This window comes from Maniola jurtina, chromosome 7 (assembly GCF_905333055.1).
Source record: "Maniola jurtina chromosome 7, ilManJurt1.1, whole genome shotgun sequence".
Classification (NCBI taxonomy): Eukaryota; Metazoa; Arthropoda; class Insecta; order Lepidoptera; family Nymphalidae; genus Maniola; species Maniola jurtina.
Window position 1 is genome coordinate 7,327,950 of NC_060035.1, and position 232,790 is coordinate 7,560,739.

The 232,790-nt window shown below is 35.3% G+C and overlaps 4 protein-coding genes and 1 long non-coding RNA gene across 31 annotated transcripts; 2 read left to right on the forward strand and 3 right to left on the reverse strand.

Annotated features, from left to right (window-relative positions):
* Nucleotides 1–640: 640 nt before the first annotated feature.
* Nucleotides 641–2,542, reverse strand: LOC123866815. Its single transcript, XR_006796256.1, has 2 exons — nt 1,495–2,542; nt 641–778 (listed from the first exon to the last, which is right to left on the reverse strand). It is a non-coding gene; the product is annotated as an uncharacterized LOC123866815 (long non-coding RNA).
* Nucleotides 2,543–3,052: 510 nt separating this feature from the next.
* LOC123866708 (broad-complex core protein isoforms 1/2/3/4/5-like) lies at nt 3,053–6,351 on the forward strand. The gene is made up of 6 exons (XM_045908386.1): nt 3,053–3,222; nt 3,304–3,506; nt 3,694–3,870; nt 3,956–4,288; nt 5,132–5,282; nt 5,694–6,351. The coding sequence occupies exons 2-6, from the start codon at nt 3,327–3,329 to the stop codon at nt 6,266–6,268; spliced, it is 1,416 nt and encodes a 471-aa protein (XP_045764342.1). The 5' UTR covers nt 3,053–3,222; nt 3,304–3,326; the 3' UTR covers nt 6,269–6,351.
* Nucleotides 6,352–13,425: 7,074 nt separating this feature from the next.
* LOC123867004 lies at nt 13,426–41,999 on the forward strand. Of its 2 annotated transcripts, XR_006796309.1 has the most exons (6): nt 13,426–14,040; nt 18,459–18,559; nt 25,552–25,623; nt 25,906–26,025; nt 26,482–29,039; nt 41,987–41,999. XR_006796309.1 is itself a non-coding variant. In XM_045908829.1 (5 exons), exons 1-5 carry the CDS (start codon nt 13,824–13,826, stop codon nt 26,917–26,919), a joined length of 948 nt encoding a protein of 315 aa, XP_045764785.1. In that variant the 5' UTR covers nt 13,426–13,823; the 3' UTR covers nt 26,920–33,324. The 2 variants fall into 2 exon arrangements, 1 of the variants encoding a protein (XP_045764785.1); XM_045908829.1 differs by lacking the exon at nt 41,987–41,999 and having other exon boundaries at nt 26,482–33,324.
* LOC123866996 lies at nt 35,476–163,572 on the reverse strand. Of its 26 annotated transcripts, none has more exons than XM_045908802.1 (43): nt 151,626–152,318; nt 147,769–147,877; nt 146,617–146,764; nt 144,201–144,400; nt 142,524–142,642; nt 142,023–142,153; nt 141,195–141,277; nt 140,316–140,480; nt 138,633–138,763; nt 137,818–138,000; nt 136,329–136,434; nt 135,451–135,670; nt 134,839–135,052; nt 134,117–134,303; nt 133,559–133,615; nt 132,403–132,517; nt 126,338–126,415; nt 125,557–125,607; nt 120,770–120,970; nt 115,668–115,800; nt 77,577–77,725; nt 74,999–75,278; nt 74,790–74,921; nt 72,247–72,429; nt 70,368–70,568; nt 67,443–67,667; nt 65,658–65,844; nt 64,792–64,906; nt 58,402–58,556; nt 51,101–51,210; nt 50,165–50,356; nt 48,170–48,364; nt 47,840–47,948; nt 47,572–47,754; nt 47,322–47,459; nt 46,836–46,993; nt 46,190–46,377; nt 45,767–45,911; nt 45,044–45,130; nt 44,236–44,353; nt 44,043–44,163; nt 43,639–43,742; nt 35,476–40,451 (listed from the first exon to the last, which is right to left on the reverse strand). In XM_045908802.1, exons 3-43 carry the CDS (start codon nt 146,724–146,726, stop codon nt 40,294–40,296), a joined length of 6,117 nt encoding a protein of 2,038 aa, XP_045764758.1. In that variant the 5' UTR covers nt 146,727–146,764; nt 147,769–147,877; nt 151,626–152,318; the 3' UTR covers nt 35,476–40,293. The 26 variants fall into 26 exon arrangements, with proteins under 26 accessions (XP_045764758.1, XP_045764757.1, XP_045764768.1 ...); XM_045908801.1 differs by having other exon boundaries at nt 44,010–44,163; XM_045908812.1 differs by having other exon boundaries at nt 44,010–44,163; nt 47,572–47,751; nt 50,165–50,335; nt 142,023–142,126; nt 151,626–152,317.
* Nucleotides 163,573–169,272: 5,700 nt separating this feature from the next.
* Nucleotides 169,273–183,636, reverse strand: LOC123867005 (protein lin-28 homolog). The gene is made up of 5 exons (XM_045908831.1): nt 183,406–183,636; nt 174,401–174,531; nt 171,427–171,599; nt 170,918–171,038; nt 169,273–170,171 (listed from the first exon to the last, which is right to left on the reverse strand). Exons 1-5 carry the CDS (start codon nt 183,443–183,445, stop codon nt 170,088–170,090), a joined length of 549 nt encoding a protein of 182 aa, XP_045764787.1. The 5' UTR covers nt 183,446–183,636; the 3' UTR covers nt 169,273–170,087.
* Between the last annotated feature and the right edge of the window lie 49,154 nt (nt 183,637–232,790).

A 232,790-nucleotide genomic window follows, 5' to 3' on the forward strand; every position in this document is an offset into this window, starting at 1 on the left:
TAGGCTATATTTTATTTTCAAAATGTTAAAGATCTTTACTAAAATTGTAATTAGCTACCTGTGCATGTCACTTTTTCATAGCTTAACAATAAAACCAATTTAGATGTTTACCAGAAAGATAGCTTGCATCCTGAAGATGGATACCATACTATATATACTGGAAAATTAAATAAAGTCTAAATAAAGCCATTATTGTTTTTCTACAGACAAAATGACGGGTGTAAGCTTGTATAGTGAATGTAAAATAAGTAGTACAGGTTCTTAATATGAGGTGTATGAATATAGTCTGCACATTGTATAAAAACAGAAATCAGCCAAGTTTGTGTATTTAATCCTTAGTCTATGACATTCAATTCCATCAGCCTGTATGCGTTCACTGCTGGGCATAGGCCTTTCCAAGAGTGGGCCACCAAACACGGTTCTCCACCTTCCGTGTGAACTATACAAATTTCAAACCCCTTATGGGTTGAATTTTCAAAAATCCCTTCTTAGCTACGTCTACTGTAATGACTATTTGCATACCAAAATTCAGCCCCATCCGTCAAGTAGTTTGAGCTGTGCATTGGTAAGTCAGTCAGTCAGTGATTTTTATATGTATAGATATATGGTATGATATTTAATAAACCACTGTTTTACTTGCCTCAATTTGTTCAGGAATGCCTGGTATAGTTCCAACATGTTTCTTTTTCAGTTTTGTAGCTTCTCACACAGCACCTCAGGTGCAGGATTTCACTGTGTTCCCAGTGTAAACACCAATTCAGATGACCAACTCCTTATTCTGGAAAGTTAAGGCAGAAACATAAAGTAAATGGTAAATTATATTATCATTCATTAATAGAGTAAATTTTCTTTTTTAGCTCAACAAAAGAACCAGATTTGGAGAAATCCCACAGAGAAACAGCTTGCATCTGGAGACACAGATAGGCATTTTAAGAGCCATGCTTTTTATCCTAGAAAATTAAAGAGTATCCATCTCATAGATAGGAATTTTGAAAAACCGAAACAAAGTCATGAGTATCAAAGTGTTTATTTTATAGGAAGCTTTGAAGTGTATTAAAGAGTTCACACTTCACAATGAACAACATAATGAACATTTTTAGCCACTCATCAGTGAGAATATCCCTGTTTATTTGGTATAATGGATATATTTGGATTTGGCATGTTTAATGAAGAAATTCATCTGAAATTAATCCATACCAATATTATGAACGTGAAAGTGTAACTGTAACTTTTCACAGCCTATCCATTTAACCAATTTTGACGAAATTTTGTGGTGATAGCTTGCATCTCGGAGATGGATGCAGGCTATTTCTTGTTCCATGAAATGAAAGAGTTCTTAAAAATCTAATTCCACGTGGATGAAGTCACAGGCATCATCTATTTGGCACTGAAATAGCTTGCATCCTGGAGGAGACATAGGATACTAATTTTCATGGGATTTAAAAAATCTAAGTCACGCGAATAAAATCGCGGGCATCATCTAGTAATACTTACTCTGTGATGACAAAACTATGCTTTCCACCTCCGTAATTGCAGTCTTATATAGTTATCATACTGCATGCATGTATGAGAGTCCCTTTAGCCTTTTCCATCCAGTCGTTCTCGTCCAGCCACTCTCCTGAGGTAGTTTTTCCAGCAGCTTGCACTTGGAGGTTGTTTTACATGCCCTTATCGCCTTCACAGTAAGAACACCCCCAGAAGTCCCCAGAACCCCCAGAAGATGTTTGGTGCATCTTCGGCATTCGCTAGATGTGGGCCACCTTTCCTTTGATCTTCGTGAAAACGCAAAATGCAAGTCCAAACCAAGGAATACATTTCTCAATCGCGGTTATGGTTATTAGCGCTCACTGATTCTTTATACGAGTGTATACAAAACAAGTATACTCAATTTAAGAAAAAAAGACGATAAATTTCTAAGAAAAACATATGAAACAGTGATTTAAATTGGCTAAAAAGTTTTCGTATTTTATTGATTTCTACGTTACGCCATTTTTATTGATTTTTGTTTTATCAACAGTGTTGTCGACATTTGATTTTATTTCCCCCACATTCAGATTTTTAATCGTACCTATTGAAATGAGAAATCCAATGAACGACATTGAACATTTTTATATTTTGTATGTTACTGCTACTCTGTTTTATATTACTTTATTCAAAAAATGGTTATCATGTTATATCACTGTAATTTCAAACCTAAATATATTATTTTACTTAAATTTGCTCTATGATTCTTAAAAACCTTTAATTTTGGCAACATGAAATTTAAAGTTAAATCCAATAAAATATTATACTTTTTTCTATAAAAATCTAAGCTCGTTTTTCTTCCACCTTTAGGGTAAAACCCTTAGCTGGTCACACTCCTCGTGCGACCATTCCATATAACTATAATACATATAGTAATAAAAAATTTCAAACGTGTGCGTAAAATATAGCTGTGGTAGTGAAGCGAGAAGCTTAATGTCTACCCATACTAATTATGTGAGATAGAAGACATGTACTTGCAATGTACCTAAGCATATTTGAAATACCGTAGGATAGCCGGCCCTGCTGACAGTAATTTGAGGGAACTTTACTCTATGGTTAAGCGACAACACTAAACTTATGGTTATTGAACAAAGTATTATATATTCGATAAATTACCGATTCGACTAACAACAATAATAATTTAGGCAGAAAAAGGAAATTAGCTATATTTTTAAAAACCTTTCAATACAAATTATTAATAAAAATAAATAAAAATGGAAACGTGCAATGCGTGGCTTGTATAAAATGATTTTTGTCAGCAATAGTGGTTAGTCATCTAGTAAATAAATGGGTTTACTTGTTTTGGTGGCTAACAACAGTTTAATGAGTGAAATGGTGCCGCCAGACGCTTGCAACAAACAGCAAACACCAAGACGTGTGTAGACGATTGTTTGCGTTCGCTTCCTGCCAACGAAAGTGGGAGCACTTACCGTTCGATCCGATTGGCAGGCAAACCATCTGCGCTTCTGTCTGCCGATGCTTTGTTGTAAGTCGCAAGCGTCTGGCGGCACCATTTCACTCATTAAACTGTTACTTGAAATTTGTCTATGGTTGAAAAGTGAAAGAAGCAAAGAAGACCGTGTCATTGGAGGTCATGCACTTTATTTTTGTTCGTACAAATTTTGATAGCTTAATTTTGTTAGAAATTAATTAAACACCTAAAGAAATCTCATGTTTCACAAAGTCATGTGTGAATTGGTATGTATACATTGATCCTTTTTACTTTTAACGGTGTCCGTATACAATCTAATCCTAAGGGAATGTGATTTTGTATTTCAGATTTACTTAACAAAAACATTATAATGGCAGACCAGTTTTGTTTACGTTGGAACAACTTCCAGACGAATATAGTGAGTGCCTTGGATTCGTTAAAGTGTTCAGAAGATCTGGTCGATGTAACTCTAACTTGTGAAGGCAGAAACATCAAGGCTCACAAAGTTATACTATCAGCATGCAGCCCGTACTTTAGGAATGTGTTCAAGGTGAATGACTTGGGACATTATAACCTTCACGTTTACTAACGCTAATAATATCTGGAAAATATTACCACATCATACTTTGCACTTGACAAGTACTTTTTATTTTTAACATTTTAAAATAATATGTCCTTGGGATATGATGAAATATTATGGAGGACATATCTAATCTAACAATATTTTTTTCCTTTAGGAAAATCCATGCCAACATCCTGTTATTATTTTGAAGGATGTCTCTGCTGATGATATTCTTAGCCTTTTATCCTATATGTATCAAGGAGAAGTATTTATTGAAGAAAGTAAGCTGTCATCTTTTTTGCATACAGCAGCTTTACTTCAAGTTAAAGGTCTGACAGGAGTAACACAGCAGGTAAGCATTATTCATTAATCAGCATTAGATTTTGTCCTTAAAATTGGTTTTATCAAGTACATTTATCTATGCCTTTATCTTTTAGAATGAAAGCTTTTTGTCTAGTGGTGCCACAAACAAACTTTTCAATCAACTAACAATATCGTCAAAGCCAAATTTTGCGGTTGCTCATAAAGAGGCTAAAATGCCTGCCCTTAAGAAAAGAAGGAGTAGTACTTCTGATAAGCCTAATGATATACCGGTAAACGATGGTACTAAGAAGAGTAAAGTATTAGAAACAAGTGACATATATAATAGAAATGGTGCACCAACTGTGAAACTGGATAATTTATTGTTTATACCAGAGAACCAAGTTGAAAAAAGAATTGACAAAACCGAACAACCAGTAACAGCTAATGGAAAGAACCCAGCAGTCCAGGTTTGTGTTATGAATTGTATGAAACTGAAATTCCTTTATAAAGTAACTGTTATTGATGCAAACAATACTCAACCTCAGTATGTAATAGAGTGTATGTAAGACTTAATGTAAATATCTAAACTCAGTAAAGTTTGTTATAGGGATATAATTGTCTAAACAAAATATAGTATGTGGTCACATAATATCACTACAAACACTTTAGTAGAATTGTTATATTGAATAACAATATAACAATTCTACTAAATGATGACCCAACTTTGTTTATGTGTATTTAGTTTTGTTTTTAATCCTGTGGGAGCTTTTTGATTTTCCACAGTAAAAAGTAGTCTATGTGAGTTTCCAGTGTGCAAGCTATCTTTGCATCAAGTAGTTGGCTAGTTTGTCCATGTGAATTTATGTTTTCTAAAATTCCTGTGAGAACTTCGAATTTCCGGGGCCAAAAGTGGCTTTCATCCTCCCTAGGATGCAAGCTATCTCTGTACCAAATATCAAAATAGATTAAATGGATGGGCTTTGAAGAGCTAGTAAGTAGACATACTTCCACATAATCTTAATATTATACACCAGAATGCCAGCAAATAGATAGGTGATTGCTGATAAGATACTATAAAAAAACTGCAAAAAATAAGTAAAACGTCCCTGTATTTTTTAAAAGTTCTGACTGATGCTAGAGGCCAACGAATGTTTCGTAAATAGATCACTCGAAGTCAATGCCGCGTCATAGGTGGGACATTAACCCGAGTTTAGCAGCTATACAAATGCTATGCTATGCTGGTTTGAAAAATACTAAATCACTAAAACTACAAGATAAGGCAGTATAATGATTGTTTTTCCTGGTTCTAGGTCAATACACAAGATGACATTCCAGTTACCATCAAAACAGAATATGTTGAAGAGAATAGTTCACCAGCTCAAATCCAATCCATTAATATTGACAATGACGATAGTCTTCCAGATTATGAGAACAGTATGCTTGCCAGGTCTCTCATTTCAGGTAATAAAGTATACAATAATATGATGTGGCCAATTCTACACTTTTTGATTGTCAATTATGGTGAAATAATGATGTAATGATAATAATTACTTACACATAAACTTAAAACCAAGGCTACAAGAGTTCCAAACTTGCCCAAGAGGAGTTTTTTGTTGAACTGGTATTCTTTTTACTGTAACCATTTCACAAAATCACTTAAACTTATTAGAACTATTAAAGCTGTTAAGGCAACTCATTCCCAAGCTTTCTTATCGTCAACTTACTAACCAATCAAAGGATTGTTTATCCTTTACACTGTAGTAGGATTGGCCAGTAAGTTTCAGCTAAGCAGTGAACTAGCTAGTTTTCTTAAAATTTACTATTTCTATACATAATTTGATTAATTCTGATGACAATTTTTTCTTATTCTAGGGATCAATCCTTCAAAAAGTGATGTCTGTGCCAACAATCCAGTTTTAAAAAAAGTATCCAACATGTCAGATATGCATGCTATAAGCCGTTCAAAAGACTCAAGCATGGATTCTATGAATTTTCCTAATCCCACATCCAAAAGTCCTGTAAGATCAACAACAAATGAAGAATCATTAGTGAAGGCTGAAAAGGCATCACCAAAGTCAGATATGGAGTATGAACCAGAAGTGCTTTTATCAGAACATCAGGATGGAACAGACACAGACTCATATACTCAAGAACAGTCGCAAGCCTTGTTATTATTGGCTGGAATGTCCAATGTGCCTGTAATGTCAAGCGGTGCCTCCACATCTCAGACTATGACTTCTCACCAGCAATCAAACCATGCTGCAATATGTGGTGACTGTCCACACTGCGGGATGAAGTATTCCAACCAATCAGCTCTAAAATATCATGTAAGATTAATGCACTCAGATCTGACTAACCGGTTATGTTGCTATCTTTGCCCAAGATCATTCACAATGCGAGAAACCTTCAAAGAACACATGTGGGCCAGTCACGGCCAGCGAAATTAATATCTCAGTAAACCATTATAATATTGTGCCTTAGATTTATAGAAAAGAAAAATTTGTGCCTTTAACAATTTTTTATACAATATCAGACTATTAAGAAAAATAAATTATTATGAATGTACAATATTTACAAATGACTTATGATATTTGAAGGTATATAACTTATACCACCATTTACTAATTAAAATTCAATGCTGTGCTTGAGAATTGAAAGCTCAAGGACAACAAGATCTCTCCCACATTAGATATTACTACTTGACCCACCCTGGCTTCGCATGGGTGGCCTTACCCATTCCATAGACAAATGTGAATGTTGAATAACGAAAATTGTACTGAGAAGTTTAGGTCCAATTTTTTTTATCTCTGAAAATATTCATTAGATCTTCATATTTACATGGAATTTACCTAATGGTTCAAACTTCGAAAAAAGAAAGAATTGTCAAAAGATGTAATCTAACGGTGCAAAAATAAGTTCAGTGTTTGTAGATCAGAACTGCACTTTTTGGTGCTACAAATTTGATCTTACAATTATTTAGTGTGAACAATTTGATTTAGTAGAAAAACTATTTTTGTGTCGTGATATCAATGGTGCCTGTGGTGCTAAATTAACAGGTGTAAAAGTGCTATCCTTTGCTGCAGGGAGCATTGTGAAAAGGATGGCAATTTATTTAGACTTGTCATTTTAGTTTAGAGATTGTGTATAAAGGGCTTCCGAGACTGTCAAGCAGCTTGATGTCAAGCACGTAGTTTAGTTTTTAACCCCCGACCCAAAAAGAGTGGTGTTATAAGTTTGACGTGTGTATCTGTGTATCTGTCTGTGGCATCGTAGCTCCTAAAGTAATAAACCGATTTTAATTTAGGTTTTTTGTTTGAAAGGTAGCTTGATCGAGTGTTCTTAACTATAATCCAAGAAAATCGGTTCAGCAGTTTGAAAGTTATCAGCTCTTTTCTAGTTATTACTGTAACTTTCACTTGTCGGGGGTGTTATAAATTTTTAATTAACACTTGGCCTTGATCAAACTGCCTGACGGTCGCAATAATGCTGATGCGAATGACACTTTTCTCATATCTCAAACTCTGTCTGGACGTCGCGTCAAGCAAGTAAATGCTTGATTCAATCAGCAAGCAAACATTGTAAACGGTTAAAATGCTTGGCTCAAGCAAAAATCTACATGCTTGACATAAAGCCCTCAGAATTAGCACTATTATCTGCTGCCCTAAATGAAATATGTAAAGTGTCCAATTTGCTTATTTTGATTATGGACAATACTTGCACTTAGATGAAGAATGTCCCTGTTTCACCTGACTAACTATTATACTATTGAGGATATTATTTATTCTACTACTGCATTGATACTGAATACCTAGTGGTGGTACATAGGAGGATATTTTTTTAATCTAAGTACTAGACATATACTTACTCGAAATATCTATTTTTATATACACGACTATCACTTGTTTTTGAGATTGAAAGTACAAGAAATTTTCAGTATTAGACACAAATTAATTATTATTAGGCAAACTTAAAAAAAAAAAAACCAAAAGTGATAACGGACATACTTGGTTAACACTGACAGTGGTCTAGTAATCCGTAAACAGTATTTTTCAGTAGGCAATAAAAATTGAAATGATGATGGTTTAATATATTTTGTTGAGAGCTTGTATCATTGATGATAGAATTTTGGTGAGTTGTGCCAAAATTATATATTTATTTTAAGTTGTTACATTATACAGATTTAATATATTTTAAGTTACCAAGTTTATTGTAATTTTCCAATTTTTTTGTCAGTTACGTAATATTATTTTTGTCTCTTTAGCTCTTAGTCGATTTTGTTAAGTACCTAATAGATGTTGATGATTGTTACCAATATAAAGATACCTACTCAGTTTATGTTGTGGAAGAAATTATGTATGGGTTGTTTTATGTGTAAATGCCATTAGTGAAAAATATAAATTATTCAAGAAAATTAGTTAGGTAAGCTAAGAAACGGATTGTAGGAATAAGAAAATAATTATATTATATTTATAGGTAGGTATTTACTTTTCATAGTAGTTAAATATACTATTATAATGTTAGATATTGTTGAGTATTTTATTCGAAAATTTTACAAAATTTATATTTTAACTTATGTTACAAATAAAAGATGCTTCTCAAATAATGTTTATTTTATGCTATACCTATGCTCAGTTACCGAAAATACGTGCGTTGTAATACTTGCTTTGTGAAACTGTCCTAATTTTTCTGCAGCCAAATTTATCATCATACATAAGTACGATAATAAAGACGATAAATAATTACGACGGTAAAATCAATCAAAATACATATGTTGTAGAAGATTAAGGCAGAATTTAAACTCGGGTGTTTGAATTTAACACCCGAGTACCGAAGGTTCCGTACTCGGGTATTTTTTCCGACATTTTGCACGACAAATCAAAAACTTATGCATAAAAATGAATAAAAATCTGTTTTAGAATGTACAAGTAAAGCCCTTTCAGATGATACCCCACTTGGTATACCTAATTGTCTTACTTTGAAAATTGAAATATATTTTAATATTTTTCTTGTGTGATATAACTAACCACAAATTCACGGCTTTCGGATTTTTTCCTTTACTTGTGCTATAACATCTACCTACTTGCCAAATTTCATGATTCTAGGTCAACGGAAAGTATCCTATAGGTTTTCTTGATAGACACGACAGCCGGATAGACAACAAAGTGATCCTATATAAGGGTTCCGTTTTTCCTTTTGAGGTACGGAACCATAAAAATACAGATTAAAATACCTACTATGTTAAAATAAGTTTATTTCCAGTATAGGTACCAGATATAGAGGTAGATAGAAACCTGCACTGTTTATTAAGACTACCGATCGAATAATTGTTCAACAGTTCAATTTCTCGTCAATACCTCAACGAAATAGTAACCAGTGTTTGGTAGAAGCGGGTTTTACTTTGCGGAAGTCCATATGATACACAAGAACAACAAGCTTAATTCACTGGTAATCCGCCAAACAGACATCTGTATCGTACAACGTGCAGCTTAGGTATGATAATGCACCGCCGACCATCCCTCTACTAAACATGCAGGAAAAGCGAGTAGGTCATATTTATTTATTTATTTTATTTATTATTTATTTATTTGATTGGAACGGGCATAATCCAATTACACTAATTAAATTACACAATTAAAAAATAAATTTGTTATGTCAATAATCTAAATAAGCAACCTACAAATTCTCACAAAAGTGCAGGATCTGACCTATGAGGTCCACCACCACACAAAATATTATCTCTTAAAATACTCAACGTACGTTTCACTCCGCGAAAACACTTTCAGGGGATTGCACCATTGCAAAGTTGATCATAGGCGATTCCCCGAAGGATAAGATCGGAAATAAATTCGTAGGAGAATCAAGTTGTCTAACAACCTAGACTAAAGCTAAACTATCAGCAAGCTGAAGTAGCAGTGGGCACTGGGCAGGCCATACTTAGGTAGAATCGATGGCCTTTGAAGCCGAAAATTCCTCAAGCAAACAGTGGAGACTGCGTACTACCTGGTAAGTGGTAAGCATAGCGTGGGAGCACTCCGGTGCAATGGACTGAGCAATGAGCATATTATAATATTAATGTTTAATTATATTTAATTTATATCTACTTATAATTATGATGATTTTTAACACAAGCTTTACAATTTTATAAGGGTGAATTCGATGACCGGGGTACACTGAGCTCGTCGCTTTCCGGTTGGGTCAATTTTTACCTAGGATAAGGATCGGTCGGGACTGACGATTTAAAATATTGTTTCACAAATCACGATATCAAGTTTTCGCAGTAAGTTGTTTCTTAAAGCTTGGAAGAGATAGGTACTTACCTACCTACTGTAAGATTTTATCCTATCTATTTGGATAGGGATGTGGACGTGCGGGCAAAGCAGGAAGTTCAATCTGAAGACGAGGCGTATGATCGCGTATTGTACAAAAAATATCTCAGCCGGGCTGGGTATTAATCCTTAGTTTATGACCTGCGCAGACCGCCATATTGCAACTTCAGATTAAACTAGTTGTTGGTACCTACTTGTTTTGCGATCATTGTTAGTAAACAATTACTAGATAACAAGGACGCGCCATTTAAAAATAACGATCGGTTACTTAAGTGGTTGCAAGGGTTGTTTTTTACGCCGTGATTTTCGCAATAGTTATACATAATATTACATATTGGCCTGAGAGCTTGTAAGCAATATTGTGAGACGGTCGATAAAAGCCGAAGTAGGTGGATCTACCTACTTTACTACCTAGACTTGTAGGTAGGTGTACCTATAGTTATCATATAACGGTAAACTATATTTTAGTTGTATTCATCATAATCAACCCATTACCGGCTCACTACTAAGCAAGAAACTCTTCTCAAATAAGAAGAATTGGACATAGTCTACCACGCTGGTCAAGTGCGGATTGGCTGATTTCATACACCGCGCACCGCGAACACTATGGAAAACTCTCAAGGATATAGGTTTTCTCTAGATATTTTCTTTCACCGTTAAAGCAAGGTGATATTTATTGTTTAGTAAAACGTTCATAGGTACCTATAGTTAAAAAAGTAAGGGGTGCATATCTGGGATCTAACCCCGGACCCCGTGACTAGGAGGCCGATGTCTTAATCACTAGGCTATCACCGATATAGCTGTTTTATTGCACAAATTTAATTTTTGGACAAAATCATGGCTTTAAAAAGCTCACAGGTTCGAATCCTAAACGTTAACATCTATAACAAATCTTATAAAATACTAGTGACCACCTTGCTTCCGTGGCAATTTAAAAAAACTGGCTTTAGGTACCTAGGTATATTATAAAGGAGCACTCTGTGCTAAATTTTAGTTTTCTAGATCCAAGGCTTGGCTTTGATTGGCTAGCAATTTATATTGGTACTCGTACTTGGGGTAGGTAGATTTCGTAAAAAGTTCAAGAAAACGTGTTCTAAAGGTTATAAACATGCGCTTCGACACAAGGAGCGCTATTTCTATGGCACGTAGTGACGTAGGTACGAAGTGTATAGCTTGTGGATATATGTGAAGGCGTTCGAGGAAGCCCCTTAATGCGGAGACAGCTCCGTTGGGACGCTATTGATCGTCATCCGCCGTCAGTGGCCGAGGCGCCCCTATTGATTCGCCGCAATCTGCATGATAACCCGGCTGGCTTCTCTACTCGACACGATATCATTAGGATACGTATCTGCGGGTTACAAACTGTGATAAGTAAATAGTAAAGTGAGTGATAAGAGCAATAAAAATAACTTAATAATTAATCTTTCTGCCAAATATATTATAAACTTATAAAAAGTTTATCAAACTCTCAAAAAGACACACAAGTGTGTGTGTCTTTTTGAGTTTGATAATTTTTAAATGCATTTAAATAGCTAGTAGTGACTAGCTATTTAAATGCATTTTTGTGCAATCACTTACGTAAATAAAATATTTTAAGCTAAAAGTTCTACATAGGTACCTAGTTACTAATTATTTCGTTTAAAGCTAAATTATTTACAAGAAACTTAAGATAATTGAATCATTTTGTTCACTTGTACATTTTTATTGAAATTGTTAGTATCTCGTAGATATTTTAGGCAAGTATAGCATAGAATACCTACATAAGTACTATAATAATGAACCGTTAGGTTTAAATTGCGCGCGACGAATGCCTGTTTTACATTGGTCGATGCACAGTTGTTAGGCGCGAACTTAAAATTCAAATATGGAACGAGAATGTGGCTTTGAAGTTTTGATTTTAAATATGGCTAAGCTAGCCTTTGAATGTTTTGTTTCTGCATCCATTCCCATAGTTTGACTTTGCTTTAACGAGGTAACAAGAGAATCAATAGAAATGTTTATTGATCAACGACTGGAAGTGAGGCTGTGTAGAACTACGTGGTAGTTTAGTAGCATGTACGTTGTCCCTATGTACCTACCTACATGCCTTCGAATATTATGAACTGAGTTCGTTGTTATTTATTAAGCTTAGATATAAATCGTACCTACTTTACTTAGTACTTAATTATATATGCACTATTTTTATAAACAGTCTCATAATAATTTATTATTATTAATAAATGACCAACAATAGGAAAGAGCACTGCGGGTCTCATACAATTCCTCTCAGGATTATCAGGGGTTGTTAACAAGAAGTTTCTTCAACTTCCTTATATCGCTACTTTGTAGTGTGTTAATACAATTGCGCACCATTAGAATCTTTTAACCTCATAGGTTAATTTATGCTTTAATGCACATTTTCTATTATCTATGCAAAGCCTCGATAGCTCAACGAGTGAGGAGCGGACTGAATTCCGAAAGATCGGCGCGGCGGTGGTTCAAACCCCACCCGTTGCACTATTGTCGTACCCACTCCTGGTCCAAGCTTTACGCTTAATTGGAGGGGAAAGGGGAGCATTAGTCATGATTAGCATGGCTAATATTCTTTATTTAAAAAAAATGAAGAGTTTGCAATGACAGTAGCTGTAATTTTCGAAGGACGTGCGTGGTTCGTCGCGTAACTACACGCCTAGTGGGTCAGTGCCGCCTACACGCAATTCGATAAAACTTTGCTACTACTTCATTTTTCCTACCTGGTTACGACGTGTGATTTATTATGCACAATGCACATACTACTTTATTTTACTCACTCAATAAGTAGATACATTTTAAATTCTCGACCAAATATAAAAATCGAGTATTACCTACTAGCTATACCTAGTAAAAATTGGGAAATTCTTATACGAGGAAAACCTATAACCCTATACTATTAAGTATGTAATTGGCAAAAGTACCTATGTTTTTGGATTTTTTTTTAATACTTGCAAATGAATTAAAATTTATAACTTTTCCGGAAAATTAAAACTCTTGGAACAGTGAAGATGAAAATGTAAATGACTGCTTTAAAGAAAGTTACGGATTCATGCATGAAATTATTTTCACTGAAGACTAGCGAAAGTGTGTACTAATTAATAGTGCAAAGTATTGATCAATTGTTTCACCATGGTTCTAAATATAAAATTTCGTGGAGGAAGACAAAGTTCGCGCGCAATACGGGCGCGGGCAGGTAGAGCGGGCGCGGGCACGCGGCGGCGTACCGCGTATCGATTCCGCGGCGCCTTCAGTCGGCGTCCGTCGAGCGCCGCGCTGCGCCGAGTCGCCGGCGAGCGGGCGTCGCCCCTCCCGCGGGCCCGCGCCCTCACCCCGGCCCTCGTTCACTGAATCTCCCGTCGACGCCGGCAAACTCGACCGACCTCTTTTCGCAAGCTAACGTCGCAGCCGCGTCCGTTTCCCGCCGCGAAACTGCGCTCGATCTTTACGTGAACCTACCCAGCCTGAACTTACTTCAGTTAAACTGTTTAAAGATTGATTTCTGACTTGTAGAGGTTTCAGAGCGTGATGTAGGCATTTCCGTAATGTATTTCGAGCTAGCCTGGTATAAGTTGTAAGTTAGCGCGCGAGTGCGATGCGTGTGAGTGCGCGCGGTTGCGGGCGAGCATGGCCGGGCGCGCTGCCGGCTGCGTAGGCGCGGGCCGCGATGGACTGCTGCAACTACGGCGAGTACCGCGGGCCAGCGCACGCGGCGTACGGCGCGGGCGCGGGCGCGGGCTGGGAGGGCTACGGCTACGCGCCGCCGCCCTACGCGCCCTACGCGCACTACTACTCGCCGCACGCGCACGATCCCTACATGCGCTACTACCGCTACGACTACCCCGTGCACCACGTGCACCATAATGATCATGCCATGCCTATGGGTCGGTATCGCAAAAGACTAGTAGTTATTGCATCGAACTTACTTAGTAATTAGTTACCGATATTTTTAAGAATTCGCACCATTACACAACTTTTATAAATAAAGGAAGAATCGTAATAATTTATGTTTACGACTCTATGATCAACATAATGTAAAACAATATGGTTATTATCGAATACTTAAAAAGTGTTTCATAAATTAATTAAAACTAACTATTCACTTTTTAATTTAATTTCTGGGAATGAGAATAAAACACGGATTCATAGTAAAATTCATAGTTTATTACAATATTATGAGTAACTACCTAGTAGCTGACTTTAATTTTTGAAAATCCTATCTTAGTGGGAGTTTATAATATTATACTTAGAGAAAACCTGGAATATCAGTTGATAGCGCTCGATAAGCAACGTTGAGCCACGTTGGTAAATGGATGGTCCCATCAGTAGGTAACTATTAAACCTACGAGTCAAAATCATACTTTTATTTGAGTCGTATGCAGAAGGTTGTGGAGCCCACCTCATAATAATAATTAATTGTTCAAAGAAAGCCCCTACCATTATGTAATTATTAGCTAGCGGTCAGGACCCTCATATTGTAAATGTGATTACTTATGTGTATATTTATTAATCGTTAAATCTTATGCGAGTGATTTGCTGTAATCCATTTATAAGTTTCAACAATTTTCATCAGATTTTCACCAAATTTGAATAAAATTAACCTGATAGTAAAACCTTTCCAAAGGAAAGGAATTGTTGAAATCGGTTCTGATTTGACGGAATAATATGGAGTAACATCGACAAAAAATTCATCACCTATCCCGAAAGAACCATACCTGAAAAGTATAACCATATATATACTTTTCAGGTACAAAATATCCTAAATATCAATTCAGAGCCTTAAAGATGGCACACTACAGTCAAATCCGTACAGTAGTTTAGGTGTGATGCACGAACAGACTTACAAAAAGTTCAACAAAGATACTATTTTACGCTCTATATCGATAATAAAGTTTCCTCTGATTCAAATTTTCAAAATATATTATTAATGTAGGTACCTACAGAACTGGTCTCGTTAAAGTTTTATTATAATTTATAAATATAAATAACTTGTATCTCATAAGTTTAAAGGTAAAGTAGGTACTTAGGTAGGTAGGTACCGCAAGCACAATAAATTCAACCCTTTAGGTAAACTAGGTACCTACCTATAAAAAGAGACGGTGTTAAATTGTCGGAAAAGTTTTCCAACAGTTTCGACATTTCTATAGAAAAGGTTTGCAGGTTTCAAAAAGTTTAAAAGTTGTAAAAAGCGTCGTGCTTTTTTATGTTTTCATGGTTTAGAAACAAGCTTTTTGTGAAGTCTAGAAAAACAAGGTATTAATTTGGTGTTGTACCTACCTAACGGTATTATGTTACCTAACAATTTAACAAAATAGTATTTAAATAAAAGGGAATTTCGGTATTTTACGTGTCTGTCCATCATTGAAAGTTAATAACCAGTAAGTTAATTAAACTTCTGTTCGTCAATAGCTAAGCGCAAGAGTTCTGCAATTATGTACCTAACTATTTATTTTATTTTTAGTCCACTTTGAACATACCAACAACGTCTTTCGCCATCCAATCCTTCTTCTTGCTATACTGTTCCTGTCATTTCGCCTATGGGAGGTACCGACTTATCGTGTCGTAAAAAATATGGCGTAGCTACGCACTAGATTATATTTATTAGAAAATAAATCTTACGAAATAATTTGAAATCACTTTTAAGTACATAATAATGGGTGATCGTACCAAATGTGACAGACAATGCACAAGGAAAATCAATTCTCCTTCAGTAACCGTGTCTACTAATTCCTTGAACGTAATTGAATTACAAGCATAACTACGTATTACAGTTCGGTTAGTTTAATCTTTGAGCGGAGTTTGTTTACCAATATGAGAGAGATCGGAATCCGCACGCGTCGCGAGGCGACATTCTGAAGTCTGAACAATGAAGAATGAAGTAAGAATTAATGTTTACGTTTGGGCGGATTTCTCGGCGTCTACGTCACGTGTCGTTGGCGGGAGGGTGGGGCCGCGCCACAGGTGGTTCCCCGCGCCGCCGCCGCTCGGATTGATTGCCCGCACGGCGCGCAGCCACTCTACATATTGACCGGGGTGCTAACACCCGCGTCGCCTCTCACTATGAACTTTGCACAGGCTACGTGAATACGACCGCGTCTCTTTTCTAACTATGCGGCTATGTATGCGCTATGTGGAACAGGAATTCATGCAGCTACACGCCTGTTACTACGCTGGTCACTTTTAGGTTTTTTGGAAAAAAAAGTACCGTAGCAGATGATAACAGACCTTTAAATTAGTTGTCAGCACAAGCTAGCAAAGATATGAACATTAAGGTACACAACACTAATCTACTCTATCCCGCATATCTTATTTCTCAGAAAATCCGTAACGTCTAGCACTGGAAACATTTGGTACGATTTAAAATATTAGTGATGTTAAGTTACGCCATAGTCGCATAAACAAAATACAAGACATGTAAATTAAAATTTGTAACACCCCCGACAAATGAAAACAGTTACAGTAACTAGAAAAGAACTGATAACTTTCAAACGGCTGAACTGATTTTTTTGGATTATAGCTAAGCACACTCTCGATTAAGCCACTTTTCAAACAAAAAAAACTAAATTAAAATCGGTTCATTAGTTTAGGAGTTACGATGCCCCAGACAGATACACAGATACACACGTCAAACTTATAACATCCCTCTTTTTGGGTCGGGGGTTAAAAATAAATATGGAAATAGCATTCTTGTCACGCAATTAAACGCGAACTTGACAGAGTCATTTGTATTATAATTTTTATCATTTACATTAGGGATGCTTTGAAAAGGAAATATAAAAGTGTAGTAAGATATGATTTCATAATTTTTTACATAAAATGTGGCGCGAAGTGTCAGACGAAATCGATATCTCATTTAAATAATACAGGCATAATATCTAAACCGTTAAGGGCATTCAAGGGTTTCGTGTATTAACAGAAAATATCTTTGAAAACATTGATTTTATTTCAAATTCGAGTCGTTTACCTATATCCAAAGAATTAGGAAAAGTATTTATACTATATCCAAAGATTTATTTTGTTGACTCAAATTTCTGACTGGTTAATTTTTTTAGAAAAAGTACAATATCATATATTATTTTACCTAGCTTAAATGCAGAATTGAACTTGAAAATCCCAATATTAATAGTATGAGTAGAAAAGTGTGCAAGTATCTATTTAAGTATACGGAATCGTAAAAATATCAATCGTATCAAAGTTATGAATACCGCTTAACAGGGCTCTCTCCGTCACTTACTGCATACAATCGTAGTTCCAATTTCATTCGAATATTAAGCAACCAAAGTCCATGAAATTTTGCAGACATATTCTAGAAACTAATATCTGTGCCTGCAGTGTTTTAGATTTTTATAAAAATATGTAGTTTTAAAATTACAGGGGCTCAAAGATTTGTATGTGAATTTTTAAAACCGCGTAACTTTGAAACCGAATATATTAACAGAAATCTGGAAAACCACAGGCATAGATATTAGTTTCTAGAATATGTCTGCAAAATTTCATGGACTTTGGTTGCTTAATATTCAAATGAAATTGGAACTACGTTTATATGGACCGAGTGACGGAGAGACCCCTCTTAAATATTTTCGTGAATTGTGTAGAGATGGCAAGTGCTAAGCGCCACTAAATTAAACAATTAAGTATTTCATTGAATAGAAATGGAACTCGGGTTTTATAATCAATGTAATATCAACTAGAAATTTAATCTATTTTATTTGTTTGAATACATAAGAGTTGATAAATAATAATTTGAAATATTCTATTGATTTTTGATTTATACGCTAATGCGCTAGGTACGTCATGCGTCTACGCGCTACGTGCTACGCGCTACGAGATGGTGGAAAATGCGTAGTTACTACGACTATTCATTTTTTGTAGTTATGTACTTGAGTTACGGCAACCCGATATAGATAATAGGGCAACTTTATGCCTTATGGGTTATATTGTAGTAAAATTCATTTTATTTTTTATTATTTGTACCTAGTACCTATTGCACAACTTAATTTATGAATAATTATTTAAATTTTAAATTACAATTATATATCAAGTACTTAGATATAGAGATATTTTAGAAGCTTTACATACTATATACAAATATAATAAAAACTCCAGATAGGCAAAGATCATATAACTGTATTGTAAAAAATGACAAAGTAAACACACAAATAGATATACACAATATATTGTGCTCGGGGCTTACGCACCTTTTGACACCTTCATGCGTACTTTAAAAAATGGTAGCCCGTAGCAGGGTTGACTAAATAATGAAATTGTTCCTGTTGTTTACATTGCTTTTTTGTCCTGACAGACTACGGCGCGTACGCACTGAAGGAGGCGCGAACGCGACGAGCTTTGGCACGCAGGGAGTTACGCACGCAACCTCCCGCACACCTTTCCTTACCGCACACGGTAAGATACAAGAGACTCGCGAACAAAAGTAGACTTATGTCAATAAAGGCTGAGACAAACTAAACACGAGAGAGCGGCATTTCCCCACACCAACGAGTCTATTAATGATATGGAATTCGGATGTTGAATAATTTTTTTTTCGAAAAGAGCAACTGCTGAGTTTCTTGCTGGCAATCCTCAGTAGTAGCTATATTCCGAAATGGTGGTAGAGACACATTGATGCAAAATACATAGTCCGTTATTTTCGATAAGTCTAACTTTACGTTCGCAAACATATTTTTTTTAAATTTATTTGTAACCAGCTGCCACGACGATGCCTTGGTTTGGCTCAGAATTTTCAGGTGAAATATAAGGTTGACTTGCTTTATACAAGGTACCTGGCTAGCTTTTGCCCGCAGCTTCACCAGCATGAAATTAGGTCAAGCTACCAATCTCGGGGTTTACTCATCTGATTTTGATTAAATTTAATCTGCGAAATTCTTGGCTCACTTGGTCCAGGTGCATATTGCGTGCATAAACAAAATATTATTTACTATTATCATCATGATGATGATGAATCCTCAACCGGTAGACGCTGCTGAACATAGCTTCACACGCCACAGTCTTGCCTGCCTGAATCCAGCGGCTCCCTGCAACTCGCCTGATGTCGTCTGTCCACTTAGTGGGGAGTGTTCCGACGCTGCACTTTCCAGTCCGAGGTCACCATTCCTGCACCTTGGAACCCCTACCTTTGTCTTGTTTTCGAACTATGTGCCCTGCCCATTGCCACAACGGCTTCGTCACTCACTGAGCTATTTCGATTATCTGGTTTTCCTACGGATTTCCTTATTTCTTATTTGATTACGTAGAGTAACTCCAAGCATAGCTCTCTCCATTGCTCGCCAAGCGACTTTGAGCTTTCGAAAGAACTATTACAATTTTATAATAGAAGTTTTGACATCATTTACTACTACTTTAAATATAAGTCAATGCAATAGTGCTTATTGAGATGGTGTGTCTGTCTGCTTGTGGGTTCAAATGTGTGAAATTTGGTACAGAGAAAGCTTGCTTCCGGGGAACGGACATAATACGAAGCGGTATCAAAAGTAGCAAACTAGATTTCACTTTCTACGAGTATTAAAAATAGCATTATGAAGAGAAATTTCCCGTTTCGTAAAAAATTTTTACTGTTCAAATTTTTACTAGCTGAATTATATCTGTATATTGTAAGTACAAGGAATACCTACTCTCTAACGAGAGACATTGTAGTTGTTTTTTTACAGACAAGAACGTTGCTAAACTTATCGACAGATTACAGATAGAATATCTAATTATCATCTTTCTCTTGTTGAAAATAAATAAGTGTCTGGCCTCTACTGATACAAGTAGAGGTCATTGGATTTAGTCTATTCTCACACGACGACGCAACCCGTTTTCAATGCCGATGCAACATATTTATTTTTTTATCGCTTTAGCAGATTCATTTCTATAGCGGCATGTGCACAGGGTAACTTATTGAAATCCCATATTGACAACCCCAACGCAACCTGTTTGGCAACCCTCAGTGCTGTCGCTACTGTCAGAAGTTATTTGCACTTTACGCACATTCACGAAGTCTACGGTGCAGGCGTCTACGTAGCATTGCGTAGACGTCTGTGCCGTAGACAGCTACGTAGTAGCCTACATGTCTTCATCATACTTTATTTTACATATATATTAGAATTTTTTATGAAATAATATATTGTTATTAAAGCCGAAGATATGGTGTTACAAAAATGCGTAGACAGCCACGCTACTGCAACGTACTGAAACGAAACACAAAAAAATAAAGCATATTTTTATCACTAAAGTAAAAATAATCAAGTAATCATCCTAATTTTACTTCCCTGTAGGTATTTTTTGTAAACGAATGCTGTGACAAAACTACGAAAAAAGTTTTCACACAATATTACTTAGTCTCTTTAATTGCTGTCGCATTCGCATCTCCTTGAAATATTGTAGCGGTGCGCGGCGTCCATTTCAAAATATAGGTCAGTGTCAAAGGACACTACGTTTCTACTGCCCACGTTGCAAAACTTGTTCCCTTTCATTATCGCTCCCTAATGCTCCCTATGCATCACACAATAAGATCGAAATTAACTTATTCAAAATTAGTCCGAAACTTTATGATATGAATTAGTTCCGCTTTCAACTCTATTAACGGTCATCCAAACAATTTTAGAAAAGTTTTTGTTAGCAACATTTCTGTCGTAATTGGATTTGGTAGGTCGTTGACTTCATTGTAGTTGTATAACCTTGATATGTAGATGCAAAATAAACTATAACTGGGCATCATCAATTTAAACAAGATGTGTAGACCATAGTCATTCCTCAACATAAACAAGACATTGTTAAAACATGGTCACTATTTGTTTGTCGCTCACTGATTACTAACTTTTATGGATTTGTGTGTCTTAACTTAATTACTGAAACAAGCAAGGGTAAAGATTTATGAACTCATATCGGTGAACAAGGATTTTTTAAAATTACACTCGAAATCTGAAAACGATGGTTGTCATCACTACCCATATTATTATGAATGCGAAAGTGTGGTCGTTTGTTGGTTTATTGGTTTGTCCTTCAATCACGTTGCAACAGTGCAAGGGATCGACTTGTGTTTTACATAGCTAGGTATAGTTAAAGGCCTGGAGATATATTACATAGGTTAGTTTTTATTCCGGGAAATCAAATATAATTCCCACGGGACTTTTTAAAAACCTAACACGCCAGCGAAGTCGTAGGCATCGGCTAGTAACTGATATTTGGGAATGCGGAAGTAATCATTGAGTGGTTACGGTGTTATATTATGACTTTATGAGACAAGCGAGGTACAAAGGCGCTAATGAGGGCGGCGGGTGTCGCAGGGGTGCAGGCGAGCGGCGGGGGGAGGCTGGTGGCCCATGAAAGCTGTCAGCGGTTGATTTTTCCGAGTGTCGTGGGCGCGCTGATCGATAAGTCACGTGGTTCGCGCCGCTCGCCGCTCGATAGTTAGCCTCCGCAAATCTCCCGCCACTACTCTAATGTACCGTATGACTAGTTTCCAGCGGTTGAGGCATTGCGTAATCACTTGAACAGTCTTGCTAATAAAAACTACAAGTAGCAAGCAAAATCTCAGCATAAAAGTAGCAATATTATTCACGACATAGCAAACGTAACATTTATTTCTAATAACTTTTTAGTTTTGCCGCGTATACTGTAGTAAAAAGTTTTAACTTTGCTGGATCTAATTTAGTATCTATTCTCTTGTCCCCATTTCCTTTTTCGTTTTATCTCCTTCTAACTGCTCATCGCAAGCTGTGGCAAACCCTAAGTGGGTCTACAATATAGCAATAATATATATTTCATTAGAGCAGCGGTGAACAAGATACAGTTAGCCTTAATGATTGCCAACCTCCGATAGGAGATGGCACTAGAAGAAGAAGAAGATATATTTCATTCTTTTTGTGTAGTTTTAATTTATTGTAACCTGTTGATTGTCCATTTAAATAAATTAAATAAACTTTTTGTAGTAAGCGCAAATATTGGCAGTTTATTGTGCCACTTTGATTGTTGCCTAGATTAAATTAAGCCACAACGCACATATTCATAAACCATATATATATTCATAAACCAAAAAAAATACCAAAAATTAAAATTCTGTCGGTAGATACTGATTAAAAAAAACTTAATTAATATCACATAGTAACAAACATTTCAAATAAAACTTTTCAATACTGAAAAAAATATTTGTTGCTATAAGATGCCCGTGGTTTCGTCTGCGTGGATTTAGGTTTTCAAAAATCCCGTGGGAACTTTTTGATTTTCCCGAATAAAAAGCATTATATTCATCTCTAACATGCAAGCTATACCAAATTTCGTCGAAATCGGTTAAACGGTATATGCCGTGAAAAGCTAGCAGACAGACAAACAGACACACTTTGTCACTTATAATATTAGTATAGTATTTACGTAAAATATGACATTTTATATTTTTTCTAATTAAGATCTTTTTATAGAACTTATTTTTTATTACTTTAATACAAAATACCGGAATTAAATATAAAAGAATAAGTTACAATTTTTTTTATACATTTTGTAAATGTTTGTACCATGTTCGTACATTATAAGAGTCATAAAGTAAGGTAGCTAATTTCAAGTTGACTACACCGCAACATAACAGTTGGTGAATGTAAGGGCTCGTAAGAAGCTGCAGGGATTTCCCAAGATGTGAGGGATGCAGTACTGCAACGTAGAAGTGCAGAGGGAGTGACGGCCATCGATCGCGCCGCGTCGCCCCACCCCATATCCAGCTAAACGTTATCTTGTACATACGTGCATTACATACTGTTTTATATACACAGGTATAGTGAGAATTATCTAATCATTTGTATTTATAAATAGCAGGTACACAGATATCATGTTTACATAACAAGCCTTGTCGATAGCGCGCGTTGTTGACAGGTCTGGTTGCTCGCGTTCGAAATAATTTGCTGAAAAACTACGGTTTAAAAATATCCATTCAGAACTTAGAAGCAACAATGCTCAATTTTTAGAACATTTTAGCCCTCATCTATTTTTGTACTCTTTATTTTCTTAATTATTTTAATTTATCCCGAATACAAGCATAAAGTTTTTGTTTTAAGCTTTACTAGCTAATTCTTTTGAGGGGGGTAGTTTGAGAGACGTAGATGCATTAATGAATCAGTTCCTTTTTAAGTATATGTGTATAAACAATATAGATATTAGGTATATTTTTAGATTTTGTTTAGATTTTATAGGTACAATTTGAAGGTCTTTTCCAAGTTGTTCCATTTAATGAAATTGTTAGCGTAATTAAGTGACTAAAATAATTTATTAACAACGTTTCATATAGTACGCACCTTATGTAATAATGCACTCTGTTATTATATAATAGTTATACAGTATATTTTTCAAAACTTTTCATTAAGTATTCTTAAGAACACTTGAGTATGTATTTTTTATGAATTCAAGTGGTTAGTTATGTTGTTAAAGCTTTAACCCCTAGAGCTCTCCCCAGAGTCTTCCTTAAAAACGTGGTTCGATTCTCATTTGATTACTAGCCAATTAAACTCAATGAAATTTTGTAGCCATGTTTTAGAAACAAATATCTGAGTAAGAAACTTTCCAGATTTTTGTAAAAATGTGTAATTTTAAAGTTGTATGGGCTTAAAGATTTACATACACAATATTCAAATGAGAACGAAACTACGTTTGTATGGAAAACTCTGGGAAGGTTACTTCTCTTATGAGCTAAGAGCCCTGAAAGTTTCTCTGCGTATTGCCCCCAGCACAGGAAAGAACTATCAGTGACTATGAGGTTTGGACTTTGGATCATGGTGGCTTAGTGAGTTATCAGGCAACAAATATGTAAAAAATCTTACTTCAAATAATAAAGTCTATCTTTGTATATTTTCTTCGGAATAGTATTAGAAATCACTTTATGCATTGCCAGACGCTTAGAGTCGTAGCAACCCTTAGCCAGACACCCTTCAACTTAATTAACCTTACCTGTTATCTCCCAAAGTTACCATGATCCAAATTTTATAGGCACTGATCGTTCCTCCCTGTGCTGGGAAACTTATACGCAGAGAAACTTTCAGCTTTTATAAAATAACGTGGGTCTGGCTCTCACGGGCACGGGTTCTCTCTCTATTAACAAATGTAAGTAGCAAGTAACATCTGACCAGGGATAAACTAGCTGTTTATGGATGCGTAGCGGTTTATGGTTTATAATAGATGTTTGCTAGTCTATAAATAAATCGTAAAAGTGCGGTTCAAGCAACGGTAACTAAGCAATCTTTGACATTGATTACGTGCTAAGTTTATGATATCGATTTCACGCTTCTTGCCATACCTTTATATGCTTCAAGATAGAATCGGTAGACGGTTCTATATACTAATATTTTTGAATTCTTTGTTAGTTGATTGTTGGATTTTTATTAACTGTAAGCTAAGTTGCTAAAACTTATGAAAACTCCGGTCAAAATTAATCATTTGGAAGAGCCTTTAATGTTTTTAAAGGGTGCAACTAAACAAAAGTTGGGTCAAACACAAATACTTAGCTTGCATCTCGGAGACGGACGGTTATAGGAAAATTAAAAAGTTCCCATGAGATATGAAAAAAACCTAAATTCTCGCAAATGCGCGCGATGGTCGCGGACATCATCTAGTATACGATACTTTGAATATACAGGTAAATCTTATCGTTCTTATATGGTTTGGTAGAGGCCTCTTACAAGACTTTTTCGTTATCATCCACCGAGTATTATATTGTGTTAAGTAAAACCAGTTGAAAATGCAGGTCATTTTTAATGCTTCATAATATTTTTAATGCGTCATCACTTACCAGCAGATCTGATTGCAACCAAGCGCTAGTCTATAAACTTAAAAAAAGACTTTTTCAAAATCGATAATAATTATTTATTTATTTATATTTACTAACTTAAAAAATATACAGAGAGAGTATTGAAGATTTTTGAAACAGCATTATTTCTAGGAAATCACATGAAATAATAATCACATTTTGATAATGGTAATATACTCCTAGAAGGTTGGACTGTGGTAATTTTATGGAATCGATAGCCTGTTTTCAGTTTCAGCGTTCGTTCCCTTCAAGCCTGAATCGATATCGGCGAAGCCTTTTGCCAACAAGTATATACGCGGGCAAATTCGCAAGCTTATTAGAAATTGTTCATTATTTGTTACACATTTTTTATGTTCACATTTATTCAAAGTATAAATAGAAATAAATACACACTCTGTAAAAATTAACAACTCTTTACTTATGACGGTGAATGAGATACACCCTGCTGGCAGATAGACGCACAGACAGATGGCCAGATGGATGGCACCCTTTGGGCACGGTCCAAGAAACCCTAAAAACGGATACTTGAAATGAAATCGCGGACATTATCTTGTTGAAAATTGTTCTAATAACATACAAAAAAATCTTAAATAAACATTTTTATTTACAGCCACCATTGGAATGTGGATTAAATGGACGTGGGTCGGTGTACTGCGAACCACAGATGTGGCCATCTTATCAGGTAACCTTAACTTTAAGAACTATGATAAGAAAAAGTAATCCATACTAATATTGTAATACGAAAATGTGCATGCCTGTCTGTACTCTGTAGGTATGCTTTTCATTGCCTATCTGTTTAAGCATTTTTAATGAAATTGGGTACACAGATAGTTCGCATCTCAGTTTCTACTTCTAAAAATCTGTTATGTGACACCATGTCGTAAATTTTGAGCAACTCAACTTGAAAAACAGAATATACTGCTACCTATATAGATGAATGAAGTGATAAAATTTGTTTTTACAGATGGGAATGTTAGGAAGTGGAAACTGGGGCGGAGCAAGTGCGATGAGCGGCTCGTGGGCTTCTCGAAGCATGTGTTCCCGTGAACCAATACGATACGCTTCTGATTGTCGTCTCATGAAAGTAAGTTGTTCAAAGTGCATGTCATCCACCGAATCCTACGTTCAATTACTGTCAGGGGCAATTTGCGAATTCATAGTTTCTACAATAGTCTCTGGTCTGGGTCTGGTGGGAGGCTTCGGCCGTAGCCAGGATGGCCACCAGCAAATCCGTGCCACCAAGCGATTGAGCGTTCGGGTACGATGCCGTCTCTCTTCCAAGTTAGCTCGCTTCCATGATCACTTACCGCCAGGTGAGATCGCAGTCAAGGGCTAACTTTTAACGGATTAAAAAACTGTTCATGTAAGATCTCTCACATTCTAAGCCACTTCTCTTGAAGTGGCTTAGAATGTGAACTTCAAGAGAAGTAATTCTACGAAGCACATGGCATTGGACTTGAATTTTATACATACAGATATACTAAGAAAGAAAGTTTGTATTAAAAATAAGCATTTTTAATTATTATTTGTTTTATTTCAGAGCTCGAATCTACATACCCCGAATCTTGTCTGTGGTCAGGATGGTAGATCCACGCCTTATCCTACATATGAGGATTCACATTACAGCGGAGAAAATGAAGTGAAACAAAGTAACATCCAAGAGTTTTCTGGACGCACCAGCACTCCATCGGAAGCGGTTCGACCGGCGCGCGAACATTTAATCCAAGAGCAGCGACGCTCTCCTCCTGAAGAAAAACGGCCACCGGTCGTACCTCTCCCAGCCTTCCAGCAAGCTTTTGGCTCTACCGAAATCGGTAAATTCGCTGAGGCTTTCAGCCGCGCCGAGGTGAAACATGAAACCGAGGATTCTTCGGATAATTTCATATTCGAATCGTTCCAAGACTGGGACGGTCCACCCGAACTGCAATGGACCTCGCAACCCGCATCCCGGGAAATCAAATGTGAAGATAACTTTTGAGGATATCTTCACGCTAGTGCTAATTTGGGGCGGTTTCGCCTTATAGGTAATTAGATAATTTTTAGTTCCACCACCACGTTGCCAAAATGAAGTAGCTCGGTGTCGGAGTTACCCCGGCATCATAGAACTAGTATGTGATACCAATTTTTTTAAAGCGTACGAAGTCTAATGAAATAGTGGGGTGACTTTGAATACATATATACATAATAATATGATATAATATTATATTATAGAAAAAAATAGTTATTCCCTTTAACTAGTTTTAGACAGACCTTAAGAGATAAGATGATTAATCGTTAGTGTGGGATGAGGAAATGTAGGTAGGTATGGCGATTAAATGAAAGATGAAACAAGATTCAATGTGCCTTTACTCGAAGAGCCCGGCCGCATCGCGCGGCGTCCTCCGCCCCGGCCCTCGCCACGGATGTCGATATCATAATTACAATAGCAATTTTAGGGACCAACGTTTAGACAAATATACACGACCCTGTCGCGTACACGACCTATGCGCAATAAGCTCAACGAAACGTTAGGTTCGGTCAGGGAGTTTAACGAAATTTTTAGGAACCCTAGTTGAAAAATATGACTACTGAATACAGATATAAAGATCTGTCGAAAAAAAATAATCGAAAGTAAGTATTAATAATATTGTGGTCGATAAATCATAAGTGTATTAAACCACGAGTTTACGGCGGTTATTGGTTACAATGTATAAAGGTGAAAACCAATTCCTGATTATAATAAAATTAGTAATATTTGCTATACTTATTAATATAGAGTAAAATGTTAGATAATACATTGTTCATCCGACAAAGAATTTAGATTTAATTATAATTACTTTATGATTAGTCTGATGTTGTTTAGTTTAACCTGCACAGACAAGCTAGGGTAGGTACTTATTAATAGGTAATAATAATATTTGAAAGTTTTTAATGGTGTAAAAAATATTACGACTCTATATATCTACCTACCGCTTGAGTTGATTTTCTTTCGAAGTATCATAAAGGTAACTATAGTAAAGACTCCTTATTTTGAAAAGTTTGCATGATTTAAGATTCGTGTTATCTTTTTATCTTCCTTTCAACCTATTACTTTTTCTAGACTAGTAAAGGGGCTTCAAAGACGCCGCGCGGAATCATAATAAATAATATCTACCTTTGAAAATTATTAATGAATAAATAATGACAATCGTATAAGTATATTTAGGTAGTTAAATTTTTAAAAAGATTACTTATGAATAAGACAGCTTTTTGAGAAAATTGCTAGGGTCCAATGAATTCGAGATAAAATACCTATAATTGTGCAAACAATGTAACAATTTCTAACTTCTTGATGTATCACTGCATTTAACAGATCAGTTTAGAGCTACTTATGGGGACTCTTGATTTATCAAAATTGGACCTATCATTTCTTTCCAATCGAGCTTTGATTAAAATAATATTGCCAAATACTATGTCCATTTAATATTATTTAAATTATTGTTTTATCTGTGATAAATAAATGTTTTTATGTTTTTAAATACTTAAAAAGGTAATGTAGTTTCCGATTTTATATTTGACTAGCTAACCTGCCCTGGCTTCGCATGGGTATGAAACCCGTATTGAATTGTATTGAGAAACTTTTGGATTCTTTTTTTACTGAAATCGAGCCTGTAAATAATAAGGAAGAAATGAAAATATATTTATTAATTGTGTGTTTATTTTTACTACACTGATTGTGATTGATTTGCTGTTACCTGTTCAGGGGTTCCGTCCATCATCTCCGAAACTACTAATTAGACCACCACAGTTAGGGAACTTCTAGCAAAACGCGAGGCTTCGACGTCCCTGGCAGACGTCAAAATGTTAGTACATTAGGTAATTGACGCCGGTAGCCCTAATGTAGCCCTATTTTTCTATGTCGCTATAGTCTAATATTTGACATATCGTCGATTTAGAACCAAACTAATCCAAATCAAACCCAGAATTCCGTCTCTCTATTTCATTCTGTTTTTACTCGCATCAGACCAATCAGTTCATATTTGACGGAGCTATTCCAGTAATAGTGACAAAACTTTCATTCCCTGCCCTGAAAGAACGTTGTTTTTCGCGATACGTACAACTCGAGAGTCTCTGTCAAAAGTACGTAGGTACCCATACCAAGTTGCATTTAAATCTGATCAGTAGTTTCAGCGTGATGTGTGCACCGATAGGTAATTAAAGATTAAAAAAAACTGTTTTGGGCTTAAAGTATATCAAAAATAATGTTCCCTGCAGTTCTTTTTTTTAAATATAGATATATAATGCACATAAATTGTTCAGTTACAGTTTTATTATGAGTAGAGTTTTAGGTATTGTTTCTATGACTTATTATTAGAATCGTATGCATAGATATCAGCAGTGTTACTTATTTTTGTCACAATGAAACTAGTTACATAATTTTTATTCTTTCCCCCGAACCATTAAATGTTCTGAAAACACTTTTTAAAAGACGAGTAATTTTAACTTCAAACTGCAGGCAATTCTTCTCTAACAAAAATAAGTCTATGTTAGGTACCTACATAATAATATATAATTAATTATTCGCAACTCAAATAATGAAAATAGCAGCTGCTGCTACCTATGCTAGCTTTTTTAACCGACTTCAAAAAAAGGAGGAGGTTCTCAATTCGTTGGAACCTTTTTTTTTGTTACTACTTTTTCTTCCTTCTTCCGAGATTAACTTTTTTTAGAAATAATATAAAATTAAACATTAACTTCCATTGGTCTTCGTATTTATGAAAGGAATCTATGTGTGTTTGTATCTGAACCTCTTTCGACAAATCAGCAAAATTAATGGAGTGCCTTATGTAATTATTATGATAATATGAAATTAGGTGGAAGAATTTTATTCTAGTCTAATTTGATGGAACACCATATTATAGTTGATAGCATAATGAAACCTCTTTTAAACCGAGAATTTCATTAATGAGTAGATGTGATAATAAACTTATTTAAAGTTATTTAACAATATACTTGTAAAAGCGTGCGTAATATATTTAAAATATTATAAAACTTAGTCAACGTGTGCGCTAACTTTAAATACAATAGATATATACAAAGTAATTTGTTATATAATGAGTTTAATTTGTGTGAATATTTATAGAGTTATGAAATTATTCTTCAATTTGTGTTGTATCATTATTTTTGGAACCTATTGATTCAATGGGTATAGAAGTGTTATATAATTATATTGATGGCATCTAGATATTTACGTTGCGTATCTGTTAATGTTCAAGAGCTTGAGGAAATTCTGAAGAGAGAGATCCTTGATGAAAGCTGTGTACGGTAATTCTTCTACGTCACCAGAGCAGGTCTACTTTGCCAAACTAAGCACGAACTTTTACCTTTTATCAAACAGCTACTCAAAGTTTCCTCAGGTGCTCGGACCAAAAGTACTACCTACTCGTAAGTAGTTACCTAGATTTTAGTCAAGATTGAAGTTAAGTCAGTTTCATTACATAAGTTCTGTCTATAAACGTAGTATTCGTCTTTTCATTTGATAAACTATTGTCTCAATAAAATAATATTAATTGTCTATTAATCTACTTAATTTAACAGAGATCAGATAAAATATCAATGTCTTTTGGTTTTAATAACATTTAGTTTAAAAAGTTGAATAAATTGAGATACAATTAGCATTGCTAAAAAGTACCTTAGTGATTTTTTAATGAGACCGAATTTATTGTTCACCAATCACCACAATGCATCGGTTATACACAAGTGGTATATTTAGAGAAGCTACACAGCTTAACTAACTTAAACATATTTTGTGTAGCTTTCCTACATCTGTTGAATACTTAGTAACCATTGTGTAATAAGTATTTAGGTACTTACTTTAAAAATTTGTAGGTAGACGTCTTCAACTTCTCACCTAGAGCGTATAAAGAGCTTTTATTAAACAAAAATATTATGTTTACCTAGTAACTACCATAAAACCGTTTTTACTTTATTTGATAACTATATTGTATTTTGTTAAGGATATTAGCAGATAATTTACATTATAAAGTACTTTGATACTTATCAGTTCTTTTATGAGTTGTACGATATACCTACCTAACTTAGAAGACGATAAGCAAATTTCATAAAAATGATTAATTTTGAACTAAGACTTAAAATTGTACTGTAGCTGAAACTTATGTTTACGAAGACTCAATAAGTTGTAAAGTTGATATTATGCGGTATCGTCACTGATGCGTGAATAGCGCAAATATAAGCGATTATTATATTAATTGTTTCATCACATACGATTTAAAAATTCAGTTTTTTAATTAGCACTTTCCAAATAAAAATATTTACTTGTATTATTCGATAAGTACCTACTGTATTAAGTTGCGGTTTGTTATTTTCAAAGGGTGGTCAGTGTTTTTATAGAAAATACACGACTCACGAGCTTCATATACCACAAGTTCCAAAATTATCCTAAAACGGCGTTTAATTACTTAACAGAGAAAATAATGACTACGCAGCAAAAATTATCATCTATTTTTTGTTTTTAACATCGACTTTGCGAAAGAGACGCATTAGTTTATAGTAAAGTGAGATAACTTTTTGAATCCTTCGTTGATTTTGATAAGTGATGAATCGCCCAGGACGAAATTTGTTAAGAATTTGAAAAAAATTGAAAAAACCTAGTTCGTTTGACTAACCAATAAACAGAAACTCCTTCCGATTACGGTAAAATTGCCTTATCAACTTAGGGGCCGAATTTAGAATAAATTCCAATTTTCCAATTTATTTAAAATATTATGTTACTGATTTTATTCTTTGTCCATTTCCAAAGGAACAATTGAAACAAAAATCTCGTGATGTATTTATTCATTTCATCTATTTTCAATTGATAGTCGAGTCCTGCCACGAATAACTTATTTCTTGCAGATTTTAAATAAATATAATTTATTAGTCACATTATGTACAATGTAGTCTGTGCCACATACCTACTATAATGTATGTACAGTATATATTTCCTTAGATAGATCTATTTTTATTTATTTAAGTTAGTAATTTATATAATTTATACTGTAGAGTTGTACAGTTGTAACATTCAATATTCTAAATATTTCACATTATATAGAGCTTCCCGTTTGACTTCTACAATTTTGTCTACCACCAGAGTAAGTATCACAAGATATTCCAAGTATCATATCCATTCAGACATTTAGGATTAGGAGCGATACTTTAGTTTTAGTAACTGTTTGTGGTCGTCGTATGTATTTGTGACAGTCGAAATAAGTACCTATTTATATTTAAAAAACGTAATAGTACAAAACAAAATTAAACACATTGGTTGTATCATCCTTAATTTGCTTGAATAACCTACGGAGAATCAAAAAAAAAAATTATATTCCATTATACTGAATATGTGGAATCAGACGGACGATGCCTGCGACTTTGTCAGCGTGGATTTCAGTTTTTTTTTTTAAATCTCGTGAGAACTCTTGTGATTAAAGGGGTAACGACCTTCAGTAATGAAGAATACGATGCAGAATCCGCCTAGGTATTTGAGATCTGCCATCGCTGCGCATTCTGGTACGAGGTCGCCATTCCAAAAGGCATAAATTGGATCAATCTTGGTGGGCCGTTAGTCTTCTATTACAAACCTTATTGTTGTTTACAATTCCAAGAGCACAGCTTTTAGCAATTTACTGGATGGAGCGGGATAAGGGCATTGGACATTTTTTCATATTCTGACTGATACATTTTTCGAGAAACTCAGTTGAGGTCAATAAGCATTGCATTAAAATCTCCCGGAGTGCCTGCGAACGACGATCAGCAAAACCAAAGATGAGTGTACCTACTCGCCGTTAATGTTGATACCAAGTTCGTTCCAATCCATAAGCTCAAAGACGTCTTTAAATGAAACGGTATATACCTTCGGGGAGTTAGTTACGTTTCCCGGTCGCACTCCCCGCTGCACTTGGATCTCTTTACCAAATCTAAGCATACGGATGTACCATCAGGAAAAGGTAAACAGAAAGACAAACCCATTTTGGCATTTAAAATATTAGGATGGTGATTTATAATAATACTAACCAATTATTATTCTTGTTTTCTTGTTACTAAATACTACGTTGCATAAAATTGGCTAAGATGCTTTTGTTAGTTATTTTATTGAATCGATACTTTAAATGTTTTATGTGTGATATGGACCTACAAGTACTTATGATTCAAACCGGTAGATTTATTGAGGATAAACTTAGAAAAGAATGTTTAATACCCTCTCTAGTTGATAATATTTAATTATTGTAAATATTTAATTATGTTCGAAATGTTCATTCATATCAATTAGAGAAACTGTTTAATAGCAAATTGTAAGATTTTAATTCCACACACGGGCATATTTGATTTACGGACGTCGATGTACAATTAATAAACTCATTTTACTGAACTCGTGTCGTTTTGTTATTTCAACACAGTTTTTGTCAGGAGACAATTTTTTTGTTTGGGCAATAGGCCCGCCAGAAGTTGTGGTGTATATTAATGAAATGCATATTGTTTGCTCCTTATGATCTATATTTTGCAATGGTCATATTAACACCTCGGCTAGCGGGAATACTGAGAAATGAATAATAAAATAATAAGACCCCTTTCACTACACCTCTTTTCTTTGAGAGCACCCCCCCTCACACCTTCGAACAGCATTGGGATTCTTGAAGTCCATATTTCAAGCGAGGTCCAATTTCAGGATCATTTGGAAGGTAAGGCCAAGTTAGCCTCCAATAAAAACAGGCCATGTGCGAGTCAGACTCGCGCACCGATAGTCCCGTACTCGGGTATTTTTTTCGACATTTTGCACGATATATCAAAAACTGTTTTAGATTGTACAGGTAAAACCCTTTCATATAATACCCCACTTGGTATAGTTACCTTACTATGAAAATTTAAACACATTTTAATTTTTTTTTGATGATGTAACCACAAATTAACGGTTCTCGGATTTATTCCTTTATTTGTGCTATAAGACCTACATACCTGCCCATGATTCTAGTTCAACGGGAAGTACCCTCTAGGTTTTCTTGACAGACACGACGGACGGACGGACGGACAGACAGACAGACAACAAAGTGATCCTATAAGGGTTCCGTTTTTCCTATTGAGGTACGAAACCCTAAAAAACAGGGTGACCAAGTTTCCGTGCCGCTAGATACCTAGAGAGAGAGCGAGCGAGTGCCATACATTCGTTATTTTATAAAAGCTAAAATATTTCTCTGCGTATTGCCCCCGCCACAGGAAAAAACGATTTAGCGTCTATGAAGTTTGGATCATGGTGGCTTTGGAAGATAACAGGTAACAAAAGTGTAAAAAAAAATTGCGTCAAGTACCAATAATGTCTAGTTCTAGTTAATAATAATGTCTAGTAGTAACCCCCGACCCAAAAAGAGGGGTGTTATAAGTTTGACGTGTGTATCTGTGTATCTGTGTATCTGTCTGTGGCATCGTAGCGCCTAAACGAATGAACCGATTTTAATTTAGTTTTTTTTGTTTGAAAGGTGGCTTGATCGAGAGTGTTCTTAGCTATAATCTAAAAAAATTGGTTCAGCCGTTTAAGAGTTATCAGCTCTTTTCTAGTTTTCTTGTAGAAAAGAAGGTTAGATAACCGTTAGGTTCATAATATTATGTCAATTGACAAATGTCAAGCTGTCAAGATGGACGTTGCCTAAATACATAATTATTTATTTGAAAATGATGTTTTGGAAAACTCAAATACTTTGGATCGTCGGGGGTGTTATAAATTTTTAATTTACACTTGTTGTATATCTTCTTCGAAATAGTATTAGAAATCACGCGCAATAGCGTGACACATTACGCGAATTTCTACCAAAGAATGCGCGAGCACGGGCGGGACTACGCGCGGATGCGCGATTATCCGCACGGATGCACAATTGATTTTAGATATTATTTCAATGAGAAAAATTTCGATAATACTTTGACGGCGAAAAATGCTCTGCGCTGCGCTCCGCCATATGAGCGCCGGCCCTTAGATTGTCATCACTTACCACTAGGTGAGATTGCAGTCAAGGGCTAACTTGTACCTGAATAAAAAAGTGTCGTGGCAACCCCCTGCCAAAAGCCCTCAAAGTTTAAAAGTGTCTACCTAGTAGGGGATTGCCACGATACTAAGTGCAATGCATGGCGTGAGTTCTAATACAGGTACCTACTATTCCGAGGAAAATATAAAAATCGATCGTTCCTCCGTGTCGGGGACAATACGCAGATAAACTTTCAGCTTTTATAAAACAACGAAGGTCATGCACTCGCTGACTTCTAGTCCAGTAGGTACTGTATAATAAGGCTTCATTAATTTGTAGCTTGACGTTAGCTTAGTTTTAGAATGCTTTGTTTAATTAAAACAAAAAGTTATACGTATCACAAACGTGGCATGTCATAGGTAGGTACTAGGTAGGTACTTTATCTAAGAAATGCGACGCTACCCGTCACAATTTCAGAGCGAACTAGAAATTTGGCGTTACCTGTATGATTTCCGGTTGCATCATTCAACCACTGGTAAGGGTATGTAGATGTGGGTAAATAAATGAGGTTCACAAATACATTTTATGTTTATTCATAAGCAATAAAAAGTAATTTCCGTATGTGTCACAAAATTGAACATAATATAAGTAGTTACAAAAACAATGGAATTGCATACATAAATTCACGAAATAGGTCCTTATTTCGGAATTCCCTAAAGTTGCAAAAACATATTGTAAATTAAAACATACCTAGTATAAAATAATAAACTTTTGTTAAACTACAAAAAAGATGCTTATGTATGTATAAATTAAACAAATTTCCGTGCACTAAGCGTACTAGCGTAAAGGCACTTTTAATTTAGGCATATAATTAATTTTAAAAAAAGGTTTGAACATTTATCAAAATATTAAACAATGTCATGTTGTATTTTATAGAACATACATAATTCGCAGTCAGCAAATGAATGACGGTAAAGTGGTACACCAACGCTATATGGTTTTAATACAATATACATAGCACCTTTAAAGCAGTTTTACAAACATATCGAAGAAAACATAAGAACCGAATCTAGTGGGGCAAACAATATAAAGTTCAAATTATAAAAGTACAATACTTATAATAACATTAGTTACATTCGTATTTTACTTCAATAAGTCTTTCTAAATATTCATTCATTTTCCTACATTACTTTCAAATGTCATTGAAGTATGAAATACAATCGCAATTAATGAGCTCATTCTTCATTTCATTATTCACTCATATTTGTTTATTCATTTTATTAATTATATTTTCTTAGTATAACAATATCTATAAATTGATTGTATAAGTTCGTAATTATTAAATTCGAATATTTTAACATATGTATATTAATAAACAGGTTTTATTTTAATTAATCACAAAACAATTATGGAACTGATACTTAAAATTTGAAATATAATTGCAATATGTATTTATGTTTGGTAATAATAATAAATAATTACAATATCTACACAGTATGGATACATAATATACAATAAATTTCAAAATTAGTGTAAAACGTTAATATATTATTAAAATCACAATAAATTTGTAAACTGAACAGGTGATTTAAAGTCAGTGATATGTTTCAACTTATAGTTAATACGAACAAAATACGAAATAAACTATAAAAAACATAATCACAAGATTAGAATCAAATGACTGACTATTTGCCTTATATCATTTATTGTTAAAAAAATAAATACCTACATAAATAAAATATAACACATATTTTTACTCTCAGGCACAAATTTAAAAAATAATTTAGTTAAGTAGGTATGTAACGACATTATTAAATTATTACAATAATACAAATAACAATCTACTTATTGCATTTCAATATGGTAGCATAATTCGAACCCAATTAAGAAGATGCGAGAATCACATGCGCTGTTCAGTTTACAGTATAACCGTGATTTTAAATAACACCTTTACAATTTAATACTTCTACAGTAACAAAACAACTATTTTCTATTTCTCAAGTTTTAAATAAAAACAAACTTAGTCATGTATATATGTTATATAATTCGCCTAACCTATGATAGAAATTTCGAATTTGATCACGAAGAGAAATTATTATCAAAACTACCTAGTGTATTTTTCCATAAGGTAAAGTGCATTTTCAACTATAGGGTAGTTTAAGCCCAGCGCCCATTGGAAGTTCAGTTTGTTATATAACTATAAAAAACTCAAATTTTTACTTATCTAATTTTTATTGATACAGAAAACGTAAAGTATTGCTGTTGTAATGATAATTCAGTATCATTAGTACGCAATCGTGCATAGCTGACTAATTATGCTACAAATTAGAAAGAGGGTAACTTACATCTCATTTAACATAGTAAGAAAACGCAGGCCACCGAACTTACGGTAATTAGGATCAAATATCTGCAATCTCGTTCGTTACTGTCATGCTTGAAGTTTCCGAATCATTTTTGAGATTCGCATGTGGTTGCAAAACAACATCCCCAAAATAATGCTTCTGCATTGTATACTAAATCCTACGCCACCATACATTACAGAGTAACATTTTTCTCGTACTATGTTGTAGAATATAACGGCGTAGCGTATTCGTAGTCACGCTACTTTTAGTTGCTACGCTTTTTAGTGCTACGCCGTAGCAATCTAATCTAGTTTATAGGTGGTTTTAATTAATTATGTTATATTGCGTTATTTCATATCTAATGCAGTAAATTTCTACCACTGGGCGCCAAACTTAATTGATTGCGTTACCAATGTGACGAAAAGAAACGCAAACATGTAGATTACAGCTAACTACTTTCACGATATATTTTATTCAGTACTATGTTAACAGTGAGTATTAAAAAGCACAGGTAGGTATAGAATACCTCATTTGGCACAGGATACCATATTATTATAGAGTATTCATTATTCATTAGGTCATAGTTTTTGGCAAATGTATTTAAACGAAAGGAACCATAGGTGTCATTTATGTTTAGTAAGTTAACATTTTCAATATTATTAAATGTTTTTTGTTAACTAAAACTAATCCCAAATTAGAAATATATATTTAACATTTATTTAATTATATTTTAGTAATTCAAATTAGTTTAAAAATTTATAGAATGTTGTAGCTCTCAAAACAATATACAAGTCACCGGCATTAAAAGTATGAGTACAATTCAGACATTCTATAGAAAGGATTGTCAGGACATTAAAGATAAAACAAAGAAACGATTACGTTTGAACGCTTATATGAGCTTATCACTTTGTAGATGAGAACCTGAAGTTGGTGTTTTTCTCTGGTATCTTCAGTGTATCAGTATTTTTTGAACTTTCTATAGAATGCCAGATAACTCATGTTATCTGGAATATATAAGTATGCTATCCACAAATCAAAAAATAATACTAATAATACACTTATAAAGGTAAACAAGCCTTTATTCAAAACTGTTTACTATTGATATTGTCATTTGTTAAGAGATTTGACTTAATTATAGGATTTCCCGTTAGATCTAATATGAATAAAATAAACTTAATGACTATCAAAATTTATGTTAAGTTGTGATATTCGAATCAAATATGTTAACCTGAAGTGAAACTAGGCAAGTGCCACAATGCACAGTTCACAACTATATCGAACGCGTATGTTCAATGAAAGTTCGTAGTAGAAACAATCACCGCGTTAATACGTATAACGGTGAACATTTCCCTGACAGTCGCATATTCAAACATTTCTATACCACAGACGAGCCGCACGCAGTCTTATTTTTGGATCAAATATTAAATTATTATGGAAAAACATTTGAGCGCAAAAACATATTTCGATAAAACCACTAGAAAAATAGCTTTTGAGCTTTATAAACGATTTTGAAACTACCGACATTTTGATATAAACGAATAGAATTGGTTTCGCAACTATCTACAAATTTTCTATAAATGTTAATAACAGCAAGACATAAAATAAATCTTTGTTATTTGTACAGAATCCAAATACGTCTCATCACAAAATCACTCTACGTTTAAATTATTGTTACTCCTTACCTTCCATCCTTTCGTTCATTTTAAAATACAATTGAAAATGTCAAACAGATATCTCTTCTCTGTTATAATAATGTTATTCCATAGGTTGTTTCACATTTAAATTTTTTTATATTCCCAACAATATTAAATATATGTACTCTAAAAATTTATTAATTTATATGCTATAAAGTATATAGTGCGATATATTTTATAACTTCTGGATTTTTTATGTTAAATAAACTCTGAACAAAATTAATTAATCAAAGGTTAAGTTAAAAGTTGTGCAAACTTAAAAAGCATAATTTCAAATCCATTACACATTGATAAATACTCGACTATGAAAATTATTTAAACTACAGAGCATATAATATTTCGGTTTATTTCACTACATTAACCCCAGATAGAAGTTAGAGGTATAATAGGAAATCGATAGTGAAATAAGGAGGGGCGGGGGGAGGGGGCAATGTAAGCAAAACACTCGGTGTGATAGCAGGCTTAATGAGAAACGCTTCCAATTTTAATTTTTGTGCATATTTATTGTTATGAATAACAATAAACAGTTATTTTCCTAAAAAGTACATTCAAAGAGGCATTATTTTATGACAAAAATTATAATTCCCCTTGTAAACGTTATCCCATCGCACTTGGCGAATCCAGCCGGTAAACTTGTACAAACAAGGCCACTTGGCGAATGTATTTGCTGCAGGAAACCAGCGCAGTGGCTTGTTTTCAAATACCTATAGTTTGCGACAGGTTGACATGGCGATCGGGCTATGAGCCCGGGGGACGCCCCGCACACCCGCGCTCGCCCGCATCGGGTTAGCGCGGGGGCTGCGCGGGTGTGCAGAGCTTTCCCTCCCCGATTACCATTTCAACCTGATTCAAACCCAATTTTAATTTTGTAAACAACACTCATTGGAGTATACGAAGGGTGGCAATCGCCGAACATGCCAACGTGAATGGATTTTTTTTGAATTATAACGAGAAGTTATGCCAAAAGTAAAACGCACCGAATATTGCTTTTTCAGAGTACACTTTGATGATTTTTATTTTATGAAAGCGTAAAAAATGGAAGTCGGTTCAAGGAAGTGTGTTATGTACCTAATCACGAAATGGATATCAGAGGCTCTAGTGTAACTTTTGAAGTTAATTCACGAGATATGTGGAGTTACACTCTGTCATTTGACAGGTGTCGTAATTTGAAATCTCCATACGATTTAGGCAGAACCGCAAATACGGTGTCTCGTACTTAACTTAAAAATTTGCACTTAGGGCCCAGAACTAAGGAGGAGCGTAGAGTAAATTTTCAAGAAACTTTTTAAAATGTCATTTGGAAGAGAGGGGTTAAGGGGTAGAGTGGCGGATTGTCGGTGGTTTGCGGTCGTTAGTGGCGGTGGTCCGGCGCGAGGGACTTGCGGCTCGCGGACAGGTGCGGCGCGCGCGGCGCGGGGCGCTGCGAGCGCGGCAGCGTGGTGGGCGCGGAGGGCGCCGCGCTGGGGCCCGCCTCGCTCATCACGTCGCGCGGTTTCCACACGGGCGACCCTACAACACACCAAACACCGAACTCTTTTACACACTTCGCTTTTCACGCCCAAGTATTTACGAGTAATTTAGAAACGCATTCGCACTTATCGCCAGGGTACCGCGGGTCCAAGAAAAGAGTTGAATGTTTGATGAATGTTGTCGAAATCGCCCCATCCGACGTTTTGTTACCGCTGGTGAAATGGAATTGCAATTTCAAAATCTTTTGCGATTATTAAGATCCGTATTAATAAAGTAACTCTTTATTAAACTTTTCTTTTGATCATTTAGATGGAAAAGAGTAAGGTTGATACGCAACGTGACGATATTTCACACAAGCGTGATGGACAACCATGTCAGTTGTAAAATTGATTTTGGTCGATTCCGTCTGCGCTCTAAGTGCAATACATAACCCGCTTTTGCAATTTCAGTTCACCAGCATTTTACATTAAAAATGGGCCCGTGATATAAAAATGTTATGTCAGGAAAAACATTGTGACGCTGTGCCCTTTAGCAGCTAGTTAAAAAACACGGAGGTCAACATTGTCATCGAACATTCAAGAAGCTTCGGCGGTGTAGAAATTGTAATTGATTATAATTATATAATTCCGTAGCTAAATATATTAATTAATATGATTAAATATTACAAGTATTATTAGACTAGGGTGCACCAGTACATATGTGATTTTTATAATTGAGTATTTATTTTTCTTTACCACACTAATTTTCTGGTAGTTTGTAGAGTGCAACATCTATATTATATGCCACTCATAGGGTAGAGGGCATGACTAATTGCTAAGTATTCAACTATGATAACGTACATATTTCGTCTACTTTTATTAATAAGTAGTTATTCCAATAGTACATATTATTTTTTGTAGGTTAATAGTTTAATGGCTAGCATATTATAAGTTAAGGGATGTTGATTGAGTATTATAAATTTGTTAGGTAGGTATATCATGCACATAGATTAGTAGTATTACCGATTAAATTTTAATTCATGTATTTAATTATTATAATAGTAATTTGAATGCTGTAATAGCGTTGCAGTGTTTGGTAAAATTACATTTTGCGACTAATACAAAAATATGAAGGGAAATGCATATCCGTACAAGAAACGAGGTAAGTATATTTTAATTTAATGATTTAATTCATTAGCGTATTGAATAGTTAACTTAAATCTAACTTGAGCAGGCACAGAATAAATGATCAAAAATAAATTAATATCTTTTTATAAGTATTTCGAAATGGAAGACTTAATGGTACAAATCCGTGGCAATTTATGTAATAAGGATAATAATAATTGTTACTAATTATTGACTCGATTTTATAGTAAAATAAGAAATCAAATAAATTATTATTAATATAGAAACTTTGACAACGTGAGAAGGATTACATTTATTTATCATCAGTACGATTCCACAGCCATTTAAACGTAACACTTAGAACTTGGTGTCCAGATTCAAGAGTGTGAGATAATAGTACGTTACGATACGTATGACCTAAGTAGTTCATTATTGCATGGCTTGAGTTAGCTATACCCCGTGCAATAATAGACATAGACTTACACAAGTCACGAATGTATTTTATTTCATAGCTCGTGTGACTGAAATCCACGTAACGCTTATTCGTTACCTACAGTGGACAACACCTAAGTATTCCATTTTTTACACCGTGCAAAATTGGACAAGTTAAGTCACGAATAAGTGTTACTTAAGTGCGGGTTTGGGTCACGCGTCCTATAAATTTAATTCTATAGCACTTTTAGCATACAGGCACATTTGCAGGCGGTTTGCGGTACGCGGTAAGCTTTATGCCATAGGCATTACATCTGTCATTTCGTTGCCCGTGTGCAAATGCATCGGTATGCTAAACTAGGTGTAAGGGATTCATTACATGTCTACATATTTTATAATAATATAATTATATAGTCTACTGTGTATATTATATATTATATAGTCCCTAAACAGGGTTTAGTGAGTTAGAGTTCCGTGTTTGAGTAATCATTACGTATACGTAATTTGAACCATGCCAGTATTTCAAACTTGTCTTTCAGTCGTGTATTTTCTACGAATATTAATCAAGTGGTGTCTTCTACTTAATATTTAGTGAAAATAAATACCTACTAAAATAAACTCTATGATATTTTCAAATAAACTATCTAATGACTTCAAGTAACTCTCTTGGCATTCTCTAATCAATTCCATTTTAATAGCATTACGTTGAATTCGCCCGAGCAGTAGTAGGCATAACAACATCACGTTTCAGTTCTCACATTCGGTCAAGTCACCTTTTAAATTAAATATTCTAAGTAAGGTACATCGTAGATTTAAACTAAAATTGAAATCAAATTAAACGTGTATTTGATCAAAGTCACTCTTTTGGTAATGTTGGGAGGAAGGGCAATGTCCGTACTCATGACTCGAGTCATCTAGGGTCTCAACGCTGCTGCGATCAGATGACACCAGAATAGACTGAGTCATCGGAGACTTCCTACGAGCTTTGGGCTGCTTGCCCTTCCCCTTATGCTAAGACGGTTTACTCTGCCGCTTCCCCGAGAGGTAGCATTCGACGCAGGTTGGATGCTCGATAGTTTTAGCGATTGACTCGGTAGACTTTGAGACCACGATGCCCATTTTCATAGCCTTATCTTCAACTTTGGCTAGTTGCGAGTAATGGGACATTCTATCCAGGGAGTTAGTTCCGAGTTTTGCTAATTTCTCCCCACTCGATTTAGATGAACGACGGCTAGTATTAGGGGATTTACAAGGGGATCTATCAAAACTGGCTTGCGGCGTTCGCATTATGCCTTTCTTCGGGGCAGGTTTCGGTGATTTTGCCCGGTCGAGACTGCTCTCCCTTGATTTTATTATACTTCCGCGAGGAGATCTCGAGCCGTCGAAGCTTTGTTGAGGAGATCGAGATTTGTCAATGGATCCACGTGGGGATTTAGATTGATCGAGGCTTCCTTTTGGTGATCTATGAAGAGTCTTACTCTGTTTTAAACTGGATTTGTTTGGGGATTTGCAAATAATGACTTTCGTGACGCGATCTCTATCGGGTGATATATGCTCGATAGATCTATTCGGGGACCTATCTCTATTGATGCTACTGCCGCTGCCCGAACGGATAATTTTAATTTTTTTCTCAGACGTTGATGAACTCCTCCTCTCCGGCGACGATTTGAGCGATTGCGAGCCTTGCTTACCTAGTTCCTTGACCATGGTCGGTTGATACTGAGTAGGTTGATGTGAAGACTGAATCAGTCGAGCCTGGCTTCCGGTACTTCCGGCACTCAGGGTCGAAGTTGTACTGGAAAAGCATTCAACCATTACAAATCGTGTTGAAGTACAGCTATAGAAGATTTTATTTTGCAAAATGAAGTATTCACTACAACATTTGGCAAATAAATTCAGGGAATATCTACGATTGGCGACATATGTATGAGAAACAAGCGAACCTACGATATACAGAGTAAATTTTGGAGTTAGTATGAAAGTATGTGAGTTGGTTCCAATGATGGATGTGCGGTGTAGGTCAGTGTCGGCGCAGTCGGTTAGCCCATACATATGTTGGTACCTGAGGGTGAGGTGGTTGGGAGTGCGGCCTAACCCTCGCTTGGCGGGCGGTTGTGGCAGTTCGTCCTCGCCCTCCGACTTGGAGCCGCCCTCCGACTTGTCCGTGTCAGTCGTCGGCGGGGGCGGAGGTGGCAGAGTGCGCTTGGCAGCGCTTTCTGTCGGAGTAACAAGTCATTGTTAGTACATTTATGTGTTGCCATTAGTTTGCTATTTGGAACCATTCTCACCGATTGATTCACAAAGGGTCTTGCTTCTTTGTCTGAACGTAGTTTCGTCAGAAGATAATTCAGAAACTTGAGGAGGTTCATCAGCATCTTGTGAGTTTTCACGGGATAAATCTCCGACCTATTGAGTAAAAATGATTTCATTTTAATTTATAACATATGCAAGGTACTCGGGAGAAGGTAACGAACCAAAAATTTACAATAACCATTGCTTTGAGCACTAGTTAACTGAAAAGCCGATTTTCAATCAGAGTTATAGGTAGCTACCTATCTCTGTTTTCAAGTTTCAACGAATGTTAGCGACGGCAAAATATTTTTAGTTATAAAATAGCGTTAAAAAGTGACAATGCGCATAATATATCCGTTAATGAAATGTTATCTAGAAACCATTATTAATCCCGGTAAAAGTAACAATACAGTTCTTGCATTTCAGGAGTGCGTGTGGTTCATGCTTGTGTTTTAATCGTATCGGTAAAGTAAAGTAAATGAATTGTTTGCGAGCGCTTGATCGCGACTAATTTATCCGACAGGTAAGCACACTTACGCAATGTATTTGGAACTTAGATACCATAAATAAGTTATAAAATGAATTCGAATGAGGATAGTATGGAATCTGATTGCACATCTCCTAATTTGGGAGCGGAGGCCAAATTAGCAAAATATATAATATTTTTTAATAAAATTTACTTGTTCCATTTTTTAGAAAAAGATACCTCGACCGGGAGTGCCTTTCTGGCCTCGTGTCATCAGTCACACTCACACTCAACCAGAAAAGGCTTCTTTCCTGGTCTCATGCAGTAATGTACTATACCTCGATATTACCAGCTGAGAGTCTCTGACCCATTGTTTTAGGCTTTTTCGTTTTTCCGAGGGTTTGAGATCCTTGCATCACCTGCACCTGTAAACATAAAAATTGTAAAATAAGCATCAGTTTGTAAGAACACAATATATTTACTAATTTATACTGAAAAAAAAAGAAGTTATGTAGTAGATAAAATTACCTATTTTCAGGAAATCTCTTACAAGCATTAATATTATAAATTTAAAAGTGTGTAGGTATATTATCTGTCTGTCTGTCTGGTAGCTTCTCGCATCGGTTTAACTGATTTTGACGAAATTTGGTACAAATACCGCTTGCATCCCGGAGATTCATTCAAAAATTCCCGGAAATCAAATTGAACGTTTAACGTTTTATTTTAACTGAGGTACTCTTGAATAAGAAGAAAGTTCTGTGGTGTATCCACCTAACTTCGAAAAGTTAAGCTAGCAGCAAAATGCACATTTCCTCGGCCATATTATTACATTTATAACACAGTTCAAGTTTTAAAAGTAAAGTACCTGAATCTAGGAAATGTTTAACGTCGAACTTTCCGATAGCTTAATGAGGAAAAGTTGCGCTGCTTTGAACAATTGAAGTAATCATTTTGTTAGTAAAACTAAATCTCAGTTTCCGTTAATTTTTCCTATGTACTGAAAACTGTTGCTGCTTTGTTTAGTAAATAAATAAAGTAATATAGAATAAACAAAGTAGTACCTGGTGTTTAGGTCTTTCGAGAGTGGCGGGGGCGCGGGGCGGTGCGGGGGCGGGTCGGGAAGAGCTGGGCAGTGACATATTGCGGACAGATTCACGGATGATCTGCCGGATTGTCTTCAAGAACGCGTTGCGGAAGTCCGCCGTGCTGTCAACAAATGATAAAATTAGAAATTGGTATAGATTCGTACATGCCTCGACCCTACAAACTTCCTGAGTTGCATGTGTTGGGTTTATGCCATTGCTTCAACTTAAAGTATATATAGCCTTAAAATTTTCGCTGAAACCAAACGATCCCCAGTTGAGTCTCAATAGAAAAGAGGAGGGCGAGCAGACTTATCCATTTGAGCAACAAGTTAATCTTACAATCTTATAGTATTTGATAAAATCGATACGAGGTTTTGAACTAGATAATTTGATATTTACCTATTCGAGAGTACGTAGACTTTTTCGGAGCGGCGTTGTAGTTGACTGCGTAAGTGAATGAGCTCCCATAAGAAATGACTGTCCATGTCCTTTGCAGATGATGCTCGTACTTGAACTTCCGTCACAGGTATCAACACTTGATATCGTATAATTTCTACTTCATTTGAGTTATTTTTCGAGGAAACCCCCTAAAATTATATTTAATTTGTATTAGAATGGTTTAGTAGTTATAAACGTTAAATCGACTAAGTATAAAAGTAATATTAAACTTAAAGTAAGTAATAAAAATTAATTCAAGCTTTCAATTGACATATTGTGTGGGTTGGCTATCCATTTTTTAAATTCAAATATTGTATACTTTTAATTTTATTGTACAACTGTTTGCTCCTTATTTGCTTTTTGATGCGTCACTATGCTGCGAATGTGGAAAATGGGAGTATGAAATGATAATATTGGGAGAAGTATATGTTTTACAAGACTAATCGAAAAACTAGATTCTAAAAGTAGTTAATCCACGAATAACGAAAACGCGAATAAGGAGCTTCAACTGTATTTAAAAGTTTAAAAAGAAAAAGTAATATTGTAAGTTGAGAACAATTGCAGTTTAAAGTGACTACTACTGAGCAGGATTAAAAAAGTAGCTAACCATTAATTTTTTCTTTTGTCTCAGTCTTTCTTTACAGAGGAAGACAACAGCTGATTTAAATACAAAGCACATAGCGTGCAACTCTAGCCCCTTCTTTATTTTACCTAAAAAGTCTGAGATATTCAACCATTCTACGCCTCCGTAATATAACAAATCACCTGAAATATAAACAATAAATAAATAAAAATGTATTATACAATATACAGCAGTGCCTTGGATGAATAAATTCCTCCAAGACAATTTACCTATTGTAATCTCTAAAACGTTGCAAATTGCAACAGATTTCTGTTTGTTCGTTTGAATCACACAAAGACAACAGAATTGAGGCAAAACTTTTGGAGTTCGAAAGCATATGGTCTGTGTGAATAGACAGATACTGTTACAATGTAAAAATTTAGTTAAATCAATCCACCTACTATAAACAATCCGAGAACAAAAGTTAGTTGTATTATCCGCTAAGATTGTTTAGGTTAAAAAAAAACTGACCAGGACTTAAATCAATTGGTTGCTTGCATGACTTCTGATGTTGCCTAAATAAGTGATCAAATATAGCACCATATTCCTCGTGTATTCGTTGCATTTCATTGATGTGTTCCGCAACTTTTTCCATCCCTTTTAAAGCCTCTGTAAAATAAATGTATGAATGAACTTATATTGAATTTAAAAAGTATTCTACAAACTTTACTCAGCAAAAATACTTTATTAATTTTTGGCAGTTTTTAGTTTTATCTCTTACCCACTAAATGAAGATGCTCTTCCGAATTTACATCAGTCAAATTTCTTAATTGTTGTAATAGTAAAGGATATTTAAGTATTCGTTGAATTGGTTTGATTAGGTACGATTCTAAGGTTGAAGAGTGTTGTTGTTTTGGATTACGCGCCGCCAAAAACTCTTGAAGTGCTTGATTGCCCTCATCTGCTTGACAAAAAAAAATTCGGTTTAATAAAAATACTGTTAATGATAAAGCTTACCTATCTGAGATCTGTTTTATATTGCAACTTACTTGGATGTAAAACTTTCTGTGCCTTACTGTGGCTGGCACAGAAGGAGCTGTATAATTTGAAATGGTTGACGTAATAGAGGAAAGCATTCCCAACTGCGAAGAGAACGTTCTGGAAAGTTGTACGAATTGGTTTACAAAAGGTATGTAGAGATAACGGATGTAACTTTGAAATTATCTTCTGTTATTCCACGACAAAAGTTTGACATAACTTATGTATTCATGCTGCTTGAAATTCACGGCATTGCATAACTTCCATATTATATTTGGTATACTTTATCATACATAACAACTAAATTATGATTAACATTATAAATATTCAAACATGGCTACCTTAAACTGATTTGAAAATTCGAAGTGGTTGAAATTAGGTTCAGCCTCGAGCGCCTCTTCCAAGTTTTGTAGGAACTGTCTCTGGAAAGTTACTATCTCCTGTATGTTTCCAAACAGAGCGTTGATCTCCGCGTTCGATAAAAAAGTTTCCTTCTTGAGCGGTTCCAGGTAGTTCTCCAGTAAGTTATTTAGATGCTGAAAGTATCGGGAAAGTAAAAGATACACCGTTAATGGGCGCGCCAGTTTCTAAACAAACATTTTAATCAGCGTGACAGTTGGACAGCTGCGCAGGTGTGGGTTTTATGAAGTAATAAATTCACGCCAACTTTTAGGATTTAGGTACGAATTTATTTCGGCTACTTTAACTCTTCAAATTATTTGCTCGATAAATTGAGGATTAGACGTAAACAAAATTAACCTTTGAGATTGGTAAATGTCGCATATTTATCAAACTTCAAAGCTTGTTTTGGTATATATGAGAAAAAATGCTTCAGACTACGCTAGCTAAGCAAAATGTTGCTGTATATAATATCGCAAGTTACTGCAAATTGCTTCTAAACTTAATTCACGAACCCGTCCGCAACTTAGTTAAGTTGCCCCGTGTGCGAGGGGCCGGGAAAGATAATAATATTACTATCAATCGCAATTTATTACATGAACAGCAAACCTTCATAAGTAGGCAAGTATAAGCTTTTATTATACCTATATTTTTGCAAATGTTAATAGGATTTGCGTCATCAATAATGTAACATGAAGTATACTCATATTATTTAATGTCCTTGTAATAAATCTCGTCTATGCTGACTAGGTATAGTAATATTTAGTTATTACAGACTTTTACATAAATTACGACTATCTTATAGCAAATAATACTTTCATAAAAGATGATAACATGTAAATGTATTAATATACTTCGATTGCAAAATTATAATATAGGTATGTGTTATTATAATAAGTTCTTTTCTTTTGTCTTTGTGCAAAACCTTTTCTTAATTCAATAATCCCCGAATCAAATCTGAAAGCGAATCATGATTTATATCACAATATTGGGGTACGACGCAATCGCTCCTCTTTTATATATTTCACACAGATCTGATCGAATAATAGGCCGTAACGGAACAGTCGGTTAGGAATTATGGCAAGTTTTTATCTTAGTTCCCTAGTGCCCTAGTACACTTGAAGCCCTCAACTTGGATACCTTATTATCTTGTCTACTTATCATACGCCACTAAGCAAAGCATCCTTAACATCGAGTGCCGTGAGCACTTTTCAAACGTGCCGGCTTATAAGTTTGTGAGCGTTAGAAACAAATGCCTAGAAGGCCTGTATGGTTCTGTTAGGTACAGGTAATATTATCCCTATACTATGATCATACAACGTTTTCGTCTATGTAAAAGTTTATTTGAATACAAAACTTTTCTATTCTTATTTTTTTAGAGAGTTAGCTTGAATGCTGGGGACGGACATATAGGTACGGACGGATAGTATTTATCCCGGAAAATCAAAAGTTTCCACGTTACGATAACAAATTTCACGTGGACTTAGTCGCTGGCATCAGTTATGCAACCTCTATAAATTTAGTGCGTCCGCAAAAAGACAGTTCATTTCGGATAAAAAAAAATTGTGAGCTGCTGCAACGCGTTTTTGCTCACAACATGATTTCCAGTGTCATAATAACTTTAACAGTTTCATAGAACACGAATTTTGTTTGAAATAGCCATTCTATATGGTCTCAACTGAAGCGATTCGCTTCCGCGTTTTTAATACGCACTGCTAGAATATGGATCCGCTTCCGGCTTCCGTTTTTCCACGCGCTACAATTTTGGGACTTTCAAAAGTGCCATCTTCTGAGCAGGCGTACTCCACCTTAGGCTGCATCGTCTATTCGTATTTATGTGGTATGATTGCAGTCAAGTGCATGCCTATATAGTTTAAAAAAAGTACAAAATTTCAATGGTGTGAAATAAATGATTTGAATTTGGATTGGCGACTAACCTTGACATAAGCGCGTTCCGTGTCGACGAGTTCCATGAGCACTTTCCTCAGCTTGTCAGCGTCAGAGAGGTGTCTGGAGGGAGTGACGGCAGCGCTGGTGAGGCTGCCAGTGGGGCTGCCGCGCCGCGTGTCGGCCGGCGAGCGGCACCAGCCCGTCACCTGTTCCGCACTCTGCCGCACACGCCCACACTTCTATTTATGCCCACATATTGAAAGCTATTATTTGCTACGTAGCGTATGATATTAATGATTACAAAATGATGAAGGCGATGGAAGGTTGCATGCGGGAGGGGTTTCTGCTGGCTTCGATACGCAACTGAGATGAGCTTTTTGTTCCACTTGGATTGTAACGTAGATGCATGGACAAACTTATTTTTGTAGCAAGTATTTACGTGCAATTTTATCCCCTTATAACTTTTTAACATCCATTCATTATACTAATAAGCGCAAACTTAAATGCGAAAGTGTATATGTCTGTCAGTCTGTTACCTTTTCACGGCTCATTAATTAAACCCATGTAGAAACAAATTACGAAAGATACAAATATAGCTTACATCCAAGACGGATATAGGATAATTTTTATCCCGGAAAATCTCACGGGGTGCTCACGGGATTTGTAGAAACCCTTTTTTGTAGAAATCTAAAATCGTTTGAAATTGAAAAAAAATGCGTCTATTGTTCTACATAAAGCCGTAGCCTATTAATTATTTTTCAGATGATACTTAATTAATAATTTCAAAAGCAATTATTATAAAACAACTAGTTTCTATTGTTGCTTAGAGGGTTGTTCATTGAAGGAGAGTTTCGTATCGAAGCGTACGCTCTTAATTTGTTGAGGGGGATACGTAACCGAAGGTTGTTGAAACATCGAGTCAAGCGGGTGAAGGGTGAACGAGCGAGCAAAGAAGCGTTTAAGTGAAGTTCCTTAATAAGCACCTTGAGGAGGTTCTCGATCTCAAAGGAGTTCGTCCGAGAGCTCACTTTGGGCGGGCCCGTGCTTGATGCGTCTCCATGCGCGTCTGTTTCTGGGCTGTACAGCTCTTTACCTGTGTACAAATTATATTGACACTGTAAATATACCTAGAAATTACATAATACATGTCAATAATATATTTGGATGTGTATGTGTGTACAAATGCACTACAAATTGTTAAATAAATAAATATAGCTTGCAGCCTAACATGTCTATATCTACTAAGGTATAATAAAACTGGAACTGGACGATTTCTGTACATTTTATTTTACAACTCGTATTATTATTTATTAAGAACTTCAATACAAAAAAGTAAAAAAGGCAATAATGTATGCATTTGTTTTTGAATTAATATGTAATCGAACAAATCCGTGACATTTTAAGAAACATAACTCAAAAATGGCCTATTTTCCCCTACAGATTTTAGTGGTCATAATTTGATAGCATTTGAGCTTCCCTAGCACAAACCATATTATTAGATTCATGATGTTTTACCAGTCACTTTGTATAAAATTAACATTTTGTGTGTTTATCTTATATAAATTCGCGCATTGCTCATTACAAAAAAACACATTGCATGCCGGGCTAGTAAGTAGTAATCGTATATAATTGTAAATGTAGGTATACATTTAAGCCTATCTACCCATAAAAGATTTACTTACCTACTTAAAAATTTACCTACGTAGTTTATAGCCTTGTAGACTTTATGCGCACCTACGTAAATACCTACTACATACAGCAGTAGGTAACTTGTATACCGAAATATAAAAGGCGACTCTACTCAGGTCAGCGATGCGAACTAAATTTCGCTTCACGCCAGTTTTCTGATTTGGATCTGTTTCAAAATGGACTGAAAGTAGGAAAATGTGCTACCTGGGAAGCTATATTCCAATTTCAAGTTTTAACGATAAAACTGTTATAGTCGATACATTTTGTTATTAATTAGGAAAATTGATTACACGCTGAGGCACGCTACTTTGTTCGCGTGGACTACACAAATTTTAAACCCCTATTTTACCCCCTCAAATTTTCAGAAATCAAGTCCTTTCTTAAAATATGTTGACGTCATAATAGCTAATTGCATGCTTTTCAGTCTGATCCTTTCAGTAGTTTGAGCTGTGCTCGATTGATCAGTCAGTAACCTTTTTCTTTTATATATTTAGACAAAAGCTTTATACAAGAATTACTACCTTTAAGAGGCTAGTATCATTATCTGTATCTAAGTAACATGTCTATAGCTACAACAATTATACAAGTGTAAATTAAAAATTTATAACACCCCCGACAAGTGAAGGTTACAGTAACCAGTAACTAGAAAAGAGCTGATAACTTTCAAACGGCTGAACCGATTTTCTTGAATTATAGCTAAGAACACTCTCGATCAAGCCACCTTTCAGACAAAAAAAAACTAAATTAAAAATCGGTTCATTAGTTTAGGAGCTACGATGCCACAGACAGATACACACGTCAAACTTATAACACCCCTCTTTTTGGGTCGGGGGTTAATAATAACCACAGTAACATTCAAAAACGGAAATACTACAACGGATTGGAGTTAAATAAAGCAATTTGTCATCCTTTTGATTATTCCGTACAAAACAAAAGCTTATAATATAATGCCTGGATAGCCGGAACAATGGACTCATTACAAAATATTCCACCGCAATATTGAAACAAAATTATTCAATAAAATCAGTGCACAAAGTTATAGCATTAAAGTAGCGACAAATATCCATACTCCAATGGTGATATTTGAAAATTGATAAATTGAATTTTCCATTTAGCTTTAACAATTTTTGATTTATCGCTCACCTGACTTTATTTTTCTAAATAGATAAAACACCTACTTAATTATTGAGAGCTAGAAACTGCCGGCGGCTTTGCTCCGGTTGAGATTCTTAAAAATCCATTATTTTCCTTGTGTATAATAAAGGAAACCTCTGTGCAAATCAAGGGTTTGAGTTAAAAGTCAGTGAGTGTGTGAGTCAGTGAGTACTCACCTACTTTTCTATTCATATATTTAGACAGTAAAAGCTAAAATTAAACTCAGTAAGTGAGTACATACATATAATTAATTAAAGTGATGTTAAAGTGTAGTAAAATAACATAAAGGAGAAAGTTGAGCGGTTTGTTATTACTTCACTCCCCGTCAGAGCAATCAAGGGCGGCAAAGACAAGAGTTGAAATACAAAATAATTTAGTCTGGGTATTTTGACAACGAGGCAGATTTCCACCGCAGCGGGAAAATTACAACTTCATACCGTACCGGCTTTGTGATAAGAAGTGACACAATGAGTTTTTTGGTCGAGGTAAGTCAACACCAGGCCGGCTGGCACGGGCAAATAGCCCGCGGTAAGGGTCGCGACCTTTATTTAAAGGCCGCGATGAGGAGTTTTGCTTTAAAGTTTTGAATTTGCTGTAACCTATTTTTTTATTCTAAACATTGACGTATTGCAAGCATGTTAGAATGTTGCACTGTGTCTTTTTTTCTGTGTACATAAAGCAAAAACTTTTGGGTTTGCGTGATCTTTGCGCTATTTTAACAATTGTGACGATATTTTTTTAACAGGCAAATGAGTATCATTCAAATTCAAATTCAAATTATTTTTATTCAATTAAACTTTTACAATAATAATTTTGAATCGTCAAAATAATCTACCACTGGTTCGGAATGCTGTTCCTACCGAGATTAGCTAAGAAAAGGTAGTAAAGAGTAGGTACATTTATATTCGTGGATCAAAATGTTAGACAATAAATATGCTGATTATGATGCTTACAGTAAAATTGCTTGATCACAGTCTCAACTACGCTCACATTAATTCAACCAATAATATACTCGTATATAATGCTTCATTACTTTCGAATTAAAATTTTAAAATGAAAGTGCATTTCATAGGAACTCGAGAACAATCATAACGCGTAATAAAGGTTTTTGCGGACGATATGTCATATTGTTTCCTGATTCTCTACTAACCCTTTCATTGGGTATCGGGAAAAAGTGCCTACCATATCAAACAGGGAAGCATAATGTCTCTGATGATTTAAATGATTTTCCTTATAACTTCCGCGAATCGGGACGTTGTTATTCTAACCCAGATTTCGTAATTTGCTGCCTCATACGATACAGCGATTGCTTTGGAAATATGCTTATGAAATGTCCATATTTATGTTCATTAGTCGCGATATTCAGCTCAAACGTTTCTGGAAAGTTATTGAAATTCAGATTAGGTATGTGGGTGCCTACCTACCTATCTTTTTCTTCTTTATACGATATACTTTATATATCCATTGTTGGTCTTCTCATGGTTTAATTAATAATAATTCCCGTGTTAGCGACCCTCCTCCAAGTTTTTTTCGCAGGCTAGGTCTTCTCATCAGACAGACAGTATGGTTATTTTCCAACGTTTCTTTTTTCTTTTTCTGATACTTGGTCTCCATTGTAGTAGCGAACATGTCCATCGGTCATCTACGGCCGTACAGACATGCCCCGCCATACCTTTTCAACTTGGACACTTTCAAAACAATGTCAGTCAGTCCCGTTCTTTTGTAGATTGCGACCAATGAGTGATATAGGTAACTGACATGAATTTTAAGTATTTTCTCTGTACTAATTTTTGCGGTGTACAAAAAAAGTATATTCTTTCATTCATAACATTACAAAAAGTAAAAAATGCTGTCAACTTAAGCACTCTAGTCAGACATTTCAGTCAGGGTCCATTTATGTACATGACATTGATATTTCGATTGTGTTTCACGGGTTTCACGCGATAACAACTCTCTCCCGCGGTACTCTCTTTCACATGTCAAACCAATACGTATTATAATTGCCACTCGAGTTGCAGGCACTTGTTCTGGGATAAATCACAGCAGGCGAGTCAAGAGCGTAGCAATTTCGGCCCGCTTGTTCTAAATAATGACCATACAGCCACAGTAATACCGATTGGGGAGACAAAAGACCCCATTCGTAATTAACTTTTGCTACAAAACGATTCAAGTGCTCTTAATGGCCTTTTTTAAATACACACGGTTTGACACAGCCCGTGGTTATTGTGACCCAAGGATTAAAAAAAATGAAGGTTTTATTTTGAAATTGCTGTTACCCGTTGAGAAGTTCCGTTCTCTAGCTCCGAAATTATTCATCAGATCTTCACCTTTCCATGAGACTGAAAATAATATTGTCAAAATCGGTTATGATTTGACCAATCTAAAAAGTTTAGAGAAAAAGTACTTAAGAAGAAAGTTTATAAAAGTAAGTAAGTATAAGGAAAATTATTTATTTATAAAGTGTAAAATAAAAAGTTCTGTTAAATTCTATTTGGTATTTATCTGTGTATGTTTGTGGTCAGGATACTTAATAAAACGATATTTGATATATCGCAATACCGAAACAAAAATTATTATTATTAGAAGGTTTAGGAAGGTTAACTATCAGTATTTGTACCTATATCACGGAACAGTAATATGCCTACAATCGTAAATTGATATCATGTTGATTGTATTCCGTTGTATCTATTTAATATAATACTGGCTGACGGCCACAATATTGAAAGCCAATGTAATTTCAGTGTATCCGGAACCAATGCCAAGTATTACGTAGAGGAAAAATTTTAAGTCGCTTGTTAAACAGCTACAACGAAATAAAAAATGAGAAAAATATTCTCATTCTGCATTCCGAACGCCTGAAGAAATTGTCACAGTGCACACAGTACAAGATTATTCTTGAACGCCTAGTTATATGAAAACATTCTCAGTTTCATCATAGGAATGGATCTACCTGCACATATTATGCGAATAAATTGAATATTGAAGGTAAAAATTAAGGCCCACTTGCACGAGGATACTCGAAATGATTTAGTAAATTTTTTTTAACATTAGTCATTTTTGCATTACCAAAGTAAACTAGAGTGAGGGAACTCTTCGTTTGATCCTGAATCGCAAACATTAGGCTATGGTGACGTAAAATCATAGAAAAATAGGGCTACTTTAGGGCTGCCTGCGTTATATAAATGACGCCTAATATGAGGCGTCAAATATATTTTGACGCCTGCCAGTGACGTCGAAGCCTCGACGTTTTGTTAGAAGTTCCCTAATTATCGTGAACTGTGGCATTACGTAACCATTCTTATGCAAGTGGGCCTATGATTTATACACTTCAAGTATTTTTTATTAGTGAAATATCTGCCGTTCGGATTTTATTTCGGTTTAATGTTATACAATATGTTGCAGTTATATCCAGTTTTCAGTTTAAACCCATTTTACCAAGTAAAATCTAATAGGTACTGACTGAAAGCCTTTACTACAGCAAGTTTTATCTAGTAAAAACTATATATTTTTTACCTACACTGACTTTTTAATCCCTGACACGATTATAACTTTTTTTTACTTTAAAAAAATAAAAATTTAATTTTACTTTAAAATTCTTCTAAATACTTTTTTGTAAATAATACAAGTCGATAGACCATAGATCCCAGAGCAAGTTTATATGTATATTATTGAAGTTTAGTATATTTCTGGTCAGGCCTTAATTTCATATGTTCTTTAGATTATTAAAAAAATTGTTGTTTCTTAGTTTCTGAAAGTTTTTTTTTGAGTTGAAACCATAGTTGAAACAGTTTTGACATACGAGTAGTTGTATGACATGCGAGACAATTTAGCATAGTTTTGCATCTGCTATGTTTTATCTCCAATGTCTCGTCAGTAGTTGTTTGTACATGTAGATATAATGTACACAGCCATGTTCGTTATAATTTAATTGAATTCTAACAACAGGATGCCTCGTTAGTTCATAGGATTAAGTGCTTCCATACATGTAGAGGATACACGGTCGAAATATAAAAGCAAGTGTTCTATACAACGTGTGCATTCGAAGTACAGGTGGATTTTGAAATTTTTACAGGCAAACATGTTCTGATAGATAGATTGCGATTCAGTAGATCAATCTATCACAACTTGCTTACTTGCTTTTATACTAACATCATTACTTTATTCAAATTCAAGTTTTTATAAGCTATAGTTCGCGACAGGTATGATATGAGTCGTGCTACGGCTTGCTACGGTCGTGCGTAGCACTAAGGTCTACGAAGGTGCATAGTCGTACGGAAATGTTAAAAATATAGACGTACCTATCTGTATATGACCGTTTGTATTAAATAAGCTCTTAAGGACTAAAGTGTGTCTGTCTGTCTGCAAATTTTTCACAGCCCATCTGTTATTCAATTTTGAGGTAATTTTGTTCAGAGATAACTTGCGTCCTAGGGAGGATTTCTAAAAAATCTAAATTCACGTGGACAAAGTTGTGGTTATCATCTACTTGGTACAGAGAAAACTTGTATCCTGAAGACGGACTTATGGTACTTTTTATCCCGGAAAATCAAAGAGTCCCCACGGAATAATATTTAGCGACCTCAATCCAAGCGAACGATGTCACGGGCATCGTCTAGTAATACCTAATATAAATAAAGAAACGCTTAATGAATATCATCCTGATGAATCAATCATCATGCAATAATAATAATTAATTGGTCCATGTAGTCCCTTCATTATTTATTTCGATAATAGTAACTTGTATGAGTTGTACCTAATATTATGTATTATATGGATACCTATACCAGGCCGTCTCAGCGGAGCAATTAATTTTGATAGTTGATGAACGAGTAGGTAGATATTATACTCGTTTATAGATATAAGTATACAGGCAGTACAAAATTAACATAAATATGGTTTTAAACGGTTACACCAAAAAAAATTAGGTACTTTATAATTTATATAATTTTCACTGTTTATTATCCCTAAAAAATTATTTTGTATTAACTAAGTTACTAAGTTATAGAAATCAACCAAACGCAAAGAACTAAATTCGTCCGATACCATTCTAAACAAATAGCCTTAAAATAAAATTATGAACTTGCATAAGTCTCTCTCTACCTCTGCTTTGTATTCATCATTTCTGAGGGTCCTGATCCCCTTCCATTTCATTTCAATTTTCATTTATTGCAAGATTAATCGCATAACGACAGAAATTTTCTGGGATAATAATACGGTTGCATAATATATATGTCCGTTTGTCTATTTATCTATCTGTCAGTGAGCTGTATCTCATGACACGTTATAGGTAGTTCAGGGCTGAAATCTTCTCAGAGTGAGTATTTCTGTTGCCATTATAACATCAAATAATAAAAAAATCTAATTAAAAACATACGATGGTACGGAACCCTTGAACGGTATTTTATACAGTAAAATACGTATAAAATTGGCTAAGACTTACTCCATGCTGGCGCCGGCACGATGAGACCGGATATCATGTCGTCGGAGATGACGGGCGGCTCGCTGGGCGGCGGCGGGCACACCAGCGAGTCGATGATGTCGTCCGTGGCGGCGCGCATCACGCCAGTCAGCTCCGGCGGCTCCGTCCGTGACGACCTGTATTTATATATCGTAAATGTCAAAACTCTGAACAGATTATTGTTATTGAGGAGTTGGCGAACAAAACGAGGTACCTCATTACATTTTCACTTCTCATACCGGCTTCCCACGGTGCGTTATATTGTGGCCGGACGCAGACCAGCCCGCCTCAACGCACTATGGGAAGAGTATCGTACGTGGTAGCGCGACACGTCATCGTCGTCGCCCGAGCTTTGTGCGCGATGCGCGGCGGTCCGGTGGTCGTCGGCCATGCGTGATAATTCGCAGACTCACGCACCGTGGGAAGTGAGGTTGAAATTTATAGAGCCCACTTTGACTTTGCTAAGACTTAAGTTTCAGTTAAAATGAGACAGATGTATTTCAGCGGTATAACGCTGTCTCGTTTTAACAGTGTTTTAAGTCGGAGCAATGTCAAAGTGCGCTCTATAGATCTTAGCATCAGGGTTATGCTCCCAAAGTGGGAAGTTTAGACAGTGGCTAGTTACCACGCGTGTTACTGTTTCATTTCCTTGCAATCCAAGGGATAAGTAGAATGTTTAACTCGGGATTAAAATTTATTCATACTCGATTGGCCCATTTTGTTAAACTACCTAGTGCCTATAGTGAGATTCTGATCAAAATACTTTTTTTTAATCCAGATGTTTTGGACTAACTGCATACAAATCTGAACTGATTTCCAAACGAAACAGCCTAAAACTGTTCTAAAATTAAGTCCACTTGGTGGTTTCGTTTAAAATGGTACACGTACAATAGAGTTTAACAGCTTTAATTTTTTGCTCATCCTATAAAATTTTATTTCTTGCAGTTTTGTTTGCAGCCCCTCGATTTGTTTCCTACAACGTTTAGGAACTAATATAACAATAATGTCCTCTTAACCGATTTTCGGCCACTCGCTCCGCAGCTTAGCAAATCTCTGGTGCTGGTGCCTTATGCCTCCATTGAAATAATTGCTTGCATTATTAACAAAGATTTAATTATTAAAATCACTCCACTCTATAATTTTTAGCCCTATTTTGGTGCGCAGCGACCTGCTTGCATATTTTATTACTCGATGCTTTCAAGTAAATTCATTTTATGAAATTACTGAAAATTTGTAGGCGTCGACACAATTTTTTGATGAGTTTCACTGTAGTGAATTCCTTTATATGTAATATAATATCTAACAAGCTTTTATTAACTAATATAGATATAAAATGTAAAGGGAAAATTATACTTTTGTAGTCCTATACCGTATTCGTCAAAGTTATGACTCAAAGATAGAGTTAAGTAAATCGTTTCTAAAATAGGTAGAGATGCAGCGATTACATTAAAAACCGGTCAAGTGCGAGTCGAACTCGTCGCACACGAGTGTTCCGTACCATTGTACAAATCGTACAAAATACTTCAATGCAAGCTAATGATGTACAGCGCCCTCTACATGTTATTTAGTAATCTAATTAATTATTTAATCAAGAACACAATATTTTAATTGTTTTTGTGATGTAACCACAAATTCACAGGTTTCGGAGTTATTTCTTTACTTGTGCTATAAGACCTACCGACCTACCTGCCAAATTTCGTGATTGTAGGTCAACGGGAAGGTTATGTTTTTGTTTTCTTAACAAACACGACAGACAGACAGACAGACCGACAGCGAAGTGATCCTATATAGGTTCTTTTTTTTGGAACCCTAAAGAAGTTGCAAAGATGGAAGTTAACGCATTTTACTTTTCGCAATTTCTCAACTCAAATCCAGGAAATTCAACGTACTGTGTGGTCGCTTGCACGGTGCCATCTATTTCCGGCAATTCCGTTCACAGCGACTTGTATGCAAATCGCATAACCACACAGGCATCTGGCAGCAACTGCTCTTTACGTTTAGAATGTTCTAGTATTACAAAGTATTAATAAGTAGTATATTTTATTATTGCAAGAGAGGTTTGCGTTTGATGATAATAATCATACCTTATGGAAAGCAATAATAAGATCTAGAAAAATAAATTCTCCTTATGTAAACGTAATAGACTACAGGCCCATGTTTAAAAATGGGTGGGTCATATGAACCACCAGGTGACGTATACAGGACGATATAAGAGCATAAAATAATAAGTTTCAGCACTATGCCGTCACTTGTAAGCTGTCCAACAGAGTGCTGGTGAGAATTGAAAAGTGCAGGTAGAGTGAGTACATTTTGGTCATATATTTTTGTACGGCATTTTTACCATCGATAGATCCATGAAAAATAATAAGAAAGCGCGCAGTGCCGTAAAAAAATGGTGCGCCACAAAGTCAGTAAATGTTTTGATTTTCTGACAATTTCCGGGGTAAATTTGGTCATTTAATTCTGTACGGCACTAGTTTCATACTGTTTCAATACAGCCTCTAATCCATTATTCCGCAACGCCGTACAAAAATCATGCGACAAGGGGAAAAAATTGAGGGTAGCAACCCCCTCTCTTTCCGTGGTCCGGGGGGTGATTTGAAACAACATAAAATTAATTTATTTTGAAAGTGTTTTATGCATAGATAATATTTTTTTACATGCCGTACATTTTCGTTGGTCCAAAGGTTTGTAGGGGATGTGGATATTATATACACACCCGTTCACTTCAGTTAGACGGCATAGTGATTTTATCATATTATCAATTGTTCTCTTCAAAAATATGTTAATGCCGTACAGTATCAGATGGCCATAAAGTACTACCCTTAAAATGGTAGCGTCATTTTCATCAGCCTAAAAGATATGGTCTGCATTAAAATGTACGGCATAATTTTTTCCTAATTTATTTATCTTAATACTATTTAAAACAAGGGAAAAGCGTAGAAAATTGCTATATTTTATTAATCTATGAATATTTAAACTTTTGCAATAATTTGAAAAATTTCAGTTTTTGTATTTATCTATAATTTTTTTTAGAACAGTTTCTTTTGAACGGCAATACTATATAACAATAGTATTTTACACTATCATGTTAAAAAAAAAGTTGCCGTACAGAGTCAAATGATTTTACAGCTTTAAAAATTAAGTATACAATGAAATTAAGATAATTATTGATACACATTCAAATGAACACTAATTTTTTTACGGCATTATTTTTAATAGTACTTTTGAGTGCTAGATAATGGTTTGGAACCAAAGCCGTACTTTCTCAAATCACCCCCCGGACCACGGAAAGAGAGGGGGTTGCTACCCTCAATTTTTTCCCCTTGTCGCATGATTTTTGTACGGCGTTGCGGAATAATGGATTAGAGGCTGTATTGAAACAGTATGAAACTAGTGCCGTACAGAATTAAATGACCAAATTTACCCCGGAAATTGTCAGAAAATCAAAACATTTACTGACTTTGTGGCGCACCATTTTTTTACGGCACTGCGCGCTTTCTTATTATTTTTCATGGATCTATCGATGGTAAAAATGCCGTACAAAAATATATGACCAAAATGTACTCACTCTACCTGCACTTTTCAATTCTCACCAGCACTCTGTTGGACAGCTTACAAGTGACGGCATAGTGCTGAAACTTATTATTTTATGCTCTTATATCGTCCTGTATACGTCACCTGGTGGTTCATATGACCCACCCATTTTTAAACATGGGCCTGTAGTCTATAAGAAGGGTTAATTTTTCATACTTTAAATGCAAACTTACTCTAAGTACGCCAAATCGGGCGTTCACGTTTCAGCGTGATGAATAGACAAAAGCTATAGCAGCGGGCATAGACAAAAGATAGATAGACTTAGGCGTTTGGGACGTTTCAGTATTCGGCTGAAAGACAATGTTTTCAATTCAATTCAGTTCAATTTATTTATTTGCTGGTACAGGTCATCTTATAGGTGTGTAAATAAACAAACACCTATTAATCCAGCTGTATCACGCCAAGCTGGCATGCAAATACATCTATTCTATTTTTTTTTTCTCTTTCGTCTGGGTTTACAAAGACTAGCCAATGTCAAGTTTGTAGTTATTTGTAACAAGTTAGTTAAACTATACAAGTATGGACCCCATCTGTGCCGGCACTCACCGACATACGCATGGCACCCCCTTTATAGCGCTTTCCAGTCAATTTTAACAAAAAAAAAAAACACTGCATAAAGGCTTAGCACGCCCGCCAGCTAACACCAACACTGACGAAGTCCATCTATTCTATTCTTCTATTATACATCTTTTTGTTATATTAAAAATAGAACAGAAAGATAGAATAGAAAGAAATAGTACTTTCTATTCTATCTTTCTGTTCTATTTTTTATTACATAATGTTATTACGTGTTTACGTAACTCTAGCTTCATTTTCACGGACCAAATACTTATTTGATTTTATGATTCATGAATTGCAATGGATAGGTAAAGCAAGCGATAAATAAATTACCTACAAAGAATTTAGTAAGTAGTAGAAGTAATGGGGCAGTTGTAAACTTATCAGTTTTTGAAATAGTATAAGGTACTAAAATAAATCATTCATGGTAAAAGATAATGTTTTGTGAAGGGGACAATGGTTGATTTTTAAATGAAAGAATTTTTATCTAACCATTCAAGACCGCAGAAAATGAAAGTTATCACAATTTCGTGACAAGGCGAGGCGGAGAGAGTCTTTGTTCGCTGCAGACTTACCACAGTTAGCGTGATGTAATATAGTGGTTGGTGTAAGTACGAGACGGAGTCAGGGTCTTACAATATCAACATCGTTTATTTGATACGAGAACTCTAGGCAAAATTTACGCGACGCGACGTCAAGGGGCTCGGTGGCGGAGCTCACAATGGCCGGTGCGAGGGGATGCAGGGCGAGAGCCGCATAGCGATAGGGTTGCTAGATTAAACTCATAATATCAAGGATTTTTAAATATTTCTATCTCATGCCTACAACTTCGTTCGCGTGGATTTAGGTTTTTGAAAATCTCGTAGGAAATCTTTAATTTTCCGGAGAAAATAGTAGCCTATGTCACTCGCCAGGTTTTTTACTATATTCATGCAAAAAATTACGTTAATCCATTGCTCTGTTGCGGCCTGATTGTAGGGTAAACCAACGAACCAACAAACAAACATACTTTCGCATTTATAATAATATGGGTACTTGGGTAGTATTTTTCTAAGACTGAAAACGGGCCCCCATTTTTTGAAGCATGCTCAGAGGTGTTATTTTATCCAAAGAAGCATAGACTCCACGCTAGTATCTATGTGGGTATAGTTTGTGCCGCATGCATGTCAACTAAACACAAGCGTACGATTTCATCTTCACTTTTTATTAAGTTACGAATAAGTTTTATTATCTACTTATTTGGAGTTTTATAATATAGTAGCTACCCACCCCATCTTGTATGGATGCAATTCACTTATGAAAAAAATGAAAAGTAAATAGAGATTTTCATACAAATATACTACTTTTCCTGGCAATTACAAACACAACATAAAAAAATATTTTTAATTTATTTGTTTACTAAGTACCTACTTATATCCAGTAAACCCGACTGTGGTTTTTGTGGCACTGAATGTAGCAGAAATAATAGAAATAATAGAAATAATGCCATGTACCTACTTTCTATAAGTTTAATAAATAAAAAATAATTTATATTTTTAAAAACCATCCACTGAGACACGTCTCTATACGACATGCCTGTTGGTCAACCTATCAAGGGAACATGTAGGTCATTGCGAGCGCTTCAGTAAACTTGTCGCGGTCGAAAGGTCAGGTGTGTAAGGGCGGGAAATGCCGATGAGAGCCTGCCATAGTTCTCCTGCCATACTTTTTAAGACCTCAAAGGCAAGGTATGCAAGAAACTTCCTACTTTCTCGAGCACAACTTTGAATTCTATACGTACGATTTAAAAGTATACTCGTAAAAGTTTATTTGAATAAAAATCTTTCTATTTCTATGTATTTAATACGTAATGTATAAACTAGCGCTTGGCTGCAATCTGACGTAACCTATATTAAATTGTGAAGAGAAAACTGAAGTCGAAGGGGCAGCTTATAGTAGTCTACCTTAGACTGCATCCAGCACTTTCATATGAACGTGGCTATCTGCGAAAACACCATCAATTTCGCTTAAAGCATTAATGCCCATAATCCATCCATTGCTGCTCACAAAGTCGCCAGAAGCCCTAATTATTCATAACTAGCTCACCCAGGCTGCACCGAATTATGCGAATCGATGCTAACGAATACATGGAAAGCCCGCTGATTAATGAACAGCGGTTGAACCACCCAGCGATCGGCAAAAATACATAAAACGGTAATCACCAGTAAAAAAACTTACCTCATCATCATAACCAGCGAGAGTTCCTCTTGTAACACGCTCTCCAAATACATCATATCTAGGTCAGATACGATCGCTCCGTTAATCACCATTATTTCGTCGCCTTTGATTATACCTGGCGCAAAAATTAATTGCACAATATTATTTTTTGCATCACTGAATTGAACCAATTAGTGGAACATGAAGCGCTCCGCGATCGAATAATTTTCTACTGCCGTTTTAATAGTTAACGCAAGGTCGCTTCGGTATATAAAAGATTTTCAATTATATAATAATTTTATTCATATGATTTAACTATTCCACATATTTATAATACAATTGTTTCCCTCTGTAGGTATTACGCCAATAGTAAAACGCTTACAACTCAATCCTGGTTTGATAACTGTTTTATAACCTAATCTGATTGAGTTGCAATGCATCTTTTGGCCAAACAAAATAAACAATTGACAAATAAGGATTCGACTAAAACAAAAACACGTGTATTTTTTTTGTCAACCAATCGTTCTGGCTAATGATCATTCGGTGTAATTAAATTAGGGCAAACATTGCTTCAATGCTTCAACAAACATTACCTACTTCGGCGAATCGTTGTCGGCGTAATGAAATTCAATCTCAATGGAATTCGAAATCAACGGGTTTATAAGGATGCTGGAGAAAAGGGTAAAAGGAAGCCCCAAAGCCGCAATCCTCTGATCTTTCATAATTTTTAAAGTAGGGTCTCTGTTTAAAACTGATTACTTTGAAAATTATTTTGTGTTTGTTTGTTTATCCCTTAAGTGTTAACTATGGTTTAAGTCTGAGTAAAGTTAAAAAGTCAAAGTATGCTCTGTAGATTTCAGGCTAAGTCTTATTACACAGTTTCTTACCGTTCTGCATAGCAACGCTCTTGTCCTCAACACGGCTCACGTAGCAGCAGAGTTCGTCCTGTCGTTCCGCGTTTTCGATCAGTTCAGCTTCTACACTGAAACCCCACATCTGTTCCAGGGTATTTCGTTGCAGTTCTACTTGGTATAAAATTTTGGCGCATACTTCCACTACCTCGTGTGTGTGCAACTATGAACAAATTAATTTTACTGTAGCTACAAGTTAGCTTTTCAAATGCATATCGCATGTACTCGTATTTAAATTGGATACATACTGTAAACAGTAAAGACGCATAACGCCAAAAATGTAAAAGCTTGATTGGTATTCTGCGTAAGTAATCTTTCATTATCACCAAATGCTATAATTTTAATTTTTGGATTTTACGTCTTTGGCTCTGTGCGTCTAAACGATTTATAAAAAAATATATAAGTATTATCTGTGTCAAGTTACAGTTAATCCAGTGACTAATCATTATTAACTGGAATCTTTAAGGAAAATTAGTCTACAGCGAAAGTAAAATTTTTGATTTGACTCTTTCCTGAGTCAATTTAATAAAAGAATCTTCCAATTTCCTTCATTTTCCTTGTTTCACAAAAGCCTTTTACTAGGTTTACGACGGGCGTAGCGCAAAATGAAGGAATCTAAATTCAAAAGCTTGTTGTTCTTATATTTGGGGCGGGTGTGGAGAGTGATTGATACGCCGAGGCATGGCCTAGTATGAAATTGGCGTTTGCATCAAAGTATGGTCTGTCAGACCCTTTTCATCCAAAATATCAGTATCACTCAATGCAATAAGTTTCGTTTAGAATCCAGATGTTTCATACTTTAAGATCAAGTACTTGTTGGTTTAGGTAGGCACATTTTTAAAATTGATAAAAATCGTTGTAAGCGAATGGACTGAATTATTTTTATTAACCTCTGTTACAGCTTAAACGCCCACGAAAAACAATTTTATACCTACTGAAAGTTCCTGACATACCTACCTACCTGTCTACTGAATAAAAATCTAATTATGGCCAAAACCAATTTAGTGAGCATTCATCAAATTAAAATGCAATTTATTTTCGGGAATTCATTTGTTTTAAGCTTTTGGCAGTGGTTTGAAATTTGTTTACTACCTAATAAAATACTACCCAGAATTTAATGAAAAAGATGCTAGAGAAAAATGAAATTATAAAACGTAACAAAAAATAAGTTGGAAATAAAATAAAAAAATCTTATTTGTATAAAATATAAAAATCTTAACTAAAGATATTTATCCCATAATCTTATCTTGAAAAGACTATGGCGAGTGATTGATACACAAACTTATGGCTTATAAAATTGGCGTTTGGATTAAAGTACGTACCAACTGTCAGACCCTTATCACTCAAAACTCCACCGCATTGCGTTTCATCCAAAATGTTACATATTTTAAATCGTATGTATTACGTGTTGGTTTGTGTATTTTATTTCATCAAAAAAAATTATCATAAAACTGCTAACAATAAAACAAATAGTTGCAAACTTAGCTTAATGCAGTACATTGGAAATAATATCCAATACTAATTTTTGGCATCCTCCATACTAACAATCTCTCAATAATGCACCACCTTCACTCTAGAGTAGGTACATCAAAACGAGTAAGTTACCATAAAAGTACATTTATACATACTAATCGATGACCGCTCTGTTGTTATAGTTTATTTTATATAGGTACATTATTGTAAAATTCATCACAATCAATTGTATGGAAGTCGAGCTAAATAAACCTGGTAAAAAAATTAAAAAATCTTGTATGAACTTACGTATGTCTCAATGAGGTCACTTCTGTGCGGTACAAAGTAATTATGGTCTTCCATATCCCGGCGTTTCTTAACTCGCACGAAGTGTTCTAGAGGGTTAAGAGAGCGTCGTGCGCAAGCAGCCGCAAGGAATTCTTCAACCGACATCCCTTCACGAACGCCCACCGTCGCAGTGGTACCTTCGGGTAACGAAACCCTTACCGCCGCTTCGCCTTCTTCGCGCGACATCTGTTCCGTTAAAATAGAAAACAAAAGCTTACATAAAAAGAAACCTCTCAGTCCATATTTTAAAGAAAGAAACGAAACAAAAGTTCCTTAATAGACAAAAGGACTTTATAACGGAACGCCATACATTCATGTATTATAAAGCAGCTGAAATATTACCTCGAGTGAAATTGTTTTCAGATTTTTTCAAGTGTATGGACTTGAGGATTCTGTTTTAGTACCTACATAACATACTTATTTGTATGCAAGTTAGCATGTTAACTTTGTTGATCGTTACATTTTTCATTTCATGAATTACACTCTTATTATTAAAATACATATAAATTTTACTCGCTTCAAACAATCTGTGTTGAGGTCGCGGTACATAATACAAAATAATGACGAGGTAAAAGAGCGTGTATTAAACGGCAGTTTTACTTAGGAAGGTCGCAAATAAAAGTATTGCATAACTATTTGTGAGTTGTGACGTAACTTTAACTAGTTTTTAAAGAGGCCATGCCGTAACTGAAAAAGATATTTTCGTTTTATCAGAGTATACACGCGTGCTTCCTATAACATGTCGAAATAAATAATTACTGTTGTTTTGTAAAGCCAACGCTATTAATGTATTAATTGTATAATTTTTAGTATTTCTCTTCATTTCACTGACAATAATTGTAGGACTTATTTACAAAAGTCATCTTTTAGTTAGTATTCAAAGCGTACAGTATATTATAGTATACCTAAATAGTTCCTGTACAAAATTTCATACTTCTAGATCCGCCGGTTAGTTATGTTTCAGTAAGTCAGTATTTTACTTAGTAGATGTAGAAAGACAAAACAAAGCGTTTAACTGACTAATTAGTTTAGTTTGGCATTAACTAGTTACTTGGTACTTTAAAGTTTTTAAGCCGCTTCCATATAATATCGACCACCTTAGGTCTCATCTATTTGGCGGCTATATTATTATCGCGCTACTTCGATAAATTATGTAGGGTAGTAACTGTGCAGTCATATTTTGTAGCCTAAGTGTGGTAGAAGTTTTTTTTTATAGCTACGATAGCCGTGAAATAAGAGCTACTTTACGTGCAAATGTATTGAAAAAGGAAGGTACAACTCTACGTATAACGTTGTTCCTAAAAATAATCATAATAATAAACTTCAATTAACTGTATTTTTTCTAGCTCGTAAAACCGTTTACTACGTAGGTATATGATAATAAAAAATCTTGGCGAGACTTAATTTAGGCCACGAAGTAACTTTACTCTGTTTGCTGTGGAACAATTTACCATTTTACTTAATAGAGCTGTGCTTGTAATTTGTTCTGGTAACAAGGGCGAAATGTCTAATGACAGGCAGTCGACGGCTGCGGGTAACAGAGTAATAGACGCTTTTCGTGACGCCGTATATTAGGAGTTCCCGTAATATTAGGTAGCACGCTACCTCGGCATTTCGGAGCCAGAGTGCCGCCTAAGCTTAACGAACATTTTCAAAGCGAGACTTGCTTTCTAATTTATGTGGTATTTTTTGCTTTGAAGTGCTTAATATACTTGAATGTATGTAGAGCCTATATAAATTATAGCAATATAAACGGTGCATATATTTTGTTCTGCTTATTTTAAGATTTCTGCTGAGGCCTACCTATGTAATACAACAATTGCAACGTAGAGGTCTACGAAGACTGTAGTTTCAAGAATTATATGTAGAAATTTAAAAATCGCAACATACCTACCTACACCAGATACAAAACTAAAAAATAATTGCATTAAAATTGCAACTGTGCTTTATTATTAAACTGAAAAGCATTAAGTGCATAAGTATAGTACCTACCTACATACCTATTTAGAACATCGCTGGTAAATCAAAAAATTGCTACGGATTTATGCAACCTTGTTAATGCATTTTATTTAAAATAGATGCATCATTAAAGTGCTTTCAGTATTTTATTAAATTGCAATGCTTAACTGGAAATAAGAGCTTTTAGTGCGTATTTAAAATTTGTAATAATTATTTATTACTATATTTAAGCTATAAATGAAAATGATTTCTTTGAATATTTTCATATGATTTTATTGATATTCAAAAAAGAATACTTGCTCTAAATGAAATACAGCCAATGTTTTTTTTTAAAGTAATAAAACCTATTTTTCATTATATATTTCGGTTTTTCATCTAATTGGGTACCTACGGTACCAGAGGAGTCGTATTTGCCTTTGTACTCGTAATTCAATTTCTCACAATGATAGATGATGCTTTCGTTCTTATACGAGTCCTTCAGTATTTGATGAAATATATTATAGAGTATTTTAGAATAATATATATTTGATCGGAACCGGCTTTTGTAAACGTTGCTGCGATTTAAAACATGAAAGGATAGAGTTTAAAACATTATAAATGAATCAAAGTATCGTACTTATTGAAGTATAAACTGTACGATGAAAAATTTAACTGAGAACATTCAGGAATATTATTTCCGAATATAATATTAACTGTTAATAAAACGATCTTTCACAAAGCTCTAGAAAAAAAAATGCATTCACATCAATTTCTGAGTTATTCAGTAAGTGTCTGTTTCACAACCTCCATATAAACTTTATCTATTGAATGCATTTGTCATTATGACAGTTTTTGTATTGCGAATCTGTCAAATTATCTTAATCTGTTACATAATGTTTATCTGGCGGTCGTATAAAATGCTCTAAATAAAGTAAAAGTAGTACCAACCTGCATGGAGCGTCGACTAGAGCCCGAATTGGATCTAGATAGATTGGGTGCTCTACGTTTAGTGGCTCCTCTACCAGCCAGCAAGTTGTTTAGCAAGGAGGGTGAACGGGCGCAGATGAACGCGTGGAACGAAGACACCGTGAACACGCCCAGTTTGTTGAGAGTGCTCTTTGTGCCCCGCGATACATGTGTTAGCAACGACTGAAACAACGCTGTAACTTAATATTGTACTATACGACCTTTGCATCAATGTGATTCCGGCGAAAACTACTTTTGACGGTCGCAAATAACAAACGGTTATCTACTAAATACTTTTCAAGGAGAGTGTTTCTAACGCAAAAATAAAACAACGCTATTTTGTTTACAATACTCAATTCATGGTTACAGGTAACAGGTAACTTTCTCCCTAAATAGAGGTAGGTACTACGTAGCCTTTATCTAATAATAACTACTTCGTACAAAAAATAAGTAAATATTTAGTCAATAATTGTATCGATTTACTGAAATGTTATTTTCTTCAATACTTAATTATACATATAAATATTGACATCAAATATATCTTGAAACAAAAAATATATAATATGTATATGTAGAATTATGAGATGTCTTTAAAACAAGCGATAAAATATCGGAAAATAATAAGTATTGAGAAAAATAATCCTATGATAGAATCCTAGTGAGAATAAGGAATTCTAAGTGCAATAATGCAAAAAAGTTAATTCCACCGAAATTGTAATGTTCTTTATCTATTTCTGTTACTTATTGTAACTGTCTAAATTGTTACAACATTATAGGTATAATTAATCGTAAAAGGCTTTGATAGATCATCATGATCATGATGAATAATACGGTGATATTACGCTTGAAATGTTCCGAAGTAGTCATTTCTAATTTCAAAATAATAAATAACTTATAAACATGATTTAAATGTTGAGATGTTAAATTGGTCCGTTCTGAGAATCTCAACACAATGTGTGTGCTGTAGAAATAATACTTGTATAACTTTCAAATACAATGAGATAGAATGTAGACACATCAATACAACATAAAATAGCCATTTTCATTTCAATTGTTCGAAGAAAATTCATAGAGGCATGACATGGGTTGCCGTAACATACCCACTTGCAGGACCGGTCAACGGATCTATCAATTTGGACACTGAGAAGTCGACAAATATCACTTTTCTGTCAACTTAACTCATAACCATCCATTTCATGATATTTTTAGGATGGACGTTATTACTTTATTCACGAACACAATCCAATTTTCTTATCATTATTATTTTTGTAATTGTATGTAGAGTAACTGTGCCTGTTATTATTTTAATTTTTAAAGGACGTATTAGTATAACTGTACTTTATCATTTGATTTAGTATTTCATTTCTAAAGGAAGTTAAATACTTAGCTTGAAAGCTTTATACTTTTAAAATAAACTAAAATGCGGTTAAGTCATTAGCTTGAACTTCATACTTTACTTTAATCTTAGTTTCCCTGGTAGGTAATCCAACTATTCGAACTTGTAAGTTGTAAAGAATGCAGAATCCATACTTTATCCATCCTAATATTATAAACAACGAAGTGATCGTAAGGGTTCCGTTTTTCCTTTTGAGGTACGGAACTCTAAAAATAAATTGTGTCTGTCTGTCCGTTTGCTTTTCATCTCCATCTGCTAGACCGTTTTTAACAATACCTACAGAGATAGCTTGCATCCCGGAGACGGATGTAGGTAACTTTTTATCCTGGAAAATCAAAGAATTAAAACCTAAATCCAAATAAATAAAGTCGTGAGCATCATGCAGTTTAATATTATAAGACATTGATCGCGGGGAGTTTATCTTGAGAACATAAGCTGCTGGGAAAAAAGGAATAGTGTTCTTACCTTAGGATTCGGTAGCTCGCCGCTTTGAAGGCTCGCCATGTAGCATCGAAGGCGGAATTGTTCGCAGTGTAATCTCTCGAGATTTTCCTCCCATTGCAACATCTGTACAGCCAACTGTGCTCTTGTTTCAGGGTCTGAGACTACGGATTGCTGCAAGTCGGCCATATGTTTCAACTTGTGATCCTGTTAGATGAAAATATTTGATTTTTCAACAACTCGTCTTTCTTTTTGAAACCCTACGATCGCATAAAAGTAAAACAGGAACTTGATTTTATTGCAACGTAAAAAGAAGTAGTAATTTCTTATCGTTTTATTTTTTATATATTTACAAACACATAATTCTTAAAGTAAAAAGTAAATAGATCTCGCGAAGTCATTTACCAAATGTTCCAAGAAAAACATTACTCAGTGAGCAGTAAATGGCAAAGCTTTTTTCCCAAGTGTTGTACGTATATAATATACTATATATATAATATAACTCACTATAATCGTTCTTATATTAATGATCTAGAGTATCTCTAATTTTGTCAGTTACACTAAAATTTATGATAGTAGGGCCCTTATTCCGTACGAGTATATCATATCGTAAAAGATAACTGTACCTTCGAGACTTTTAATATTTTTCAATGTCTACATACTTTGTCAAGAAGCTTTATAGTTTATCACTTTATTTTAGATGTTAATCTTGGAACTTCATTATTCGAATACGTAGATAGCTAATTTCGTTACAATACTCTAATCTTGTTGTCTTAAATAACATTTGTGAAGATTAGTGCCAACATAACATGTTGAACAAAAAGGGAATAGACTAGAAAGTGTTCTGTTAAAGACTTTCGCCTATTCATTACTGATAGCGCGGGATAGAAAAAAATATTGGAACCATATTTTTTTCTAATTTAGATAGATGGTATGTGAAACGTCATAGTGGCGGTTAAAGATAACATAATATGACACAATTTGAAGACAAGCGCGGTCCACAAACTGTTACAGGGCATGAAGTATGTCATGAATATTAATAAGCGCACGCCACCTGCCTGCGATCACTGCCCGCGATTCCGTAGCGTACCGTAACTACACGTATCAACACGGTGGATTCATCAATCAAAGAGATTATTCTCATCATGGGTTTTGTGAAAAAACATTTTGACAAATTTTGGATTTATATGTATAGGGCGTTTTTTTATACAAACTAGCCCATGACTACAATCCTGCTGCAATCTCAAAGTGATGATGCAGTCTAAGATTAAAGCAGGGTAGCAATGAAGGGGGCAGTTTTTATTAAATCCATAACCCTTTGGTTTCTGCACAGCATCAAACCAAAACACTAAATCGATTACTAGCCACGTGGTAACTAGCCACGGCCGAAGCCTCCCATCAGACTAGGCTAGAGGAAATTTTGAAATTATAAAATTCCAAATTTCTCGTGCCGGGAATCGAACCCAGGACCTCCTACTGATAAGACCATGTAGCGCTCACCACTCATCGTTCTGACCTCTGGTTTTCAAAAGTTGGTAAAAAATACACCTACACTTTATTATTTTGATTTAAAGCAGCGGCGTTAGATTGGTTTCAAAGTCAATTAGCACACCGGACGTAAATCATAATATTATTCAATTTAGATCTTATTTAAATTCAATTCGCGTGGCAGGGATTCCTGAAATTTAAGCATATATTTACTTTCAGTAAACATGTAATGATCAGACCGTGTGGTAGAGGCTTTGATGCGAGTTGCGGTCGGACAATGCGGGTCAGAAATTGCCTCGATTTGCACGGGGAACGCCCTAGACCGCATGCCAGTGCCACAAACTAGAAGCGTTTGCAAACTACTACTTCACAGTTGCAATCAATGATAAGAAATCACAGAAAATACTTACGAACCTACTTATATTATAATAAATAAAGTAGATATTATCGATGCAAAATCATACTACAAAAAGATCATTAAAAAAACTTACGAAACAATAGGCAAGTTTTACGATCCTGATACAACTGATATAATTGTGTATATCAAACAATTAACTTTTGTACAATGCTACGAGTAACAATCTTAAGAGATTATTGAAAATTTGGTTAATAATACGAAAGAATCGTATTATTAACCACCTGCCACTGAATAATTAAAATATCTGTGATAATTAAGCTCGAAAGAAGAAACAAAATCTGTGTACACAGTGCTTCACTATATTTTATACATACATACTGGTCTTATTATCGAGCACTGTAGAAGTCATTATTTATTCAAAAATGACTCTTTTAACAATGGTATTAAATGCAAAATTGAGAAAGAATCGATAATCTAAGAATCAAAGAATACTTCCATAATACTTCTGTAGGTTTAAGCCGATGCGACGGGCGGTGATGGATGTGCCTTACTATATTTTTATCTTAGCACTATATCCAGTACCTTTTGACTGTACTGCAGTGAACCACAACCGCTTAACGCATACCTATTGTAAAGTCACTGCGTTCAGAAACTGGGTCTTTGCGGACTTTTCTAAAAATTAATTGGATAGCTTTTGTTATTAAAAAAATGTTGCACTCACGGATTCTATAGCTTTCTCGAGGCGGTAAATTTCTTCTTGAAGTAGGTGAAGCGTTCCCGTTTTCCCGCGGTGACGAGCAAATGCCGCAGCGCATGCACTATGTATGCTATTCACCCAGTTTTCGAGCTCCACCTAAGGCACAATAGGTTGAGTGTTGTAAAATTGATTTCACTATCATATTACAGAAGAAATAACAATGTATCACATACCTGACATGGGGCTTGAAAGAGATATGCATCGCCAAAGGCCGTACTCAAACAGAATATGTGATCGCGTTTAGGGTGTTCCGGTATTGGTTGCATGATGGCTCCATCAACTATAATGAGGTGTTTTGGTGCGGCTTCTACTGAACGACCCTCTCGAGAGTCACAAGGGTAGAACAGTAGTGTAGTGCCCTTGAGGCACACCCAGTAGCCTTTCCATCCACGTTTGCGAGCTAGCTCAATCTGGTGCTTCTTGCGAAGTAGCCACTTCTTCACACTCAAAAATCTGTATAAAATGCAGTGCAAGATTATTAATTATCTATCTATATTTGTATATGTAAAGATATAGAGCTAGTGCAGAGCCTAAAACAATTTTCTTTTGTTTGTCTGTTCCTAACTAAATATGTCACGTTAAAAATACTTGATGGATATGAATGCAATTTACATAATATACCTAAATATTATAATCCTTTCATAATATTATTTGTATTAAATTTCGATAATTTGTTTATTGTGAAAACCTTTTCAAGTTTTAACAACGTTTTGCTTGTAAGTAGGTATTATTGGGAGAAAGAAGTTATTTTTAAAACCGCACAAAAAAGGATTTCCTTTCAAAAGAACTTAACTCAAAAGTATTCAGACGTTACGGATAAAAGTCATCGAAGAGGGCACATCCTGTCTTCTAACTTGTGCTTTACGTTTTCACAGCGTCTTTGAATAGGTCACGGCTAAGATTTCCCTCCGGTCATTTGGGATTCATGGGACAGGAATTGTAGCCTTAAGGAATATAAAGGACGCTGTAGGCTCTAGGAAACTCGTCAACTTTCTACGGCATCACTTTTCTTTGTTTTCCTTTTCCAACCTCCTTGCCTCCACAATAATTTTAAGCCTTAAGAAAGACAGGTGCTTTTATTACACCTTTGTTTATCTTCGCGGAAGCGTGAATGTACAAAGCACTGTAAGGTTGAATGGATATTTATTTCCCAATATTATGGGCGTCTTTTTCTGAGACAAAATAAGAGGACAAATAAAGAAGTTGACTATCAGATTTTCATTGATAGAATGAGTAACGACCATTTATTATTTTTAATAGCACTTATTTATTGAAAGCTCCAAAATTGAAAGTAACGTTGAAATAGAAGATAAGTTATTTCTTCAGAATTGGAAACGGAATCATTTTATTTTGCATTAATATTCGCTTTTTATCTGTTAAAAAAATGTTTTGTTTAAAATGAATTTTCTTCACTACAAATTGTTCCGATTTGCTATCATGGGAAATTTAAAACTACAACTGAAATAGCTAACATTATACTATAGGTTAATATGGTATTATGATTTATTTATGTGACCCAATCTACGTTGTTTTATGTATTCTCATAAGTATATAGAAACTCATATTAACAACTATTATACAAACTGTTTCAACAGATTTTTTGATCCCTAGCTCGATTTTTATACGAGAGTCAAATTACTATAGTAACTATGCTTTGTATATACAGAGTGATAACACAATAATGCCGATACTGGAGATACAATGCATTCTTTTTATAATATAGAGAATGAGAATCGAGAGTTCAATTTAAAGGCTCCACCCTATTGCGTACGGTCTTGAATACTTGAAAGCGATCAAAAAACTTAAAATTAGTCACTATGAGTTTTGCAGTCAGATGTGCCATCAGAGTATGCGAGTATGCGAAACTTTGATAACTCTGTAGTGGAAATTGCGGACAGAATATTCTGATGAAGGTTCTGTTGCCATTGAATCACATATGTCTCTGTGGATTTCATCCAACGGGTTACAATGTTAAGGGGCTTATTAACTTTGGTCACCTTCAACTACAGTATGTTTCATTGTAAATGTAAACTTCTATGGACTTTGATCCAGTACAATTTTTATATGTACTTAGGTATTATAATTGTAACAATGTATTATGATTGTGATTTGTGATTTGAAATTTTATTGTACACTAAAAATTAAATATATTGAACCACATTGAGCGTGCCGTACTAACCTATATAAGTTTAAATTATTATGATCACACAATGCTGATTAAATTGTGATAATCTCACAATACTGATTTTAACCCCAATCTGCCAATACCAAAAGTATGCTAATACGAAAAAAAAATTGATTGATTGATGAATGCCATGCATAATTACTGCCACCTAAACAGCTTGGAATACTCTCCAACAAGTATTTTTATGAGAAGAAATGAAGAGTTTACGAATTGATTTAATTTTAAAATAAAAACGAAACACGAGAACATTACTTGAAGTGAAAAGATCCTCAAGTTGGTTCGGAACTAATGAGGCAGCCGCAACGATAAGCAACAAATCATTTGTTTCAAGGCAGCCCATAATATGAATTGTTGTGGGAGCAAAAAAAGTCCTGAAGCGGAGACCGCCACAAGTAAGCGTAGAGCAGGGTGTCTTCCAGCTCGAAGAACCGAAGATATAAAAAGGATGACGGGAAGTGGCTGAATGAGAAAGGCTGAGGACTGGATGTAACGGTTCTCATTAGAGACGACTTTGGTCAAACAAGATACATCCAGTTTAAATTGATGGTAATTACTATTTTGCTTACCCAGCTTTCCTAACAGCACCAGTGCAGTTAAAGGAGGCAGCCGCGGCCCCAGTCTGCTTGCCTTTGTACGGGGAGTTCATTGCACTCTCACCCGGATCCTCTTCATCAGACACCGCCGTGGTCAGCGACATGCGATCATCGTCGGATATCTGCACAGATACAAGTTTGACTATTTAACTCTTACATAATACTTGGTTGCTTCGATCTAGCTCTAGCTCATCATGATCGGTAAAATGAGGGAATCGAGTCTTAAAGTTTGTAGATTTGTAATCTGCTAAATAACACTAAACAAAATACTTTTTCAATCTTAAAATAATTAGGACGCCCGATAAAAGGCATTTTGGTAAACAAGTGTAAATTAAAAATTTATAACACCCCCGACAAAGTATCTGAGTTTTCCAAAACATCATTTTCAAATAAATAATTATGTATCAAGGCAACGTCCATCTTGACAGCTTGACATATTTTGTCAATTGACATAATATTATGAACCTAACGGTTATGTAACCTTCTTTTCTACAAGAAAACTAGAAAAGAGCTGATAACTCTTAAACGGCTGCACCAATTTTTTTTGGATTATAGCTAAGAACACTCTCGATCAAGCCACCTTTCAAACAAAAAAAAGTAAATTAAAATCGGTTCATTCGTTTAGGCGCTACGATGCCACAGACAGATACACAGATACACAGATACACAGACACACAGATACACAGATACACAGATACACACGTCAAACTTATAACACCCCTCTTTTTGGGTCGGGGGTTAAAAATAGTTTTGATCGCAGTGGATGGACTGGACAGTCCAATGTTCGAACAACTGATGTCATGTGAATAGAGCTGCATTTTATGCTAGGCTGGTACTTTATGAAGTTATATTAAAACATGCACTGTTTTAGGGTTTACAAATGATATTTATTGAATCACACTGTCTGTATTGTACAATAATAATCCCCTCAAGTTCAAACTCAATTTTTACGGAAAAAAACAAAAATAAAACAAAACACTGCTCCTCGCGTGCACAGTCATCTGAAGTAAGTATAACCATCCAGAATTGCATAGCCATCTAGAGTGTGCGTGGCCATCTAGAGTGTGCATAGCCATCTAGATTTGCACTCACTCCCGTCTTCCTGGCGTCACCGCTCGCCCAGTCCGATTGCCGCCGACAGCAGCCGAGACACCTTCCATTCCACAGTAGCGACGCCGCGCGTCACAGTTAATTGTATTAGAAGTTGACATACTTCATATAAATTACCCACCACGAACTGCAGCGCTCCTTGGCTGATGACCAGCAAAGGTGAAGGAAACTATGAGAATGAGCAATTAGTTTTTTCTTTATTTTATTTACTTCTTGGCATTGTAGCGCATAGCGTACAATAAGAAGCTTCACTTCGAAAACACCACTTTTCCCCTATTTTTAACCCTCGACCCAAAAAGAGGGGTGTTATAAGTTTGACGTGTGTATCTATGTATCTATCTGTGGCATCGTAGCTCCTAAACGAATGAAACGATTTTAATTTAGTTTTTTTGTTTGAAAGTTGCCTTGATCGAAAGTGTTCTTAATTATAATCCAAAAAAATCGGTTCAGTCTTTTGAAAGTTATCAGCTCTTTTCTAGTTACTGTAACCTTCACTTGTCAGGGGTGTTATAAATTTTTAATTTACACTTGTAATAATAGTTAGTATATAGTAATAGTTTAAACATTTAATAATTAATTTGAAATAACATTATCAGGGTTCGTCAACAACATATGCAAATTGGGAAAAGTACCTACCAAAAGAAAGCGGCCATAATAATATGCCCGCCTAACTAAAAGGGGGTTCGTACATTGGATAAAATAAATTTGGAATACCTACGCCATACCTACGCTGGTATTCTCTTTGGGAATACACCAAGCGAAACCTCAAAGCAGGAGGAGTAATACTAATCCAAGACATTTTATACCATCTTTAGAATTAACGTCCGTAGAAATGCATAAAGCTCGACGAAACGTAGCTCGATGTCGGAATAGAATTATAGAGTTTGGTTACCAGACTTTATTTTAATCTTGTTCACGAGACGAAGCTTTTTCAGTTTAGTGTCTAATAATGTCACAGCGGTATTAAATTACAAGGGTTTCTTAAAATTATACGCTATAAACAAAATAAAATTATCGAAGCTGAATGTAGGCTAAATGCAATTTTTTAAAATCAATTAAAGCGTAACCAAAAATTATCATATAGAAGAGACATTGATATCGGAGCTACGATGCCACAGACAGATACACAGATACACACGTCAAACTAATAACACCACTCTTTTTGTGTCAGGGGTTAATAAACTTGAAATTATGACGTAGGTTCTTTTTAGAAGTAGGAATACACTATAAATGATTTTTGGAAACTCTAAGGGTTAAATAGGGTGCAAAAGTTTGTATACAAGTCCTCATTTTTCAAGTTACTTATACATATATCCAAAAAATGGTTTTTAGGCTTTCAGTTAGAAATGAAATAAGTAATACAATTTGTTTCAGCATATTAGGAAAGTATTTAAGTCCGCCATTTTATAAGTTTATATATCCTTGAAAATTACTATTAGTTTATGGGTTCACTCTTGGGGGTTCACTGTTAAAAAATTAAGATAGACATGTTTCGGGATTTTCAGGTATTCTCGCCCCTCACCGATTTTCAAACAGGCCTAGCTTAGTTTAGAGTACAGTAGGCTAGTTTTTGGATATCTCGACAAACGAGTAGGTAATATTTTAATCACACAAGCTTTCATCAAAGCTTACAAATTAATCTCGTTCGAGAGGAAAACAATTTGCAACCAACCGACATGAATACGTACTCAAAAAAATTATGTTTTAATGGTAAAAAATTACAAAGACGGTAAGCCATACGTTTAAGTATTCTTGCTATATTCCACAGCATAACGCAATTTGCCGGCACTCGCGCCCTCGTTTCTAGCACTGGAAATTGTTACCCCACTTGTTTGTTGTAGCTAGATATAAAAACAGAATGTTTCAAAAACAGTTTCCCCGCAACTATGTTACTTTAAAAATATAGTGTGATAGCCCGCTTGGATAGATTAGGGAAAACCACGGAAAAACATTATTTTTCAGGGTATCATTTAAACAATCAGCTTAATATTGAGGTTTGGTCAGCTCCATTATAGCATAGTGAATTGATATGCTACTTATTGGCTAGCAAGAACAATAAAATTAGCCAGCAAAAAATCTTAAGTATATTGAAATTCAAGCAAAGCAACAAAATAAATTCAAACGGCGGAATATATATTTATTTCCCTTTTTTAAACCGCCAACGTAAAAAGTTTTCTGTATCCGGTGCGTGTGTGGTGTGCATAGAAATAGAAATAACGAGATTATCTGTAGATACGAGTACCTATATTCGTAGCTGACCATGTAGAGGAATATTGATGCAATTTGTTTCATTGTAGACTGTAGAACCTTGAAAGCTACGATGGAGCTGGCGTGAAAAAAGTGTATGCATACATAAGTACTTACTTAGTTACACCACGTTTGCACAAAGGTCTTAAATAATAATTTACACGAAGTACATAGTTTTGCAATTTTATTTTCACACCAAAAATATGATGTGGCTGTAGGTAGTTGCATACAAAACTAAAAGTGACTAAAAGTAAAATTTTTACTTTGCTCTAGCTACTGTCTGTTTAGTTCAATTTGTTCGTATTTAGCTATTCCGTCAAAACTGGTAAGTGACTGATTTTTCGGCTACTTCCAGTTATCTGATTACGATGAAATTGCAGCCACGTGTTTGGACGCCAATAGATGATTATGCGGTAATATTGATGATTGAACGTCTCTTATGATGGAGGTAATGGACAACACTGGCCACGGAGGAGCACATTGGTTATGTCGGACTCTTACCGACCAAAAACCTCACGAAGTTCCATCCCACCGCTAATGACGGAGCACAAGGGACCGACAACACCTCGTTACTCCGCCAGCAGAATTAATGTACCTAGCTTAACTAAACACCTTGATAAAATGAAATACTAAGATTAAAAATATAATAAGGAGTGCTTTACACAAAGCGCATGCGGGGCTCGGAACCGTACACTCCGCTCAATGACCCTCGAGGGCGGCACGGGCGTCCTCTTACTTTTCAAAACAAAAAGACATAAAAGTACGTCAAGTTGTAACTATATGCGCCTGACTGCAATCATACCAAACAGTAAGTGATGATGCAGCCTAATATGGAGCGCACCTGCCTAGAAGATGCCTATCCATTCTTCTTTTGAAGGTGCCAATATTGTAGCTGGCAGAAAAATTGAAGCCGAAAGGGCATTCCATAGTCTAGCAGTGCGTATTGAAAAAGAGGATGCAAATCGCTTCGTACGAGTCCGTGAAATTTCGACTATGCAGGGGTCGAGGACGAACTTGACCATTCCACAACTAAATTATATCCTGAAATTGGACATGTTGGGAATGCGGGGTAAAAATAAGTTCCTATACTAAGATTTTTTAAAAGATCACCCCAATAACCGCTACTAGAGAAGTTTGCTTTTTTCAGTAGGTACTGTAAATGCAAATAACTTCTTTAGCACAAATCAAATGCATCAGATGCGCCAAAAAATAGCAGATTCGCGTCTTTCATCTTGCGGCTCTTGCTATCGTCAACTGTTGAGACGTCCGTAATATACGATCAGCTTTATATACTTAAGCAATTTAAATAAGATTTTTTTTTCAAATTCCATACCCAAGATTTAAAAAAAAAAAAATTTCAATTTATAGTTTTTGTAAGGTAGCGAAATTGATTTTAATGCAATGGAACATGCAGAAGGAATGGGTAATAAATAGGAATCCAATTCAAAACTTTTAAAGGATTCAATTTCAAAGAAACTGGGTATCTTGGTATTCTTAATACTATATCAATAATGTATTCTTCTAAATCTCCTTAAATTTATTCATTATTTTGTAAATACGTTTAATAAGGCGTCTCAAGAACGTAATGGTGCCTTCTGTATCCGACTCTTGATCCGACAACTAAGCGAAAGCTCTTGAGGTTTTTCGCCATTCAACCGTCGTTGACTGAAACATCTACAAGTCTAATAACTGTAGAGTGGATTGTAACGAATTTAGATGGGGCTAATCTTATTAAATACCTTCGATCTTACCAATAAATACCTTCTTTGAAGCGGTTGTTTAGTTCAACGATGCTTTATTGACTTTGCTTTGTTGTTTAATGATGACAGAAATACAGTAATTATGTTAAGCTATTCACATTGCTAAACAACGTTTATTAGTAAAACCGCTTTTATGTAAGCATCTTTTAAAGTATTAAATACGTCTTTGTCTTTGAGTGCATCTGCTATCGGAGGTTGGCAACCAATATTAGGAGTTTATTAATTGTGCACTTTAAACAAACATGGTTTGGTTGTCATTTGAATATTAAACTCAAGATTACTTCGCGAATCAAAAAATTGCAATTGACAAAATTTTTCGAAAAGTTATTTGACATATTCGTAACTTATGATATAGGCAAGACAAGATGTATAGCATAACAAGATAACGTTCAAAACAAAAACACAATAACATGGTAATAAAATCGGATAAGCCTGCAGGTGGGGGTCTTCAAAAAGTAACAGACAGACACACTTTTGCATTTTTTATCTTATTTGAAATAAGAAGAACTCAATGAGATCTTTCATCTGATAAAGTATCACTGACTTTGTTCCCAATATTTTTAACCCTCGACCCAAAAAGAGGGGTGTTATAAGTTTGACGTGTGTATCTGTGTATCTGTCTGTGGCATCGTAGCTCCTAAACTAATGAACCAATTTTAATTTAGTTTATTTTTGTTTGAAAGGTGGCTTGATCGAGAGTGCGAGCTATAATCTAAGAAAATCGGTTCAGCCGTTTGAAAGTTATCAGCTCTTTTCAAGTTACTGTAACCTTCACTTGTCGGGGTGTTATTTTTTAATTTAAACTTGTTGTTTTTCATATTCACAGGCATAGGAAAATAAGTCATATTGAGTATAAATATGTAGAGATATTGTTACATATTGGATCTAACTTGCCGTCATAATAATAGCCTTTGTACATCGATGAGCCTATGAGACGTGGAACGCTAAGATAAAGCCACCGACACCGAGTAGTTTGGTAGTTACGAGTATGAGAGGACAAATAATAATAATTGGGATAACAAACCTTTGTAGTCAAGTAAAAAGTACTTACTAATATTTTTCACAAAGGAGCACGTAAAGAACATAATTATTTTAACACGATAAATTATTGTGTTTTAATATCAGTGTAAACGCCAATTCAAAGAGTATCTAAATCTAAAATATTCGTACTTACTTTAGCATACACATATAATATTATGTATGCTAAAGTAAGAAAGCGTCTTAGTAAGTGCTTTAGCATATGCACATACTCTAACATCACTTATATTTAAAATGGCACCAAAATCAGATAAATTATTATTTATTTGCTACTAGCTGATGCCCGTAGCTTCGCCCGCGTGGATTGGTCAGATCCCCTGCAGCATCAGGATTGAGGAGTTGGACTCCAAATTTTTTATGAAACAATGTCGCAAAGTTCCTCTATCGATTAAAAAAGAAATGACGCAGATCGGTTCAGAAATCTCGGAGATTTCGGTGTACATAGGTAGAAAAACACAACTCCCTTTTTGAAAGTCGGTTAAAAAAGTAGCCTATGTTACTCCCTGGTCAATTCTCTACTTGTCTGTGAAAATCCCGTCAAAATCGGTTCAGCCGTTCCCAAGATTAGCCTTTTCAAACAGACAGACAGACAGACAAAAATTTTAAAAACGTGTGATTCAGTTATAGTATCGTTCAAATAACCATATGACCTTAATATGCGGTAGTTATTTCGAAATTACAGACAGACACTCCAATTTTATTTATTAGTATTAGTATAGATACGGTAGACTACTGTAGCGCAAATTATATTAAAACTTCACAATGAAATACCTAGGCACCTATTTATGCCTCGCCTAGTTGGCGATAGAAGTCATAGTTAGGAAACAAACTTTGGCTTTGCTAAATCGTTGGGTATAGTTTTGTGGCTAATGTATCGTCAACTTCGGGCATCGAGCTTCAGTAGCAAATATTCCGTTTTGCAATTCATCCTACGCCTTAGCCGTGGAAATTTCAAATGAAGTAAGGTTGAGCGGCTCCGGAAATTCAAATAGATTATTCACACAAGAATTGGAAGGAAGGATAAAAACCCTACAGTATAAGCTACAAGTTTTACATAATATTTGCTTCTCCTATTTGTTTCAGGAAATACTTGATTTATAGTAGGACGAATCTGATTGCTTTATTATTTATTAGCAAGAAACAGTTAAAAATTATTTTGCTATAATCCGCCAACAGTTGGCGGATTATAGCAAAATAATTTTTAACTGTTTCTTGCTAAACATGAACTTCCGCAAAGTAACGCCTGATTCTATCCATTATTATTTATTTTCTTTTCCCACGTCTTTACGACAGGTTGGTGCACCTAATGTTGAATTCTAATAATGTTGAATTTGCAAAATGTAGGTGTTTAATTTCTTTGAGTACGTATTCACGTCGGTCGGTTGCAAATCGTTTTCCTCTCGAACAAATTTAGTTGTTAGAAAGTGTTGAACTGATAAAAACTCGGACTACTCGAAGCTGTATAACTACTAGTTCTGGAAATTTTTATTCTGTTTTGAAGAATAAAATTTGGCTTGACGATATTACTTAAATGATAATTTTTATAAATCCCGTAGGAATCCTTTGAATTTTGGGTTAAAAGTATCCCCCGTATCTAGGATGCAAGTTTTCTTTGTAACCGTCACAATCGGTTAAATGGATGGGCCGTAAAATACGAACAGACAGACCCAATTTTGCATTTATATTAGTATATGGATAAATGGAAACATAATTACTGTATCTACTTAGGCAGTTTTCTAAAGTAGGAAATAAAAGGCCTCATTAGTAAAAAAGGAAATTGCAGCCTCTCGTGGAGAAATCTAAAATAAGGTCAAAATGTTAGCTATATTTTGCTGGCTTTTATCTCCGAGCTATCTATTGTAAGGGGTTATTGTGAAACCAATTGAGAGCTTCACAGGTACATTAAGTGGGGCTTTATATACCATAACATCAAACTACGTATGGAAGACAATGTCCCTACTTTATTCTAAGAGAATAAAGTTTTTTTTAAAGGAATGTAATATGCACTTATTTTTTTTAATTATTAGGTACTCCGTCTCAGTAAATCAAGTTAAGCATACACTTTCAAACTTGCAGAAGGTGCCCCGCCCCGGCTTCACATGGGTGAGCTTATCTATTCTCCAGTTATATTATTATGAATGAATGTATTTCGTATATAGTAATATTATTAGTTTAGGTATATAATATATATATCAAATTTCCTTGTGAAATATAATTAAATAGTGAAGGGGAAAACCGCTGCAAAAAGTAATGCTTAAGCAAATAAACAGACAACAAGAATTTTCCGTTTAATCTTTCGTAGTAGAATCAACATATTAAATTGTCCAAATAGCCGCTATAGCAGGACTTGAAATAGTGTTTCTTTAAAGGGATTAATTGGAATTGGAAATGAAAATGCAATTATTACATCCACATCCGTTACGTAATATGGCCATAAATCGGAATTTAATTTAATTTACGTAGTCAAATGTAATTATTTAGAAACTAATTGCGTTATCGGTGATGTTATCGTTCCGTAAATAATATGGTGATTGCGTTTGGACAACAAATCACTGTGAGTTATATACGTTAAATTGTTTTGCAATAGAAGCAGGCTAAAATTATTATCAAAATATGTCAGAAGCGTTGAATAAGATCTCGTATGTTACCATACCTACTTGAAATTATCTTATATTAGGTACCTATTAGAGATTAAGATTTTTCTCACCTTCCTCAGGAACGATTCGTTGCAGGTTTGAGCTGTCCCTTTCCAGTGATAGTGGCGATATCTTACGTTGCCAAGTAGTTTGGCGCCTTGTAAGATGGACACCTCGTACACGATACGCCGTATATTGAGTACATCAGTACGTTTCTTATACTTATTTAGCTTACGACGACGAACTATACGCTCATCCGGCTCGGAGTATTCGCCGGTGCTCGTTAATCCTTCTTCAGCAGCCCACGCACTTAGTACACTTTCTATAAAACTGAATAACTGTTGCACGTTCGGCTCTAATTTGCTAGGGATATAGAGATAAGGCGAAACGGTTTTTTTTGGTACTATCGACTTCTCTTCAGGTTCATCTTCCGGTGGAGGGGCGACATCGTGATAAGGACACGTGTGTGTTTTGTGGTGGTGATGGTGATGATGATGATGGTGATGTTTCACTTTACGTTTCGAATCCTTCGAAACCGAACCGCCACCGCCTTCCCCTCTGTCTGCGGTTTCGCCGCCGCTCGAATGCGAGTCTGCGCTGCGCTCCCTGTGCGGTTTAGGTCGTCCGTTAGACGTCAAAGCCACGAGAGCGCCCCCGGCCAAGCAGCAGTGATGCGCAACGCAACAGAAGCGCGCGTCTCCCTTAGCGACGCCCGTGTGCGATTTGTGACAGAAGGATATATCCGGTACTCTGGCTCCGAGCGCCGCCAAGTGCTCGCGGTCGGCGCACACCTGCATGAGGAGGTTTTCCCCGAAGTGGACAGTCTTGTGGCGGCGGCGGCGCAGGTGCATGAGCGTGCCGCTGCCGGCCAGCGAGGGCGGCGCGGAGGCGGAGGCGGGCTTGCCGCGCGGCGCGGGCGCGCGCGCGCTGCGCGGCGGCGGCGCGCGGTGCGTCTCCACCATCATTGGCGAGGAGCGGCGTCGGCGGCCGGCGCGCGAGCGTCACCTCATCACGAGTTACAACCGAACTTCTTCCTGTTACTGTCCTCTCTACTTTTATATCTAACCTTACTGCATTACATGCGACATCTTGTATAATATATCTTACAGTTCAATGTCATTTTGAACACTCACTGACTTCATTTATTGCAAATTAAGTTCTCAATTTATTGGTAGTTTCTTAATTTTAGCTATATTTGTATTGATGATTGATAGACATCTATGAAACATTATTATCTATCAATGAGTAAAATAAAGTATCAATGAGTAATTAAGTAAATTAAGTTACAAATAAATATTTCATGTTACTGAATCAAACACGAATATTAATAAATTATCATCCACAATATTTCATAGTACTTAGGTACCTAATGCCTTTATTAATACCTAATTATTGGGTTTTAAATGGCACGATAAATTGAATTATACTATACCGGACGGACGCTCGTCTCATACTTTAATGCCGACCTAAACATCAAAGGGCACGAAAACCAGATTAAATCGCTGCTTGGGTTTATGTAAATATAGCTGATTTTTACATTATGTGTCAAGCATGAAAGTTTTAATAAACTACTTAGTAAGGTATCAAGTAATAGTGAAATTATTTCTTTAGTTTATTAGAAACTTAGGAATAATGCTTGAAAAATTTTGTGCTTGTATGCTTTGTGATTAACACTACCTTCCTATTGTACCTATATATATATATATATATATATATATATATATATATATATATATATATATATAGGTACAATAGGAAGGTAGTGTTATAATATATATATATATCAGTCTGAAACGTAACGATAGCTCAGTAGCTATTCTGTAGTTTTCATTAGGCATCTCCAGAACGAGACAACAAAGGCTAATTATTATTCACCTCGGCGCTATAAGACAGCTGTGCTCAAAGAAATTATGTTAGATATCTGTCGATAATATTTTTGAGTTGCTTTAGAGTTCTCAGTTATTTTAGGATTTCAAAACATCTAAAATAAATCTAAATCTTGATACAATATTATGTACTTCTTCTTGATTATTGAGTAATATTTCTTATAAGAGTATTTATTTGTTAAGTAGTATAGAGTATTTGTTTGTTTCTTAAAAAAGTATTTATTTGTTACAAATGTAACTTTTGAAGAGAGATTTCTGGTAATCTTTAAACAGAAGGTTATATTCCTATTTTACTAACGATTTATTCCTATTTATTTTACTGATAGGTACTGATATAAATTATTGAGTTACCTTTCTGAAAAGCCTAGTTAAAAGTATTTATTTGTTACAACTGAAACTTTTCAAGAGGAATTTCTGATAGCTAGTGTAACAGGAAATATAAACAGCAATAATGAATGTCAATGTTGCTGGTCCGGATTTGAAATAAGTTGTTCTCTGGGAAGGACGTTAACAAGATGTCAAGGTATTATTGTAGAACTGAAATGAAATCGACGTTTTGCTGAACATTATATTTTATACCTAGGAATTAACGTATTTTCCGTAACTACGAGTATGTATAAATTAAATGATGTCAGTGACTTGGACTGCATGAATTTTCGAAAATCCCGCGAAAACTCCTTGATTTTCCAAAATAAACAGTAGCTAAGTCCGCCCCCAGGATGCAAACTATCTCTGTACCAAAAAGATAATGTCCGCAACTTTGTCCTTGTGGATTCAGGTTTTAAAATCCTATGGGAACTCTGGCTTTCCGGGAAAAAAGTAGTCCATCGCTAGGATGTAAGATACCCTTGAATCTTTCGTCAAAATCGGTTTAACAGATAGGCCCTGAAAACGTAGCAGAGAAACAGACAAACGCAGTCGCATTTATAATATTATATTACTTAGTTATTGGATTATGTTAAGTACTAGTATTGCACTTAACTTTATGCATACAAGTATTTTACCTATTAATTGAATGACATTGGTTTCGTAAAACATGCCTGGGTAGATACACGAAGTAAAAAAATCTTATACAAAACTAAATTTTGTATTCCATGTTGTTCAAGTGGGTTAGTTACTTCAAAATTGAACTAGAATCTATAATTTTTAATTATGTCTCCTCTTCATTATTCCTCGATGCTTACGGTCATGACCCCTGGTAAAGATTTTCTTGGGATAATAATCCCGAGGGTTCTAAGATCCTTTCTTAATCCCAGATCCTTCCGCAATTAGTATCGAGGTACTCTTAATTGCGTGTAATTGTAAAATCCAACCGATATGAGAAGATAAGATCGCTATTACTATTGAATAAGATCAGTTAGTTTTTCACTAAAAAGGTTAATTTAATGCCATAAAATTTGTAAATACTCGAAGAAAAAGTGAAATGAGGCAAACTGGGGTATGAATAATTGCGATTGAAAGTCGGATCGTTAGGGCAAAGACAAAACGATGCAATGCAAATCGGTCAAATTAGGAGCGCCACGAGAATTCAATAATTTTATTATGCGAGCTGTTTTATATTTCTGGGTTCTATTTACATTACAAATAGTAATCATTACTTATACTTTTCAAAATAAATCACACTAATATTATAAAGGCGAAAGTTTGTGTGTATGTGTGTGTGTGTGTATGATTGTTACTCCTTCACACAAAAACTACAAGACGGATTTGGCTGAAATTTGGAATGGAGTTAGATAATATCTTGCGTTAGCACATAGGCTACTTTTTATCCCGGATAATCAAAGAGTTCCCTTTGGGATTTCGAAAAACCTAAATCCACGCGGGCGAAGTCGCGGGCATCGGCTAGTATTTTATAACTTTGAATATGTGGTTGGGACAGCACCAACTGGCGTACTGCTGCATGTAAACAGTAATCATCTTCGGGAAAGATGCGAAGTATAATAACCAGGATTGACGGCTTGACCTGATTTGCAAGGTACGGAGGAAGCGAAAAGGCCAAATAAAGACCTCCAAAGTCGGTCACCCATCCAGTTATCGACTTGGGTCAACGTTGCTTAACAATCGCAATCAATGGAAATGCGTTGTCACAACGAGGCCACACGCCCCTCATACATTATCAATAACGATATAAGCGTGAACTCATTTCGGAAAAAAAAAGACGTAGGATTAGCTTGTAAGCTACTTTGTATTCCATTCATGGCGTGAGATTGATGTATTTCTTGTAGTTTTGTCACGTTTTAATTACGCTAACAGCCGGCGCGTCCCAAGGGAAGTAGGGCGTTATGCACCGCAACAAAGCAACATTGCATTTGGTCTATCACGACGGCTTCGTTCATGGCCTTTAAATGGATCTGAAATCTATTTGCATCGCTTCAACAAACACGACCTACATAATATTGGATGAATCTGACGTCCAATACGAAGATGTGCATCTACAAGAGCTTCCTACTGAGCGGAGATGCAGTTCAAACAATAAATTAGATAAGGAGTTCTTTTCGAAGGACAAAACAATTTTATATACGATTTCAGGCAATAGGAATAGTACCTATTACTTATTTCGTTTTGTATCGATAACTACACTTAGGTATGTTACGTTTCACTACAGTTTATATTTATCTACTACTAGGCTATACTTGTAAAGCTTGGTATGATATTGTAGTACAGACTACAGTAGTGTAAGTGCTTTCACGTATATAAAATTAAAGATAATTTCATAGTTTTTAGGATTACGTTCTACTGTACATCACTCAAAAATGTCGTTACACTATTTATATATATCTATCGTTTAGTATTTACGACATTGCTTACAGTTTACGTAATAAGATTGCAATAATCGTAATTATATTAGTGGTTCGATAATAATACGGCGCGCAACCTACACGTATGAATTGATTAGGTTAGTAAACTGAGGGTGAAATGTCTCTGTAAGCAGTTGAGGCCTGACTGCTGTTATTTGAAGCTTCAGAGTTCTATCCTAAAACATCGGTCGAGGTTTTAGAATCATTTCATCACATAACGTCAAATTAAACTCAAAAAGTTTCAAAATGTTCTTCATCCAAATAGCTTTTTGTAATAATAGCTTTCGTAAAATTCTATGAGGTCAAATTTTTACTCTGTATTGATGATGCCCGCGACTCCAAAAATCTCTTAAAAACTCTTTGATTTTTCTGGATAAAAAGTAGCCTAGATGTGCGTCTCCTAGATTTATCTGTGTACTTTTCTTCAAAATCAATTAAACAGATGGGCTTTGAAAAAGTAAGAGATAGATAGAAAGACAGACAAATACACTTTAGAATTTTATAGTTTTAGTATCCAGGATTGAAAAGACGACTCTTTTCAAGCTTTTAAATATAAAGATCAAGCAGGACAATCAGTACCTTGATTTGTTGGCCTATAAGTAGCAAAGCTGAATTCAACGGCCGCATTGTTAAATGAATTGGAATTTCTGCAGCAATTAAAGCGCTTTTTATTGTGAGAGACACTGAAGTAGTTAACAGTTTAATAGAATATCTATGCTGGCTACAGATCTGCTGAAGATATTACGTATCAAATTGTGTCTAAGTTCTCTCTATTTATTTTGAAAATTAGCGTCAAGCTATCAAACTACTTGCAAATTGCAACTTATTAAATTTTGTTATTATGTCTTTCTATCACTTTGGGGATTTACTATTAAATTATCAAATATAGATGATGCCCGCAACTTCTACAGCGTGGATTTAGTTTTTCAAAAATCCATCGAGAACTGCATGATTTGCCGGAGTAAAAATTAGCATAATTACATCCGTCTCCCGGATGCAACGTCTGTACCAAATTTCATCAAAATCAGGCTATAAACAGAATATAACAAACAAACTCATTTTCGCATTTATTATATTAGTTTAATGCATTAGTGTGAATCTATTTCTTTCAATATGCTTCTGAGACTCTTTCATTCCACTCATGTATGTTTGCTTCTGAGTCAAAGACATTGTACGGTATACATTTCTCATCATAGGAGACAGTCCCTCAATAGATGAATGTATTCGATTAACAGAAATAGTCTGTACATGAGATGCAATTATAGGAGTGACCTCAATAGCTTTTATGGTACGAGTACAGCAAATACAATCTAGATTTTAAAAATATTTTCTGTACGCTCTTTGAATATTTTTGTGTGTCTTTGAATTGGTAAAGCTACACTCATCAGAAGACCTTTGACGATCCAAATGATCTTGTTTGCGTGAAGGATATACTTAATTAGAATGTGTTTTAATTCTTTGCAATAATTTTGATGAAAAGTTCCTTTATTTTATCCATTTTTTCATAATTTTATATTGCTGGCAATTTCCGTTATGTTAACTAATTATATTGTCTTGAATTCCAAAATATTTTATTTGATCGTATTTTATTTCACGATATTAAAAAAAATTTTGAAACCTCAAATGTATATTTCGGTGCAATGATTTTAATGAATATTTCCTTTATTTTCTTAAATTTCTAAAATCTTATACTATTGGTTTTCATAAAACAGTTTCTCTTTTTTTAACGCAAGCCTTATTATATTCGAATCTGTTAACTCAATATTATGACCTTTAATCCCATGTATCTATATGACACGATATTCAAATAAAATAAAACTAGAAATGTTTAAATCTCTAGTTGCATTTGCTTTTAATAGAACTACGAATAGGATTAAAGGTGAAGGTGCAACATAAAAAATAAAACTCAAGATTAGATAGAATTCTCTGTGTACGCTTTTAGGTCAAGTATTGTCGCTGAGCTGCATCATACAAATGTTTGGCACTTGTGTTTGCTGATTCTACACAAGTTTAAAGTGCTGAAAGCACTACACTTGTTTATGAGATAATCCTACTTTACCTTGATCTAACTGACATGTCAGATGCAATTGACATCCATTATTACATGGACTACTTTTAGATACAGCATTGTATTTGAAATGCTTTTTAACTTGTATATAATGACGAAACAACATGATAACCTAAACAGCAATTTAATGCCCGACAGAAATGTTTCGACGATTATAACATATTCACGGTAGAATAACATATAACAAGTTTGGAATTTCACGTAACTATTAGTTTATCGCATAAAATTTCACGCCCGTAATATAATCGAACTGGGGTTAATGAATCATTGATTTTGTGAAACACTAGGTACAAATGCCTGCATTTACATTTAGATGTTGACAAAATAATATCATTATTGTTATTTTACGATAAATGTAACAAGCCCAATAGACAATAATTTCACTGCAAGAGATTGCATTGGCTAAGTAAGCAATTACAGATCTGAAATGAGCGGTGAGCAACTTTATGGACGTTTTCATACGAGCGTCCTGCATTGCGCCAAATTCCTATTTGTGTTGTTCTATTTGTTCTTTAAATTGGAACAGCAGTACCGAAAACGATCTGGCATAACGACGAATGAAAAAAAATGTTCGTAGTATTCTGTTCAAATTTTTATTGTTAACAACTTTTCCAAACAATATCGTGCTACTATTTGCCCGTCAAAACAATTTATCAGTGATGTTTCAGTAACATGAAAATATAGCACTACAAACACCCGTTTCATTGTAAATGGTTTATCAGTAATTGGAATCGAATTGGAGCAACATTTTTAAACGAAACGATAAACCTGTTCCGATGTCTATTGCCGCGAGGATAGGCGGAGGTACACATCACTTTTTCACATGTATCGAAATAGATGTAGCAATTTACGACCACGGAGTGTGCTATGGTCTATCACAAATGTTCCTGAAGATATATTTTTAGTTGATAAATAAATAAGTTTATTGAGTTACATAACCGAGCACTGGACACACGGAGAACTATTCCAACGCCTAGGCGGTTCTCACTGCGACTGGATCCAGCTCGCGTCAACGGAGGGTGGTCGCGATCGACGAACTTCGTTACGATTCGGAGCGAAACGATCGTAAGTCCTCGGGCGCTTTCGGAGCACGCGCGCCTGCGGGCGGGCGGCGTCGCGGCGCCCGTGTGCCCCGCATTACCCGCCTAGCACAGGGCCGCCACACAGCCTGCTACAGCGGGACATGTCCCGACTTTCACCGCAGTAGTATCATCGCGCATCGGTCGTAAATGTCTCCACTAGAATTATACACTTAACATTAGAAGTGTTGTCTTAGTACACACATTTTTACATTTGATTTTTTACTGACTCTATCAGAATTATTAGGCCAATGTTGTCGATGTTGTTACTCTTAAAAAAGTACCTTTAAGTACATCAACATGATCAACCCATCTTTGGTCCACTAAGCATGGGTCTCCTCTCAGAATGAGAAGATTTTAGGCCAAAGTCCGCCACGTGGGGAGCCAAGTCGGATTGGCAGACTTCACACACCTTTGAGAACATTATGGAGAACTCTCAGGCAGGTTTTTTCACGATGTTTTCCTTTACCGTTAAAGCTAGTGAAAAACACACATAACTCCAAAAATTTAAGTAAGTACTGAGTATGTACTTACTTAAATTTTTAAATTTAATAAGTAAACTTAGCAGTTGTCCTGGCACGTGACACAGTATAATGGTGACATCGGCCCAGTACTACACGACCAAGCAAGTCCTTGACGAAATCTAAAACGTATGAATGTTGAACTTATCAATTCTGTATAGATTTTTCTAGTTGTCCTAAGCATGGAATTGGTTGATAGGATTGATTTTCGTTTTTCTCAAATATTTTAAAATACCTTATTTTTTACAAGCAATTTAAAATTGCTAATTGCTAAATTTAAAAGTTTTTTAAAAACCCGACTGCAAGTCTGGTGTTTATTAAGCAAAAACATTTTTTTTTTCTTAATTTAAGTAAGTACAGCAAGTAAGTATTACTCGGGATGATGTGAGGATTCTAACAATACCCCGTACATCCAAAACTGATAATGCATTTGAAGAAGACGTTATGGTTATGGTGGAATAAAGAAACTTGTAGGTTCGAGCACATAGAATAAGAATAGGTATAAGAATCCTGAAAACATCACACACCTTTTTTGGACAGTCGTGTAAAAATGAGGAATGATAGTAAATCCTAGTTGTTACAAGTATACACTGCAGATAGAAATCAGGTCGTATCGTACTAGCAAGATTAAAGGAATACCTATTGTTATCATATCTACATCATCTAGGCAGATATTTTGCAAGAAAATCGGAAACTAGTGTAACTAGCCAACTCCCTTTACAAATGTGTAGTGAGCATATCTGCAACAAGCGAGGCCGGCATGCAGGCAACATTAACAGGCTTTCCGCCTACTTTTTCTGTTTGGCTTTCTGAAAGAGATTGCTGCTACGTATGTAGCGATTGAATATTGAACTACTGGTAAAAGTGCATCGAATACAACGGAATCTTCTTTAATATACCTATCTACTCGCTTTTTTCCTACGAATTTTAAGATTACATCTCTTGGTAATACCTAGGTTGTGATGTGTGTCTCTGTCTCTCGCTCATGCTTTGGGAGGGCATTTTAATTATTCGATAAAAAAAATTCAATAATAGGCATACCTGCTTTTTCTGAGTAACGCTTACAGTACAACAAGATGAATTTAAACTTCAGTCAGTCAACTTTTCCTTTTATATATTTAGATGAATGAAATGACTCAAACAACAAATTACAAGAATTCCAATTGACAAATTGGGGCCTTTGGAGGTAACATTTTTAAATGAGGTATCATATGAAACTGTTTCATTTCCAAATTTTTAAAATAGTTTTTTTGATATACCTAACTGAAGTGTAGTCCCATCAAAATTCACAGAAGGGAAAGACAATCATTTCATTTTAGATCGAAGGCTGACGGCTGCCTATTAAAGTAACCTACGATTTACTAGCATTTACAGACCACTTGACTTTCTCCAGGAATTAATTTGGTAAAGATCGAAATTGAGAAGTTCGATAGCTCCAGAGATTTACTATAATATTAATATTGTAGGAATAATAAAATGAAGTCTTACCTAAACCAGCACAATTTTCTATCAGAAAATAATCCTTTACAAACAAAGTTATGTGGTCCCAACAAAAGGGATTTGTTTTTAAGGCAAGTGAATAATTTAACCAACAGGATACGTTTCCTTGTCAGACTCTGACAAAATGTTTGTTAGATTTGGGAGAACTAAAGCTTTTGTTGTCGGTAGGCACAATGTAGTAATTATGACCTTCAGTAATAAGTATATAAAGTTATATCTTTACTGACACACTGAACTATTTTAGCGTGTATTTATTAGAGAATTTTTGGTTTATTCCACGGCAAACTAATAAGTAAAGAGTGCCATTAAAAGTTATTTATGAAATTATAATCTTAAACAAATTAAACGCATGGTATTTTTAAGACGTGAAGTAACTCAAAAAATGAAATCCCTTCTGACAGTGGCAATAATTTTGTTAAAGCTACGTTAAAGTAATAAAATTACTTGGTAGTAAGATTGCAACTTTTACTACATAGAAAGCTGTATAGGACCGTTCCATATAATATTTTTATATGCGAAATGTACGAGTATTACGCAAGTTTGTCGCAAAGGTAGCATAATCTAATTATAGGCCAGAACGTTATCGCGCGCCCGTCACGTTTCTCAAGTAAGTTTTTCCCACGCGGAAAATATTTCTGCAGTCTGCCTTTTTAAGATGAAGCAGCGGAAAGTTATAAAATGCGCTGTTTATATTAGAGAGTGGGGGGACGGGGTGAATGCACCTCTCGCGGTGTTTACTCTATGTAAGATTAGTAGGGCACGCCATGGGGTATTATTGATTAATGTCAATTTTTTCCACTTTCCGTATCCTTCGCTTATTTTGATCATGATTTCATAGCTGATCGCCTCACGTTACGCTGTGAAAATACGTACGTTTATTCCGCTTTAATACTTATTTGGGATTTCTCTTTAAATTCTTAAACAAGCTGAATGATTTATCACATTTAAAAACAGTCAACTTCTAGAAATCGTTATAGGTTTGATAAATATTTTGAATGGATTTGATTGAAAATTGAAAGGAGTTAAATTACAAAAGAACTTAAAAATTAGAAAGGGTTTTGTATTTAAAATCCATATTATCTATACTTTCATATTAATATTATAAATGCTAAAGTCTGTCAGTCTGCTATTTTTCACGGCTCATCTGACTAACCATTTTTGACGAAATTTTGTAGAGATAAATTCCATTCCGGAGACGACTGCTATAGACTATTTGATAAGTAAGTAAGACCCAGAAAATCAAAGAAATCTCACAGGGTTTTACAAAAATCGAAATCCATGGGGATGAAGAGAGTTTGTATCCTGGAGAATCTGCAAAATCAAAGAGTTCTCAGAGCGTTTAAAAAATGTTAAATACACGCGGACCTAATCGCGGGCATCATCTTGTTTATCATAAAGATGAGGTGGGCTGTGGGAATTAAACACGTTATCAAAGGTTTACACGTAATACAAAACTCAATGACAAACTGCTAACGGTAAATATGCTGTAAAAGTAAATCCCAATCCATTACACTTATATGTAAAAACAAATAACTTATACATAGGCGAGTAGTGATACATACATTTATTTATAAGCAAAAGTTACTAGTAGTAAAGATCCATACCAATATCAGGCTGTGCAGTAGAGCTCATAAAATGTGTCTGGGAGGGAGAAAGGGGGTGACATCCCATTTTAAAATTTGCCGCTACATTCCTTCGTTGGATGCATTTAATTTCAATATTACAAACATGAAATTGATTTGCAAATATTCTTGATTTCCCTATATAAGTACATACTAATATTATGAATGTGTAAATGTGTCTGCGTGTCTGCCTGCTTGCTTTTCACGACCTATCCGTTAAATCGATTTTGACAACAGGTGCATAATAGATAGCTTGCATCCAAATTACAGACACAGGTTAATTTTTGTTCCAGAACATCAAAGAGTTCCCACGGGATTTTTAAAAGCCACGGGCATAATCTAATTTCACATATTTTGTAGTGACTAAGTTATACTGATTGCGTGGTCGGGTCTCAATTTTTTTCTCTAGTCTTAGTTAATTATTTAATTTCGTTTTTTCGGCAAAAGTTTTTATAAAAAAGACAAGACAATTTTACACCAGAATAATTTTATCTGTAACTACGTAAGTAGGGTATTCTTGGCCTTTTATACCCGGTTTCCGCTCGCATTTGACCTTTTTTCTTGACATAAAAGGTTTTACTTTTTTAACTAGATGGCCAACAAGAAAAGATAAGCACTGGTATTGTAAGCCTTTAATTGCCTTGGATATTTCTATAGTTATATTTGAGTTATATACGTACCTACTTATGTATTAAATAACTATCGGCCCACGGCCCGGGTTGAACAATATGATGTAGGTAGGTACTTAATCTATGTCCAACTGGAATAATGTGCTTTTCTAATGGTTAAAGAATTTCTCGATAAATAAAAATAGTATATGATATGTAGGTATGTGTAAGGTATGTATCATAATAATCATAATGATCAATCCATCGCCGGCTCACTACTGAACACGGGTCTCCTCTCTGAGTAATATATATAAAGACTAGTATAAGTATATATCAGTACGGCTTACATTTGATTTATTAGATCTAATAGTACAATCCAAAGTTAGAAATGTTAGAAGTAACATACACGGTTTCTTTGTTTCATTAAAAGTTGTGAGTGAAGATATTTTCTGAGTTAAAAGGCGGTAAACCGCACACAATGCACGCTTCTAAAATCAAACTGGGTACATCAAAAGTTAGTTTAACTGAGGCTGGGTACACACTAACTACCACTAGACTACCTTTCCCTGAAGGATAAGATCCGGAATGAGGAAACCCGTAAGAGAACCAACGTCACTGACATACCCAAAACATTGACAGCAAATTAAAGTGTATACCAACCATTATACTGCATACAATTTGATTGAGCGCCTCACCAGAGCATTCTCGAAATATTTCATATTTCTCTGTCTCTCATTCAATGTCTCTCTAATAGTAATTGGCAAGCTAATTAATTTTAATATCTGTCTGCATGTGCATATCCATACTAATATTATAAATGCGAAAGTGTGTCTGTCTGCTAGCTTTTCACGGCCCAACAGATTAACCGATTTTGTTGAAATTCGGCACACAGTTAGCGTACACCCGAGGACGGACAGAGGCTACTTATCTCGGAAAATCAAAGAGTTCACTCGGGATTGTAAAAACACCTAAATCCACGCGGACGAAGTCACGGGCATCATCTAGTTTAGAAAAACTTGTGTCCACTCGGCTTAACACTCCTAGAGTGTTTTTATAAAGCGCGAAGCCGAGTGGAGGCGTAACGAAGGTCGAGTAAGTGAACCAAACGAAGGGATGACGAAGCGCGTCTTCTAGCGTAGCATATTTATTTATTAAAACTTGTTATCCTAGGGTCTCAAATGCTATCAAATGATTCGAGTATATTTAGTGCGGCTTGTTTGGATGGTCTGTTGAATACTTGTAAATACGGAAACTTGAATAAATATCCTGTGTAATGTGTACAAACTGATGTTATTGGAGGACTTGTGTCTTTTATTAAACATGGGTTTGAAGAGTTTGTTTGGCACACATTTTTGCATGTTTGGATGCTCTGCTGAATCCTACTGAGCAAAGAAATGAAAATATTTGACCTAATTAGTGCATGAGCATGCCGCAGCCCATAGCGTAATCATGATTGAGATATCCAACTACATTTTAAGACGAGTAAACTGTCTTTAATCTTATTAGTGGATAGATCAGCCCTACTGAGCTAAGTTATTTTAGGGTCATTGAATTGAAAAAAAAAAAATTGTAATGGGCAACACAGAGGGGAAAAGATCGAGAGGATCGAGAGAGAGCTCACCAACCAGATGGACAGACCAGCAGCTGAGGGACTCCAAGTGCAAATTTCACACAATTGCAAGACTAGCCTCCGATAGAAGCCGATGGAAGCAATTAGTCCGCACGAGGTTGCAAGAACACCAGAACCACGATCTTTATTAATGAAGGAATGACTAATAAGAGATAGAGAATTCAATGAAGTCTGGTCATGTTTGTATAGCTTGGATCCTTCTACGCTCTGTCTGCTATGTTCGTAAGACAAATATATTTATTATTCTTATGCTATGTTATACCAGTTGATACGACTAAAATATAAAAAATGATTGATTTCACAAAAGTTCTTTATGTATAACGGCTGAATTAATGAGAAAATTTGTTTGAAATGAAATATTCATTTGAATTACAATATTAAATGCTTGCTATTGTTACTGAAAATGAAAGTCAGTCCAATTATCACTGAAGGCATAGACACTACTTAAGCAGTGCTTTTGTTTCGTTCATGTTCCATCTATCAAGTGTTTTATCAATTAAACAAATAATCTACCTACGTCTGAAATCGGCGAGCTTAACAAAAACTTAAATGAAAGCTTATCTTTGAGATCAAATCGCCTTTTATGCAGAATGCAGAAACTGTTATGGCATAGTGGTTTAATTTAACTTGGGCACGGGGTCAAATCCCGCAAAAAAAAAACTTATTTGCAATGCGCTATTTATTGCAAACCCTGCTCTGGTGTGTGTGGTTTCAAGTTTACATTTAACATGTACTAGTGACTAAACTTTCTAAATGAGAATTTAAAACTTTCATTTAGTTTAGATATAAACCGACTAGTTTTCAGGTTTACATTTAACATAATATAATAGTGACTAAACTTTCTAAATGAGAATTTAAAACTTACATTTAGTTTGGATATAAACCGACCAACAAACTGATTTGACATCTTCATAATACTTTAGCAGATCGTAATTGCATTGTCACGTTAATCAACTTCAATTGAAAAACGAACAAAAAAGATTTTACTTCTTAAATTTTGTACTATAATTGAAAGAGTCGTTCTACATTTCGAAATTGTACCTTCTATAATTTTTAAGTAATTTTACATTTTAACATAGAGCTATGTAATATATTTTGTACAAGTTAACGATCTCAATAATAGATAATTTTCGCTTTCATGGTCCCGGTTACTATCACTAACATCTGATATCAACTATAAAATCTATGAGTCGAATTAACCTAGTTTTCTTCGAAAATTGTTAGTAGCGCAAGTGCCAATCAGGGAACCCGACGCATTAGTAGACCTTAAAAAAAATCCTACCATTATGTGATTAATAAAAAGGGGTCACGACCCTCAACAATGAGGAATACGATGTAGAGAGAAAGAGAGAAGATGTGTTTATTACGACAAATGAGAATTATCGCATTACGTCGCCTCTTCAATTCGTTATAGATAATTGACCGAGCAAACGAACCGAGAGTACGTTACAAGAGAATATGGCGGTAGTTGTTGGGCGCAGGCGTGAACCTCGGGTCTGCCTCCTGCCTCCCTGCAAGGTGCAAGGAGTGAGGCGATGCGACGCCGGCAACAGAGTCGACGTCACTAGCATCAGAGCAATTTGTGAGACCGGAACATTGAAGTATAAATAGTATTTCAATGGGCCGGAAACATATTTATAACTCATTACTCCAATCAACGTCAGAAACGCGGTGATTCAAACCCAACTCATATTCCATTCTATTCAAAATCCAAAATCTGATTAATCAGGTATTTGTTGAAATAGGCAAATGAGGTGATAGCTAGTACGATTTTTATGAGTAACAAATGATGATGAATGAAAAATCGTATTTTAATAAGTGAAGACAAATTCAAGCCCTAGTAACTAGTTACAATTTACATTCAACATAGACATCAGCCTTTACATATTACAAACATAGAAGGGGTTGACTCTTCCAACATCAATGATTAAATATTAAATGCAAAACCAGTAAACCATACTAAATACGAATGTGTATGTGAATGTGAATATGTATGTGTATGTTACAATTGGCACAGCCCATCTGCTCAACCGATTTTGACGATATTTGGTACCAAGACAACTTGCATCCTGGACATGGATAAAGGTTTATGTTTATTGCGGAATATCAAAGAGATTTGTGTACTTTGAACATTTTGAAGTTATCACATGATTTAAAGGTGGAGGAAAACATCGTCAGGAAACCTGCATGCCTGTGCCTGCCACTCTGCCTCTGCCTGATGTAGCTTGGCATCATTGCATGTTTCGCAGTCTAATTCATACGTACACGGGTGGTACTATAATGACTGGGCTTTGTTATGAATTAGTAAAGGAAATGAAATGAAACTTATAATTTTTCCACTCTTGACATCTGCAAATGTTAATTCACGGACTTTATCCCTTTATAAAAATATGCAGAATCTTTGTCTTCAGAATGATTTAAGACAGCCACTTGCTAGTCTTCATAGCTTGAAGATTTTTATCCTACAAGTTCCGACCCGCTTCAGAATATAGGAAAGGACTTCGGACTATACGGGGGATGATTGACATTAATAAAACCGCACTCGCGAACTGCAGCCTTAGAAACACCGGCAATTCGTTTAGTTATCGTGGAGCAAGAGAAGACCTTTAAAATCTTGCCTCTACAATTTTCTTTAATCATAACTCGTCTGCAACTAACTCGATCATATATGTTTATTTATTAAAAATAATAGAAAAGACGTTAAATACGATGCAGCATAATATGCTACAAATTGTAGCACAAAACTATATTATCAAGGCAGATAATTATGGGATTACCTGGTAGTTCGTTTTATTGTAACCTCAAGGTATTATGATTATAGGACACTTTGCTGTCGCACGCTGTGTATTCAAGACTAAAGCTGCGTTTCCACCAGAGATGACTGTGGTATGCAGCTATAAAGCTAAGCTACGAAACTATATTATGCTAAGCGGTGTAGCGAAGCGGGTAAAATGTGCTATGAGAATGCGCCGCCGCAAGATAGCTGTTCAAGGTAGATGCGCGACTCGAACTAAGCGATAGTTACATCAACGGTAGGGTGAGCACGGGCTACACCACTCGCGCATCCGTAGCTCCCATCCAAAGCGCCCATCAATAGCTCCCATCCGATAGCACTCATCCACAGCACGCATCCCTCCATATAAAAATAGCTTCGTTGAACACGTTTCTACCAATGCTAAGCTATGTGTCCCAAAGAAAGTGATTATTAGTGGATATCACAACACATACATAGCAACTTATAAATTGTACCTGCCTATATTTTTGTTTTGCTTTGTAAGTGTTTTTCTGTATGAATTTTGCACAGTAAAAGTATATTCATCCATTCATTCATTCAATGTAGCACATCTCTAGAGGAAAAACAGCCTTAAGCGACGTCAACAGCGCGGCATCACGACCGCCACGACCGACTGCAATCACTGCTGAAGGGGGCGGAAGCAGTTCTACGTGACGAGGCCAAATCTAATCTCAAAGGAATGACGCACAAAATCCAATCGAGAATCCCGTCAAATGTATTGCGCAACTGTGACTGCCTTTCATATAATGCCTTAATTATTCTACACATGAACGGAATAACACAGTATGCATTCTGATACTAGCTTTACCTTTGTAGTTCTGGTGACATGCCATTCTGTTGTTTTATTAACCCCCGACCCAAAAAGAGGGGTGTTATAAGTTTGACGTGTGTATCTGTGTATCTGACTGTGGCATTGTAGTTCCTAAACTAATGAACCGATTTTAATTTTGTTTTTTTTTTTTTTATAAAGGTGGCTTGATCGAGAGTGTTCTTAGCTAAAATCTAAGAAAATCGGTTCAGCCATTTGAAAGTTATCAGCTCTTTTCTAGTTACTGTAACCTTCACTTGTCGAGGGTGTTATAAATTTTTAATTTACACTTGTTGAATTAAACAATTATATTATAACTAGCCTATACTCGCGACTTCGTCCGCTCGGACTACACATTTTACAAACCCCTATTTTACCCCCCTTAGGATTTGAATTATCAAAAATCCTTTCTTAGCGGATTCATACTGCATGCCAAACTTCAGCCCGATCCATCCAGTAGTTTGAGCTGTGCGTTGACAAATCAATCAGTCAATTATTCAGTCATTCAGTCATCTTTTCCTTTTACAAATTTAGTAAATATCATCTAGTAATGTTTAGATCATGTTTAGATATTAACACTCATAATAATATTATCATGTAACCAATGTAACATATAACAGAACTTTTAGACTAATGAACTTACAAATATGTAAAATACAACGAAACGAAGCGAAATTTCAAGTTAGAGAAAGTCTTGACGTATTATACGTAAACAAATACAAATAAACACAACAAGGAACAAACTGAGACTAGTGGACTTATAACAGACTGAATATTTTATTGAGTTACTTTTCAGTGCTCTTTCTTAGTCATGAATATTCAAAACACTGCTTTATTTTTGCCGAGGATTTAAGAGTGAAAAAGAAAACGTATTGCGGTACGACCGTACGACTTCACTATTACCATTAGGAAAGGTAAACTGTGCCATATATTTCTAAAAGCTTTTACCAGCCTGCCCGAAACATTGCCGAAATGCGAAAGAATTTTCAGTCTTCTTACGTATTTTGCTGCTCGGGCCTCGGACGTGCTTCATCTCGATTCACGTTCTGATTTTAAAAAGGCATGCACGGTAAATATTTTATACTTACTTACCTTCGCGATATGAAATACTACATTTACTTACCTGAAAAAAAAAAGAGAGAAAATCTCATTAGTGAAGTCGGTCTTACAACAATTAAAAAATAACTTTTTTTAGATACTCATTAAATTAGTAAGAGTAAGAAAATAAACTATTGTTACGTGTATTACCCAATAGATATAACCGGCTTACACAAAGCAGTTCAAGGGTATTATGATGAAAATAATAAGTTTTTTATAATTCAATTAAAAGTTAGCGCTTGAATGCAATCTCACCTGGTGGTAAGTGATGATACAGTCTAAGATGAATGAAAGTGGGGTAACTTGGAAGGGCATATGGCAGTTTATTAATAAACCTATGAGTACTCCTTATCAGTTCCTTCACGGCATCGTACCGAAACGCTAAACCACTTGGCAGCACGGCTTCACCGGTAGGATGATAACTAGCCACGGCCGTAACCCCCACCAGGCCAGACCAGAGATAATATTTTAGACATTATAAATTCCCAAACTGCTCCTGCCGGGAATCGAACCTAAAACCTCCAGTTCGTCAAAAACACATAAATAAGTATAACATTTTATTGTTTTATTTTATTTACAAAATATTCAGTGTAAAGCAAGAGTACCTTGTCATTGCAAGTAGGTAATAAATTAATAAAGCATAATGTAGTTAATTTTTACGCTACAAAATTTACGTTGTTCATTAATTACTTGAACAAAAAGTTGCCAAAAGCCTTCATTAAGTTTATTAAAAAGTAAAACAAGGAGCTTTTTTATTTTTTCATGTACATTTCATATTTTATTTACTTAGATTATACGTAAGGCAGAATTTGCATAAGTATTTGAAATTGTTGTTAAGTAAATATCTACATAGAATTTCAAACTGACCATGGATACAATCATCTAGATTCTAGATCCTTGATATCAGTAGTTTCGTTCGTTGCTTCACCCCGGCCACTTTTTAAAGTCTTAAATGCGAAAAGTCCAGCAAGTGAAAAGATAACGACTTAACCGATTTTGACGAAATTCGATACACCAATAGATTGTATCCCGGAGACAAAGGAAGGCTACACTTTACTCGTTTTTTACAAAAAGTTTAATGCACGTGGACGAAGTTATATTAATGTATTTGTATAAAAAATGTAGTAAATTGGTATGTATCCTGTTATGTCCCAGGTACTAGTACGTACCTTATTCTATTTATTTTGGATGAAATCAGAACGAGCAAATTTTGGTACGGTACCCTAAGAAACTTTAATGAGGCATTGCTAAATGAATCACGTGCCTTAACTGCTACAAAAGGTTTAGGTACTTTTGCGAAGTTGAAAAAGGTATATTTTTGGACGAGCAAACAAAAGCTTAATTTGAATTTATGTTCTTCAAACGGCCTTTTGTTCCAGAAAGTTATTACTGTGTGCATTGGAGTGAGAAAAAATATGATGTTCGTATATTAATTAGTGTTGCTATAACCGGAAGAGACGGGAACGGGTCGACTGTCGCAGTGAGTGAAAGAAGCGAGATCAATAGGGACCGACCCTGACACAATTTTCAGTGTCCGTAAGGCAGACGAGGTTGCGGCGCTCAAGAATAAACACTGGTCCCCTATATCCCGTTACACAGAGGGTGCGATCAAAGTGAATTCTTGCTCCGGACTACAATGATAGCATCTACCTTGTTAATATTACGTACGTTACATTTTACTTCACTCGAACACAGGACCTACCTACACTTAGCGTAAAATAAACAGAGAACCAACTCTTCACTTTATTTAAAACTAAAATATGCCCGCAAATCCACTCGCGTTTTGGTTTTTCAAAAATCCCGTGGGAACTCTTTGAATTTTTGAGACGAAAAATAGCTTATACCCATTCCCCGGATGCAAGCTAATATTAGTGTCAATAAATCACTGATATAAATAATATATAAGTCTATGAAATAAATAGTCAAAATCGGTAGAAGGGATGGGCTGTGAAAAGTGACGTCCGCAGGCTCCCGTTGCGGTCGTATGTGTCGGAGGTATACCAAAGCTGTGATATTACAATCTCACTAGTGATATTATAATTAAACGGTAGATTGTCAATTGACTTCATTTGTTACGATTTATCGACCTGGTTTTAGTGACATTGTAATGTCACGGGGTCATTATAGTGACATTATAAAAAATCTAGATATAGGTACTATGAGTGAAGTTAGCAGTGGGAGACGTCAAGCGTTCTGATTGGTCAATTGTTTTTCAACCATCGTTTTCAACATTATAATGACACTAAAACCAGACCGTTAAATCGTAATAAATGAAGGCGATTTACAATCTAGTGAGATTGTAATATCACGGTTTTGCCAATATACCTGCGACATAATGCATGGGTCAAAAATAAAATAACTTGTGAGACACTCAAAAATTAATTGCGTGGCAAAACGGTACTGTATGTATGGTTCAAAAATAAAAATTGCACACTGTAGTCGAAGCTTAAAATATGCCACCAACTCTTCATCTATTCATCCCAAATTAAAGACGGATAACAATAGCCCCATATTATTCTCGTGTTCGTGTTATTATAATAACATTGCAGAGTTAGAGCTAGGTGGCAGAATTAGTATTCAGAAATTGCCTCATAACGTTCCATATTGCAGTTGAAGCATCACTTACGTAAATGACGACTATCTTTACGACATACTTGCTTAAAATTAATGTTTAAGTCAACGAGACTAACCATCTTATTGTTTGTCATTAAAAAAATGTATTTTATCAAGCACCTCCTAAAATTTTGCCACCAACCCTTCACCTATTCGTTCCAAATTAAAGATGGATATTAATAAGCCTCTATTATTTTAGGATACCTGCTGATAATTGAAACTCTTGTTCTGTTTATTATAATAATATTGCAAAGTATGCGTAGCGGGCAGAGTTTGCAACAGGGCTGCCTCATATCGTTGTTGAAGCGCCACTTCCGTAAACAGCAACAAACTTTACGACCTACTTGTATAACTAATGTACAGGTGAATAAAACAAAATTTATTATTTAAAATAGGTTTTCAATTCTATCAGGAAGTGAAACTTTCTGGCTGCGTTGGGCGATTTTAGGATAGGTAAAAACTTCAAGGTCCCATCAGCGACATGCTTATTATTTTGGCTTTCAAAATTATTAATCTTAACTACAGAGAAACAAAGTTTAAATTCAACTGCAGGCAAATCGAAAGAATTTAAGTATGAATAAGGCATTGTTAAATAGTTCCACGATTCGATAACTTGTGAATAACAAGTGTAAATTAAAAATTTATAACACCCCCGACGATCCAAAGTATTTGAGTTTTCCAAAACATCATTTTCAAATAAATAATTATGTATTTAGGCAACGTCCATTGACAGCTTGACATTTGTCTATTGACATAATATTATGAACCTAACGGTTATCTAACCTTCTTTTCTACAAGAAAACTAGAAAAGAGCTGATAACTCTTAAACGGCTGAACCAATTTTTTTAGATTATAGCTAAGAACACTCTCGATCAAGCCACCTTTCAAACAAAAAAAACTAAATTAAAATCGGTTCATTCGTTTAGGCGCTACGATGCCACAGACAGATACACAGATACACAGATACACAGACACACAGATACACAGATACACAGACACACAGATACACAGATACACACGTCAAACTTATAACACCCCTCTTTTTGGGTCGGGGGTTAAAAATTGAACTTAATTTCTTACTAGATGATGCCTGCGTTCGCGACGATTTAGGTTTTTAAAAATACCGTGCCATTTTTTTGGTTTTCTGAAATAAAAAGTGGAATGCAATAACTAAGTATAAGCATCCCAGAGAATTGTCAGTGCGAAAGTATTTTTTTTTTCACTAAAAATTATTCAGTAAACTGATTTTACCTTGTTATAATTCAAATAATAGGAACGTGCCAATCCAATCATTTTGTATTATGGATATTTCGACAAATCTGCATAAGTCGTGGTCGGGCGTAACTACGTACCGTAATTTTTACATTATAAATGGGTTCAGTACAGTTACTACTCTATTATCAGTTTGTAGACTTAGACACCATTACGGGCTTCCAACGGATACATCCAATTAGGTTTTGATGTTGCTCTAAATTAACTAACAAGATTAATAAAACCTGAGCCCTTACTGTTAGGTGCTACTTTAGCTAGGTTTTTGTTTTTTTATTTAAAGAATATTAGCCATGCTAATCATGACAAATACTCGCCTTTCCCCTCCAATTAAGCTTAAAGCTTGTGCCAGGAGTAGGTACGACAATAGTGCAACGGGTGGGATTTGAGCCGCCGACCTTTCGGAATTCAGTCCGCTCTTCAACCGTTGAGCTATTGAGGCTCTAACTACGTAAACTATATACAAAGTAGAAACATAACATTCGTGTGCCACTACCAAGCAAATAAGCAAAGTTACTCAATGGCACCTTGGGATATGGATTAGATATATAGATAAACAGATACAGGTAAAGGTACAGATAAAGGTTTTTCGTCTTCACCTAGCCTGCTTTGAAGTAGGTACAGAATAGGTAACTGACCCGCCCGGGCTTCATTCGAGTGGAATTTTTGAGAATAAGTGGCATTGGACAGGGTAGAATTCCCGAAAATCCTGAAACACGTACTTACTTAAAAAGCCATTCATAGTTCTAACTTGAAAAATGAGAACTTTCATAAAAACTTTAATCTTGTACTTTACCCACTTGAAGATCAAATTTTAATAAATAATTAAGAAAAAAAAACAACTGTCAATTCCCAATGCGTTGAAAGATCAGTCAGTCAGTTTTTTGCACCTAAGTATCTAAAGATTAATAAAAAATAAGTTTTAAACATGTCATGTCTCCTAATAATGTATAAAAAATTTTCAAAAGAAAAATAAAACCGACTTCAAAAACCAAAAACACTAAAAAGTAGAAAATAATTTTTGTTTAGCTACACATGTAATGTACCTAGGTATGAAGTCGAGCGAGCATATTAAAACAAAATTAGAAATCCAAGAGTGAAGCTCGCCCGACTTCATACCTAGGTACATTACATGTGTAGCTAAACAAAAATTATTTTCTACTTTTTAGTGTTTTTGGTTTTTGAAGTCGGTTTTATTTTTCTTTTGAAATTTTTTTATTTCACAATTTTTAGTGGCCCCACTGTACTATAATATGCTATGCCCAGTTAAAACCCTACTGTTTACTAAGCTATTACAGTGATCGCGAGCAATTTGCTCTTATCCATTGAGGAGTTCTGTTCTCCATCTCCGAAGATATTCATCAGATCTTCACCAAATTTATATGGGACCACCTGCATAGTATACCCTTTCAAACAAAAAAAATTTTCCAAATCGGTCCAGGGGTCTTTGAGTAATCGGGGAACATACATAAAAAATAAAAAAAAAAATAAAAAAAAAAGATCCCGACGAATTGAGAACCTCCTCCTTTTTTGGAAGTCGGTTAAAAATAAGAATAATGTGTAACGATTTTTCAAGCCTAATACCTTTCAAGTAAACTCCGTTGTCGTTAAGAAAATTGAAAAAGTTGGCCTTTCCCGAATTCGTTAGTTCACGCTAGTCGAACACCTGATGCTTTTGTCACTTCAAAGCCTGGCTTCAAAGGATAACAAATAACTATTATTTCGTGACTTTCTTTAGAAATATAATATTGTGATGTGACAAAGCCTGTATTATAAAGTCTTTGATAGATATTCACTACTCGCTTAATTCAAATCTTGGTTTCTTTATTTTATAACAAATACAATAATTAGATTTCATATTTTTGGGTGATTAGCCTATACTTCAGCCCATATACCTACACTGACGTCTATTAATATAAAATAAGTAAGTACACTGGATCTGTGATTGCCAACCTGTTTTTGAAGCAACTTGATTTATGCCATTTTGGCGCTGATAGCAGCAGTGAGCGTATTCAGAAAATGTAGAGATGAGATGCCTCATCTCTACATTTACATGTCAATACAGTATCGACACGAACCTTTTAATTACGAATATTTTTACTTTTAACTAATTTCACTAAAACAGCAACAAGAGAAAGAGGAAATTATTAACATACATAGGTTAAGTAATTTGCAAGAGATCCATATTACCTTTATAAAAACAGCATTCTTCGATTTGATGGCCCCCATGCAGTTACCATGTTATTATATACATTTATATTTAAGAACCTACTAGTTTTTCTACTTCATAAAGTAATATTTTGAGAAGGTAAGTATAAGAGTTTTAAAAATATTTACTACAATGCTCAACAATGTCTTAAATTTATATAAGTATATATAGAGAACTTTTATAGACAACACGATTTTATTAATTTATGAACTGTTTCCTAGTTTTTCCTAATTTAAACTTTACCTACACAATTCCTCTAACAATTAGCACAACTTAGTAAATGACGATGAATTTATTAGAATGTTTTTTGTATATAAAATGGCAGTTACGAATTAGTATTTCACAAAAGTCAACATTCACTTAGAAAAGATTATCACAGGTGGATCAAGCAACGTACAAGCAGGAACTTCTACTTTATTATTACAAATTCTATAACTTTCACTTTCTATTTATTTATTTTACAACGCTGAAAGTATTTAACATTCAGATATAGGCCCTACAATTGACGCAGGATATGTTTGCACAACATGCTACTTTGTAACAGAAGTATCAGGCTACAGCTAAACTGTATTTTAACAACCATGGGAAATAATATCCATTAACGGAAAACGCCGTGAGGATGATGGGATCTTCTTTGTCCGTGCACTTGACAGTAATAGCTTTGTATTTACACAAACAAAACGTCTCAGTTTTCGGTTCAAAGTTCTCTTTCGCGACATTCGACACGTCAATGTTTGAACGAGTCTAAGCGTTCGGAACGCACGTTTAACTTTAATACATTTTATTGTAGTAGAGAAAGTTAACCTCAAAATAATATTTTTGATGCTACGTTTAGGATACGATTGGGTTGCCTACGGCGCAGCGTAGAGCGCCGCGTTCTGCGCAAACTCCACCGACATGCCGCGAGCTCGACCGATCTGGCCCAGACCTTAATTCCATGTTGCCTTAACTATTTTGTCCCTCCTTAATCTTTTTTAAGCAGTCATACTTTTCACATACTGGTTAGTGTGAGCTACAAGTGCAATTAAGGCTATGATATAAATATCCCCAAATATTTCGCTGATATTTGTGCGTCAAAACCATCGCTTCTAAATGTGAACGTTATTATAGGTATGTAGAAAAGTACTTGCACGTTGTCAGAAGAGCCACAGTTATTGATTCAGTTTCTCGTCCATTGAAACTTATTCGTGCATATAACGTTGGTGGACCTAGTAACACGGTAGGTACTGTACCTACGTATTTGGTAATGAATAATGGACTGCTCTCCGGAGCATATTGAAATAGGCGGAGAATATTTATCATTACTTAATTAAATGTTCACACAAATAAAGCATGGCTTAAAACAAAAGTTTGTATAAAAAGAAATTGTATCTACTTGCTGGAAAGTATAACAAATACGTACATTTACGGATAGGTAAAAACAGAACTTCAATTTTCCAACATAGGAAGAAAATATTAAAGTGACTTCTTTTTCCAAAAAAACATGGCCTAGAAGACCATTTCAAGATTTAGAGAGATGACCTAAAAATGAGATTAAAAAAATGTACATTGTACACACATCGTGGTCAATGCGAAATAAGCGGCTCTTAAATAAATAAGTCTAACGACTGCATACTGAAACAATATAATAACGCTACGAACGGTCACTATTTTTTGAGATATTTTGATAAATGGACAGAATGATAAAATCGGACAAAATTAATGACATAAACAGGTTCAATATACAGGTAGGTAGAGAAGTTCAGCATCGATTTCTGTCCTCTGTGTACGTAGTCTTTGGTTCGGCCGTTAATGTCATTGTGGACTCATGGTCCACACTGACATCGTGACTGAGTCGTGGGCACTGAAATGAGTATATAATATGTTACCGTCAATCTGTATAATCTAGTATTATATAAAATACCTTGGCATTCTATAGACTACCTAAAACATTCAGGAATTTCAGTCAAATTATATTCGTATACTTAATGTATAAAATGATATTTTTATTTAAGTATATGAAAAACGGAATGAAAAATGTATTAAGGTATAAAATGCGACTATGATTGTCTGTCTGTCATCTAGTACTGCATACGGGTCAAATGTGGCCCAAGACAAAATCTGAACATCCCGAATCCGCACGCAGTCTAGTCTATCTTACCCCTAGAGTGGTTTTGTAAAGCACGAAGCGAGTAATCTGGCCATTTGAAAAACTTTATTTTGAAAAAAAGTATGCTGGTTCAAAACGCCCCACCGATTGTACCGGAAATTAAAATTGATACTTTGAGTCAAATTATATTCGTCGATGATGTCTCTTCTCTAACTTTTAGTTCCGATAACATTCACACGATATTCCTGCTGCTATCAGCGTCAAAACAGCGAAAATCAAGTTGCTTCAAAAACAGGTTTGTAAGTCCAGCGTACTTGTATAAGTAAAGGTCAGTGGTTGGGGACTATTATATAATATAAAGCACTAAGCAAAGAGGTCTTGTCTATGTATCTGGGTGCGTCAGAATTGCCTTATTTAATATTTGAAGGTAGTTTAATCATACCCGTACCGTGTTAGTTACCTCGAAGACACGATAATATAAAAGACTGGCTTCGGTGAGGGTTAAATGTTTGATAATGCCTGACTTATTAAATATCAGATACGCACGGCTTATTACTTCCCTCGGGCTTCCCGCTAAGTAATCTGCTTTATGGGACTATTATTCTCAAAAAATTGGAAGCTAGGAAAATCTTGCGTCTCTTAAGAGTCACTTGAGATCTTCATAGAACATTTTCAAATTCGGCAAAAACTGAATGTCTATTTTTCTATTGGATTTTTTTTTAACGAAGTTAATTCCATATTCAAGATTCAAACGGTAGGCATGCGAATTATTTTTGCTTTCAAATAGCACAGCTCAACTAGTTACTATTATTCGAATATGTTGGGAACAGTGAAGTATAGAGTTGAGAAAATTAATGGTTAAGTCATGTGCTGGGACTTCGTCTCTGGTGGCGTTTGCTGGCGCGCGTGCGGTGCTTTTTTTTGTGTTTTTTGTGAGAAGTGGCTGGTTTTTGTGTTCTGCTGGTATTTATTGGTGGTGGAATTGACTGGGATGCGCTCTAAAGGGGCGGGCGCCGGCACAGACGAAGTCCATACTTATACATATAGTTTCCCTAGCTTGTAAATAACTATAAACTTGACATTGGCTAATCATTGTAAAGCCAGACGAGAGAGAAAATGTCATGTGCTCATGTATTATCAAGAGCTATCTGGTCCCCAGTGGCATCGTTACCTGCACGGGAGGAAGAAAATTGAAGCGCCTTAAGGACACGTTTTACGATAATTGAATTGGAATAATAAGATCTTTCTTTACATAGTGCTTACATTTTTGTATATACATATTTTGTATCTATTTTGATTGATTTTTTTTCAACTTTTCAGATTTAATTCAACTGATAAATAAAATTTTTACTAAAATAGCCTATTACAAAAATATCAGCATAATTTAATATAAATATTTTATACTTACAAAATATGTATACCGTTCAAGTGATTAATCCATGGGCGTGGCGCCCAAGACACTGGCGCTACTTATTGTAATCTATTGGAGCTAAATAATCGCCAGATTTTGAGTTAACTGACTTGAGAATTTCTTTTTGTTCAATGACCATGGGTCCAGAACCTTTGTCTTTGTCTATTATATTTATAACCGAGTCCAAATTGAGTAGCCGTTAAGTATAAAAAATGGACTCTTGAGACAGCATTTCACCAATCATTACGTGATTACTATAGAGTGAATACAGATGAATGTAAACCTTATCTGGCTACTAGTTTATCAATAATGATATATTCATAGATAGATGATTTTTTAAAGTGTCCATACTAATATTATGAAAATGTATATCCATTGTCTTTTCCCGGGTCATCCACTGGGACAGTGGAATTTGTTTCGGTGTTTGTTACGGAGATAGTTTGAATTCAAAGATTGAAGTTCACACGCGATGTTTAAAAACCTAAATTGATGCGATTGTAGTTGCGTCAGGTAGTAAGGAATAATTGCTCGAAAATGTTTCAATCAATGCAGACATCAATGCTACCAATACATAAATACAAAGGAAATATTTCGATTCATCCAAGTACATAGTTTTGTCGCTGGATGGGAAAATCAAGGAGGCAGGACGTATAATTACAGCATCTAGTCATGTAGGCTTAAAATTTCATACGCCTGAAAAGCAAGAAGAACTAATTTCTAAAGCACGTTCCTGTCCACAATAATTACATCCCTCGTTACGGCCTATTGAAGAAACATAAAAGTTCTGCTTTACGGCCATTTTTACATTGCACTGTAAAGTTAAGTAGATACTCTCAGGGCTTAATAAGTCTATGATAGTTAATAGCAGGGTTTATAAAATAAAATGCGAAAAAAGTTACGCAGCAAAATGTAGCCTAGGTAGTAGTTATATTACCTACTTTAACTATCGAGACTAACGAGAGCGAACCGTTTTAGTAATGGCCTCTTAGTTTTGAATTTTTTTACAGTAAATTACCAAATTATACCTTATTTATCGAAGTATTTTCTTATGTTTTCTTCGCACGCGTAGCTTATTATAATTTTCGCTAGGATCTCTATTTCTTAAAAAAATATAGCCTATGTTTCTCGATAATAATGTTGCTTTCTACTGGTGAAATAATTTTCAAAATTGGTTCATTTGTTCCAGAGATTGCCCCCTACAAACAAACTAAGATAGTATAGATTGTATTGATGTGTAAGTAATTTTTTTTAATTCTATTCAAGTACTCACCTCACTGGAAGTCAGGTAACATATCCTGGAGTCTGTACTATCGATCGAAGCCTGTTGCACGATGCCATAACGGGAGGATTCTCGGTCGCTCGTGTACTCCGACCGCACGCTATCTTGCCGATCAAATACGCCTCTGTAACCAAATAAACAATATTTTCCACGGTTATTTTAAAATAGCTTCAAAGGAAGTTCAAACACTAAAACCTAGCTACATTTATTATTACCTACTCTTAAAAAATCATCAAGGACGAATGAATACGTATTTTCATAAATGGGTAACTTAAATATTTTCAAAATCTGTGAGATCGTAACTGAAACGCGGAAAGCAAAACCGATGCCAATGACATTTTTTTTACCAAAATCTAAAAGAACTTTAGCAATTTTTTTAACTATACCAAAAATTAATAATAGTAAAAATGAAAAAGGTGAAAAGTGAAAGTATTAATAGAGAATCGATGAACGGACAAACATTATAAAATAAAATAACACCTATGTCACACTGCTAAACTAATTACTCTCCTAATTATCTGATTATTCCTTCACAACATTTCATTCTTGATAAAAATCTGTGAATATCACAAAATGCCAACTCGTTTACTGATATTCTGACATGCCTGTTTGGTGAAGGTTAACGCAATTTTTTTCATTGATTTCATAACATGACTACAATAAAAAAAAATACATCTGGTTAAATCTACTCGCATTTTACGTGATGTACATTACTTCGTTGTATTCCTTCGGAATAAGGTTGCAAGAACCCTATAAAATCTCATAGCGAACAAGGAAAAAAGCGTTATAAAAGTTGGGGTAATGTCTTAAGTACGTGACAGCTATAAAGCGTAAGAGAATGTAATAATGTGTTTTTACAACTGCAATATAGCTAAATATTAGATTACGTACTTGGATCTTATACATCATTTCACGGATTATATATAGACACGGATGGAAATTTTTCGCATAATGTGAATATTTACGTTAGGGTTATTTTAATGCATTAAATTAGGTTGAATTTGGTGGCCGGGGTACCTGCCAGGTAACCTGCCCGTGTGCCAGTGTCCCGACCAGAGGGTACAGTAGACGCACCCATGAGCCTTCAAGAAGAGGGGGGGGGGGGGGGGCTCATACCCCCAGAACACGAGGACCGGCCTCAGGTATGAGACTAGGCGGCGGAGTAGGAGGTAAATCGGTCCGCTCCTGTCATGTCGGAGTGGGCCGGTTTGTTACCGGATGGAGGGTTTGACTGTGGTAGATGGTTGGTGATGAGAGTTTCATCACCCATTCAATCACTGGCTGCCCATCGGTTCTCGGCTGTCCAGTTTGGTGACGGGCAAGGGAGATATTGAGGATGGGAGACTCAAGAGGACCAGTGGATGATCGATGCGGGGCGGTCCATCACTCACAGTATGGTCCTCGAGATGGTGTCTTTAACAGTACTTTGCCTGCAGCTACGTCTGTCCCACAGCTGATTTTACTGGTGTATAAAAATGCAAAATTAAAAGTGATGCTATATTATTATTTGTATAAATATAGCATCCTATCATTTCTATAGCATCGCGTTCTGAGTGGTAACTAAATTAATAAACTACTGTCATACACAGGCACGAAATAGGTTTCGAAAGCTTCTATCTACGGTGAGCTGAGATTCGAATTTCAGTTCCCGTTATCCCCTTTGTTACGTAACACAAAGCCTGATCACGGGATTAAAGCTCACCCATCAACCAATTGAAAAACGTTTAGAAATTCAGTCGCTTTCTTCTCGTAATAATAATTGACGCATAAATTTTTTGTTCAAAAAGTTCTTAATTTTTAGGAAAAGGAAAAACGGAACCCTTATAGGATCACTTCGTTGTCTGTCTGTCTGTCTGTCTGTCTGTCTGTCCGTCCGTCCGTCCGTCCGTCCATCGTCGTCCATCCGTCGTGTCTGTCAAGAAACCTATAGGGTACTTCTCGGTGACCTAGAATCATGAAATTTGGTAGGTAGGTAGGTAGGTCTTAAAGCACAAGTACAGGAATAAATCTGAAAACCGCGTATTTATGGTTACATAATTTAAAAAAAAAAATGTATTTCAATTTTCAAAGTAAGATAACTACACCAAGTGGGGTATCATAATATGAAAGGGCTTTACCTGTAAGTATATTCTAAAATACATATTTATTTATTTTTATGTATAAATGTTGGAAAAAATTATCAGATTATTTTATATGAGGGCTGGCGATAACAGCTTTCAAAGTGACAAACATTAAATTAAAAGGATTTGTAAACCGACATTAAATCATTATAAATTATATTATATTGTATTGGCACTGGTGCTTAGATATCTTGTTGACCTTGCTATAGTCGATGTCAAAGAAGTAAATACCCAAAAGAAATTAAAGTACCTAACTAGAAGGTAAATGTCCATTGTTCCGTGGGAAATTAATGTATATTTAAAACTCGTTGGGATTAGAAACCTATAGCTGAAATAAGCCGTGTAACATTACCATAAATTTATTTCACAAAGTGACATTATTTCCTTTTCGGATTTTCGAAATGAAAGGCAAAAATGAATATATAAAGCTCTCCCTTGAGATAAATATAAAAAGTTATTGGCTTACTTTCTATATTATAGGTACAAGTACCTTAAGGCAATTCTGTTTTTAATAAAATATCAATTTAAACGGTTTAAACGCTTGTTTTGATAAGACGGAAAAATTGCGAACTATTCGCCGTTTATTATAATGTCGCTAGTATGTCTACATGCGATATTCATTTCTTTTTAGACAAAATCAAAATAAACAATCGATATGATTGTGATATATTAAAAAAAAATACTTAAATGGCAATAATTACACCAGTCATTTAAATAAGAAGGCAAAAAATGAAATATATTTACACGATAGGTACTCAGTCACATTATTTGACGCACTTATAGGATTTTTCCCCACTTAGGCTAATGGATACTTCGTATTTTGTTTTCAATATTTATACAAGTAATTTTATTATTAAAGTATTTTTCTGTAAAACCTTCCTGAGTTACCAAACCTCAAAGTAAACATTGTCAGTATTTGATACTGTTATAAGAAAGATAATTAAAAATATGGACTTCCTGTTACTGTTTTATAAAATAGTGCAAAATTATTCAACAAGCGCTTCGAAAGTTATACTGCTTTCTAATTTGTTGAAGTTTCAGTCATTATGTTTTAACTAAGTCACCTAGAGAACGGGTTACGGCCACAAGGTTTGCTTCCAGTTTCGTTAGTGAGCACATAGTTCTCATAATATGAAAGTAGGTATATTATAAAACCACCTTAGCAAATGTCGTCTAGCTAGAGGGTGCACACGCAAAATATTTAAACTTATTACTTCGACATACGAAATCCATGGCTTATAATGAAAAAATTCTAAGAATGTATCTGTTATATTCGTAAATTCTAATACTAATTAACATCAAATTGATCAATCACATTTTCGACCTAAGTATTTACGATTCTATTTAATTGTTATTATTGTCAATTTTAGAATTTATGTAATAAAATACTATTAATAATTATTATTATTTAATATATATATTTTTTTACAAATAAAAACCCGGCCGGATTGAAAACCACCTCCTTTTTGGAAGCTGGTTAGTAAGTAGGATTTGGGCCTTAAACTTTCTACATTTTCTAAATTTAATTTATAAGTTGGCTAGGAGTGTCTCAGTATTTTACCTTTTTTTATCCTAAAAACTCTCTTAATGTTATTGCTTCAGTCAAGTTGCGACATTGATTTTCAGTAAGCAGCAACGAACGATCCCCATAGGGAATACTAAACTGAAACCTAGTAAATTGTATAAAGTAACGCGAGAGACAGTAGATCGGATGTCCTTGTAGCTTAATCATTATTGGAGAGACAAAAAAGGCATGAACATTTTCAAAGAACTACTTTATTCAGAGACTATAAGATGCTAGTACAGGCATAAGATCATTCGAGCAAAAGTACGTTAAATAATTAATTATATATCGTGTATTGTAGCGTAATGTGATCTATTGAGAAAGCAATTACGTACGAGTATCAAGTGACATTCTATCATTAACAGAATTGGTTTTATGAGGTTCATATTCCCTTTTTGAGACCAAGATTCTAGATAGTCAAAACTTTAATCACATCAGATACCATTTGACCATCAAAAATATTTTTTCTTATGTTTTGTTATCTGAACTTACCAACATTATCTAAAATGTAAAGTTAACTAAGTTAAAAAAATGAAAATGGATGATAGAAAACTCCGAGATAAGACTAAGAGTTCTGATAATATAGAAATCATAAACTTATAATTATTACTAATCTTTACTACGTATGATAGAAACAAGTAGACACGGTTAATTCATCTTATTGCTAACTAAATTCTAATAAAAATGGCGCGCTTCACTTCACCGCTTTGTGAAAAATGTTACGTTCATGTAATTACTTTAACATGCTAAGCAGGACGGCTAAGCTGTATTCATGAACGCGAACGTCCAAACTAATTTGCTTCTAATGTATTTAGCACAATGGAATAAACTCTTTCTCTTTTTTTCTTTCTGTTTTATCGATGACTTATTATACGCAGTTAATACTTATACAGCTTTTTGCATGCATGTTGCTTATAAGGAACGTAATCCGCCTTTTTGTACTGGAACAGCATTTTGGATTCTAACCCTGTATCTAGGGCATACATATCCCTTGAATGGATTTACGTTCACTACTAGGTACTATTTTTGCACTATAAGAAAGAAGGTAGGTATATTGATAGCCAGCAGCGGAACATAACTGTGCTCAGTCGTAACGCGCTCCAAACGAATGTATTTGACTCTCGTATTTGATTTGAATATAATTACCAAACAAATTCAATGAAATTTTTTTAGAGTCGTTCTAGAAATTAATATACCTTAATATTATGTACTTATGTATGTGTATGTAATCTATATATAATTTATATACACGTTTTAGAACGTTTCTACGAAATTTCATTGAATTTGATTAGTTTGAATTCAAATGAGAACGAAACTTTACAAAAACTACGTTTATATGGAACGCGCCGGTGGTTCACCGTTAGGGAAACTTCTCTTTATTTATTTTTTCCATAACATAAAGCACTTACCGCTGCTCAAAGCTGTCAGCTCTGTTGCTTCGATAACCGGAATCGTTGAGGCTGCCTTCGTGCCTAAGACTTGGTAGGGAATCCCAGGGAGACCGGCGTGGCCCCGGCGGTGGGGCTCCGCGCCATCCATCAGAGTGACGGTACCAGGCTGAGCGAGCCGACTCTCCAATACAGGATGCGCACCGGGATGCCGATACGAAACTAAAAAGAAATTCCGATTTTACTACAACCTTCCTGAAGTTGCAAAGTGTAATAGTGGTGTCAATGAAGCCTTTACCTCGGAAGTCCTCAGAAACAGCTCCGATTTTGATATTTTTTTTAAAGATTCTTTAAAATCAGAAATCTTTTGAAGTGGGGAAATGATTATTAATATTTTTAAACCAGTTGTTTCATATCTATACCTACATGACGTCCAGTAAAACGTTACGATCTTTTTAAGAGGTCGAAAAAAAAAGTAAGTCATATTGCCAATAGCAGACATATTAATTAATAAAAAGTGAGTACTAAAATAAAAATAATCCCTATATAGGTTTTTCAATTTGGACTCCGAAACTGTACTAGTTTCATGATTTCTATTTTGTTACTTTGCCAAAATGCTATATCTATATAAATCTCTTCAAAAAATTGCAGAAGTTCTTGACCTGTAAATTATATTTATCCAAGCGAGTTATTGAAAGAGTACCCAACGAACAAACAGACATTAGTACTTTACGTACTAGTTACTACATACGTTACTTTCTCTGAGATAACAGCGGCGTAAACATGTGCATCTAAGCCTTAATGCCTTTATATTGCTAACTGTAAATGTTTAAAGGCGCTAGGGGAGCACTTAGAAACTAGGCCTTAAGCTGAGCATTCAATACAATCTACAACAAAGACACGCGAGATCCTCGTGATGCGCTATTTCAACAACAGTTTTTTTTCCAAGCGAAATGAGGCAACTTCAAATATTATTTTGATTTTCAAACCTCATTAATAAATTAGCAACGATATTCTAGGTTTAGTTATGGAAAAGATGTACCTGTTTACTCGCTTTTTACTAAAAACTAATCTCTTTTGTTATAAATTTATAAAACTAGTTGATGCCCAAAACCTAGTCCATGTAGATTTAGGTTTTAATAATCCCGTGGGAATTATTTGATTTTCCGAGATAAAAGTGGCGTTACTCTCCAAGTCTTAAATAATTTTATTATATCCTTGGAAAGAATCATGCCGATTCGTTGCTCCGTCTTGGCGTGATTGGAAGATAAACCAACAAACAAACACACATTCGCATTTATAATAATAGGAAAAAAAAATTAGTTTGAAATTCAATATAATGTTATAAAAAAGTTTTTCCAAGATTGCTCACGCATTTATATTAGAACTAATGTCTTTTGTAGTACCAGTAAGCTTGATAATAAGCTTAGAACTCCACTAGCAACCTGGTTGTGAAGCAACACATTCAATACGGGTAAATTACAAACGAACGCTTTACTGTAGATAGTAGGGTACGACACACTCGTAATATGCCATTTCAATGCATTTAACTCGAGCGTTCTTACTGCAAATGGGATGAGTCAAGTTTGTATAAAAGCAATTGGTAAATTCCATGTTTTTTTATGCTTTGCTTATTATTTTCTAGGAGATGATGCACGCGACTTCACCCGCGTGGATTTAGGTTTTTAAAATCCTGTGGGAATCCTTTGATTTTCTGGCATAATAAGTTGCAATAATCATCATCGGGATGTAAAATATTTCTGTAGGTGCCGAATTATGTCAAAATTGGTCTAACGGACGAAGCCGCGAAAAGGACCTTGAAGAAACTTCTTCTATTCAGAAAATTATTATTAAACTCAATGAAATTCTACCATAAATATGTGACGTTCATTTTCTGGACCTTTCTTGTATTTAAAATACTTAGTTGTTTATTAATTTAAATATTTCGTAATTATTTATCCATACTTAATTGTTTTACATTTAATTCCAGCCCTAACGCAGTGGTCGTACGGGTAAATATGAATTCTCCGTGCAGCCACTGGTGGGAGAAGCCGTGGGTCCACGGATCGTCCACCAAAAATATTACCTGACATACGATGAACATACCGGTCGATTATAATTTAACCCAATTAATATGCTTGGGATTCAAATTATATTCGGAATTCGAATATGTTCACTCCACAAGTGTATAAAATAAAAATAAACGGGGCTTTGGTTATTTTCATCTAAAAGTAAAAACGTCAAAGTGGAAAAGCAATCCCAAATCGAAGTAAAGAGGAAAATCAATCCCTTTCCTCCTCTGGGTAACCTAATTCAGAATGGACATTTCTGCAATTCCCACGAGTCACAACAGCTTCGTGTCAGGTTGAAACTCGCTTCGAATCTATTACGAGTTTAACAGCGTCGGTATTATGAGAGGAAATACAGGAACGCCTGTGCACATACTAGATGTACCTTTTCCGTCATAACTCAATAGGTAACTCAGGGGAGTACTACATTTTAAATTACATTCCCACGCTCGACTGAAACCTGTTTAGTGTCAGAAACTTTGGGATTTTACTGAACTAATGGGCGGCAATAAAGTATTTAAAAAGTTGTTATGGAAGTTGACCTGAATTTCATCGGATTTTAAATCATGTTGTAAATATGAAAATCTGTACATATACTACTGTTTTAAATGTAAAAGTGTGTCTGTCAGTCTGTCTGCTATATTTTCACAGTCCATCTGCTTAACTGATTTTGTCGAAATTAGATACTGAGTTAGATATAGCTTGCATCCCGGAAACGGACCAGAAGGGAAGGTACCGGAACGCTCACAGAACTCCAAATACTAAGTGGGAACGCTAAATCGTTTGGTGGCACCGCTTTGCCTGTAGGGCAGTAATTAGTCACGGCACGGATCTCCTACTAGACCAGACCAGACACATTTTAGAAATAATAAATTTCCAAATTGCCGATGCCATGAATTGAACCCGGAACCTCTCGCTTATAAGACCACAGCGTTCTTTGCTGCGCAAGTAGGTCGTATACAAAAAAAAATATTAACTAATTTTCCATTTCATTCATTACATTTAGATAACATTTAGCGAAAACTCTACTCAGAAAATCAGCCAATTTTACTTTGTAACGACAAAAGAGTTCATGACATGAGTTGATCCACTTCTTCGAAATGGTTACGACGAGACTATTCGACGTGTCACGTGTAGCACAAATATTTTTATTATACGCCGGCTTATCTAAACAGGGGCAAAATCTGGGGCAAACGGGCCAAGTAGGGCCCCGAAGCGGAGACTGTCCTATAAACGCTCACGTTCTCTAATAGAATTCCAAATGGTGCGATCCTTTTCTAATTCCGCCGGATTAAATGGCTTTTCGAAAAAGCTTTCCTTATGTCTAATCAAACGCGGCTTGGTTGGTCTCAGCAGATCTGTTTAGTTTTAATTAATTTTAATAAGATTCTAATAGCGAATAGTATTTTTAGTGAGTTTGTTTAATTTTTTCAATCAATTAAGTTTCCCAAGATAATTTTTCCATATTGAGGCACTTACCTATCCGCCTACGACAACAACAAACGAGTTGAGCTAAAAAACTTAAAACGAGTTGGCGAGCAACGAGAAGCGAATGCGTAATTCATAGGTATGTTACTGGACTATAAGTGAGGGTACGAGTTTGATGGGCGATCAATCACATCGGTCGCAGCGACAATGTAAATAGGGTACCTAGTACCTACATTTGGTTCCAACGCAAACTGCACGAGTGTTTTGACCGCCAAGTGAACGTCCCTGAGCGAGTTTTTACTTTGGCAGCTCTTGTCGCTGCGACAAACTAGTGGTGTGAGAGTTCTCGCCGACAGTGTGCACACTATTTGTTACTATACTTATTATTACTTTTATTGATACGATATCATACATCGATTATACATTTCTTAAACGAGAATAGTCCATAGCTAGTCGCTTCTTCGTCGGCGGTGGGACAAGTGCCTTAATTGTTTTATAACAGAACCGCTCCTTGAATTACAATATATAATATAATTTTAAATGTATTAAAAATAATAATTTGAAATTTTAAGCTTTGAAATTTCAGACATTTTGACGTTTTCATTGATTAAGCTTCCTACAAGTTGGTCGCTTTTATTCAGAGTGGTCGAAACTTTATTATTACATTTAAAACTACATCATATTTTATAAAAGCTCGCAACACCGCCCTCGAAGGTTTTATTAATTACGAGTCAGCCCCCGCATAGGTATTGTGTGACGCTGTCTCCGCCTTCACACTATATTATGACCTTAAAATAATTATATTTTGTTATCATCATGATTCTTATGCGTATTTTTCCGCTCGCTACCATTTTTCATATTTATTAACCTTTCGACGTTCTAGGATATTCGATTTCCATGTAATTTTCAAGGATATCAAATAAAAATTTTGCCGCTTCAGTACATAAAAAATAACAACTACAGCTTGTACTAATTTAATTATTGCAGAAATATAGGTAAAGTGGTAAGGTAAAAGTATACTATCAAGTACCTATAACGTGCAATAAAACCAAGAAGAAAAATATCATATAAAAAAATTGAAAAATATTACAATTGGCGAATGAAAACGCGTCATATTTTTTTTATTATTCAATTTTTATTCAAGTATGTAATATACTTGAATGAAAATTGAATAAAATCTCGCTTAATCCAGTGATAAATTCTATTCATTTAAAAAAATAAAAGTTAAGTATATAAATTTTGTTTACTCCAAAACTGACACACATACAAAATAGTATAGCCGTTACCTAATTTCATAAAGATGAGACTTACCTTGATTGATGATCGCTAAGGTAGCCTTGGTCACGGTCTCTAATACGATCCCTGCAAATAAATTTACTATAAGATTCCAAACTAATGAAAGTGTGTAAGTGTTTTTATATACCTTCTATATTCATAAAATAATATTATAATACAGGGCAAGATAAAAGGCAAACGTAGACCTGGCCGTAGACGAACGTCCTGGCTTTTAAGAACTTTCACCAGTGGTTCAATATGAGTAAGTACAAGGTCACTGTTTAGGGCAGCAGTGAACAAATCCAGTTAGCCTTAATGATTGCCAACCTCCGATAGAAAATGGCACCAGAAAAAGACTAAATTCATATTTTATGGGGTCATTTTTTTCATGCCTTTTTAATAGAAATAATATAATTAGTGATAATTTGTAAGCTCATAATTTAGCTTATTTAATAACCTAAAGATAAACAACAAGCTTCATTGTAAGTTAAAATGGAGATGGATACTTATAATTTTAGAAAAAGGTTCCTACTTGTTAGTTCCTTACTACCATTTTTAGCAACCAAAACCCAAACAAACAAAATTGCAAAAAAACATTTATGATCACTTAATATTTAATCACTTTTATTCGGTAGAAACAAATGTTTCATCAGGAATTAAAAAAAAAAAAACTAAATCCACACAGAAGTTGCTGGAAAAAGCTATTCTTATTGTAATTTTCCGAACGTTAAAGTATTATGATAATAATTAATGTCTTTCAAATACCTTAAGGCTTAAGGTTCATCTTATTCTTTTCTCATTAAAAATGTAAACAAACCTCGTATTGTGATCGCTGAGATACCCCCTATCGCGCTCCCGGTCCCTCTCTCGTTCCCTCATCAGCTCGTTGCGGTCGCTAGAACAATGGCGCGTTTTAACAATAGCACAGATTAAAAAGGAATAATCAAGTGATAAGCATAAAACCTTTTTTTAAATATCTTACAAATAAAATTTTACAAGACCTATGTTTTAGTAGTCGTTATTTATCTACTCGTACGATAGCTAAGTGCAAGGCCGTAGGTACAAGCACTTATTATTATCACGGTGATGATTTACTTAAATTACGATATATTATAATTGAAGTTTGGTAACTTTTCATTTTTACCTCAGACCAACGCAAACATTCTAAAGGGACTGGCCTTACTAACAGTCGATTTTGTTCAGCAAATAGATTCAATAAATAGAAATATTGTGTGCTGAAGTGTTCTCAATAAAACAAACACAAGTCCAACTGAACTATTCTGTCATATTATGCCATTAAGGCGTCACCGCGCCCATGATCCATCTCCATTGTCCAGCTCTATACTCTATCTACGGAAAAGCGCTCTCTCTTATTATATTATATACTATATTATATTATATATTATATATTATATATTATATACGATATCCCATACAAATGACAAAGCCAGTGGTGACACAAAATGTAACTATTTTGAGTCACCAATCAATCACAAACAAAACTGTGCTTTCGACTTGAATTCCGAATGTTTTTTGAAAACATTTTCAAATTAAATTTCGAATATTTTTTGAAAACATATTTGTGATTGGTTGGTGTCTCAAAATTTAACCATTTTGATAGGTAACGCCCGCTGAGATTTTTGGCGCTGTCATTTGTAGGGGATTACGTAACAGAGAGAGCGCTATACTAGGTTTTTTCAGTGGACATAGTATAGCCATCCTGTGTTTTTTTAATATTAAAAAAAAACAATTGTACTGTCATGCAATATACCATCTTAGAGTTCTAATGTTTACTTCACACCTCCATCATCAAAGAGAGGACGCTCAAAGGTACCATAATCATCTGCTGCCACCCAAACCTCATGTGTTTGTTTTCAATGGAATGGAAGTAGGTGAAGAATCATTTACCAATTTCGACGGAATGATAACGCGTTGACAAATCAGTCAATCCAATATTTGTTATTTTAATAAATAAATAATTTTACTATAAATAGAAATCACTATAATGTTATCATTACTCTATACAGATACGTCTTCAGAATACGTTGTGGATTAATACGCTTGATAACCAACAGCTCTACCGGTCACCGGATAACAGAGTCACTGAACAGGAAGACCCGTGGGGAAGACAGTGTCTACACTAGCGGCACGCTATGATGGCCGGTTTGACACATTACAATAGTGATGTGGAATGTCAATTTATTCTCGAACAAAAAACAATTAAGTTTTGTTTTTGTACCTGATTAAATAGGTTTAATAAAACAAAAATGTATATGTTTATTTAATTTATTTGAACGAACTGAATATTTGAACGAAAATGAATATACATACTTTATATGCACACAAGAAACATATGAATACAAAAGATACCAAAAAAGGTGCCACAAAAGGCCATAATTAATCAGATTCGTCCATACTACTATTTTCACTGTCGTCACTGCTATCATCACATACATTAATAATTATATGTTCGTTTTCTATAATATTATCTATTTTCACATCTCTTTCATAATCTTCCCTTATTAATTTAACAGTTCTATTCACAACCTTTTCCCAGTCTCCTTTAGTCACATGTTCACAAGCTTCTTCTAATAATTTTAGCATTTTTTTTGTGGTAAATGGGGGTTCTGTATTGTGTCTTGCAGCATATCCCTTAATTTGAGCCCACACCAACTCAATCGCATTATACTCACAATGGTAAGGCGGTAACCGTATAACTCTGTGCCCATGTTCTAATGCTATTTCGTCAATGACGTATCGGATCTTGGTTGGTTTGTTTTCTTTTAAAAGACGTACTAATTCCGCTTTTAACATATTCATGTTTGCATCTACGCCATTTTTACGAAGCCATGCGACGATATCAGCTTTCTTTTGGGATTGGGCAGGTGGCTTGTCAATTTGCATCGAGTGGTATGGGGCGTTGTCCATAATTATAATAGATGGTTCAGGGAGGCTACACAACATTGAGGTAAACCATTCAGTAAACTTTTCTCCATTCATGTCTTCATGATAGTCTCCAGTGGTTTTTGACGCAAAAGCCATGAGAGAACCTTCGACAAACCCGTTGATGGTTCCGGCGTGACAAATTATAAGTCGCGATCCTTTTCCTACAGGAACTTTGGAAGTAGATGCTGCTGTGTCATCGTTCCAAGAACGGCCTACAGTATGGTTAGCATTAATGTAAGGTTTTATATTTTATTTTAAAAATAGAACTCATTCCTAACTGTCTACTTATTATAAAAACATAAGAATAAATATAACTGTGTCACACAAAATGTCCGTTGTTGTTTTTCCATGTAGTTTATTTAAATAATTAAACCTACAATTAAGCCATGTTTCATCCAAGAACACAACATTTTGCCAATTTTTGATTTCTTTCACTTGCCGTAAAAAAGTATACCTTGCCATCGCTATATCAAATCTTTCCATCAATATTTTGCGTTTGTTACATTTTTTGTATCGAAATCCAATGGTCTTCAAAATCTTCGTTAAAGAACTTTCCCCACCGAAGAATAATCCAGCTTCCTTCAGTGAATGCCCAACTTTTTTCTTGTTGGATACTCCTTCTGTAAATAGTAGCCGTAAACATGTCTTCGGATAGCATCGGCATCAAAGCTATCGATGCCTACGACTGGTTTTGCTCGTTTTCTCTTTTTTGGTGTGTGAAGTTTATTTTCTTCTGTGCCAGTCTCGCCATATTTTTTTTTAGTTATCCGTCTAACAGTTCGTTGTCCAATATTAAGCGCATCAGCTACGCGTTCAACCACTGACGTTATAGGTAAAATTGGCCCTCCATTTTGAGCTTCACGATCGAAATAGTTACGAAGGCGTATTACGAACTCACGTGTCTGACTATTTAGAACAGTTCTCTGCGTACGTTCGGTCATATCGACGAAATCCACAACAAAGGGCTTGAACAGAGTCCAAATTAACGAGCAAGGGTCAACAGTAATGCAGTATCAATATTTGAAATCCAAAGCCAGGTCAAAACTATATCACAATCGCATTGCACTGACAGTTTATACTTTTCGAAGCAACGTCAATTCGAAACTGCTTTGTTTTGCATTGAGCATTGACGCGAGTTTGCCGGAGGTAGTAGTTGTGCTAGCCAGCGATCCTATGTGACGATCGTATTAGATTCCATTTTTAAAAATTTATTGATATTTTTTTGCGATTTCAGAGGTTTGTCCACATAGTGAAAATTGTTCATATTCACAAGTACATTCACCCCTTAAATGGTGCAAACTGATTTTTCTACACTTGTATACATTTAAGAAATCAATTTAATAAATAAATTTTGAGTCCTAAACCTAAAACTACATTCGATAAAATTTATGAATCTCTGCACATCTCTATCGTCAAGAAAGTAATACAATTATTTCCTTCAAAGTCGTTATCAATTAATACGGAACTTCATGAGCGGACAAACGTCAAACCGGCCATCATAGCGTGCCGCTAGTTTAGGTATGGGTTGATAGCATTATTATATTATTATACGACTCGGGTTAGGAACAAATGGGATTATCACAATATGTTGCGTTTTCCACATAATATAATAATTATAGTCGATACCACGATACCTACCCGGATTAAATATTTCATGAGATTACTGTATAGTAAACTAGAGCTACCCGCAACTTCGTGCGCGTGATTTTAAAGATCCCGTGAGAACTGTTCGGTTTTCCGGGATAAAAGTTGACTATGTCAATTACACGGATGCAAGCTACCTCTTAAATCCTGCTCCCGTATCTTACGAGCCCGTGTCTTTCCAAATATTGTGAGTTATTATGTCTAACTTACCTATTATCTAGAGCTCTATAACAAATATTTCAGTAATGGGTTAATTTTTTCAATAATAAATACCTACTTTACAGGTTCTTTTTATTTTTAGTAAAGTTTTGGTTCATAACATTATTAGGTAGGTACAATTGCAATATTAATATACCTAAGTGGCTTGTATAGATGTAACACTACTGTCGAATAAATGCATTTTATTTTTCTTTCTTTCTAAATAAAAATTATCCGCAATAGTCATACCTACTGCTCAGGGTTTTTAATTCCAATACAATAACTTGTACTAAACAACGTCTTTCGGCGTTAGTACAGGGTCGCATACTAAAGTTCTTCGGACATGTCTCCCGGCGTGAGAGTGACTCTATTGAGCGTCTTGTCGTGCAGGGCAAGGTGGAGGGCACCAGAGGGCGAGGAAGGTCGCCTACGCGATGGACCGACCAAATTAAGTCCGCTGTGGGCGGTGCCGTGCACGAATGTACCAGAATGTCGACCAGCAGGGAGAAGTGGCGAATGCTCGTGAGGCGTGTAACATCTGCCCCCCAAAACGTCACTTCATGATGACCACGACCACTCTGCCAAGAGTGTAACGACAAAGAAGAAGAACTTGTACTGGAATTAACTATACAATGGCTAACGCCAATAACTGCGTTCTCACCTAGTGGTAAGTGATGACTGATGATACAGGGGGGCTATCTTAAAAGGAGTATGACAGCTGTTTTATTAAACCCATATCCTTAACAGGGCTCTCTCCGTCACTTACTCCACACAATCGTAGCCCCAATTTCATTTGAATACCTACTAAACAACCAAAGTTCATAAAATTTTACAGACATATTTCAGAAACTGATATCTGTGCCTGTGGTGTTTTAAATTTTTCTAAAAATATGTAGTTTTAAAATTATAGGGGCTCAAAGGTTTGTATGTAAATTTTTAAGACCGCGTAACTTTGAAACCGAATATTTTAACGGTAATCTGGAAAACCACAGGCATAGATATTAGTTCCCGGAACGTTTCTACAAAATTCCATTGAGTATGATTGGTTAGTATTCCAATGAGAGACGAACTACGTTTGTATGGAGCGAGTGACAGAGAGACCCCTCTTAATCGGTTTCTACGCGGCATCGTGACGGAACGCTAAATCGTTCGGCGGCACGGCTTTGCCGGTAGGATGGTAAGGCCAATAATCCTCCCACGAGACTCGACCAGAGACAATTTAGAATTTATTGATTTATTCACTGTCGCTATTATATTAATACTTGAGGGGAAAACTGGAAGGCCAAAAATGATCATATGGGAAATAAACAGAACTGACAGCATTCGTAAATAGTAACCGTTCTGAACAGAACAAAAAAAAACCACTATGCTGCTTTTCTACACCTAAATTATGTACCAAATAGTAAAAGGCGTTTGTCACTATTCTGCGAGCTAAAGTGAAAACAAAGCCGTGCCGCCAAACGATTGAATGGGTGATGTAACACTCATCACTGTTCTGGGTCGATGCCGTGTAGAAACCGATAAGGAGTAAGGGTGTAACAAAGACTGCCACACCACTTTCAAGTTAGTCCGTTACCATCTTAGACTGCATCAACACTTACCATCAGGTGCAATCGCAGCCAAAGGCCAAGTTGTAATGAAATAAAAAACATTGTGGTGTAAACTAGAAGGTCCTTCCAAACCTGCTGCTTTCCTCGCTGCACTTTGCTTGAACCTTTTTGCCTTGCCACACAGGTAATGACATTGTTTATTCCGGCACATCTTCTGCTTGGGGCCTTAGCTTAAATACCCAAATTATAGAGGCAACAGTATAACCTATCTTTAGGTAAAGCTGGTTATGTGTGGCGCGATTTTTGAACAAATGCTTTCCTTCTTTCTTAAAATTGAGACAATTTTAGCCCTAATTCGCACGAGCGTTAAAAAAGCGTTGCGTCAAAACCCGGCGTTGCGCGCTGAAGATACAAAGTGCGCGTTAAAAAAGCGTTGACGTGTGAACTGATACTTGGGAATGCATTTGTTCTATTTGAAACGCTTTTTTAGCGGACGTTAAAAAAGCTCTCGTGTGAATGAAGCCTTACGGAGAAAAAAAATTACCTGTAGTAACCGTCTCGATCGGAACGAGCACTGTGCTGCCGTTCTACTCCTAGGCGATGTGGTAAAGGCAATGTTGAAGAGCGGCTTCCTCCACCGGAACATTGCGAAGCTGGTCCTATAAGAAGACGTTTGATCACTTCTTTGCCCAGAGGCGAGAAAAGTGCTATTCCTTTATTCAATGTTGGGGCTCCTTTTCAAAAAAGGTTGTGAGTCTAGGTGGTTAGATAGGTATGAAAGCGAGATTTCCATTCATAGGTTTTACAGCTATTAACAGATGTTAGTTGGAATCGACGCAGACAGCTTGACGTGCTCTCTAAGCACATACCTACGAGTTAAAGGCCAAATTCGAACTTTTGAAGTCGGACACCCATCCAGTTCCGACTTAGGTCAACGTTGCTAATTAGCAATCGCAATCAATTGATATACTTTTTCACAACCAGACTAAATGATTCAATAAAAAATGTTGATTCTGAAATAAAATGTATTTATTTCAAATAAGACATTAATTTTAATTCGAGTACAAGTCAGCCCTTGACTGCTATCTCACCTGGGCTAACCTGGAAGGGGTATGGTTATTTTTATTAAACTCACACCCACTTTGGTTTACGGCTTTGCCGGCAAAGTGGTAACTAGACACGGCCGTAGCCCCCACCAGACCAGACTGGAGGAAATTTAGAAATTATAAAATTTCAATTTTCCCCTGCCGGAAATCAAACCCGGCACCTTCCACTGGTAAGACCACAGTGCCAACCACTGCCCCTGTCGGCTGTCAAAGACAACTTGTGTCAAGACTAGCAAAGGAACTCGTGTTCAGAAAGTCGATTCTACTAAAATTCTTTAGTAGAATCTATATAGAATAGAGCATATCCTTAAAAGGGTAGTGGGAAGTGGGTGGATGAAGAAGCCGGAGGATCGTGTGTGGTGGCGCGCTTCGGGAAGGCCTATGTCCAGCTGTGGACGCAAATAGGCTGATTGATTGATTGATTGACCACTGATTGCATTATATTTTTTTGTGCACACTGTCTGCGGCAGTAGGATGTGTTCGGCTTTAATAATTATTGTACTACTATCTGTTATTTACCCACAATTTTGCAAAATAAATATGATTATGATTATGATTATTAACAACGATTTCAGTTCAGTTTTGACCACTTACTTCTACGAGGTGGATAAGGACTTCGCTGATTCGACGGCGGCATGTTGTCGTTGTATTCTGAGAGATAAAGTACAGTAAGCATCAGTACAAAATAGTACAAAAATAACTATATTTCACATAAATGAATTTAAATGGAGTTAAGTCTCACCAAAGCCGTAAATTCTCCTACAAATAAGAAAAAGTAGTAAGAATCAAAACAATATTGACAATATTTAATAAAAGCACTATTTAATGGGATTTATTCAGTCGTTAATGCTTATTCATTGCAGATTATTTTGAACTTAATACATTCATTATGATTTTTTTTAATCAAAGATCATTTATCGTTCTAGACTATGGTTGTATTAAAAATGTTTTAAGTAATATACCTAATTCTAACTATTTAAGGACATCACAAGAGGCATTAAATACATCCAGTGAGTCTATAAATTTAGGTAAGCAAAAAATAACATTGCATTAATGCATTTTTATTTAAAATTCTTACTTTTTAAATGAGTTATTTAATACTTGTAAAAAGTAAATAAAATATTCTAATTTAAATTAAGGTTTTTTTCTTACCCAAATCCTCCATACTCTGACTCAACAGAGCCTCAAACGTGTGTAGACTATAGCTCTCTGCATCCATACCCTTAGCCAGCGTGTTGCGAAGGTGCATCTCGTATTCAAGTAGTAACCGTGATGTGGGCGACCCGGGGGCTGGCGTTGCACTGGACTGAGAAGCCTGACGCGATAGACAGGGCTTTTGCTGGTTGGAAAAAAATAACCATGTAATAACCATCTACTTAATAATTCTATTTACTTACTAATAAGAAAATGTTATAGCTTCGTGCCGGCACCAGACGACGTGTTACCACAAAATTCTTAGTAGTTTTAGGGTCTGTTCAGAACCTCCAGATAAACTTTATCTGACGGATAGATTTGCCATGTTGACATATTATTCGCAATACAAAAACTGTCATAACGTCTTTATTCGTTAGATAAAGTTTATCCGGAGATGGTGAAACAGGCCCTTAGTCAGATTCTCCGGCGTCTACCCAGTCACTTGGATAATTTATGAATTAAGGTTTTTTGAACATCCTCGGATTTTCTGATTTTTTGACCTAGAGCTTATGTCTCTTCTCGGAATGCATGGCATCTCTGTACTAAATTTCACTTTACTATTTCAGTTATACGGACCAATGGATCGTGAAAAGCAAGAAACAGACAGACTTACAGATACACTTTTGCATTTATAATATCAAATACGGATCGATTGATTTTTTGAGGCTCCGACAACTTACTCCATGGTGATGTTGACGCGGATCTCGGTCACGGCGTTGGCACGGCTCCTGGTCTGAGTTTCCGTTGGATGACGAAGGCGTTGTGGCGTAGCACTGATTGTCAAACATCACGTTGTCGGAGGGCGGGGACAGGTCTCGTTCTCCACCGCCCAGCTCCAGGTAGAGCCCACGTCCCGGATAGCCGCTCGGCGCCGCACCGACACCCACGCCGCGGCTGCACAGAAGTTTATGCAGAAAACATGAGTTAAGTCGTCATACATTGTCTATTTACATAGAAATGTAATTTCTACTGAGTATTATGAATTGAAAACAAGGTCTTTTTATTTCTTCCCGTCGTTGCTATTGAGTACTAGGAGAGTTGCGCATTAGCTATATCGGTATGGTGACTAATTTTGAGATATTGCCGCCCGTCCATATATTTTACGACACATTTACACAACATTTATGTTGACAGAAAAATAATTAAAAATCCCTCGGTGGCCAACTTTAGCGCTATGAGGAACGACAGCTTGAGCCACGGCAAGAGAGTTTAGTGAACCTATTAAATCTAACTCTCCTGTAGTAAACTCTACCTGTTTTTAGCAAACAAAGGTTTCAATTTGAAGCACTCACTTAGTCGAAGAGTATCTCTGCGAGCCCTGTCGGGTGTTGTTGTTCACTACATGAGCGTAGTGTCCGTGGTGCATGTGCTGTTGATGGCGGTGGCCGTGCGACCCGCATGTCGGCGGACACGGCCCAGCACCGCCGTATCGACGACGACCCATCTCTGGTGACGTCACTGGGCTCTCCATCGACGGCATTGGCTTCAACATTCGCTTCAGAGTGCTTGAATCTAATTAAAAACATGTTAGTATTAATTTTAAGCTAGTGTATGACTTTTGTATTTATTGAAAACATTACTATAAAACTTAAAGCCTAGCCTTATCTAATTACTATACAAATCATGCCCACGTGGAATGGTGCCAAAAAGAATGAGGCTATTGAGCTAGTGTCACAATATGACATTGTTTTACGTTCAAAAGAAGTTACGTTCTATGGGAATTGCAACATAATCCATAAGTTAATATAACCGATTTTTAAAGGCCCATCCGTTCAAGCGATGTGGACGTTTGATACAAAGATACACTTGCATCATCGCATGGAGACGAGCATAGGATACTTTTTATCCCGAAAAATCGATTCTTCATTTATTTATTGAAGAGAAAACTTCTTTAGGCGCGTTGGGCAGTTATGGATGGGTAAAAATTTTAAGGTCGCGTCACCGTCATGTTAATTTTATTATATTTGAGTTCCTAAACGCAACCTATTGAGGTGTTTTTAATGAAAATGTGAAGTATGATTTCGATATAGTCGGAGTACCTTAGGAGGTCCTAAGATCTAATTTTTTCATAGTTGTAATTTTTCACTTCCATTGGCAGTCCCCACTGACCACTATATTATTTTATTTAGTAAAAGGACTTCATATTATTTTTCTTATTTCAATCTCTTACCCATATTCATATCTTCTGTACTCTTGGACTTCGTACGGCGAGAGCCAGAAGTATTGTTATTGATAACATTGTGATTGTGCATCGTGTGCCTGTCTTGCTCGCGGGACTGAAACAAAATTATATTAAACCCAATCAAACTTAATGAAGTAGCAAAAACACGTTTGCATTAATCCACCCACACCACAAATCTGTCATTTGTGTTTTGTGTTGCAATAAAGTATATACGTACATACATACATACTACACGTGCTATGACTCTAGAACTGATAGAAAAATATGGGTGAGGTGCCCAAGTGCGTATGGCAAATAAGACAAGCCAGCAGTCTATGGTAGATTCGGGTGAATTCATATTTTTTTAAATCCCAGGTTGTCTACGTCATCTGATATTGTGGCAAGAACTACTAATAATATAATTAGAATAGAGCGAATAATTAGAATAGAAAATAACGTTTCAAATATTGTCATTCTAAAACAGAGGTCAACAAAGTTATCAATTGAACTCAATTTTATAACTCAGAAAAGTTATTTCATACTAAAATCGTGTTCCACAAGTTCTCCAACAGCGATATATAAATGTGTTCATAAACCAAACGCGTTGTCAGTTGTTTTATTCACAAAGAGTATCAAATCAGATATATCAAGATGCATTTTTCTAGGTTTAACCCATTCTCCTTTCCCTTAAAGCCATGGTAAATGAAAATGCCATACTTTTTAACCCCCAACCCAAAAAGAGGGGTATTATAAGTTTGACGTGTGTATCTGTGTATCTGTCTGTGGCATCGTAGCTCCTAAACTAATGAACCGATTTTAATTTAGTTTTTTTGTCTGAAAGGTGGCTTGATCGAGAGTATTCTTAGCTATAATTCAAGAAAATCAGTTCAGCCGTTTGAAAGTTATCAGCTAGTTAGTGTAACCTTCACTTGTCGGGGGTGTAATAAATTTTTAATAGTAACTGCCAATGTATTGTGATTTCGAAAGTGTTCTATTTTTCACAGCTCAAGCGCTAAAAAATCAAATGTAGTTTGGCAATTATAAGCAACCGATAAATACAATAATTGTCAAACACTATAGTGCCAAACTAAACTATGCGAAATAATATAATCGTCGTCAACCTAATAGATGTTCATTGCCTGAACATTGGTATCTTGAAAGGACTTCCACATGCCGCGGTCTTACTCGGCCTGGACCCAGTGACTCAGTTGATGTCGTCTATCATTTTTTTAAGTTAAGTTAGCCCTTGACTGCAATCTCGCCTGGTGGTAAATGATGATGCAGTCTAAGATGGAAGCGAGCTAACCTGGACGGGGTATAGCAGTTTTAATTAAACCCACACTCCTTTGTTTCTATACGGCATCGTATCGGAACACTAAATCGCTTGTCTTTACTGGTAGGGTGCTACTAGCTACGGCCGAAACCTACAACCTGACAAAAATACTTTCATTTCAGTTTCATTCAAACGGGATAAGTTTGCTTAAAAATATATACTCACAGATTCATTCCCGTCCCCGTAATCAACGCTCTTAGGCATATGCTGTAAATGCTCCTTGGATCTTGTGGAAGTGGCAGAGGACTTAGAGGTAGTGAGAGTACCGCCGGCCTGGACACCTTCCGACTTAAGGTCTTGTCCGTGCTGGCTGCTTTGGCCAGTGGTGGTTTGTGATTCTTCGTTTATCTGAAACATGAATTATTAGTAGGTAGGCATATCTATCCATATCCATACTTAATACTTATTATAAATGCGAAAGTGTTTCTGTCGGTCTGTCTGCTAGCTTTTCACGGCTCAACAATTTAACCGATTTTGATGACAGAGTTAACTTATATCCCGGGGACAGACATCTAGGCTACTTATTATCCCGGAAAATCATAGAGTTCTCTCGTAATTGATATAGGCTAAGTAATTTTTGTCCCGGAAAATCAAAGAGTTCCCACGGGATTTTTGAAAAAACCTAAATCCACGTGGACGAAGTCACGGGCATCATCTAGTATAGATAGTCATAATACTACATGTAATCAATAATTTTAAGCTCTTTACGCACTACATCTGACCTAAATCTAAGAAATTTCAAATCCAGGAAAAATCGTATCTAACGATCTTAACCACTAGGCTATCACCGCATTCACAAACTTCTTATACCACCATTAATTGTGATCGCAGTCAAGCACTAACTAGTCAAATATTCACATATTCAGAAAGCCTATTTATACTCCTAGAATAGGACAGCCTCTATCTAATATAATATCTAATATGATATATACGTTATGAGTAGTCATTAGAAGAGCTTTCGAGAGCCGTGTGTAACTTACATTTGTGCCATGTGTTCCCACTGAGGCAGTAACGGTTTTTGGAGCTGTCGAGGTATTTGTAGTCATAGTCGAAGTCTCTTGTGACTTTGGAGGACGTGAAGGTGGTTGCGTCTCCGTTTGACGTGCTGCCGCTGAAAAAAAGATATTCATTAGGTTTAATTGTGGTTTCTGACATCTTTTTGAAGTCGTACTATGGCCTTCCACGCATCACTATTTTACTTTATGTGACATGACTTTAGAATCATGCTGTAAAACGAAGAAACTGCAGTGCGCACACTGTAATGAAATCTTAGATATATATTTTACCTTAGATTTAGGTGAACTAGCTAGGGTAATCTTTAGGGTGTTACAAAGAGAGCGTGATGTCATGAGCTCGTGAGGTTATCAAGTCACAAGTTCTTAATATCGTGAGTTCGCGATATATGTTTTAACAATTTTTTTTTAAAAGTTTTTTTTTTTTGATTTATTGTGCGAAATGTTAGAAAAATACCCAAGTGCGGAACCCTCAGTGCGCGAGTCTGAGTCGCACTTGGCCGCTTTTTCCTGAGGTAGCAACGAGCTATCAACCTATCAACGAGAAATAAGGACTATAGGCGTAACTCAAAGACTCTATTAATTTTTTTTTTTTTTTAAAGAATATTAGCCATATTAAATGACTAATATTACTTTTTGTGTTAGTTAATCCTGGCATCAAGCTCGTCAGAACATTTTTTTGAGTAGCTTTTTGGGAGAGTGGAGAAGCCTAGTACAAAAAGATATCTTACGTTTTGGCGGCGCTTTGTTCGTCGGCTGCGAGCCAGTGACGTTGTCGTAGAGTGACGTATGGACAGCGGCCGCAACTTTGTCCGATTGTCCGGTCGTGCCGCTGGTAGCGCCCACATCTGTTTTAATGGCACGTGTGGTTGTACACGGCAGAGTAGAGAAGCCTTGTACAAAAAGATATCTTACGTTTTGGCGGCGCTTGGTTCGTCGGCTGCGAGCCAGTGACGTTGTCGTAGAGTGACGTATGGACAGCGGCCGCAACTTTGTCCGATTGTCCGGTCGTGCCGCTGGTAGCGCCCACATCTGTTTTAATGGCACGTGTGGTTGTACACGGCAGAGTAGAGAAGCCTTGTACAAAAAGATATCTTACGTTTTGGCGGCGCTTGGTTCGTCGGCTGCGAGCCAGTGACGTTGTCGTAGAGTGACGTATGGACAGCGGCCGCAACTTTGTCCGATTGTCCGGTCGTGCCGCTGGTAGCGCCCACATCTGTTTTAATGGCACGTGTGGTTGTACACGGCAGAGTAGAGAAGCCTTGTACAAAAAGATATCTTACGTTTTGGCGTCGCTTGGTTCGTAGGCTGCGAGCCAGTGACGTTGTCGTAGAGTGACGTATGGACAGCGGCCGCAACTTTGTCCGATTGTCCGGTCGTGCCGCTGGTAGCGCCCACATCTGTTTTAATGGCACGTGTGGTTGTACACGGCAGAGTAGAGAAGCCTTGTACAAAAAGATATCTTACGTTTTGGCGGCGCTTGGTTCGTAGGCTGCGAGCCAGTGACGTTGTCGTAGAGTGACGTATGGGCAGCGGCCGCAACTTTGTCCGATTGTCCGGTCGTGCCACTGGCAGCCCCGCATCTGTTTCAATGGCACGTGTAGTTGTTCCCGACAGAGTGGAGAAGCCTAGTACAAAAAGATATCTTACGTTTTGGCGGCGCTTGGTTCGTCGGCTGCGAGCCAGTGACGTTGTCGTAGAGTGATGTAGAGGAGGTAGCGGCTGCAACTTTGTCCGATCGTCCAGTCGTGCCGCCGGCAGCGCCCGCATCTGTTTCAATGGCACGTGTAGTTGTACGCGGCAGAGTGGAGGAGCCTAGTTCAAAAATAACATACATGTTCCTCGGTAGTCAAACTCTATCGCCTACTTATAGACGTTTATATCTCACCTTATAAGTAGATATCTAGCTGATGCCCGCTCGCTTTTGATATTTTGTGTGGAACAGTGAATCAAGGTCTAGATCAAAAACTAGCTGTCCGGGAATTATTTTGAAGAGGCTTAATTAATCTAAACGATCTCTCCGGAAATCAGGAGATCATAATGTCGACAATAAACTACGTAGGTACCTTATACAATCGTAGGAATGCAATTTCTTTCTTGAATGTATCTAACGTATCTAATCAATAAATTTTCCATTCTGGCGAGTTTCTTAAATGCTTTTTTTAGAAATTCGCAGATCTGTGAGAAATAAGCACTTGCTGCCAATGCATAATGTTAAATAACGTAACTCGAATTTGATTGTACCTACCTACTAACATTGGAAGGTCTAACACTGGAATTCATAGCCAAGATAGGGGGTTTCTTTAATTTCCGACAAAAAGTGTCATTTTCAACCCTTACCTATGCAATGCATTAAGGGTATATTATGTAGTCATAATGGCCCCCTAAACGAGCTCCTACCCTGGCTATGAATTCCAGTGTTCTCTGTATATTAAACCAAAGTCAAAGTGTATGAAGTATGGTTTTATTTATCGGTATAGAGCTACTTAAATTTAAACTAACTAGTTTAAATAAGTTGTTAATACTTACGATATCGTGGATCTTGAGCTCTTAATCTGGCATATTGTTCTTGTGTCATGCAGGTGCACTGAGGTTCACGACCATATGTTAGGCTGTATTAAAAATCAATCATAAGTTTTTCTATCTTAAAATATAATATATTTGAATTTAATTTATTTTTATTCTAGATACTAAAAAGGCCGCCTTTACTTATTAAGTATATTGTATCGATAATGTGACTGATTCTGTTGTACCCAATCTCTAAACAAATATGCCAAGGTCTAATTGTAATGCTAACTCTTTCATAATGCTCCTTGCGTGAAATTTAGTTTAGAGATTACAGTTAGTTATTTAGCCATAATGTCAAAAATGTCCTCCATCTGCGATAATCTTCATGAAATCTTCACTGAGCGGATTTGATTATCTTTGGCACCGTTCGGAAGCTTTACTTTTACGTTTACGTAATCCATACTTCCACACTAATATTATAAAAGCGAAAGTGAGTCTGTCTGTCTATCTGTCTGTCTGTCTGTCTGTCTGTCTGCTACCTTTTCACGGCCCAATAGTGTAACCAATTCTGACGAAATTTGGTACAGGGTTAGCTTATATGAGCTTGCGTCCCTGTAATACGCAACTTTTTATCCCGGAAAATCAAACAGTTCCCACGGGATCTATAAAAATCTAAATCCACGCGGACGAAGTCGCGGGCATCCTCTAGTTAATAATAATTATCACACGTTATTATCGTACAAATTCCTTAATTTAACAATCAAAAAGTGTACAATGGCACCCAATTTGAATAAATGATTTGAACTTTGATTTTTTTTAAAGTTAATATCGAAATATGTTACAGAATACCTTGATCGATTAGGACTGGCCGGCGTGGAGACTGGTTTCCTTTTGGTCTTGAATTTCTGCTTGCTGCCCGGCGGTTCCAACTTCAAGCTGTAGCTCGAGGATGCCTTACGTGAGAATTTGAATGATGGTGACTAAAATCATAAAATGGCAGCATCTTGGTAATGGTTATTATGAATTTTCTATTTTCCCTTCAAGTATTTATTTCCTCCTTATTATTCTGGTTTAGCTGGATATTAATGATATGTGGATATCGGTAGAGAGTTATGATAATGCTATCTCATGAGTAATATAGTATCTTATTATGATTACATGCGTACTTGACTTTGAAAAATTGCGACACCAGCATTTCTAGTGTAACTAAGTGTACCGCATTTCTCCTCAGTATTGATATTGTTTTTTATTTTTAAGTATTTCAAAAGCAAAATTTTGCAGTCTTTAACATCCTAGCGTTTGGTTTGATGTATATGAAAAATGATGAAACTATAATATAAAGCAACTTACGCAGCATTCTCGGAATTGCTTGGCGTCTATAGGCGAGGTAAAGTTGAGCCCCCAGGTGTCATTAGTCATTGGATCTTTCCAGTAGACGAAGCATTCAGAAGCTTGTCCAATGCGAGTACCTGAAAAGAACATCAAGCAGAAAGTTTATTCTTTACTTTTATTTAACTGTGTGATAGGCTTGCGCTTGACGATAAAATCATTCTTAAATAAACAATAAATGTAACAATAGTTACAAAAAAAATGGTGATATAATTAGGTACATAATATGAAAACTAGAAACCGTATTAAGCTTCCGACTCCTACGGTCCGCCTCAGGAAAGTACGAAAGTCGATTGTGGGAATGAGTATAACGTTTTATAACTGAATACCGCAATCTATTTGGGACTAGCCTTTACACAAGTTTAAAAAATCTATTAAAAGTATGTTCCTGGAAAAAGCATATTATACACAATAGAAGATTATGTAAATGATAAAATACTAGTAATACTACTAGTATACTTAAAGGCCTGAAGAGCGGCATAGGCTACTTTTACTCCAGAAAAGCTGAGAATTGCATCGTGATTCTTAAGAATCAAGCCCACACGTCATCAGCTCCAGAGTCCATAATAGGTACATATAGAAAACCTATGAGCGAAAGCCCGCGTTAGGCTATGCCTGTAAGTACATGCCCCAATTGACTAAGTCAGCATAGTAAATACAACATAATAAAGACTGCCCTATTTGGCTGTAGGTACTTATTCGTAATCTATGAAATAACTATGCTCATTAAAAAATAATAAGGCACCTTTTCATGACTATCGCCTAGCTGGCGCGCTTTGATATTCATTGTACCATTTAAAAAATGCTTCAATATTCTGTTTCCCGTATATGCGAATTTCGGTCAATTATCCGTGCACCATCTAGTGTAAATTTAAAACTGGGTTAGAGAGGCGGCGGCCATTGCTACTTTCAAAGCTCGTAAAATTTACTACTATATTGCCAGGAAAAAAATGCTTTGATTGATGTTGCAGGTATTAAAGCAATGCCATGTTTTTCATCGTACAATGTTTGCAAACAAATGCTTGTAACTAATGCTATAGGTAAAATGCATTTAAAAAGTCATTTATAGTATTATATAAATAAGTGTCAATAATAATAAAAAATTGATTACTAGATGATGCCCATATTTCTCCGCGTGGATTTAGATTTTGAAAATCCCGTGGGAATCCTTTAATTTTTCGGGATAATAATATGTCCTATGTCCATCTCCGGGATGCAAACTTTTTCTCTACCTTTCGTCTAAATAGATTAAACGGATGGATTTTTAAGCCCGTGGGAGATCTTTGATTTCCGAAACCCTATATCCTTCCCCGAGATATAAGCTGGCTCTGTACTAAATTTCATCAAAATTGGTTAAACGGATGGGCCATAAACTAGCAACAAACAGATAGACAGACACACTTTTACATTTATGGTATTATTAGTGTGGATGTGAAAGTTCGTACGTTTGTTACTCCTTCACGCCACAATAAATGAACTGGTTTGGCTGAAATTCGAAATCGAGATAACTTAAGCTCTGTGTTAACACATAAGTTACTTTTTATCCCGGATAGACAAAGATTTCCCGCGGGGTTTTTAAAAACTTATATCTACGTGGACGAAGTCGCGGGCATCATCTAGTGCTGTTATAAAACGTACCAGGCTGCAATAGTCTAACGTCCAGTATCTTGTCGACTTGCGAGTTGTAGGCGGTGATGTGAAACACGCACTCCGGCGAGTCCTGTATGCAAGTGATGTTCACTGGGACCAGGTCCTCGGACACCTGCTGCCATTTCACGGTGCCGGCGCCACTGGCTGACACGTGGAACACCTCGGCCCAGAGCCTGGAAGATACACGACTGACTATATATTAAAGACCTGCATTGTTCCCAAGCAGATGATTGTTTTGAATAAATCATATTAAGAAATTATTTTTTGTAATCCAATACCACATTATGTTATAGAACGATGATAGAATAGAATATAATTAATTTGATTTTCAGTAAACTTTTTCAAAAAATAATTTACCACATAGCCTAGTGGTTAAGACGTTGATCTTCAATTGGGGAGATTGAGGTTTCGATCCCAGCATGCACCTCTAACTTTTTGAAGTTCCGTGCGTTCTAAGCTATTAAATATCACTTGCTTTAACGGTGAAGTATAAAATCGTGAAATAACCTGCACGCCTGAGAGTTCTCCATAAAATTCTCAAAGATGCGTGAAGTTTGCCAATACGCATTTGACCAACGTGGCGGACATGGCCTAAGCCCTTCCCATTCCTAAGAGGATCCGTGCTCAGTTGTGGGCCAATAGGGGGATTGGATTGGTCATAATAAGTCAAACTCTACATTTATGCGAATCAAATACCTAAATAAATTGAAGTTTATTCCTAGTATAAAGGACTCTAGATTCATTGTAATCTACTTAAAAATTGAGTTCCTTAAAAATGTGTGATATCATTGCGCAAATCGCTAAAGTTGCAGGACATTCACTTCATTATTCAATCATTATTTTGTATCGCGTATGACCCAGTTGTCTCTTCAGGGATTGCGTGCAAGCCACATGGGAAATTCTATACATAATTTAGTAGAGAACATGCATAGCAGAAATGGTGTAACCAAAGTAGCAATGTACAAAACGTCATCATACAAATGAGTATCCTACTAGAAATAATATTCAACTTGAAATAAAACCAAGTATTCGAAGAACGAGTAGTTTGCAACGGATCAAAACAAAACTGCTATAAAACTCGAATTACACATACTTTGGTAAAATTAATGCACATTTTTTAACCAATTATGGATTATAAAAATAAATTTAAAAAACCTAATTTAAATTTTGCAAACTTCTCGTTTTATATTATGTTAAGGTAAACATATTTACAAAAAATATGGCACGAAATCTTGAAGTTAATTATACGAAGAACTTCCTTTCCCTAAATGATGTTTTAAAGAGAGTAAACCTGATTATAGACGATAGTGACCTAAAATAACAATTTAGAACTGAAATCTAAAGCTCCGGCTACACGCTCCGTCTTACCTGAGAGCTTACCTGGACAAGCCAGTTTGCGCAGTTAAGTGCGTGCGCGTGGACGGCAAGATGGAATCCCACGCAGTTAAAAAACCGGCTAAAGATTGGACTGCGCAGTTCTCGGTTTTGCCTGTGCAATTTTAACTGCGTAGGCAAGACGGAGCGAGTAGCCGGAGCGTTAGTATGATATTTTACATCTCACCATTTTCGATGCTCGAATATATATAATATTTTCGTTGATAGTATTCGAGCATCGAAACACTTCAGTAAAATGAATCTTCGATGTCTTGTTTTAACGCTCGAGTTTGTCCATATTTCTACAACCAGCACTCCAAGCGGAAACGGAGTGAAATTAAAAGTATTGAACTAGAAGGTAACTTTAAATCAAGTATCATTAGGCTCAATGACGATATTTTGTTTCAACGCTCGAATTCTATCAACGTTAGTGAGCTGCATACTGGTAGATATAATATAATACACAATGAAAGAACATCATGCGCGAAAAGAGTTGTAGCAGGGAGAGGTGGACTGCTACGACATGCTACGATATGCTACGAAATGCTCTTACCCGCACCTACTAAATGCTATTTTCGTCTATCGTCTATTAATACAAATAGTATCTATCATTATTTATTAGAATAAATTTATTGTTGAAAATACTGAGCAGTTATAAGTTTTCTAAAAAGTGGGTTTCAGCGCGGCAGACTATGGCCATTCTGAGAGGAGACCCGTGTCAGTACTGGGCTGGCGATGATGATCATGATGACGATGATATTATATTGTTGACATTTTACTAAGTAGAATTTAAATAATTAAACAGATATAAATTGTCTTCCTTAGCGATACTTGAAAGAATGATAAATACTAAAATTAAACTGAGGTGTGAATGCGCCATTTTGGAAATAAAACAAAATTAAAATGGAATTTAGGAGCTCAGTGATATATTTCGCCATAATAATAAAAAATCTTACGAAACGCGTTTTATGTATTTTGTGACAATTAGACATGACTATTGAATAGAAAAGGATTAGCAGTGAACTGATACCTCAATAGATGGCCATCACGTCGGCGGGAGTTCTGCCACGGGCTATCTTCGTAGCGGTACGCCTTGCGGAGAATGGGCGCGCACGAACAGGATGACAGCTTGTTGCCCATCGTGCGCTGGCCGCACTCGGCGCACGTTACTACGCTGCCTGCATACATACACATACTTGAAAACGACTTCATTAAAAATCGGTCAAGTGTGAATTGGGCTTGCACACGAAGGGCTCCGTATCTTCGTACAAGAAATTTCTTATTTTTTTTAGAACACACTTCTTATTTTTTTCTAATTTTCACTGCCATCATTTCGAAATTCTAACTATTTTGTTATTATAGCGACAACAGAAATACACATTCTGTGAAAAATTCAACTCTCTACCTATTACGGTTCACGAGATACAAGCCCGCTAACAGAGACGGACGGGCAGGCGGATGGACAGCGGAGTCTTAGTAATAGGGTCCCGTTGGCATCCTTCGTAACCTTAAAAAATTTGAAAAAGTTTGCGAAGAAAACTAGTTACGAGTATTTAGTTCGCAAAGAAAGTAAGTTTCAAGGTTGTTCATGGGGTACGAAGAAAATCACACTGTCTTCGCGTGCCACTTCTCGGAGTGCAAAAATACCCGAGTAGGAGTAGAGGCCTTAGGGGGCAACGGGGATTAAGGCCTTTGAGAGTGTGGAGCCCAGGGGGAAATTAAGTAATCCTTTAGCTGGTATTCATACACATCCTTCTTGATGCATTGTCATGGGAATACATTGATTATCTGGGACCAAAAGTCCCAATCGTCAAAATTGAACCAATTTTGACGATGGGGACTGGGCAGATTGGCAGTGAAAAGCTAGCAGATAGACAGACACACTTTCGCATGAATAAAATAAATAATAATATAATTTTTATAAGCTGTGATAGTAGCCTATTGGTTAGAACGTCCGCCTCCTAATCGGAGGTCGGGGGTTCGATCCCGGGCACGCACCACTAGCTTTTCAGTTATGTGCGTTTTAAGCAATTAAATGTCACTTGCTTTAACGGTGAAGGAAAACATCGTGAGGATACCTGCATGTCTGAGAGTTCTCCATGTTCTCAAAGGTGTGTGAACGGAGGAGACCCGTACTCAGTAGTGGGGCGGAAATGGGTTGATCAATAATTTTTATAAATACCCGTGGTCCCGTGATGTCACCAGGTGCCATCGGAGCGCGAGAGCGAGTGTCCACGGTTAAGGCTCTGCGAGCGCTGAGTGCCGTGCTTATAGTGGTGTTTCACTCCATGCTGTAACCATGCTTAACTTTAATATGATTTAAAAAATCAACAACATTTTTTAAATACAATTTTTTTTTTACGTAGACAGACGCTAGGTCTGATCCAATATATGGTGAACAGAAACCTGCAATTTTTCGATTCTGATACAGATATATTGTGTTAAAATGATAGCAAACCATTCACTGAAAATATACATTCATAGAAGGTAATAATAAATTATTTACAATACATTTGCTTGTATACTAGTAATTTTAATTATTAACTTTACTTGTAACTTAGACTCTTACCCCCTAGGGCGGTAAAAATATTATTGCACAGTTACTATTCTACAAAGCCATGCGACAATATTGATTGCCACACTAGTGCGATAATATATGATATAATGGATGCCACAATATGATACAACTGCAGCTATTTTGGACACGAGCTACCATCTTTATAGCGGTGTTCTTATAGTACCAAGTACCTAGTTAGTACAAAAGAATAATTTTAAAACTCCGTTTCTACATGACTTAACAATCTCTTAATAACTTATTTTCAAGAATGAAATCCCGTGCACGATTTTTATTTGTTAATTTACTTATTTTAAATCAATAAGGCAAACTGAATTAATTATGGGCATAGTGTCTGAAATATTTTTTTTTAAATATCATATATGAATATTCATACATGAAACATGAATTCAAATTGATATATTATGGATGTAAGTAATCAAGTATTGATGTATGAAGTAATCGGTGGGTGGATGGGATGATTAGTAAAGCGTCCATTACTGTCCAACAACATCTCAAAAACTGTCATTTTTAAACAATCTAAAAACAATTAATTATCTTATCCAGTTTTTTACTGCTTTTACATTCAAATGTATTGTAAAACGTTATATGATACACATGCGCATAGAAAATTACATATTTGGCTCTATTACAATATTCTCATATGTAGCTCATATAAAAATTCACGCTTCGATTGTTATTTTCATCATAGTGCACTTGTATCATAAATAACGATTATAATTTAATTTTTAATTTATTATTTTTTTTTTTGAAAATTTTAATATTTTTTATTGTACCAGTACTATAACTTCTTTAGTAGAATTTCGGTTACAATAAAAATAAACATTAATTATAATTTTTTGAGATCATAGATTTATTTAAACGCTGTTGCTTTACTAAGGTTTAGTAAATTACACAAAAAACATGCATTTGAAAAAATCACCGCACTACGATATTCATTATTTAATAATTTAATGTGTAGAATTCTCTAGAATTTGCAATCCTGTTACAATATTAGAATAGTACAAAAAATATCGTAATGGGGCGTCGATAATCTTTTAGTTATTGCTAATAATTAATTTTATTGTTAGTTATGTTTTTATGTAATATGAAATGATCATGCATGACAAAACTTAAATTCCCTAAGTAGATGCTTGTAAGTATCCACTAATTAAATAAATAATATAACCTACTATATATACTTTTCAAACGGAAAAATCAAGTCAAGCAAGGTTTCTAACGCGGTGACTCATATTCCATTCACACAAATCAGCTGATATCCTCTATATCTCCGATATTTTACTATATTATACTATACTATAGTCTAGATGTACTAACAGACTACCTTCTCAAGTTGTAAATAAAAAATGCGTTAAGTAAACATAAATCAATGTCGGTTCATGCTTTTCAGAAGCTCGAGGCGCTACCCGATCTGGAGGCCCCCTAAATTATCGCTGCTAAAAATACTATGTAATATTTTATTATATTTTTGTAATCACCAAAATAAGCAGAGATAAAAAATCTCAGGTTGTACCTGAGATTTTTTAGACTGATTTAGACTGATAAATAATTTACTGTCTTAATGAAGAATTTTATACATATTTTATTATTTATTTATTTTTTACCTTAATAGAAATAGAAAAGTTTTTATCAAATAAATATTTACAAAGTAATCAGGAGCGAGTAAAATCTTTTTCTTTTTTTTACAGAAACGATCTTATACACAGTAAAAGCGAGCAGGAAAGTAGGATCTAATTGTTAACTATTGTACTTAATAGATTTGAAAACGAATAAATTAAATTATTTTTAATGAAATATAATCGTGAATAAAGCGAACGCAATTTTTTTTAGTTGATTTTCACAAACGATACTCTAATAGTAAAAACTAAGAGGAAATCATTATCCAGATACTTAATAATATGCTTATTGCATTCAAAAATGAATAGAAAAGAATAACTTTGTCGCGATATATAATCGAAAGTGAAGTGAACGTGAAATATTTTCTTTAATTTTACAGAATCTATGGTTTTGTTCTGTCAACTTTTTATTCTATAATTTTTCGGAGGACTTTAGTTATAACGTTTAAGTAGTCCAAAACGTTGAGGGCCCCTAGAATCGGAGGCTTGAGGCTAGCTCCTCATGTGCCTAGGGTTAATCCACTAATGTATGTAAAAGATACTTAATTCAAAAAACTATCGATGTGCATATAGGTATGTCACTAAAATATGTACTAGGTACGTTTAGCAATTTTGAACTATAAATATTGAAATTCTTCACTAGACACCTGCATTTGTATGTTTGCTTATAGATAAGTATCTATAAATATTTACTACCAAATAAGCTTATTTACATCTATTGAGGTATACTGCATAATCACTCCAATATGGAATTTGAATCCTTCGGTAGGTTGTATTCTGATATTACCTTGCCTACTGTAGTTTTGTTCGAAATATCAAGCATGTTGGCAACTTAGTGAAATACTGAACAGTACTTCTAAGTACCTCTACTGACAATTTCAAAGAAATGATTCATCATGTGCCTGATTTTGCTAATCTAATAATAAGGTTTCTAAGAATCGCTATAATAATAATCTGTAATATTATAATTTTGGGAGACTAATATCTTGAATTTATTTCAAAAGTGTAAGTAGGTATATTTCTAATAATATTGATATCGTGTCTAAGTCAATGCTTTCGAACAGCAATTAAAATTCAAGAGGCGTATTTCGATCTCAGTGATAGGTATTTACCTAATACTCGTAGCATTAAAGTCTATGTAGCTATATGTGGGTCAACCTAGTTGGCTTCGCTGTTTAAAATTGGCCACACTATTTCTACCTTTACTATGTAAAGGTGCTCTATATGAGGATATATGAGGTCTAGAACTGAACTAGTATTGGAAATAATTTGTACCTATCTATAGTAGTATCATGTTTGTTTGTAAGATTTAGAAAATAAGCAATTTTCATTGCGTTCACGCAATGTCAATACAAGGGTTTAATTCAGATGAAAAGCATGTACTGATACTATATTTTGTAGGTGCCATTTTCACGTATCTGCATTAATTGAGTCGGTGTAGGTTCACATTTAGTTATAATTAGCGAAATACAAAATATTCTTGAAATAATATAAGGTCTGGGTGTAAAGGGGTGAAAATTTTGAAACATACAAATAAATAACTCTGGGTGAATTTGCTTAGTTATTTAATTTTTTTAAACAACGATTTTAGACAAAGTGAATCAATACAAAATCCAATAATGTGCGCCGACCACCATTTTAGACACATGGTTATTAAATATTTAATCATCATTTTTTTATCAAACGTGTGTACATGCATAGGGTTGCATTGCTTTACTGTGCATACAATTCATATTTTAATTCAAGTTATGTCACTTTATTTAACATTTGATGCCCACATTACAAAAATACGAGGACGAAGGGGATACAAACACTCCAAGTGCAAATTAATTTAAAGATACTACGAACCTCGAAATTGTTCCAATTTTGCGCAGAAAATTTAGCAGCCTCCACGCTTTCTTTTGCACCCATATTTATATACTTGTGATATCACTCGAATGAACTATGGCAATTCGGTTTCGATGCTTATGCTGAACGGTTCGTGACACTGTGACAATGTGCGCTACAATTGTGCTCACTGTGGAGATACGGGTTTTATAAGGATGAAATACCTCCGAAGTAGCTTCGTTAAGTTAAAAATTCGCAGCACCGAATAGTATATGAGGGGTGTATGTTACAGCGAGCAAGCGCACGGGCGGCGCGGCTCGCGGCTGCAGGCGCGGCGTGTAAACACCGCCAGCTGCTCGGAGCCTCGCTCCGCAGCGAGGGCTGCCCGCGCCACGCGCTCCGCCGCGGCCTCGCCTACTCTGACGCCACCAGTTCCCGGAAACTACCTGCTCTACCACCTATCACGAACACCGATGTATTGCTAAAATGCGCACAATTTATCCTGCGGTGGCACAGGCTAGCGAGCCGTTCCACACGGTGACACCGGTGACTTGGTACAACGTCAGAGCGGACTGGGTCGCGAGGCGAGCGTGCGTGGCGGCGCTGTCGCGCACGCTCGCCGGCCGCCGCCGCGCACCGTCCGCCCGCCGAGAGCCGAGACGCAGCGACGCCCAAACCTAGCGAATACGACGGCCAGCGCCCAATGCTGCTGAATAATCGCTGTCGAACAATTGTTACTGAAACATTCTACGCTGCTTCCATCTATAGCGTATCCTTGCAGCTAATACATTTTAATTAATAACCTATAATAAAATAATATAATTATTATAAAATAAATAATTTTATACTACTACCACAAAAAATCTTACAGCATACGAATATAATGTTCATAAAATATGTTGAGATTAAGGAGATCATCAATGGGCGTTCGGAGCGGTGCGGTGTGAGGTGAGGGATGCGCGCGCATTCTGCCCGAGACATTCGATTTTGGTCCATGACTGTTGGATGCTTACAGTGGCTCGCCGAGTGATTTAATAGTTCATTCTAGACTATGACACAACTTGCGAGTGTTTAATAATTTTAATTTGTCAGAAGCAAATTAAGCTTCTTTCTACCACATAAAAGCACATGACAAAAAAATCATATCATCCCGACATTATGGCTTCAAGGATTTAAAAAATTGCAATTCTTTTTCTTCTAAATATATTTTTCACTACGACTACTATAGTTAATACTCAATTTAAGTTTTTCTTTCACTTGAACTCATAGCATAGGTTTTGTCTAATAGGAAATTGAGTACCTAGATCAAATTACGCTTTTAAGTCAATGTATCTCATACAGACATTATAATATTATCTAAGAGATGTAGGTATCACTAATAAAAGAAACTTAATCTAGTACCTAAATATGTACTCGTATGTAGTATCTAAACTTACTGCAGTATACATATACAGTTTGTATTGAAAATTAGGTTACTAAATTAATGATAAATCTAAGGTGCACATGCTTATATAATCACGCCACCATTCCAACATTTTACTCGTAGCGTTAAAAGACTTCACAAAATATCTTTGAAAATTTGGTATCAAGCTCCGTAATAAATGTATTCATTCAAATATTATTGAATTTTCCGCTAAGTAGATAATCCTACTTATGATAAAAGGAATATCATTTCAAGAAAACACGTAATAAACTTAGGTATGTTGTATCTAGGTGATAAAAACCGGTCAAGTGCGAGTCGGACTCGCGCACCGAGGGTTCCGTACTTGGGTATTTTTTTGGACATTTTGCACGATAAATCAAAAATGCTTAAAAATAACTAAAAATCTGTTTTAGAATGTACAGGTATTAAGCCCTTTCATATGATACCCCACTTGGTATAGTTATGTTACTTTGAAAATTGAAAACATTTTATTTATTTTTTAATTATATAAACACAAATTCACGGTTTTCAGATTTATTTCTATACTTGTGCTATAAGACCTACCTACCTGCTAAATTTCATGATTCTAGTTCAACGGGAAGTACCCTATAAGTTTTCTTGACAGTCACGACGGACGGACGGACGGACAGACAGACAGACAGACAACAAAGTGATCCTATAAGGGTTCCGTTTTTCATTTTGAGGTACGGAACCCTAAAAACTTAAATTGTTAATATTAGTTCTATCTACAACCTGTGCTACTACTGCCACTAGTTTGTATGGTTGCTTCTATCATGAAGATCTACTAATATATTTAATCTAAAATGACTCCTTACTTGATTGCCTTTATGCAATTTTTTCGTGCAGTTGTTTATAAATAAATTATTTATTAATAGCTAATTACGACCCTACCAGCAACGTCGTCCCGTCAAGGATTTAATGCTTCGGTACTATGCCGCATGACACCTATCAATGGTACGATAATAAATCTACCATACTCATGGTATCATCTCAAATTGTATTGTGACCTACCACCAAGTGAGATGGCAGTCATGGGCTAGCCTGTAAAAGTCACCTAAACCGTCACTTACCTAGGAGTGACCTTAGGATTCAAACCTAAATTTCAGTAAACACGTAAAGGCAGTGTGTGGAAAAAACTAAAAAAACTATATAGGCAATATATGGAAAGCTAAAATTTTTTCTAAATACACGTGGACCCAACACAAAAAAACGAAGGATTTTAGCCTAGCAATGCAGAATACTGTAATATACGCTTCAACAGTATGATTAACTGCCATGGACAAGAAAATATCTAGGAAGACAGTGGTAAGTACTCAGAGAATGATAGCGCTAAGATCACGCTGCGCATACAAAACGAAGTCTGCTGACGCTCCTCTTACTAGCAGTCCCGATTCATCTCCTGGCCGGGAGAAGAATAGAAAGTTATAATCTGAGATTGCCGAAACAAAGAAGCACTACGAGAGAAAGGACTCTAGAAAGATGACCTGTTGCTTACAAATAAGCAAAGACTGGTTCCAAGACCAATCGTGGAATTTGTTTACGATAGGACGGTGAGTGTTTGACTGATTGAAGACATAAAATATGGAGTTAGACAACATGGTAAACTAACTTTTAGAAATGACTCAGCGTTTCACAGGACACGGGATGTTTATACTACACACTGTTTGTCAATTGCATAATTCTATATTTAAAAATAACAAGCGTAAATTAAAAATTTATAACACCCCCGACAAGTGAAGGTAACTAGAAAACCGACAGTAACTAGAAAAAAGCTGATAACTTTCAAACGGCTGAACAGATTTTCTTGGATGATAGCTAAGAAGACTCTCGATCAAGCCACCTTTCAAACAATAAAAACTAAATTAAAATCGGTTCATTCGTTTAGGCGCTACGATGCCACAGACAGATACACAGATACACATGTCAAACTTATAACACCCCTCTTTTTGGGTCGGGGGTTAAAAATACCATATAACATATGAAAATATATTAATAAATAACTGCACATTGAGATCTAAAAGGAAAATCATGCTGCTTGAAAATTACTGGCAGTTCTCAGTAGAACATGCTTTACAAACTGGTGGTAGAGTCTTGATATTATATCGTAGAAGCCACAAGCTGGCTTTAAATATTTTTGAATTTCTCTTTTGCAGCCTCAAAACTTGTACCTACGACGATATTCAAAAAAACATTTCTTTAAATAGGTATCTATATTTTACAGAAGATTACGGTCCTACTTTGAAGTTATTATATTTGGAGAATCTAGCTGTGAGCGAGATTGCTGATTACATAAACGATTTAGCAGTGCTCTTGCACTTCATCGTATTTCCTTGTTTCACTTCCGATCATACAGATACGTAGAGCACTTAATAGCTTGTTGAGCGACTTCAAGCCTTCTCGATAAGTCACCAAGATACTTTGTGTATCAGCTATCTATCTACGAGATGAGTGTATATTTATTAGTTTAATTTAGAATACATAATATTCATTGTTTTCTTAGATCATTTATTACAAAATTATGCTAGGACCCTAAAAAGTTCAAAGTTGACGTCAAAAATCATTACAATAATCATGGGTCTTTGTAATCATCAATAAAGACATTGATTTGGAAACACCACCCCTAAATGACATCTGTTTGTATATTTCTGCTTCACCTGCTTGTGAAAGTCCCTTTAAATTTTCCCAATCTTGCCCTTAGAATTTCGAAAAATCTTGAAAAACCTATACATTTACTTTAAACCTAAAGCTCAAATACTAAGTTTCATGGATATAATCATGATTCTTAGTATTTTGGCTTTCATTTTTGAATAATTTTGGACTTCCATAAAATTTACCAATCCCCAACCTCTTGCGTGTAGAATTTTCAAAAACCGAGAAATAATGTGTTTGTTTATTTGCAACTGGTAACCAAAGAAGTATCAAGTTTCATAAATGTTACTCAAAAAATAATGGATTTACATATAAACTTTCATCCTCTATATTTTAGCACTAGAGTCGGTGGAATTTTTAAAAATCCTGGAACACGTATACTGCATTTCTTCATTTTCAATTAAAAACCCAAACTGTTATCAAAGTTTTGTAGATACAACTTAAAATTAAATTACATTCCTAAATAGCTTAAAAAGCTGTATTGAACGCGGGTTGCAACTTTATAGGGTTATGCTTATATAATACTAACTCCGTACCTACCAGCAACTAATAACAGAGGTATTAATTAATCGCAGCCAGGTAGGTATACTGTTTAATTTAATAAAAATGCGAGTTTTAAGATTAGTCCAGCAAGAGCCTTATTACAATTTACAATATTTAACTACAAATAATAATATTTTTGTAATATATCTTGTTTTATTTCATTCTTGTAGCTCATTATCGTATTCATTTTATCGCAATCCGCAAGCTATGGAAAAGTGTTTTAATTTTATTAAAATCGCTTGAACCGAAACCTGTTGGCTGTCCTATCATATTTATTAATGAAATAAAATATGTAATTCAAATTATTGTAAACTGCAGTCTTTTACAGGTACCCAAAATCTGTCTGGAATTGGTGTGTGAAGTGACTTCTTTCACTCACCATGTTTTCGAACCAAAAGTTTTTGTACAAACCTACTGTATCTACCTGTACCTACAAACAAAACTTGTTGTGTTTGTAAATACTTAAATATAAGTTACTAGATGATGTCAGCGACTTCCGATAAATTCTGCGATAAATTACTAGATGATGTTCGCGTGGATTTAGATTTTTTTTAAATCCCGTGGGAACTCTGATTTTCCAGAATAAAAAGTTGCTTATCTTAATTTCCGGTATGTAAGCTACCTCTGTACCGAATTTCATATAAATTGGTTAAACAGATGGGTTTTTAAGAATCCCGTGTATCAAATTTCTTCAAAATCGGTTTAACTGTTGGGCCGTGAAAAGCTAGCAGACAGACTAACACACTGCCTTATTTATAATTAATATAAGTATGGAATATGGCAAATGATATACGGGTGTGGAAGTTATAAATGGTAAACTTTGTGGTACGCATTCTTAAAGCGGCGACATGCGACAGCGGCATATGACATTAACGGTAGATTACGATTAGATACGAGATCACGACGCGCGTATCATGCGATATTTGCACTATGCACAGTGTCGCAGTCGCGTGTTACTGTCGCCTAGCTCCAAGTTTACCTTTGCCAATGTTTGCGAGCTTTTAGTTCGATTCATACCCAATTAAAACAAGTGTTGTTTTACGTTTTGTCTTTTATATAATAAAACTAGCTTAGTATTATAGGTATAAAAAATACTTTCTGTGATATAAAGTTGCCTATGTCACTCTCCATGTCTTTAACTATATCCACGTTAAATTCACGTCAATCCGTCGTGTTGCTCCGTTGCGCATGATTGAAGGATAAAGCAACAAACAAACACACTTTTGCATTTATAATATTAGTGATAGTGATAGATTTTATCCAGTAGTGATTTATTACTGCATATCTAAGTAAATGCCTATGTCCAATTTGCTCATCCTACATTTCAGTGGTAGATTATTTTGACGAATCAAAAGCGCTTGTAAAAGTTTAATTGATAAAAATATTTTGAATTTTGAATTCCGACTTAAGATGCAAGATTACTAATAAATGTAAGGACCTAGCAATAAAATTGAAGTCCATTATGCATTATTTATTTATATACGTACATTTTCAACAAATTCCAAACTTACCAAGGTTTACTTGGCAACGCCATAACTAGGCAATATTGCGCAGAACATACATATAATTTCTTGGATCCTGGCCACACGTTAACCTAAATTGTGTTTTGTGAAAGTCTTAGACAGGTTGAAGCTACTGAATTGGGCTAGGTTCGGACCTAATTTTTACCGGACTGCACCAGATGGAGGGTAATGGTTTTCGAGTGTGTGAATGTTTTTTATAACATGCATCTGTAACAAAAATTTGTTCAGCATCGCCTACAGTCTAAACAGGTCGGTAGCATCGTTGATGAAATGTCATTAGATTTGTCTTGGCCGTGGGAGTGACACTTGGTGCACCGAAAACAAAAATTTTTGGGATGACTTGCTCGATTTTTATAAATAAGGTGTCGTTAGATTTGTCCTAATTGTTGAAGAAGCAAGATGTGGCAGTAGTAGTATAAAGATTTATTGCAACAAAACATAGTACATAATACATATATATGAAAATCCAAACAAAAAGGAAAACAATTTGTGCTAGGGTGCAAAGACGGCCTTTTAACTAAAGTGGCAGAACATTCAGAAAAAAATCCCAATATGAAAAAGTAGATCCAAACACATTACGTGCCACCTCGTGTGGGATCTCGTTGAAAAGGTTTTTCACGATCATTATGATTTTTAACATTATAGGTTTTTTGGAAAATATTTAAGATCAATGAAAAATAAAAAGCAAAAACTTTAAATAAAAAAGTAAAGGAAAAAATCCGAAAACCATGAATTTGTGGTTACACCACAAAAAAATTTAAGATGCATTTATGAATAAATATTACTTAAGTTACATGTAAATGTCGCTGTCCATCATTAACTTATTTTGACTTAGATTTCATTTATTTCGAATCATATTGGAAAGCTGATGTTGCTAAAAATTGTTTGATGCATGCGCACAAGCATACGTCTGGGTAGACACTAGACAGTGTATGTGTCTAGCGCAACGCAAGTAGAAAATATACTAGTGTACCTAGTTAGACTTCAGACCTAATATTATGCTTAGTGCTTAGTTGGAGCGGAACTGGCTTGAATCCCTTTCGCTATAATCTTAGATTAATAAATTAATTACTAAGGATAATGCCATAAACGTTTCAAAAATGGACCGAAAAAACGTCACAAAATGATAGGGTGTTCTTATTTTTACTAGGAATTAATTCCGATTTTTTTATTTTATTTTTTAAGTCCAATATAAAGAAAAAGAGAAATAATATTATTCAAACTAACTTTTTTGGGGTGGATAACCTATTAGGTACCTATTTGATTGTTAGAAATAAAAAGTATAATATTCCATTACTTATTCTAAAAAACAACTATCCACTAGACAGCTGCCGAATCTTTTATATAATATATCAGTTACACGTAGACAAGATATATTTACGGGCAGCCTTTCAAATAAGTTACGGTACCGACTGGTGCAGGTTTCCGCTGCTATCGATTTCTACAAGTTGTATCCCAAATACCTTATCATCTCGACCAGTATCTTTGGAAGATATTTCTAGTTATTTCGTTTTATAAAATTAATAGGTCATCAAATAACGAAGCTAACACTTAATTGTAAACATTGTAGAACTAGCATTATGATAGAGACTTTTTTGTTTTTTTTTAATATGTAAAATATTCTTAGGTACTTGCAGTTTTTTGGCAATGATCCATACTAATATTATAAATACCAAAGTGTGTGTCTACCGCTAGGCCCACGGCCCATTCGTTTAACTGATTTTGATGAAATTTAATATGGATATCGCTTGTCCCGGGGATACAAGCTACTTCTTGCTCCGGAAAATCAAAGAGTTCCCACGGGATTTTCAAAAGCCTAATTAAGTACACGTGGAAAGAGTTGCAGGCTCATCTATTTGATATAAAAATAGATAGACTGGTATTCTCGAGGTTTTGAGGGGTCTGTTGCGAAAATGATGTCCATTTTAACACGTTTTTAACCTCTGACCCAAAAAGAGGGGTGTTATAAGTTTGACGTATGTATCTGAGTATCTGTCTGTGGCATTGTAGCTCCTAAAATTTATAACACCCCTGACAAGTGAAGGTTACAGTAACTAGAAAAGAGCTGATAACTTTCAAACAGCTAAACGGATTTTCTTGGATTATAGCTAAGCCACCTTTCAAACAAAAAATTAATTAAAATCGGTTCATTAGTTTAGGAGCTACGATGCCACAGACCACAGAAAGATACACACGTCAAACTTATAACACTCCTCTTTTTGGGTCGGGAGTTAATAAAACAATGACAAAACTACTTATAAATTAATATTTTTCTATGAGAACGTCGCCAAAAAGTCCGCTCCTGGTTGCCCCTGGGCTAAAGGTGCCCATTAAGCTGGCTGAACAACCTTTGAACCAGGTAGGCCCCAGAGCGCCGAACCCAGCCTCAATCCCTTCAGCAAAAAAAATCTAAATCAGATCGTTACTTTCAGAGGTTATCCTGCACACAAACTGACAAATTTTACTTCTTTATAATATTAGCATGTATTATTAGGGTCTCTTCTCACGCGTGCCCCTTCACCTTGAATATAAATAAAAAAAAGCTTTTTAAGAAAACCTAAATCTAAATATTATATAAAAGGAAAAGCTGACTGACTAATTGACTGACAGACTGATCTATCAACGCACATCTAAAACTACTAGACGAATCGGACTGAAAGGCATGCAGATGACGTAGACATCCGCTAAAAAAGAATTTTTGAAAATTCAACTCCCAAGGGGGTAAAAATAGGGGTTTCAAAATTGTATATTCTATGCGGACGAAATCGCGGGAATAAGCTAGTCGAAGATATACATTTAAATAATATTTCAACGGTCGGAAAGAACAATTGTTCAACTTCAATTTTGTTTACTTAATTACTTTTTGTATTCAAATTTATTACTTTTAGTATAATACTTTTTGTATAATTTAATTTAGAATTTGTCTTTTCGCTCTACGCGAGAGATTTAAGACTACTAAACGCATCTTTTAAAGAAATAACAAAGTATACAGGGGCATGCATTGCAGTCGTCCGTGTGTGTGTGTGTACAGCGGGCTTCACGCGAGCTACCTGCCACTTTTCTACTTTCATTGGCTACCATTTCAACGGTCGCAAATCAGAAACGGCTACCTACAAAGATATGAATTTTCAGGAGAGCGTTTTTAACAGAAAACTGCCATATTTTTTAAAATAAGAAAGATTTTCTGCTCAAACTTACAATACCTAGTTCATTTATAGGGCATTACTGAGGTAATTGTTGCAGCCAATTTACTTTATTTATTTTTTGAAATACAATACATATGTATTTCTCCATTTCTTGCAAGACAATACAACAAATTGTATTTCGATTTAATGAAATCATTATTCTTTTAAATATTAAATAATAGTTAATACCAAACATACTCTTAAAACAGAAATGTATACTTATGTAACTTAAAAAGATAAATCGAAAAGTCGCAAAGAATTAACGGTCAACTTTAGGTTCAGTTATGCAAAAAAGGAAATTTCGCCAAATTTTAGGTTTATAGGGTTTAAGAAACCGCCAAAGTTTTAAGCAAGTAGCATGGCTACGGAACCCCACATAAGTACTAACACCTATGTTACTTATACTGCGTTAACTTATCCTACGTTAGTTATGGGCGTCTGACCTTTTAGGTATTTCAGGTGCTAGGTTTCTTTAAAAGTATTTTTGTAAGTAGGTACCTACTTTTTATTCGATTCAGCGTTATCGTAATACAAATACTCGATACCTCTAGTTTTTTTTTAAAGTGTGGGTTCAATGAAAGCTCGGTGTGAGATTTTTAAATCTTTGACTAAGTAATTATTTGAATAAGTAATCGTTAATAGCACGTCTCTTCAAATTTCGCCCCATTTCGCTCACAAAATAACTCCAATATAACTACCCATATTATAAATAATAAAGTGTGTTTGTTTGTTTTCCAATCACGCCACAATGGATCAACGAATAATTCGACGTGATGTTTTGCATGAACAGAGTCAAATATCTGGAGAGTGGCATGACATCGACTAATTTTTAACTCGAAAAATCAAAGAGCTTGCAAAGGATTTTTAAAAACTAAAATCCGCACGGACAAACACGACACGGACGGCATCGGCTATTGGATTATATTTAAAGACCTCTGACTCAATATTTACAGGATCGTACTTTGGATCATCAACTTAATGTTATGGCCAGCACATGACCATCCTTCTGTTAGTCAAGAATGGAACATATTATTATCATATTAGTCAATACAAATTTATATTCCATAATATTGATTTGCCATACCAAATAAACACAATATTATCGCAACAGTTCCCTTATACCTTACCCAGGTATTACCTTTAAGCTACATAGATTTAACTCATTTCAGTTTTTTTTTATTCACTATAGGTAAGCGCTTGACCACAATTACACCTAATGGAAAGTGATGATGTGGTCTAAGATGGGACGCGTTTACCTAGAAGGTGCCTATTCAATCTTGTTTTAAATAATCTTGTTTTAATTAATAAGTGAATAAATTAATTATATTTTTTTAGGCGCACTTTACATCCATGCGAGCAAAATTGCAAAGGGGAACTAATTTATGAAATACAAGAAGAGTTACAAAAATCAGCATACAACAATATTTTGTATATCTACTTGTCGATATAAGTTACCTAGTTTTAAAGTGATGTAGAGCATAACTGTCGTAAAGATATTTCGTATTTGTATGTGATGTGAATATTGTTATGAACGAACACTACAAATAGCTTGCTATATTCTCCATGCTAGTACATTCATCTAATATTCCTCTTGAAAGTTCCTGCACATGAATAATAATAGGTAGGTAGTCCATTATATCACTATAATGATAGCGCATTCAGTCTAAGATGAAGGCCATTTGTACGCTATAAAAAAGACTACGGCCATGATTGTGAATGATTGTTTTATGAATTAATAAACATGACTTTGTTTCTGCGTCTTGGCATATTTTATAATGGATCTAGTCTAAAAAGCACTGTCGACAACTACGAGTACCTACGTCTGGATCAGACACATGGAACTTACCATAAGCTCATTAATGCCAATTATTGTCCAAATCTATTATTGTGTTTGGAACCCATCGACGATCTACATAAACATTGCATTTCGATTCACGACTGATTAAGATATATCTGTTTTGATATGATATAGCATTTATATGTGTGTAAAATATTGGTGATTTTTAAATAAATTTTAGTATCATTACACTATTTTCTGAGTTTTAAAATCGCCTTCTCTATTCCCTATTACATAAACTTCAACATATAGGTACATTTATCTCCACTACGGTGCAATGCTACAGATTCTAATTCAATCAGAATTTCGAATTAGAGTAATTGCATTATTGGTGGACGGTTCTATTAGACACAGTCTAGTAGTAAATGGGTTAACACGCTGGTATCAGATTTTATAACAGATCGGATTCATATCGCATTTTACAGATATATCTTAAGCATAACACTCTTATGAAGGATTTGATTGAATAAGATAAAATATGATCTACTTTAATGATTTACTACCCGAAATCTTAAGAATATTAATCGATATGCTAAGAATCTAAACGGCGCTGAAAAGGAGATTTTGCAACTGTGTTAACGAGAAGTTATTGAGGAATAACATCGATGCATCCGGCTAGGAGGGCGGACTGGAGCCTTAAGGTAAGGGTAGCACATGAGCGCGTGCACAGCCTTGTTATGCACCTTTTAATAGAGTTCGATACCGAATCTGATGTCCAGAGAGTGAAACGTCAAGTGATTTGCACTAAGACTGGTGGGCGCGTGAGTGATGCCCGGTCGGTCGGAGCGCGGCGCGGCACACACTAGGGCGGGCGGACACGGCAGCGTTACGTCAGCGAGGGGCGCGGGGCGGCGGGCGGCGCGGGCGGGCGGGGGGAGCCCCGCACTGCTGCATCCTCGGAGCGCCCATCTTCACCCGGCTCGCCTGAAAAAGGTGACATCTCTCGGCGTCGACCGCCTTCGGACTTCCCTCCAAGGACTATGGCGTGCTACACACTACGTAATATTATTCGCTGCAAAACTTGTAATTATGCTTTTTCCGCAACCGCACTTGGGATAATATAAACACTTAATACTAGTACTACTTAATACTGTATAACTATTTAATACCTACTAGCGACTAATAAATAAAATAAGAAGTATATTTTTATATCTCACTCAAAAATAACATCCTAGATTCCGACTTTTCCAGTACATTTTCCATATTTTTTTTCATATAAACCGTGTCTTGACAGTAAAATTATAAACACAAAAAAAAACAACTTATATTACAGGAAAAATAGCATATTTTGGAGGCTAAATATGTACATCAATGAAACTTTGTATATAACTTTATCTTGGAACTAGAAATGAAAATCAGCCGAGTCTTACTTAAAAGGCGTCCTATTCCCTCTCAGGTATGGGCGGGGGAAATTTTTAATAAGTATTTTATATTAAAAATCCTATAAGTATGGTTATGGTCTCATTCGATTCAGCGCAAAAATTTACACAGAAGAAAATGACACCTCACACGTCTAGTTTGTAAAATGTGCATTTCTTAAAATTTCCCCATATCCCACGGGAGGAGGTAGGACCCCTAAATTTTGGTAGGGCTCGGCAGATCCTCATTTCTAGTGCAGAGATAAAGTTATATACAAAGTTTCATTTATGAACAAATTTTGCCGCAAAACGGTTATATTTATTTACTAACGGTATTATTTTACCTGTACTATTATTCGGTCGAGTATGATATTTGATACTTGCAACCGTTGATTTTTAGTCCAGTCATTTGTTAGTTTTACCTGGAAAGTTTTCCGGGAGTTTGACAATTGGTGATTTTATAGATTTCGACATTTTATTTTATAGATATTTTGTTATGTCTACTATTGCCCTTTCCCATCCATCTTGTAAAGCTACGGCTTCTGCTACGGGTAGGATTTGATCCTACGACCTTTTTTAATACCTTCGGTTTCCTGATTTTGGAGCTTTTGAAGTTTCATGAGTTTCTTTAGAAACAGAGTTGAACCAAACAGTGCTTTTATATGACTCTTACTATTTCGTTCTGATATTCATTTTAATAACAATAGTTTTGGCGACCTCCCTGGGGCAGTAGTGAACGCTATGGTCTTAAGAGTGAGAGGTCTGGGGTTCGACTCCCAACAGGTACAGTTTGGGAATTTATAATATTTTGACTGTTTCTGGTCTGGTCTGCAGGTGGTAGGATTGATCCAACTACTTAGTTACCAACTTACCAGCAAAACCGTACCGCCAAGCGATTTAGCATTCCGGTACAATGCCGCGTGGACACCGATTAAAATTCACATACAATGGTGGCAAAGCTTAATATATTCGGAAAAGAAACTAAGGACAGTATAGAAAGGGTATGGGTTTAATGAAACTACCATACCTCTTAAAGTTTAGCTCCCTTCCACCTTAGACTACATCATAACTTACCACCAGGTGAGAGTGTAGTCAAAGGCGAATTAAATAAATTAATCGGCTCCATATTTTGTGATGAATGATGATGGTGCGGTTATGAAATGTCACACATTAACTCAGCATTATCAACTTATCACTGGCTCACTACTAAGCACGGGCCCCTTCTCAGAATAAAAAGGAGTTAGTTATATCATAGTTTACCACGCAGACGAAGTCTGATTGCCAGATTTCACACCTTTGATAACATTAAATAGAGAACTCTCAGGTATGCAGGTTTCCTCGCGATGTTTTCCTTCGTCGTTAAAGCAAGTGATGTTTAATTATTATTTACAACGCATATAACTACGAAAAGTTAGAGGGGCGTGCCCGGGATCGAAATCAGGATCCCCCGACGTTTTAACTAATACTAGACTACCACCGCTCTTTGCTGCATAACATTATAGTCTACCAGCTGATGCCCGCGGCTTCGTCCGCGTGGATTTAGGTTTTTCGAAATCCTATGAGAACATTTTGATTTTCCGGGATAAAACGTAGCGTTCGTGCAAATCCAGGAAATCTATCTCCATTTCAAATTTCAGCCAAATCCGTCAAGTAGTTTTTGCGTGAAGGAGTAACAAACATACACACACACATACACACAAACTTTCGCCTTTATAATATTAGTGTGAAGTGTGATATAATTATATACAAAAGAAAAAGCTGACTGACTGATCTATCAACGCAGAGCTCATACCACTGGACGGATCGGGTTGAAATTTAGCATTATGGACATCGGCTATAAGAAAGAATTTCTGAAAATTCAACCGCTAAGAGCTAATTTATAGGGTTTTAAAATTTCCACGTGGACGAAGTCACGGGCGTAAGCTAGTCTCAAATAAGACCCTGCTCAAACAGCGAGGATTTGCTAAGTCGTAATGAATAAATAGTAAGTACAGTTTCATAATAAAAGATTTTTTTATATTTTATACTTTATTTTTCTTTGAAAAATAAAAAGAAAACAAAATTTAAACTTTAAACATAAGAAATACAAAACCTTTACTCATTCAGCATTCGAAGATAGAATGAAAATAATTGCTAGACTTTGTATACGTTTATAATATTAACTTATTAATAAACTCTAAATTTTATTAAATTATGAGGTAGATGATTTCCAATAGTCTTTAAAATCTTATAAATAACTACATTCTTATGCCTATATAAAATTAAGAAACCCGTATTCGTAATACCTAATTTCAAAGATTATGCTGTTTTTAAGAGCCTGCTAAAATTAGTTGCTTAACTAAAAATGGTTTATTCTTAAAAAATGAAGATTACTTGAATATAAGTAAAATAAAAACTCAACTTGGTGGCGGTATAATAATATCTTTACATTTTTTTTCATCATATTTTGAGCACAGCTGTGTAATAAAGCCTTGACTTTCGTTTGAGCTACTTGTATTACTTAGAATTGTGTACCTATGTATATTGTACATTAACAAAACAATCATTTTTATCAAAACCTTTGCTATGGTTTTCCTAACAATATCAACCCAATGTATAAATAATTTTAGTATAATCATGAATCAAATTTTGACGTTTAATTTATACGATCTTCACAAAAATAAAATTAGTAAAACGCCTTATTGCTAACATACAACGTATTATTTCGACAAAATAAGTATATTCAGTTAAGGATTTGTAAAATAGAGCAAAATGATAAAAGCTTTCACGAATTGTTCAATTAGGTACGTTCTGAAGCTTTAGGAAATCCATTGAAACCTTCATAAATAAAAAGTTTTTAGTTTTATTTTATTCCTTCTTAGGTAACGATAAGAACGTGTAACAAACAATTCATTATTAGGAAAACTGTATAGAATACACTAGGCAGAGGGCTCATATCGCATCAGGTGTAAATACTTGAGCAATCGACAAGTCTTAGTTTACATGTGGTGGGAAATAGTCTAACAGTGGGTAGTAGCTTCTAGACTAAACTAACCTCTCTAATCGGATAAATTAAATATAATGGATATACGAAAACGTTACAATCTATGATTATTAATTGATAATTCTTCTTGTTATATTATGAGGTAGTTTGGTTTCAGTTCTGATCACTTAAATTATTAACATTAAAATGTACACGAGATGTCTTTTGACATACTCAATGAAGTAAGTTCTCGCGCAATACTTTTTTACTTAAAATAATTATAAGTGTAGTAAATTATGATGCAGATTTATTACAGTATTGAGGTATTCTTAGTAATTCTTATAATACTAACTATATTATTATTTATCAAAATATTTATCTTATTTCAAAAAGAATTAACAAAATGAAAACTGAATGAAAATAGCTAATCACTAAGTTTTCACATGAAATATTAAAATTATTAGCATCAACACTTTTCTTTATGAACTTATAACTAGTTTTACTTATAAATCGATGGGCTTACAGCGTTATTATTTGCATATTTTGTAGCTCTTTACTGTTAAATATCCTAAAAGTGTCTTTAACAAATTTCTACATTGTTGATAAAATTGAATACATAATTACAAATTTTAATTGGTTCATTGGATGTGTGGAATGACATTAGTACATAATGGACATTATTTATTAAATTCTAAAGTTCTAATTATTATTATTGCAATAAGATTTTTCGGCTTTGGCACATAATGTTGCACTTTTTAACATATTTTTAAAAATATGTACATTCATGATATCTTTATAGTAGCAAAAAAGACCACGTCGTCGCCGAACCATAGGTTTGAGAACTGAGATGTACTCCTCTCGTCTCTTTCTTTCCAGTCCAATATTTTGAAGAGGTCTTTGAATACGCAGGGATTTAACGTCCCTCTGTCTAACACCTCTTTGCAAATGACTGTACTGTGCTTGAAAAGTTCGTGATGAGGTGTTAGAAATTCAGCACAGCTTGGCTGATCAGCTTGGCTTAATGAAACGATTCCTGAACAGCCCTAGAGTCGAAGGAAATCCAAAACAGCAAGGCAAAGTTGGAGATTATATTCTTCCGTCATTTAAATAATCTACCTTAAGGTGAGATTGCGGTCCTTTAATATCCTGTAGCCTGTTCGAGAATCAGCAGCTCTGGTGGCTGAAACTCGTCAATTCTTCGTTGTCGTCTCGACAAATCGTCTAAGCTAATAAAAAGGGTAAAATTTTGCAAAACATTAATTCAATGTTATAATTACTTACAGATTTCTGTTTTATGACAAAAAAATTAAAATCAGAAGTTTCTCAAAACAATATTTCTAGCTTATCTAACCGAAAATACCCCTTGCGGTCCCTGCATCTTTATAAATGCAACTGTCTTATTATACGGCATATTATATCTAATGCTAATGCTGACCATAATGTACATACGCTATAGCAGTATAGGCTATATAGGCAAATTTATTTCAATCTTAACTTGTTTTGTTCTTGTCGTTGAAATACCTAGCTGGTTTTTTTAAATCTAATGATATTGCGCAGTTTTGATAAACAAGATTAGTGGCGTTTAAAATAATATTATAGTATTTCTTTACGATGTCGACTTACCAATGAACACGACATTATGCGCTTCCTATAAAATACGATCATAGGCAGAATAAAACTCTAACTTAAAAATAACGTCAAAGGTGACTGTAATATAATATAGCAACAAAATTATTAATAATAATAATTATACAAACACACACAACTTTGGGTATAAAATAATATGTAATAAGTAATAAAGATTACGAGCACTCGAACACATAAAATTTGTACTACGTTACGTATGCCAACTTAAGTCATAAAATCTAAGAGTAGTTTTGTACTTTACGGTTTTGTTATGATCAGTCTTGTTCTTAACAAAATATTATATGTATAACACTGGTCCTTAAGTAATAAAAATGAGGTAGATGCATTAAAAACTACGTTAAAATAGGTGTTCGTTTAAAACTAACATTCTAAGTTTTGATAACGTCATGATATAAAACGCCAGCAGGTTGCTAACAACATAAATCAATCCTATTTGTAATAATATGTCGATAGGTTACTTTTATATCTCTATGTTACTTAGCAATGTTGTTGTTTGTCAGAAATTGTATTGTCCCTTTTTACAATTAATACCTTCGCTAAGTAACTTACCGACAGATTATGGATAGATTGATTGTTTTTAATTTCGGCTGTCAGACGTCCATCAGAAGATAGGTTTTGTGACAGTTTTGCTTCAGTCAATGTTGTATCTAACCGACTGATAGCTTACTATCGAATGCGATGACTGATGTTTGCATGACAAGTATTTGGATAAGTAATTCTTTGCTTCTGGATAACTTACGATTAGATTCCTTTTAAACTTGTCGCATTAACAGAAGTTAAAACAGACATAGAATTTCGAAAAACTAGCACAAGACATGCAATATAGGGGAATACAAAACAATAACTTAATTTGTATGCAAAATTACATACAATAATGTTTCTAATAATATTTACTTACATTTATTGTGATACCATGCCTTTAGTTTAATGTCCCGAATAAAGATAGGTATACCAGAACATAGGCAAAGCTCAAAGTTGTATTTTAACAAGTGAGAACAAATTCGTACACTTGTGGGACAAGGCATCTTTTGATACCTTCAAGCATGCTTAAAAAAATCGCGACCCATTACCAGGGTTGGTCCGGAATAAAAATAAACGGACTGCACCATATTATGCCACCGACGGGTAGCATCGAATTTTTTTGAATATCATTTCCAAAAACACTAAGTACTAGATTCCAAGATGTGCCATCGTATTTCCTACCTCATGTCATGACGTTTGTAATTGCGACTAGATATCGGGGTCTATTAATGATTGATGTAAATAATTGATTATGAACCTATGGTCTGATGAACGCCAAACATAAGCAACATGTCTTAAGACGAACTGCGTAGACTACGGCTGCTGTGGGCTGCTATGCGCGCTTCCCTGGGAACTGCCCGAATTCTTTGACTGAGAATCATCCTTTTTCTTCTCGACCTTGAATATAATTTTAATTAAGATAAGATACAAGTTAAATTATAAATTTATAACACCCCCGACAAGTGAAGGTTATAGTAACTAGATAAGAGTTGATAACTTTCAAACGGCTGAACCGATTTTCTTGGATTATAGCTAAGAACACTCTCGATCAAGCCGCCTTTCAAACGAAACAAATAAATTAAAATCAGTTCATTAGTTTAGGAGCTACTATGCCACAGACAATACACAGATACACACGTCAAACTTACAACACCCCTCTTTTTGGGTCGGGGGTTAATGAGTCATAGATTAGGATAAATTCCAAGAAAAGTTTTCATGAACTCTTTGTGGGTGAATCCGGTGACTTACACTTGACCGGTTTTTTTATGTTTTTCTATTTTGTGGATTAATATTGGCATTTAGACATATTTATGCTGGCGTGGACTTTTTCGTTGATATTTTTATGTTCGACATACATAATTTTCTAAGAGAGTTTCTTCAAGAAAGTTTTCCTCTTAGCCGTTTTAGTTGATTTGAGTCAGGTCATTGTTCAGCACCATTTGACTAAATTTCAAAAAATATATAAAGCCTTCGACCATGCCAAAAATAGGTACAGTTTAACTATCAATGAAATTATTTATTTATTTTTTCTGCTCAGTAACGTCATAGAGTAAAATTTTACATCTCGCAAACATATTAGCTTTGTATTAGATCAAACGGTGCGCTGACAAAAAAAACCCCATTAAATAATATTGCTAGTTTACCTTTATAGGACAATCAGCGATGAGGTGATCCTCACTCTTACAATTGTGGCATCTCTTTGGTTGTGGCCCCATACTGCACTTTGCTGCTATGTGGTTTGCAAACTCTCCGCAATTATAGCAGCTGAAAAGAGCAAAAGATTTTTAATAGTACTTACTACGGGACTTTATCTCTCAGTTGGATTATATTGCTATAACTAGATATGTAATCATACCTATACCTAATTTGATAGATTTACTTTTCAAAGACCAAAATCACAGTCACAATACTCTACAGGTCCTATAATAGATATATCGTAAAAGGCATAAAACAACGTCTTTGACATATTGTCCTACCAGATTAGTATAGGCAAATGGATATTTATACTTTTATAATCTATCTATTTTACTCGAGTATAATATTGTAATAGATACTTGTTTGGAAGTGGCTTCCTTGCAAATTAATTGCAATTAGGGTAAAACATGGCCAAAATATCTATAATTATTTCTCATAATTATAAGCTTTTACGTACCGTATTTTTCTGAAGCGTTTTTTTGACAAGGGTCGTCGATGAGAGCCTTGACAGTCTACTGCCGACGGTCCAGACACACGCGTTGCCTCCAAACCTTTGTCAGACTCTGTACACTCAAACTCCACCAATTCTTCGTCACCAAGCGATCTGAAGCCAGGCATTTGAATCACACTCTGAAACAAACGATAGAATTCAAAAAACAAAACGGACGGTTATTTGTTGTATACCTGCCTACTATACAATCTGAGACGAAGTGCTAACGTGCTTTTTGCAAATCCCTCTTAAACCTGGTCAAGTCCCCAAATCGTGGAAATCGGCAGTCAATACAAGAATTATTTATGCTAATGTTACAAACTTGCTTGTTACTAAAACCTACGTTTTACGCATGCATACCTTCCAAAATAGCATATAGGATACCTAAGTAGTTTTCATAAAAAATCAGATATCTACTAAATGTAGGTGCCTCGGTATATAATAATTATTCTTCCACGGAGTATACAACGTTATATACCTAGCACACGAGTTAGTTAATTGGCAATTTACTTTAGACAAGATGCAATATTGGATTATTCTGCAATCAAAGCAAATGCTGTATCTTGCTTTGTCGCCTAGAGTTACATAATTTAAATGAATGCCTGAAACATAACAAATTGTTTTTCTGTATTCATGATTTTAACCCATAGAATTTTTTTTATTTCTCCGAACTCGTGTATCTAAATAATGCGTTATCACAGTTAAGGAGGGACACAGTACTCCGACGACTTTGATCTCGTGGTGAATGACGACCACGACGACTCTGCCATAATACCTACTTAATAGGTCCCGGAATTACCGGGGCCGCCTCGAAGCGCTACCTTACAGCACGATTGCTCTATCTTGAATCTAGATGGATTCATCGAACCTCTGGTAGGTAGGTAATACCATCCTTACCATCCTCTGTGTCTCTATAGTCCAAAGTCCAAATCCTCGCAAAATTTCGCGATTGGCCTAAGCAATCCCCAGGAATGCACAGAGTGCGTAGGCCGAAACTTAGACTTCGGTTTCTGTTTAACCAGGCTAATCTAGAAGTTCCCAAATTCCTAGTCCTAGCGAAATAGGTTCCATCCCAGGAAAGAAAACGGTAATTTCAGTCCTGAAAAATCGAAGAATTCCCACGGGATTTTTAAAAACTTAAATTCACGTAGACGAAGTCGTGTACCTTATCTATTTGGCACAAAGATAGCTTACATCCTGGACGCGGACATAGGCTACTTTTTGCCCCGGAAAATCGAAGAATTCCCACGCAATTTAAAAAAAAACTAAATCCACGCGAACGTAGTTTCGGTAGTAAAACATAATATTTGAAAAAAAAATATTTAATAAGTATTAGCAGTTGTTCAAAGCAGGGTTCATTCAAGCTACCTACTTCCTGTATTACAATATATTCCATACATGAACCTAATCCATATCTTTTTGTACTTTTGTATGTAATAAAGAATTAATATTGTATTGTTTCAATATAAATATGGATGATCCACTCCATGGTAAAAAGCTGAGTACCTGTGAAAAAAAACCTCGGATGGGTTCGTAACTAGTCGGGCTTACTTCGACTAACCACGTGAGTACATCCGAGATCATCTACAATTTTTAAAATGGAACTCCTTCATGATATTTTAAACGCTAAAAATTTAACTGTATATTTCATAATAACATCATCTCAAAAAGTCATTTAATCATACCAGTCGTAAGTCATAGGTCATCATTTACTTATTTACCTACCTACCTACCTACCATAAATTCAATTGGATGAGTAAGTATTTCAGTTCCATGTATTTACGAATTTATCAATACATTATTATCAAGAAAAATCCTGACTCACTGACTCACTCATCAATGTCCAGTCTAAACCCTTGGACCAAGAAAGCTGATATTTTGTACAGAGATTTCGTTATAATGTCAAATTAGACATTTGGATTTTTCAAAATTCCCATACCAGGGGGATTCACATTTTCACTGAGCGTAGCCGCGGGTGGTAAGTATCTATAGTACTTAGATACTAAATAATTTATGTAATATGAATAATATATAATATTACAGCATATAAATATCACTTGTATTAACTGTGAAGAAAAGCATCGTGAGAAAACCTGCATGCCTGCGAGTTCTCCATAATGTTCTCAAACGTGTGTGAAGTCAATATGTTGGAACTGGGACAGTGTGGCGGACTATAGCATAAACCCTGCTCATTCTGACAGGAGACCTGTGCACAGTAGTGGGCCGGTGATGGGTTGATCATGATGAATGAATATTATACGTACGCTATAACGACATAATTAATAAAATACACCGGGAAAATACAAGTAATTTGGTACGTTATCAACAACTTCCAATATAACATAGTGATGGCCTAATATAATTTTTTACCGCTAGCGTTGTTGCAGTGGGGCGAAGTACAAATTTAGTGGCGTAAATGTATAGAAAAAACATCCGGACTTGATAAGCCGAACAAACAAATAAAGTACGCTATCGGGTCGACCGCTAGATACGCTGCGTGTTTTCTCAATGGATTTATATTTTTTACTAACGAGATACTTCACGAAAATGATATAGATGAGCTTGACATCTGTAACGAATAACTTTTTACTGTAGTGCAATGTGCTTATAAACATCGCTACAACAGTAGGTAAACGTGGTGATATTTCCATTACAATTTTAAAAACTTTGCATCTTTAATAACACTAGGCCCTAGCTGATGATGCTTGTGTCTCCTCTCAGAATGAAAAGAATTTTGGCCATAATCTACCACGCTGGCCAAATGCGGATTGACAAACTTCGCACACCTTTGAGATATTCAATTAAGTACCTACTTAAAACGCACATAACTCCGAAAAGTTAGAGATGCGTGCCCGGGATCAAACCTCCAACCACCGATTAGGAGGCGGACATCTTAACCACTAGGCTATCACAGCTTACAGATAGATAGATAGATAAGCACCTGGTGAACAAAAACGTCCTGCCCGCCATCGTCCGGTGTGATGAAGCCCCAGCCCTTTGCCACGTTGAACCATTTGCAGCGACCACGCCGCGTCACACCTGTCACACCGCTGCTGCTCGCACTCCCCGCAACTGTAATTTTTTTAAATGTTAAATAAGTATCATCGTCAATCAAACCACTGCCGGCTCACTACTGAGCATAGGTCTCTCCTCTCAAATGATAGCCTAGTAGTTAAGACGTCAGCCTCCATGTCTGGGTTCAGACTTTGATCCCATTCATGTGCCTCTAGCTTTTCGGATTTATGAACGTTTTAAGCAATTAAACTCACTTACTTTAACAGTTGAGGAAAGAAAACATCGTAAGGAAAATTGTACGTCTGAGAGTTTTCCATAATGTTCTCAAAGGTCTGTGAAATCTATCAATCCACACTTGGGCAGCGTGGAAGATTATGGCCAAACCCTTCTCATTCTGAGAGGAGACCCAAGGTATAGTTGATACAAAAAATAAGTTAGCAAAAAGTACGTGGCCACACGTGGAAAAAATGTCGACAGTTAAATTTCCATTTTAGGTACACATTTCCGTCGGGATTGCGTAATAATTGGTCCATAGTCTTTTACAATAAAAAGAAAAGTCCTGATAAATTCACTGAATTTTCAACGTCCAACACAAAGCTTTGTACCTAGATAGTAGAAACCTAGAAATTATGGGAATTTTTCAGAAACACCCACTCCCACTAATAACTGTAAGAAACAACTCTATCATTTGAACAATGCACGCACACATCGGCGACAAACCGACAGAAACATTATTTCTTATACATATTTATTAATGTCGCCATTGCCTAATTGTAATTATTGTTGAAAATAATATTGTACTATTAAAATAAATAGTTTAAGGTTAGCGTGATGTGTCGTACTCTATCTACTAGGTAAGTACATCATAGAGAGTGGGCCATATCGCTGCAATTAAATAGGACTTAAAATAATTATATGCAATGTTTCCTCGTAAACGTAATACCAAATGAAAATAAGTTATTTTAAGGCGTTCACGCGTCTTAAAACGCTTCAGCCGTGACGCTTTAGTACAGCCATAATTATAGTTTCGCAACAATACTATATAGAGCATTATAGTTAATTTCACGAGAAATTCTTACTATATCTGACTATATCTATAACATTTTTGGATGATCCGTACCAATATTATAAATGCAAAAGTGTGTCTATCGGCCTATCTGTCTGTATTTCTGTATTTTATCTTTTCATGGCCCATCCATTTCCAAGTGGTGATTTATACTCAAGGTACTCAATCATATAGGCACCTACTGGCTGGCGCTATTGCCTCACTGGAATCGCCAGAGTTAGCTGTTAGACTAAATAAGCGCAATATCTTAGGTCATCTGATGCCTAAATCAATTTCTGGTACAAGATATTACTAAAAGTTTTCCGTCCGATGATTTTTTAATTTTTATTATTTATTAACCAAAAATGTCTGTCTGTTTGTCAGTCTGTCTGACTGCCTAGCTATTCCCGGTCCAACAGTTTAACCAATTTTTGATGAAAGGTACAGAGTTAGCTTACATCCCGGGGACAGACATACTTTTTATCCCGGAAAATCAAAGAGTTCCCACGAGATTCTTAAAGGTCCATCCGTTTAACCGATTTATATGAAATTTGGTACAGAGGTAGCTTGCATCCCGGAAATTTACATAGGCAACTTTTATCCCGGAAAAGCAAAGATTTCTTACAGGATTTCTATTAAAACCTCTAAATTCACGCAGACGAAGTGATGAAAGAATTTTCAAAATCGGTTGAGTTGTTTCAGAGATTACCCCCTACAAACAAACTTACAAACTCTACCTATTTATAATATTAGTATAGATTCACAATAACATAATAAAGTTTAATTGGACAAAATAGTAGTACAAAATAAGCCGTGTTTAGTGGTAAAATATTTCGTAACATCGATAAGTTATATGGGACAGTCATTTATGATATTAAAACGACTGCATTTTGAATTTAATCGCTGACCTCATCTATTTTATTTGAAAACACTAATTAATTAAAGGCACCTGAAAGAACTTTGAGAAAGTTGTAATTGAATTCCAAAACGGAACATTCAACTAGTTGTGTAATTGCATTAAGTTCTTCGTCCCCTCTTTTAAATGCACAAACATTTCGATATTTTACCATTCGGAAATCTATTAGCAATATATGAGGGCCCACGATCGTTTATAGGACTAAGAAAGGGTATACTATCCCCCTTATCGGCTCCTTCACAAAAATAACGTGGGAACCGAATGAAGAATGAACTCTTCTTTTTATGTGTAGATATCACTATAGCTGTTAAGGTTGAAGACCTTATTTAAAGGGTTATTATTAAATAATAGCGATACGCGTTTCTATTTTAAAATTACGTGATTAATTAGAAACTCGATATTTAGCAATAAACTACGTACCTATACCTATAAAAATTAGTTCATACATCTTTAAACTATTGCTCAAAACCTTTAAAAGTTCATATGTTTAATAATAATAATTTAATATGCCTGGCCATGATGAGTAACCAATACTCTACCAGAGCGAACTAACTCTATAAAGGTATCTAACTATCTATCTTCAGATACTGTTATTAATCATTTTGAGGAATGCGAATAAGTTCCGATTTAACAGGAACTCAATGACACACGACACTATACTGATGACTAATCGTAATCACCAAAACTTTAACTTAAATTCTTAATATGCACGTGGAATTCTATGTAAAGCACTGTGACTAGGTAGGTAGTTAGGTACCTAGTAGGTAATAGGTATCCAATGGAATGGAAATACATCGATTTTATTTCGCCAAGCGTGAATTTAATAATTTAAAGTAAAATCACGTCACTACCCACATTATTAATGAGAAAATGTATTTGTTTGTTAATTGGTTTGTTGGTTTGTCCTTCAATCAAGCCGCAACGTAGGTACCTAATGGGTTGGCTTGATTTTTACATGAATATTGAAGACGAGGAGAGTAACTTAGGCTAGATACTTTTTATTCCGGAAAATCAAATAATTCCCTAGGGATTTTAAAAGCCTTAATCCCGCGGACTAGGTCGCAGGCATCAATTAAAATTGAAATAATTTTAAAAATCATTAAATTAGTCAAACTGCCAAAATAATTCAAACATTAAACGAAGCTTTAAAAGTTTTCTTTAAGTCAATAAATAATAATTAGGTAAGTAAGTAAATTAGCAATGACCATAAAAATTCCAAAACTATGTAATTTTATTTTAAAGGAAGCTTATCGAATGTACAGCTTTATTTGTTCTCCAATTCAACAAATGTTTGTGAATACTAGAATGTACGGGTAAGCTAAGCATAATATTATTTCGGGCAGTAGCGGCGGCGGGCGGTAGGTAAAAGCGGCTACACACGTGCCGGCGACGGCGGGGACTCGAAGAATGTGTGGTATTTAGGTTGCGTTTCTGGTACCTCTTCATTCATTGCCGTAACACTGCACCTTGCCGTGCCTCGCCCCCCATGCCTTGTCGTCAAGAATCAACCGCACCGCAGCAGATACTCAATATTTATTATTCCCTATACTGCATTAATGAGAAAGCGTAAACATTCATTTCGACTTTTACTATTTCGTCATATGCATTTTTAAATGCGCCATGTATTTTGAAAAAGGAATTAGATTGTTGTGTACCTGTTTCGTTATACGATGAAATGGTTCAATTTTTTTTTGGTAACAAATATTAAGTTATTGAAATTTGATGGTGTACTTATTAATTATGGATTATGAGACGTTCATATGGCATGACGCATAAAAATCCGTTCTAGCTGATAAGATGAGACACAAGGTTTAAAAAGCACAAGAGTAGAAGAGATAATTATACCTATTTACGAATACATTTTAGTTTTGTAGTTTTACCTAAGGCTTATAATAGATAAGCTGTGAAAAGCTAGCAGACAAACAGACACATTTTTACAGTTATATGGAGCATGGATTTAGATTATGTACAATTTAAAACAGTACCGTGCCTGACTGACAGCCAGCTAAACTGGGTTTGTAAAATTTCAAGTTTCTAGATCCACCAGCTTAGCTAACTAGCACCACGTAGGTAACATAGGTAACCAGTATCGTCGTAACCTTTGCTAATTAAAATGATTGTGAAGAAATCAGCTTTTTAAAAACCTGAACCCACGCGGACAGAAAGTGTAGGTACCTACTTCCTGTAGTAAGTTAAGATTGTATAGTTTTCAAATAAGTAGTATTAAAAGTTTCATAGGACACCACATAATTTATATCTTTTTGTTTGAACTTCAATGAGAGTACGAATAAGTACAACCACCCACTACTAATGCTACTATCGTATTCGCTGATCTGAACGATATTTGAACCATAAGTATTAACGTAATGGACTCAAAGGAGTAATATTATTTTGTACAAAACATTACGAAATAAAAGGGACTGGTGTATTCATATAAAAGGGATTGACGTGCTTCCTCAAATCATTATTATTATGTTGGTCTCAATTTAAGTGTATAATAAAGACTCTAAGTACATTCATGCCATTCAGTAAAGACTCGTACCTACTTCTAGAAATATAATAGATAGTGAAAAAAAAACAAAATAATTAAGGCACATAAAACGTGTACCAACGCTTTTATCCATGAAACGTCATTATATTGAAGTAGGTATTATACCTACTTTATAACTGTGGACAAGACTCATCAACCTGCTCTTGGCTTAAGATGCATGCATGGATCACAGAGTAGGCACATTGGCATAATATTATGACATGGATGAAACTAGGTGCTAGTCAGTTTTGCACCTACCATGTTTTAGAGCAGATTTCATGAATGATGTTCTGATGAATAATGCAGAATGAAATTCAATATCGGGTAACAGAAAATCAATCGGAATCAATGTAATCCATACTAATATTATAAATACAAAAGAGTGTCTGTATGTCTGTCTGCTAGCTTTTCACGGTCCAACAGTTTAACCGATTCTGATGAAAGGTACAGAGCTATCTTCTTACATCCCGGGGACGGACATAGACTACTTTTTATCCCGTAAAATCAAAGAGTTCCCACAGGATTTTTAAAGGTCCATCCACTTAAGCGATTTACATGAAAGGTACAGACGAAGCTGGCGTCCCGGAAATAGGCATATGCGATTTTCATCCCGGAAAAGCAAAGAGTTCCCACGGGATTTTGAAAAACCTCCATCCACGCGAACGAAGTCGCGTGCATCACCTAGAAGGTAACTTAGTAAAATATAGACTAACCTTACATTAACGCATAACATAATAACACTCAACATCGTCATTTCTTCCCGTGTAATAGGTTTATCGTAATAAAAATTTTTAATAGGTAGGCAAGTAGGTACTACCTAAAACTTTCAGTGCAATAATTTCAATACAGGTTTTATAATTCAAAACATTCCATGAGGTAGGTTTGGGTCTACGTATAGTTCACAGTTGACTACTATACTTGTTTGCTGTACCTATATACATATATTGAGCCCATTGGTGTAGGGAGAATATAATGTCTATGCCCACCCGTGCGAAGGCGGGCGGGTGAACTAGCTGTTCATACAGGACAAGATGCAAGCGGCGCAGCAGTAGCGAAGGCGCATCGCAGTGGTGTATCTGTTATGTTTACTCAGCACGGAGCGAGCGAGTCGACGCCTGCACCTATCCACATTGCGCCGTCCGGGCATACCAGCCCTAAAACTATACATACGCTTAGGAATTTAAAACTTCATAGTTCATACGCATGCTTATTGCTTAACTTTTGATTGCATTCCACTACACTCAACTCAAATATTTGATGATAATATATTCATGTCTTATTTTCCGACAATTTAACGCTAACATTCCTCAAGCTGGGTATTCGATGCGATAATGTTACAGTGTTAGTCAAATAAAACAGATGCAACAGTACATGTTTCATAATTCGGTACCTTCATTATCACCAAATTTTTAAGTAAAAATATTGTCACACAAAGTCCAGCATTTTTAAGTTACCTATACCTACCTAATCATGAAACTTGGTAATATGGATTTCGGTTAAAAATGAAAAAAATTGTTTCAAGGTTTTTGAAAATTCTACCCCCAAACTAATTAAATAGGGGATGAAAGTCCATAATTTTTCAAGTTATACAATATTTCCATGAAAATTGACAATTGGGCTTTCGGTTAAAAATAAAAATAAAACCATTTTCTAAGATTTTTGGAGATTTCATCCCCTCGCCAATTTTCTAACTTCCAGTCAAGCGAAGCTCGGACGGGTCAGCCAGTTCACGTGTAAAAATAGCCCATGCAGCATCTTAAACCTTCATAATAGAAGACGAAACATAAGGAAATATCTTGACATTCTTGGCTTATTGTTAGTTCAGCGATTACCTACTGTTTCGAAGCTCGAGTTAATTTAAGCTGCCTTATTTTAAAAACAGGAAGGGGAGACTGCATATTTTCGCTCAATTTAGCTATTCATATACCATTTCTAACATTTGAAATTATAAGCATGATAAAAATAGTATCGTGTGTTACTGCTTATCTTAATAATTACGTACAAGTAACACCCACGTTACTTAACGTGCACTGGGCATATTTTGAATAGTTACCAATAAGAATGATAACAGATCTTTAACTAATTTATTTTTAACTAGCTTATGCCCGCGACTTCATCCGCGAGAACTACACAAAATTTTAACCATTATTTTACCCCCTTAACGGTTGAATTTTCAAGAATCCTGTCTTAGCGGATGTCTATGTCATAATAGCTATCTGTATGCCAATTTTCAGCCCGATCCGTCCAGTAGCTTGAACTGTGTGTTGATAGATCAGCTTTTCCTTTTATCACATTATCACACTTCACACTAATAATAAAAAGGCGAGTGTGTATGTGTGTGTGTATGTTTGTTACTCCTTGACGCAAAAACTACTGGACGAATTGGGCTGAAAGTTAGAATGGAGATATGTTATACCCTGGATTAGCACATAGGCTACTTTTTATCCCGGAAAATCAAAGCGTTCCCACGGGATTTTTTAAAAACCTACATCCACGCGTAAGAAGGCGCAGGCATCAGCTAGTATGTAGATAAAATTGCTTATACTTTTCCTAAGTAGGTATTAACAATATAAAAATTGAAGTAGGTACCTACCATGGTATATAAATAGGTAATATTTTTTAAAGATTTTTTTACTAAACGCACGGAAACATACTATACAATTTATAATTATACAATTATAATTATACATTTACAATTTAATACTATTTTTGTTAATATTGGAGAGGCCAAGCTACTACGGTTTACGTGATGGGTATATTTTTTATAATTACACACTAGAGCGGCGTAGATCAATTAAAATATCGCAATGTGTTTTAAATAACTATAAAATGTAAACCTAAAACGAGTCGCAGCGGTTTCGATTGACATGTATAATTAATGAATAAGAATTTATTTAAATAGGAGTGCACATGGTTTGGTATTCCGTTACTTTTTATATTCCCATTCATGTGTATAGAGTAATAGACCCGTTCTAACGTAATATTTTGGAAACCTTTTAATTTTTCTAAAACTTACGCAAAGTGATTTTAATAGTTAGACCACTTTCTTGGAAAAAACAGCGCTCCGTAAGTAGATCTTAAGAATATTGTGCCATTCACTGCTTTTTTGCTGTTATCAATCGCAGGTATGGAATTTAAACATGAATCATCGTCAAGTGGCGCTTGCGTTCGGGATCTTTAGCTAGGAGTGAAAGAGATGGTTAAATGTACCACAATTCAGACTTAATTGACTGGTTACGGAGTCGGACCCTGCCGTAGGGACGTAGCGTTACTTAACATCGACTTTCTAAAAATTCCAAATAGGTATTTCTTCTGCCACTCTCTATGAATAACAATTTATTTTGGAAATAACGCGCTCATGACTCACATTTATTCATTACGGAGAAGTGCGATTCTGTTTAGTACTACCACTACTACGCAGGCTACGCAGCTCATTGAAATTCAATGATACTTCTATTCCATGATGCAATGGGGTACTTCCAAACTTTGACTATTGCGATAGCTAAATCAACCTGCTCGAAGACATCGATATAATGTTCAGTGCTCCTCACTACTAGTTTGGTATGTAAACGACAAAAACACGCAGTGGAAGAATGGTGGGGAACGGAGATTACAGTCCTTCGAAAATGCAGTCGGCCTAAAACGCACACCAGCTTCTGAACTCCCACAAATTAATGGATGTACCATATGCCGATGTGATATGGGCCTTATCGTGATAGAAATAAGGTGTCAATAAAAGTGTTAAGGCTTCCTAACGAATACAAGCTACGGGCGCGAGTAAGTTAAACGGAATTGTACGGCGGGTATACGAGTATAGTAAACAATTTACGACGTGATGCGTACCTTGTTTGATAAAACGTTCTCAATTCTGTTTTGGGAAATAGTGATCACTTACCATGTTAATTGGAAGATAGCGAATTGTATAAGCAGCGATAGTTCAAAATAAATACAACTTAATAATATGTAGTTATTATATGTAAATTACACAGTATCTAACTAAACAAGTAAAACAACAACAACTTAATAATCAAACAGTAGAAGCTTGGAAAAATATCTCAACAAAAATACAACGTCATTTACTTCGAAAATGTTTAATTATAAAGCACTTATAATTAGATAACTGTAGTTGTTGATTACACATACGTGTAGTAAACATGGTACGCATATGTGCGACATCAATGAACGCGACTATTAACCTCAATTCGAATATAATTTCAATGATGTTGTAAACAATTCCTACGATTAGCTTCCCAGGCCCTACGAGTCACACATCCGCTCGATAAGGGCACAACTTCCAATACACGATACAGCTTTTGACATACATGCAGGCACCGTAACACGTGCGAGGAGAGATAAACAAAGTTCACAAGAATATGTTACAAAAATATGTATATTACACAATATATTCAAAGATACTTCAAATTATCTGTTAATACTTACTTGAAGACGGAACTGCATTTCCGCCTTCCTTCCCGCTCATGTTAACTAAAATATCTTAACTTGCGCCACGAATATCACCTCGGCGTAGCATCCATCCTTCGCGTAAACAAATAACACTTTTATTTGCAGTTCGTTTGACATTTACAACTGCGTGATTTTGAAAAATGAGTTATCAACTATCATCAAATATTCGTTGGGTGCATGAGTGCGCGTGCGCGCGTAGCGGCTTGCGACGCGTACGCAGGTCGACTGCATCGAAAATGAGTGGCAGTGGTGAGGTCGTGGACGAGCGGCGATGTGGTCGCTCAGTCCCTTCCCGGATATAGCTATAAGCTAAGCAAGTCGTTTTTAAAATAGAGAATCTTAACGGAATGCGTGTGCTGCCCGAAAGCGCCGGCTGTTTTACCCCAACCCGAAATATTTCACTCGTAGTGACATTATTAATTCGGGCTGGGGTAAAGTCATCGTCGTCGACAAGTGAGTAGTGACTCACTACGCGCTTGTCGTGTCGATGACCATGTTTACGTTTAGTGTGGAGTGCGGTATAACGCTCCTTGCCTTGATAAAGGGAATGCTTTAACGATGCGTTCAAAGTGAACTGTACCAAATGAACTTTATCCAGTACTTACAAGTAACAAGAATAATCATTACTGAAGTTCAGAATTTCATGTTTTGTCAAGTTGAATAGGTAGAGGCTTCATCATGAATTCTTTGAATTTTTTTTGACGTTTTTCTTTTTTTACGAATCCTCGTAGAAAACGAGATATCTGTTAAGTACATAGTATATTAACTGTACTAGCATGCACATTTACACTGAATATGTTTTAAAATTAGATATTTTTCAGGCTCTACAAAATTAAAAAAAATTGTAGAGCACTGAAAAATATGTACTTATTGAGTACCTATTACGAAAAACTTCGGTTGCTGACAAGCAGAATTCACGAAATAAGTCTTAGTTTTCTTTTTATACATTGAGTAGGTAAATTAAGCAGTTCGTCTACTTTTTACGTAGAAAATTAATTCAGCTAATAAATTGAAGGATTCTAAATTGTTATAAGTGCAAAAGGTTTACTGCTGATGATTTTTAGGGTTCTATACCTCAAAAGGAAAAACGGAAGCCTTAAAGGATCACTTTTTTGTTTGTCTGTCTGTCTGTCCGTCTGTTGTGTCTGTCAAGAAAACTTATAGGTTACTTCCCGTTGACCCAGAATCATGAAATTTGACAGTACGAAGCTTTGTAGCACAAGAAAAGGAATAAATACGAAAACCGTGAATTTGTGGTTACATCATTTAAAAAAAATTAAATGTGTTTCAATTTTCAAAGTAAGATACTTATACCAAATGTATACGGTGTGTACTATAGAAAAGGGCTTTCTTTACCTGTATATTCCAAAACAGATTTTTTATTTATTTTTATGCATAGTAGGTTTTGATTTATCGTGCAAAATGTCGGAAAAAATTACCCGAGCACGGAACTCTCGGTTCGCGAGTCTGAGCTCGCACTTGGCCGGTTTTTCATCAAAAGCTCTACCATAGAAAATAATATTGTGATCAATCTATAATTCTACAATACTTTCTGAAATAACTAATTTTAAACAGCTTAAGCACACTATACGTATAACTTAGTAATGTACTGAAATGTCTTTGTTTTACGCGCAACATTATTTATATATCTCCAATATAATAACTAACTCTCCTACCAACTAACCTATTGGTGCAGCTAAGGGCGTGAGGCGTGACGAACTTTCATTTAATTGAACATTGATGACGGAAAGCCATATTCTGTGCTTTAAAGCATATTTTTGAGTCGTTGTTGTTTTGAGGGATTCAGTTGTCAATGATAAGCCTTAAATGTATACCTTAACATCATATTCGCTGAATGACTTAAAATTCTTTTATTTTTTTATTAGAACATCAAAAAATAAACTATTTCATTGTTTCTCTGTAATGTAAATTAAAGTTTAATATGCATATCTACCAAATTTCTAATTAATTATCTTCTTAAATATGTAAAAGGAAAAGCTGTCTAACAAACAAAGGCAAAAAATGGGCTCTTTCCACCCTAGACGCTTGAGGAAGTCCCCTTCACTGACTTGTCAAATCTGACGAACTTGCCGGTTGGCCTATTGTCGCCATCTAATCCATGAATGATTATGCACCAACATTGCCGACAATAGAAAATACAGTAGAAATACAAGTTTTGAAAATAATAAAACTCAACTGATTGTCACGTTTACTTTCTCTGTACTTTTCACCCCTAGCAAACTTCTTGCTAGTTAGCGATATTATTTTTTAATAATATGCTTATTGTAAGTTAGATCATAGGTACCTATTATATGAAGTGATTTATTCAATTGTCCAATACTTCTCCTTCAAATGGGTAATTTAAATTGTAACTTATTTAAAATTTATAATAATATAATCTAATGAAAAAATTTCGGCCAACTTGAAATAAAATTTATCTTAGGTAGGTAGGTATGTCTAGAAATTCAATAGGATGCGTTATCGACGGAGTCAACAACATTACAAAGTGAGAGTTCAAGAAAAGGGTGTTTTGCTTTACAACTACTTAGGTATTCTGTAGATATATTAAGCTACTTATACTTATTTCCCAGAAATAATTGGCTAATTACGTAGTTGACCTATTGATAAAATGATCTAGGTAGGTACATTCCTCTACTTGTAAGTGTTCAAAAATTACTAAGTAGCTACTTGGCATACCTAATTATCTATTTCATTTAATATCATGTAGATTTTTGACTTGAACTGAGTACCTAATAAGTAATAATTAATGACTCATTTTACAATTCTCGGAATAGGCAGGTATATATTTATTGCTTAGGGGGTGACTCATTAAACATGACGATAGTAAAAAACAAGAGCCACCGCCGCGCCGTAATGAAATTTATGAAATTAAAATTAAATTAAATATACTTAGTCGTTTTTAGGGTTCCGTACCCAAAGGGTGCCATTGTGCAACGGGACCCTATTACTACGGGACCCTCCGTCCGTCCGTCCGTCCGTCTGTCGGTCAGTGGGCTGTATCTCGTGAACTGTAATAGGCAGAGAGTTGAAATTTTCACAGAATGCCACTATAATAACAAATACTTAATAAAAAAAATTAAAATAGTCGCCACGAAAATTTAAAATTATTAAAAAGTATTACAAGGAATCCATCGTGTGTGAGTCTGACTCGCACTTAACCGATTTTTTATCTCTTAAGGTCATGTAGATATGATAATTTACAAAATAACGTACGTGACGTAAGTGAAACATTACAATTTTAACCACTTTAATAGCATACTTAGATTAAATTAACATTAACGTTAACAAAAGAAAATTTTGTTTACTAAATTCTTTTCTGGTGTTCTCTATAACTTAAAAAATTTAAGTACATAATTGAGAAAAGTGACATCTGTGCTATTTGTATAATATCATGACAGTGTAAAGCTTCGTTCATAGCTGAATACCGAGTACCCCACTTGGTAACTTTTGTAGCGGAGCCTATCACGTAGCGTATTTAAGGTATTGTAGATGGCAGCACTGCACCGGTGACATAACTGTTGCCATCTATGGTAAAAAATGTGTATTTTCCCAAATATGTATAAAGATAATACAAAAGGTTCACTCGATTCACCCTCCTTATATATGTACGAGTAGGTACTCTCCTAATATGAGATCTACAAGGGCGGCACCCTATATACAAAAGGGGTGGCAAGTTTTATAGAAGCTTCTTTAACTATGTAATTAATTGAAGTTTTTTAACTTGCTGAGTAGGTAGGTAACCAAACGGTAACTTAATCACTCCCTAAATGCAACAAATACCTTCTAAAAAGATTTTAAAAACCCGACTGCGGTTTGCACTGCACCAGGTCTGGTCTTTACTCAGTGAAAATAACTGAAGAGATTTTTTTTCACATTTGAAAATCCCGCCAAACCTCTTTGTGTGTGTGTTTTTTTTTTCAAAAAACTATATCCAGTGTCACTCGGAATAGAGAAGGGATTCTAACCATATTCATCCCATAAATTAAAATCTATTCAGGCATTTAGAAATTATGGTGGAATGAAGAAATTCACATAAGTACGTACAATACATACCTACCTACTACATAAACCCTGAAAACACTTTATTCCTTTTTTTGGGAAGTCGTCGTGAGCAGATGTTATTCACTCTCGCTTATAGGCACAGTTTCAAGATCTACAACTGTGTTAAAGGTATGGATGGCGGTGCTCTTCTCTGAAACATTTAATGCAACCAAATTAACACCGTTATCTACTTACAGGTTTTGCTGTACTGTATCGCATCGCCATTAACAGTTCCATTAGTGACGACTGGAGGTGATTGCTTCCCAGCGTCAGGGTCACAAGAAGTGTTCCAAGACGCCGCGGCCGCTGCCGCCGCCGCTGCGGCTGCGCACACGCTGCACTCTGTAACGAAAAATAACACTAGAGCCTACAACAAAACTAAGTAGGACAGATTGCTTTGCTTTACAAAAAAAAATCATACTAATGGTCTTAAACACGGCATACATGTCCGTATTTTTTGATTGTATTTAAATAAAAAAGCTTGATTTTTTTGTAAAAAATCAAACCCCCAGGTTTTTCAACTTGGTTTTTCAATTATTTCAACTTGTCGTATTACGGTAGTTCGTGAACGCGTTCCTAAAAAAAAAGTTTTGACAGATGGATAAACAGACAGTCAGATATACTGTGATGTGACTTTTCTTTAAATATTAAACTTTACGTCTTCACTAATTAAAATTGAGTGTACACTGTACATAAATAAAAAACCGGCCAAGTGCGTGCCGGGCTCACACCCAACAACCAATTCAGCACTCTCTGAATACGGAAGCCTAATTTTTATTTTATTACTACCAACGTATTACAATTTTTAAGATAGAGCTGAAATAAATAACGTTAAAAAATGCTATTTTTGAGATTTTTTCGTATGGAGACCTTGATTAGATTTGATTGGATTTTAATTTTTATAATTATTTGTAGTAATAAAAGCCGTAGTAGGTACTCGTAATACGTGATCTTTAAAAATTTCAACTGGCTACCTATTACGGCTGAAATTGTACAGCACTGTGGCAGACATAGGTACAGACGGACAGACAAACAGCGGCCCACTGGGCACCCTTTGAGGTGCGGACCCCTAAAAAATGACAGAATTTTTACTGCTATGATTAAAACTAAACAAAAACTATTACTGTGCTAAGTTTTCAACGGATAGCTCTTCTAAAGTCTAAAGTATTATGGTTAATTCTAGTGCTATCTTTTTTCACAGGGAACATTATAAAAGTTTTACCAATTTTAGATATGTTATTTTAGTTTAGGGATTGTGTACAACAAAATTAGCTAGATTATCTGCCAGCCAACCTTTGGAAGACGTGAGAGGCGTGTTGTGGGTGTGTTTAAATCTATCACATAATTAATTAATACTTAATAATAAGTAGAACCAAATCACTGCGATAGTGTGTTTGTTTGGTAGTTTAATTGGTTTGTGTACATGATTTTTGCATGGGTATAGGCAAAGACCTGGAGAGTGGCATATGCAACTTTTTATCCCTGAAAATCAAAGAGTTCACACGGATTGTTAAATACCTATATCCACGCGGTCAGAGTCGTGGGCATCAGATTAGATATATAATGATTATGTAGTGTTTAGTATATATTTTATTAATACATACGATTTTAAAATCAATAGTAGCATAGGCATTATGAAAAAAAAATATACGTAAATAGTTGTAAATGAGTTTGCGGAACGAAGGAAGCTTAATGAGTAACCTTTCTTTTACTTGTCTCCTCTAAGCATTGAGGTATTACTTACGCTAGTAATATAGTTCAATGCCTCTAAGAGGAGAATTTAGCTGGTGCTCTCCAAGTAGCTTCTGGCAGCACGTTCCATAAAAAGCCTGCCTCCTTAATAAAGGAATCGGACCTGAAGACGTTATGTAAACGATTATGGACGGTTATGGAGCAGTTTTAGTTTTTTTTTTAATATCAAAAAAATTGATTCCAATTGTTATTATTTTCTCAAAGAATTTAGATTAAACCTACCTATATAAAGCCTAATCATCATATATATTTTAATATAAAAGTCATTTATTTTTATAGTTTTCGACTTATGAATATGGCCGTAGGTAGTAAGGGCAGGCTTTGGAGGTAAATATCCCTAGCACCAAATTAGAAGACCAACAATTTCTATTTTTTCCTAATGTTTCTCATTGATCTTTTTTATTTTTTGATCTTTTTGATTTTCCGTATAAATTCACCGTTTTTAACCGAATTCATTTTATTCGCCGATTCATTAATAAAAATTTGGGCTTTATTTTCAGAGACGAGCTTTGTTTCATCTTATCATTACCAGCGGTGGTTGCTAAAACAAAACACAGATAAAGTGCTCGCTTGCCTTGCTATTAATGTCTATCAAACGTAAATAAATAAACTGAAATACTCATGAAAATCCTTTGAACAAAATACGCGTAGGAAATTTCAAAACTTACCCTTCATGTAATGGCCAAGTCACCCCTCGAAAAAATCAAGCGTTTCACCACATATTATTTACTCTACTATTATCGCAAAAAGTTAATACGTCACATTTTACTTTACAAAAACATTAATAAAAAAGCTTTTTTTTATTAGATGCACTTGATGATGTGGATGCTCTATTTCTTTATCGGAAGCGCTTCTATTGAAGGATTATTGATCTGTTGTATTGATGATATATTTTAAACTGTGATAAGTGGCTCAAATAATTGAGATACATTTTGGAGACGTGTTTCGTGTGGCGATTTGCGAAAGACTGCGTGGTGCGTTTTGCGTAAAAATGGGGTGGACGCGCATGGACGGGGGTGGGACCAATTAAGAGTATATAATTATTGTTATTTTTGTCCTTTCTATACAGAAGAAATTCAAAACGTGATTTAATTAATATTGCATCATAAAAAGTAATAATTACGTCCACTTAAATAAAAAACTTTAGTATTTTTAACATAAATAGGTACTTAATCGTAGATAGGTACATATACAAACAATTGGCTCAGTTATACCTACCTACTTATTATTTATTTTACTAATCAGATATTATTAAGAAAATGCTATCGATAGATATCAAATATTTATTAGTAAAGCAAAAACTGCTTAGCTGCAGCCTGCAAGGTATCCTTGCCAATCCTCAAGCCTGGCAAAAAATCTGTCCGGTCTTATAACACAAGTGTAAATTAAAAATTTGTATCACCCCCGACAAGTGAAGGTTACAGTAATAACTAGAAAAGAGCTGATAACTTTCAAACGGCTGAACCAATTTTTTTGGATTATACTTAGCTAGAACACTCTCGATCAAGCCACCTTCCAAACAAAAAAAACCTAATTAAAATCGGTTCTTTAGTTTAGAAGCTACGATGCCACATACAGATACACAGATACACACGTCAAACTTATAACACCCCTCTTTTTGGGTCGGGGATTAAAAATGTTGCTTGTCAGTAACCGATTTGCCTATCTAACAGCCAGATCTGAAGAATGACCTAAAACAGCGGCGATTCAGATAGGTATTAGTCTATATGGGTACTTGGTTCGTATTCTCTGGATAACATACTGTCTTTGATTGACATTAATATTAGATATCGGAGTCGCTATCCGGGGAATTGTAAGACGTTTTCTCTTAGGTAATGTATATAAAACTAATACCTCCTTTTTTAACCCAATAGTTAGAATGTGTAGATTTTATAATGAGTTGGTCTCCACTAACGATATTGACATATTCAATTATTTTCGATTTTTGGTAATTGTTTAGTTCTGTTTTCTAGTTTTCTAAAATTTTAGTTTTTGGTGTATTGCTGTTCTAGGCGACACGTCCATTATCTTATTGACTGCATATGTACACACTTTTTTTGGAGAGTGGCTAGTTTTTTTTTTTCATGGCTTTATTGTATTATTGTATTATTATTGTCATTATCTGTATTGTGTGCTTAATAAACAAAAAACAAAACAAAACAAAACATAGATACATACATATTATTATACCTAATAATATATACTTACCTAACATATTACATAATATGTACCTAACACTTTGGGTGATATGTATCTATAGGCACCTACTACTATAATGTACCTAAACTAATTTATTGCTATTGCTCTTATTTTAAGATTGTTTAAGTAAAAGACTTACAGTAAAGTAGACCTAAATGATGCCCGTTACTTCGTCTGCGTGGATTTGTTTTTAAAAATCCCGATGGAACTCTTATTTTCTCTATTTCCCCGGAATTCTCCGGGAAAATAGGTAGCCTATGTCCATCTTGGGCAAACTATTTCTGTAATTATTTTTTTATTGTGATACAAGGTGACCGCCATCTCCCCTGATGGTGAGTGATGATGCAGTTTAAGATGGGCTTAGTAACTTTGGACGGATAGGGCAGTTTTATATAGGTAGACAGCTAGGGACTATAGGTAAAAAATAAGCACTGAGCTATTTCAACTAGGGTAAGTTGTAATTGTACGCCTCTTTGACCTATACGTCACTACCTAATATCACAGCTAGTATCCAAAACAAACGTGAATCATGAAAATACATAATTTCTTCTTATATTAAGTAATAAATAGGTAATGTATAGAATAAGAAGGGACCAAAAAGCTCACATAAAGTTTGTAACTTACGTAATAATATTATGTAGGTTTATAAGTCACCGTAAGTACTTATACTTACTTTATTAATTAAGTTTCTCTTGTAACTACGTACCTACATAAGTGAACCCTTCGTGCTTTTTGAGAAAAACAAAGACTTTAAATCTAATTACTTATGATATGAGAGTTTGCAAATAATTTCTTACAAAATGAACCCACATTATAATTATACTAGCCGATGCTCGCGGCTTCGCCCGCGTGGATTTAGGTTTTTCGAAATCCCGTGGGAACTCTTTGATTTTCCGGGATAAAAAGTAGCCTATCTCAATAAATAGTTTATTTGGATAAGGATTAGTATTTGACGATAATATGATCAATAAACATAGGCTAGTAATTTTAATTACTTTTATTCTATGGAAAAGTGGTTATAATTGCTAAAATATAAATGTTTGGTTTATACTATCGCGGACTTTTTTGTAGGCATTATTGAGTTCTACAACTTTTCTATAGAAGTCAACCATACATCTCTAACCATTTAGGCAGCGTTCGCGAGAATCGTTAACGTACGGCAGTTTTTTCGACGCCTTACTCCACAATTTTCACTACCACGAAAAATCCTATCTATTTTCCGGGATAAAATATAGCCTATGCGGATTCGGAAGAATCCCTCTAAGTAATGGTAAAAGAAATTTTGAAATCGGTCCAGTAGTTTTTGAGCCTATTCAATACAAACATACAAAAATACAAAGGCTTCCTCTTTATAATATTAGTATAGATTATATCTACCCACATTATTAATTAATTTTCTGCTATTTATATTGAAATTTCGCATACTTATTTAATTTTACTACCCACATTTCGGGGTTACAATGAATGAGTGTAGGAAAAAAGTCATAATCTAAAATCGGTCATAATGTCAGCGCGGGCGGCCATATTTGTTCGCGGAGCGCATGCGCCGACTGAACAGCCGGCCGCTCGCACATCTGCTGGTCAGCTCGTGGACACAATACTCGGACTAGTGGTACCATGCTTATAAATAAATATCTAGGTACAATATTTAAAATTCCACTCTAAGTTTATTCTACAAATAAAATCCGATTAGGATTTCACTCATAGTAGGTATGAACTTACCGAGAAAATAAGACAAAAATCAAGAAAATGAAGGTCTAAGGACCTAGGATTGCGCATTCTAATACCTAGATTCTAGAGCCTTACTAGAGTGTATGTACATTACATGGGCGCCAATAAGGGGGTACAAGGCCCCGAGTATTAATAGGTATGTACACTTTGTGCCTTGTATTGAACGCTATATAATGTAATCCAAAGTTCTGATTCTGATCTGTTCTATATATAATATGTAATAGATAATAAACAGAATCGAGAATACGTATATTATGTATGTATATACCTACTGCGCCTTCGGTCTTGTTATAAGTATACGTGTAGGTACTTGGATACTTATTAAAGACTAGCTGATGCCCGCAGCTTTACCCGCGTGGATTGGTCAGATCCTCTGCAGCATCAGGATTGAAGAGTTGGAATCCAAATTTTTTATGAAACAATGTCGCAAAGTTCCTCTTTCGATTAAAAAAGAAATGACGCAAATCGGTTCAGAAATCTCGGAGATTTCAGTGTACATAGGTAGAAAAACACAACTACCTTCTTGAAAGTCGGTTAAAAAAAGTAGCCTATGTTACACCCTGGTCAATTCTCTACTTGTATGTGAAAATCCCGTTAAAATCGGTTCAGCCGTTCCGAAGATTAGCCTTTTCAAACAGACAGACAGACAGACAGACAAAAATTTTAAAAACGTGTGATTCAGTTATGGTATCGTTCAAATAACCATATGACCTTAATATGTGGTAGTTATTTCGAAATTACAGACAGACACTCCAATTTTATTTATTAGTATAGATGATAATGAACATAGATGATGCTAATACCTTCACAAAATAGGCATTTGTAACGTTATGGGAAATTGTCATTTTGTTTAATAGAGAGAGGTCCCATGGGTCAACTCATCTCTGATGAGTGATGAGGATGACCCATCATCAGTGATCTATGTATATTGTAGGCACAGGGCAACCTAACCTACACTACCTAACCTAACCTAGGGTAAAAATAGAATAAGTACAGAAAAAAAATGTTGGTTTAGAATAACTGAGGCATAAAAATCTTTTTTTTTTAACCAAATAATAGGTCACGTACATAATTATTCTGCTTCATATCCTGAAACTCTCTTGAGCTTATGTGGATGTTGCACATTATTTAATTAAATTATTGTTACCTAAGTACGCCTAGCTAAAATTACGTAGATATTATGGTCACCGTGGTCACCCTATCATTACCTGACCGACCCTATGGCTTTACAAAACTGCATGCTCTATGCTCCACATCTAAAACTTTTTTTTTTTGCAATTGCAAAATATATCGGTGGTTTCGATTAACATAATATTTTCTGCTATTTGGATTGATATTTCGCATACTTATTTAATTTTTTATTTCGTACTTTACGAATCTGAAGATTCATTTATTGCAAAGAGCATTGTACCTACTAAACAATATACTATTATTGCTATGTACTTAGTTAGCTAGGTTACATACCAACGAGTGGCTTAACAAACTTCGGTTACAAATTATCCGAAGTCCAAGACTTCTGATAAGATAAATACTTTTTACAGCCCTTTTTACCCATATGATACATAATTAATTATCATAAGCCAAAAAAAATATTATCGAAAATCAACACAACGAAGCTTTGCATAGAAATGTGCCTAACCGAATGCGATCAAAAAATCTATCACGATAATGTTTCATGAAATATTTACATTTAATAAGCTCTTAGATCAAAGGTCCCTGCTAGTTTGTAAATAGGGGAGCTTTTTACGGTAAGCGCAAAAAATAATCCGACGTAAAAAGTGGAGATTGGACGCGTGTCAGATAGTGGACAATGGAAAATAGAAATTCGCGTTAATAAGCTTCGTCCCTGCGATTGATAAAACGTAAAAAAACCGGCCAAGTGTAAGTCGACCTTCGCTCTTTTAAAGTTCCGTAAGTAGGTACATAATTTATGAACAGCATAATTATTTTGGCTGCATGAAATATTTCATTTCCGAGCAAGATATCGTAACAAACCGTGAAAGAAAACCCAAAAAAATAAATTTATTTTGGTCACAGCTTACAAACTGCCTTAATTATTGTTTTCAGTAAAACCTTAATTGAACTTTACATTTATTTACTTTATTCGGTTCTATTTCATTCTTTTCTTAATATAGAAATGAATGAAAATATTATTTATATACCAAAAGTCATAAGCAATAAAATATTTACCTGAAATAAATTAAAACCTTTCGCACTGCCAAGCTGGGTCACTGGTAGAGATATGTGAGGTAAGTGCTTCCCTGTCTACGTTTTCTTTCTTTTTCTCTTTATTGTTACAACTTTCTGGTACAAATAAAAAATAAATAAATTCTCTCATTTATTTATTTTTCCCATTTTATCCTATTTTTAAACAATAAAATAACAAAAACAACAGAAAAAATAACAGAAACACAGAAAAAATAACAGAAACAACAGAAAAAATAACAGAAACACAGAAAAAATAACAGAAACAACAGAAAAAATAACAGAAATAAATAAATTATTATTAAACAGGCTATATTTAAGAGTACTTAAAAGGTTTATGAAAAAAAGCCTAAAAACAAATTATTTTCTTAAATACTTATAATGTCGCTTAGTTCTCTATAGGTACTTAGTAGTTTTATATTTATTTGCTTATTTAATTTTGTATGATGAAAGATATCTACAAGCCACAAAGTAACTAACTACCTACACAAATCTGTCGCTGTGGCACAGATGTAGTAATTTGGGAATGACCGTTGTCTGTCAATCAATCAGGGCAAGGGACAAAAAACTGACCCCTCGTTGACCACGCAAAAAAAAATCACAAAAGGTTGAAAAAAAATAAGCATCGCGAATAAGCCCAAATTAATGGGAACATTTTTTATACGGATTAGGCGCGTGCCTATATGCATTTGGATGCAGATTTCTTTTTCTTTTATTATTTGCAATAAAAAAAATTAATAACTTCATGAATCATGATCAACCCATCGCCAACTTAATACTCCAGCACGGGTCTCCTCTCAGAATGAGAAGGATTTGGCCGTAGTCATGATCATATCAGATTAGCAGACTTCACACACTTTTGAGAACACTATGGAGAACTCTCAGGCATGCAAGTTTCCTCACGATGTTTAGCAAATCATATTTGGTTTGGTTGCTTACAACGCACATATAACTCGGGCGTGCCCGGGATCGAACCCCCGACCTCCCGAATAGGGCGGAGTCTTAACCACTAGGTTATCACGGAATAATAACTTCAGATATTTTTTTTAACAATAAGAAAAATATATTTTTTATAAGCATCGATGTTTATAAGTCAATACAGGACCCAACATGCTTAGAAAAGGTATTATGTCAAGGCTACCGCTAATACACACATACCATATTATGCCGTTTTTTTCGATTTTTTCACTCATCTAACCGAACTAATCAAATCCCAATCGAGATCAGGAAGCATGAGGAACAAGAAAAGGTAGAGTTGTCTAAGGAAATTTGGTCAAGAGTAAGGTTTGCCGCGCTTTAATCTTTTATATCTAGGAAAATATTAATTAACGGGGGGCATGTTCTTCGAAGTTTTGTCCGCGCAGATAGATACGTAATGATCCCGCCTAAATTTTAATGTAAAACTCGAATTAAAGCAAATCAAATTATTCTAATAGGTAGCTACTTATTTGGCATACTGTAGTATTTTGCAGAAACATAACATTATCAATTTATTAGATACCTGCTGGGTCTAGCTGGTAGGTAGGTATCTAAGTAAAATGTTATGAGAAAATCTATTTAATGTAAATAATAAATATAAAATTCATGAAACAAGGGGCACATTCTCGCATCCGTCTGACGTTCTAACCCTCATAATATATCAAGGGGGCGGTTGCACCCACGGCATAAAATGACAACTTTTTGCCTATTTGACAATGCTCTTCAATCATGAGTTGCATCACCAGCACCTTTTTGGCAACAATAGCCGAATTAAGAGTTGACAAAACTGAATGACACATTAAAATCATGCTGAGTTTGTTTATTGGCAGATCATCTCCAATATTTGATAAATAAAGTGAGGGCGTATTCAGAATTTGAGAGTTAGCTAATAAACATATTATATTTTGCAGTTTCATTAAATATTACTCCTCTTTCATACTAATGTTATTGCAAAATGTAATAGTGTGTTTATCTATGTTCGTCTGTCTGATACCGTTTTAAGGCCGATATTTTTAAGCGATTTTGATAAAATTTGGTATAGCGATGGTTTGCATACCTACCGGAGACGGACTTATGTTACTTTTTATCCCCCGAAAAATCAGTATTTCTATGAGACTTGTATGAAAAACCTAAATCCGCGTGAACGATGTTGCTGGTGTCATCTAGTACCTACCTAAGTAGGTACATATTTCATGAAGTATAAACTATTAGATATCTAAAAGTTTTATGAATACCTAAATACATAATAGTTATAAAAGTTTAGTTGGCAACTAACAATTGGATTGTTTTTGACGTAGTGGTATTAACAAAGTGACAAAAATAAAGCTCTACTGAGTACTTATAACAGAGATGCCGCGCCGCAAAACGTTTCAGTATTCTGCCTTGACAAGTATTTGTTACTTACGAACTTGTTATTACAATTGCTAACTACTCCTGGAAATCGTGGTTTTAGATTACTTGTATTATTTGAACATATGTAAGCGTAAAATTGCCTTAACAAAATTTCACAGAATTTCTATCGACCCGGGTGTACCTAATGATAATTTTTAGTTCAGTATGAAAAGGGCGCGGACCCTCTCAGAATAAACGCGTTCTGATTGGACGAATTTCAGAGGGACGCTATGCGCGGAATCGAGGGTCGAACAGGACCCCGCGCAGCCAATCAATTTGCTTATTTTTTTAAATAAAGAACGTAAAAATGATAAAAAAGCTACACTTTTTGTACGTTCGGGTATGTACCCTTATGTAAGTGGTTACACTGTAAGCAGAATGATAAATGTTCTCTGTTTTTTTACCAATGTAAAAATGTTATATGTATATATTAGAATAATACTCCGAACGGAATTAAATTGATAATACTTAACTATTAAAAGAATACAAAAGGTAGTATTGTTAAATTAATTATCTATGAAATATTTACTGAAATATTATTTATTTGTGGGCCAGTAAAAAATTAAATGTCTATTTAGCGATCCCTTAAATTGGATCATTTAATCTAAAAAGAGACCAAAGCTCCTACTTAAATAAGATATACAATTAATAAACTCGATCATAATTTTTGCTTATAAGTAGTTAAGTACTAATTGGAAGAATATAGTACACTAGATGATGTCCAGGACTTTATTCGCGTGAACTTAGGTTTTTTTTAAAAACCCCGTAGAACATTTTTTTGATTTACCTATCTACTGGAATATAAAATGGCCTGTGGGATAAAATCGGTTAAACAAATGGACTATGAATAAGTAACAGGTAGACAGAAGAAATGTTCTGAAAGATAATGAAACCGAGAAGTTTCGGTACCAAATCTCTTAGTAATTTTGCTACCTGTTACCTACTAATATTAATATTAATAATATGTATTTATTATATTTGGTTAAGTCTACTTTTAACTAAACTACTACAATGACTGCGATTGCTGTGAGTTCGTCTTCTATTTCCTAAACTATAATCATCAAATTTTCACTAAAACAAAGAAAATGGGTACCTGGTAGTTTAACTTTTGTGAAAAAATAATTGTCAAAATCTATTCAGATTTGATGGAGTTATGGGGAAACACACAGTTATGGGGACAAAAAATTTACCCGGTTCCCATTCCCGAAGGAACCCTATTATTTTTCGGGAATAAAAATATCCTTTAAAACTTTTGTGTTAGGGAACCGGAAGAATACTAACTTTACCTCAAAAATAATCTTAAAAAAGTAGAGGAAGCTCAAGTCATTTTATTGACGGTGAGGAGAAAAGCCCCTAGCTGCCTACATACACGGTTAGCATCCAGCTAGAGGCCTTTAGTTATTCCGTATACATTCATGTTCCGTGAGCACCGGATTACCCATTTCAGATTTTCAACAAATTATGCATCCTTGGACACAAGCTCGGATTTCACTTGTGGCGGGGACTGCTATTAGCGAGTGCTATGAAGTCCAATGCTATGTAGATACCTGCTGTGTTTGAACAAAATCATTTTTTTTCTTATGGGGGCTCGTACCTACACTTATTTGTATAGGTGTCCGTTTTTTTTGCAATGGACCGTATATATGTCGCAGTGAATTATTGGCATAAACCGGGAGTTGGCCATATCCCTCAGGGATATGGTGAAACTCCGGGAGATGTTACAACGGCAACTCCATTAGATCATTTCACTATACAAGTCTAGTGATATCATAAAATACGGCCCAGTGGAAACGGTGAGTACCTAACGGCGGCAACGTGGCTTCTGACGTGGCAATTCAAATTCAAATTCAAAATAAATATTTTTATTCAATTAGATTTTTACAAGTTTTATTGAATCGTCAAAAGCATCTACCACTGAATTGATTGAATTGTTAGAAATTATATTATGAAATTTAATGAAGGTAGGTATAATCGATATATTTGACTCATTCGATGTTTTATACGATCTGAGCCTAGGAGGCCATCTAAACAAAATTTAAGTATATCTAGGTAAATATGGGTGTTTTGATGGTTTTTATTTCAGTCTCCCTCGGAGACTCGATACAATAATTATTGAATACCTTGGGTTTACTTACTACTTAGCTGTTATTGCTAACTTAAATAGCAATATCTTTGTTCGTCGTAATTATACTAGTTAGGTACTAGTACATACTGTAGCAACTAACTTTTACTTAGTAAAATCTTTTTTAAGTAAAACTTTTTTATACTTAGTAAAGTCTTTTACATAGATTTAAAGAAAACTTCAAAATTGTGCTTAGCGGCCATCTTTACGCAATAACTTGAACTATTTTGCTGGCTGTAGGGCTATTACTACAGGGTTTTCACATTCATACTTACTAGAGAGGTAGAGTTGCTATTTGAAATAGTTAACATACAGCCCGATGGATGGCGCTGCTCTACTTGTGAGTTGTGAGCGAGTGGATAAAAAATAATTAAAAATTTTCAATGAGTGGATTTTATAATTTTGAAAAAAAAAAATGTCTGTCGTGAGTGAAACATTTTGTTTTCATGTTCATTTCAAATTGCTACAAAATATTATGTAAGTAAATAAGTACTTGGTACTAATCTCGCAATATTTATATAGGTGGGTATACAATACATTATTATAATATTACAGTCAGAACTTTTAACCAGTAAAAAGTGCTTTTTACTGCAATAAACATTCGAAACTACTTTTGCCTATTTTTCATGTTTTTTAATGTTAATAGATGACCATATCATAATTACAATGATGATTAAAGGATAGGTTTTTTATATTATGGACTACTCCATATGATTTCCTCCGTCGTCTCTTCATCCCTTCGATTTGCTTCGCTCCTATCTCCCTCTTTTGCTCCACTCTCGGTCTCATAGCCTCGCTTCATTCAGGACCTCATATTATTTCATTTCATTCAGGATCTAGTATAATAAATATATCACCCATTCTACTATTGCACATGTATTCAGGCAAATGTAGGAAGTTCATATTATATTGATTTATTGATTGAATTATTTTATCAAGTATTATATAGGCATTCTAAAGACGTTGAAAATCGCCACACAATTATTCCTAACAGGCTAGGAAGTCAGTAAGAACAACTGCAAATATTAAAAATAGGCATGTTCTAATCGAACTTTACAATACTTACGAAACAATTAGGTACTACTAAGATACATAAACTTTTTGTGGGGCTATACGGCCAACTAGCGTTTATATAAATTAGGTAACGGAAAAGGGGAAACATCGTGATCTACCAAGATTATCCCGGCAGGCTTTAGGACGAGGGCCGCTAACGGTAACGCGTGTTTCGATTTCGTAGAGCATTTCTCCGATGGGTACCGTTACTCGCCCGAAAGTACTTTTGTTGCTTGCTCGCTCTCTTCGAGCGCAGCGTTCAAACCACAAACAATCCACGAATGTTGCTAGCTTTGAAGTTTTCATAAAGATAATTTCTTTAAAATTTAGGGGCAAATCTTCCATTTGAAACGATTTTGGATTTTTGTTTAAGCCTATTTAAATAAACAAAGAAACTATAATAATTAATTGTTCCACGTTTTAGATCCAATTTTTTTACATAATACCGAATGTGTGCACAGTATTTAACTTCAAAAAATCGGATATCCTGAAAGCTTTGTTCACTTAATATAGTTATATCAAACATGCTAACATCAGCTAGATAAATTATGCATTTAAAAAACTTAAATCAGAATCCGTTTATCCGATTATTAGCTACGAATCCATAGGCAGATGCACAGATACACTCGTCAAACTTATAATATCCCTCTTTTTGGGTTGTGGGTTTAAAATACTTGCACTGATCACTTAAAGGTGCCCACGCACTTAACTGAATAGTCAGTCAACGTCTAAACCGCTAGGGTTAGAAATTTTGACAGTTGGTGTAGGTTCCTTTTTTAACGTAAGCAGATCATAAGAAAGGATTTTTGGAAATTTCACACTTAGCCCCCCTAGGTGTAAAATTTTCAAAAATCCATTAAATAAGTTATGGAAGTTTGTATGAAAATCCATTATTTTCAATAAAAATTTTCAATGTTATATCCATGTATTTAAGTTTCTTATTAAAAATAAAGCAATAAGTGTTTCAAGGTTTTTGGAAAAATCAACCCAAGAGAAAAAATTAGAGGTTTAAAGTTTCTATAACTGTCCGTCATTTTTCAAGTTACATCCGTGAAAATTGGTATTCGGGATTGTGCTCAGAAATGAAGAAGAAGTTCAGGATTTTCGGAAATTCTACCCTTCACCAATTTTCAAAAACACCACTCGATTAAAGACAAGACGGGTCAGCTAGTTTTTTTATTTATTTCGAGGTAATTGCGTTTAAAGGCAGGCAACACATTATTTAAGCTCGGCGTATGACCGATCGCGAGTTCACCGTATTGAGAACACCTCTCTAAGTTGCCATTATATTTGTTCAAAACAAAGCTTGCCTTTTCAAAATTCTTAGCCACAATGCGCTAAGTTCAGCGAAGAACAGTGACCTTTCGAAAGAACTTAGTACCGTTTTAAGCGTCCTCGAATTATACAATAACGTGCAATCTTCATCACAAAAATTATACTTATGATGAAGATTGTTATTTATACTTAATTTTTATGGAATTTTTTTCTGTGATAGATTTATTGTGTAAGCGATGGCCTTGCGAGTGAAGTGCGGGTCGCTGACTTCAAAAACTACGAATGATGTTTCTTTTACCAGTCAGTACACGGCGGCGACAACCGTGAATATCATGGAAAAATATTTGGATAAGGCATTTACAATATATTTCTTATATAGCATAAATCATACGTACTATAGGAAAAATATACCTACTTATTGTGTTATAAAAGACGTTTAGAATTTTTATATATTTAAAACATATGTATATTTTATAATATAGTTTATTATTTTTAATTATTATGGTTGTCGTCATTATTTAAAATATAATATGTACTTACGTTAACTATCACACAGATAGAGCAAAGCAGAAAGCTAGCAGAAACTAAACATATGGCATAAACTAATATAGTTTAATGTAACGTATAACTTTATAGTACCATGTAGAAACCGACAAGGGGTATGGATTTAATAAAACTGCCATACCACTTCCAAGTTAATCCTCTTCCACATTCGGACTGCATCATCACACCAGGTTTTAGGATATTGCCATCGATGGATATTGCAGTCAAGAGCTAACCTGTGATCGAACAAAAAACTTTTAAGTAGGTTTATACTACTAAATAAAGTAATTAATAAACAAGTGTAAATTAAAAATTTATAACACCCCCGACGATCCAAAGTACTTATTTGAGTTTTCCAAAACATAATTTTCAAATAAATAATTATGTATTTAGGCAACGTCCATCTTGACAGCTTGTCAACATTTGTCTATTGACATAATATTATGAACCTAACGATTATCTAACCTTCTTTTCTACAAGAAAACTAGATAAGAGCTGATAACTCTTAAACGGCTGAACCAATTTTTTTAGATTATAGCTAAGAACACTCTCGATTAAGCCACCTTTCAAACAAAAAAAACTAAATTAAAATCGGTTCATTCGTTTAGGCGCTACGATGCCACAGACAGATACACAAATACACAGATACACAGACACACAGATACACAGATACACAGATACACAGATACACAGACACACAGATACACAGATACACACGTCAAACTTATAACACCCCTCTTTTTGGGTCGGGGGTTAAAAATTACAATAGCTTATCTTATTTAAAAATCTTAATCTTGAAATTTAATGTTGAATTTATTATTCTAGCTTTAAATACTATATTTTATTACGCTATATAAGTTATATTATAACGCAAGCACTTACCTACTAAGAGAGGATTTTTGGAAATTCTACCCCTGAGGCAACCCAGGAGGTAAATAGGCGATGAAAGTTTATATTGAAGTCCGTTATTTTCAAAGTTACATCCATTAAAATTGGTATTTGGGTTTTGGTCAAAAATGGAGGAGTAGGTAGGTACGTACATACCTATTTCGATTTTAGGAAATTTGGAAAATTCCATAGAAAATTGAATACAATTTTTGAAAATCAGTAATTTCAAAAATTCTATTCGAGCGAAACCGAGGCAGGTCAGCTAGTGGAGAGATAATGTTATTCAAACAATTTAACAATGATATTGAATTCTTTAACTACCTATAAAATCAGTATACTCCTAAATATAATACAAGCTGATGCCCGCGACTTCGTTTAGGTTTTTAAAAATCCCGTGGGAACTCATAGATTTTCGAGATAAAAGTAACCTATGTGTTGATCCAGGGTAGAATATAGATCTCTATTTCAAATTTTAGCCAAATCCGTCCCTACTTTGCGTGAAAGAGTAACAAACATCCAAACAGCCATCCATACATACAAACATTCGCGTTTATAATATTACATAGTAGGATACACAGTCAAAATGATAGTTGGTACATTCCGTAGCTGCGTAGGCTACGATGTGAGAGAGGCTTGCGCGGGTGACGTAATCGTGCGGTTCGATACTCTCGGAAGGCTGCGGGGTCGACGGCCGCTAGACGCGGAATGGCCTACGCCACCGCTCAATTAAATCTTCCGCACTTGCTTATTTCTATGCTAACATTACATATATTTATTTTACACCTACAAACTATCCCTGCATTGTTTTTTTACAAATGCTATTGACTGTTCCAAATAACCGATTACTAGGTACCTAGAAAACTGTCATCAATATAATTAATTTAACCAGGACTAATTCTATATTATAAATTACCATGTGTATTAAATGATATCCAACAAGGAAACATAATGTACTTACGATAATTTTGGAATAATTATTATATAATTATGAACTAATGTATCTACTGGTGAAATAGAATAGAATAGAATAGAATAAAATTTATTCGTTGAAACCGACACATAAACATAGTATTACAAATAATGACGCTTATATACAAAACTAAAAATAAAAAATACAAATAAAAAATATAAAACCTAGAATATAAAATTTAATAATAAGTATTGAATATTTTGAAGATATTTTTTTATTCAGGTAAAAGTCAGCTGATAAGTGATGATGCAGTCTAAGATGAAGCGGGCATCGATGGAAGCGGGCTAATCTGGACGGTTTATGGCAGTTTTCATTGAACCCATACTGCTTTGTTTCTACATGGCATCGTACCGGAACGCTAAATCGCTTGGCGGCACGGCTTTGCCAGAAGGGTGGTAACTAGCCACAGCCGAAGGCTTGCACCAGACCAGACATTTAGAAATTATAAAATCCCAAACCCCTGGTGCAAATCGAACCCGAGATCTCCCACTAGTAAAATTTTTAAAAGTTATTTTTAGTGATTATGGCGGCGGGACATTACTATTTTAGGAAATAGATTTTGATTTTTAAATTATCATTGATTAATTTCCTGAACTTTTTACTGAACAAAAAAGTTCCAAGATTTTTATTTGTTATTTATATACGTACATTTCAAACCGTAGATACAATCTCGAAAATAAACCGCGGTAACAAGGATGAGAATTAACACCCATTATAAAAGACCGTAACTTCACAACAAAGGAAATTATTACATCTTGTGACAAAATTATACATAACGGGATATGACTTCATTACTTTTATGCGAGTAGGTAGGTATAGTTTTGTGCACAGGCATGTGAGCTTAAATGTTTTCGCACCCACAATGAAAATCATTACTTTTTATCTCGTTGATAATGCCTTTTACTCCAGGCTTAACTTTTGAAACTACGTAGGTAGGTACATCATACTCGTATCTGACGAATTGATACATTGATTGAACTTCTTCTTTCTTTCCTTTTGGGATTGAAATTTGAAATTCTGACAATAGTTTTCTTTTCTGACGTAGGTGCTAAGACTAGAGACTAAGAAAGTATTTCCGGAAACTTCATTCACTGACTATTTAACCTCCTTAGCATCCCTAAGGAGGTTAAATAGTCAGTGATTAGAGAGTGAATAGAGAATGATTGTATTATATGAATTAATAAAAATTAGTATTTAGACTGTTGGTTAAAAATGAAGAGACACGTGTGTCACAATTTTAGGAAATTCCACCTCCAAAGGGGTTAATAAATAGGGAATAAATTTGTTTGAAAGTCCGTCATTTTTAACCCCCGACCCAAAAAGAGGGGTGTTATAAGTTTGACGTGTGTATCTGTGTATCTGTGTGTCTGTGTATCTGTGTATCTGTCTGTGGCACCGTAGCGCCTAAACTAATGAACCGATTTTAATTTAGTTTTTTTTGTTTGAAAGGTGGCTTGATCGAGAGTGTTCTTAGCTATAATCCAAGAAAATCGGTTCAGCCGTTTGAAAGTTATCAGCTCTTTTCTAGTTACTGTAACCTTCACTTGTCGGGGGTGTTATAAATTTTTAATTTACACTTGTTCAAAGTATATCTATAAAAATTGATATCTGAGCTTTCGGACAAAAATGAAGACGTAGGTACCTACGTGTTCCAGGACTTTGTTAAATTCCACCCCCTCAACAATTTCCAAAAATTTCACTCGTGCAAAGCCGGGGTAAGTCAGCTAGTTTAACACTAAGCTAACTTGCATCCTGGATATGAATGTCGGATAAAATGTTTATCCCGGAAAATCGAAGATTTTAGCGCGCGCGGATGAAGTTGCGGCACCATCTAGTTTTATATGTCTTTTAGGTAAGTAATTTAAGAGGATAAAATCGTGTCTCAAACCGTATAAAACTACTTAACAATACACGAGCATGCCGTACAGTAATGCGGAAAATGAACTCGCGATATCGAGTACAAGTGAGAGGCGAGCGAAGGGCCACCGAGAGCGAGTTACACAAGAAGGGTTACAAAACTATGGCAATGAACGCGAGTGAACCTGAACCTTGCAAACCGCTAGTCGACGATTCCGACAGCCGCCAACGCCAGGCCCGTTGCACACGATGCACAATCGATCACTTGTGTGATCGTTCATCCTTCCCACGTTACTCCCAAACCTCTTACTAGATCTAGATAAATGGGGGATTGATTTCTTTTTCTTTGAGTTTGTTCGGGTTGCTTCATGATGTCACGATAAAAACCTGGCTGACATGTTAAGCAAAGAATTTTTATTGCTCTTTTACCTTATATAGGTACCTATATCTAAAACTGCGTACAGCTATAAGTTCACCAAATCTTTTAAGTGCATTTCACTGCAATTTTCACTCATTTTGAACTTTTCATAAGAAGGGTAATAACATAATCATATTCAACGCGGATGAAGTCGTAAAATAACTGTTAATCATGGTATAGAATAAAACCAGCCTGCCGCGCTACGTCTGTTTAAAAGTCCTAAACGATTTTATACAAGACTTACTTACCAGTTTGTACCATAGAGGTCGTTGGTTTTCACAAATTGATAGACTCAGTGGCGCTCCAAAATCGATGGACACAACACTGTCTCTCAGAGAAGAGACAGCTATAGGTATTTATGTAAATAGAAATACCTAGCTAACTTACAGGCCTACCTGCAATTTCGTCCACATTAAATGACATTTCGTACACAGGTATGGTCTAAGCTAATGATAATGTAAAAAAGAAATAGGTAGATGCTTATAAATTATAATATATAAATTGAAGAACTAAAACTATTCTATGAGTGCTATTTCTTCTGCTATACACGTTTTGTATCTTGTGTGCTAAGTACTCATCGCCAAGCACAAATTGTATTTTCATTTCACCCCATGTAAAGTGAACGTAACTTATTACCTACCAACTACCAACTACGCGTAATACCTTGGTGGTTTTATAAAGCATGTTGAAAACGCATTGAAATCCACGAAGAAATCATAAAAGTTAGAAGGTATTCAAAAAAAAACCACGATTGCGTGTTTATTTTACAAGTGTAAATTAAAAATTTATAACAAGGCAAGTGAAGGTTACAGTAACTAGAAAAGAGCTGATGATTTTCTCGGATTTATAACTAAGAACACTCTCGATCTAGCCACCTTTCAAACAAAAAAAAACTAAATTAAAATCGGTTCATTAGCTTAGGAGCTACGATGCCACAGACAGATACACAGATACAAAGATACACAGGATAAACATCTCAAACTTATAACACCCCTCTTTTTGGGTCGGGAGTTAATAAAATAGAGAAAAAAAAGAAGGATTTATCCAAAATAGTGCACTCTAAAACGTTTTACGGCTTTACGTACCTACATACTCCTCAAAAACATAATACTGACATACGAAACTGTCTGTACTCTATACCTATTCAAGATTGCTGTAAGGAATAGGAGAACTGCATAAAACGTTAACTCGGCGCAATGCGGAAGCGTGGTCGTGAATGTCGCACTATGACAATCCTTGCACTCGAGAACTTTTAACAAAATAAACGTAAATACAATCCTACAACATACTTCATTATTTCCCAATTTTCAGATGCGAACAGAAAATAATCCTCTTCTATTGATCTTACATCTATTATTTTTTTTAATTAAAAAAAAAAACAAAGGAAGGCACTTTTTTATAAGACTTTTTACCGTTTCCGTACCTCAAAGGAAAAACAGAACCCATAAAGGATCACTTTTTTGTATGTCTGTCTGTCCGTCTGCCGTGTCCGGCATCATCTAGTAAAGGAATAAATCCGAAAACCGTGAATTTGTGGATTAGTACACACAAAACACCAAATCCACGCAGACCAAATCCACAGGCATGATGATGATAAATAACAATTTAAAAGACCAATTTCCAACAGCATTACAGCCAGTGTAATAGTCAACTACGAGTACATTATCAAAAAATTGTAAGCTGAATTACCGACTACAGCAATACAGGATGATGATGATGATGCATTTTTTAGACCCTAATTATATCATTACTAGCTGATGCACGCGACTTCGTTCACGTGGATGTAGGTTTTTTAAAATTCCCGTGGGAACTCTTTGATTTTCCGGGATAAAAAGTAGCCTATGTCCTTCCCCGGGATGTAGCCCATGTCTGTACCAAATTTCATCAAAATCGGTTCAGCGGTTGGGCCGTGAAAACATAGCAGACAGACAGACACACTTTTGCATTTATAATATTAGTATGGATTATTCAAGAGACTACTAATGTCCTACAGTTTGCGACTATCCCTAACACTAGTCATTACATAACCTATTTAAAACAAAATAACATACGATAATGTTGTCCCTTGAAGCGCATACAAACGACATCAACGTGCTCCGAATTCACGCTGCGCTTGATTGCCGCACTTCTACATTCAGAACACATAAATCTTAAGAGCGATAGGTTGATGATGATCAACCTATCGCTGGCCTACTACTGAACACGAGTATCATCTCAGAATAAAAAGGGCTAAGGGCATAGTTCACCACGCTAACCAAGTGCGGCTAAACGTTAATACATTTGACGCAGGCAGCCCTGAAGTAGCCCTTATTTTTTTGGTTTACGTCACTATAGCCTAATATTTGACATGATATCATCGATTCAGGATAAACCCGAGAGTTTCCTCACTCTAGTTCACTCTGACATCATCCATCAACTTGCAAGTTTCCAATGCGGACATAGACATGTTGGTGAGCTTGGTGGTGGTTGACACACCACACTTTGACGTCCTCGTCCACACACTTTCCACCACCTATTTTCCTGTTTTCTGCCTAAAATCTTCAGATTGCTTATCCTTGAGGTTACATCGAAAACAGTCAGTACAATTCGCCCACGACTAGATCTATGTCGTTTTTATGTCGATTTCTCAAGATAACAAGTGTAAATTAAAAATTTATAACACCCCCGACGATCCAAAGTATTTGAGTTTTCCAAAACATCATTTTCAAATAAATAATTATGTATTTAGGCAACGTCCATCTTGACAGCTTGACATTTGTCTATTGACATAATATTATGAACCTAACGGTTATCTAACCTTCTTTTCTACAAGAAAACTAGAAAAGAGCTGATAACTCTTAAACGGCTGAACCAATTTTTTTAGATTATAGCTAAGAACACTCTCGATCAAGCCACCTTTCAAACAAAAAAAACTAAATTAAAATCGGTTCATTCGTTTAGGCGCTACGATGCCACAGACAGATACACAGATACACAGATACACAGATACACAGACACACAGATACACAGATACACACGTCAAACTTATAACACCCCTCTTTTTGGGTCGGGGGTTAAAAAGTAGCTTAGATCAAATTAGATAAGATCAGGTTTTCCTAATCTGATATAAGTACCTACATATTTTTTTGGAAATATTTTCCTCGGTTGACCTCTATTGCTTCTCAACGACTGTTTAATTGCAAGGTATATAGATATATGCAATATAACTTACAGATAAAAATAATACATTTCCTTGATCCGTTGTAAAATGATTGACTATCATTAACAATATTGTATGAGTATAACAACCTCGCCCTCGAAGCTCCACCACGTCTTATGATGGCCGCAAAATTCCCGTCGAACACCAAGTCATCGACCTGATCTGACATTCGGTGTATTTTATATAGCCTTAACTGAAAGAAGTATATAGTAGTGGAATTATGAGCTTTATACATAATGCACTAAGAGCTACAAAAATGGCGTCATGAAGTTCGCTCGATAAAAGTAAAAACTCATGCTTTTGGCGTTACTGCTCACGTTACAGAATGTTCTGTATGCTCCATGCCGAATATTTATACAGGTGACATACGCATTGTTACTAAAGAGAAAGGAAAAAGACGACTCAAGAAAAAATATTTATGTGGTACGGTCATTGCACTTACAGTTTAATAACATTAACTCATTTTTTAACAAGTGTAAATTAAAAATTTATAACACCCCCGACAAGTGAAGGTTACAGTAGCTAGAAAATACCTGATAACTTTCAAACGGCTGAACCGATTTTCTTGGACTATTCCGCGCCTACGATCCAAAGTATCTGAGTTTTCCAAAACATCATTTTCAAATCAATAATTATATTATGTATCAAGGCAACGTCCATCTTGACAGCTTGACATTTGTCAATTGACATATGGGGCATTTCACGTCAAGCGGACAGCCAAAAAAAAGTGAGGTCGTGGATTTTGTTTATACTCTGGTCAGTTATACTTCTAGTAGACGTGGATATATACACACAATGTTTTTTTCCTATGATGCATTATTGCTGAGTTATGAGCTTTTAAAAATTTACTAAGAATGAAGTCCGTTATTTTTGGATGCTTATTATTTGTAACAATTCATTTGTAAAAAAAATTAAAAAGCATTGTTTATTATAGTTAAAAAGTTGAAATTTTTATTTTTTTTATCGAATTCTAAATTTAAATTTTTTAACGTATAGTAAACCGGAAGTGAACATTTCAAATCGATATTTGAGTAACTTGGCCAGAATAAAAATATTTTTTTTTTACCGTGAATTAAAGCTTACATGTACTTATTTTTCACCAAAAAAAATTGTAACGTGGAGTCTAATAGCTTAGGACTTAGAGCATATAGAATACATAGATATAACTATGAGCACTTTCTAAGCAGTCGGGTTTATGCACTAACATGCTAAAATACTACGCTATGAATAATTTATTCATTCATTCTAACATGAAATATACAAAAATAAAAGATTTTTTAAATAAAATGTAATCTATACTAATAAATAAAATTGGAGTGTCTGTCTGTAATTTCGAAATAACTACCACATATTAAGCTCATATGGTTATTTAAACGATACCATAACTGAATCACACGTTTTTAAAATTTTTGTCTGTCTGAACGGCCTAATCTTCGGAACGGCTGAACCCATTCTGACGGGATTTTCACAGACAAGTAGAGGATTGGCCAGGGAGTAACATAGGCTACTTTTTAACCGACTTTCAACAATGGAGGAGTTGTGTTTTTAACCCCCGACCCAAAAAGAGGGGTGTTATAAGTTTGACGTGTGTATCTGTGTATCTGTGTGTCTGTGTATCTGTGTATCTGTGTATCTGTCTGTGGCATCGTAGCGCCTAAACGAATGAACCGATTTTAATTTAGTTTTTTTTGTTTGAAAGGTGGCTTGATCGAGAGTGTTCTTAGCTATAATCCAAAAAAATTGGTTCAGCCGTTTAAGAGTTATCAGCTCTTTTCTAGTTTTCTTGTATAAAAGAAGGTTATATAACCGTTAGGTTCTTAATATTATGTCAATTGACAAATGTCAAGCTGTCAAGATGGACGTTGCCTAAATACATAATTATTTATTTGAAAATGATGTTTTGGAAAACTCAAATACTTTGGATCGTCGGGGGTGTTATAAATTTTTAATTTACACTTGTATCTTATTCTACCTATGTACATTGATATCTCCGAGATTTCTGAACCGATTTGCGTAATTTTTTTTAATCGATAAAGGAACTTTGCGACATTGTTCCATAAAAAATTTGGATTTCAACTCCTCAATCCAGATGCTGCAGGGGCCCCATCACTAAAGCTGGTGGGATTTGGAAACTGTCGGTTATAAATTGATATGGAAGGTATCTATAACAGGTAAACACTTTGGCTTTGACCTCGAGGACCCAATTCCTCAACCCTGATGCTGTAAGGAATTGCATTCCTAAATCCTGGTGATCCCTCGGGATTTTTAAAGGATCATCCGTTTAAATGTTTTTACGTGGTAGAGAAACACGTTGTATCCCGGGGATGGGCTATTACGGATAGACCACTTTTGTCCTGGGAAATCAAAAGTTCCCACAAGATTTGTTCGCCCTGACTAAGCAACCAATCAACTTGATTTTTAGCATAAAGATACTTGAAAGGACGCAGAGTAACATAGGCTACTTTTTATCATGGCAAGTCAGAGTTCCCACGGGATTTTTAAAAATCTAAATCCACGCGGACGAAGTCGCGGGCATCAGCTAGTTACAAAATAAAACACTCCATTTTAATTAATACTGTTTCAATCTCAATTAATAAAACCACTCTAAGTCCTAAACTATTAGACTCCACGTTACAATTTTTTTTGGTGAAAAATAAGTACATGTAAGCTTTAATTCACGGTAAAAAAAAATATTTTTATTCTGGCCAAGTTACTCAAATATCGATTTGAAATGTTCACTTCCGGTTTACTATACGTTAAAAAATTTAAATTTAGAATTCGATAAAAAAAATAAAAATTTCAACTTTTTAACTATAATAAACAATGCTTTTTAATTTTTTTTACAAATGAATTGTTACAAATAATAAGCATCCAAAAATAACGGACTTCATTCTTAGTAAATTTTTAAAAGCTCATAACTCAGCAATAATGCATCATAGGAAAAAAACATTGTGTGTATATATCCACGTCTACTAGAAGTATAACTGACCAGAGTATAAACAAAATCCACGACCTCACTTTTTTTTGGCTGTCCGCTTGACGTGAAATGCCCCATATATTATGAACCTAACGGTTATCTAACCTTCTTTTCTACAAGAAAACTAGAAAAGAGCTGATAACTCTTAAACGGCTGAACCAATTTTTTTGGATTATAGCTAAGAACACTCTCGATCAAGCCACCTTTCAAACAAAAAAAAGTAAATTAAAATCGGTTCATTCGTTTAGGCGCTACGATGCCACAGACAGATACACAGATACACACGTCAAACTTATAACACCCCTCTTTTTGGGTCAGGGGTTAAAAATTAACTATTTTCGCTTCACTGAAGAATTTTCATTTATTTTTAGTAATCTAGGTAAATGTCTTATAAACTCTGTTTTTGTCTAATTCATCATTGAATCAAAACAGATAGATTGATATAATTAATAGGTAATTAGTAACTAATCAACAGCTAATTTAATAGTTATAATTAAGATAAATAATAGTGTACCTATTAGTAATTATATTATTCTACCAACAAAAGTAAAAAGTTTGTAAGCAATCAAATATTTAGGTTTAAATTAGCATTATGTCACTAATTAAACGTGTTGAGCATATTCATAATAAATATTTCGCAATATTTTTGTAAATTAGTATTCCACCACTTTCCTAAACGAGTTTTTATATTTTCTTTAAAACATTATAATAAAATCCTATTGCGAAGCGTAGATGAAAAGTGAATCAACCTGATGTTTGGTTGCGCGGCCACTTACGTTCATTGACCTCACAAATTTTCGTTTCGTTGGTTACCGCGTACCCCCCTCCTCACCACGCCGCACCGAATGCCCCCCATTCCGCAAGTTCACAACAATTCACACTAACTGAATAGACGGAAAAAATCTACCATAAAGCACCATTTTACACAATGACAGTTTTAATCCTAATAGGTACGAGTGGGTAATTCATCCTAGGGCTGTAGATATATCTAGCCTGTTGGCTAAACTTCCTTGCAGTCTAGGTAAAAATACTTTCATAACAAGTGTAAATTAAAAATTTATAACACCCATGACAAGCGAAGGTTACAGTAATAACTACAAAAGAGCTGATAACGAAACGGCTGAACCGATTTTCTTGGATTATAGCTAAGAACACTCTAGATCAAGCCACCTTTCAAACAAAAAAACTAAATTAAAATCGGTTCATTAGTTTAGGAGCTACGATGCCACACACAGATACACAGATACACAAATACACAGATACACACGTCAAACTTATAACACCCCTCTTTTTTGGTCGGGGGTTAAAAATTAGAATAGAATTGAGTTTAAAAAACAATCCTAACTGTCTCCTTTTATTGATTTTCCGAAATTCTAATAGACAATAGCCTGTTATGGTCTATTTCATAATATGGCACTGTAAAAAAATATTAATAAACTAAATTCATTTACGGCTTGAAAATATGAAAAGAAAGAAATGCTTTGATGGCTCGAGTATTGCAAACGCCGGATGCGTAAGCGCAAAAACATGAAACCGAACTCGTTTTATGTAATTTTATAATTCGAATCAGGAGATTTCTTTTACGATTGCAATGGTATTATTTATACGCTTCCCGGAAATTAATCACCTAACTCTATAGGCGTTTTATATTATGATGGAACAAAAAGTGTTATTGATCGAATCGGGTAGCTGCTGATATTAAATAGGTGTTGTCATTGACCTTTATTTTGCTAGCGAGTGTTACGAATTACAATACACACTGCCGCGTTGACTCGTCACGCTGTCTCACTTTATTATAAAAGATCCATCCATCTAGTCATAACACTGACCTCTACTAATACAAATAGGTACGCTAGACTTGCGATTGCGCACTTGTTTCTTTCTACAGCTACTTGTTTTTCGCCATTTTAGCGCTGTTAGCAGCAGTGATGAGTCTCACGTGAACGTATTCGAAATTACTCGTGGTGAGACATCTATCTACACAGTGTCAACACCATTTGACGCAACCATTGATTGTGACACAGTCTCCATTTTAATTCCCGGTAGGCGCGGTCGGTGCTTTGAATTGGCACAAAAAATAACACCTTTTCCAGCGAACCTGTATATGTCTGAATTCAGTGAGCCATAATAACTATATGCTAAATATATATACATTATAATTATTACGGAAACTAAAACTGTATTCATCCATCTTTCTTAGTAGCTTCTCTATGTAAAATAATCGTGGTATCTTCTGTATCGTGGTATCATAACAATGTTATTATTGTAAAACATATTTAACTAAATCATGAACACATTTTAACATTAGAAAGGTCAATGAATATAATTTACGAACCTAAAAATTGTTAATAAAACCCTTACAAAATCATTTCCTCCGTTATCGGAAATATCCAGATGATTCTTTTCTCTCGCATTATTATCGTTAAATCGCAAAAAATACCCCGTCATTTCAAAACGCAAAAGTCAATTTATCATGTCTTAAAAAGTGATTGACACAAACGACCAACTGTAAGGCTCTTCGTATTTTTAAACCGGAGTGTGATCATCAGATGGCGAAGATAAAGTCATGGTGACGGATTGATAGAATGACAATTCGTGAGTAGGCCAAGCACCGCGGAAGACTTCGGCCGAGGTTCACCATGGTTCAACGTGACACTTTCCAACGTCATAAGCAACTTTCCTACTAGCAATGTGCTTGCGCAGCCACTAGCGCCACGCATTGCAGACGGCCACAGGAGGAAAGAACACGCGCTACTTTTCTAGCAAATAATTTTTTACCCGATTGCGGTAAAGCCCAAGAGGATGTTTACCTGTTTGACTTGTATGTATGTCCGTCCCTATGACCGCTCGTAACTAGTGAACGGATAAACCAATGTTGTTAGATGATACGCCAATAAGACGAATCTATAGATTTGTCTTATTGGCGCAAGTGTTACTGGGTCGGCATAAAATATCAAAATGACGGATTTTAAGTACTCTGAAAAAGATGCATTTGTTGTTTTTTGAAAACCTTTTAAATTACTTGTTTAACAATATAGGCATGCGCTTGACTGCAATCACGCCAAGAAGCAAACGATAATGCAGCCTAACATTCAGCGCGTTTGCATAGAGCCCTAAAAGATGCCTATTCACTATACTATTAAAATTAAATAGCAGTGATAGCCTAGTGGTAAAAGCATCCGTTTCCTTTCCGGGAGGTCGGGGGTTCAATTCCGGTTACGTACCTCAAACTTTTTGTAAGTTATGTGAATTTTAAGTATTGGAAGATGACTTGCTTTAACGACGAAGGTAAACATCATGAGGAAACCTGCATGCCCGAGAATTCTCCATAATGTTTTCATAATGTGTGTGAAGTCTGCCAATGTGCACTTGGCGAATGTGGTGGACGATGGCCAAACTCTTCGCATTCTAAGAGGAGACCCGTGTTCAGTAGTGAGCCGGAGACGGATTGATGATGGTGATGAATAAAATTATACCATGACTTTTTCTCAGGCTTCTACACTCGGTAAACGATCTAGTCATGTGTAAACACGTGCTTTCCGCATTCTATTCCTTCAAAAAAACCTCTATTATGCCTTAATAAAGGTACTTCGAAGTCGATTAGATATTTCTCTTTATTGCAGAATCCTATGAATAACCAACTTAATAAATTTGTATAGTAATCCTACTACCATTATAAACGCGAAAGTTTGTATGTAAGGATGGATGTTTGTTACTCTTTCACGCGAAAACTATAACTGGACGGATTTGACTGTTTGGAATGAAGATAGATTATATCCTGGATTAACACATAGGCTACTCTTTATCCCGGAAAATCTATGATCGAACGATGTCGCGGAAATCAGCTAGTATATGATGCTGGCAACTTCGTCCGCGTGGAATTAGATTTTTTTTAATCCCTTGAGATCTCTTTCATTTTAAGGGATAAAAAGTAGCCTGTATCTATCTCCAAGATAAAGAGCCTATCTCTTTTATCAAAATCTTTAAGTCATGAATGGATGAGCCGTGAAAAGCTAGTAGACAAACAGACAGACTCACTTTTGCATTTATAATAGGTATTAAAACATATGGAAGTAATGATATCTGACATATTACGCGACAGAAGTACTTAATTGACACAAACCGATGAAAATTTTAGGGTAAAAAAATAGGCAATTGGCAGCATCCGATACAAAAGCAGGAAACAATGTACCTAAACAGTAGTATCTAAAGTAACACTATAATTATATTCCACTGAATAAGGGATTGGAATGGAAATAGAAAAGCAGACAGAAACTTCTCCACATTGCATCAGTAACTAAAATGAATTTATACATGAGAGCCCACAATAAACTTCCTCAATATGTCAATCGAAAAGGAGACCATTTTGAAACTTTCCTAAGTAGCGATATATTGGTGAAACTATATTTCGGTAAGTGATATTCTTCTTGTTTTTCAGTAAGAATATAATTTAAAATATCAAAAACCTAGGTATAGGGAGGGTACTTCCGAAAAAAATCCTACTTCGGAAAAATCCGAAAACCGTGAATTTGTGGTTACATCACAAAAAAATTTAAACGTGTTATATCTTTTAGGTACGATGGTACGGAACCCTTCGTGTTTGTTTGTTTGCTCTTGACCGGTTTTTAAACCGACTCGCACTTGGCCGGTTTTTAAACGACTTCCCGGTCTTCGTAAAAATTAAACCGGAATCAAAGCAAGTATTTGATAAAGATAATTATAAATACTTACTCTTCTAGGTATATCCTGTTAAATCCAGTTTATTCTTGCAGGTATGAACAGTTCAGCCAGGAAACGACTGCGTTAAGTACTTATCTTTCATAAAGCGGTCGTTGCCATACAACCGTTTCATAGTAACTTAAACATAATATGAATACAAAATTTAAAAAATCACAGAATTAACCGGTCTTACTTCGGTTACGTTACAATACAACTAATCAACAATAAATTAGCACCTATAAATAAGCAATTTCAAACAAAAATCGTGTTCTATGAAGCTATCAAAATAATTATGACACTGGACATCAAAATTTTTTGCCAGAGGTACTTACTACAAATTACAATAAGTCAATGATTACGTAAGAGTTAGTAAACATTGAAATTATTATGTACTAAGTAAACTAACGTAGGTACATACTACTTATAATAATCTCAAAGTATTCTCTAATATTTTCTCAAAGTTAGTGAAAAGGGATTAGTGAAGCAAAAAATGATAAATATGTATAAATGTCTGATCGTACTATCTACCACCTGTGGTCTCCGAAAAGTACCCCGATTATTATCGAAAACCTAGGATTCTTGTTACGATTGATAAGCAACGTTAACACTTGTCGTTCACTGGATGGGTTAGGGACTTAGGGGATCCTTTAGTCTTTTAATTTCCTCCGTGCCTAACATATGATAACTGTTAATACCTAAGGGTAGAAATCTCGTTCTCTTAGTCAAGTTGTATACGGAAGGATCTGGAAACCCACTGCATGATTATCCCAAGAAAACATCTACCATTTATAAGCGTCACTCAGAAAAGCAGGTATTATTGAAATAATTTTATCGAATTAATGGAATGTCCTCCCAAAACCTACGCGAACAACACAGATCCAACGCGTCAAGGTTATCCGAGAGTATTAAAAAAAAACTAATGGCAAAATAAATTATTCAATCAGAGTGAGATTGCTGTCGCATGCACGATCTAATCACCAAAAACATAAATAATCACCCCGAATCTCTCAAGAAGACTACCCTAAATACCTTCAAAAGACCCCTATTTATGCAAGTTCACTCTTGTTGGCCTCCAAGCAGCAGATCGTATGACATCGAATGAGCCAAAAATCGAGTTTATTAAACTGCCTTCATTAGATTTTATATAATTTTTTGACCGTTCAATCAGTTTTAAAAAAAATCTTTAGACCCCTTTGTGACTCCATTCTATGTATTAATCACATTAGATATGTGAGTAATAGAAAGGGGTCACAATCCGCAGCAACGAGAAACACTATGCAAAGAGTGAAGATTCTTGTTTAAAGGTTGTATCCAATCCTAAGAAAAAAATATTATAACAATTTCAAAATTCTTTGTATCATCACATGACAGAGAAATCTTTTCAAAATCCCAATACACTATATCAAAGTAGGTAAGTATCTAAAATTCCGACCCTTCATTAGAGTAGGTACATCGTTACACAGCAGGATACCGGAATAGTAACGGGACTGGTCCTTTCTTTTTTCCCTTTTCTAAACTACGGGCGAAGCATGCGTTCACTTTTAATAATGCCCAATGGATTTTTGGACGCACGTTTGTGTCACCCTTTTTTTAGGAAGAATTAGCTTTTGCTGCCCCGAAAGTAACTGCATCTAATAAACTTTCTTTATGGTTTAAATTGAAAATTTCATGAAATAGGCACCTTCCTTAAATATAATTTTAGTTCCTATTTTTTTTAAATCAAGTTAGCCCTTGACTACGATTTCACCTGGATGTAAAATATGACGATAGTCTAAGATGGTAGCGGGCTAACTCGAAAGTAGTGTGATAACTATAGCCACGGTCTATGCCATGGGCAAAGCCTCCCAGCAGATGAGACCCGACAATTTAGTGATTATAGATTGCCAGATTGCTCCTGTCGGGAATCGAACCTGAGACTCCCATGTATAAAACCACAGCGCTCATCACTGCGCCTTTAAGGTCACGTATTCAAATGAGAATGGCACCATTCAACCACATTCGAATTAAAGAAGTAGGTGTCTTATGGAAAAGGAAACATATACGATATTTATAGCCATGTCTATATTATAGATTAGAAGATTTATTATGAAACTAGCTGATGCCCGCAGCTTCGCCCGCGTGGATTGGTCAGATCCCCTGCAGCATCAGGATTGAGGAGTTGGACTCCAAATTTTTTATGAAACAATGTCGCAAAGTTCCTCTATCGATTAAAAAAGAAATGACGCAAATCGGTTCAGAAATCTCGGAGATTTCGGTGTACATAGGTAGGAAAACACAACTCCCTTTTTATTAGTCGGTTAAAAAAGTAGCCTATTTTACGCCCTGGTCAATCCTTTACTTGCCTGTGAAAGTCCCGTCAAAATCGGTTCAGCCGTTCCAAAGATTAGCCTTTTCAAACAGACAGACAGACAGACAGACAGACAGACAAAAATTTTAAAAACGTGTGATTCAGTTATGGTATCGTTCAAATAACCATATGAGCTTAATATGAGGTAGTTATTTCGAAATTACAGACAGACACTCCAATTTTATTTATTAGTATAGATACGCAGTGGGTACTGTTCTCAGTCAAGCCGTTCATCGCATGCTTACAATTATGTATCTATAAAGAAATCATATGACACAAATATTTACATATTCCAATAAATATAATAAAGTCTTTTAATGATTGTTTTAATAGAACACAGCAGCAAGAATAAGTATATATATAGCCTGTACCTACCTATATATTATTAAAATATCAATCCTTCTTGTATGTAAGTCTACAATTACTATTTATTTTTGTAATATACTGTGATATCTATCACCTAATTTATCAGCTGCCGCCGTATATCTTACAAAGCTTTTCGAATAGATTTTAATTGCTGTTTTTGCTGTGATGTTCAAAAATCAAAATATGTACTTGCCAACTTTAGAAAATTTAATGAAGTAAAATTTCTAAAACTGATTGCGTAGAATTACATAGAAATCTAATATTCTTATATATTTAGAGGAGTCTGTGTCATTTTTCTCAACAATTATTTTGTCAGGCGGAATAAGAATACAAAAGTGTTGGAGTAAAAAACATGTTTTTGTTCTTCAATTGATTTAGGGTGGGTACAACCTAAACAATAGGCAGTAAGCAGCTACCTTGTGGTCAAGCTAGAGATCCTTTATTTATGTACTCTTTGTATGAATAACGGAAAGCAGCGTTGTCATTTGACGCTTTGTGACGTCACATCGATGTTTAACAAAAATGCACTTTTGCCGTCACACTAGCCCCGTTACAAAGTAACAGTTTCTAGTGTAAACCGGGACCAATATCACATAATGCCCGTTTCTCAGAATAAAAGGAACACACGAAACAATAGCCCAAAAAGATATATGACAGATCATAAATCTCGAGACTGTGACGAATACGAGGTTAAGAATAATATACAAGGTAGTCCCGTACATTTTGTTTACAATTCTGTAGAGTAGCGCCTGCGGTAATGAGCAAATAAAAGCGTTTTTAATCTTATCTTATTAAGACTTCTTTCATTAAACGCCTATAGCTACTATGTATCTATAAAGACAGGATTGTATTCAAGTAGGTAGGCCAAATAATAGCTGATAAGTTGCCGTCGACGTGAGTTGAAGTCTAGCAAAAAATAAAATCAACGATCTAAAAATTCTACAATCTATACTATCTATACTAATAAATAAAATTGGAGTGTCTGTCTGTAATTTCGAAATAACTACCGCATATTAAGGTCATATGGTTATTTGAACGATACTATAACTGAATCACACGTTTTTTAAATTTTTGTCTGTCTGTCTGTCTGTTTGAAAAGGCTAATCTTGGGAACGGCTGAACCGATTTTGACGGGATTTTCACAGACAAGTAGAGAATTGACCAGGGAGTAACATAGGCTACTTTTTAACCGACTTTCAAAAAGGGAGTGGTGTTTTTCTACTTATGTACATCGAAATCTCCGAGATTTCTGAACCGATTTGCGTAATTTTTTTTTAATCGATAGAGGAACTTTGCGCCATTGTTTCACAAAAAATTTGGAGTCCAACTCCTCAATCCTGATGCTGCAGGGGATCTGACCAATCCACGCGGGCGAAGCTGCGGGCATCAGCTAGTAGTAAATAGGTATCTAATGCAATTAACATACCAATCAAACTTGCAAATGTCCTCTTTTTTATGTAGAAACTGGGTATAGTGTTACGGGACTTTTTAATGAAAGGGGTTTGATAGAGAGGATGCAGAAAAAAAACCTGTGATTACTTAACCCATATCCGGAGTTTGGGCTATGGAGCATATGGCCGTGTAACCCTTTGGCCCCGTTATACCATACCTACCTTGTTGGGTGAACAGTTGCGTTATTTACGTTCATAATAGCTTAACTTTTTTATTGAACTGTATTTATTTTCGCCAGGTGATCGCTTTTTTTTTGGTGAGCACCATTCAAGATTTTTTATTTGCCAAATTTCATCTGCATATGTGGTTTAGTCAATAAAAAAAAAAGGTTTTCAAGGCTATGGACATATTAGGCAGAATTCCGCTCATAGGATTTTTCTTCAATGAAAAACATAAAAATCTACGCGCGGACAAAACGACAAAAATAATAATTGTTGTTACCTGGCTATCATATTATAGTATACTAGATAATGCCTATGATATCATCCGCGTGTTTTTAGGTTTTAAATACCCGTGGGAACTCTTTAATTTTCCGAAACAAAAACTAACCTTTGTACATCCCCACTCCCCAGGATGTAGGGTATTCCTGTACCAAATTATATGGAATTAATGCACCATGAGCCATAGAGCACATGAAGAGACTGGGGACAGAACCTTAATGGATCTCAGAAACTCCGCTCCCGTCATGGGTGATATTAGGTAATTTTGTATATTTGACTGGAGATTGCGATTTGAGAGATATCGAGACGCACGGAGTCAGGGCAGTTCCGGCCAAAGAAAACCATCGCCAGTCCCAAACGAGCTTCAAATCCCAAAAAAGGATCCCTATAGGAATGCGATGACAGCTTAAAGTTTGTCAAAGAATATACACCTTATAAAACTGTATAATTCCATTTACCGAGCCTAGCAAAGAACTGGCCATAATTTTTGATATCAGTACTTTTAATGGCAGAAACTTTTTGATAGGAACTTGCCCTTATGAACACGCATGAAACGTTTTTGTTTGGGTTATCATTCCGCGATAAAATGAAACTCTGAGTGCAAAACCGGGGCAGGTCGTTAGAAAAATATAAATATGTATTAAAAGCATAACACGTCCATCCGTCAAACTATTCTACTGAAACTATAAATAGGCCTCTAGTTTTATAAATATTTTATTTTAAAGGATTTTAGTAATATTTCAGTACAATAAAATACGAGTTTTCTTATATATTTTTTAATTATGACTTTGAAAATTTGATATGAGACAATCATCTTTTTACTTAAATATTAGCTGGATTTAAAGATTTAACCTACAAGTACACAGCAACCGCTTTCTAATTTCTAAAAATTCAATAGCTAAAATTAATTAATCATTTCCACTTTAGTATGGGATAAGTAGGTAGGTACAGTTGTATTTAATTGACGTGGTGCTCATTAATACATTTATTTTCGTATTAAAACTTATTGTAACTGAATCAAAATTTAAAGTATTTTCACACATAAAGAAGATACCTACACAAAATAAATCGCTAGAAAACGTACCTACATATGAAAAACTGTATAAATATATTATGACTTATGAGTAATATATTATGTATCAATACGTACAGATTTTTTCAAAGACAACATCTGCTGGTATTCTTAGTGAATACGTTGGCTAGTGCGTTAATTTCTTTTCACTTTTCGCCATATCGAGTGCGTGGCGAGAGAGCCGTGACGGGGAGCTGTCGTTGTATCGCCGATTCCTGGAATCGACGCTTTCCATCGCCGACTGAACTGCATCTTCCCGAGGAAATGCACGCGGGTTCGTTGCACTTACAAACTCATAACCCCCTTTCTAAAGCACCGATCCAATTATGTGCACTTTCGCAAGCCACTACTGTCACTCGCCTAGATACGAATAGGAAACTACGATGCGCTTGCGCGCCCACCTGCCGTTGATGGCTCACTCTACCCATGTAATCTTGGACTGTCAACCTTGGCTGAAATATGTACTTAACCTTGACTTAGGTAAAGGGCCTAGACATTGTATTACAATTTGAAGTAATAGTTTATATACATAAACTTTAATAGTTGACACATGGTTAATTTTGTTATTGAAATTCATGTTTATACTTGACCTATATAACAATACATCTAAAATTTTAGTTTAATCTTATCCAGATATGCCCCAAAATTTTAGTAGTACATGATTTAATGACAATAATTGTTTTGTAACACAAATAACCAGAACAGATTGAATGAAAAAAAAAAATGTCATGCCCACTTTCCTAAGCGATATCAAAAATAGGCTAACTATAATGTGCAATTTGTGCAAGTATTTCCCGCGTTAAGTGCAGAGCGAGCATAAGAAAGTTTTTCCGGCGTAACCACGCTCCGCAGCGCACGCTAATGAAAACGAGACAGGGTATCGAACTCGTCTGCCGAGCCGTGATAATGTCTAGATTATATGCAGACATTAATAGCATTCTAATAATTCAGTCCAAGACTACTATGAAGTAATAACACTCATATTTTTCTCAATATTACTTACCTATATTACGAAAATTATGTACGAACGTAACAACTATTGTAATTTATTACCTATTTATCCTACTTACTGGAATTCTGTAGATGAACACTATAATATTGTGCAGAAATTGAGATGAAACTGGCAGGTAAAAAATGTACTTACTGTATAATGTAATTTTCCTAATAGAAAGTTAGATTTTCTTTGATTTATTTACTGTACGTCACGGATGTCTCTTGTTATCAAGCACTGTGAAATCATGTTTTTCGATTAAAATGGGTAATGTTCACCCCGACCGAATTTAATGCACTCTTTATTACCCTTACTCTCATAGTCTGATGATGGGGCGGCAATCCGATACAACCGGAAAGAGATCAGACTCATAACCGACGCAACGGCTATGTGTTTATTTTTAGAATAGTGTGGACTCATTAATATAGAGATGAAATGACATAACTATGTGCCTATCTACTAGTATTTTTTTTATTCAGATACAAGTTAGCCCTTGACTGCAATCTTACCTGAAGACAAGTGAGGATGCAGTCTAAGATAGAAGCGGGCTAACCTGGAATGGATATTATGGCAGTTTTCAGTTTACCCGTACCGGAACGTTCAATCGCTTAGCGGCACGGCTTTGCCGGTAGGGTAATAACTAGCCACGGCCGAAGCCTCCCACCAGACATGACTTACCTACCTATTTTAAATTAAGCTCTGGTTAGAACTTGCAGACATGTGCTACATACGATTTCCAGAAACTAGACAGGTTGAACTTGTCATAAGTGATTGCGAAGACAGGGGGGGGATTAGAGTGCATTGACATACTTACCTACTACACACTGCAAGCGAAAATGCATCGGCGGCGCGTCGTCACAACAAATCCAACATTATCGGACCTCCCGCACCCTCCTAGTCTAACACAATGTCATAGACTCGCAAGAACTGCACAGCTCACAATCTAATGGACGCATTATAAACCACTGACGCCTCAGAAAAGTGGAATGACGTCCGCACAACGATGTGGTTTTCACTTACAAACACGAACTAAGAGAAAAGAGAGGTTTTGATTTTATCGAATCCATTAAAGTACGTCAACTTATATGTATCTAAAAATAGTTCGAGTTTGTTTAAGGGCGGTGAATACGACGAAAACTGAAACTGATATTAGGAATAGAGAAATTTGATTTATTTATTTATCAACATATCTCTATTTTAACTATATTCTGACTCTTAGTTTTGTGTTCTACCAAATCACAAATAAGGGACATTTAACTATGAATTATTTAAAAGTATACAAAATTATATGCCCGTGGATGTTCGTGGATTTAGGTTTCTTAAAAATCCCGTGCGAACTCTGGAGATTTTCCCCGATAAAAAACTCCTGATATCCATCTCCGGGATGCGAAGGTCAAATTAGTGTATCTTTCGTCAAAATTGGTTAAATGGATGGGCCGTGAAAAGCTAGCAGATAGACAGACACACTTTCAGATTTATAATATTAAGAGTGTTTGTTTAAGTATAACTATGTATGTGTAGCTGCATTGCGACTCCCCGTCTTACAGTTCTATAAGTTCTTAAGTATGGGTTGCCTGGAAGAGATCACTGTAGTGATAAGGTCACCCTTTTTTTTAAGTTTTTCCTGTATTCTTACTCTTAGTAATTTTGTTTACAATAAAGATGTGTAACAATAAAGAAAATAAATAAATTGATTACGGAGTGTTGATTACAAATTATTATTAAAATACTATTTATAGGTGAAACATTGTCTATTAAAACTCTTACAAATATGTATATGAATTCATTCATTAGATCTTAAATTAATGTTCCTTATAACTACTTACTATTAATGTTATGGTAAGGTTGAATAAAAGATAAATACAAGTATATAGTTTATTAGTACATATTATGGTTATTGTACAATCGATGTTATTTAATGGCAGTTATATTATATACATCCATAATACGTACTTTATTATCTTATTTTGACTTGAAATAAGTACCTACACAATATAAATTTAAGTAATGTGATAATAATTTTTATCACATTTTCTTATAGATAATTTTTATTAAAAACTGTTGTAAAACTTATATAATTGTAGCTATAATTTTTCTCATACTTCTTAATTTTACTAGTAAGTAAGTAATGCTTGTAATTGCCATATTAATTTAATTGTAATCCTTGTAGTAACTGATAAATAATTGGAAATAAACATAGACTTATTATATTACTTGAAATAAAGGTTTTGTTTATTTACTTACTATGTCATTGCACAAATTATGCAATATGATGTAATATAATGGCTGAAATGCAGCGCGTAGTGCACTTTACACTACAGAGGTCAACGACTGACGTACGACGTAGCACCGTAGCGGTGCATTATCGCCATCAAGGCTCGCGTAGCCATGACAGACGGCGCGCATTGCGTCTAAAAACTGTCTCAAGTGTGATGACAATTACCAATATTACAAGCAATATCTTTTGGATATCAAAACCTGCCAAAACTCAGTACGTAGGAAGTCGTTATTAGGATTTTATTCGTAGCGCGCTCCAAACAACCCTAGTTTGGCTGTTAGTTGAATAGTAACCAATCAAACTGAATGAAATTTTGTGGACACGTTCTAAAAATTAATATCCGCGTCTGTGATTTTCCAGATTCCTATAAAAATGTATTTTAAAACTTTGACACTTTTACACATTTTACGGAAATCTCACAAACCACAGACGCAAACACCTATACATTTCTATGTGTTAACTTGTCTACAAAAGGTCATTGAGCTTGATTGGTTAGTATTGAAATGAGAACCAAGTATGTTTGTATGAATAGAGCTACTTAAAATCATCAGGATTTCTTTGAATTCAAAAAGAGCGTCAAAATGGCACTTTGATTTACGTATATGTTGGTATAACATAAAATAAAAATACATAATATTAGATGCCCACGACTTCGTCCGCGTGGATTCAAGTTCTTTTAAAAATACCTCGTGAACTCTTTAATTTTCCGGTATAAAAAGCAGCCTATAGGTACCTATATCACTCTTTAGGTCTTTAACTATACCCAATATCCATGCAAAAAATACGTCGATCCGTTGCTCCGTTGTTACGTGTTTGAAGGACAAATCAATAAACTGACAAACAAACACATTTTTGCATTTACAATAGTGATGGATAGTGATGGGTAGTGATGACCGAAATAGACGGGTATCCATGCTCTCTGAGGTACGGAGAAATCATGATCACTGGCTCACTACTGAGCACGGGTCTCCTCTCAGAATAAGTAGGGTTTGGATGGCCAAACCCTTTTCATAGTCCACCACGCTGGCCAAGTAAGGATTGGCCAAAAATTCTCAGGCATGCAGGTTACGTCACGATGTTTTCCTTCATATTTACCTAATTGCTTAAAACATTCGTAACTCCGAAATGTTAGAAGTACTCGACCGGGATGGTACCTCCAACCTCCCGATTAGGTCTACTAGACTAGACGTCTTAGGCTATCACAAAAGCTAAAATCAGACCTCAATAGTAAATAATAATCAATCAATCACTCCTCGCAGTAAAGATTTTGATCAATCGGCTGGTATTCACTGCTACATTTGCTACCACATCATTTTGAATAAATGTTTATAGTATCATTTATGTACTACTCGTAGTATAATAGTCATACAGCAAGAGTGTCAGTGCATCGTGAGGCGACAATGAAAGTACGCGTTTCTCGCTTGCGATAGTTCGAGGCAATAAGGCCACCCGCGTTCAACGGCCCCAATAGCGCCGTTACGCCTTCGCCTGCGCTGCTCACACCGCACCGCCACCGCTCCGGCAACCGCCCGCGCCGCCGCTCTCGCTACTACCATTATAATAATATCACTAGCCATAATTATTATAAATGCGAAAATGTGTTGTCCTTCAATCACGCCGCAAATCGCAACGGAACAATGGACCTTCGTCCGTGTTGATTTAGATGTTAAGACATCCCGTGCGAACTCTTTGGTTTTCCGCAATCAAAAGTAGTATTCCCAGTAGAAGTAGTAGTTCCCAGATTTTTAACTAAATTGAGATTTGTATGTAAATTTTTAAGACCGCGTAACTTTGAAACCGAATATTTTACCAGAAATCTGGAAAACCACAGACACAGATATTAGTTTCTAGAATATATCTGCAAAATTTCATGGACTTTGGTTGCTTAATATTCAAATGAAATTGGAACTACGATTGTATGAAGCGAGTGACGGAGAGAGCCCTGTTAAAAGCATTTTAAAACTCATTGATGTTCCGGCAAATTATTTGATATTTTCGAGATTGTTACTGATTATAATTTATTTAATACTTTAATAGAAAATTTCATAAATCAAACTGAATTATAGTGAAGAACAAGATCTACGAAAACACTATTACTCTTTTAAGAGCACGAGACGCACTTTGTACAATGCTAGGACCTTATAAAAACCCTAAAAATAGGATGAAGATAATAGATAGTATTCAACTGTTAAGTAATCGGCGATAATGACGTTTGCAACGAGTTTTTGGCATCTCGCAGTAGGTCGTTAACCCCAAATCCCCAGCAGCAACCTTTCATTTTCCGTTTTTGGAACTGCTTACACGAAGCTTATTTGAGTCTCACATTTAGTTTTTTATAACTATTCTAATCTATATAGTTGCAAATGCACATTCAATTGACTTATTTCCTAATATTAATTAAAAATATTAATTTTAGAATTTGAAAAAGTTGTAGTTGTAGATTTATGATCGAATGACCATGTTCGAATTTCTAGGACTTCTGATTAGTAACATCAACGGCCACATATTCCAACATTTTTAGGACCTAGCTCAGTCAAATTCGGCAAACTTTGTATGTACCTACTTACTTTAACTTAAAACTGTACATCTCTATTTTTTCAAACTTATTACGTAAGTGTTATATAACATAGGTTAGCAACTTCGTCCGCACGTTTAGGTTTTTAAAAAATCCTGTGGGAATTCTTCGATTTTCTTCAAGGACGCACGCTATTTCTTAACCATACATATTTCACAAAAATTGAATCAAAGGATAGGCTTTAAAAAGGTAACAGACAGACATTTTCTAAATATTAGTGTAGATAAAACAAATAGGTAAATCGACTTTGACAAAAATGAAAGAAAAAGGTGATTGACTGACTGACTGATTGATCTATCAACACACAGCTCAAACTACTGGACGGATCGGGTTGTGTGACGTGCAGATAACTAAGAGCTATTATGACGTGGGCATCTGCTAAGACAGGATTTTTAAAAATTCAATCCCTAAGGGAGTAAAATAAGGGTTTGAAATTTGTGCAGTTTACGCGAATGAGGTCGTGGGCATAAGCTAGGATGAATAGAATAATCGTTATTCTCATGAACATTATTCACGAAAAACAGAACCTATTATTCTTATCATAGTTGCAGGATAAGTTTCCAAGAGGTGCCAAACACAAAAACCCAACTTACTTTCGTAGAAAGTAATAACGGTGTTAGCAAATACGTATGCGCAAGCGCAGGAAGGCGGTCGGCCATGATTCACGAATCGTCCACTCTGTGACATAATAAACTAAATTAACATTATTTCGCCGTTCATGTTAACTCTTTTCATTTAACTTACTCATGCTTCTGCTACGCGAGTCACCGGCAAATCCAAGAATCGTAAGTTCAGCAAGGAAAACGGTTTTCTTGAAAGTATTGAAGTCTGCTTGTCAAGTAACTTCATACCTACGAGGTTAGCATACAAAACTGTTCGCCTTCTGTTCACTTGATTATTCGCTACATAAAATTATGCACTAGTATGAGATCATCAAGGGTAACTATTTAGATCTATTATATAAATTTAAATCATCATTGAAATCTAGATTTTAACACTCGGATATAACGTAATTATCTAGATCCAGAGATTACCCTCTACAATCAAACTTACAAACTTTACCTCTTTCTAATATTATCTATGTGTAGAAATAAGTGTTCTTACATATTGAGCCTCCAATTTAAGTAACAAAGAAAAAGTTGTTTTGGATACCTTGTGCTACGAGCTCCGTAGATATCCTTCAAGTCTATACTACAATTTTTAGATCTATTTAAAGTGTAACAAGATCAAGGTAATATAATATTTTAGGTATGGGTACATATTCGTAAACCTATAATAATTAACTGGATACAAATAAAATCTAGCGTGTTTGTGCTGTAAGTATGATTAAACTATGCAACAATAAGTAACGTGAAATTATTGGATCGACGTCACCAGCCTAGGTCGCGGCGAGTATGTAGATGATTGCAGCAGCTTTCCGGTAATGTAACAGTCGCGTATGCCTGTAAGAATTCTGCTGGAGGTTCGTTGAACTTTCGCGAGTGCAGAACGCAGGGTGGGGGAGCTACACTGGGTCACACCCGGCCATCGGCACACTTACCTTGACTTGACGCACCGAGAGCGGCCGTCGTGCGCTCTATCATCGCATAGAAAACTAGGCAACACCATGTAAAAGTATTTTCTCACAATATTTTTATTATGTTAATATGCTAATACGATATTAAGTTGATGATAATTTGGTGCTGCTCAATTTCCTGAACATTATCGTATGTTTAAACTCAAACTAGAATACTGCAAATCGCAAAAAGTCCGATTGCAATGCAATAAAGCATCAATCACGCTCAGAAGTTAGTTTTTTAACTGCACTGAAATACTCTTTTGCATATTAACCTTTATTGACTGTTTGAAAATCTTGTAAAAAAGAAAATAAATACACTTGTGCAACCTTATTTACTTCATATCCGAAACCTTCTTCCAAGATTGGAATGATATAAAAAATGGATATGCGATTGTGACATGATCATCATCATCAAGGCTCTGTAGTTTTAGCGAGCTTTAGCTTCGTATCTACTTAATAACTTTATCTTAGCACTCGTCCGGCATCGAACTCCGATCATCCTAATGGCAGGTCGTCGGCTTAGCTGCTAAGCTATTACCTCTTTCTCACACCTTTTAGAAAGTGTCCACAAAGATTTCATTGAGTTTGATTGGTTAGTGTGTTCAAATGAGAACAAAACTACGTTTGTATGGAAAGTGCTGGGAAGCGCGGTAGGGAAACTTTTCTTAAATATGAACCACTTGTTAACTAGATTTATTAAAAGATGCAGAAGTGTTACAATCTTTGCATACCTAAATTCTAAAGACTGAGACTAATGTTTCAATAAGAAGTACGATTATATTTAGCACAATAGCTGTGAGTTATCGAATAAAAATCATAAAACAGATACTTTCAAAGATAAATGAGATTATAACTGTTTAAGCCATGACTTGCCGCTTAGGCTGCGCATTTCACAAATAATTTTATTTGTGGAGACCAAACTGCACTGCAACTTGTGCAATGCGTGCTTGAAATTTTTGGTTATAAATGTAACTTTATTATAAAAAACATTCTATTTATTTTAATCTGTGACGTTAAATTAAAAGATTGGCGGAAAATCCGGAAGTTATGCATCCAATAAGCGCGGCAAATTCTCTAAATAATATAATGCCTATAGGTATATAGTACACGACAGGTCGAGATGACAATCGGGGTATGAGGCGGGGGACGCCCTGCACACCCGCTCAGCTTCCGCAAGCCCTTGTTTCCGGCGAGCCTTAAACGGTGTTAGGGCCCCTTTTAGTCCCAGAGCTGGGCCTGCCTTGGCGGGCGCCGTTAGCTGGGTCTCAGTTGAATACGTTCGTGACTCTGTGCCCAGCAACAACGATTGAGACGGTAAGACGTGGGGTTTTAGTCGGTAAGAGTCCGACATAACCACCTCGCCTCCCCGAGCGCGGTGGTATCCATGAGGATTTCCCCACGTATAAAAAAAAGGTTAGGTTAGGTTAGATTTTTATACATTTTCTAGTACGATATTGGAATTATATACAATTCCTAGAAATTGTGCATATTTCCTAGGACATTTATGTATTAAATAGTTTTTGAAACAATATTTTATACATTTCCTAAATAGCTTCGGAATTATATAAACCTAGGATTTGTATACAATTCCTAGATTTTATTTTACATTTTACATTTCCGGTAACATATACATAACTTAAAACGTAATCCCAGAGAATTGAAATTTAAACATAATAACATAACAAACCTTACCAAAAGACCAAAAAGTAAAGCTTCCTCTATAATAAGCAGCAAAAAACGCGCCAAGTTCTAATAATAATAAAAATAATAAAAGACTAAACATTACACAGACAATAACCTAGGCTATGTACCTTTTTAACGCATATAGACGATCAACTTTGAATGTCAACTAGCAAATGCTGGGGTACACAAATCAAACAAGTTTTTTTTGTATCGATCCGCGGGTGATCGAACTCTGGCTGCCTCACCGAGGAGCTATTGC

Excerpts from the sequence above, each read along its gene's own strand:
- LOC123866996 (XM_045908788.1), bottom strand. The coding sequence starts at position 146,726 with ATGGGCAACAAGCTGTCATCCTGTTCGTGCGCGCCCATTCTCCGCAAG. Across the intron at positions 134,304-134,838 it reads CGCGTCAACATCACCATGGA|CAAAAGCCCTGTCTATCGCG; the intron begins GTAAGTTGTCGG and ends TTTTCCAACCAG. Across the intron at positions 45,131-45,766 it reads TCGAAAGACCTAAACACCAG|GTGCAGGTGATGCAAGGATC; the intron begins GTACTACTTTGT and ends TTATGTTTACAG.
- LOC123867004 (XM_045908829.1), top strand. The coding sequence starts at position 13,824 with ATGGACTGCTGCAACTACGGCGAGTACCGCGGGCCAGCGCACGCGGCG. Across the intron at positions 14,041-18,458 it reads TGATCATGCCATGCCTATGG|ACTACGGCGCGTACGCACTG; the intron begins GTCGGTATCGCA and ends TTGTCCTGACAG. Across the intron at positions 25,624-25,905 it reads AGATGTGGCCATCTTATCAG|ATGGGAATGTTAGGAAGTGG; the intron begins GTAACCTTAACT and ends TTGTTTTTACAG.
- LOC123867005 (XM_045908831.1), bottom strand. The coding sequence starts at position 183,445 with ATGAGCGGGAAGGAAGGCGGAAATGCAGTTCCGTCTTCAA. Across the intron at positions 171,039-171,426 it reads AAACGCTTCAGAAAAATACG|CTGCTATAATTGCGGAGAGT; the intron begins GTACGTAAAAGC and ends TGCTCTTTTCAG. Across the intron at positions 170,172-170,917 it reads TCGCTGATTGTCCTATAAAG|GTCGAGAAGAAAAAGGATGA; the intron begins GTAAACTAGCAA and ends ATTATATTCAAG.
- LOC123866708 (XM_045908386.1), top strand. The coding sequence starts at position 3,327 with ATGGCAGACCAGTTTTGTTTACGTTGGAACAACTTCCAGACGAATATA. Across the intron at positions 3,871-3,955 it reads TGACAGGAGTAACACAGCAG|AATGAAAGCTTTTTGTCTAG; the intron begins GTAAGCATTATT and ends TTTATCTTTTAG. Across the intron at positions 5,283-5,693 it reads TGCCAGGTCTCTCATTTCAG|GGATCAATCCTTCAAAAAGT; the intron begins GTAATAAAGTAT and ends TTCTTATTCTAG.